Raw genomic sequence first — 243,793 nt, forward strand, 5'->3', positions numbered from 1 at the left:
CTGAGGCTCAGACAAGACAAGTGATGTCTCCCCATCAGAGGCACAGCCAGGACCCAAACCCAGGTCCCCAGGCTCCTTTGCCGCCCTAGAAAGCTGCTCCCCCTTCAGCCCCATGTCCCTGCCTCCCCGCTTGTCTCCTTGTCCCCTGCACCCCATCTCTCCACCTCCCACCCCTCACCCCATCCTCTGCTGCTCCACTCTACCCCCCCCCAAGGAAATGCGTCCTTAAGACATTGTTCCTGGCTGGGTGCAGTGGCTCACGCCTGTAATCCCACCACCTTGGGAGGCTAAGGCGGGTGGATCACTTGAGGTCAGGAGTTCGAGACCAGCCTGGCCAACATGGTGAAACCTCGTTTCTACTAAAAATCCAAAAAATAGCCAGGTGTCGTGGCGCATGCCTGTAGTCCCAGCGACTTGGGAGGCTAAGACAGGAGAATCTCTTGGACCCCAGAGGCGGAGGTTGCAGTAAGCCAAGATTGCACCACTGTACTCCAGCCTGGGCGACAAAGCCAGACTCCATCTCAGAAAAACAAAACAAAACAAAACAAAAAAACAAAAAAACCCAACATTATTCCCTCCAGATCAGAGCCTCCTATCCTGGGCCGGGGGCTTTCCTGTATGTGCCCTCTCCCTAGTATGGTCTGCGGTGGGAAGAGTGGGAACCTGGGACAGGTCCTGGCAGCAAACGGCAGACAAATCAGTGGCTGGAATTCAGGCTGAAGGGGTCCGGATTAGGACCAGAAGCCCCTGCTCCACCCACTCACAGAGGCCCAGCCAGAGAGCCTTTGGGGGACTCACCTGCCCTGCAGGCTCTCCCTCTCCCCTCACGCTCTCCCCACTGATAGGATCTCCTTCCCTCTTAGCCCAAGGTCAGACTCTGTTGCTAGGACCCATTATAATAGCAAGCAGCAGCTTATTGGTCAGCCAGCCCTGGTGCAATAATGTGACAGTGATGTCAGGGGGCGGGGCCCAGATGTGGAGCAGGGACCCCAAGTCCCAGCTGCTCATGGGGTCACCACCCACTCACGCTGGGCCCTCCAGTCCCCCTAAAGATGCCAGAGAGATCTTTCTAACACTGAGACCTGTTCAGAGTCCTCCGTGATCTCCATCACCTCCAGGACAAAGTCTCAGATTCACAGTCTGGTGTCCGAGGGCTTGCCTGTGCTACACTCCACCCGCTGCCCAGGGGACTCTCAGTTCCCCAGACAAGAGTGAGAGTTGATGATACAAATTGGGTAATTGCTGGTGGGCACAGTGGCTCACGCCTATAATCCCAGCGCTTTGGGAGGCCAAGGTGGGTGGATCACTTGAGGTCAGGAGACCAGCCTGGCCAACATGGTGAAATCCAGTCTCTACTAAAAATACAAAAAAAAAAACAAAAACAAACCAAAAAAAACCCAGCTAGACATGATGGCGAATGCCTGTAATCCCAACTACTCGGGAGACTGAGGCAAGAGAATCACTTGAACCCAGGAGGTGGCGGTTGCAGTGAGCTGAGATTGCACCACTGCACTCCAGCCTAGGCAACAGGCTGAGATTCCATCTCAAAAAAAAAAAAAAAAGCAGTATTTGTATTAGAAAAGGTTTGGGTGTGGATTCTGAGATTAGCAGGCGATTGTCAGAAGGAAGTCGGAGGTCTAGAGAGTCCTTGGGCCATGCACCATGACTTCTTCGTGCTAACTCGTTGCATGTGCAAATTCAGGGGGAGTCCGTGTAAAACACGCAATGGCGATTCAGGCTGTGACGTCAGCAAGCTCGTTCTGCCCAAACTCCAGTCGGTCCTCTTACTTCCAACCAATTCCAGACAGTCGTTTCTTGATCTCACAAGTGGAAGGAGTTTCAGCATTTCAGCAAGTTGTTTCTTTTCTTACCTGCTATCGTACAAACTCGAGAATTTCTGTTTGTTTCTCGTTTCTGACTTTGGGTACTGTTTCTGTTTCAGTGACATAGTAAGCTGTTTCTTTTCTTATCTGGTATCTTGTAAGCCAAGAATTTAGTCATTGGTTTCTTTTTTTATTATTATTATTTGTTTTTTAGACAGAGTCTTGCTCTCTGTCGCCCAGGCTGGAGTGCAGTGGCACAGTCTCGGCTCACTGCAATCTCTGCCTCCTGGGTTCAAGTGATCCTCCTGCCTCAGCCTCCCAAGTAGCTGGGACCACAGCACGCACCACCATGCCCAACTATTGTTTTGTTTTATTTATTTATTTATTTATTGAGACAGAGTTTTGCCCTTGTTGCCCAGGCTGGAGTGCGGTGGTACGATCTTGGCTCACTGCAACCTCCGCCTCCCGGATTCAAGTGCTTCTTCCATCCACCTCAGCCTCCCAAGTAGCTGGGACTACAGGCGTGTGCCACCAAGCCCGGCTAATTTTGGTATTTTTAGTAGAGATGAGGTATCACTATCTCGGCCAGGCTGGTCTCCAACTTTTGGCCTCAAGCAATCTTCCTCCCTCGGCCTCCCAAAGTGCCGGGATTACAGGTGTGAGCCACCCCATCTGGCCCGGCATTGTGTCTTTTACCAATTGAAGGTTTGTGGCAGCCCTGTGTCCAGTAAGCCTGTTGGTGCCATTTTTCCAACAGCACGTGCTCATTTTGTGTCTCTGTGTCACAGTTTGGAAATTCTCACAATATGTCAAACTTTTCTACCATTACGGTCTCTGATGTGGTGATCTGTGATGTTACCATTGTCATCGTTCTGCGGCACCATTAACTGCCCACAGAAAACAGCAAACTTAACTGATGTTAACTTGGCATTGTATGTGTTCTGCCTGCTCCACTGACCGGCTGTTTTTTCGTCTGTCTCTCTCTCCTTGGGCATTCCTCTTCCGTGGGACACAACTGTCCCAAAATTAGGCCAGTTGATAACTGTAAAATGGCCTCCAGGTGTCCACGTGAAAGGAAGAGTTGCATGTTTCTCACTTTAAATTAAATGCCAGAAATGGTTCAGCTTAGTGAAGAAGGCATGTCCGAAGCTGAGATGGGGCCGGGCGTGGTGGCTCACACCTGCAATCCCAACACTTTGAGAGGCCAAGTTGGGAGGATCCCTTGAGGCCAGGAGTTTGAGACCAGCCTGGGCAATATAGTAGGACCCCATCTCTACAAAAAATTTTAAAATTAGCTGAGTGTGGTGACACATGCCAGTAGTCCCAGCAACCTGGGAGACTGATGAGGGAGAATTGTTTGATTCCAAGAGTTTAAGGTTACAGTGAGCTAAGATCACAACATTGTACTCCAGCCTTGGCCACAGAGCCAGACCCTGTCTCAAAACACAAACACAAAAACAAAAAAGCCGGGCATGATGGCTCATGCCTGTAACCCAGCACTATGGGAGGCTGAGGTGGGTGGATCACCTGAGGTCAGGAGTTTAAGACTAGCCTGGCCAATGTGACAAAACCTATCTCTATCAAAACTACAAAAATCAGCTGGGCATGGTGGTATGCACCCGTAATCCCAGCTACTCAACAGGCTGAGGCAGAAGAACTGCTTGAACCAGGGAGGGGGAGGTTGCAGTGAGCTGAGATCATGCCACTGTATTCCATCCTGAGCAACAGAGCAAGACTCCATCTCAAAAAAAAAAAAAAAAAAAAAAAGACTTCAGTGGAGGCATTTGCTGCAGATGTGGTAGAAATAGCAAAAGAACGAAAATTAGAAGTGGAGCCTGAAGATGTGACTGACTTGCTGCAATCTCATGATTAAACTTGAATGGACGAGGAGTTGCTGCTTACGGATGAGCAGAGAAAACGGTTTCTTCCAATGGAATCTACGCCGGGTGAAGATGCTGTGAATATTGTTAAAATGACAACAAGGGGTTTAGAATATGACATAAACGTAGTAGATAGGCAGTAGTGGGGATTGAGAAGATTGGCTTCAGTTTTGAAAGTTCTGCCGTGGGTAGAATGCTATCAAACAGCATTGCATGCTACAGAGAAATGTTTCGTGAAAGGAAGAGGCAATTGATGCGGCAAACTTCATTGTTGTCTTATTTATTTATTTATTTATTTATTTATTGGGACAGAGTCTCACTCTGTCATCCAGGCTAGAGTGCAGTGGTGCAATTTGAGATCACTGCAGCCTCTGCCTCCCCGGTTCGAGCACTTCTCCTGCCTCTGCCTCCCGAATAGCTCAGATTACAGGTGCCCACCACCATGTCCAGCTAATTGTTGTATTTTCACTAGAGATGGGGTTTCACCATGTTGGCCAGGCTGGTCTCAAACTCCTGGCCTCAAGGGATCCTCCCAACTTGGCCTCTCAAAGTGTTGGGATTACACCTTAGGTGATCTGACCCCCTTGGTCCCCCAAAGTGGAATTATAGGCGTGAGCCACTGTGCCCAGTCAGTTGTCTTATTGTAAAAGCTGCTGCCAGACCCAGTGGCTCACACCTTAATCCCAGCACTTTGGGAGGCGGAGGCAGGAGAATCACCTGAACCCAGGAGGTGGAGGTTGCAGCGAGCCAAGATTGTGCCGCTGCACTCCAGCATGGGTGACAAAGCAAAACTCACACACACACACACACACACACGCAAAAAAGTGGAAAAACAAAAAGGAAAAATGATCTATCTTAGAATCAATTGTCGTGGACCGTCCGGACGGGTAGGCACGTCTGCCCGGGGGTCTCTCGACCTGCAAGAGGGTCCCAATACCTGGAAGAGGGAGTGCGCCTGAGAAAATAATAAAGACAGAGAGAGAGAAAGCGAGGCGTCTGGAGGGCTGATAGGCTGTGCCTAAACAGCAAATTTTATTTTTCAAATGCCAGGAATAAATACACTTTCTTGGCTCTGGTTTACGTCATAGCAAGAGGAATGTAAATGTATGCCTCACATGGCCTATACAATAGAGAAATCAGATACACAATGGTTGCAAGAGGAAATGCAAATGTATACCTTACATGGCCTATACAATTGAAAAGTCAGATACACAATCAGTGGTTGTAAAAAGTAACAGAATTTCCTGTAATCACAAAGCTTGTTTGCATCCAGACATTATTCCTCCTGGCTGCAGGTATCTCCGGTTTGATCTTGTTTTAGAACTGAGATGTGAAAAGTTTTTTGGTTTTGCTCATCAGAATATCCTTTAACCGGATTCTCCTTTGTCTACTCCTAACTCAACTTAACTCAATTTCCCCATTCAGGAATCTCTGAGTCAGGAATCAAAGCCATCCCTTATGGTGGCATTTGCTTTGCAAATATCAACAGTTAAACCATTAGGCAGTCAGGTAAGTAAAGAAAAGGTTAAAACTTATTCTTAAAAGAGAGTCATAAAAAAGGTTAAAAAGCAGGAACTGGTTGCTGGTAGGGGGTCACTCGGTCTAGCAGCAACGCATAGTTTTAGGCCCAAACGATATTGTGGTTGATATTAGAAACTGATCAATCATCTTTCAGTTCCTATATTCCGGATAGCTCGACTGCCTCCAGTAGGAAACTGTGTTTGGGATCAAACTCACCGTATAGTGAGACTCACGCCTTTTAGGGGTCTCACACGGGAGCGTTCCCCACAATCAATGAAGTTTTCTGAGTGTCCACTCTGTGTCCCACCAGGGTGAGAATGTAGCAATGATGAAGACAGCTCTGTCCCACAGGGAGGAGGTTGATGCAAAGTATACTTGATACCTCCAAGGGCCCCTTGGTTGATGCTGGGGACCCAGTGGTGACTGAGACAGCACCAATCTTGTGGACTCTGAGTCTTATAGGGAGCACACCTCTGTCGTCAGAGAGTGATGACCCACAGTGGTTACGATGGGTCTGAAGCTGCCCAGAGAGGTGTGGGAGCCACGGACGTGCCTGACCCAGCCTGGGGGTAGGGGTGGAGTTGGTGGAGGATTTTTGGAGAAAGTTGATTCATTCAACACATGCTTTCTGGATACCTACCGTGAGCCAGGCCCTGGCTAGTTGAGGCTGGAAACACAGCAGTGACAGAGACAGTCCCTGAACCATCCCTTGTAACTTCCCAATCTTCTTCCAACCATTTCTCCTTCCCACTCCCAATCTTCCTGCCCTCCTGTCCTCCGTGACCTTTCTTCTTCTTTTTTTTTTTTTTTTTTTTTTTTTGGAGACAACTCTTGCTCTGTCACCAAGCTGAAGTGCAGTGCACTCTCGGCTCACTGCAACCTCTGCCTCCCTGGTTCAAGCGATTCTCCTGTCTCAGCCTCCCAAGTAGCTGGGACTACAGGCACCTGCCACCATGCCCAGCTGATTTTTATATTTTTAGTAGAGATGGTGTTTCACCATGTTGGCCAGGATGGTCTGGATCTCTTGACTTCGTTATCTGCTTTCCTCAGCCTCCCAAAGTGCTGGGATTAAAGGAATGAGCCAACACGCCTGGTCCATCCCTGCCCTTTCTCTCTGTGTCTCATAGAAATTCTAAAACACTTCTCTAGGAATATCTACACATCATGGCTTCCACCTTCTCTCCATTCTCCACAATCTGGGTAAACCTGAAGTTAGTCCTCAGGGATTCGCTCATTCATTCATTTAAATATTGGCTGCCTTCGGCAGGGCGTGGTGGCTCACACCTGCAATCCAAGCACTTTGGAGGCCAAGGCAGATGGATCACCTGAGGTTGGGAGTTCAAGATCAGCCTGACCAATATGGTGAAACCCCGTCTTAAATATATATATATATATATAGGCTGTCCTGTAGGTACTAGGCGCAGTTTTAGGTACTGATACAGTAATAAGACACAGAAGGCCCTTGCTCCCGTGGAGCTTATATATTTTTTTGAAATATATAGATAATAAAAGTAATTAAGATAGTGTCAAGCAGTGATAAGAAAAAAGAAGAAAAAGGGGCCAGGCTTGATGGCTTATGCCTGTAATCCCAGTACTTCAGCAGGCTGAGGTGGCTGGATCACTTGAAATCAAGAGGTTGAAACCAGCCTGGCCAACATGGGAAAATCCCATTTCTACTATAACTACAAAAAAAAAAAAAAAAAAAAGAATAGCCAGGTGTAGCATTGGGCACCTGTAGTCCCAGCTGCTTGGGAGGTTGGGGCACAAGAATCGCTTGAACACAGGAGGCAGAGGTTGCAGTGAACCGAGATTGTGCCACTGTGCTCCAGCCTGCTTGTTAGAGGGAGACTCTGTCTCAAAAACAAACAAACAAACAAAAAATGGTCCTTGCACTCATGGAGCTTATAAACAGAAGTAATTGAGATAATATCAAGTAATGATAAGCAAAACGAAGAAAAAGAAAGCAAGAGGATAGAAAAGAGGAAAGGGTAGATTGCTGTGGGCATGTACACTCTTTCCAACAAGAGGAAGAGCCTCTTTCCCCTTCCCTTAAATTTGGGCCAGTCTTGTGACTTTCTTTGTCACAAGATATGACATTCTGGGAATCTCAAGCCCAGGCCTTAGCAGGTGGCAGCTCCTGTTTTCTCCTTCTTTCTCCTGAGCTACAGTGAAAAGAGGTCCTGCTTTTCCTACTACCCTGCTGGAGAGACCTCATGTAGAGACTGCAGCCACATGGAGATGAGCTTGAAGCCATCCAGGACATTTCAGCCACAGCTGAGCTCCATCTGAATGCAGGCACAGGAGTAACCCTAGCCAAGACCACATGGGGGCAGAAGAACCATACAGCTGAGCTCAGCCAACCCACAGGCTTTCCAGAAACAAGTCAGGAGTAAGAGGGGACCATTCTGCGTTCAGTGAGTCAATTCGGTCAGAACTAGGGACAGTGAGGAACTGGCCTTGAGTGCAAAATTTAATGGGGTCCCAAAAACTCAGTCATTGGGATAAATTATATTTTAAGGCATTTTTAATGTAATACTTTAATCAAAATTAATGCCAAAAAATCCTTTTTTTTTAAGACAGCCTTGCTCTGTCACTCAGGCTGGAGTATGATCTGGGTTCACTGCGATCTCTGCCTCCCGAGTTCAAGCAATTCTCATGCCTCAGATACCCGAGTAGCTGGGATTACAGGTGCCTGCCACCAGCCCAGCTAATTTTTCTATTTTTAGTAGAGACAAGGTTTCACCATATTGTCCAGGCTGGTCTCAAACTCTTTACCTCAAGTGATCTGCCCTCCTCGGCCTCACAAAGTGCTGGGCTTACTGTCAGGAGCCACCATGCCTGGCCCCATGATATTTTCATGAACAATCAATATCAAAATTCTAAATAAAGACCAATGCCATGCCAAGCCCTAAATGTACACCCTGGCTTTGATGGAAAAATAACTAATCAATATTTTCAAAATCTACATCTTGGCTGATTTCATTTTCAATTGAGAGAATCTCCATGCTTGACAATTTCTCTTAATCAAGTGATTATGTTCAGTAATTTTTAATTAAGCTGAAATTAAATCATGATACATTTTATATTATTATAATTTAAATATTTTAACTTGAAATAGTATGAGTTTTAATATACCCACTCAAATTTTCAATATTATTTTGACTAATGTTCTGGAACAAGTTAGCCATTAAAAAATACATGAGGGGCCGCACACGGTGGCCCACGCCTATAATCCCAGCACTTTGGGAGGCCCAGGAGGGCGGATCACCTGAGGTCAGGAGTTCGAGACCAGCCTGGCCAACATGGCAAAACCCTGTCTCTACTAAAAATACAAAAATTAGCTGGGTGTGGTGGCATGCACCTGTATTTCCAGCTACTTGGGAGGCTGAGACAGGAGAATTGCTTGAACTCAAGAGGAGGAGGTTGCAATGAGCCGAGATCATGCCATTGCACTCCAACCCTGGGTGACAGGGAGAAAGACTCTGTCTCAAAACAAACAAACGAGACTACATGAAGGCCAGGTGCGGTGGCTCACACCTGTAATCTCAGTACTTCGGGAGACTGAAGTGGGTGGATTGCTTTAGCCCAGGAGATCGAGACCAGCACGGGCAACGTGGCAAAACCTGGTCTCTACAAAAATTAGTGGAGCTTGGTGGCAGGCGCCTATAGCTCCAGCTACTTTGGAGTCTGTGCTACGAGGATGGCTTGAGCCCAGAAGGCAGAAGTTTCATTGAGCTGAGATCAAGCAGAGAGCCAGACCCTGTCACAAAACAAACAAACCATGAAACCATGACAGAGGGGTGTGGGTAAACAACGCCTTTTGTATCAGGCCCTGGGAAGTAGAAAAGTTCCTCTTTAAAATTTCCTTTTGCCGGGCACGGTGGCTCAAGCCTGTAATCCCAGCACTTTGGGAGGCCGAGGCGGGTGGATCACGAGGTCAAGAGATCGAGACCATCCTGGTCAACATGGTGAAACCCCGTCTCTACTAAAAACACAAAAGATTAGCTGGGCATGGTGGCGCGTGCCTGTAATCCCAGCTACTCAGGAGGCTGAGGCAGGAGAATTGCCTGAACCCAGGAAGCGGAGGTTGCGATGAGCCGAGATCGCGCCATTGCACTCCAGCCTGGGTAACAAGAGCGAAACTCTGTCTCAAAAAAAAAAAAAAAAAAAAAAAAGTTTCCTTTCTTGTTAAAGAATAAATTTGCTAATAACTCCTTGTTAAGCCCTATCCTATGTAACTGTTAGACATATCATGCTTACAGGCACGTAATACATTCTATGTCCTTGTACTTTAATCAAGATATCCGTGCTGGCCGTGCTCACAGGCATGTCCCAGCTCTCCATCGCTTTTAGCCATTTAGAAAAGGTTTAAGTAGTTAGCCAATCGAGTTTTAGTTTAGATTGTGAGGTCTGGATCCAGCCAACAGAGATCAGACATAGCAGTAAGGATGACCCCAAATGTGTAAGGGATAAATAAGGCTGCTTTTTCTTTCTTTTTTTTTTTTTCTGGGGAAGGGAACCGTATGTCTGCTTTTTCAAGTGTACAAATGTTTGTTGTACTCTTGTGGCAAGATGGCTAGTGAAAGTACCCTTCCTGCAGTTCAGGAAGAAAAAAGTAAAAATTGCTTATGGAGAAATCCTTTGTCTCAGTGCTGATTTTTCTTTGTGGCACCGAGCATCTGTTTCCAACAGGCCCCATGTGGCTCAGCGCAACACTGGTCAGAACCCCAGGTTGTGGCCTTGGAAGGTTCAGAGAGAAAGAACAGGCCGGGTGCGGTGGCTCAAGCCTGTAATCCCAGCACTTTGGGAGGCCGAGGCGGGTGGATCACAAGGTCAAGAGATCGAGACCATCCCGGTCAACATGGTGAAACCCCGTCTCTACTAAAAATACAAAAAATTAGCTGGGTATGGTGGCACGTGCCTGTAGTCCCAGCTACTCAGGAGGCTGAGGCAGGAGAATTGCTTGAACCCAGGAGGCGGAGGTTGCGGTGAGCCAAGATCGCGCCATTGCACTCCAGCCTGGGTAACAAGAGCGAAACTCCGTCTCAAAAAAAAAAAAAAAACAAAAACAAAACAGAGAGAAAGAACAGCAGGGAGAGGCAGAAGAGACGGAGAGAAACAGGGGTTCCCCATGCAGGAGGGCCCCAGATGAAACACTTGAGGCAAATCTGACAGCCCTTATTAATGAATTAAATGCACACACTTCCTTCAGTTAAGCAACCCCTGCTCCTAAGGATCTATCCCACAGACCTTTTCATGACTGCAGCAATTTCACTGACTGCTCCCTGGAGTCTGCAGGGGAGAAAGGATGTCTAGGGGGCCCCCTCCGGGTGGACATGGCACCTGGGAAGTGGGGCACTAGCGGGGAGTGGAGGGCCCCTTCACTATGAGCCCTCCTACGAAGGAGTCTGGGGGAGAGAAGAAAAAGGTGAGGAGAGAGCTAAGCAGAAAAGAAGAAAAAATTTCCCTTAAAAAAAATTTTTTTTTTCCCTTAAAAAATTAAAAGTGGCCAGGCATTGTGGCTCAAACTGACAATTGTAATCCCAGCACCTTGGAATTTCGAGGCAGGAAAATCGCTTGAGCTCAGGAGTTTGAGAATAGCCTGGACAACCTAAGGGGATAAGAAAAGAAGAAAGAGATAGGAAGGAAGAAAGGAAGGGAGGGAGGGAGGGAGGGAGCGAGCGAGAGAGGGAGGGAGGGAGGGAGAGCTGGGCATGGTGGCGCTGTCTGTGGTCCCAGCTACTCAGGAGGCTGAGGCAGGAGGATCACCTGAGCCCAGGTAGTCGAGGCTGCAATGAGCTGTTGATGGTATCATTGTCCTCCAGCCTGAGCAACAGAGTGAGACCTTGTCTGAAAACAAATTAAGAGCCTGGCTGTAGGTGATAACATTAGAAATACCACGTTCAGGACAGAGGTGGTCTCAGGTGAGGAGAGAGGAAGGAGCTGTGGCCAGGGAAGGCGGCAGCCAGTGGGTATTTATTTCAAATGTTTTGATGTTTGCTTGTCTTTCGGCTGAGTGCCAAGACACCCTACTTATTCTTTATTTGTTTTTGTTTGTTTTAAATAATTTGTAGTCAAATTTGAAAACTTGAATACTATGCCTCCATGTATGTCCCTATGTACATTATTCGCAATGTACAATAATGTCAAATTCTTCACCCAGGTCAGCCCCACCCCACCCCCAAAGTCCCTTTTACTCCTGCAGGTTCCAGGGCCATTAAATGACTGTTTTCCACAAACATTTCCTGAGCAGCTGCCATGGGCTGTAGACTCTCAGCCAGGACGGGTCATATCCGGGACCCATCCCCTGGGGCCTTCCGTGTGGCAGAGATGCTACCTTCCTCCCTCACCACCCCCAACGTTCCTCCACACCCATACCTTGGGGCAGGCACCCTCCAGATGGGAGGCCGAGTTGGGTAACAGAAACAGGACACATGACCCAAAGGGCACTTTCCTCCTCAATAATGACAGCGAGGGCCACCATTTACCTGCATTAAACTCTGAATTCCAGGCGCTGTTCCGTGTTCTGTGTACGTGCAGACTCTCAACCCACATGTCCCCTCCGTGAGTAGGGACCATTTTTGCCCCATTTCACAAATGGTGACTGGGCTTGGTGGCTCACGCCCGTGATCCCAGCATTTTGAGAGGTTGAGGTAGGTGCATTGCCGGAGCTCAGGAGCAGGAGACCAGCCTGGGCAACATGGCTAAACTCCATCTCTACTAAATATACAAAAATTAGCTGGGCACGGTGGCGCGCCTGTAATCCCAGCTACTCAGGAGGCTGAGGGAAGAGAATCGCTTGAACCCAGTAGGTGAAGGCTGCAGTGAGCCGAGTTCATGCCACTTGGCTTCAGCCTAAACGACACAGTGAGACTGTTTCCAAAGGTTAAAAAAAAAAAAAAAAAATCAACTAGTACCTGGCAAAACTGACTTTTGAACTCAGATTGGAACTCGAGTACATCCTCTGAACCACTACGCTGAGCTCTGTGGATGTGTCTCTTGTGTGAATATGAACTAGTCACTTTTTTTTTTTTGAGACAGGGTCTCGATCTGTGGCCCAGGCTGGAGTACAGTGGTGAGATCACAGCTCACAGGAGCCTCAACCTCCCGGGCTCAAGTGATTCTCCCACCTCAGCTTCCTGAGTAGCTGGGACCACTGGCACGCACCCCACACCCAGGATAGGGATTAGGATTTCCAGGTCTTCTGCAAACAGGCAGGGATGGGTGCGGTTTTGTGAGGCTCTCAACATGCTTTATTTTATTCCATCCTCCCTCCCAGAAAGGATGCCTCCTACAAGAGTCAGAAGCACGGGTGCTGATGCTCACAGAAGTATTTGTGGGTGAAATGTAATGTCTGGGATTTGCTTTAAATGTCTCGGCACAAAAAGGAATGAAGGGAGAGGGGAGGGCTATAGAAACGAAAGGAGGCTGCCGGGCGCGGTGGCTCAAGCCTGTAATCCCAGCACTTTGGGAGGCCGAGGCGGGTGGATCACAAGGTCGAGAGATCGAGACCATCCTGGTCAACATGGTGAAACCCCGTCTCTACCAAAAATACAAAAAATTAGCTGGGCATGGTGGCGCGTGCCTGTAATCCCAGCTACTCAGGAGGCTGAGGCAGGAGAATTGCCTGAACCCAGGAGGCGGAGGTTGCGGTGAGCCGAGATCGTGCCATTGCACTCCAGCCTGGGTAACAAGAGCGAAACTCCGTCTCAAAAAAAAAAAAAAAAAAAAAAAAAAGAAAGAAACGAAAGGAGGGAGAAAGGAAGAAACAAATATTGAGGAGAGGAGGGCAAAGGAAGAAGGGAGAGACACAGAGCAAAGGAGGGAAGGTAAAAGCAAAGGCAAGGCGAGGCACGGTGGCTCACGCCTGTCATCCCCCCACTTTGAGAGTCCAAGGCGGGTGGGTCCCTTGACTTGAGGAGTTTGAGACCATCCTGCCCAACATGGCGAAACCCCATCTCTGCTAAAAATACAAAAATGAGCTGGGCACAGTGGCAGGCGCCTGTCATCCCAGCTACTCAGGAGGCTGAGGCAGGAGAATGGCTGGAGCCTGGGTGGCGGAGGTGGCGGTGAGCCGAGGTCACGCCACTGCCCTCCAGCCTGGGTGACAGAGTGAGACTCCATCTCAAAAAAAGGAAAAAAAGAAAAAGCAGAGGAGAGAGGAAGAGGGGAAGGTGTAGGAAAGGAGGAGAAAGGGAAGAGGGGAAGGAAGGAAGAGATGATTTGGCAAAATGTGGCTGATTTTGGACACTGGGAGACTGAGACCTGAAGGGTGATTTAATGACTGTTTCCACCTGCAAACGTTTCCTGAGCGCTGGCCATGGGCTCTGGGCTCAGTCACTTTCTGGTCCCATCATAGATCGGGGGGGTCAGCCCATCGTAGACATTATACTATTTTCTCTGCTTTTGTGTATATGTGGACATTTTCTTAATGTTTAAGGGTAGCTTCTCTTTCTGACTGACCTTTATCGATCCATTTCTTTTTCCTTTTCTCTTTTTCATCCCCCATATTTTTCCCTGCCCCGCTTTTTAAACCCATTTTTTAAAATTTCCCCCTTCTCAAACTCTGCATTCGTCCAGACTCCGGGGCAGCCATGACCCACAGGAGAGACTGGAACATTTCTGAACCTCAGGGACTGGGTCTGGGTTAGGTGAAGTCAATCAGGATAAGTCTGTCAACCTGCCAGGGACGTACTGGCTCAGTACTGGCCAGGGAGGTATGAGGGAAAGTCTGCTAGGGGCTGGGGATTCTGGGAAGACAAGGATGGGAGGTCTCCCCTTCTGGCTTCGGATACGGTTGTGCAAGGGCATGATGCTGCAGCTATGGCCATCATCATGGAAACATGCGGAGGATGGCAGAGGAGAAAGAGTTTCTCAGTGTTTCCTTTGAGTGGCTGAATTAATAATCCCTGGGTACCCCCTACCCTACCTCCATTTGTACAATATTCACTTCTTTCTTTCTCCTCCCTCCCTCCCTTCCTTCCTTCCCTTTCCCTTGGTTTTTTTTGAGACAGGGTCTCACTCTGTAGCCCAGGCAGGAGTGCAGTGAAACAATCATAGCTCACTACAGCCTCAAACTTCTGGCCTCAGGTGATCCCCTGCCTCACCCTCCCAAGTAGCTGGGGCTACAGCTATGCCTGTAATCCACCACCATGCTAGGCTAATAGTTCAATGTTTTGTAGAGATGGGATCTTGCTATGTTGCCCAGGCTGGCCTTGAACTCCTGGACTCAAGTGATCCTCCAGCCTCAGCCTCCCAAAACCACACTGTGATTACAGGTGTGAACCACTGCGTCTGGCCCACATTAACTGTTTCTTGCTGCATCTGCCTTGGAGCCTTTGCCTTTGCAGTTCCCTCCGCCCGGAATGCCCCCCTCCCCCACCCCAGACACCTGCAGGGCCTCCTCCCTTGCCTCACTTAGGTCTTTGAGGCTCTCGCTCACCACATATAAGATCACACGTCTCTGGTAGCATTCCCCATTCTCCTTCCCTGCACTCTCCTTCCTAGTACTCACCGATACATACGTGTGATAGGTGATATTTATTTATTATGCATCTCCTCCACAAAAACACAACTTCTGTGAGAGCAGAGAATTTTGTCTGTATCCCCGGTGTCTTTCAAAAGAATTCATACGTGTGACGGATAAAGATTTGTTAGCTGAATGATGAATGAATTGTTTCTGTTCTTTTGGTTGGGCTTTCTGCTAATTTCAGTTTTTGTTTTTGAGACAGAGTCTCGCTCTGTCACCCAGGTTGGAGTGCACTGACGCCATCTCAGGTCACTGGAACCTCCGCCTCCCGTGTTCAAGTAATTCTCCTGCCCTCACCTCCCGAGTAACTGGGACCACAGGTACCCACCACCACTCCTGGCTAATTCTTTGTATTTTTAGTGGAGACTGGGGGGGGTTTCACTGTGTTGACCAGGCTGGTCTTGACCTCAAGTAATCCACCCACCTTGGCCTCCCAAATTGCTGGGATTACAGGCATGAGCCACTGCGACCAGCCACTTTCAGCAGGAAGTAAACGGTTCCTGGCATTCTGCCTGTCATGGGCTTCCCAGTTTCCCCTCTCCGCTCAATCCTCTGAGCTCAGTTCCAGATGTAGCATTTGATCTTGTGCCCACGCTGGCTCCCAGACACTGTTGTCGGTACCTCCCCTCCAAGTGCGCCAGTTGTAGAGGCTTGACCTCCGTTAGCCTCAGAGGAGAGGACCACGTCAGGGCCCTCTTTGAGGCTAAAACTTCAGAAAAAGGAAGCGGAAACCACTTGGCATTGTGAGATGTGATTTATTACGATCTGGTTACAGCTGGGAGATTGGGCCCACACACAAGAGGGGCTCCTCATCCCACCAAGCCCCCGCCCCATCCTGGCCCACTGTGGAGGTGGAAGAGGCAGCTCTGAAAACCTTGGAAGCAGGTGTATCGGATCCTCAAGCCCCACCTTGGCTGCCCAGGATTTTGCTAGACCCCAAAGAGGGAGACGGAAAGAGGAGGAGTTGCTTGTCAACGTGTGGGAGAAGAGAGAGGTCCCTGGTGTCCAGGAGCAGCCTGAGGTTGGGAACCCCTCGTTTGAAGAAGGAGGTTTAGTCTTGGAGGCCCCCTGATCTAAAGGAAAGAATGTAGCTATGGGGGTGTCTCTAACCTGAGGAGGAACAGCCCTCGTCTGAGGGAGGAGGTTTGGTCTTAGGGAATGTGCTGATCTGAGAGGGGAAGTACAGTCCCTTGGTTGAGCAGACGCCTGATCTCAACAGGAGGTGAGTGGCCTTAGTCTGAGGGGGAAAGACGCACCCTAGGCTGCTGGAGGCATGGCCTTTAGGGCCCTGGTGTGAGGAAAGAGGACTTAGCCTTTGGGAAGCCCTGAGTCTGGAGCAGAAGGTCTGGCCTTTGGGAAGCGCCAGTCTGAGGGAGGAAGCTCACCCCTGCTTCCTGAGCATCTCATCAGAAGCTTCCAAGTCCCCACATTGCACTAGCAGAGGGGCGCTAGGGCACCGTCTAGCGACATGCGGAACAAGCAGGTGGAGGGGGCCTCCCGGTGGCAGGGATTCCTTAGGACAGCGTCAGGGTCGCCAGGGCCACTGCCAGCACCGGCAGGGCAAGGTGGAGGCCGGGCGCGGCGCCCGAGCGGCAGTGGGACCCTAGGACAGCGCGGTGGCTGAGGCTGCAGTGGCTGGACAGCCGGTGTCCCAGGAGCGCGGGGAGCCCTTGGGTCCAGTCCAGGCCGCTGCATAGATTTCGGGAGCCGCAGCCTCTTACGCTCACGTTCCGGCCGCCTGCGGAGACGGGGTGCGAGGAGGGGACGTGGGGACGCCGTGCAGGCAGAGGGTCACCCCCGCGCGCACCCCCGAGCGCACACGCACAGTGCCTGCGAGCCCCTTGAGTCCATGTCCTTCGTGAAAGCTCATCGAGAATGTTCTGGTCCTTGAACTAGGGGATGGTCACGACTCTCTCTCTCTCATTGTCATTCTTTCTACCTTACAGGTTTGTTACAGGTCTGTTTTCACTTGTGTTCAACTTTTTTTTTTTTTTGGAGACGGAATCTTGTTCTGTCGCCCTGGCTGAAGTGCAATGCCGTGATCTTGGCTCACTGCAACCTCTGTCTCCCGGGGTCAAGCGAATCTCCTGCCTCCGCCTCCTGAGTAGCTGGGATTACAGGTGCGTGCCACCACACCTGGCTAATTTTTGTATTTTTCACCATATTGGGCAGACTGGTTTTGAACTCATGACCTCATGATCTGCCCGCCTTGGCCTCCCAAAGTGCAGAGATTACAGGCGTGAGCCACTGCACCTGGCCATCCCCCACTTTTCAAAGAACTTTGTGTGCCTCAATTTTTCCATCTGTAAAAGGGGAAGTTAACACCTTTTACAGATGGAGAAATTGAGGCACAGAAAGGCAAAGTCACCTGACCAAGGTCACCCAGCTCATACATGGTGGATCCAGGATTTGAACCCAGGCAGTCTGGCCCTAGAGTCCTGTTCTTAAGTCCTTTACTCTGTCACCTCCCTCATGAGTTTACTTTGTCCTCACAATGCCCTTCAAGGTGTGCGTCTACCATCCCCAATCACCGGAAGAGAAAACTGAGGCTCAAAGAGATAAAGTCACTTGCCTCAAGCCACACAGAGTAAAGGATGGAGGGGAGACTCCAAATTTAAGCCCACCAGCATCCAAACCCAGCATGCTCAGGCTCACTTGTGCACACACATATGTGCACACACACACAGGTGCTGTCCCCATTACCTTCTTCTTTAGATGTCAGGTCCAGCTGGACACACTCAGTTTCCCCGCTGGGACACTGCACATAGAAGGAGGAATTGCAGGGCCTCAAGGAGCTTCCAGGGCATGTAGGACACAAGAACTTGCTCAGGGTGTGTGAGGCCACGTGAGCTGCTGTGTAGGAGAGGATGAAGGTCAGCACCTCAGGACCTCCTGGGGCCCTCAGTGCATTCCTAGGCTCTACCACATTGTCACGATCTTAATATTGTCATGACCTTGACATTGTTGTGACGACCTTTATATTGTAATGACCTTGATATTGTCATGAGCTTGATGAGATTTCCTCCCAAAGCTGGGGTCAGGGTGCCTGAGGGCAGCCTGGTTGTGCAATGGGGGTTGAGTGATGTTCCTTCCTGCATTCCTCCTTCCACTCTGCCCCCAGAGTCACCCATCACCTCCTTGACCACCCATCTGACTGCTTTCCGGTGGCAGCATACCGAGAGGGGTGGGCTCCTGGCAGTTGCCTTGGCAACAGGTGGTGTTGACCCAGAAGCCAAAGCCAGTGCCGAAGGTCAAGGAATAGATGGAGTTGCCAAATTCGCAGTCCTTGGAGGTCATGCAGGAACCATTTCTCCAGGAGACAGAGTTACCGTCCCCCAAGTCTGGAAAGAGATGAAGGCCAGGCTAGTGAGGAAAGGCAATCACAACCCACCACCCAACCAACCCCCCCCCGGCAAATCTCTCTAGGCATTGCCCTGATGGCATTCACTCTGCCTGAGATCTCCCCATACTATATCCAAAGCTGGTCATTGTTCATTAAGACATATTAAGTTCAGGCTGGCGGCAATGGCTCATATCTGTAATCCCAGCACGTTGGGATAGAAGGATCGCTTGAGCCCAGGAGTTCAAGACCAGGCTGGGCAACATAGTGGGACCTTATCTCTACAAAAAATAAAGTAAAATTAGCCAAGCATAGTGGTGCACATCTGTAGTCCCAGCTATTTGAGAGGCTGAGGAGGGAGGGTCATCTGAGCCCAGGAGGGTTGAGACTGCAGTGATCCAAGATGCGCCATTGCACTCCAGCCTGGGTGTCAGAGTGAGACCTTGTCTCAAAGCAACAACAAGAAGTCACATAGTTCCGAAAGCCTTTGCGATCCCCTGCCTTCTCTCCTAGGGTTCCAGTTAATACGGTGGCTCTATACCTGTGAGGTCTCCCCACCCTGTCTATGAATACCTTGTAGGCTTAGTAAGAAACTTCTCTAAGATCCCAGAAATGTCTAGAACTGGAGCCTGGAACAGTATCTTTACTATGCCTCTTTATGCTGTAAAAAGATAGCAAAGAGAAGATTTCAAATTCAACTCCTCTTCCCATTTAAGAGTCCACTTTTTCCTTCTTTGGGGGCAGAGTGACAGGAGCCTTAAGGGGGGCTGCCTGCTCAGAATGTTGTAGTAGATAACAAGATGGCCACAACTGTATCTCCCATCCCACATGCTCTTTTGCAACATGTCCTTGCCACGCCCTCATCAAGAGATGGAATCTATTACCTCACCCCTTAAATCTGAGCTGACCTTGGGATTTGCTCTGACCAGTAGACTATGGCAGAAGTGATGCTGTGACAGCTCTGGGTCTATCCCTTAGAAGACCTGGTTGTTCCCACTTCTTCCTTGTCAGAGCCAGCCACCATACTGTAAGGAAGCTCAAGCTAGGGTATGGACTGGTAGAGCTTGGAGGAGAGAGGCCCTCCCCAGCTGTCTTGAACATTCCAGTTGCAGTCAAGCTCCCTGCTGAGTGTGACCAGATAAGTGACCTCAGCCTTCACCACTTGGAGCAGAAGAACTGCCCAGCTGAGCCCAGTCAACTGCAGAACTGTGAGAAATAACAAATGCTTGTCTAACCCAAGAAGCTTTTTTTTTTTGAGCCAAGAAGCCTTTTTTTTAATTGTGATTTTTTTTTTAAAGCACACCATATAAAATATACCCTTTTAACCTTTTTTTTTTAAAAAAAAAATAGAGATGGGGTCTCACTATGTTGCCAAGGCTGATCTTGAACCTCTGGCCTCAAGTGATTCTCCTGCCTTGGCCTCCCAAAGCGCTAAGATTACAGGCATAAACCATCATGTGTGGCTTTCTTAACAATTTTTAGGTGCACAATTCAATCATGTTTACTGTATTCACATTGTTGAGTGTAACAAATCTCTAGAACTCATTTTGCACAACTGAAACTCTGTACTCATAAACAACTCCCATTTTCCCCTCCCCCAACCCCTGGCAACCACCATTCCACCTTCTGTTTCAATGATTTTGACTACTCTAGATAACTCAGTGAAATCACACAGTATTTGTCTTTTTATGACTGGTTAAGCCACTAAGTTTTGGCCAGTTTATTATTCAGCAATAACTTAAACAATTATGGCAGCAGATGTTAAACTCACACCCTTCACTGCACCCCAGCCTCTGCCCTGCATATCCAGGAAAAGGATACAATGGCTGGAGCTAGGCAGCAAAGTGGGAGAGTGAGAACAGGTCTCGCCAAGCCCCAGGCCCCATTTCTGTTCCCATGGGCACTCACCTGTGATGCCCGCCGTCTGAAGGCAGTAGTTCTTATCCTCTGGACAGGGGAGGGGGTCACAGTTGTGGAGGTCTGAACAGGTGAAGCAGGTGGTGGCCTTAGCTTTGGTGTGGGTCACAGTCACATGAGGACCTGGGGACAGAGGAAGATGAACTGGATGGAAGACAACCAGTGTGCATGGATGTGCATGCAGCGGAGTTTCCAGGCACATCAGTATGTGCCCATGAGTGTGCAAAAGTGCTTGTCTGTGCACATTTCTGCAAGAATGCCATTTGTGTGTGCAAGTTTGCAGGCCTATATGTCTGTGTGCACATCTGGCTGTGCCTTCCTGTGTTGAATTGTCTGCATTTCTGAAACTGTCTGCAGGAGGGCAGGGATGTGTGTGTGTGTAGCTCTGCAGGACCCTGTGTGAGTAGGTGTTTACTTGCATGTCTGCATGAACAGAGGTGTCTGTTTGTATGTATGTGTATAAGACTGTTTTTTTGTTGTTGTTTGTTTGTTTGTTTGTTTTTTTGAGACAGAGCTTTGCTCTTGTTGCCCAGGTTGGAGTGTGATGCTGTGATCTTGGCTCACTTCAACCTCCACCTCCCAGGTTCAAGTGATTCTCCTGCCTCAACCTCCTGAACAGCTGGGATCACAGGCATGTGCCACCCCGCACAGCTAACTTTGTATTTTGGGTAGAGACAGGGTTTCTCCATGTTGATCAGGCTGGTCTCGAACTCCCAACCTCAGATGATCCTCCCGCTTGACCTCCCAAAGTGCTGGGATTACAGGCGTGAGCCAGCGCACCTGGTCTACAAGGCTGGTTTTATGGGTATGTGTGTGTTTCTGTGGCTGAGTGTGTCTGTGTTTCCATCAAGGTGTAGGGGTACTTGTCTATATATGCTGGCATACATATGTGAATGTTCATGAATGTTGGTAATGTATTTCAGCTTGCCTGTGTGTATTTTGTGCTTTTGTATGTTTGTGGGTGTTCATGCCTGTCTCTTTCCCATGTGATATATATGAAAGCTTGTGTGTCCATGCATAGATATGTTCTGTGTGTGTGTCCATAGGAATCATGTGTACAAAAATTCCACTGCCCACATTTCTGTTGTTAGTCATCCTATTTTGCCCTTTTCCTTTCCATATTGTAACTTTTGAGCTCCCAAGTCAGCCTTTTTTCTTCATTGTGATAATTAAATCCACTGCTAGGCCAGGCGCGGTGGCTCAAGCCTGTAATCCCAGCACTTTGGGAGGCCGAGGCGGGTGGATCACGAGGTCGAGAGATCGAGACCATCCTGGTCAACATGGTGAAACCCCGTCTCTACTAAAAATACAAAAAATTAGCTGGGCATGGTGGCGCGTGCCTGTAATCCCAGCTACTCAGGAGGCTGAGGCAGGAGAATTGCTTGAACCCAGGAGGCGGAGGTTGCGGTGAGCCGAGATCGCGCCATTGCACTCCAGCCTGGGTAACAAGAGCGAAACTCCATCTCAAAAAAAAAAAAAAAAAAAAAAAAACACTGCTTAGGGCTGGGTGCAGTGGCTCATGCCTATAATCCCAGCACTTTGGGAGGCAGAGGCAGGCTGATTACCTGAGATCAGGGGTTTGAGACCGGCTTGGCCAACATGGCGAAACTCTGTCTCTACTAAAAATACAAAAATCACCCAGGTGTGGTGGCAGGTGCCTGTCATCCCAGCTACTCAGAAGGCTGAGGCGGGAAGAATTGCTTAAACCTGGGAGGCGGAGGTTGCAGTGAGCTGAGATCACGCCGTTGCACTCCAGCCTGAATGACAGAGTGAGACTCTTAGAAAAAAAAGAAAAAAAAGAGCCACTGCTCAGTTTAGAAAAGGAAAACTCTTGGCAACTGGAGATTTGAAGAGGCTAAGGTAAGAATATTTGGGCTTTGCCTGCAAATTCAGTAAACACATCCTCTTTTTCATCACAGAATGGTCCTTCAGCTTTGGCAACATAGGGAGGCCTTTGCCGCTAGAAAATTTTAAAATTCAGCTGGGTGTAGTGGTGTGCGCCTGTGGTGTCAGCTACTCAGGAGGCTGAGGCAAGAGGATCGCTTGAGCTTGGAAGATCAAGGTTGTAGTGAATCGTGATCATGCCACTGCACTCCAGCCTGGGTAACAGAGGGCGACTCTGTCTCTAAACCATACACACACACACACACACACACACACACACACACACACACACAAACACAGAGAGAGAGCGAGAGAGAGAGAGAGAATGGTCCTTGCAGGTGTGGTTTCTAACAAAGGTGCCCTCTACATCTTTGGAGCTGAGGGAATGCAGCTCTATCCAGAGAAAATTGCCTTTCTCATCTCTGAAACATCTACATCTATCCCTCTGCTCAGCTGAATTGCTTAATAAGCTGTGGCCCCAGTAAATACTATTTCAATTAGCATATCACTTTTCCGGAAGACAAAACTTCCTGTGAATGTGCTTTGTTAAGCCAAAGGAAGACTATTGGCAAATCTGTCTTCTTTCACAAGGAAGGAAGTGAAGAAAAGAGAAAAAAAGGCCATCAGATTTGTTTTCTTTACTTAGTTTCTTTTTTTTGAGAAGAGGTCCAGGCTATAGTACAGTGATGCAATCTCAGCTCACTGCGACTTCCACCTCCCAGGCTCAAGCAATCCTCCTACCTCAGCCCCCCAAGAAGGTGGGACCACAGGCGCATGCCACCATGCCTGGCTTTGTTTCGTTGTTGTTGTTTGTAGAGACGGTGTTTCTCCGTGCTGCCCAGGCTCAGATCCATGTAAACAGAATGTGACTCTTTAATCTCATTCATATAATATGTTCACAGTATGTTCATGTTTAGAAAATTTGTGCCCCTCTGCAGATTTGAGTGCTAGCATGTAAATATGGATGTTTGTGGATATGTGCCAATAGATGTTCTGCTTCTATGTCAGGTGGTGTGTGTTGGGGGGCTTGTAATTGTACTACTTGGGAGCATTATCGTAGGGAATGTGGACTCCTTGGGAAAAGAGCATATGGGGTCCAGGGAGGTAAGAAAGGTCGAGTTTTTAGGAAGGGGGGTTCAAAGTACCTTTCTGTGTTGGAGGAGTCAGGTTGTTACATTCAGGATTAGCGGTGAGATGAAATCCAGAGTCTTCTGGACCCAGGATGGCATTCTCGTGTAAGTTGCAGACCTCTGGTGTAGCACAGCCCTTCAGAATTTGGGGACCCCCTGCAGCAATGAGAGGAGACTGCAAGAAGAGGCTCAGAGTCCCACCCTCCCACCTTGATGTCTGTCTTTCGCTATCTGAAAGTTCCCATCTTACTAGTTCTATATGATTCAGTTTCAAATCTTCCTCTTGTTGCCTGGTCACATTTGTGATTCTAAGTTTATTCCTTCAGACATATCACACACCGTGACACTATGTTCTACAGCTGATAATTACAACAGCTGAGCTCCTCACAGGTCTGCATCTGTGATTTGTTTTTCTGCTGTCACTCATGGTGGCTTGTTTCCTTGTTCCTTTCATGAACTGATTTCAAGCTCATATTTGCTTGATGTTCATCTGTGAGAATCCTGGGAACTTTTCCCTTGAAGAGGATTTGCTTTTGCTTCTACTGAGTGCTAGGAGGTGCTACTGACCAAGGATCATTTTGGCATCTGTCCAAGGTTCCTGGCTTATGTGGGAATCTAAACTCCAGAAGCATGCTGCCAACCCAAGACCTATTTACCCAAAGCAGGCTATTACCGGCATTTGCTCCCAGGCCACTGTGCTTTCCATGTTTTCTTAACTGCTCTTGTTCCGATTTCTGTTTACGTTTTTGTTTTGCTTACACTTGGAAATTTTCTTAACTTGCTGCAACCCCTAAAACTGTGAAAAAAATATTTCTGTACAGGATCTTGTTCATCTGTAAACAGTGGCATGGGCATGCCAAGCAGGAGCAGGGAGTGGGAGCAGTTCATCCTGGGAACAGGCTACAAGGGGTTTATTGTCTATAATTTTTTTTTTTTTTTTTTTTTTTTTTTTGAGACAGAGTCTCACTCTGTCACCCAGGCTGGAGTGCAGTGGCACAATCTCGGCTCACTCCTACCTCAGCCTCCCAAGTGGCTGGGATTACAGACGTGTGCCACCATACCTGGGTAATTTTTGTATTTTTAACAGAGATGGGGTTTCACCATATTGGCCAGGCTGGTCTTGAACTCCCGTCCTCAAGTGATCCACCCGCCTTGGTTTCCCAAAGTGCTGAGATTGCAGGCATAAACCACCAGGCCCAACTTATAGAGAATTTTTAAAAATAATAAAACCAACTAAAAAAATCAGCTTGCAGCCAGGTGTGGTAGCTCACACCTGTAATCCCAGCTACTGAGGGGGCTGAGGCAGGAGAATCGCTTGTACCCGGGAGGCAGAGGTTGTAGTGAGCTGAGATCATGCCACTGTACTCTAGCCAGAGTGACAGAGCAAGACTCCATCTCAAACAAACAAAAACAGTTTGCTTTATTATTACCATGTAGTGCCAGCAATTCTAAACAATGTCAGTGATAAAATTCTCCTCCCCACCACGATGGGCCACTTCCTCTATTTCACTGTCTGTTCTCCACCTTCCCAGTATTCCACTGTTTGGAGCAGAAGACCTTTTAGAGGATCAAATCCACCTTACTGCCAAGAGCAGAAACCCAGGCTTCTGCTCTCCATCACTTGGTTGACTTCATAATTAGTCTATCTTCTGGCCACTGTGCTTATATTAGGAATCTTTTGCTGAAAAAGCCTATCCTCCAATTGTTTGCAAATCACAGTGGTGATTTAAAAATACCTCAGCAAATCTATGGCACATCGCCTAGTGGAGTCCATGCCTCTCCATCTTGAAACCAGATGGAACTTGTGTGACCATTTCGATCAATAAGGCAGAATAGAAGTAACATTATGTGACTTCCAAGGCTAACCCATAAAGGTCAAGCAGTTGAAACTTTGTTTGCTGAATGAAATCATTAGCCACCATGAAAAGAGCCTTGAGGTAGCCATGATGGGAGGAAGCTCAATCTAACCAATGTGGAGAGGGCACATGGAAAGGCCCTGAGCTTACATATATGTAAGAGATGCTCAGAAAGCCCCTGGCTGCTCATGACTCTGCAGTTCCAGCTCTTACCGCCCTCTGACTATAACGCCCGAGAGACCCAGAACTTTCCAGAGGAGCTCTTTCTGAATTCCCAACCCACAGAAACTGGAAGAGATTATTAAATGATTATCATTTTAAGCCACCCACCTTGTAAGTGATTGGGCTTTTTGTTTTCATTTCTTTTTTTTTTTGACATGGGATCTTGCTATGTAGTCCAGTTTGATCTTGAACTCCTGGACTCAAGCAGTCCTCCCACCTCAGCCTCCCAAAATGCCGGGATTACAGGCATGAGCCACTGCTCCTGGTCTGTGGGTGATTTGTTAAACAGCAGTAGATAACCAGGACACACATGCAAATGAAGCTCAAGCCTTATTTGCGCAGGTGGGAGGAGACCTGCCATGCAAACAAGACATCCTGGTGAAGGGACCCTTACCTCTACTCCAGGTCCCCTGGAGAGTGACACAAGCAGTCTGTTTCCCAGTGCAGTTCATGACCGAAACGGAGTCGCACGGAGCCGACTTATTCCCAGAACAGTAGTGACATTGCACAGCATTGGGCTTGGCCTTGGGCCCTGCCTCTGGTGGGAGTGGTACAGTCCGTGTGAGGTGGGGCCTGAGGACCACCCCCACAGCCATCCTTCCTCACCAGGCCTCTGTTCTCCTGCCCTCCCTCTTTACTCCCACAATCCAGATCATTTTCTTCCAAAGTGATTCTGTACCTGGCCCCAGAAATAAGTTTCAGGGGCTGCAAATGGCATCTGAGACCTGATGCTGGGCACAATGGATTTTGCCTGTAATCCCAGCACTTTGGGAGGCTGAGGCAGGTGGATGGCTTGAATCCAGAAATTCCAAACCAGCCTGGGCAACATGGCAAAACCCCGTCTCTACAAAATTAAAAAAAAAAAAAAAATTAGCCAGGCATGGTGGCACATGTCTGTAGCTGCAGCTACTCAGGAGGCTGAGGTGTGAGAATTGCTTGAGCCTGGGAGGCAAAGGTTGCAGTGAGCCAAGAATGTACCACTGCACTCCAGCCTGGGCGACAGAGCAAGACTCAAAAAAAAAAAAAAAAAAATTAATGCATTTATAATGATACCTGGCATTTTGTATACTGAATAGCATGCCCACCTCTGAACTTGAAACTGGGGGTTTTACTTTGCTGAGAGACACAATTTAAGAGGAGAGAAGTCCCACTTGTTTGAAAGGATGGCTGCCTCTCCCCATTGCTACAACTGCCAAGTACAAATTCCTTCTTGGAAGAAATAACCAAGCAACAAAAAGTGATCTTTATCACCACCCAGGGCCAGGGTCAGGGTGACACCAAGGGCCCAAAATTTAAGGAAGCATGACTTCTCAGGGTTGTGCAAGTAGAGGGTCAGCCCCTAAGAGTGAGCACCTCCTTAAATTTTGCACCCTGGGACTGGGCATCAGGGCTCGCACCTGTAATCCCAGCACTTCGGGAGGCCAAGGTGGGTGTATTGCTTGAGTCCAGGAGTTCGAGACCAGCTTGGTCAACAAAGCAAAACCCCATATCTGCTAAAAATACAAAAAAATTGGCCTGGCATGGTAGCATGTGCCTGTAATCCCAGCTACTCGGGCGGCTGAGGGAGGAGAATTGCTTGAACCTGGGAGGCAGAGGTTACAGTGAGCCGAGATGGCGCCACTGCACTCCAGCCCGGGTGACAGAGTGAAACTCTGTCAAAAAAATTGTGTGTGTGTGCATCCTGGGCTCCTGGCTGGGCTCACTCTAGACCTGGGCCTGTCGCCACCTGTGAGGTTTCTTGTTCTACTTGACCAGCCTTCAAGGGGTGCCCCTCTATTAAAGAGAAAAAATCTGGGCACAGTGGCTCACGCCTGTAACCCCAACACTTTTGGAGGCTGAGGCAAGTGGATCATGAGGTCAGGAATTTGAGACCAGCCTGGACAACATGGTGAAACCCTCTTTCTACTAAAAAATGCAAAATTTAGCCGGGTGCAGTGGCGGGCGCCTGTAATCCCAGCTACTCGAGAGGTTAAGGCAGGAGAACTGCTTGAACCCGGGAGGAGGAGGTTGCAGTGAGCCGAGATCACACTGCTATACTCTATCCTGGACCACAGAGCAAGACTCCTTCTCAAAAAAAAAAAAAAAAAAAAAAAAGACTAAAGAAAAGAGGCTGGGCACAGTGACTCATGCCTGTAAGCCCAGCACTTTGAGAGGCCTGGGCAGGCAGGTCACTTAAGGTTAGGAGTTGGGGACTAGACCGGCCAACATGGCAAAACCCCATCTCTACAAAAAAATTCAAAAATTAGCTGGGTGTGGTGGCACATGCCTGTAATCCCAGCTACTCGTGAGGCTGAGGCAGGAGAATCGTTTCAACTGCAGACGTGGCGGTTGCACTGAACCAAGATTGCGCCACTGCACTCCAGCCTGGGCAACAGAGTGAGACTCTGTCTCAAAAAAAAAAAAAAAAAAAAAAAAGAGAGAGCGAAAGAGAGAGAGAGACAGAAAAGAGCTTGGTGTTCTCTTTAGCCTCCTAATATTCAGTAAGCATGGCAACAGAAGCAGTGCCTGCCACGTGCCAGACTAAGGGAGGAACACCCTTTAACACCTACTTCACACCCATTTTCCAGATGAGAAAACCGAGGGTCTTCTTGCCCCAATTAACCAAACAGAAAGCTGTGAGGCAGGAAATTGAGGCCAGGTCCCAATGACACCCCACCCTGGCGTATGAGCCCCAGGTGTCCCCAGCAAACCTTGCTGGGGAGAGCTGCCGCAGCTCTTTTCACAGCAGGCTGTGCTGACCCAGAGACTTTCATGGGGGCCGTAGGTCAGGGCGTAGACACCTTCTTGGCATTCTCCAGGGGCCACGCATGAGCCCTTCTCAGTGACCGTCCCATTTTCTAGGGATAGAGGTTGAGGAAGGGAGATTAGGGCTCCTGCTTTCCAAGCCCTCTGGGACCTCTGCCTGCTCTATGGCAATCCCCATGGCCAATCCAGGGCCTCTGCGGCTGTCCGTTTCCCTTCTGCCCTTCCCCCCAGCAGCACCAGGCTGAGCTATGAGGCAGGGCTGGCAGTCTCCAGCCCCAGGATGGCCCCTCCACACCTCCCTTCCAACCACTGCCTTTGTCCATTCTCTCTGCCCAGCCCTCCCTGTGCAGTCCCCAGCCCGGTCCCCAACCCAGCGGCATCTGGCTAAACAAGCAGGAGTCCTGGGCAGAAGGACAAGTTATTTCGGTGCATTTTCGCGGCAAAGAGCAGGCTGGACATGTCTTTGAGGTTCCTGCAAGGAAGAGAGCAGCGATCAGACCCTGAGGTTTGAGAAGGAGAAAGGATACACACACACGAGATTCAAGAATAGGACTAGTCAGGCATGGTGGCTCATGCCTGTAATCCCAGCTACTCAGGAAGCTGAGGATGACTTGAGCCCAAAAGTTTAGGTTGGTAGCGAGTCAAGATTGCACCACTGCACTCCAGCCTGGGCGACAGAGTGAGACCCTGTCTCAAAAAAAAAAAAAAAAAGAATAGGACTAAGGGCTGGGGTTCGAGGGCTGTTGGGAGAAGATCAGCAACCCTCCTTGTTGCTAGGCGAGGCGTGCAAATGGCCTTCCAAGTCAATGAAACAGCATAGGCAAAGGTTTGGAGGTGGGACTCGCAGAATCTCTACGTGGGACTGACTGGGTTTAGGGTTTCAATTAAAGTTCACACAGTGAGGTCCTGGCTGGGATCCAAGCCACTTAATTCCCAACTCAGGCAAAGGTGGCAGAATTAGAGCCAAAGGGGAGACAGGCAGGCAAGGTAAAAGAGTAACAGTAACTGCTCCCGGGTAATCCAGCAGAGCTCACCCTCAAACAGAGCCACTGCCAGGCTGGCACCGTTCTGAGCTCCTCAAACATGTGGATTCAATCAATGCCTCAACAGGCCTGGCTGGGTGACTCATGCCTGTAATCCCAGCACTTTGGGAGGCTGAAGCAGGCAGATCGCCAGGGAGGAGATCAAGACCATCCTGGCTAACACGGTGAAACCCTGTGTCTACTAAAAATACAAAACATTAGCCAGGCTTGCTGGCACACACCTGTAGTCCCAGCTACTTGGGAGGCTGAGGCAGGAAAATTGCTTGAACCCAGGAGGTAGAGGTTGCAGTGAGCTGGGATCGCACCACTGCACTCCAGCTGGGCGACAGCAGAGTGAGACTCCATCTCAAAAAAATAAAAAGAAAAATTTAAAAATGTCTCAACAACCCTCTGAGGCAAGGGCATTGTCACCACTTCACATGTGGACAACATGAGGCACAGAGAGGTTACGTGGTTTGTCTGGAGTCACATAGCTAAGAAGTGGCAGAGTCAGGATTTGAACCCAGGCAGCCTGGTTCCAGAACCAGATTCTCAGCCGCCCTGTTCTTCTACCTCTGCTAGACAATGAGCCCAGGTGGAAGGACCCGGGGCCCAGACTCTGAAGCCCAACTCCTACCACCCCATGTGACCTTGGGCCGACTGGCTCCCATTCTGATGGACCACCATGCACTCACCTGCTGGGGCGGCCAGCGCTCCCAGGAGCGCCAGGGCAGAGAGGAGCCAGAGCATGATCCAGGCCAGAGAGGAGGAAGCAGGACACAGGTGCCCTTGCCTTTTATTCAAGGGCCTTGGCCAGGGTAGCAGCCCCGGAAGAGGGAGAGCAAATAGACCAGGAAGATAGTGGCCCCACCTGCCATCCTGGCCACTGGGACACCCGGCAAGAGAGGAGGCTAAGAGAGCATCGAGATGGGGAAACTGAGTCCTGAGAGGCATGTGAGGAAAGCCTGGTACCACTCAATAGGCCACAGAAGGACAGGAGGGACATGTTATTTTTCTTATTACTACTATCAATAGGTTGCGGCCCGGCGCAGGGGCTCGTGCCTGTAATCCCAGCACTTTGGGAGGCCAACATGGAAGTTACTGCTTGAGCCCAGCAGTTCAAGACCAACCTGAGCAACATAGTGAGACCCTGCCTCTAAAAAAATGTTTTTAGTTAGACAGGTGGGCCAGGCACAGTGGCTCATACCTGGAATCTTAGCACTTCAGGAAGCCAAGGTGGGCAGATCACTTGAGGTCAGGAGTTCAAGACCAGCCTAGGTAACTTGGCAAGACCACGTCTCTACTAAAAAAAAAAAAAAAAAAAAAAAAAAAAAAAAAAAAAAAAATTTGCTGGATATGGTGGCATATGCCTATAATCCCAACTACTCAGGGGGCTAAGGCACAAAAATCACTTGAACCCAGGAGGCAGAGGTTGCAGTGAACCAAGATTGCACCACTGCACTCCAGCCTGGGTGACAGAGTGGGACTCCATCTCAAAAAAATAAAAATTAGCCAGGCATGGTGGTGCACACCTACAGTCCCAGCTACTCAGGAGGCTGAGGTGGGAGAATTGCTTGAGCCTAGGAGTTTGAGGCTGCAGTGAGCTATGATGTCGCCACTGCACTCCGGCTTGGGTGACAGTGAGACTCTGCTTTAACAAAGAAATAATAATAATAAAATAAAATAAAAATGGGTTGCCTGATCACGCCTTACAGACGTTAGTCACTAAATCCTTACACCAGCCATTATCATTAACCCCAGGAGGAAGGATACTCAAAATATCTGACCACCTGTCAATAGAGGCCAGGGTATCGGCAGTAACAATTCTGCCCAATTGCTAGAGTGGCATCCTGGTGGCCTCCAGGGACGTGATCTTTCCCTTGTCATTTTTAGAACATGAGGATGTGTGGGAGGACCCAGAGATGCCATCAGGGCACACAGGGCCTCCAGGCAGGGGAATTTTACCAACCCCATCTGGACAGCCCTCAATATTTTAAAAACCAGTACAACTGAAATCAGCCCTGGCGGGCCCTGTTTTACAAAGAAGGAAACCAGGGCTCAGAGCAGTAAAAGCCGTGTCCAGGGCCACACAGTAAGGAAATCAGTACTACCGGGACTTGAACCCAAGTATCTCTGGCTTGAGCACGGGGCTCTACCAAGAGAGAAATTGACCTGCCCTCACCAAATGAGACTCCAGTCGCTCTCCTGTTCCCGCCGGGGCCACAGGATTTTTTTCTTGATTTTCAGACTTGTTCAGTGGGAATAAGGTCAATTTCAACCACCCCATGAGGGGCCTTCCAGCCTGGCACCTGAGGGTGTCCCTTCCCCTATTTCAGTCCTCAGTGTCCTCTTCTGCTAAATGGGTGTAGCCGAGGACCTGGGTGGCAGTAAGTGCCCTCCTTTTTTTTTTTTTTTTTTGAGATGGAGTCTCGGAGGGCAGTGCTGGGATCTCAGCTCACTGCAACCTCCTCCCAGATTCAAGTGATTCTCCTGCCTCAGCCTCCCAAGTAGCTGGGACTACAGGCACCCACCACCAGGCCATGGGGTTTTTTTGTTTGTTTGTTTTAAATAGAGACAGGGTTTCACCTGTTGGTGGTGGTCTCAAACTCCTGACGTCAAGTGATCCACCCGGTTTGGCCTCCCAAGGTGCTGAGATCACAGGCATGAGCCACCGCGTCCCGTCTGCCTCCTTACTAATGCTAATGGTGGCTCTGTTAGGATTGGTGGTATTTGTAATAGTGGTGCTTGGGCATTAAGGAAACCGCACACCCGTGCAGACCGGTGGCGAACACTTTGGAACCCGACAATCTGAGTTCCAATTCCAGTTCTGCCACTTCCAAGCTAAGTGGCCTTGGGCAAGACATTTTAGCTCCTGGGCTTCAGTTTCCTCGTTTGTAAAACAGAGCACCTACGAGGACTTCCGCTGAAGGTCGGCTGTGAGGATTGAGTTGATTTACGTAGAGCACTTAGAACAGTGGGCAGTAACTGCTGCTGTCATCGTCATCATCACCTTTGTTATTTAGCAACATACATAAGGCTGCTAAGGGGGCAAGTGGAGGTTGACTTCTCTTGGCTCAGAGGAGAGATCCCAAGCAAGAGAGAGGGCGAGTTCAAGGTCACCCTCAGGCCTGCCAAGCTTCCCAGGCTCCCAGGTGTGGCCCCTCAATCAGTGTGTACAATCGAGGAGTTGACTCTGGAAGGTGCCAACCCTAAGGAGGAAAGATAGCAGCTTGGGGGTGGGAAGGTGGCTTTCTTGATGAGGTTCTGGGGCAGGGAGAAGTCTGGGGACCCGGCTCACATCCTTCCCAGGTGAACCCAGAACCCTTTGGTGCAGGAGAGGTGAGCAGACCGGACAGTGAGTCCCCCAGTGGAGTCTGGAGTTTGGGGAGGAGGGAGCAGTGCCTGGCACTTCGTGACTAGGGGAAGCCAGTCTCTCTAGACGTTATCGTCACTGATAACTCAGGCTGGGTGACAGGCCAGGAGCTGCACAAACACGAGGCTTGTTCACTAAAGAATGAAGGTCAGGCACACAGGAAAGGGACGTTTCCCTGCACTTAGCTTGAAACGAGGAGGCAAGGGGGCATCAGACAAGTTGTTTCGTTTTTCGTTTTTTGTTTTGAGACAGTTTCCCTCTGTTGGCCAGGCTGGAATGCAGTGGCACAGTCTCAGCTCACTGCAGCCTCAACTTCCCGTGCTCAAGTGATCCTCCCACCTCAACCTCCTGAGTAGCTGGGACTACAAGCACACACACCACCACACCCAGCTAATTTTTTATATTTTTTGTAGAGACAAGGTCTCCCTATGTTGCCTAAGCTAGTCTCATACTCATGGACTCAAGCAATCCTCCCTCCTTGGCCTCCCAAAGTGTTAGGATTATAGGCATGAGCCACCGTGCCCAGCCCAGAAAAGTTATGTAATGCGTATACTCTACAATCAAATATGGACACATATGCCCTTCTCCTTTTTTTTTTTTTTTTTTTTTTTTTTGAGACAGCCTCACTCTGTCAACCAGGCTAGAGTACAGTGGCACAATCTCAGCTCACTGCAACCTCCACATCCTAGGTTTAAGCGATTCTCCTGTCTCAGACTCCCAAGTAGCTGGGATTACAGGCACCCACCATCATGCCGGGCTAATTTGTGTATTTTTAGTAGAGGTGGGGTTTTGCCATATTGGCCAGGGAAGGCCCCTCTCCTTTAATGCACAGTGGAGTATTCTCCACACCGTTCTGCCCCTGGATTTTTGAACTTGGCAATAATGTAACCTGAACTGCATGAAGAGTTTCCTCTTTCTTTTTTCCGCTGGATAAATGTACCTCTTGTGGCACTAGTATTTTCCCATGCGATATTACAAACTATGCTGCAATGAAGAACCCTGTGCCCATATCATTTCACACACGCACCAAGTTCCTGGACGTGGTGATCGGTTTTGCAAAATGACAAAGGTTTTGCCACATTTGTGAGTTTGACAACAGTTACAAAATTACCTTTCGCAGGGCTGTACCAGTTGACGCTCACAGGACCAACCGTGGGGTGTATCTGTCTTTCCCACAGCCTCATCAATCCAGGCATTATCAAACTGCTTTATTTTTGCCAGCCTGACCGGTGACATGGTGTGTGGTCGAATGCTGGTGGCCACGTGTTCTGTGCAGCTCCTTCTGTCAAGAGATCGACTTGCTCCTCCTCCTCTCAAATCTGAGCTGGTTTTGTAACTTGCTTTGTCCAACAGAATGGGACATAACTGATGTTCTATGAGTCCTAAGCCTAGGCCTGGAGCTCCTGGCCTCAAGAACTTGCAGCTTTGGCCAGGCGCGATGGTTTACCTCTGTAATCCCAGTGCTTTGGGAGCCTGCAGTGGGAGGATCACTTGAGCCCCAGAATTCAAGACCAGCAGAGACAACACAGTGAGACCCCGTCTCTAAAAAGGAATAATTAGGCTGGGTGCAGTGGCTCATGCCTGTAATCCCAACACTTTGGGAGGCCGAAGTGAGTAAATCATTTGAGGTCAGGAGTTTGAGACTAGCCTGGCCAACCTGTTGAAATGACATCTCTACTAAAAATACAAAAATTAGCCAAGTGTGGTGATGTGTACCTGTAGTCCCAGCTACTTGGGAGGCTGAGGCAGGAGAATCACTTGAACCCAGGAGGTGGAGTTTGCAATGAGCTGAGATCGCACCACTGCACTCCAGCCTGGGCCACAGAGCAAACTCTGTCTCAAAAAAAAAAAAAAAAAAAAAAGGAATAATTAATAATTAGGCCAGGTGCAGTGGCTCATGCCTGTAATACCAGCACTTTGGGAGGCCAAGGCTGGTGAATTGCTTAAGCTCAGGAGGTCAAGACCAGCCTGGTCAACATGGCAAGACCCTGTCTCTACTGAAAATACAAAAAAATAGCCAGGCATGGTGGCGTGCACCTGTAGTTCTAGCTATTTGGAAGGCTAAGTTGGGAGAATTGCTTGAGCCCACTGGGTGGAGGTTGCAGTGAGCCAAGATCGCACCACTGCACTACAGCCTGAGTGCCAGAGCGAGATCCTGCCTCAGAAAACAACAACAACAATAAAAATTAATAATTAATTTAAAAAATTTAGCTGGGGCCGGGTGCGGTGGCTCAAGCCTGTTATCCCAGCACTTTGGGAGGCCGAGGCGGGTGGATCACAAGGTCAAGAGATCGAGACCATCCTGGTCAACATGGTGAAACCCCGTCTCTACTAAAAATACAAAAAAAAATTAGCTGGGCATGGTGGCGTGTGCCTGTAATCCCAGCTACTCAGGAGGCTGAGGCAGGAGAATTGCCTGAACCCAGGAGGCGGAGGTTGCGGTGAGCCGAGATCGCGCCATTGCACAAGAGCAAAAAACTCCGTCTCAAAAAAAAAAAAAAAAAATTTAGCTGGGCGCAGTGGCTCACACCTGTAGTCCCAGGACTTTGGGAGGCCGAAGCGGGTGGATCACCTGAGGTGGGGAGTTCAAGAGCAGCCTGACCAACATGGTGAAACCCCATCTCTACAAAAAATACAAAATTAGCCTGGCGTGGTGGCCCATGCCTGTAATCCCAGCTACTCAGGAGGCTGAGGCAGGAGAATTGCTTGAACCTGGGAGGCAGAGGTTGCAGTGAGCCAAGATCTCACCATTGCACTCCAGCCTGGGCAACAAGAGCAAGATTCTTTCTCAAAAAAAAAAAAAAAAAAAAAAAAGCAGTGAAGGCTTTTAGTAGAAATGGGGTTTCATCATGTTGGCCAGGCTGGTCACACGCTCCTGACCTGAGGTGATGCACCCATCTTGGCCCCCCCAAAGTGCTGGGATTATGAGTATGAGCACCACACCAGCCTAGGGTCACATTCTTATAAGGACACCAGTCATAGTGATTTGGGGCCAACCTACTCCACTATGACTGCATCTTAACTAACTACATCTGCAACAGCCCTATTTCCAAATAAGGTCACGTTCTGAGTACTGGGGGTTAGGACTTCAACCTATCTTTTTTTGGGCAGGGGTGGGACACAATTCAACCCGTAACAGGAGCTTCTTATATATTCAGACTATTAGGCCTTGAATTGCAAAGATTATTTCTGCTATTGCGTCCAGGCCATGGAATAAAAGAGCTACAAGGTGCTAGAGGCAAGGAAAGCCTTTTCCTTTACACAAACTCAGCAAATATTATTCCTCTGGTCCCCTCTTCTTTCCAAGTCGCCCTGAATCTCATGAAGCCAGAGAGAAGCGTAGCAGAGAAGGCTGATGAAGGATGAGACAGAAAGAGGTGCGGAGCTGGGAGAGAACGGGATGAAACTTCTATGAATAGCTCCTAATTTTTGCCTTCCCCACTCCAGGTGGCAACCCTCAGCGTGGTGGGTGTAAGTGTAGGAAGTACGGCCAGACGGCAGGGGTTCAAATCCTTACTCCACACTTAACAAGTCAGTTTCTTTTATTTATTTATTTTTATTGTTTTATTTTTTTGAGACGGAGTCTCGCTCCGTCACCTAGGCTGGAGTGCGGTGGTGCCATCTCAGCTCACTGCAACCTCTGCCTCCTGAGTTCAAGCGATTCTCATGTCTCAGCCTCCTGAGTATCCGGGATTACAGGCACTCGCCACCATACCAGGCTAATTTTTACATATTTTTAAAGTAGAGATGGGTTTCGCCGTGTTGGCGAGGCTGATCTCCCCGCCCCAGCCTCTCAAAGTTCTAGGATTACAAGCATGGGCCACCGCATCTGGCCTAACAAGTCAGTTTAGAAGCCAGATATGGTGGCTCAACCCTATTAATTCCAACATTTTGGGAAGCCAACACTGGAGGATTAATGGAGGCCATGAGTTTAAGACCAGCCTGGGCAACATAGTGGGACCCCCCCAACTCTATAAAAAAAAAATTTAAATCAGCCAGGTGGCTGGGCATGATGGCTCATGCCTGTGATCCTAGCACTTTGGGAGGCTAAAGTGGGCAGATCAACTGAGGTCAGGAGTTCAAGATTAGCCTGGCCAATATGTGAAACCTTGTCTCTACTAAAATACAAAAATTAGCTGGGCAAGGTGACAGGCGCCTGTAATCCCAGCTACTCAGGAGGCTGAGGCATGAGAATGGTTTGACCTGGGAGATGAAGAGGTGAAGGTTGCATTGAGCTGAGATCACGCCTCTGAACTCCAGCCTGGGCAACAGAGCCAGACTCCATCTCAAAAAAAAAAAAAAAAAAAAAAAAAAATCCAGGCTTGGTCACATGGGCCTGTAGTCCCAGTTACTCCGGAGGCTGAGGTAGGAGGATCACTTGAGCACAGGAGCTGGAGGCTGCATTCAGCTATGATCTTGCCACAGCACTCCAGCCTAGACAGCAGAGTAAGACTGTGTCTCAAAAAATAAAAAATAACGGATTAATTTAAGCAAGTTAACCTCTTGTATTAGTGTTCTGTTTTGCTGTAACAAATTAGCGTAGATCTAGTGGCTTAAAGCATCAGAAATGTATTCTCTCACAGACTAGATATCAGGAGAACGAAATGTTTCATTTCATCAAAATTAAGGTCTTAGCAGAGCAGTGCCCTGGTCAAGAGACGGTCGGGTGAGTGACTTCCTTGTTGTCCAGCAGGAGCTGTATTTCTGACATTTCTTGGTTCTCAGCCCTTTCTCCATAGTCAGAGCCCACAGCAAACTCCTTCTCTCTCCTACCCTGCTTTTCTCCCCTGCTCTCTCATGGCTTCCTTCTCTTCTGACTATAGTCAAATGTCCCTGTCCCTTCCTCTTCTAGGGTCACTTCTGATTACACATACGGCCCAGCTGGATAATTAGGAAAATGTTCCTGATTACGTTCCTTCACTTAATCCTATCTGCAAAGACCCTTTTTTTCCTGTAAGGTAACACCCATCGGCTCCAGGGCTGAGGACCTGAATATTTTGGGGGATCATTATTCAGTCTACCACAACTCTCCAACTCTCTAATTCTCAGTTTCTGTGAGAGTGTGTGTGTGTGTGTGTGTGTGTGTGTGTGTGTGTGTGTATGAAATAGGATATTTACAGGTTCACCAAGTAATACAGATAAAACACTCAGAACAGTACCCACTACAACACAAACACAAGAAACTTGAGAGGGGGAGAAACTCATTTAAAGTTGTCTCTGTTAGGCTGGGTGCCGTGGCTCATGCCTGTGATCCCAGCACTTTTGGGAGGTAGAGGCAGGAAGATCGCTTGAGCTCAGGAGTTCAAGACCAGCCTGGATAACATGGTGAAATATTGTCTCTACAAGAAATACAGAAATTAGCCAGGTGTGGTGGTGCACGCCTGTAGTCCCAGCTGTTTGGGAGGCTGAGGCGGGGAGATGGCTTGAGCCCAGAAGGCGGAGGTTGCAGTGAGCTGAGATCTCTCCACTGCACGCCAGCACAGTTGATAAAGCCAGATTTTGTCTCAAAAAAAAAAAAAAAAAAAAAAAAAAAGTCTTCTCTTTGGACCTCAGTTTCTCTGCCTGGAAAATGGGGGAAGAGGGTTCTTGAACTCAAGGGTTTCTCACCTTTTCCACTCCCTAGGGAGGCCCTAAGCAGAGAGGTCCCCTGCATCTAAGAGGTGGCCAGGCCAGGATCTGAAAGCCACTTCCATGTGGCCTGTTGGGCCTCCCAGAAAGGGGAGGTTAGGGGCGATGGCCCTTTCCCTATCATCAGCTCAGCCACCACCCCACCCACCACCCCGCAGTGGCCAGGCCAGAGGACAGTGACTTCCCCATGGCAGGTAACAGGAGGATAAGGGAGCCCCAAACAGATGTACACACACTCACACACATGCATGCACACTCACAAAGGCACATGGATACACGCAGGCGTGCACACACGCATGTACACTCACCACACATGCACACATGTGCACGGGCACAGACACAGTGTCCCTGTATATCTGTGTCTGTTTTGTGCTCCCTGAAGGCAACTGTGTGTTGTTTTCTCGAATCCTCTGTCAGTCTTTCACCTTCTCTCTCTTCCCGCTTGCCCACTTTTCTTTCTCCGTGTCCTCATTTCTTCTGTCGCTCTGTCTGTCTCTCTCGCCCCACCCATCTCAGATTTCCCCTGAGTCAGTCTCTGTCTCCTCTTCTCTCTTCCTGTCCTTCCTTTGCCACCTCCATCTCTATCCTCGGCTCTCTCTCTCTCTGTCTCTCCCTCTCTTTGCCTCCGCCTCTCTCACCCTCTCTGTCTCTGCATGAAATTCTCCTCTCCGCAGGCTGGGGAAGCCCGGCTGGGGAAGCCCCCGAAACCCATGGGCCTCACCCATGACCCCGCAGGCAGGCGAGAGCTGGGTGAGGCCCAGGTGAGTCATGAGGAGGAAGGAGCCGACATCCCTGCGTGTTTCTGGAGAGTGCTCAGGCCCTGATCCCTGCATTTCCCTTTCCTTTACACGTCAGCAGAACCTTACAGGTGTGTGTCACTTGAAGGAGAGACAGAAAGAAAGAATCAGAAACAGAAACAATGACAGAGAAAGAGAAAAACAGTCATGGGGAGAGACAGAGAAAAGGGAGAAGCAGAGATTTTAGAAAGACATAAAGAGAGAGAAACAGATCCAGAGAGAGAGAAAGTGACAGTTGGAGAGAGAGAGGCATTGAGAGAGAGAAAGAGGGACAGAGATGAAGAAAAAGGACAAAACAGAGAGACAAAGACTCCGGGTGCAGTGGCTCACGCCTGTAATCCCAGCACTTTGGGAGGCCGAGGCGGGTGGATCACGAGGTCAAGAGATCGAGACCATCCTGGTCAACATGGTGAAACCCCGTCTCTACTAAAAATACAAAAAATTAGCTGGGCATGGTGGCAGATGCCTGTAATCCCAGCTACTCAGGAGGCTGAGGCAGGAGAATTGCCTGAACCCAGGAGGCGGAGGTTGCGGTGAGCCGAGATGGCGCCATTGCACTCCAGCCTGGGTAACAAGAGCAAAACTCCGTCTCGAAAAAAAAAAAAATAGAAAAAGACAAAGACAGACACAGGGAAAGACAGAGATTTCAGGAGGTGAGAGTAGGCTGGGGCAGGGAGGAGTGGGCTCTGAAATACCTCCCATTAATTACAGATGAAAGTGGCTGAGCATGGCGGCTCATACCTGTAATCCCACTTTGGGAGGCCAAGGCGGGAGGATCACTTGAACCCAGCAGTTCAAGACTAGCCTGGGCAACAGATCAAGACCCTACCTCTACAAAAAATATGAAATATGAGCTTCCTGTACTTACTACTAGCTGGTAAGTACAGGAAGTCACGGGGGAAAAAAAGGAAAAGAGAAAAAATAAAATTAAATTAAAAATTAAAAATATGAAATATAAAAAATTAGCTGGGCATTCTGGTGCCTGCCCCTAGGTCCCAACTACTCAGGAGGCCGAAGTGGGAGTTTCACTTGAACCCAGGGGCTCAAGGCAGCAGTGAGCTATGATCACGCCTCTGCACTCCAGCCCTAGGACCTTATCTCAAAAAAAAAAAAAAGGGGAAATTGGGAAATTGTGGCTCAGAGCAATGAGGTCACCCCTCCAGGAAGTGGTAGCAGCAGAGCACACAGCACCCATGACCCCCAAACCTGAGTTTTCTCTTCACTGAGAGATGCCCCCCCGACCCCAGACCCATTTCATAGGTGGGTAAACCAGGCATCAATGGAGTAAAGCCATCTGCCCAAGGTGACCCAGATGCAAGTGGCTGAGCTGGGTCTCAAGCCTGCTTGGACCAACACCCCAACTTTCTATATCCCCACCTTGTGTACATTCCTATCAGGTTTAGTCTTCACACCAGCCCCAAGAGTGATCCCCTTCTCCGGGTAAGAAAACTGAGGCTCAGAAAGAAGAACATCGCTGGCTCAGGGTGACCCAGCCAGGGAAGGGCCCACTCTACAGCTGACGCAGGATAACTGCTGACGTCAGACTCAATGACAGGTCTCCGTCTCCCTTCCTACTCCAGGAAGAGGTGAGAGTTCAGAGTTGCAACAACAATAAAACTGGCAGCTACCGCTTCTACTGAGCATATACTATGTACCAGGCACTGTGGCAAGCATCTTAGGTGCATTCTTCTTACTTTGTTTGTTTGTTTTAGATGGAGTCTCACTCTGTCGCCCAGGCTGGAGTGCAGTGGTGCGATCTTGGCTCACTGCAACCTCTGCCTCCCAGGTTCAAGCAATTCTTGTGCCGCAGCCTCCCTAGTAGCGGGGACTACAGGCACATGCCACCACGCTCAGCTAATTTTTTTGTATTATTTAGTAGAGACAAGGTTTCGCCATGTTGACCAGGCTGGTCTTGAACTCCTGACCTCAAGTGACCCACCTGCTGTGGCCTCCCAAAGCGCTGAGATTATAGGCGTGAGCCACCTTGCATAGTCATCTTAGGTGGATTCTTTTATCTCCCCTGCACACTCGCCCTGGGAGGGTGATCCTTGCTATCTCTACTTTCCAGATAAGGGGCTTGGGGCATAGGGAGATTAAGTAACCTGCTAGAGGTGACACAGCCACTATGTAGATGGAATGTAAACTCTCACAATCTGAGATCAGTTCCCACATTCTTTTTTTTTTTTTTTTTGAGACAGAGTCTCGCTCTGTTGCCCAGGCTGGAGTGCAGTGGTGCGCTCTTGACTCACCGCAGCCTCCACCTCCTGGGTTCAAGCAATTCTCCTGTCTTAGCCTCCCAAGTAGCTGGGACTACAGGTGCCTGCCACCAAACCCAGCTAATTTTCATATTTTTAGTAGAGACAGAGTTTCACCATATTGGTCAGGCTGGTCTTGAACTCCTGACCTCAGGTGATCCACCCGCCTCAGCCTCCCAAAGTGCTGGGATTACAGGTGTGAGCCATCATGCCCAGCCCATTCCACACTCTTAACCATTGGGCTATACTGCCTCTTAGGAAAGGGAATTCTTTGGGAGTTCTTTTTTTTTTTTTTTTTTTCAGTCTTGCTTTTGTTTTCCAGGCTTGAGTTCAACCGCTCAACGGCTCACTGCAGCTTCAAACTCTTGGGGGTCAAGTGATCGATCCTCCTACCTCAACCTCCTGAGTAGCTGAGACCACAAGCATACACCCCCACGCCTGGCTAATTTTTGTATTTTTTGTAGAGACAAAGTCTCGCTATGTTATCCAGGCTGTAATTTTGTTTATTTTATTTTTTTTTTTGTAGAGACAAGGTCTAACTATGTTGCCCAGGCTGGTCTTGACACCGTGAGCTCAAGCAATCCTCCTGCCTTCGTCTCCCAAAGTGCTGAGATTACAGGTGTGAGCTACTGTGCTCAGCATTGGGAGATTTTTTTGTTTTTGTTTTTTCTAAACTTATCTTAAAATTATTAGCTTACAGCTTCAATGAATTAGTAAGAATCACATAGTACAGGCTGGGAGTGGTGGCTCACACCTGCAATTTCAGCAATTTGGGAGGCCAAGGCAGATGGATCACCTGAAGTCAGGAGTTTGAGACCAGCCTGGCTGACATGGCCAAACCCCACCTCTACTAAGAATACAAACATTAGGGCCGGTTGCAGTGGCTCATGCCCGTAATCGACCAGCCCAACACTTTGGGAGGCCAAGGCGGGTGGATTACCTGAGGTCAGGAGTTTGAGACAGGTCTGGACAACATGGTAAAACCCCATCTCTACTAAAAGTGCGAAAGATTAGCTGGGTATGGTGGCACATGCCTGTAATCTCGGCTACTTGGCAGGCTGAGGCAGGAGAATCACTTGAACCCAGGAGACAGGGGTTGTAGTGAGCTGAGATCGCGCCATTGTACTCCACCCTGCGTAACAAGAGCGAAACTCCATCTCAAAAAAAAAAAAAAAAAAAAAAAATAGCTGTGCATGTCTGTAATCCCAACTACTCAGGAGTTGAGGCATGAAAATCGCTTGTACCCAGGAGATGGAAGTTGTAGTGAGCTGAGACCACACCATTGCACTCCAGCCTGGGAGACAAAGTGAGACTCCGTCTCAAAAAACAAAAACCAACAAGAAGAACAGCAAAATAAAATCACATAGTATAATCATTATTGTAGCCGTAGAGGTAGCTGCCACCTACTCATCCCCTATGACTCTATCCCTCTCCTCCTCTGTTCCAGCCACACTGACCTTTCTGCGGTTCCTAGAATCTCATCGGGCTTCTACGTCAAGGCTTTTGCACTGGCTGTTCCTGTTTCCTGGGAAGGTTCCCTGCACATCTGCACAACTTCTTCCCTCACTGTATTCAGTTTCTGCTTGAACGCCACCTGCGCAAGGAAGCCCTCTGGATCACCCACCTGCCACAGTTCACACCTCACTGGATCACCCACCTGCCACAGTTCACACCTCACTTGCACCCAGGTACTTCCTTCAGCTGCTTTGTTCTCTCCAGTTTGCTAATCGCTCCCAGACAGTGAAAGATTAGATAACACATATTTGCTCCCCACTGTCAACACCACAAAGGGCAGGAACTTTGCTTTGCTTCCTGCTGTGTCCCCAGCTCCTGGACCAGTGCCCGGTGCAAAGTAGGTGCTTGGTAAATGTTGAAGGAATGTGTTCAGCCCTCCATTTCGGCCAGCAGCTATTTTAGGCATTGCACCTGCATTAGATTGCTTTTTATTTAGATGCATCCTAAGATGAGGAGACTATTTTATCTTTTCTATTTTGTTTTACTTAAAAAAAAAAAAAAATAAAATAAAATAAACTTGGCCAGGTGCAGTGGCTCACGCCTGTAATCCCACTTTGGGAGGCCAAGGCAGGTGGAACCTGAGGTCAGAAGTTCAAGACCAGCCTGGCCAACATGATGAAACTCCATCTCCACTAAATATACAAAAATCAGCCAGGCATGGTGACAGGTGCCTGTAATCCTAGCTGCTCAGGAGGCTGAGGCAGGAGAACTGCAATTGCATGAACTCAGGAGGCGGAGATTGCAGTGAGCCGAGATCGTACCATTGCACTCCAGCCTGGGTGACAGAGTGAGAGTTTGTCTGGAAAAAAGAAAGAAAAAGAAAGAAAGAAAAGAAAACTTATTATAAGCCTTTTCAAACCCACAGAAAAGGAGACAGAATGGCATAATATGCCCCCATATACCCATTACCTTAATATAATTGATACAACCATTTGGCTATTTTACCTGTATTTTCTTCTAAAGTATTTACTTATTTATTTATTATTTTTCTGAGACAGGGTCTTGCTTTGTTGTTTAGGTTGGAGTGCCGTGGTGGTGCAATCATAGCTCACTGCAGCTTCCAGTCCCCAGGCTCAAGTGGTCCTCCCACCTCAGCCTCCCAACTACCTGGGACTAGAGGTATGGGCCACTGCACCCAGCTAATTTTATTTTATGTTATTTATTTATTTTTGAGACGGGGTTTCACTCTTGTTATCCAGGCTGGAGTGCAATGGCGCCATCTCGGCTCACCGCAACCTCCACCTCCTGGGTTCAGGCAATTCTCCTGCCTCAGCCTCCTGAGTAGCTGGGATTACAGGCACGCGCCACCATGCCCAGCTAATTTTTTTTGTATTTTTAGTAGAGACGGGGTTTCACCATGTTGACCAGGATGGTCTCGATCTCTTGACCTCGTGATCCACCCGCCTCGGCCTCCCAAAGTGCTGGGATTACAGGAGTGAGCCACCGCGCCCGGCCCAAAAAAGTTTAAAAATAAAATAAAATTAGACTGGGTGCGGTGGCTCACGCCTGTAATCCCAGCACTTTGGGAGGCCGAGGCGGGTGGATCACGAGGTCAAGAGATCGAGACCATCCTGGTCAGCATGGTGAAACCCTGTCTCTACTAAAAATACAAAAAAATTAGCTGGGCATGGTGGCGCGTGCCTGTAATCCCAGCTACTCAGGAGGCTGAGGCAGGAGAATTGCCTGAACCCAGGAGGCGGAGGTTGCGGTGAGCCGAGATCGCGCCATTGCACTCCAGCCTGGGTAACAAGAGCGAAACTCCGTCTCAAAAAAAAAAAAAAAAAAAAACTTTTTTGTAGAGATGAGGTCTCTTTTTGTTTCCCAAGCTGGTTTTGAACTCCTGGCCCCAAGTGATCCTCCTGCCTCGGCCTCCCAAAGCATTGGTGTTACAGGCATGAACCATTACCTCTGACCTCTTCTAAAGTATTTTAAGATAAATACAGACATCAAAATGAAAACGAAGGAAAAAGAAAACAAAAAACACAAAACAACAACAAAAATGCAGACATCAATAACATTCACCCCTAAATACCCTTTTTTTTTTTTTTTTTTTTTTTTTTAAGAGACGGGTGTCTGGCTATGTTGCCCAGGCTGCAGTGCAGTGGCTATTCACAGATGCGATCCCACTACTGATCAGCACGGGGGTTTTGACCTGCTCCGTTTCCGACCTGGGCCGGTTCACCCCTCCTTAGGCAACCTGGTATCCCCCGCTGCCGGGAGGTCACCATATTGATGCTGAACTTAGTGTAGACACCCGATCGGCATAGCACACTACAGCCCAGAAGTCCTGGGCTCAAGTGATCCTCCCACCTCAGCCTCCTGAGTAGTTGGGACTGCAGGCACGGGTCACCGCGCCTGGCCACCCCTAAATACTCTAATGAGCATCTGAAAAAAAAAAAATCCCGCCTATTGTCATTACAGCGATATCTACTTTTCTGGCTGAAGTGTTTTAAGGTAAATTATATCTTTACCCTCAAATATTTCAGCATGCATCTCTAGATAAGGTCATTTTCTCACATAATCAAAATACCAGTATCCCTTCTGACAAAACTAACAAAAATCCTGTTAGCTATTAATCAGCCACATTCAAATTTACCGTCAACGTTTTTATCCTCATTTTACAGCATTGCAGAGCAATTGCCCCAGGCCCCCATATTAGGAAGAGAGAGAACTGCGATTTGGATCCAGGCAGTTTGGGGACGGAGCTGCAACCACAGCTCCATGAGTCAGGACATAGCCAGCCCCTTCACCACCAGCTGGCCGCGCCCCGGGAAGGGAAGTCTGGGGCGGAGGAGGTTCGTGGGGGAGGAGGGGGAGGCGCCCGCGCATCTGGGGCTGACTCGCTCTTTCGCAAAACTTCTGGGAGGAGCCCCTGGCTCCTCCTGGGGCCACAAAACTGCCTACTTCGTGAGGCTGGAAGGAGAGAAGTGCAGGGATCCCGCTCACAGGAGCTGCCCTTGAGACATGGGTCACCCGCTGCTGCTGCCGCTGCTGCTGCTGCTGCTCCACACCGGCGTCCCAGGTAAGCGCTGGGCCCCGAACGCTTGCCCCTGGAACGGGGTCTGATTGGTGGTGGTGGTGGTTGTTAGAAGCTGAGTTGGAGGAATGGGGTTCGGTCCTCGGCACCCTCCTTAATCAAATAATAGTTCTCCTACTTTGTGCAACGCCTCACGGGGCAGTACCTGACACTAGGTGGGTGCTTAGGAAATATTAGTGGGGCAAAGGCATTTAGCTTTACATAATTTATGTAAAAATGAGTGCTCTTTTTTTTTTTTTTTGAGACGGAGTTTCGCTCTTGTTACCCTGGCTGGAATGCAATGGCGCGATCTCGGCTCACCGCAACCTCCGCCTCCTGGATTGAAGCAATTCTCTTGCCTCAGCCTCCTGAGTAGCTGGGATTACAGGCACGCGCCACCATGCCCAGCTAATTTTTTGTATTTTTAGTAGAGACGGGGTTTCACCATGTTGACCAGGATGGTCTCGATCTCTCGACCTCGTGATCCACCCGCCTCGGCCTCCCAAAGTGCTGGGATTACAGGCTTGAGCCACCGCGCCCGGCCCTCTTTTTTTTTTTTTTTTTAATAGAGCTCTTCTAAGCTTCTTCCTTGCAATTTCAAACTAGGCAATAGGATTATTATTGTTACTATTATTATTAGAGACGGAGTTTTGTTGCCCAGGCTGGAGTACAATGGCACAATTTCGGTTCACTGCAACCTCCGCCTCCCTGGTTCAAGCGATTGTCCAGTCTCAGCCTCCCGAGTAGCTGAGATTACAGGCGCGTACCACCAGGCCCGGTTAATTTTTGTATTTAGTAGAGACGGGTTTTCCCCATGTTGGCCAGGCTGATCTTGAACTCCTGACCTCCAGTGATCCACCCGCCTCGGCCTTTCAAAGTTCTAGCATTAGAGGCTTGAGCCACCGCGCCCGAGCAAGACTATTAATTTCGTTTTCGAGGAAACTAGGGCACAGAGAGGTTAGGTAACTGGCCTAAAATCACACAGCCAGTGCTTGAATACGCGGACTCTGAACCCGCAGCCCCTCGACCCGCACCCCCAACCCCAGCGCTCTCCACGCTGGCTAGTCTCTCCCTCTGAGAAACAGGGGGACAGGGCCCCCTTTTACAAAAGGGCTAAAAGGAGGCTGCCTGAGCATTGCAGAGCCAGGATAGGAGACCCGGGATTGCCCCTCAGGACCGTTCTCCCTCGCTGAGGTCATTCTCACCTCCTTCCCCCAGAAAACGTGGGGGCAGGCACTGAGTCAAGAACCGAGAGGAATTTGAAAAGGAAGTCAGGGCAGGTGGCCACCGGGTGTTGGGGCAGCGATGAATAAGTGGGAAAGCGCTCGAGACCGCGGGAGGCCGGGAGTTAGTAACAACTCTGTGACTCCGAACGCACAGCTCGGAGAGGATGTCCAAGAAGGCCGGGGTGTCGGGAAGTGGGACCAGGGACTGGGCTATAGCCTCGGGGCGGAGCCTGGGGCGGGGCGAGAGTGGGGGGAGGAGCCAGAGGGCGGAGCTGGAACCTCCGGGAAGAGCTAGGGGCGGGTTATAGCCGCGAAGAGGAGCTATGGGCGGGGCTAGAATCTCTGGACGGAACCAGAGGGCGGGGTTATAATGTCAAGGAGCCACTAGGGGGCGGAGTTATAACCTCCGGGAGGGTCTAGAAGGCGGGACTTGAATCTTGAAGGGCAGGGTTATAGACTTGGGGAGGAGGTAGAGGACGGAGCTGGAGCCTCAAGGAGGAGGTGGGGGCGGGGTTACACGCTTGGGGCGGGGCTAAGAGCTCAAGCGGCCAAGGGGCGGGGTTATGGCCTCGGGGAGGAGCTGTAGGGCGGGGCTGAAATGTCAAGGCGGGACTGGGGCGGAGTTATGACCTCAGGGAGGAACTAGGGGCGGGGAGAGCCTCGGGGAGAGCTAAAGAGCGAATTAGAACCTCAAGGAGGAGCTAGAGGGCGGGACTAAAGCATCGAGAAGGAGCCTGGGGCGGGGCAAAACCTCATTGTGGGAGCGGGAGGGCGGAGACAGAACTTCGCGGGAAACTACAGTATTTGGGAATCGAATCTCGGAGGGCTGACGGCTGGGGCTAGAATTTGGGAATAAACTAGTGGGCGAGGAGAGGCTCTGGAGCCGGGTAGAACCAGGGGGAGTGAGTGGAGGGTAGTTCTATTAGGGCACTGGGAATGGCGGGTATAACATAAAGATCGACAGGGGTAAGGGGAGGCTAGAACCCCCCTAGCAGAGCTAGAGAGGCCAGGCCAGGACTTTGGGGAAGAACTTGTGGGCACGGATAGAACATTTAGTGAGCGGGGTGGAGGTAGAACGTGGACAACGGACAGACTGGAAGGACCGCCGGCTGGAACCCAGCAGAGCGTGGAGCACGAATCTGAATGGACGGGCCCTGGAATTGGTGTTGGTATTGGGACATGCAAGTGCGAGCGGGGTGTTTTGGAGCTAAGCGTAATTAACCTCTCCTTCCTTCCCCCAGCCTCCTGGGGCCTGCGGTGCATGCAGTGTAACGCCCACGGAAATTGCCGGGTGGAGGAGTGCGCCCTGGGACAGAACCTCTGCAGGACCACGAGCGTGTCCCACTGGGAAGGTGAGCTACACACACGCACACACACACCCCTCTCCAGCGCAGCAGGGAGCTGTGAGTGATTAAGAATCCTTGGCCGGGCGCGGTGGCTCAAGCCTGTAATCCCAGCACTTTGGGAGGCCGAGGCGGGTGGATCACGAGGTCGAGAGATCGAGACCATCCTGGTCAACATGGTGAAACCCCGTCTCTACTAAAAGTGCAAAAAATTAGCTGGGCGTGGTGGCGCGTGCCTGTAATCCCAGCTACTCAGGAGGCTGAGGCAGGAGAATTGCCTGAACCCAGGAGGCGGAGGTTGCGGTGAGCCGAGATCGCGCCATTGCACTCCAGCCTGGGTAACAAGGGAGAAACTCCGTCTCAAAAAAAAAAAAAAAGAATCCTTCTTCACCAGTAACTGGAAAATGCAAACTCAAAAAAAAAACAACAAAAGCAAGGAGACCCCATTCCACACCCACCAGCTTGGCAAGCATTTAAAAATCTGACAGTACTGTGGTTAGTAAGGATGTGGAATTGCAGACCTTGTCTGTGGTGGGGAGTAAATTGGCACATCAGGCACCTAGAGCAATTCGGCAATATCTAGTCCAGATGAATATTAGCATACGGTACAGATCAACTCCTCTTCATGCAGAAATGCCAAAGATCCTTGGCCACATATACCCAGGGACACATGTATAAGAATGTTCTGACGGGTGCGGTGGCTCATGCCTGTAATCTCAGCCCTTTGGGAGGCCGAGAGGGGTGGATCACCTGAGGTTCAGGAGTCTGGACCAGCCTGACCAACATGGTGAAACCCCGTCTCTACTAAAAATACAAAAATTAGCTGGGCGTGATGGCGCATGCCTGTAATCCCAGCTACTTCAGAGGCTAAGGCAGGATAATTGCTTGAACCCGTGAGGTGGAGGTAGACCGCATCACTGCACTCCAGCCTGCAAGACTCTGTCTCAAAAAAAAATTTTTTTAATTAATGGGCCGGGCACGGTGGCTCACACCTGTAATCCCAGCACTTTAGGAGGCCGAGGCTGGCAGATCACCTGAGGTTGGGAATTCGAGACCAGCTTGACCAAAATGGAGAAACCCTGTCTCTACTAAAAATACAAAATTATACGGGCATGGTGGTGCATGCCTGTAATCCCAGGTACTCAGGAGGTTGAGGCAAGGAGAATTACCTGAATCTGGGAGGCAGAGGTTGCAGTGAGCCAAGATCATGACATTGCACTCCAGCCTGGGCAACAAGAGTGAAACTCCATCTCAAAAAAAGAATTAACGATTAGCGGAGTATGGTGGCATGTGCCTGTAGTCCCAGCTGCTTAGGAGTCTGAGCCAGGTGAATTGCCTGAACCCATGAGGCAGAGGTTGTAGTGAGCTGAGATCGTGCCACTGCACTCCAGCCTGGATGACAGAGCAATACCATCTCCCCACAAAAAAAGTTAATTAATTAAAATAAAAATAAAATAGAGCAGGCTCCTTATTGGGGTGAGGATGGAGGCAGGGTTAACTCTAGAAAAAGGCGGAGTTGGACTCAAACAAAAGAGGCCTGGCAAGGATCAGCCCTGGGAGTGGGTGACCTTGAGACCAGGAGCGTCAGAGGCCGGCTGGGCTGAGAGGAGCCTCTGAGTTAACGAAGATCCACTTCTTGCAGAAGGAGAAGAGGTGGAGATGGTGGAGAAAAGCTGTACCCACTCAGAGAAGACCAACAGGACCATGAGCTTTCGGACTGGCATGAGGATCACCACCCTTACTGAGGCTGTGTGTGGGTTAGACTTATGCAACCAGGACAGCTCTGGTGAGTAGGGCAGCCCTGGCCAGCCCCAACCCCAAGCCATCCCCAGCTCAACCTCATCATCATCCCAATCCCATCCTTAATTTTACATCAGCCGAACCCCAAGTCCATGTCTTATCCCAGTCACACCACACCCCAACCCATCTCTAGCTCAACCCCATCCCCAGCCCGTTCTTGACCCCATATCCAACCCCAACTCAACTTCATCTCCAATTCTATCCCCAACGTCATGTTACCCCACCACTGTCCCCAACTCAAAGCCAGCCCGGTTCCAAACACAGTTCCAACCCCATCCTCATTTCAGATTACCCTAAACCCCACTCCCAACAACACATTTACTTTCATCCTTAACCCGGTCCCCATCCTGCATGTTTGTGTGTATGGTTGTTATGTATAACTTGCAGCTCTGCCCTTAACAAGCTCACAGGCATGCATGAGACATAGGCGAGATGTCTCAGTTATGTCTGTCCATCTGATTGGGCAAGAGATGGTTAAACTCAATCCATTGGGTTGGGAGATGGTCCAAGCAATAGATGCTGAGGGGCCAGGATTCAAGCAGAGACTCGATGTTCTTAAGGGAGGATTAGAAGGGTCACAGTAGGCCGGGCACGGTGGCTCAAGCCTGCAATCCCAGCACTTTGGGAGGCCGAGGCGGGTGGATCACGAGGTCAAGAGATCGAGACCATCCTGGTCAACTTGGTGAAACCCCGTCTCTACTAAAAATACAAAAAAAAAATTAGCTGGGCATGGTGGCGCGTGCCTGTAATCCCAGCTACTCAGGAGGCTGAGGCAGGAGAATCACTTGAATCCAGGAGGTAGAGGTTGTGGTGAGCTGAGATTGCACCATTGCACTCCAGCCTGGGCAACAAAAGCAGAACTCTGTCACAAAAAAAAAAAAAAAAAAAAAAAGAAAAAAAAAAAAGAAGGGTCACAGTAGGTTGGGAGAATCCTCTGCAATAGATGGTCTCTGACTTGGGCAGTGAAAAAAAAAATGTGAAGGAATGTCCATAATTGGCTGTGTGTGGTAGCTCATGCTGATAATCCAAGCATTTTGGGAGACCAAGGTGGGAGGACCGCTTGAGTCCAGGAGGTTAAGACCAGCCTGGGCAACATAGCAAGACCTGGTCTCTGCAAAAAACAAACAAAAAATAGCTGAACATGGGGGTATGCACCTGTAGTCCTAGCTATTCAGAAGGCTGAGGTGGAGCCTAGCTATTCAGAAGGTTTGAGCTTGGTAGTTCAAGACTGCAGTGAGCTGTGATCATGCCATTGCACTCCAGCTTGGATGACAGAGTGAGACTCTGTCAGAAAGGAAAGAAGGAAAGGCGGGGGGGCGGGGAAGGAAGGAAGAGAGAAAGAAGATAGAAGAAAGAAAGAGAGAAGGGAAGGGACATAAAGAAGGAAAGAAAAGGGAAGGAAGGAGAGATAAATAAATAAGAAAGCAGGCCGGGCACGGTGGCTCAAGCCTGTAATCCCAGCACTTTGGGAGGCCGAGGTGGGTGGATCACGAGGTCAAGAGATCGAGAGCATCCTGGTCAACATGGTGAAACCCCTTCTCTACTAAAAATACAAAAATTAGCTGGGCATGGTGGCACGTGCCTGTAATCCCAGCTACTCAGGAGGCTGAGGCAGGAGAATTGCCTGAACCCAGGAGGCGGAGGTTGTGGTGAGCCGAGATCGCGCCATTGCACTCCAGCCTGGGTAACAAAAGCGAAACTCCGTCTCAAAAAATAAATAAATAAATAAATAAGAAAGAAAGAAAGAAGGAAGGAGAAGGAGGGAAGGAAGGGAGGGAAGGAAGGAAGGAGCCAGAAAGGCAAGCAGGCAGGCAGAAAGAAAAGGAAGGAAGGAAGGAGAAAGAGGGAAAGAAAGAGGAAAGGAAAAGAAGAAAGGAGAAAGAGAAGGAAAGGGACATAAGGGAAGAAAAAGAGAAGGAAGGAGAAAGAAAAAAGAGAAAGAAAGAAATAAGAAAGAAGAGAGGGAGAAAGGGAAGAAGGAAGGAGAAAGAGAGAAACAGAAAAAGAGACAAAAGGCTTGTCTCAAAGAAAGAAAGAAAGAAAAAGAAACATCCAGAAGCCCCTTTGTCGAATTCCATGTTCAGGCTCTGATCATTTTAAGAAAAAGACTTAGAAAGGGTCAAATTCTCCTAAATTCCCACAAGAGAGGGAGTGTGGGGGAAGCAATGGACCCGTGGTGCATGATCAGCCGAGATTCCTCTTTCTGGACTTGATCAGGAAGGAAATAGGGTAAGGCCAGTCCAGTCATGGTGACGTCAGTGAGCAGAGTGCTACGTTTGCGCTGGGTTTTCTTTGTTGTTCATTCATCCTGATTCTGGCTGGTTTTCGTCCATCCTGACCTCAAACTTTAATCTGTTGGCGGGGCCAAATCAGATGTTTGTTCTGAGGAAGTGACAAGAGAGGATGTGAGCTTCCTCTTTAGGCCAGATGTGCTTAGGGAAAGCACCAGTACTTGGCTCTAAGTGGTGCATTCAGAGATGATAGTGAAAACATTTAACCATATTGGGCAGTGCTGGGACAAACTCCTGGAGTCCCCTGTTGGGCCTGGTGTCACCCCTTCCCATGATGGGTCACAGCGACGTGAAGGGCCCTGGGGAGAGAGCTGAGAGTGCTCAGGGGTCCACTGGGAGCTTGGGGCAGCAGCTGTCCATTCGGTAATCTAATAACTGAGATGCCTGTATCATCCCCATTTCTAATGCCATTGTACCCTGCCTATGGCAACTTTAATAGTTGGTTAAACTGCACTCGGTACCTACATGATGCTGGGGACACAGCAGTGACCAGGACAGCCTTGTGCCCTGCCTGACTCCAAGAGACTCACAGTCCAGTGTGTGTGTGTGTGTGTGTGTGTGTGTGTGTGTGTGTGTATATGTGTGTGTGTGTGTGTGTGTAGAGGTGACAACAGACCCATCATCAGTGACTGATTATTAGTTTGGTGCAAAAGTAATTGCAGCTTTTGCCATTAAAAGCAACAGCAGAGGCTGGGCGTGGTGGCTCACGCCTGTAATCCCAGCACTTTGGGAGGCTGAGGCGGGCGGATCACCTGAGGTCAGGAGTTCAAGACCAGCCTGACCAACATGGAGAAACCCTATCTCTACTAAAAATACAAAATTAGCCAGGTGTGGGGCAGGTGCCTGTAATCTCAGCTACTTGTGAGGCTGAGGCAGGAGAATTGCTTGAACCCAGGAGGCAGGGGTTGCGGTGAGCCGAGATTGTACAATTGTACTCCCGCCTGGCAAGAGGGAAACTCCTTCTCAAAAAAAAAAAAAAAAAAAAAGGGCTGGCACGGTGGCTCATGCCTGTAATCCCAGCACTTTGGGAGGCCGAGGCAGGTGGATCATGAATTCAGGAGTTCAAGACCAGCCTGACCAACATGGTGAAACCCCATCTCTACTAAAAATGCAAAAAAATTAGCTGGACATGGTGGCAGGCACCTGTAATCCCAGCTATTCAGGAGGCTGAGGCAAGGGAATTGCTTGAACCAGGGAGGTGGAGGTTGCAGTGAGCCGAGATCACACTACTGCACTCCAACCTGGGTGACACAGCGAGACTCCTTCTCAAAAAAAATGTTTAAAAAGCAACAGCAGAAACCACAATTACTTTTGCACAACCTAATAGATTAGTCTGGGCTAGGAAGGGGGAAGCACAGGCAGAGGGGTCAGGACTGGGATGAGGGAAGAGGAGGGTCCCCAGAGGCGATACCTGACTCAGGTCAGGGAAGGTTTCCTAGGGGAAGTGGCAGCTAAGCTGGGTTTTGAAGGATGAATAGGAATCAGATTATGAAACAGCCAGTGGAGGCCACGTGCAGTAGCTCATGCCTGTAATTCCAACACTTTGGGAGGCCAAGATGGGAGGATTGTTTTAGCCCAGGAGTTCCAGACCAGCCTGGGCAATGTGACTCTACAGCAAATACAAAAATTAGCCAGACATGGTGGCACATGCCTGTGATCCCAACTCCTTGGGAGGCTGAGCCAGGAGGATCACTTGAGCCCAGGTGGTGGAGGCTGCAGTGGGCTATGATTGTACCACTGTACCCCAGCCTGAGTGACAGAGCGAGATCCTATCAAAAAAAGAAAAAAGGCTGAGCGCAGTGGCTCACACCTGTAATCCCAGCACTTTGGGAGGCCAAGGGGGGCCGATCATGAGGTCAGGAGTCAAGACCAGCCTGGCCAACATGGTGAAACCCCTTCTTTACAAAAAATACAAAAAGTTATCCGGGCATAGTGGCAGGTGCCTGTAATCCCAGCTACTCGGGAGGCTGAGGCAGGAGAATTGCTTGAACCTGGGAGGTGGAGGTTGCAGTGAGCCGAGCTCATGCCACTGCACTCCAGTTATCCCAGTAGCTGGGATTACAGGCGCCTGGCACCACACCTGGCTAGTTTTTTTGTATTTTTAGTAGTGAGGGGTTTTGCCATGTTGGCCAGTCTGGTCTCGAACTCTTGACGTCGTGATCTGCCCGCCTTGGCCTCCCAAAGTGCTAGGTTTACAGGCATGAGCCCGTTCCTCATTTACATTTTAAACAAATTATTCTGACCACAGAACAGAAGATAGATTGAAAGGAAGCGGCCGGGCGCGGTGGCTCACGCCTGTAATCCCAGCACTTTGGGAGGCCGAGGTGGGTGGATCACAAGGTCAAGAGATCGAGACCATCCTGGTCAACATGGTGAAACCTCGTCTCTACTAAAAATACAAAAAATTAGCTGGGTATGGTGGTGCGTGCCTATAATCCCAGCTTCTCGGGAGGCTGAGGCAGGAGAATTGCCTGAACCCAGGAGGCGGAGGTTGCGGTGAGCCGAGATGGCGCCATTGCGCTCCAGCCTGGGTAACAAGAGCGAAACTCCGTCTCAAAAAAAAAAAAAAAAAAAAAAGAAAGAAAGGTAGAGAGGAGGGCAGCAGGACTAGAGTGTCAGGTGTTCAGAGGAAGAGAAGTGGATGGATTTAAGAGCTATTCAGGCTAGGCACAGTGGCTCACGCCTGTAATCCCAGCACTTTGGAAGGCCGAGGCAGGAGGATTGCTTGAGCCCAGGAGTTGGAGGCTGCAGTGAGCTGTGATCACACCACTGCACTCCAGCCTGGGCAGCAGAGCAAATCCCTGTCTCAACAAAAGCCAAAAAAAAAAAAAAAAGCTATTTAGAAGCAGGCCTTGGTGGTGGATTATGTGAACGGGGGACCTGCAATTCTGGTCATGATGGAGTCACTTGAATCAGACCACGCTTCTGCCAACGATAGTTACGAATGCTGGACAAATAATAAACAATTATTGGAAGTCACTGGAGAGCCGCAAATGAAAGGAGAGACTTGGCTGGGCGAAGTGGCTCATTCATGTCTGTACTCCCAGCACTTTGGGAGGCCAAGGCAGGCGAATTGTTTGAGCTCATGAGTTCAAGACCAGCCTGGGCAACATGGCGAAACCCCATCTCTACTAAAAATACAAAAGTTAGCCAGGTATGGTGGCATGTGCCTGTGGTCCCAGCTACTTAGGTGGCCGAGGTACAAGAATCGCTTGAACCGGGAGGTAGATGTTACAGTGAGCCAAGATTGCATGACTGCACTCCAGCCTGGGCGACAGAGTGAGACTCCGTCTCAAGAAAAAAAAAAAAAAGAAAGGAAAGGAGAAACTTGAGCTGCTACCACCTCTGAAATAAGCAAGGCGTAGAGCGTGGGTCCCACAGACAACCTGGCTTTTTCCCGGAGGGCACTTGCCAACCTGCTGCTGTGGAAGGGAAAGAGAGCCCAGACGGAAAGAGAGTCGCTAGACTGAGAAGACGGAGGTTGGAGTTTGGGGCTGCCAGAATGTCTGGAGGATGAGAGTTAAAATCCTGGAATGGATGGGACCACAGAAAAGGGAGTCCCCAATCTGCAAACAAATCTCCCTCAAGTCATTGGCAAGCTGTACATGCACAGGGTGAGAGTCCAAGAAACTTGGAAGAGAAAAATAGTAACTGGGAAGCTACAAAAGCGAGCAAGGCTTCCAGCAGGCATGTGATGCTGGGGACACAGGTTGCCAAGCTGGAGAAGCCTTGGTAAGCACCTCAGGCTCTCCCCTCAAGACCATCCTAGGGGTAAGGGCCAATGTGAAATAGACCAGCTTTAAACAAGCCTAGGTCCAATCCTTGACAGGAATGAAAACCTGACTCTGGAAGAAGAAAACATCATTTAGGCCCTTGACAGATTTTTATCTATAATGTCTGGCATGTGATCAAAACTTACAAGATAACCAGGCATGGTGGCGCACGTCTGTAGTCCCAACCACTTGGAAGGATTGCTTGAGCCTGAGAGTTCTGTGCTGTCGTGTGCTATATCAATCGGGTGTCTGCACTAAGTTTGGTATCAATATGGTGATCTCCCAGGAACAGGGGACCACCAGGTTGTCTAAGGCAGGGTTGAAGTAGCCCAGGTCAGAAATAGAGCAGGTCAAAACTCTTGTGCTAATCAGTAGCAGGATTATGCCTGTGAGTAGCCACTGTACACCAGCCTGGACAACATAATAAGACCCCATCTCTTTTTTTTGAGACGGAGTTTTGCTATTGTTACCCAGGCTGGAGTGCAATGGCGCGATCTCGGTTCACTGCAACCTCCGCCTCCTGGGTTCAGGCAATTCTCCTGCCTCAGCCTCCTGAGTAGCTGGGATTACAGGCACGCGCCACCATGCCCAGCTAATTTTTTTGTATTTTTAGTAGAGATGGGGTTTCACCATGTTGACCAGGATGGTCTCGATCTCTTGATCTCGTGATCCACCCGCCTCGGCCTTCCAAAGTGCTGGGATTACAGGCGTGAGCCACCGCGCCCGGCCAGACCCCATCTCTTAAAAAAAAAAAAAAAAAGCCAAGCGCGGTGGCTCAAGCCTGTAATTCCAGCACTTTGGGAGGCCAAGGTGGGTGGATCACGAGATCAAGAGATCGAGACCATCCTGGTCAACATGGTGAAACCCCGTCTCTACTAAAAATACAAAAAAATTAGCTGGGCATGGTGGCGCGTGCCTGTAATCCCAGCTACTCAGGAGGCTGAGGCAGGAGAATTGCCTGAACCCAGGAGGCGGAGGTTGCAGTGAGACGAGTTCGCGCCATTGCACTCCAGCCTGGGTAACAAGAGCAAAACTCCGTCTCAAAAAAAAATTAAAAAAAAAAAAAAAAAAAAAACTTTACAAGGTTTTCTGAAGAAAATAAAAAGGACCAATTGACCAGAAACCAAGAGCAAAATCCAACCCTAGAAACAGAGTTGTAGTGACTCAGATAGTGGATTATATGACAGGACACATGAAAACTGCTGCAATCAATATATTAGGACGACAGAGGAAAGGGTAAGTTTTAGCACCTGGAATCTGTGTTTTAAAAGAGTCCAGCAGAAAATGTAGAACAGTGACTCAAGTGAAGAACTCTGCAGATGTGCTTGATAGAGGTCAGACACAGCAGAGGAAAAGGATGAAAGAACTAGAAGACGGAACAGTAGAAGCGAGTGGATTGATGTACAGATGGGGAGGAGCAAGGGGTCTGCCGGGTTTCTGCCCTGGGGACTGGATGGGGCTGCCTCAGACAAGTGGACTTCAAGGAAAGGATCAGTTGTGGGAGAAGACAGGGAATTTCATTTGAAACAGGTGTTTGAGTTATAGCCATGGGGCATCAAAGAGAGTTGCATGCATAGGTCTGGAGCTCCTAGACAAGTCTGAACCAGAGAGACATTTGTGAGTGATGAGCAGATGGACGGAAGTGAAGTCATGTCAACTGATATTTGCCCCATGGGAGAGTCTATACTGTGAGAAATAAAAAAGGGCTTAAAACAGAGCCTGGCCAGGTGCGGTGCTCAGGTCCATAATCCCAGCACTTTGGGAGGCTGAAGCGGGAGGATCGTTTGAGCCCAGGAATCTGAGACTAGCCTGGGCAACACGGCAAGACCTCATCTCTATAGAAAATACAAAAATTAGCCGGGTGTTGTGGCACACACCTGCAGTCCCAGCTACTCGGTGGGCTGAGATGGGAGAATCACTTGAGCTCAGGGAGGTCGAGATGGCAGTGAGCCATGATTGTGCCACTGCACTCCAGCCTTGGGGACAGCGCAAGACCCTGTCTCAAAAAAAGAGAGAGAGAAAGAAAAGAAAGTAACTCTGAGGCTCATTGTCATTTAGAACAGTGGCATAAAAAGAATTCACACAACCAGGTGCGGTGGCTCACACCTGTAATCCCAGCACTTTGGGAGGCCAAGGCAAGCAGATCATGAGATTAGGAGTTAGTTCGAGACCAGCCTGACCAACATGGCAAAACCCCGTCTCTACTAAAAAAATATACAAAAATTAGCCAGGCATGGTGGTGGGTGCCTGTAATCGAAGCTACTCAGGAGGCTGAAGCAGGAGAATCACTTGAATCCAGGAGGTAGAGGTTGCAGTGAGCTGAGATCACATCACTGCACTCCAGCCTGGGCAACTGAGCCAGACTCCGTGTCAAAAAAAAAAAGAAGAGGGAGAGTTTACACAGGAGACCCATGAGTGACCACCCAGAGTGGGCAGGACTGGAAATGGGGAGTCCAGGGGGCAGTGGGAGCTCAAAGTAGGCATGTGTCCCAGCTGGATGGGTCAGGGAGGGCTTCCTAGAGGAGGTGAAATTGAAGATGACAGGTGAAACTGAAGAATGAGTAGGAGTTAGAGAAAGTAGGGCACAAGAAAAAGGTGTTCTAGGTGCGAACAGCTACTTTGGCAAAGATGAGATTTTGCGTTTTCACTTTCATGGAAGTTTGTGTGAGAAGACATGGGTTATTGGCCTTGTAGTTATTTTTCTTTGAGGGAGACGGCGGGGCTTTGGATGTAAATGATTTGCCTAATTACAGCTAAAGCCTTGCCAGTTGAGAGCCTTGGCCGACATGGTCCTCTCACTTTTTTAGGACTTGGCCTGGACTCAGCTCAGATGTGTCTTGGGTCAGGATGGGGAGGGCATGCCAAGCATGGGAAATGGTGTGAGCCAAGGCCTGGGCAGAGGAATGACTCTGGTATTTCCAGGGAAAAGTAACAGATCCAGCTGGCCGACACCACGAGGTCCGTGCAAAAGGCAAAGTGACCACAAATCAGCCAAGTGAGTCTTTGATCCCAGGGACGATTAGGTAGTGTATTATCTATTGCTTATCTATTATCTATTGCTGCCTTACAGATTGCAGCACTAAAATAAGAATGCGTTATTTCACAAAGTTTCTGAAGGTCAAAAACCCTGGAGTGCCTTAGGCAGGTGGTTGTGGCTCAGGATCCTTTATGAACCTGCAGCCTAGGTGACAAAGTGAGACTCTGTCTTGGGGTGGGGAGGGGGAGAAGGCCGGACTTGGTGACTCACACCTGTAATCCCAGCATTTTGGGAGGCCAAGGCAGGTGGATCATTTGAGGTCAGGAGTTCGAGACCAGCCTGACCAACATGGTGAAACCATATCTCTACTAAAAATACGAAAATTAGCTAGGTGTGGTGGCAAGCGCCTGAAATCCCAGCTACTCGGGAGGCTGAGGCAGGAGAATCGCTTGAACCCAGGAGGCGAAGGTTGCAGTGAGCCAAGACTGCACCACTGCATGCCAGCCTGGGTGACACAGTGAGACTCCCTCTCAAAAAAAAAAAAAAAAAAAAGGAAAGAAATGTACTTTTAGGACCATGTGGGAATGCTGCACTGGAGTGAGTGGGGTGGGTGACAAGAATGGAAACCCAGAGGCTAGGGAGGTAGCTGGAGTTGAAGGAGATCTGAGCTGGACTGGGCCATGGGGCTGAAAGGAGGGGGTGGATTCTAGAAAGACTCAGCAGGCAGAATCGGCAGCGCTCGATGACTGCAGGAGGGGATAAGGAGGAACAGATGCCGAGCGAGTCCTTGCAGAGCTGGAGCTCCAGGACTGTCCGCACGGAGTCTCACTCCCCTGCTCCTCTTCCAAACAGGCCCGGCTGTCACCTTTCCCCGAAGCCGTTTCCTGGAATGCATTTCCTGTGGCTCATCAGACATGAGCTGTGAGAGGGGCCGGCACCAGAACCTGCAATGCACCACCCCTGAAGAACACTGCCTGGATGTGGTGACCCACCGGACCTTGGAAGCTGAGGAAGGTGAGCCCCAACCTGCTGGAACTCCTCCATGCTCTGCTCTTCCCCAAGACTGCACTTAACAACAACCCCAAAGTGACAGAGATGTCAGCAAGTGACAAAGCTCTCTCATGCACAAGAAGTCGAGTGATAGGAAGTCCAGGAACAAAGACAGTTCCAGGGTCACCAGGAACCCAGATGCCTTCTCGGGTTTTTTGTTTGTTTTGTTTTGTTTTGTTTTTGAGATGGAGTCTTGCTGTGTTGCCCAGGCTGGAGTGCAATGGTGCAATCTTGGCTCACTGCAATCTCTGCCTCCAGGGTTCAAGTGATTCTCCTGCCTCAGCCTCTTGAGAAGCTGGGACTATAGGTGTGTGTCACCACCGTGCCTGGCTAAGCTTTGTATTTTTAGAAGAGATGGTTTCACCATGTTGGTCAGGCTGGTCTCTAACTCCTGACCTCGTGATCCATCTGCCTCGGCCTCCCAAAGTGCTGGGATTACAGGTGTGAGCCACCACACCTGGCTGCCTTCTCGTTTCTTTTTTCTTTTCTTTTCTTTTTTTTTTTGAGACGGAGTTTCGCCCTTGTTACCCAGGCTGGAGTGCAATGGCGCAATCTCGGCTCACCGCAACCTCCGCCTCCTGGGCTCAGGCAATTCTCCTGCCTCAGCCTCCTGAGTAGCTGGGATTACAGGCACGTGCCACCATGCCCAGCTAATTTTTTGCACTTTTAGTAGAGACGGGGTTTCACCATGTTGACCAGGATGGTCTCGATCTCTCGACCTCGTGATCCACCCGCCTCGGCCTCCCAAAGTGCTGGGATTACAGGCTTGAGCCACCGCGCCCGGCCACCTTCTCGTTTCTTACACATCACTTCCATTCTCAAAATGCTTCATAGTCCAAAATGGCTGCCAGAGCTCCAGGCCTCACATGTAAGTTCCAGAAAGGAGGAAGAAGAAAAGGGACAGAAAACGGGACACTACTCCTTTTGTAAGGGTTCTCCTTTGTGGAAGTCCCTTAAAGCACTTCTATTTATATCACATTGATCTGAATTTCATCACATGACTGTACCTACAGAGGCAGGAATATGTCGTTTTCGACAAGATCTGTGATTGTCCTAGATAAAATGAGGGTCCTATGATGAAGGGTGAAGTAGAGAATGGCTGAATGCCTGCTATGGTGGGCAAATCCCATCTTAGTTTCTGATGCACAATCTGACATCTGATCTTTGTCCCCTGGACCCTGTAGGGCATCCAAGAGATGACCACCATATCCGCGGCTGTGGCTACCTTCCTGGCTGCCCAGGCATCGCTGGTTTCCACAGTGAAGACACCTTCCACTTCCTGAAGTGCTGCAACACCACCAGATGCAACGGGGGCCCAAGTAAGGAATGAGAGACATGGGCAAGGCGTGGGGTCGGGCAGGGGCCTGCACGCAGGCAGACAGTGCAGTCACTCTCAGGCAGTCAGCTCCCCCCTGGGCCTCTGTTTCCTTTTCTGAAAAATTGGAGTATCAGGCCTTTTTTTTTTTTTTTTTTTTTTTGAGATGGAGTCTTAACTCTGTTGCCCAGACTGGAGTGCAGTGGCTGGATTTCTGCTCACTGCAACCTTTGCCTTTCGGGTTCAAGCGATTCTCCTGCTTTAGCCTCCCGAGTAGTTGGGATTACAGGCACCCGCCTCCATGCCTGGCTAATTTTTGTATTTTTAGTAGAGACGGGATTTCACCATGTTGGCCAGGTTGGTCTTGAACTCCTGACCTCAAGTGATCCATCTGCCTCGGCCTCCCAAAGTGCTGGGATTACTGGCATGAGCCACCGAGACTGGCTAGGCCTTTCTTCAAAGAAGAATTTTGCTCACACCTGTAATCCCAGCAAAATTTGGGAGGCCGAGGCAGGCAGATCACTTGAGGTCAGGAGTTCGGGACCAGCTTGGCCAACATAGTGAAACCCCATCTCTACTAAAAATAATAATTCAGTGAGACTAGCTGGGCACGGTAGCTCATGCCTATAATCCCAGCACTTTGGGAGGCTGAGGCAGGTGGATCATGAGATCAGGAGATCCAGACTATCCTGGCCAACATGGTGAAATCCTGTCTCTACTACAAATACAAAAATTAGCCAGGCATGGTGGCATGTGCCTGTAGTCCCAGCTGCTCTGGAGGCTGAGGCAGGAGAATTGCTTGAACCTGGGAGGTGGAGGTTGTAGTGAGCCGAGATCGCCCCACTGCACTCCAGCCTGGTGACAGAGCTTCCCATCTCTTTTGTTTCTCTCCAATCCTCCCACTCCTCACCACCTCCACTGCCACCACCTGGGCTGAGCCACGCTGACTTCTTGCCCAGGTTGTTGCAATGACCTCCTCTCTGATCCCCTTGCTTCCACTCCTGCCACCTTACAGCCAAGGCTCAACCCAGCAGAGAGTGATTTTGGGGGGGCAGGGTGGGGGTGGGGGAACAGGGTCCCACTGTGTCACCCAGGCTGGAGTGCACTGGTGTGATCATGGCTCAATGCAGTCTCAAACTCCTGGGCACAGGAGTTCCTCCCACCTAAGCCACTGGAGTAGCTGGGACTACAGGTGCACGCCACCACAACCAGCTATTTTTGTATTTTTGATAGAGACAGGGTCTTGCTATGTTGCCCAGGCTGGTTACAAACTCCTGGGCTCAGCTTCCCAAAGCATTGGGATTACAGGTGTAAGCCACCCTGCACTGCCAATTTTTTGGTTTTTAACGTAAATCAGATCATGTCACTCTCCTTTCTCAGGCACTTCAATGACTTCCCCTTCCTCTTAGGATAAGATCCAAAGGTCTTACTATGACCTATGTAATTTGGCACCTGTCTGCCTCAGGTCTTTGTTCAGTTTAGTTTGGTTTTGAGGGTTTTGTGTTTTCTTTAGACACAGGGTCTCACTCTGTCGCCAAGGCTGGGTTGCAGTGGCGCAGTCACGGCTCAGCACCGCCTCAAACTCCTGGGCTCCAGTGATCCTCCCACCTCAGCTTCCCAAGGAGCTGGGACTACAGATGTGCATCACCGTACCCAGCTAAAGTTTTTATTTTTTTTGAGACGGAGTCTCACTCTGTCACCCAGGCTGGGGTGCAGTGGCACAATCTCGTCTCTTACACATCACTTCCATTCTCAAAATGCTTCGTAGTCCAAAATGGCTGCCAGAACTCACTGCAACCTCCACCTCCTGGGTTCAAGCGATTCTCCTGCCTCAGCCACCTGAGTAGCTGGGACTACGTGCGAATGCCACCACACCAGGCTAATTTTTTTGTATTTTTAGTAGAGACAGGATTTCACCATGTTGGCCAGGATGGTCTCGAACTCCTGACCTCAGTTGATCTGCCCACCTCGGCCTCCCAAAGCGCTGGGGTTACACAGGTATGAGCCACCATGCCCGGCCTAAATTTTTATTTTTATTTATTTATTTATTTTATTTTTTTATTTTTTTGAGACAGAGTTTCGCTCTTGTTACCCAGGCTGGAGTGCAATGGCACGATCTCGGCTCACCGCAACCTCCGCCTCCTGGGTTCAAGCAATTCTCCTGCCTCCGCCTCCTGAGTAGCTGGGATTACAGGCACGTGCCACCATGCCCAGCTAATTTTTTTGTATCTTTAGTAGAGACGGGGTTTCACCATATTGACCAGGATGGTCTCGATCGCTTGACCTCGTGATCCACCCGCCTCAGCCTCCCAAAGTGCTGGGATTACAGGCTTGAGCCACCGCGCCCGGCTTTAAATTTTTAAAACTTTTGTAGAGATGTGATGTTACTATTTGCCCAGGCTGGTATCAAACTCCCAGGCTCAAGCAATGCTTCTGCCTTGGCCTCCCAAAGTGCTGGAATTAGTTTCTTTCTTTTTTTATTTGAGATGGAGTCTTGCTCTGTCACCTGCTGGAGTGTAGTGGTGCCATCTTGGCTCACTGCAACCTCCACCTCCTGGGTTCAGGCAATTCTCCTGCCTCAGCCTCCTGAGTAGCTGCGATTACAGGCACACGCCACCATGCCCAGCTAATTTTTAGTATTTTTAGTAGAGACGGGGTTTCACCATGTTGACCAGGATGGTCTCGATCTCTTGACCTCGTGATCCACCCACCTCGGCCTCCCAAAGTGCTGGGATTACAGGCTTGAGCCACCCACCTCGGCCTCCCAAAGTGCTGGGATTACAGGCTTGAGCCACCACGCCCGGCTAATTTTATATTTTTAGTAGAGATGGGATTTCTCCATGTTGGTCAGGCTGGTCTTGAACTCCCAACTTCAGGTGATCCGCCCACCTCGGCCTCCCAAAGTACTGGGAGGCCTTAGCTTTAATGTATCATCTTCAGGGACACTTTCACTGTCCCTCCCTCCAGTGTAATCTAGATCCCTATCTCTATTACCCAGCACTGTCAACACATAGAAATGTTCCATATCTGTGCCGTCCCATATTAACAGCCACTACTATATGTGGTCTATTCTGGCGCCTGTGATCCCAGGTACTCAGGAGGCTGATGCAGGAGAATTGCTTGAACCCAAGAGGTGGAGATTGTAGTCAGTGAGCACTTGAAATGTGAACTGAATTTTAAGATTCAATTAATATTAATATATTTGCCGGGCGCGGTGGCTCAAGCCTGTAATCCCAGCACTTTGGGAGGCTGAAGCGGGTGGATCATGAGGTCAAGAGATCGAGACCATCCTGGTCAACATGGTGAAACCCCATCTCTACTAAAAATACAAAAAATTAGCTGGGCGTGGTGCTGCGTGCCTGTAATCCCAGCTACTCAGGAGGCTGAGGCAGGAGAATTGCCTGAGCCCAGGAGGCAGAGGTTGTGGTGAGCCAAATTTGCACCATTGCACTCCAGCCTGGGTAACAAGAGCAAAACTCCGTCTCAAAAAAAAAAAAAAAAAAAAAATTAATATATTTAAATTTAAACAACCACATGTGCCCAGTGGCTACCAGATTGGCTAGTGTAGCTCTAAACTGTGAATTCTGTCTGGAGGCAGTGGCTCACACCTGTAATCTCAGCATTTTTGGAGGTGGGAGGATCACCTGAGGCCAGGAGTTTGAGACAAGTCTGGGCAACATAGCAAGACCCCATCTCAAAAAAAATTTTTTAGTAATAATAATAGTAATAACTTGTAAGTTCTGGCCAGGTACAGTGGCACACACCTGTAATCCCAGCACTTTGGGAGGCCGAGGCAGGCAGATCACAAGGTCAGGAAACATAAAAACATAAAAACTAAAAACATAATAAAAATTAAAACTAAAAACGAAAATTAGCTGGGCATTTTGGCTTACGCCTGTAATCCCAGCTACTCAGGAGGCTGAGGCAAGAGACTTACTTGAACCTGGGAGGTGGAGGTTGCAGTGAGCCGAGATTGCACCACTGCACTCCAGCATGGGACCAGAGTGAGACTTCAGCTCAACAAAAAAAAAAAAAAAAAAAAAGGTTGAGGTTTCTCTCAAGCCCTGGAAAACCATCCCCGCTCCAAATGCCATTCAGATGCCTGACCACAAGGTGGCTCCAAGACATCTCTGGCTCCGAGTGGGAGTCCTGGGGAAGTCATTCAAGGAAGCGGGGATCCAGGCACTAATTTTCTTGGTCTCTGTGTCTCTGGTCTTCTCCTAAGTCCTGTCACTTGCAAATCTGCCGAAGAATGGCCACCGGTGTTACAGCTGCCAGGGGAACAGCACCCATGGATGTTCCTCTGAAAACACTGTCCTCATTGACTGCCGAGGCCCCATGAACCAATGTCTAGAAGCCACTGGCATTTACGGTGAGGCCCTTTCCGAGGCTGAGAGGGGATACTTACTGGGGGTAGAACGTTCTCCAAGAGACTGACTTCCAGTTAAGCTGGACTTAACTGTGGTGGATCTCCCTGTGGAAAAGGTGGGATTTTCTTCAGGTGGGTGGATATTGTTGTAAGGAATTAGGACTTATCCATCAGAATGTAAACGTTTTTGCCATAGGAAAGTGGAATCCAGGCTGGGTGTGGTGGCTCAAGCATGTACTCTCAGCACTTTGGGAGGCTGAGACCAGGGGATCTCTTGAGGGCAGGAGGTTGAGACCAGCCCAGGCAACATAGCAAGATCCCCAACTTTACAAAAAGAAAAAAGAAAAAAAAAAGGTGGAATTCTTTGGTGGCAAGATTTCTTGTGGGCTGGTGGATTTGCTGAAGACATCTCAGGCTTTGGTCCTGTGACGTCCTGGAAAGGCCTCTGTATTCCAGTGGTTCTTAAGGTCTTTGGTCTCAACTCCTTCATGCTCTTAAAAATTATTGCTGGCCAGGCATGGTGGCTCACACTTGTAATCCCAGCACTTTGGGAGGCCGAGGTGGTGGACCACTTGAGGTCAGGAGTATGAGACCAGCCTGGCCAATGTGGTGAAATCCTGTCTCTACAAACAAATACAAAAATTAGCTGGGCGTGCTGTCCCACACCTGTAACCCCAGCTACTCAGGAGGCTGAGGCACAAGCATCTCTTGAACCCAGGACGAGGCGGTTACAGTGAGTGGAGATTGCACCACTGTACTCCAGCCTAGATGGCAGAATGAGACTTTGTCTCAAAAAAAATTGTGGGCCGGGCGCGGTGGCTCAAGCCTGTAATCCCAGCACTTTGGGAAGCTGAGGAGGGTGGATCACGAGGTCAAGAGATCGAGACCATCCTGGTCAACATGGTGAAACCCTGTCTCTACTAAAAATACAAAAAATTAGCTGGGTGTGGTGGCGTGTGCCTGTAATCCCAGCTACTCAGGAGGCTGAGGCAGGAGAATTGCCTGAACCCAGGAGGCGGAGGTTGCCGTGAGCCAAGATCGCGGCATTGCACTCCAGCCTGGGTAACAAGAGCGAAACTCCGTCTCAAAAAAAAACAAAAAACAAAACAAAATTTGTTGTTTATTATTTATGTCAGTGATTTCTATAGATAAATGCCATATTAAAAATTAAAACTGAGAAATCTTTTTTTTTTTTTTTGAGATGAAATCTTGCTCTGTCGCCAGGCTGGAGTGCAGTGGCGTGATCTTGGCTCACTGCGACCTCTGACTCGCAGGTTCAAGCAGTTCTCCTGCCTCAGCTTCCTGAGTAGCTGGGATTACAGGCATGCGCCACCACACCCAGCTAAGTTTTGTATTTTTAGTAGAGATAGGGTTTCACCACGTTAGGCAGGATGATCTGCATCTCCTGACCTTGTCATCTGCCCAGCTCAGCCTTCCAAAGTGCTGGGATTACAGGCGTGAACCACCGTGCTCAGCCAAAATCTTTAAAGATTTACTTATGAATTCATCTTATAACAATAAAAACTCATTACACATTAGCATAAGTAATATTCTTATGAAAAATGACTATAGTTTCCAAAGAAAAGATGTAATGACCTCCAGGCATGGTGGCTCACGCCTGTAATCCCAGGACTTTGGGAGGCCAAGGTGGGTGGATCACTTGAGCCCAGGAATTTGAGGCCAGCCTGGGCAACATAGCAAAATCCTGTCTCTACAAAAAATACAAAAATTAGCTGGGCATGGTGGTACGTGCCTGTAGTCCCAGCTACTTGGGAGGTTGAGGTGGGAGGATCACCTGAGCCTGGGAGGTGGAGGTTGCAATGAACCGAGACTGCAACACTGCACTGTAGCCTGGGCAAGAGTGAGACAGTGTCTCACACACACACAAAAAAAAGTAATGAGAAAAGTAGCTGTATTTCGCTGTGTTGCACATCTTTTTGATGTCCAGCTTAATAGAAGACAGCTGGGTCCTCATGGAAGCTTCTGCTTTCAGTCTGTTGCAATATTACATGTTCTGGAGGTTTTGGAAAACTCCATTATACACTTAGGAGACTGAAAAAGCCATATGTTTTAGTATTATTATGAGAATAATTTTGATTTCACAGATCTCCTGAAAGGGTCTCAGGGGTTCCTAAGCCACACTTTAAGAACCACGGCTTTCTCTCTCCGTTTTTTTTTTTTTTTTTTTTTTTTTTTTTGAGACAGGTCTCACTCAGCCCAGGCTGAAATGCAGTGGTGCAATCATAGCCCACCACAGCCTCAATCTCCTGAGCTCAAGGGATCGTCTCACCTCCGCCTCCCGCGTAGCTGGGGCTACAGGTTTTTTTTTAATGTTTGTAGAGACAGGGTTTTGCTATGTTGTCCAGGCTGGTCTGGAACTCCTGGGCTCAAGCTCTCCTCTCTCCTCCGCTTCCCAAGGTGTTGAGATCACAGGTGTGAGCCACTGTGCCTAGGCCTGAGAACTGCTGCTTCCTCTAGGTGGGAGTGAAGGTGGGACCCACCACAAGTTGGCAGGTCATCTACCAGAGAATTCTAGTCCTGGGCCCAGGAGCTGGAAGTCTCACTCCAGTCTCCTCTTTCCTCAGAACCGCTAAAGAAAAGCTACGTGGTAAGAGGCTGTGCAACCTCTTCAATGTGCCAACGTGACCACGTGAGTGACGCCTTCGTCATGAACCACATTGACGTCTCCTGCTGTACTGAAAATGACTGTAATGACCCAGCCAAGGATATCCAGCGCCGCAGTGAAGCCGCTCCCCAGCCTGGCCCCGCTCATCTCAGCCTTACCGTCACTGGGCTGATGACCGCCAGACTGTGGGGAGGCACTCTACTCTGGACCTAAACCTGAAACCCCCTTCTCTGCCCTGGCTGGATCCAGGGGGACCCTTTGCGCTTCCCTCAGCTCCCAACCCTACAGACTTGCTGTGTGACCTCAGGCCAGTGTGCTGACCTCTCTGGGTCTCAGTTTTCCCAGCTGTGAAAATACCTATCTCACCAAGTTGTGTGAAGCAGAAGAGAAAAGCTGGAGGAAGGTTGTGGGCCAGTGGAAGAGCTTTCATTATTATTAATATTGTTGCCGCTGTTGTGTCTGTTGTGGTGTTGTTATTGTTGCTATTATTAATTAATATTCCTATTATTTATTTATTACTGAAATAAAGATTTTGTACCAGTGAACAAGGCCAGGGCTGCCTTTCTTTGTAGTGTCTTATCTTTGGGAGAATAAATGGTGGGGGACACCTTTCCACAGGCTCCTGGAATCAGGGGTCACGTCTGAGGCCCCTGCCTAGGTTGGAAGTCCCTGTGGGGGCTGCCTCCACATCTATTTCTGGCCTCCAAATGCTGCCAGAACAGGAGCGTCACCTTCTTGAACAAACATCACCATTCTAAGTTCCCCTTGATTAAAAACCAGCTAAATCCAGCCCCAAAACATCAGCCTAATGGCTAATGTCAGCATAACTAGAAACATTCCAACCCTAGGATAAACCCCTCTCTGACCAGAAGCATGCCAATGCTGAGATAGCCTCCCATCCAACCAGAGACATTCCAACCCTGCAACAAACTTTCCCTCACATGAAAACATTCCGAACCTACAGTAATCGCCCGATTCCAAAACCCTTACATACCCTTAGTCTGAAAAAAAGAAGGCTCTTTAACCAAACTTAGCCAAAAGCCCCTCTCAGGTTTGTTTTGTCTAAAATAAGCCTGTCTTTAACTGTCAAGCTAATTTATTGTCTTTTTTTTTTTTTTTTTTTTTAAATGGAGTTTCACTCTTGTTGCTCAGGCTGGAGTGCAACGGTGTGATCTTGGCTCACCATAACCTCCGTCTCCCGGGTTCAAGTGATTCTCCTGCCTCAGCCTCTGGAGTAGCTGGAATTACAGGGATTACAGGTATGTGCCATCATGCCCAGCTAATTTTGTATTTTTAGTAGAGACAGGGTTTCTCCATGTTGGTCAGGCTGCTCTCAAACTCCCGACCACAGGTGATCCACCCACCTCAGCCTCCCAAAGTGTTGGGATTACAGGTGTGAGCCACTGTACCCGGCTTCTTTTTTTTTGAGACGGAGTTTCACTCTTGTTGCTCAGGCTGCAAGTGCAATCCTGCGATCTCAGCTCTCCGCCTCCCAGGTTCAAGCGATTCTCCTGCCTCAGACTCCTGAGTAGCTGGGATTACAGGCATGTGCCACTACACCCGGCTAATTCTGTGTTTGTAGTAGAGATGGGGTTTCTCCATATTAGTCAAGCTGGTCTTGAACTCCCAGCCTCAGGTGATCCACCTGCCTCGGCCTCTCAAAGTGCTGTGATTACAGGCATGAGCCACCGCGCCCTGCCTCCTCTTTCTTTAATTCTTCCAAATGCAACCTTCCAACTCACCTACTGAACACTAAACCTTCCGGTCTTACGGCTCCCAGACTTCAACAGTTGCAACTATTTTATTGTTCCAAGGAGACATGCCCACATTTCCCAGCATGCTTTGGGACAGGAGACAGAGAGACGATAAGCTGACGGCCAGAATTCCCAGCATGCACTGCAGTGAGGAATAAGGACAGGGGACAGGAGTGTACTTCCCCTGAAGTGCTGGGGACAGGGGATAAAGTCTGGGCTCTATTTCCCAGGATGCCTCAGGACTGTCAGAAAAAGAGAACTACCGGCCGGGCGCGGTGGCTCAAGCCTGTAATCCCAGCACTTTGGGAGGCCAAGGCGGGTGGATCACAAGGTCAAGAGATCGAGACCATCCTGGTCAACATGGTGAAACCCCGTCTCTACTAAAAATACAAAAAATCAGCTGGACATGGTGGCGCATGCCTGTAATCCCAGCTACTCGGGAGGCTGAGGCAGGAGAATTGCCTGAACCCAGGAGGCGGAGGTTGCGGTGAGCTGAGATGGCGCCATTGCACTCCAGCCTGGGTAACAAGAGCGAAACTCCGTTTCAGAAAAAAAAAAAAAAAAAAAAAAAAAAAAGCCGGGCGCGGTGGCTCAAGCCTGTAATCCCAGCACTTTGGGAGGCCGAGGTGGGTGGATCACGAGGTCAAGAGATCGAGACCATCCTGGTCAACATGGTGAAACCCCGTCTCTACTAAAAATACAAAAAAATTAGCTGGGCATGGTGGCGTGTGCCTGTAATCCCAGCTACTCAGGAGGCTGAGGCAGGAGAATTGCCTGAACCCAGGAGGCGGAGGTTGCGGTGAGCCGAGATCGCGCCATTGCACTCCAGCCTGGGTAACAAGAGCGAAACTCCGTCTCAAAAAAAAAATAAAAAAAATAAAAAAAGAAAAAGAGAACTACCATTTCAATGGCACTCTGGGTGCACAATATTGAAGAACTCATCTTTCTTCCCATCATTTGCTGAGACAATCCATGGAGACAAAAATTACATTTCCCACGAAGCCTTGTGGCTAATGAAGAAAAAAGAAGTAAGACATCTTCGGCTGGCTGTGGTGGCTCATGCCTGTAATCCCAGCACTCTGAGCAGTCAAGGTGGGCAAATCACTTGTGGTCAGGAGCTTGAGACCAGCCTGGCCAATATGGCGAAACCCCATCTCTACTAAAATTACAAAAATTAACCGGGTTTGGTGGCAGATGCCTGTAATTCCAGCTACTCAGAAGGCTGAAGCAGGAGAATTACTTGAACCCAGGAGGCAGAGGTTACAATGAGCCAAGATCACACCACTACGTGACACAGCGAGACTCTTATCTCAAAAAAAAAAAAAAAGGACATCTTCCATGGTATTTGGGTGGCAAGTGAGGGACAGGGTTCCTGTTTAGGGCTTTCTCTAATCACATGTCACCACCTGTCATTGTGGTGGCTTAAAGACGTGGTGTCTGTATTTCTGCCTCTGGAATATAAGTGACCCTGTGACTGCTTTGACCAGCAGAATGTGGTGGAAGTTTTGCTGTGCTATGTTCTGGAACCAAGCTTTAAGAAACTATCGTTTTTTACTTTCTGAATCTTGGAACACTCACTCTGGGGAAACCAGTTACCATGTAAAAGTACTACTGCCCTGAGACCACCATGCTGCGAGGAAGCCCAAGCTACTTATGTATAAATGCCATGTGGAGACAGAGCCCCAGATGTTTCAGCCATCTCAGCCCAGGCACCAGACAAGTGGGTGAAGAAGCCACTTTAGACATGTAGCCCTAGCAGATGTGATATAGAGAAGAACCAGGAAACTCAGCTATGTTAGTTTCCTAGGGCTGCCTGTGACAAATTATTACAAACTTTATAAACTAACACACTGTGTGCCTGCATCAAAACCTCACAAATGGACAGGTGTAGTGGCTCATGCCTGTAGTTCTAACACTCTGGGAGGGTGAGGAAGGAAGATCTCTTAAGCTCAGTAGTTCAAGATCAGCCTCGGCAACATAGTGAGACCTCATCTCTACTAAAAATTTAAAAAATTAACTAGATGTGGTGGGGCATGATTGTAGTCCTAATTACATGGGAGGATGAGGTAGGAGGATCACTTGAGCCCAGGAGGTCAAGACTGCAGTGAGCCACGGTCATACCACTGCACTCCAGCCTGGGCAATGGGACCAGACTCTGTCTCAAACCAAACAAAATAAAACAAAACAAAACCCAAAACCATATTACATATGTCCTATAAATATATACAACTATTATATATCCATAATAATTTTTAAAAAATTTAAAACATACACACACAAATCTTACAAACTAGGTGGCTTAAAACCACAGAAAATGGAGCCAGGTGTGGTGGTTCAAGCCTGGAATCCCAGCACTTCGGGAGGCCAAGGCAGTCACATCACTCGAGGCCAGGAGTTTGAGACCAGCCTGGCCAACACAGTGAAACCCTGTCTCTACTAAAAATACAAAAAATACACACACACACACACACACAAAAATTAGCTGGTTGTGGTGGTGCTCTTCTGTAATCCCAGCTACTTGGGAGACTGAGACATGAGAATCGCTTGAATGCAAGAAGCAGAGGTTACAGGGAGCCGAGATTGCACCACTGCACCCCAGCCTGGGCAACAGAGTAAGATTCTGTCTCAAAAACAACAATAACAAACAGAAACTTGTTCTCTCACAGTTCTGAATGCTACATGTCCAAAACCAAGGTGTTGAAGTCTCAGGGGAAGAGCCATGCTTTTACAGTGTCGGGGTGAGAACCATGCTTTTAAAGTCTCAGGGTCTCATGCCTGGAATCCCAGCACTTCGGGAGGCCGAGGCAGGTGGATCACCTGACGTCGGGAGTTTGAGACCAGCCTGGCCAATCTGGTGAAACCCCATTTCTACTAAAAATGCAAAAATTAGCCGGGCATGGTGGCAGGTGCCTGTAATCTCAGCTACTTGAGAGGCTGAGGCAGGAGAATTGCTGGAACCTGGCAGGTGGAGGGTGCAGTGAGCCGAGATCGCACCATTGCACTCCAGCCTGGGTCAACAGTGAGACTTAGTCTTAAAAAAAAAAAAAAAAAAAAAGACCTTATTTCCAAATAAAGTCACATGCAAAGATACCAGGGGTTAGAAGTGAATCCGATTTGGGTAAGGTAAGGTGGCTCACTCCTGTAATCCCAGCACTTTGGGAGGCTGAGGTGGGCAGATCACTTGAGGTGAGGAGTTTGAGACCAGCCTGGCCAACATGGTGAAACTCCGTTTCTACTGAAAATATAACAATCAGCTGGGCATGATGACTCGTGCCTGTAATCCCAGCTACTTGGAGGCTGAGGTAGGAAGATCCTTTGAACCTAGGAGGTGAAGGGTGCGGTGAGCAGAGATCGTGCCTCTGCACTCCAGCTTGGGTGACAGAGCAAAGCTTAGTCTCAAAGAAACAAGAAAGCTAATTGTATCTGCAAAGACTTTATTTCCAAATAAGTTCACATGTACAGATACCAGGGGTTAGAACTTCAATATATATTTTAGTTGGGGGATATCATTCAAAACCCACAACACCAACCACCAGCCTTAGATATATGGCCCTCGGTGCCCCTGCCTCCACCTCCAGCTGTTCCAGCTAGTTCATTTTTGGCCTCGGTTCATCATGAAGCAGATACACACCAATCCTGCTCCAATTCCTGACTCACAGAATCATAAAATTAAAAGGTTGTTGTTTCACACCACTACATTCTGGGGCATTTTGTTATTCATTGATGGTTAAACGGAACAGTAATTTTTGTTTGTTTTTAACTAACTTTCCCCATTATAATTGTCGTGGAGGGCAAGGCCTTTTATTTACTTGATACTGTATTCCTAGTGCCTGGAACATGATAGGTGATGAAGAAAGAAAGGAGAGAAGGGACTGGTGCAATGGCTCAAGCCTGTAATCCCAGCACTTTGGGATGCCAAGGCAGGAAAAATTGGTTGGGCCCAGAAGTTCAAGACCAGCCTGAGGAACATAGCGAGAGGCCTTGTATCTACGGTTAAAAAAAAAAAAAAAAAAAAAAAAGGCTGGGCGCGGTGGCTCAAGCCTGTAATCCCAGCACTTTGGAAGGCCGAGGCGGGTGGATCACGAGGTCGAGAGATCGAGACCATCCTGGTCAACATGGTGAAACCCCGTCTCTACTAAAAATACAAAAAATTAGCTGGGCATAGTGGCGCTTGCCTGTAATCCCAGCTACTCAGGAGGCTGAGGCAGGAGAATTGCCTGAACCCAGGAGGCGGAGGTTGCGGTGAGCCGAGATGGCGCCATTGCACTCCAGGATGGGTAACAAGAGCGAAACTCCGTCTCAAAAAAAAAAAAAAAGGCCAGGTGCGGTGGCTCACGCCTGTAATCCCAGCACTTTGGGAGGCCGAGGCAGGCAGATCATGAGGTCAAGAGATGGAGATGATCCTGCCTAACACGGTGAAATGCCATCTGTACTAAAAAAAATTACAAAAATTAGCTGGGCGTGGTGGCAGGTGCCTGTAGTCCTAGCTACTCAGGAGGTTGAGGCAGGAGAATCGCTTGTACCTGGGAGGTAGAAGTTGCAGTGAGCTGAGATGGTGCCATTGCACTCCAGCCTGGCAACAGAGCAAGACTCCGTTTCAAAAAATAAATACATAAATAATAATTTAAAGAAAAAGAAAAGAAAAAAGGGAAGGAAGGAAAGACTACATCTTTTATGATGACTTACAACAAAAATTGGGCTGGAAGTATATCTCCCATGATGCCCTACAGCAGAGATGAGGCTAAACTGACATTTTCTGAAATGCTCCGTATTATAATTGAGGATGACTTTACCTTTCCCATGATTCCCTACAACATGTTGAGGCTAGGACCCCACTGCCTATGAAACCCTATGGCAGAGATTGAAGGTTGGGGTTATATATCCCATGGAGCCCTACAGTGGGGATCAGAGGATAGAAATACTTATTCCATGATGCCCTCCAGCAGGTATTGAGGCTAGGGACAAATTTCTCATGTCCTATAGCATAGCTTGTGATCAGGACCTCATTATTCATAGCTCTGAAGTTTTTGTTCAGGAATCTTTGGTTGCAAGAAATAAAATCTGTTTGTGCTGACTTAAGCAAAAACGATGTTATTGAAAGTTTAGAAACCAGGCAAGAGCTAGGTCTCCGAGTCTCATCAGGGACAGGAAACAATTGAAAATCTGTGTGAAATAAAGGTTGTCTCTCTCTTGCAGAATCTTAATCACCCCAAATGTGAATCTGGCCCCAGGGGTATCTGCCAGCCATCTTGCTAGAGGAAGGGAGCTGTGCATCCTTAGGACAGAGACTGGCAGACTTTGCCAAAGCCAGCCATACAGGGGCCTTCTGTTATGCGTGAACCAGTTCTCTTTCTCTCAAACTAGTTAGGTTGGACTTGCTGTCACTTGCACTAAATCCCTAATGAACAGTGTACCCTGGAGTAGGATAAGGACAGGACCACTATTCTATCTACTATTAATATGTTTTAGACTGAGTCTTTCTCTGTCACTCAGGCTGGCGTCAGTGGCATGATCTCAGCTCACTGCAACCTCTACCTCTCAGGTTCGAGAGATTCTCATGCCTCAGCCTTCCGAGTAGCTGGGATTACAGGCACGTGTCACCACACCTGACTAACTTTTTTTTTTTTTTTTTTTTTTAGTAGAGATGGGGTTTCACCGTGTTGGCCAGGCCGTTCTTGAACTTCTGACCTCAAGTGATCTGCCCGCCTGGGCCTCCCAAAGTGCTGGGATTTCAGGCGTCAGCCAACGCACCAGTCAGGACCACTACTCTCATGATCTCCTGCATCTCTTGAACCTGGGGGGCAGAGGTTGCAGTGAGTTGAGACCGTGCTACTGCACTCCAGCCTGGGTAACAGAGCAAGCCTCAGTCTCGGCGGTGGGGGGTGGGCGGGGATGGAATGGTGGGACTTAAGGATGACAAGTGAGAACCAAACCGTTATCTCCCAAGGTTCCCCTTCAGCTGGAGCTGAAGACATCTGTCAGAGCCCCAAGCAAGGGGGCCTGTTGGCTCCTGTGGGAAAAGACAACTACTAGTTACCCCTTGCACCAGTATCCCAAATGCATGTCAAACACTCCTCTCTCATCTAGCAAAAGTCATAGAATGTGAGCCCTGGAAGGGAGATCAGAGATTATCCTTTCCCCAGTCTACAGAAGCTGGGAAGCTGAGAACTGAAAAAGAAAGAAATTGCTCAGGGCTATGGTCCTGGAGACACAGGGGCAGTTAGAAGCTTGGGCTCTGAGGACAGAGAGGACGCTGGGAGCCATGGTCCTGGCAACACAGGAGTTGATGGGAACTTTGGTCTTAAGGACTGAAAGAATATTGGGACCTGCGTACTGGGGACAGAAAGGGTGTGTAGAGCTGAAGTCCCTTGTGGGCCTGGATGTATAATTTTTTAGTAGGAACAAAAAACAAGGATTTTCGGCCAGGCATGGTGGCTCATGCTTGTAATCCCAGCACTTTGGGAGGCCCAGATAGGTAGATCACCTGAGGTCACGAGTTCGAGACCAGCCTGGCCAGCATGGCAAAACCTCACCTCTACTAAGTATAAAAATTAGCCAGGCGTGGTGGTGGACACCTATAATCCCAGCTACTCGGGAAGCTGAGGCAGGAGAATCGCTTGAATCTGGGCGGCAGAGGTTGCAGTGAGTTGATACTATGCCACTGCACTCCAGCCTGGGCAACAAAGTGAGGCTCAGTCTCAGGAAAAAGAAGAAGAAGAAGAAAAAGAAGGAGGAGGAGGAGGAGAAGGATTTTTACAATTGGCACTTCTGGACCTCAGTTTACCTGACTGTCAAATGGGCATGAGACAGGTCGAGGTCTTCTTTTCATGGTTTCTCACTCTTCCTGGGTCCCATAGGTAATGACCCCACACCAGGTCTACAGGGTGTCACAGAAGTGGGCTCAGGGAAACCCACTCCCAGGAGGGAGAAGGGACCTAAATCTGGAGGGCTGAGTCAGCCTCAAAGATGGGGAGAGAGGAAGGGCAGAGGCAAATACACACGGAGAGAGGGAGAGAGGCTGGGGCAGGAAGACAGCAGGGAGGAGAGGGGACGCCAGGGCCTGGAAGGTGATCACAGGAACCTCTCCCTCCTGGGACCCGGGATTCAGGCTTCCTTCCTGTTAGTTCACTTTCAGGGGGCCCCTCCCAGGGAATGACGCGGAAACTCGGGATTTTCAGGTCAGGACAGGAGAGAGGGAGGGAGGGAGGGGGGGAAGGAGGGAACTGAACCCACCTCACTCCCGAGCCCCAGGCTCGCCCTGCCCTGGGAGATCCTTGGCCCGCCCCGACCTCCGAACGCTCCGGACCTCCCGCTGCAGCCTCCCCTGTCCCAGCGGCTCAGCTCACAGCCTCTCGCTAGACTCCAGACACCCACCTGCCCGCAGCACGCCTCTCACACTCACCTTTCCCACGTCGCACACCCTCCCTTGCGCTCCCCGCTCACGCAGGCCACGCTCTCCCTTCGCACACACCGAACCCCGCGACGCCCACACCCGCACCCTCGCACAGCCTCCAGCAACACCCAGGCACCCTCCCCTCTTCGCAGCGCACGCACCCTGCACGCCAGCAACTCCGCACCCTCGCGCGCAGCACCTGGGCCTGCACGCAGCACCCTCACCCAACACCCCCGCTTCCCGCGCTCACGCAGAGCCCCCACCGGCTCTCACGACGCCGCCGCCCCCCCGGGCACCCCTTCCCGCCCTCCTCTCCCGTCTCCTCTCCGGCGCGCGCACCCCGCACCGTCCCCCCGGGGCCCTCCCCGCGATTGTCCCCGGGCCCCTCCTCGGTCTCCCCCTCCCCTCCCCGGCCCCGGCCCCGCCCCGGCCTCGGCGCCCCGCCCCCGGGCGGGCAGGGGGCGGGGCGCGGGGGGCGGGGCGGGCGGCGCGGGCGGTGCAGGTGCCGGGCCGGGAGCGAGCGGCGGCGGCGGCGGCGGCGGCGGCACCATGGGCCGGGCCCGGCGCTTCCAGTGGCCGCTGCTGCTGCTGTGGGCGGCCGCGGCGGGGCCAGGTAGGGTCGGGGGCCGGGGTCGGCCGGCCGGGCTGGGGAGGGGGGCGCGCCGCGGTGACAGCCCGGCCTCCTCGGGGCCGCAGAGGCCGAACAATGCGCGCGGGGCCCGGCCGGGCCCCCTCCCCGGGACAAAGCGCAGCGCGGGCCGGGAGCCGGGAGCGACGAGCGGGGGAGGGGGCGCGGGCCCCGGCCGCCGTGCCGCAGCACCCCCCACCCGCGCAGGCCGGATCCCGGCGGGGACAAAGGGCCCGAGACCCCCCACACACACAAGTCCGCCTTCCCCAGGCCGGTCCCGCTGTCCTTCTGTCCGGTCTCCGCGTCACTCTGTCCGCCCATCTCTGAATCCCCTGTCTGGCTCCTCGTCCCCCTACCCTTGTCCTCTGTCCCTCAGTCTCAAAGTCCTGTCCCTCCTTCTGTCTATCTCCCTCTCTCCTTCCCTCCGTGTTCTTCATCTCTTCTGTCTTTGTCCCCTACCTCTGTCCCCTGGTCTCTGTCCCCTTTTCCTGGGTTACTCTGTCCCCTCCCTCATCTTCTCTTTTCTCTTTCCCCCGATTTCTGCCCTCCCTCTCTGCCCCTATTCTAGGTCCCTGTCTCTGTCTTGCTGTCACCCTTGTTTTTCTGTCCCTTTTTCTCTGTCCCCTATCTACCCCATCCCTTGTCTTTCCCCTTTCTGTCACTCGTTTCTCTAGCCCTTTCTGTCACCTGTCTCTTTCCCCCGGCTCTGTCCCACTGTCTCCATCCCTGCCTTTCTGCTTTGCCTCCTCTCTGTAGCCTTATAGCCTCCATCCCGGGATCTCCCATTCCCATCCTTCCGTCCTCCCTCTCTCTATCCCTCTGTGCCCTGGAGGAATTCAGTCGGGCAGGGTATCCTAAAGAGCCCTGGGGGGCAACATCTGTGTGCATGTGTGCAGGGAAGTGAGAATGGGGGGCCCTGACGTATAGGCACACACGTGGCTTCAGTGAATGCCTCTCCAAACCCTCCTCACCCATTCACACACCCAGGCTTGACTCACAGAGAAGCCCCTGTCCGGGACATCCAGGGAGCCATCAACATACCCTCATCACACACTGTGAGAAGCTGGAGACCCTCAAGGTCAGGTGACCCTGAGACTGGGGACAAGGTCAGGAAATGTCACCCACACACTACTCTCACACTGTGTGAGTCTTGAACCTGCCACGGGTCACCCCTCTCTGGTGGATAAAGCCACTCTTGTAAGGAACAGAGGAATGGAAGTTGGCTGGGCAGAAGCAGGAGGGCTGGGTATTCTGCAGAGACCGGGGAGAGGAGTTGTACCAGGTGGCAGGAGGCTGGCGGCCTGGGTTTAAATCTTGGCTCTTGCCATTTGCCATCTCAGCCAATGGTAAACACCTCCCTCTCCAGGCTTCTGTTTCTCTTTCTGCAAAGTGAGGATGTTAAACTCAGTGACCTGAAAGGGAACGCCAGCTCAGACCTTGAAGGGGTTTCTGGCGAGTTGAGTGCGGTTACACCTTCCTCACTCCTGGGTTTGAGGCAGAGCCTCCCTCACCTCGGCCAGGGTGAGGGGCAAAGCTGTCCTCTCACTGTCTGCCTTTCTTTCTTCTCTAGTCTTCTGTGACTGCTTTAGAACTGCATCATCACCCTTCTTTGCACCAGGCACACCACAATTTCCCAGATGAGAACTTTGGTGCCTTCGTGTCATTTCCTTCCATTTTAATTTACCTTTATTTTTTAGGCTAAACACCAGGTTCATAGAATCCTGGAACTAATGAATCCAGTAAACAAAGAACCTGAGGGTACTTTAGAATGCTGGCATCGATAGGATTCTAGAATCCAGAAGGCTTTAGAATCTTGACGCCTTTAAAGTTCTAGAGCTGTGATGGTGTTAGCATGCTGGCATCTTGACATCTTTAAAGTCGTGAAATCTGGATGTCTTGGAGTTCCTAGATCTTGACATCTACGACATTTCGAATCTCGACAGCTTAGAATCATCAGACTTTGAATTCTCAGGATCAGAATATAGCTCAAGATACTACCCGCCCCGTACAAAAGCCTTTCTCCGGTGCTTCTGGGAGTTAGGTCTACAGCCCTGTCCCTTGTTTGATTTCCAAGTCACTGCTTCCTGGCACCCTAATCCTCTCAGTAAACTTTCTCTAAAGTAAATGGTATGTGGCTTTTACAAGTGGAGAGTGAGCTTGGTGTCATGGAAAGAGCTGCCGGCTGGGAGCTAAGGAGCTTGAATCTAAGCCTTACCCAGGGCCTTTTAGTATAATTTTGCATCGGTCCCTGACCCTCTCTGGGCCCTATTGTCCCCTTCTGTAAAGCATGGAGTGGGAGGCTGTAGCACCCGGTCTTAGAGGGCCCTGCCTGCTTTCCTTTTCATTGGATATTTCTGAGTGGCCAGGGTCACCACCTTTTAGGGGTATCAGTTGTTCCCACATTTCTCTCTCAGTCACTCTCCTTCCTCTCTCATCTTGCCCAGCCAGCGGGAATCGGGGGAGATGGGGTGCATTTGTGCCATTTTAAAAACATGTTCTCTCTCTCCTGGTTCATTCATCTTCTAAGCATACTAGAAGAGGATGAGGTGTATGCCACAAGAAGAAGGATCCAGGGTGGGCAGAGGAGAGGAAGTGAGAGGAAGGGACGGGTTGCCTGCCCAGGGACACACCCAGGCAGAAACAGGGACCCACAACCAGAAATAGGGTAGAACAGAAAGGAGCAGAGGAAACAGATATCCAATACAAAGAAAGAACAGAGAGGCTGTTAGGAGTTGAGGGGCCTTGTGGAGGGGGCAGTTGTTGATCCCCAAATAATGTTTCCCTCCCAGGGTGACTCACTTGTCCCTGCTAAAATTCTGACCAGCTACTCTGAGACTAGGGGGATTCTTCCCCCATTGTGAGTCACCCCAAGGAACAGGTTTTGGAGGTTTCTATCACTGACCCCCCACCCACCCGCCCACTCATGAGCCAGGCGCCTGTGTCCCCAGAGGCCGGGGGTGGGGGTCAGGTTCTGCAATGGACTCCAAGACCTTAGACACAGCAGGGCTGGGGCCTAAGGGTGCGTTCATGTCGTGTGAGCCTGGCCTGTCCCCATCTTGGAGAACACAAAGGCAGCTTTCTCTCTCTGGGAGGGGTGCGGGGGGGCGGCCTGAAGACAGTCAGACCCGCCAGCATCCAGTGGCCCATGGCACCAGGACCCAAGCACCCACTGGTTTCCGCCTGGGCAGACCCCAGGCCCATAGGGAGCAGGCACTCGGGCTCCTCCGTGGGCACCCAGTGGGGCAAGGAGCAGGCGCTGAGCCTGGGCTCTGCTGGGAAGGGGTGAATAGAGGGCACTGAGGGTGGAGGTTCAGACAGTGGGAGCTCAGTGCAGGCCTGCACCCTTCCCGGAGCTGGAATTCCTCCCGTACCCCACACCCAGGGAGGACCTCTGGAGGACTCCCCACCCCCTGGCTGGGCCTGAGGCCTGGAATCCAGGGAGTCCCGAATAGCCCAGGAATGTGGGGGCCACAGGGGGGACTTTGTGTGTGAGGCTGCTGACTCACCCCTACGCCCCCACCTGATGCCTAGATCCCCAGATGGGAGGGGGACAGAGGGCTGAGGAAAGGCAGGGCTGTGAACTTAAACTCAAAAGTTTCCAGTAGAGGAGGGGCTGGATCTGATGCAGGAGGGGCTGGGGGCCTGGACTCCTGGGTCTGATGGAGGAGGGGCTGGGGTCTTAGACTCCTGGGTCTGAGGGACAAGGAGGTTGGGATCTTAGGAGGGGGCTGAGGTCTTAGATTCATGGGTGTGAGGGAGGAGGGGTCTGGGGTCTTAGAGTCCTGGGTCTGAGGGAGGAGGGGGCTGGGGTCTTAGAGTCCTCGGTCTGAGGGAGGAGGGGGCTGGGGTCTTAGAGTCCTGGGTCTGAGGGAGGAGGGGGTTTAAGGGAGGAGAAGTCTGAGCGCTGGAACTCCCGTGTCCGGAAGGAAAAGGGGACCGGAGTCCACACTCCTAGGTCTTGAGGGAGGAAGGGATGGGGATATAGACTCCTGGGTCCTGAGGGAGCAATGGGCTGGTGAGGGGGGGGGGTCCAATCCAGGTTTCTGAGGGAGGAGGGGCTGGGACCCTGATGCCTAGGTCCTGCGAATACAGGCGCCTTCACAAGGCTGAGCTGGGGAAGAATTGACGCTTTGTGTGAGGATGTTCGGACTCCGCCATTGATGGGGGGCTGAGGGGGGTTCGGTCAGGACACAGGGATGTACCATCTCCCTAGGGGAGGGAGGGGAAGGAGGCAGGATGCCAGGAGCCCCCTGGGGAGCGGATACAGAAGGGGTGGCGGTGACCTTCCCGGAACTATGACCTTGAGACTCCCTTGGGTATTCGCTGACTCAGGACCCAGGAAGCGCCCCCCCTACCCTGCTTAGTCTCCGTGGAAACCTCCACCAGCTGTGTACTCTGGACCCCTGGCTTCTGGGTCCTGAAGGAGGAGGGGGCTGGAGGCCCAGACTCCTGTGTCTAAGCTGGGAGAGGGCTGGGGGCTCTGACTCACAGGTTTGCAGGAAGGGGCTGCTGGCAGCCCAGACTCCTGGGTCCTGATAGAGAAAAAGGCTAGGGGTCTGGATTTCTGGAACCTGGGAGAGGAGATGGTTGGGAGCTGAATTCCTGGGTGTAAGGGGGAAAGAAGCCGGGGTCCCAGACTCCTGGAACCTGATGGAGGAGGGGCTGGGAGCCTAGACTCCTGGGTCCTGGGAGAGGAGGTATTTGGGGGCTGGATTCCTGGGTCTTACGCATTACCTGCTCCGCCACTCTTTCTTAAACCCTCCCCTGTCCCTTTTTCCCAGCACCAACCCCATGACGACTCCTGGCTGTCAACACAGTTTAAAGGGCCAGTGCCCCAGTCCCCAAAGCTCAGCCCCTCTCTGACCAGAAAGTCCCGCCCCCACCACCCCCAACCCCCCAAACAAAAGCCGCTGAGACATTAATATTCCAGGCACGGACACTGTTGGTTACTGACTCCTCAGGAGGGGGAGGGAGTAAGACAAAAGCCCCCCACCCTTACCCCATGTGCACCCTCAAGTAGAGAGCAGGGGATAGATTTGGTAGGGGCAGATCCAGAGGAACCAGATGGCTCCCAGGAGATGGTGAGTTTTGCCACTGACTTGTCTGGGACCTGCTAAGCCTCATTCTCCACATCTGTAAAATGGGGGGCTAGCACGGAAGCAGACTTGAGGTCCAGGATCTATGGATGGGCTTCGAGATGTTTTTAAAAGCACCAGAATGTGCATGCCAGTTTTCACGTGCATGGGCGTGTTTCCCGAGGTTGTACCAAAACAGCCTTGCAGAGAGGGCTCCCTGAGCCTCAGGCACGGGGCTCATCCTTACCGGGCAGGCACTGGTGTCGGAAACGGGTTTATCGTCGGGAAAAATCCACACAGAGACAAGGGATTACTCAGCAAGGCTGGTTTTACTTCCTGCAGGAAGGGTGCACCTCACCTTTCTCGAGAGCACACCTGAACAAGGGAGACAGGGACGTTTGTAACTTTCCTAACCTGATGCAGTCGCCCTACTGCTGTGTCCAGTTTCCATTGGCCAGAACGGGACCTCACATTCTATGCTTGACCCGATTGGCTAAAAACTTGGAAATTTTCTAAAGAGATAAAGAGAGAGGAGAAGGAAGAAAAAGAGGAAGTAACTTGAGGAATGCTTAGAGAAGCCATAACATTTCCAAATAAGAAAGGGGAATAAGCGTTGACCTAAGAGTTGCCTGGGCTTGTCCAGCCATGTCAGGGCAAATATCTGGGTTAAAGAGTGAGAACTGCATGAATTAGATGGCGTCAGATGGGATATCTGACACGGGAACACGGGATGCACTTATTTCTTTATTACGACTAACATCTACTTTAAGATTATTAGCAAAAGCTTTAAAGTAAATTAACCTTTGAAGAAACTGTTATTTATTCGTAATGAACTGAGAGGAAAGCTTTGAAGAGGAACCTTTTATTTATTCTCATTTCCTACAATTGGCATCATTCCCATTTTGTAGATGGGGCAACCGAGGCTCAGAAAGGCAAGGTCACATGCCCCCTACACAGATGGCAAGTGGTTGAGCTGGTATCAACCCAGGTGTTTAAGATGAGAAGATTGATGTCAAAGTGGTTTCGAGGCTGAAATGAGTTTCTGTCTGGTTTGGGTGCAGTTGCTCATGCCTATAATTCCAGCACTTTGGGAAGCCAAGGCAGGAGGATTGCTTGAGCCCAGGAGTTCAAGACCAACCTGGGCAAGATATTGAGACCCTATCTCTACAAAAAAAAAAAAAAGTTTTAAAATTAGCTGGACATGGTAGGGCACCCCTGTAGTCTCAGCTATTTGGGAGCCTGAGGTGGGAGGATTGTTTAACCCCAAGTTTTCAAGGTTGCAGTAAGCTATCATTGTGGCACTGCACTCTAGCCTGGATGACAGAGAGAGACCCTATCTCGAAAAAAGAAAAGGAAGGAAGAAGAAGAAGAAAGAAGGAAAGGCAGACAGGCCGGGCACAGTGGCTCACGCCTGTAATCCCAGCACTTTGGGAGGCTGAGGCAGGTGGATCACAAGTTCAGTAGTTCAAGTCCAGCCTGGCCAATATGGTGAAACCCTGTCTCTATTAAAAATACAAAAATTAGCCAGGCATGGTGGTGGGCGGAGGCTGAGGCAGGAGAATCGTTTGAATCTGGAAGGTGGAGGTTGCAGTGAGCCAAGACTGAGCCAGTATACTCCATCCTGAGTGAAAGAGCAAAACTCCATCTCAAAAATAAAAATAAAAAAGAGTAGGCCGGGCGTGGTGGCTCGAGCCTGTAATCCCAGCACTTTGGGAGGCTGAGGCGGGTGGATCACGAGGTCAAGAGATCGAGACCATCCTGGTCAACTTGGTGAAACCCCGTCTCTACTAAAAATACAAAAAATTAGCTGGGCGTGGTAGCACGTGCCTGTAATCCCAGCTACTCAGGAGGCTGAGGCAGGAGAATTGCCTGAACCCAGGAGGCGGAGGTTGCGGTGAGCCGAGATTGCGCCATTGCACTCCAGCCTGGGTAACAAGAGCGAAACTCCGTCTCAAAAAAAAACAAAAACAAAAACAAAAAAAAATAATAAAAATTAAAAAAATTAAAAAGAAAGATAAGCAGATATCCCATCTGATGCATGTAATTCATGCAGCAAGTTCCCTAGACATTTATCGGGTACCAAGCACTCTTCTAGGTCCTAGGGGTGCAGCAATAAACCCAAAGGATTATATCCCTGCCTTCCTAGAGTATATAGTCCAGTCATGGGCAAACAGACAGTAAACAAATAAGCAAATTAATCTGATAATTCCAGTGAAATCTTCGTAGAAGAAGTAAAACAATAGTGAGGAAGTACAAAGTGTTCTGGGCCAGGCGCAGTGGCTCATGCCTGTAATTCCAGCATGTTGGGAAACTGAGGCAGGAGGATCCCTTGAGCCCAGGAGTTGGAGACCAGCTTGGGCAACATGGAGAATCTCTGTCTTGACAAAAACCACAAAAATTAGCCAGGTGTGGTGGAAGGAGCCTGTAGTCTCAGTTACTTGGGAGGCTGAGGTGGGAGGATGGCTTGAGCCCAGGAGTTCAAGGCTGCAATTAGCCGTGATCATGCCACTGCACTTCAGCCTGAGCAACAGACCGATACCTTCTCTCCCCCGCCCCACTTATTTTTTTTTTTGAGACAGAGTCTCACTCTGTCACCCAGGTTGCAGTGCAGTGGCTAAATCTCAGCTCACTGCAACTTCCGCCTCCCAGGTTCAAGCAATTCTCCTGCCTCAGCCTCCCGAGAAGCCAGGGCTACAGGCACGCACCACCACACCTGGCTAATTTTTGTATTTTTAGTAGATACAGTGTTTCACCATGTTGGCCAGGCTAGTCTCCAACTCCTGACTCCAGGTGATCTGCCTGCTTTGACCTCCCAAAGTGCTGGGATTACAGGTATGAACCACCGCACCAGGCTGACTTTGTGTCTTAACAGAAAAGAAAGTGATCTAAAAGTGAAGGATGAGCAGTGAGGGAAGGCCTCTCTGAGAAGGTACTGATATGATTTGAGACCCAAATGGGAACATGAGTCAGCCCTGGGAAGATGGGGGTCGGGAGGTGGGGTGAAAAACATTTCAGACAGAAGGAAGTAAAGGGTGAAGTCTTGGCGGTGTGAACCAGTTCATCATGTTTCAGGGACAGCAGGGCTAGTGAGCCCAACCCCACCTTGAAGTCCCTGGTGGGGCAGCTGGGGCTGGATGATCCAGGTGGTTGGTGCTGGCTGCTGGCTGGGCTTCTCTTTCACTGTGATCTCTCATCTGCAAAGATACTAGTCTGGGAATCGTCATGCAACAGTCAGGTCAGAGAGGGGCCAGGCCACAGAGGACCTTGAAGTCCCTGGGAAGGGGTCTCTATTTTATTCTACATGTCATGGGCAGCCCTCAGAGGGTTTTAAGGAGAGAGGTGAATTGAACTGATTTACCTCTTTGAAAAATCCATGCAGCCACTGGGTGGAGAACAGCCATGGAGGGGGCAGACAGGGTTGCAGAGAGACCCACGAGTAGGCTCTTGCAGAGTCCAGGTGAGGGATGATGCTGGATGAGGGTGAGGGTAGGAGGGGCAGACAAAGGTGATGAGGTCTGGAATATGTCTTGGAGGTAGGATGGACAGATACTGCTGATGGAACTTGAATGATTTCTAGGTTTTTGACCTGAGCAACCAGGTGGATGGTGGTGACATTTAAGTGAGATTGAGAGAATTTGGAGAGGAAAATATCTGGGGCAAGGATTGGACATGTTAAGCTTGATATTCCAGGAGGTGCTAGATAAACCTCAAATAGTGGCTTAAATACTCAAAGTGCTGTAGTTTGAGCTACTCAGGAAGCTGAGGCAGGAGGACTGCTTGAGCCTAGGAGTGTGAGTCCAGCCTAGGCAACATAGTGAGCCCTAATCTCTAAAATACATTTAAAAAATAAATGCCAAAGTGTTATACTCAAACAAAAGAAGTCCAGAGGTAGGAGTCCAGGGCTGTTACAGCAGCTCCACGTCATCACCAGAGACGCAGGCGCCTTCTAGCTCTTGGTTCCTCCATCCCCACTGCCCTTGTCTTCATCGTTCAATATGGCCACCTAAATTCCAGGCATCATACTTCTAGTTCTGGGCAGCACAGAGGTGACTGGGTAGAAAAAGGGTTTGTCCTCCTGTTTTAGGAAGTCCTCCCAAAATTGTCATGCACCATTTTGGCTTATATCCAACTGGACAACATCAGACGGCTTTACCTTGCTGCAAGGGAGACAGAAATGTCTCTTTCTGCTGGACATAGTGCGACCATAAAATGCAATCAGTGTCCTTTCCTTTCACTGAGGAGAAAGGGGAAAATGGGTGTCAGAAGAGGAAGCCAGAAGTCTCTGTCTCCCTCCCCCAGAAATCATCTTTTCTACCCCTCAACTCCCAAATTAGATTACCTACCCTCTTACAGAGAATGTAACACTTTTGATTACAGTGATTGGTTTCTACCTTCCCATAAATCTTAAAGGGCAGGGACCTCATCTAACTCATCTCTGAGAACTCAGCCCCTGAAAACCTATGCCATACTTGGGAAATACTCATGAATGAATGCAACCTTGCACCTGAATGGAAAAGACAGGGCTAGTTATCCATCACTGAAAGACAAATAGCCAGATCTAAGCATAGCATTTTCCTGCTTCGACAGCTTCACTGGCCTTTAGCATAAAGGCCAATCTCCTAGGTTGGCATTTGAGGCCCATCACAAGCCTATCTCACAACCCCCTGCCAATAATGGACACTCATTCCTGGCAGCCCGGAGTGTATATATGGGTGCAGCATACAGAATCAGAGATTTGGACACAGATCTTGGCACTGCCACTCTTGGCTGTGACCTTGGGCAAGTCATTTCATCTCTGGGGGCCAATTTCCTCGCCTATAAAATGGGGATGGGGGAAAAATGGGGATTAATAATAGTGCAGGCTGCCTGGTGCAGTGGCTCATGCCTGTAAACCCACCATTTTGGGAGGTTGACACAGGCAGTTTACTTGAGTTCACGAGTTCAAGACCAGCCTGGGCAACATGGTGAAATTCCATCTCTAAAAGAATGCAAAAATTAGCCAGATGTGGTGCTGCACACCTGTTGTTCCAGCTACAGGGATTGTGAAGATTAAATGTAAGTTATGTGGGTAACGTCCTTAGCACAGGGACTAGCACTGCGACTGCCTGATAAATGGTAGCTATGGGGGTTATTGTTATTTTGAAGAAGACACATGATGATAGTCATACTGATGATTGGTCTTGGCTTTCAGCTTTTCTAAGCTCTTTCCTCTGCTGGTGCTAGAAACACCCCCTTTCTAATTCCCCACCTTGTTTTTCTTCTGATGGATTAATCAGGGTAGGTTATCTGCTGCTACAGACACCCCTGAAATCTCAATGGCTTAACAAAAAAAGTGTATTTCTTGCTCATGTCACAGTTCTGTACAGGTGGGTCATGGAGGACAGTTAGTTAGAGACCCGGGTTCCTTCCGGCTTGTGAGCCTGCCCTCCTCTAGGCTCCTTGGAGTCCTCTCTATTGAGCCAGTGTGAAGGATTATGAGGGAGATGGGTCAGCCTGCAAGAGGTGCTTCTCCTCTGCCTACATCTCATTGGCCAGAATTGATCACATGGCCCCCACCTAACCACAAAGGATGCTGGAAAGTATAGCCTAGTTATGTATTGTATCAGTTAACTTTAGCAGTAGAACAGATCACCTACAACTTAGGGGCTTAAAACAACCATACTTTATGTGTTCATGATTCTGGGGTTTAGCAATTTGGGACTGGACCAGGTGAGCAGATCTTATCTTGGTCTCAGCTGGGATCACTTGTGTGGCTGCAGTCATCTGGTGGGGCAGCTGGGGCTGGATGATCCAGGTGGTTGGTGCTGGCTGCTGGCTGGGCTTCTCTTTCAGTGTGATCTCTCATCTGCAAAGACACCAGTCTGGGCATCGTCATGCAACAGTCTTAAGGCAGGAGTGGAAGCTGCAAGGCCTCTTCAGGCCTAGGCTCAATATCATTTATAGCAAATTCTGTTGATCAAAGCAATTCACAAGGCTTACCCAGACTAGTGGGGGACAGAGTGCTTTCTCAACAGCAGGAAAGGCAAAATCAACTTGCAAAGAGCATGTCCAGGAACAGGAAGAAAATTACAGCCATCTTTGCAAACAGGCTACGATATGTGCCCAGGTGTGAAAGATGAGGCTTGGTGAACACGCAGCAGTCTCCCACACCTTGTGAACTCCTGCTTACTCTTCAAGATCCAGATCTAAGGGAGCTTTATTGCAGAGCCCTCTCTGGCTTCCCATCTCTCTAGGCAGTTGTATAATAGTCTCCCCTTGCTCTGGGCTCCTAGTGTGCCCTGTGCTGCCCTCATTAGAGCATATTCTACTAAATCTTGACTGCAGCTCTTTTAGAGCAGGGAGCAGGTTTCCTCCCTGTCCTGGACTCTGGCCTGCAGGAAATGTTTGGTGCAATGAAATGAATGAGGGGAAAGAGAGGGATTGGAGGTTTGGATGGGGGAGAGGGAGAGAGAAGAGATTGAATTGCAGCTCTCAATGAGTCTTCTATCCTGTCTCTCTAATGGTCCAGGGGCAGGGCAGGAAGTACAGACAGAGAACGTGACAGTGGCTGAGGGTGGGGTGGCTGAGATCACCTGCCGTCTGCACCAGTATGATGGGTCCATAGTTGTCATCCAGAACCCAGCCCGGCAGACCCTCTTCTTCAATGGCACCCGTGGTGAGTGCTGGGGCCCAGACTTCCTATCCTGAAAGAGGACACACCTGAGAGTTGGTCTCCTGGGTCTCGGGGAAGAAAGGGCTGGGGGCTCTGGACTCCTGGTTCTGCAGGCAGGAGGACTCGGATAGTGCTGGGTCCTCAAGGGAGTAAATAGCTGGACACCTCAAACTCATAGGTATGGCTGCAGAAAAGAGGCAGAGGGCTGAACTCTAAGCTCCTGTTGGATGGGTGGGACTTGTGAGGCCAGGACTCCCCAAATTCACACCTTCCCCCTCACTCTCGCTAGCGTTGAAAGATGAGCGTTTCCAGCTTGAGGAGTTCTCCCCACGCCGGGTGCGGATCCGGCTCTCAGATGCCCGCCTGGAGGACGAGGGGGGCTATTTCTGCCAGCTCTACACGGAAGACACCCACCACCAGATTGCCACGCTCACTGTACTAGGTAACGCCCTCCCCCTTGTTGGATGCATCCTCTTCTTTCTTCTCTGTTTCTCTCTTCTCGAGACTTTCTGACCATGGCTATTTTTAACATCCTGGGTGGGCACCTGGCTCCTCACCCCCTTTGAGCCCTGCCACCTGGGACCCTGGTTCCCTTTGGTCCCTGGGAACCGGCAGCTTGATCGTTTTGAACCCAGGTTCATGCTTCTTTAACCCCTTACTTCCCTTTTCACTGCGGCAGTGGCCCCAGAGAATCCCGTGGTGGAGGTCCGGGAGCAGGCGGTAGAGGGCGGTGAGGTGGAGCTCAGCTGCCTGGTTCCACGGTCCCGCCCGGCTGCCACCCTGCGCTGGTACAGGGACCGCAAGGAGCTGAAAGGTACCCTGGGCCGAGTGCTGAGGTGGGTTGGGGAGGAGGTGGGACTTAAAAGAGGTTGTTTATATGTGGGCGGGGCTCGGAGAGAAGCCACAGGTTTTCACAGACAGTGGACATTCAATAGGTAGCGGTCGATGCAAAGCGCGGTGGCTCACGCCTGTAATCCTAGCACTTTGGGAGGCCGAGATGGGAGGATTGCTTGAGGTCAGGAGTTCAACCTGGCCAACATTGCAAGACCCCATCTCTAAGTATATATATAAATTTATGTTTTTATATATAGAGAGAGCAATTAAATGGATTGATAGACGAGAAAGCATGAGCGTGAAAGAGGGAAGAGCTTTGGGAGGAGCCACGTGGGCTTGGTTTGGGGAGGGGCGTAGCTTGGAGGGTAAGAGACGTGGCCTCTGGGCAAGGAGTGGAGCTTGGCAGATAGCCTGCTTAGGGGTTGGCCCTGGTGGGTGGATGGAGCCAGAATCGTAGCCTGACAGTGTCTGGGTGGGGCGTGGCAGGAGTGAGCAGCAGCCAGGAAAATGGCAAGGTCTGGAGCGTGGCAAGCACAGTGCGGTTTCGTGTGGACCGTAAGGACGATGGTGGTATCATCATCTGTGAGGCGCAGAACCAGGCGCTGCCCTCAGGACACAGCAAGCAGACGCAGTACGTGCTGGACGTGCAGTGTAAGTGCCCGGTGGGTCGGGACCCAAGGGATCCCAACGCCAGCCACCCGCAACCGGCAGGGTCTCCCTTGTCCCGCGTGGTTGCTCGGAAACTACTCTCCCTTCTTACTTTTGCCTACAGACTCCCCAACGGCCAGGATCCATGCCTCCCAAGCTGTGGTGAGGGAGGGAGACACGCTGGTGTTGACGTGTGCTGTCACGGGGAACCCGAGGTGAGCTCTGCGGCCTGAGCCTCCTGCATCCTCGGGAGGAGAAAGCTGGGGATCTGGAAGAACAGGGACTGGGACCTGGACTCCTGGGTCCTGAGGAGGAAAGAGATGGGGACCTGGACGAATAGGGAGCTAGGACTTGGACTGCTGGGTCCCCAGGGAGGAAGAATCTGGAGGCTTGGACTCCCCAGTACTGAAGCTGTACAGCCTCGAACTCCTGGATGCTGAGGATGGCATAGTATGGGAGGGTTAGAATTCCTTTTCCTTTTCCTTTTTTTTTTTTTTTTTTTTTTTTGAGACGGAGTTTCGCTCTTGTTACCCAGGCTGGAGTGCAATGGCGCGATCTCGGCTCACTGCAACCTCCGCCTCCTGGGTTCAGGCAATTCTCCTGCCTCAGCCTCCTGAGTAGCTGGGATTACAGGCACGCGCCACCATGCCCAGCTAGTTTTTTGTATTTTTAGTAGAGACGGGGTTTCACCATGTTGACCAGGATGGTCTCGATCTCTCGACCTCGTGATCCACCCGCCTCGGCCTCCCAAAGTGCTGGGATTACAGGCTTGAGCCACCGTGCCCGGCCTCCTTTTCCTTTTTTTTTAATTGTAGTGACAGGGTCTCCCTAAGTTGCCCAGGCTGGTCTGGAACTGCTGGCCTGAAGGGACCCTCCCGCCTCAGCCTCCTAAAATGCCGTGATTGCAGGCATGAGCCACCATGATCAGCCTGGGCTAGAATTCCTGAGACCGTAGTGACGGTGGAAGTGGGCCCAGGACTGTTGGTTTTCCCGAAAGGAGAGACAGCAGGAAGCCTCTTATTTGGAGGTCCCTGCGGGGTGAGAGTTACATGTCAAGATTCCTGGCGAGACAGAATTGGATGCTGGCACCTGAGTTCCTAACTTTCACTATACTTTATCCCCACCCAGGCCAAACCAGATCCGCTGGAACCGCGGGAATGAGTCTTTGCCGGAGAGGGCGGAGGCCGTGGGAGAGACGCTCACGCTGCCGGGCCTGGTATCCGCGGATAACGGCACCTACACCTGCGAGGCGTCCAATAAGCACGGCCATGCGAGGGCGCTCTATGTACTCGTGGTCTACGGTGAGGGCCGGCTGCGGCCGACTTGCGGGCAGGGCTCCGGGCGCCTGGCGGTGGGGGTGGGGCTCGGGCAAAGACGCCGCCTAACTCAGGGGGGTCCGTAGCCAACAGAGTTCTTGTCGTTTTGGGACAGACTGGCCAGCAGGGCACAAATTCGGGTTGGCCGCATTCTACTGCAGATCACCGAACCTGTCTGCGCCTTAGTTTACCCATCAGTAAAGTGGAGATAAACAATAGAATCTACTTCACAAGGCTGTTGTGAAGGTTATATGAGCTCAATATGTAAAGTAGTTGGAATGGCCTCTAGCACACAACTGTTCTGTGTTTAGCTCTATGACGATGGGGTAGAAATTTTGGAAGTAGTTGGGCCCAGCACTTTAAATACTTGGAGCGTCTTAGACAAGGTGGGAAGGGAATTGGACCTGTTTCTTGGACTCTCTTTCTTAGTGGAGGAAGAAACTTGAGTCAAAAGAAAAGGGATGGCTGGGTGCCGTCGCTCACGCCTGTAATCCCAGCATTTTGGGAGGCTTAGGCCAGAGGATCGCTTGAGCCCAGGAGTTTGAAACCAGCCTGGGCCTCACAGCGAGACTTCTCCCCTCCACCCCGCAAACCCGTCTCTGCAGAAGAAAACAAGAAAAAGAAAAGGAAGATGCAACATGACTCAGGGAAGGGGTCGGGCAGTGTACAAACCAACAAGCATCTGGAAAGGGAAGGGACTACAAGGTGGCATTAATTTTTGAGGGGCGTGGCACATAAAAGGGCACGGTTAGACGTGTGCAGAATGGCTTAAAAGCTTGGCAGGGATGGGACCAGACTGGGACCGCCCTCTGATGACCTGGTCCTGCACCCTGTCCCTCTGGCAGATCCCGGTGCGGTGGTAGAGGCTCAGACGTCGGTTCCCTATGCCATTGTGGGCGGCATCCTGGCGCTGCTGGTGTTTCTGATCATATGTGTGCTAGTGGGCATGGTCTGGTGCTCGGTACGGCAGAAGGGTGAGTGGGGCGGGGCCTGGACTGAGCGGTTGGTTGGTTGTGGGGATCGGATAGAGGCGGGGTGACGAGGGGGCGGAACCTAGGTTCTGGATTCCAAATCCTGCTGTACCTGGCGGCCGCGATTACAAAGGGGGCGGGGCTTTCGGCACTTGACTCGAAAAAGGCTAGAATTTAGAAACTGAATTCAGAGCATCGATTTGTGGCTGGGCAACGTGGTGGTTCAAGCCTGTAATCCCAGCACTTTGGGAGGCCAAGACAGGTGGAGCACTTGAGGCCAAGAGTTCAAGACCAGCGTGGGCACCATGGCGAAACCCCTTTTCTACTAAAAGTACAAAAAATTAGGGAAAAAAGAGCATGGATTTGAATAAAACAATTTATCTTCTTAATTGCGAATCCGCGGGGGGCAGGGCAAGGGAATACCTCCAAGAGAAGGGATAATAGGGCCGAGCGCGGTGGCTCACGCCTGTAATCTCAACACTTTGGGAGGCCAAGGCGGGCGGATCACCTGAGGTCAGGGGTTCAAGACCCGCCAGGCCAACATGGTGAAACTCCGTCTAAAAAAAAAAAGGGGGAGAGAGAGAGAGGATAATGGTGGCACTTTCTGTGAGCTTTTGGAGTCCTCCTAATTCTGCTTTTACCCTTTTCTCTGCCACTGTTTACCTCGTTCTCTGCCTCTCCCTGTGTGTTCTGTTTCTCCCTCTTCCATTGTCTGGCATCTGTCTTGTCTGTCTCCCGCTTCCCCTATATTTCTGTCCAACTCCTGGATCCACAAATATGTCCCCCCTGCCCTGGGGGGTCTGTCACCTCCTCAGGTTCCTATTTGACCCACGAAGCCAGTGGCTTGGATGAACAGGGAGAAGCAAGAGAAGCCTTCCTCAACGGCAGTGATGGACACAAGAGGAAAGAGGAATTCTTCATCTGACCCTACCCCCACCCCAGGCCTAGGCCTGGGCCTGGGCTGGGGTCCCCTCCACTGCCAGCTGCAAGGAACCAGCAAAGACATTTACCAGAGTCTGGGATGGTGGGCTTCTCCCCCCACCACTAACACCTCAGACACTTGGGCAGGGATGGGGGTGTTGGATGCCTGGATCTCTGTAAGGGCCAGAAGTGAGAGCCCAGAGGTCTGGGTCCCCCAGGGGGCAAGGGCCAAAGGTCCAGATCCCCCAAGTCCAGGGAGGGCAGTAGGGACTGGGTTGGGAAAAGATAACTGGGGGAAGGCCAGGGCCCCTAGGCTACAAAACCAGGTCTTGTGGGGAGGGGGTCAGTTTCTGGGAAGGGTGGGGTGGGCAGGGAACGGGAACACGGATTTCTTTGGGGGTCCTAGACCCCATGCCAGCCATTGTAAGAGTTCCACAGAGCTCTGGGCACCTCTTTGCAAAGCCATGTTTGCACGGTGGGGGGATGGGTGGGGGGAGGGCATGGAAACAGGGATTCTGTGTCTTTGTGTCATAACTTTGATGGGGGCAGTGAGGGAGACAACCCCAACCCTTTTCTCCAATACCCCTTCTCCAGGTTCCTGGATCCCCTTTCTCTCCACCTTCTCCCCCAACGTCTGTCCCATCCATATTTGTCTCTCTGTCCACCCACTCCTGGGGGGGGGCCTTCCCCATCTCTCCTCCAGGCCCCCCAGGGAGGGGGAAAGGAATTTGGGGAGGATACATGGTCTCTATGGTTTTATATATAATATATTAAAAAATCAAAAATCTGTATGAAAATATCAGATTGCACCCCCCCTCCCCATTCCTGGCTTTTGCCCCCTTTTTCTTGTTAAAAAAACAAAAACAAAAAACAAAAAACCACACACACATTTTGTATGGGGCAGGGAGGGACATGGGGAGGGGGTTTGGCAATCTCACTAACCACCATTAAACTGAGGAGAGAACAAGTGCTTGGGGTGGCCGTGTGTCTGTCCTGCTGTCAAGGGCCATAGCACTGGGAGGGGAACTAAAGGAGAGGGGAGAGGGGTGATGGTTGCTAGTGGACAGTATTGGCCAGGAGAAGGTCCTGACCTCATTGAGGGCACCTCAACCTCCCAAGAAACCTGGGTTTGGCCACTTACTCAGCCAAATAGTCATGGAGTCTCATCTCTTTGATAGCTACTGAGCTACCCCATCCCATGGCCCAGACCCTTACCCTGGCTTCCCCCTGCCCCAGACATGAGGCTCCATGGGAACTTTCAATTAAAGTCAAGCTCTCAAAACCTTCACCTAGCTCCCCATCACCTCTAGACCAAGTCAAAGCTCTTTAGTCTGGCATGCCAGGCCTCTCATTCATTCATGTACATTTTAGATGTCTTATTCTAACTTTAGATTAAAAAATAACCTCATAATGTTCCAGGTGCTGCTCAAAGTTCTAGGTCCATGGTGAATAAAACAGGCAAATATTAGGTGTTAAAGACAGCTGTGCACTAGTCTGAAATCTGATCCTGCTCTAAGCACTGAGAACCCAAAGTGAAAAAGGGCGACTCCATTCTTACCCTCATGAAGCTTACATGAGGAAAACACTCAAAGCAAGGAAGCAAACATAGTTCAGATTGTGATAAGAACTATTAATATAAATGCAGAGTATGGGGATATGGTGTGCCTCTGTCATTGTGGAAAACTTCAAACCCACAGGAGTAGACAGGACAATAAAGTCCCATGTACTCTTTTTTTTTTTTTTTTGAGACAGAGTCTCAATGGGTGGCCCAGGCTGGAGTGCAGTGACTCAGTCTAGGCTCACTGCAACCTCTCCCTCGAGGGTTCAAGTGATACTTGTGCCTCAGCCTCCCGAGCAGCAAGAATTGCAAGTGCCCAAAACCACCCCTGGCTAATTTTTGTACCTTTAATAGAGGTGGTGTTTCACCATATTGCCCAGGCTGGTCTCAACCTCCTGATTTCAGGTGATCTGCCCGCCTCAGCCTCCCAAACTGCTGGGATTACAGGTGTGAGCAGACATGCCAGGCCCCATGTACTCTTCATGCCAGTTAGAACCACCACCAACTCATCAATCCCGATTTATCCATAACCCTAGTCAAATGTGGAAGTGCTATTACAGAGATCAGGAAAAGCCTCTGAGATTGACATCTGTGCCAAGATATGAACGGTGAGCACAAGAGCGGGTATTTAGAGCTCAGAGGGAAAACCATTTTCAGGCAGAGGGAGTGGCAAGAGCAAAGGCCTGAGATGGTAAAGAGAGTTTGGGGCAAAGTGGAGCAGGAGAGGAGTGGAAGGAGGAGGAAGTGGGTGGGGTCAGAAAGATTAGCTGGCCAGACCAGGTGCATAGCCCAGGGGGAGATGATAAAGATTTTGGATTTTTTTCTTAATGGGATCCTTTTGGGGAGTTTTAAGCTGGAATGTGACAAAGTCACTTACAGGAAGACTGGAATGTTGTCACAGTTGAACTCTAGCATTTCCCCTCTCCAGCTCTGTTCCAGGCATACTAAGATGCTCTCTCATCCTCAGTCAAACCTGCCACCACCCAGGCTGGATTGCAGTGGCTCAATCTCGGCTCACTGCAACCTCTGCCTCTGGGGTTCAAGTGGTCCTCGTGCCTCAGCCTCCTAGTAGCAGGGATTACAGGCGCCTACCACCATCCCTGGCTACTTTTTGTACTTTTTTTCTTTTTTCTTTTTTTTTTGGCCTCTGGGCCTTGGCGCTTGCTGTTGTTCACTCTGCCAGAACGATTGCCATTCTAGTTGGTTCCTACTGCCTGGAAGCCAGCCTTTCAAGAACCATAGGCCGGGGCAGGTGCCTCTTAGGCTCCTAAAGTCCCCCGTCTTCCTCACTCCAGGTCTGACCTTCTGGGTAGTAGTTATCTAATTAGGTGTATATCTCCTTCCAGTGGGGCACCTTGAATACAGGCGCAGGGTGTGTCTTCTTCACTGCAGAAACCAAAGAGCCCAACAGCACATGGCCTGACACCTAGGAGATCAATAAACATTTGTCCTGGTTGGGAGAGGTCCTGGCCCTCGTGCCCTCTCTCAGTATGCAAACTGATCCCCAACGAAGACCAGGCTACCCACTTCACGTTAGTCCGCATCCCTGCGCGCATGCGCTTTGCTTTGGTGCCCCCGCCATATGCTAATCACTGCGCGCTGGAGTAAGGCCCCTCCGGGGAATATGCAAATCACTCCTTTCAGTGCGGGAGGCCTTTCATTGTCCCGCACTAGGATTATGCAAATAAGCAGGCCTCGGGCCCAGGATCCAGTCCGAACTAGCACCCTCCACCCGCAGCGCATCCCGTATTTTATAAGGCGCGTTCCTGCGCCGCACACGCACGCGCGAACCCTTCAGCTTCTTTCTTGTTCCTTCGTGCCGCGGACTGTACCAAGTAAACCCAGGCAGTGAGGAGCAAAGCACAGCGCCCCCCGCGCGGGTCTCGTCGACGGCCCGATTCACACAGCCCCTCTTCCAACAGCGTTACAGGACTAGTCCAACTCGCCGCGCAAGCGCCCTAGGCTCTTCAAGCGCTCTCCTACCCAACTTGCGGCGCAGGCGCAGAGGCTGGGCGTGCAGCCGCCGCCGCAGAGCCGGAGCGGGGGCCGCCGGCGCCGGTGAGTGTCCGGGGCAGGGGTGCGCGGGGCATGCCGGGAAGCGGGCGCTACGGCCCCACTGCATGATGGGAGCGACAACTCCCGTCACCGGGGAGCCGGCGGCGGTCTGGGACCGTCGTGACCCGAGGGCAAGACCCAGGCTTCCTTTTCTCCCCCAGCGCGGCTGTGCCGCCCTGGGGCATCCTGGGAGAACCGAGCGCTCCGCCTTGAAGCGCTGCGGGAGTCGGTCCGCTAGTTGTTGTAGGCCTGGTGCATCCTGGGAAGAAGTGTCCCCGATCCTTGTGGGGAACCGGTTTCTTTTATCCCACACCTGCCGCTGACCGTCCTGGAGGCCTGGAGCGTTTCCACACGGGGAGTCAGGGAGGGTGGTCGCTATAGGCCCAAGGCATCTTGGGAAGAACGGCCACAGGCATTGTGGGAACCGGCCCTTATTGTCCCGTAGTGGAAGGTTTTGCCCTGGTCTCATTGCCCGAGCGTTGGAACCGGCGCCTATTGTTTTTACGCGGGGCATCTTGGGAACTGGCTGCTACAGGCTCAGGGCGTTGTGGGGTCTCCAGCACCGTTTGCCTTTCAGTTTGGCTGCCCTAGGCGTGGTAGGAGTGGGACTTGTGAACCAAGGGATGGCCCTACCTGACGTCTGGAATAATCTGGAAGAGTTCTTCTGTGATATGGGCTTTGAAAAGTGTAGGCTGTTGGACACTGACTCTTGGTGACTTCATGGGACGACTTGATTGCCGCAGGCGTATGGTTGCAATATAAAACATACAATGCCTAGTTAAATTTGAATTTCAGATAAACAATTATATCCAAAAGATACAGCCTTTTAGAAAAGTACGTCCCAAGTATCCCATGGAACATAGGTGTGGCCCGATATCGGCTCGCTCACGGCAACCTCCGCCTCCCAGGTTCAAGCAGTTTTCCCGCCTCAGCTTCCCAGGTAGCTGGGACTACAGGCACTCGCCACCACACTCGGCTAATTTTTTTGTATCTTTTTTTTTTTTTTTTTTTTTTTTTGGTAGAGATGGGGTTTCATCATGTTGGCCAGGCTGGTCTCGATCTTCTGACCTCCTGATCCACCCACCTCGGCCTCCCAAAGTGCTGGACTTGGGCGTGCCACCGCGCCCGGCCATGGAAGCCCCTTTGTTATAGAGAAGGAAACAGGCTAGAGAAGTTTAGTTATTTGCTTGGTGCTACACAGCTAGAGATACTAGCTTGCCAATTTATACAGAACTAAGGATGATAGTCACAAACCCGTGCAGCCATACCAGTTGTTTAAATATTAAAATACTTCCAGATTGGTTTGGTGTATCACTGTTATACAAATACTCCCTGTCCCTAACTGCCGCTTTGGAAGCTTGCTGTGGTATTATATGTATAATTATATTGGTTTTCATCCACAGTTCCTGGCTCAACTCCCATAGCTTTTGTTACAGCCTCTTGTTATCATGTTGTGTACTTTAGGCCTCAAGGGCAGGTCTCAAGAAACAGAATCTCTCTGACCTCCCCCTGCCCTCCTCTTCCTGCCCCAGGGCAAGACTCTATCTTCCCCACCTTCCTGACTGTGGGTCCTAAGAGCTTTTCAGAGAAGGCCATGCATAATGCTGCTGTCTTAAAGCTTCCTTAAAAACCCAAGAGGAGGGCCAGGTGCTGTGGCTCACACCTGTAATCCTAGCACTTTGGGAGACCAAGGCAGGCGAGGCGGATCATTAGGTCAACAGATGAGACCATCTGGCCAACATGGGTAAAACCTGGTCTCTACTAAAAACACAAAAATTCACTGTGGTGGCACACGCCTGTACTCTCAGCTACTCGGGAGGCTGAGGCAAGAGAATCGCTTGAACCCAGGAAGTGGAGGTTGCAGTGAGCCGAGATCACGCCACTGCACTCCAGCCTGGCGACAGAACGAGACTCCATCTCAAAAAAAACCCAAACCCAAGAGGACTGGGTTTGGAGAGCTTCCGTGTAGCTGCCACATGGAGGTTTCTGTTCCTGTAGGGTGGCACCCTAGGGATAGCGGGAAGCTCCCTGCCCCTTCTGTTATACCTTGCCCTACATGTCTCTTGATTTTTGTTCTTTGTCATACTCTCTAATAAGCCAGTATATCTAAGTAAGCATTTCCTTGAGTTCTCTGAGCAGCTCCAGCAAGTTTTTGTTTGTTTTTGTTTTTGTTTTTGTAAGGGGGTCATCCAGGCTTGAATGCAGTGGTATGGTCCCAGCTCACTGCAGCCTTGGCCTCCCAGGCTCAAGTGATCCTCCCACCTCACCCTCCCAAGTAACTGGGACTATAAATACATGCTACCACACCCAGCTAATTTTTTATAATTTTTTTTTTTTTTTTTTTTTTGAGACGGAGTTTTCGCTCTTGTTACCCAGGCTGGAGTGCAATGGCGCAATCTCGGCTCACCGCAACCTCCGCCTCCTGGGTTCAGGCAATTCTCCTGCCTCAGCCTCCTGAGTAGCTGGGATTACAGGCACACGCCACCATGCCCAGCTAATTTTTTGTATTTTTAGTAGAGACGGGGTTTCACCATGTTGACCAGGATGGTCTCGATCCCTTGACCTTGTGATCCACCCGCCTCGGCCTCCCAAAGTGCTGGGATTACAGGCTTGAGTCACCGCGCCCGGCAGGGGCTTGCCATGTTTTGCCATGGCTGGTCTTGAACTCCTGAACTCAGGTGATCCTCCTGCCTCAGCCTCCCAAGGTGCTGGAATTACAGGCAGAACTGACCTGGCCTGAGCTAACATTTTATTAATTTATTTTAAATGCCGGGTGTGGTGGCTTACGCCTGTAATCACAGCACTTTGGAAGCCAGCCGAAGCGGGCGGATCCCTTGAGCTCTGGGCAACATGGTGAAATGTCGTCTCTACCAAAATTACAAAAATTAGCTGGGCTTGGGGACAGGTACCTGTAATCCCAGCCACTAGGGAGGCCGAGGCAGGAGGATCACTTGAGCTTAGGAGGCGGAGGATGCAGTGAGCTGAGACCATGCCTATCACACCACTGCACTCCAGCATGGGTGACAGAATGAGACTGTCTTAAAAAAAAGAGAGAAAGGGCCGGGTGCGGTGGCTCAAGCCTGTAATCCCAGCACTTTGGGAGGCCGAGGCGGGTGGATCACGAGGTCAAGAGATCGAGACCATCCTGGTCAACATGGTGAAACCCGTCTCTAATAAAAATACAAAAAATTAGCTGGGCATGGTGGCGCGTGCCTGTAATCCCAGCTACTCAGGAGGCTGAGGCAGGAGAATTGCCTGAACCCAGGAGGCAGAGGTTGCGATGAGCCGAGATCGCGCCATTGCACTCCAGCCTGGGTAACAAGAGTGAAACTCTGTCTAAAAAAAAAAAAAAAAAAAAAAAGAGAGAGAAAGAAAAGAAACTCATGTTGTTATTGTTGTTGTTTGAGTCAGGGCCTCACTCTGTCACCCAGGCTGGTGTGTGTGGCACAGTCTCGGCTGACTGCAACCTCCACTGCCCCTCCACTCTCAGCCGGGCTCACACAGTCCTCCCACCTCTGCCTCCTGGAGTAGCTGGGACTACAGGTATGCACTACCCGGCCCGGCTATTTCTTTGTATTGTTAGTAGAAACCATATTGCCCAGGCTGGTCTCGAACTCCTGAGCTCAAGCGATACACTTGCCTCAGCCTCCTAAAATGCTAGGATTACAGGTGTGAGCCACCAAGCCCAGCTCCAGCTAATATTTTTAAACATTTTTCATAGAGACAGGGTCTCACTTTGTTGCCCAGGCTGGTCTTGAACTGGTTTCAAGCGATCCTACCTCGGGTGCTTGGATTACAGGTGTGAGCCACCACATTGGGTCTCTTCCAGTACATTTTGAACCGAGAGGGTCATGGAACTCCAACTTGAAGCCAGTTGGTTAGATGTTCTGGAGGCCTGGACTTGTGACTGGTATCTGGGGTTGAGGGGCAGCGTTGGGGACTGAGCCCTCAATCTGTGGCATCTGACACTCCAGGATAGCGTTGGAATTGAATTGGCGGGGACACCTAGCTGGTGTCTGCTGTGTAGTGTGTGGGGGAAAAGCCCCACACATTTGGTCACAGAATTCTTCTGTGTTGATAATTGTTGTTGTGGTAGTATGAGAGTAGAGGAAAAACAGTTTGAGCGTTTTCCCAGAACACTCCCCCAAACCCAGACCTCCCCATGGCCCAGCAGCTAAAGATTAATGCCTGGCATCCGGCCCTGCTCCACTCTCAGTTCTGATTGGTGCCCACACCAGTCCCCACTGTTGAATATTTGGTGTGTCACCTCTCCCTACCCCACTGAGGAAGAACCGGAAGGCAGCCTTGTTGCCGACATGGTAAAATTAAGACCTAAAGAGTGGGGCTGGGTGTGGTGGCTCATGCCTGTAATCCCAGCACTTTGGAAGGCTGAGGCTTGTGGATCACTTGAGGTGAGGGGTTCAAGACCAGCCTGGCCAACGTGGTGAAACCCCGTCTCTACTAAAAATACAAAATTAGCCAGGCGCTGGGGCACGAGCCTGTAGTTCCAGCTACTCAGGAAGCTGAGGTAGGAGAATTGCTTGAGCCTGGGAGGTAGATGTTGCAGTGAGCTGAGATCGTGCCACTCCAGCCTGGGTGATGGAGCAGGACTCCATCTCAGAAAAAAAAAAAAAAAGACTTAGAGAGGGGCAGGGCTTGCAGTCAAGGCCCTGTAGACAGTCAGTGACAGAGCTGGGGTCCTCTGTGCCCCACCCCAGCAATGAGCACGCAGTTGGGCTTGGGGTGGGGACAAGTGCTATGTAAAGATTTATTGAATCGTCACCGGCCTTTCCTTTCCCCCTATCCAGCATCCCTCTCTACCTGTCAACATCCTGTGTTAGAGAACTTGTGGCCAGAGGTGTGGTGTGGAGAGCTGGCCGGGGAGGGACGCTGCTCAGCTGCTGTTCTGCTCCTGTCTCCTGTCCCCTCCCCCGGCCATGACAGAGACCCGTGAGCCAGCTGAGACTGGGGGCTATGCCAGCTTGGAAGAAGATGATGAAGACCTTTCCCCAGGTAAGGTGACCTTAGAGGTGGTGGCCTTGGCTTGACTGTCATCCCGGCTTAGGATTTGGCCTCCACTGGAAAGTGTTGATGGGGAGTGGCAGCTTGTCTTGCTAGGGGTCTGACTGGGACTCCTTGTCCTGCTAGGGGATCTCTTCCAGTCCGGACTTCCCGGGACTGTAGATTGACTGGGATCTCTCTCCTTGCTGGAGGTTCTAGATTGGCTGTGATTTTCTTCTTTGCTAGGGGTTCTAGATTGGCTGTGAGCTTTCTCCTTGCTGTAGGCTTGTCTGTAACTACTCTTCTTATTGGGGCTTCTAGATCGGCTGCGCTCTCTCTCCTTGCGGGGGCTTCCAGATTGGCTGTGATCTTTCTCCTCACTGTGGCTTCTATATCGGCAGCGATCTCTCTCCTTGCTGGGGCTTCTAGAACATCTGTGATCTCTCTCTTTGCTGGGGCTTCCAGATCGGCTGCACTGTCTCTCCTTGCTGGGGCTTCTAGATTGTCTGCGCTTTCTCTCCTTGCTGGGGCTTCTAGAATATCTGTGATCTCTCTCCTTGCTTGGGCTTCCAGATCGGCAGCTCTCGCTCTCCTTGCTGGGGCTTCCAGAACGGCTGTGATCTCTCTCCTTGCTGGGGCTTCTAGATCGTCTGCGCTCTCTCTCCTTGCTGGAGCTTCTAGATCGTCTGCACTCTCTCTCCTTGCTGGGGCTTCTAGAACGTCTGCGATCTCTCTCTTTGCTGGAGCTTCTAGATTGTCTGCGATCTCTCTCCTTGCTGGGGCTTCTAGATTGTCTATGTTCTCTCTCCTTGCTGGGGCTTCCAGATCGACCACGCTCCCTCTCCTTGCTGGGGCTTCTAGATTGTCTGTGTTCTCTCTCCTTGCTGGGGCTTCTAGATTGTCTGTGCTCTCTCTCTTTGCTGGAGCTTCTAGATTGTCTGTGTTCTCTCTCCTTGCTGGGGCTTCTAGATTGTCTATGTTCTCTCTCCTTGCTGGGGCTTCTAGATTGTCTATGTTCTCTCTCCTTGCTGGGGCTTCCAGATCGGCCACGCTCCCTCTCCTTGCTGGGGCTTCTAGATTGTCTGTGCTCTCTCTCTTTGCTGGAGCTTCTAGATTGTCTGTGTTCTCTCTCCTTGCTGGGGCTTCTAGATTGTCTATGTTCTCTCTCCTTGCTGGGGCTTCCAGATCGACCACGCTCCCTCTCCTTGCTGGGGCTTCTAGATTGTCTGTGTTCTCTCTCTTTGCTGGGGCTTCTAGATTGTCTGTGCTCCCTCTCCTTGCTGGGGCTTCTAGATTGTCTGTGCTCTCTCTCTTTGCTGGAGCTTCTAGATTGTCTGTGCTCTCTCTCCTTGCTGGAGCTTCTAGATTGTCTGTGTTCTCTCTCCTTGCTGGGGCTTCTAGATTGTCTGTGTTCTCTCTCCTTGCTGGGGCTTCCAGATTGTCTGTGTTCTCTCTCCTTGCTGGGGCTTCTAGATTGTCTGTGTTCTCTCTCCTTGCTGGGGCTTCCAGATCGGCCATGCTCCCTCTCCTTGCTGGGGCTCCTAGATTGTCCGCGCTCTCTCTCCTTGCTGGGGCTTCTAAATTGTCTGTGCTCTCTTTCCTTGCTGGGGCTTCTAGAACAGCTGAGATCTTTCTCCTTGCTGCGACTTCTAGATTGGCTGCGGTATCTCTCCTTGTTGGGGCTTCCAGATTGACTGTGATCCTTCTTCTCGCTGGGACTTCTAGATCGGCTACAATCTCTCTGCTTGTTGGTACTTCCAGATTGACTGCGATCTCTGTCCTTACCGGGGCTGCTAGATCCTCTGTGGTCTCTCTCTTTGCTGGAGCTTCTCGACGGGCTATGACTTCTTTCCTTGCTGGGGGTTCTAGACCAGTTGTGACTTCTTCCTCTTCTGGGAGTTCTAGACTGGTTTTGACTTTTCCCCTTGCTGTGGGTTCTAGACTGGCTGTGTCCTCCCTTCTGTCTCAGAATTCCCTTCCGGGTGCGACTTCTTGCCCTGCTGTGATTTCTCTTCCAGCTGTGACTTCTCACCCTGCTGTAGGTCCTCTTCTGACTGCGACTTCTTGACCTTCTGGGGCTTCTAGATTGGCTGTGACTTCGGGGCCTGCAGCGGGTGCTGGCCTGGTTATCATTCTTGATGCTGCTGAACACTGTAGTCGGGCTGTAACTCTTTTCCCTGCTGTGGGTGATCATCTGACTGTAGCTCTTCGGCTTCCTTGATGACGACGGACATGGGCTCTCACTCTTCTTCTTGGAGGGAATTCCACTTGGGCTGTGACTCTTGGCTCTACTGGGAGTTACAGCCAGCTTGGAACTCCTCCCCCTATCTGAGCTTCCTGGTGGGCTGTAACTCTTCTCCTTGCTCATATTTCTAGGCTGGCTGTCACTCCTTTCCCTGTTGCTGGTTCTAGGCCGGCCGTAACTCTTCCCCCGCGGCTGTTTTTGCTGGGAAGTGGGAGTTCCCACCCTGCTGGCCATGCCTGGTCTGGCACCATGAGTTCTGGCAGGAGTGCTGGCCCTGCTGGGTGACCTCTTGGAGCTGCGGCTTCCCCTTCTGCCGGGTGTCCTACCCCGGCTATGTGTGCCCCTCCGCTGATGGCATCTCACGCCACTGGCCTTGCTGGCTTTGCTGGTCCTGGTGTCCGTGCTCACCCTGCTAGGTGTTCTTGCCTTGCTGTGGACTTGGGACCTGCTGCTGGACCGGTTAGAAGGGACTCTCTTTGTACTGGTTGATTTGGTGGACTTGGAACTACTTGGGCTCATGACCGATGTCGCTGGCTTGGTGGGCACTGAGGATCTGTTGGGCGTTGCTGATTTGGTGGTCTTCAGGGAGGCAGGAGGCGTGGGATCCGCAGTGGGTGTGGAGGAGCCGGTGCGTGCCGGGGGCATGCTGGGCTTTGAAGATTTCTTAGGTGAAGACATGGTGGACGTGAAAGGGCTTGTGGTCCTGGAAGTCACGGTAGGCATGAAACATCTGGTAGCCATGGACGATGACCTGATTGCCTGTCACATACAGGCCAACTGTATGATGTCACAGTGGGCATTGAAGACCCTGGAGGGTGAGTGGTATGAAGTCAGAGGTGGGAGGAGAGAGGACAGGGGTCCCAGCCTGAGGTTATAGATACTTCCTCTGGTTTGCAGCCATTCAGCAAATGTCTTTTGAGGCTGACTCATGCTCAGCATTGCTGGGGACACAGAGATGGAACAGACCTAGGTCCTGCCTTCAAGGAGCCCCCAGTCAACGGTGGCGATGGGGTGGCTGCCAAGGTGGTCAGGGTGTGAGAGAGAGCAATGCAGTGGCTGAGGAGCCCATATGAGAGGGATACCGACGGCCTGGGGAGTCAGCGAGGCCTTCACAGAGGAAGTGACATGAGCTGGGTTTGAAAAGTTGCAGGAGTTTTGCCAGTAGAGAAGGAAAGGGTCAGGCTGAGCGTGGTGGCTCACACCTGTAATCCCAGCACTTTGGGAGGCGGAGGCAGGCAGATCACCTGAGGTCGGGAGTTCAAGACCAGCCTGGCCAACATGATAAAACCCTATCTCTACCAAAACTATAATAATTAGCCAGATGTGGTGGCGCATGCTTGTAATCCCAGCTACTTGGGAGGCTGAGGTGGGAGGATCACTCGAACCCTGGAGGTGGAGGTTGCAGTGAACCAAGATCACACCACTATACACCAAGCCTGGGTGACAGCAAGACTCTGTCTCAAAAATAAAAAAAGAAAGGGTCATCCAGGCAGGTGAGGAGCAGAGGCTAAGGCCTTGGGGAGGGAGATCAGGGTCTTAGGGCCACTGTCATCCACTGACCCGCATGTCCTCTGCTGGGGACCCCAAGATCATACCTGCCCTTGAGGAGTTCCCAGTCTGATAAGGGAGACACCCTGGGGCCCAGCTGACTACAGTTAGCTTCTAGGACAGTGACAGGGGAAAGTAGAGGGAGACCTGGCTGGAGGCTGGGGCATCAGGGTGGTGGCTTCCTAGAGGACGGAGTTTGTGCTGGGTCTTGAAGGATGTGTAGGGGGTCACCAGGTGGACAGTGGGGAACAGCCCATACCAAGGCCTCAGGAAACGATTCTTTTTTTTTTTTTTTTTTTTTTTTTTGAGATGGAGTTTCGCTCTTGTTACCCAGGCTGGAGTGCAATGGCACGATCTCGGCTCACCGCAACCTCCGCCTCCTGGGTTCAGGCAATTCTCCTGCCTCAGCCTCCTGAGTAGCTGCGATTACAGGCACGCGCCACCATGCCCAGCTAATTTTTTTGTATCTTTAGTAGAGACGGGGTTTCACCATGTTGACCAGGATGGTCTCGATCTCTCGACCTCGTGATCCACCCGCCTCAGCCTCCCAAAGTGCTGGGATTACAGGCTTGAGCCACCGCGCCCGGCTAGGAAACGATTCTTAAATGGCAGGAACTAGTAGGAGAGAACTGCAAGGACAGATGTTCAGAAGGAGACAGTTATAACGTGTTCCGGGCTGGTGACGCTCAGGACCCAGCAGGAGGGTGGTAGAAAAAGTGACCAGCTGCCTGGAATGAGGAGGCCTGGGACGGCCTCACCAAAGAGGAAGGCCTCCCACTGGGTTCTAAAGGATGGTGGGAAAAACTAGGTCAGGACATTCCCACCAGAGGGAACAGTGTGTGTTAGGCCTCCGAAGAGGTTTGTCAAATTCCACCCAGAGATACCCATGCCACAAATAGGTCCTAAGCACTTTCTTTGCACAAAGCAGGTGTTCTAGATGCTGGGGCCACAGCAGTGAACCAAACCAAGTCCCTGCTTTCTGGGACAGGCAGTAAATAAACACACAAGTAAATGTTGTATGCAGTGAGTCAGAAGATGGAGAAAAATTGCCCGGTGCGGTGGCTAACACCTGTAATCCCAGCAGTTGGAAAGGCTCAGATGGGTGGATCACATGAGGTCAGGAGTTTGAGACCAGCCTGACCAACGTGGTGAAACCCCATCTCTACTAGAAATGCAAAAATTAGGCCGGGCACGGTGGCTCAAGCCTGTAATCCCAGCACTTTGGGAGGCCGAGGCGAGCAGATCATGAGGTCAAGAGATCGAGACCATCCTGGCCACCATGGTGAAACCCCGTCTCGACTAAAAATACAAAAATTGGCTGGGTGTGGTGGTGTGTGCCTGTAATCTCAGCTACTTGGGAGGCTGAGGCAGGAGAATCACTTGAACCCTGGAGGTGGAGGTTGCAGTGAGCTGAGATTGCATCACTGCATTCTAGCCTGGGTGACAGAGCAAGACTCTGTCTGAAAAAATAAAAAAGAAAAGAAAGAAAGAAATACAAATATTAGCTGGGCATAGTGGTGCACGCCTATATTCCCAGCTACTTGGGAGGCTAAGGCAAAACTGCCTGAACGCAGGAGGAAGAGTTTTCAGTGAGCTGAGATCATACCACTGAACCCCAGCCTGGGTGACTGACCGAGACTCCGTCTCAAAAGAAGATGGAGAACAATCAAGCACAGTAAGGGGCATAGAGAGTGCTGGGGAATGGTTTCTGTGGCCAGGGTGTCACTGAGAAGGTGACACTTGAGCAGAGACATGGACCGGAGAGTGACATCAGCAGAAAGGGCGGCAAAGGCCCTGAGGCAGGTGCGGGTCTGGGGTGTCAGGGAAGGTGAGAAGCCGTGTGGCCACTGTGATGACAGGAGCAAGGGTGGAGCACAGGCTGCAGTAGCAGGATCCTCTGGGCTTGGGGAGAAACTGAGAAATGGGGCTGGGATGGATACAAGGAAAGGCTTTTGGCAGGCTCCTGCCACAGAGGCCGAAGAATCTGGTACTTCCCACACTGGTCACAGGACCCCGTCCCCAACCATTACTCTGTGTGTGTGCACCCATAACGGCAGCTGATATCACCCTCTTCTGTACATCAACTTTACATTTTTCCCCTTTGCTTTTTTTTGGAGACAGAGTCTTGCTCTGCCGCCAGGCTGGAGTGCAGTGGCTCGATATTGGCTCGCTGCAACCTCCGCCACCCGGGTTCAAGCAATTCTCCTGTCTCAGCCTCCCAAGTAGCTGAGACTACAGGTGCCTGCCACCACGCCTGGCAAATTTTTGTGTTTTTAGTAGAGACGGGGTTTCACCACGTTGCCCAGGGTGGTCATGACTCGAGCTCAGGCGATCCACCCGCCTCAGCCTCCTAAAATACTGGGATTACAGGCCCTTTTCTTTAAACCTAAACTTGTCCTAGGCATGTCCTTGATAACTGTGAAACATAACACTTACCTATAAATAAATATTTTAACTCACCTAACTCTCTATATATATATCTCCATGGCCACATATATAAAAGTACATCTGTGTGTGTGTGTGTTTTAATTTGCAGAAATACCTTTTCAAATGTTTGTCTCCCTAAGATGATCTAGCAGTGTCTGCCATGGCCCGGGTTCAGCTTTTCCTGCCAGAGCTGTGTTAACCGCAGGCGAGTCAGCTAGTCTCCCTGTGCCTCAGTTTCCACATTCATCAATTGGGGATAGTAACAGGACCACCCCCAAAGGGTTCTTGAGGGTTTAGCGAGTTAATGTGTAAGAATTGGGCGCCTACAATAGCAAGGATGCTTTTGTTATTGCCGGTTTTTCACTACCGCTGCTTCGTCCTTCCTAAATGCCCCCATCCCACTTCCTTATGGAGGTTTTTATTTCTTTTTCAATCAATACAAATTTTTGTTTCCTTTTTTATACCCCCTGCCCCAAGACAGAGTCTTGCTTTGTCACCCAGGCTGGAGTGCAATGGCGCGATCTCGGCTCACTGCAAACCCCACCTCCTGGGTTAAAGCAATTCTCCTGCCTCAGCCTCCTGAGTAGCTGGGGTTACAGATGTCCACCACCACACCCAGCTAAATTTTGTATTTTTATTAGAGACAAGGTTTCGCCATGTTGGCCAGGCTGGTGTCGAACTCTTGACCTCGTGATCCACCTTACCTCGGCCTCCCAAAGTGCTGGGATTACAGGCATGAGCCACTGTGCCCAGCCAAAAAAATTGTTTTTTAAGAGGTGAGGTCTCACTATGTCATCCAGGCTGGAGTGCACTGGTGCAATCATGGCTCAAGGCAACCTTGAACTCCTGGCCTAAAGTGATTGTCCCGCCTCAGCCTCTTGAGAAGCTGGTACTACAGGAAGTGTGTCACCAGGCCTGGCTGATTTTTAAATTTTTTGTAGAGACGGAGTCTTACTTTATTGACCAGGCTGGTCTCAAACTCCTGGCCTCAAGCAATCTTCCCAATTTGGCCACCCAAAAGTGCAGGGATTACAGGCATGAGCCACTGCGCCCAGTCCTGTCCCATGCAGTTCCTACAAGACATTCATTTGCTTGACACAAAGATAAGGGAATCTACTGGGTGCCAGCCTTGTTCTTTGCCATCTGTAGGGAAGGGAAGGGTGGTGCCCGAGCTACCCTTGCCATACTGTGGCAAGTCTGAATATGGGAGTTCAGGGAGGAGACAGCTGGGTCTAGCCCTCTTTCCTCTAATGCCATTGTTTCTTCCTATCTGTCCCCCTCCAGGCCCTGAGCATTCCTCTGATTCAGAATATACTCTCTCAGAGCCGGACTCTGAAGAGGAAGAAGATGAGGAGGAGGAGGAAGAGGAGACCACTGACGATCCCGAATATGATCCTGGCTACAAGGTGAAGCAGCGCCTTGGTGGGGGCCGAGGTGGCCCATCCCGCCGGGCCCCCCGTGCAGCCCAGCCCCCGGGCCCCCCGGCCCAGCCCTGCCAGCTCTGTGGCCGCTCACCCCTTGGGGAGGCCCCACCGGGAACCCCACCTTGCCGGCTCTGCTGCCCTGCTGCAGCCCCCCAGGAAGCACCAGCCCCTGAAGGCAGGGCCCTTGGGGAGGAAGAGGAGGAACCACCTCGGGCTGGGGAGGGCCGACCAGCTGGGCGGGAGGAGGAGGAGGAAGAGGAAGAGGAGGGAACCTATCACTGTACGGAATGCGAGGATTCCTTCGATAACCTGGGGGAGCTGCACGGGCACTTCATGCTGCACGCCCGGGGTGAGGTGTAGGCAGAGCCCCCACGCAGGGAGCTTGGCAGAAGGGGTGGGGTGGGAGGAGGGGGCTGAGGAAATTGGGGTTGTGACGGTGGTCATGGCGGACGGGGTACTGCCGGTCTGTGTTGTCTTAGAAGTAGATGTGTGATGGCCAGAATAAAAGGCAAAATTCTGTGTGTGTTGGTTCAGTGTGTGTGTGTGTTGGTTCGGGGGTGTGTGTGTGTGTGTGTGTGTGTGTGTGTGTGTGTGTGTGTTCATGTTCCCCCTGGGCTCCTTCTCAGGGAACCAGGGTGTTTTGGGAAAGATAACATTTACTATGTGCTTATATTCGATGAGGTTTCCATGTATTTACTCACAGACCCCATAATGTAAAGGCCCAAACAATAGAATTTTGTTTCTCACTCACATAATAGTGCTGGGTGAGTCATCTGGGGACCTAGGCCATCCCTTAAGCCTGTTGTCTCCCCCATGGTCCAGACTGGGTGGCCATGTCCTGGGTCCTGCTGGCAGAAGAGGACAGGGAGCCGGGTGAGGTGCACGTGTTGTCTTACGAGCCCTGGCCTGCCAGGGGCACACACTGCTTCCATTGATACGCCTTTGCTGAGAAATTAGATACGTGGTCACAGCTAACTGCAAAAAAAACCTGGGAGAAGCAGTGTAGCCAAGCGCCCAGAAAGCAGAAAACGGTTCATGGAGGACAGCGAGGGCTTTCTGCCACATCGCCTAGGAACTTCCACAAAGAGGACTTTAATTATAATCACAACTACGCTTCCTCAGCGCTTCCTGGGTATCTGGTGCCGGTCCAAGGGCTTTATATATATTGACTCATAGAAATGGTGCATCTAGGAACTCACAAAAATAGAACCTTAATGATAATTACAGCTGCCATTTTCCCAGCACTTACAAAGTGCTGCACTTAATTTGCATGAGATTATCAGCTTCTCAGAATAACCCTGTGAGATAGGGATTGTGATCCATTAATTCATTTAACAAATATTTTTGAGTACCTGCTGTGTGCTAAGCATTGGGAATATACCAGTGAATAAAATAAAAATCCTTGTCCTCATGGAGCTTACATGGGAGTGGGAGAGGCTGCTGGTAAAGACAGACATAAACAAGTAAGATACAGCATATGCTGGGTGCTGATAAATGCTGTGAGAATGGTAAAGAACTGAAAGGAGGCCTGGCGTGGCAGCTCACTCCTGAAATCCCAGCACTGAGGTGGGCGGATCGCTTGAGCCCAGGAGTTCCAGACCAGCCTGGGCAGCACGCCAAAACTCCATCTCTACAAAATACAAAAAATTAGCTGGGCTCATGATGGTGCACGGCTGTAGTCCCAGCTATTAGGGAGGCTTAGGTGGGAGGACTGCTTGGCCCTGAGAAGTTAAGGCTGCAGTGAGCCATGATCCTGCCACTGCACTCCAGCCTGGGCAACTGTGAGACCCTGTCTCAAAAAAAAAAAAAGGGAGGCCAAGCACAGTGGCTTATGCCTGTAATTCCAGCACTTGGAGCCTGAGGTGGGAAGATTCTTGAGGCCAGGAGTTGAAGACCAGCCTGGGCAACATGGTGAGACTCCATCTACAAAAAAATTAAATTAGCTGGGCATGGTGGTACATGCTACTCAGGAAGCTGAGGTAGGGGGACTGCTTGAGCCTCAGAGGTTGAGGCTGCAGTGAGCTGTGATTGTGCCACTGTACTCAATGCACTCCAGCCTGGCAAGAATTTGTCCCAACAAAAAATTTTTTAAAAGCATTGAAGGGAGATCTGTTCTGGAGGGTGGTTGCAATTTTAGAGTATAGTCCTTCCTGGAAAGGTGACAGATCTAAAGGGGGTGGAGAGCCACGTACATCAAGGGGGAAGAGTACTCCAGGCTGGAGGAGGCCAGAGCTGTGGGGATGAAGTCAAAGGGTAGCAGAGGACCAGCTCCTTACAGCCTTGCCAGAACTTGGGCTTGGGCTGTGAAATGGGAAGTACTAATTCATAATTCACAGAAGCTTGGCACCAAAGCTATTTGGAAAATAGAAGCCTAATTATAATAATAGCTATCATTTACTGAGCATTTACTGGGCAACCAGCCCTGTTCTAAGGCACTTTACATGTGTTAACTCATAGAAGCTTGGAAACTAAGAATCTTCAAGAATAGAACCTGAATTACCGTAATGGCCATCATTAAGTCAGCGCTCATGGTGGACCAGGCCCTGGGCTCAGTGCTTTATGTGGACAATCACATCAGATCCTTAGGGACTGTTTTTGACTCATTCACCCAACAATGATTTATTGAGCACCTATGAGATGGCAGGCATTGCTCTGGGAGTTGGGAATACAGCAGTGAACGCAATGAACAAAAACTCCCTGCCTTTGTGGAGGTTATAATGAGGAAGACAGTAATCATGTATTTAAGTTAAATATACAAAGTATATGGAATGTAAGATAGTCATAAGTGCTATGGAGAAAAAGGAACAGGGTAGGAAGCTTGTGTGTGTTTGAAGGTTGCAATTTTTATTTTATTTTATTTTATTTTTTTGAGACGGAGTTTCGCTATTGTTACCCAGGCTTGAGTGCAATGGCGCGATCTCAGCTCATCGCAACCTCCGCCTCCTGGGTTCAGGCAATTCTCCTGCCTCAGCCCCCTGAGTAGCTGGGATTACAGGCACGCACCACCATGCCCAGCTAATTTTTTGTATTTTTAGTAGAGACGGGGTTTCACCATGTTGACCAGGATGGCCTCGATCTTTTGACCTCATGATCCACCCGCCTTGGCCTCCCAAAGTGCTGGGATTACAGGCTTGAGCCACCGTGCCCGGCCTGAAGGTTGCAATTTTAAGTAGAGTGGTCAGGGAAGGCTTCACTAAAGTGACTGAGAAGAGACCTAGAGAGGGGCAGGAGTGAGCCTTGTGGCTATCTATGGGGACAGTAAGTGCAATGGCCTGAGGTGATAGTCCACTTGGGGTGTTTGGGAAGAGGACACAGGGCCACTAGGCTGGAAATGAGAAAGGCAGAGGAAGATAGGTAGAAGATGAGGTCAGAGAGCACCAGAGAGCCAGCCCATAGGGGCCATATACTGACTTTGGCATTCTCTCCAAGTCCTCTTAATAATTGGAGTGCTCATAATAATCCTTAGAGGCTACTTTTATGACCTTTTATAACTGCTATGACAGCCCAGGCACAGTGACTCAATACCTGTAATCCCAGCATTTTGGGAGGCCAAGGCCAGGGGTATTGCGAGGTCGGGAGTTCAAGACCAGCCTGGCCAACAGAGCAAAACCCCATCTCTACCAAAAATACAAAAACTTAGCCAGTTGTGGTGTGTACCTGTTGTCCCAGCTACTTGGGAGGTGAATCACTTGTACCTGGGAGGCAGATTTTGCAGTAAGACGAGATCACACCGCTGTACTCCATCCTGGACAGTAGAGTGAGACTTTGTCCCAAAAAAAAAAAAAAAAAACCCAGCTACAACAGAGGCACAGACAGGTTGAGTTACCTGCTAGAGGCCACACAGCCAGTAAGCAGAAGAGCCCTGGTTTTTACCCAGACAAATGGATGCAGGCCCATCCACTCTTAGCTGCTAAGCCACACACTAGAAATAACAGTCTAGCACCCACAGCCACCATTACATTACATTACATTACGTTACATTATGTTACATTACAGAGTGTAGCTAGTCTCTACAAAGCTATTGCGTTTAAAAAAACATGGTTTTTAAAACATTGGTTACCATCGTTGAAAAATGGGTAATTTCACATTTAAAAAATGGAAGTTTCTGGACACTTGGAAATTGCGCGATCTGTTTCGCTGAACCCCCATCCCACTGGGGCAGTAGTTTGTTGGAGCTGAGTAGGAGTCACTTTCTGTAGGGGAGGTATTCACTCTTATGTGCCCAGTTGCCACTGTCTCACATCTGTACACCCCACACCCTGCCTGCTTGGTCCAGAAAAGCTTTTTTTTTTTTTTCTTTGAGACGGAGTTTCGCTCTTGTTACCCAGGCTGGAGTGCAATGGTGCGATCTCGGCTCACCGCAACCTCCGCCTCCTGAGTTCAGGCAATTCTCCTGCCTCAGCCTCCTGAGTAAGCGGGATTATAGGCACGTGCCACCATGCCGAGCTAATTTTTTTTTGTATTTTTAGTAGAGACGGGGTTTCACCATGTTGACCAGGTTGGTCTTGATCTCTCAACCTTGTGATCCACCCGCCTCGGCCTCCCAAAGTGCTGGGATTACAGGCTTGAGCCACCGCGCCCGGCCCAGAAAAGTATTTAAAAAAAAATTTTTTTTTTTTTAATGTTTTTAATTTGTTTGTTTTTAGATGCAGTCTTGCTCTGTCGCCCAGACTTTAGTGCAGTGGTATGATCTCGGCTCACTGCAGCCTCCACCTCCCGAGTTCAAGCAATTCTTTTTTTTTTTTTTTTGAGACGGAGTTTCGCTCTTGTTGCCCAGGCTGGAGTGCAATGGCGCGATCTCGGCTCACCGCAACCTCCGTCTCCCGGGTTCAGGCAATTCTGCCTCAGCCTCCTGAGTAGCTGGGATTACAGGCACACGCCACCATGCCCAGCTAATTTTTAGTATTTTTAGTAGAGACGGGGTTTCACCATGTTGACCAGGATGGTCTCGATCTCTTGACCTCGTGATCCACCCGTCTTGGCCTCCCAAAGTGCTGGGATTACAGGCTTGAGCCACCGCGCCCGGCCATCAAGCAATTCTTGTACCTCAGCCTCCTGAGTAGCTGGGACCATGGTGCATGCCATCACCCACGCTAAATTTTGCGTGTTTTGGTAGAGATGGGTTTTACTATGTTGGCAAGGCTGTTTTCGAACTCCTGACGTCAAATTATCCTCCTGCCTCAGCCTCCCAAAGGGCTGGGATTACAGGCGTGAACCACCATGCTTGGCTAGCATTTGCATCTTTGGCACCCATTACAGGATTTCAGACCAAAGCATTTTTCAAAACCCACACTTCTCGTCCCAGAATCTCCAAACCTGACATTGATCCACTTTGAACTGAGACTTTCCTAACCACTATAGCTTCACGTCATAGAACCTCAGAATCATCAGCAGAAATTCTGGGCTCATTAAAACAACAATGTCTTAGTCCATTTGTGTGGCTGTAACAAAATACCTGAGACTGGGTAATTCATAAAGAACAAAGGTTTAATTCTCATGGTTCTGGAGACTGGGAAGTCCCAGGTCAGGGAACCAGCAGATTTGGTGTCTGATCTAATTTGGCCTGGAGTTCGAGATCACTGGAGGCCTAGAGTTCGTTTGAGATCAGCTTCTGCTTCCAAGTTGGTGCCTTTTTGCTGCAGCCTTACATAGTGGAAGGAGGCAAAAAGGGATGACCTCTGTGTCCTCAGATGGTAGGAGAGATGGAAGGGGAGAGGGCCTACCTACTTCCCTCGGGTCCTTTTGCAAGGGCACTTATCTTGTTCATGAGGGCCCTCATGAATTAACTGTCTCCTAAAGGCCCCACATCTGAATACTATCATATGGGGTCTTAGGTTCCCAACATGAATATTAGGGGGACGCATACATTCAACCACAGCACAAAGATAAGCATGATCATGGGTTTTATTTCCTGGAGCAGCACCCCATCCCATCTTCTGCCATAAGACAGGATTTCTAAGGACAGATATAGAGAATTTCCATCCATTGGCAAATATTCTTAAGGATCACGAGAGACACTAGGAATCAGGAGTTGGGTCATTCAGCCAGCACCCCTTCAGGATTTGGAACCAGGCCAGGCATTCCCCAAAGAGGATTTAATACAGGCAGTAGTTACACAGGTGGAAGGCTGAAAGTCAGCCAGGCACAGTGGCTCACACCTGTAATCCTAGCACTTTGGGAGACCAAGGTGGGTGGATTGTTTGAGCCCAGGAGTTCAAGACCAGCCTGGACATGGTGAAACCCCATCTCTACAAAAAATTAGCCAGGTATCGTGGTGCACACCTGCAGTCACAGCTACAGGGAGGGAGGCAGAGGTGGGAGGATCATCTAAGCCTGAGGAGGTCAAGACTGCAGAGAGCCTTGATCTTGCCACTGCACTCTATCCTAGGTGACACAGTGAGACCCTGTCTCAAAAATAAAAAAAGAGCCAGGCGCGGTGGCTCAAGCCTGTAATCCCAGCACTTTGGGAGGCTGAGGCGGGTGGATCACGAGGTCGAGAGATCGAGACCATCCTGGTCAACATGGTGAAACCCCGTCTCTACTAAAGATACAAAAAATTAGCTGGGCATGGTGGCACGTGCCTGTAATCCCAGCTACTCAGGAGGCTGAGGCAGGAGAATTGCCTGAGCCCAGGAGGCGGAGGTTGTGGTGAGCCGAGATCGCGCCATTGCACTCCAGCCTGGGTAACGAGTGAAACTCCGTCTCAAAAAAAAAATAAATAAATAAATAAAATAAAATAAAATAAAAAAAGGCCAGGTGCAGTACAATCCCAGCACTTTGGGAGACCCAGGGTGGATCACTGGAGTCCTGGAGTTCAAGATCAGCCTGAGTAACACAGTGAAACCCTGTCTCTACTAAAAATATAATAATTAGCTGGTTATAGTGGTGCACACCTGTAATCCCAGCTACTCAGGGAGGCTGGGGTTGCAGAATTGCTTGATCCTGGGAGGTGGAGGCTTCATTAGGCCAAGATTGTGCCACTGCACTCCAGCCTGGGAGACAGAGCGAGACTCAAAGGAAAAAATTTAAAAATAAAGAGTGCACAGTTTACTGACATGATGGCATTGGTGGTGCAGGTTGGGCTGCAGGAGTCATGCTGACACATTTTGAGATCTCCATTTGTTATTCAAGTGGTTATATCTTATGTCTGGGGTTTAGTCTGCAGATAAAGATGTGGAAGTCATCAGTGATGCTATTTAGAGAATCTGTGATGTCTGGAGAGAACAGGAAGCCCGGGTGTACTTGGGCAGGTTGCTATCTCGGGAGCGCATGTGGGATTAGATCCTTAGGTTTGGGTTTAGGGGAACCACTGTGGGGGTAGTGTGAAACTTCTGAGCTTTTACCAGGAGCCAGAGGAAATATCTGGCTTTCCATGAAGTTGGTATTTTGAAAAAAAGTGATGGTCTACTAACTCCAACCAGTCTCCCCATAAGTGACCCTAGCAAAGAGATCCAGGGTAGTCCTGCCCCAAAACACACACACACACCCTCTACCTACCTACCTACCTACCTAGTAAAAGTGGGATTTCCCAAGATGGAAATTCCTGCTTTTCCAGACTCAGTAGATTGAATGTCTTATTACTTAGACCAGGGGTAGGCAAACTTCTATAAAGGGCTAGATGGTAACTATTTTAAGTTCTGTAGGCCATAAGGATCTCTGTTGTAACTACTCATATCTGCTGTTCTTGGCAAAAGCACTCATCAACAATACATAAGTAGTGAGTAAAAAACTGTGTTCCAATAAATTTTTTTTGAGACTTGAGTCTCACTCGTTGCCCAGGCTGGTGTGCAGTGGCATGACCTTGGCTCACTGCAACCTCCGATTCCCGGGTTCAAGCAATTCTCCTGCCTCAGCCTCCCAAGTAGCTGGGACCACAGGCAGACACCACCACACCTGGCTACAGTAAAATTTTATTTGCAAAACCAGGCAGCAGGCTAGACTGGGCAATAGTTTGCAGACCCCTGTCTTGTTGCATGTGACAGAGACCCAAAATAATGGTGGCTTAAATAAGATAAAAGTTTATTTCTTAGATAGCAATATGAAAGTGGGCTGGTATGGTAGTTTTCTATGAAATTGACCAGGGACCCAGGCTCCTGCTATCTTGTTGCTCTGCCATCCCACGTGTTGCTCTTGTCCTTACGGTCTGAGATGGCTGGATACCGTGTCTGTATTACAGTTAGGAAGGTGGAAAAAAGGTATGTTCCTTTCTTTTTTCTTTTTTAAATGGAGTCTTGCTGTGTCAGCCAGGCTGAAGTTCAGTGGCACAATCCTGGGTTACTGCAACCTCTGTCTTCCAGGTTCAAGCAATTCTCCTGCCTCAGCCCCTCAAGTAGCTGGGATTACAGACCTGTGCCACCACGACCAGCTAATTTTTGTAGTTTAGTAAAGACGGGGTTTCACCATGTTGGCCAGACTGGTCTCGGACTCCTGACCTCAGGTGATCCACCCGCCTTGGCCTCTGAAAGTATTAGGATTACAGGCATGAGCCACCGCACCCTGCCACCCCTTTCTTAAGCTTGAGCATTCTACCCAGGAATTTAGCAAGAACTCAGTCACATGGCCACATCTAGCTGCAAAGGAATCTGGGAAATGTAGTCTTTCAGCTACCATGTGCCTAGCTAAAAACTGATAGTGATCAGTCTACCACATCCACCTCACCTGTGAGCTTTAAAAACATCTCTCCACATAAACAGAGTCTACCAGTGTTATATTCAGGGCATTGACCATTGGTCTGCAGGTGCAGGGCAGGTAACTAAGGGGGTAATACTGGCCTGATGGGACTCATCTCCAGTTGAGGGTGACACCTACTGCTTGCTCCAGCCTGTTGTAGCTTCTGCCCTGCCCCTGCTGACAATGTCAGCCTGGGTTGGGCCTTTCAAGAGAGCTGAAAATAGGATCTTAATGAGAAATCTCCCAGTGTTGGCCAAATAAAACCTGAAACAGAAGGCATCTCTGTTTGATTCCAAATCAGTTTCCCCACAAGGCAAGGCCAACTCTGCCCTGAGTTCTCCCACCTGCCCACACCCTTATGTTCTCTGGAAATTCCCACTCAAAAGCCAGAACTCCCGGTTTAGATATTTTAATATGGATGTTTTGTTTTTAGATACTATTCCCGTTAGCTTATTCATACCATTTCACCTACACATATGAAAAAATATTTCATGACTAGAATGATATCCAAAATTATTTAAACAAGGCATAAATTATCAGGGGACTACTGCCATCCAGTGCCGTAGCCCCTCTAAACGAGAAGGGCTGGCAGGGGGTGGGAATTGACTCAAGGACTCGAATTTCCACCCCCATTCAATTGGGGTCCAGCTCTCAACTTTGCTGCCCCCTCCCCAAAGGCCCAAGTTGCCCCACATCTGGAACTCATCCAGTGGCACTACAGGCCAGCAACACCTTACCTTCCCTGCCCTCATTCAGGCAAAGGTCCAGGGCAGTTTGCTCCCACAGCCCATGGTATCCATCTGGGAAGAATGAAGGGTTGATGGCACAATCCACAGCTATGTGTTTAACTGGGAATTAGGGAGACACAAATCATTTCTCTCCCGTACTCTCTTCCCATTTTTTTCTAAACAAAAGATCTCATTATTGTCTGATTTCACCGTCTCCTGAAGACCCTGTGTCCTCCAAAGACTGAAGCTCTAAATGAGAATCTTCTGGGTCCTCTTTATTAAGGGCCATCTGCCCTCCCAGGGTAGGGAAGCAAATCCCTCAGGGCCCCCAGAGTTCCTGCACCCCATATGATGGGTGGGTCTCATGGGCCACAACGCCACCTGTCACCATGGAGAGGCTTAAGCTGCACTCAGAGCTCCCCCCGGGCATGCCGAATGTAGTGTTGATGCAGCCCTGCTTCCTGAGCAAAGTCCTGACCACACTCTGTGCAGGCAAAGGTGCCAGGAGGGGCTCGGGCCTCATGCATCTGGCGGTGCCGCCTCAGAGAAGCAGCCTGCCCAAAGGTCTTGCCACAGTCAGGACAAGGGAAGGTGGGTTGGGCAGTAGTGGTTGCAACCGGTGGGGTGGGCTTGGCGGCTGGACCGTGGCTGCGCTGGTGGGTGATCAGGGCTTTGGAAGAGGGGAAGGAGCGGGCACAGGTGAAACAGATGAAGAGGACCCCCTGCAGCTTCTGGGCCACGAAATCCGCTGGGTGTTCCCGCTTCATGTGACGCTCCTGGAACTTGGAATCTGCGAAGGTGATGAGGCAGCGGGTGCACTTTGGGGCTCCCAGGTGGCCTGAGGGATATGGGAAGAGGTCAGGGGAGGCCAGGGGGAGTCTCCAGAACCTCTCCTGAGCCCCAGAATCACACCAGCAATTAACACTGGGTATGCTATGTGCTAGGTTCTGTGCTAATGCTGGACAGCCACACAGGAGAACTGTTCTTGGACCCATTTTATGGACGAACAAAATAAGATTCAAAGAGATTAGGAGGCTGAGGTGGGTGAATTACCTGAGCTCAGGAGTTCAAGACCAGCCTCGGCAACACGGTAAAACCCTGTCTCTACTAAAATACAAAAAATTAAGTGGGCATGGCGGTGTTCACCTGTAGTCCCAGCTACTCAGGAGGCTGAGGCAGGAGAATTGCTTGAACTTGGGAGGCAGATGTTGCAGTCAGCCGACATCATGCCACTGCACTCCAGCTTGAGCGACAGAGTGAGACTCCATCTCTGCCCCCACCAAAAAAGAGGTTAGGCAAGTTGCCCATAGTCATAAGGCTAGGAAAGGAAATGGTGGAGCCCAGAGTCAGCCAGCCCAATAGAGGGGTCTGGTGATTACCGCCCAACGTTTGGAGCCAGACTGCTCAACCACTTCCTAGACACAATTAAACCAGTTTCCTTATCTGGAAAATGCACTAATAACAGTATCTACTCCATAGGACCACTGGAGGGAATAACTGAATTGCTACATAGTTGTTTGCAATGGTGACTAATGATACAGACAAATGCAGCTCGACGTCCAGGATCGGCCCTGGTACTCACAGCTAGACCTTGGTGTTCTATTGAACATAAATAATTTCACAGAACATCAAGGACAGCCAAGGCCACGCTGTGACAAGAATGAATCAAGACAAGACTACATCATCACAATGTCTGAACACAGACAACATATGAATGCAGTCCAAGCAGACAAATGACCAAACTTCCTCCTATCCTGGCTAATGTGAATGTCTGCTGCTGCGTTATCAGTCAGAATTTGAGCCTCACCTTCTTCCTTCCTCCTCCTGCATAAGATTTATTAAAATAGCCAATCATAGAATTGCCCCTGCTTCCTGGTGGCATCCAATCCAGAGCCAAACAACACTTTTGCTGGAATCTTTTCCAAAACCACCACCCACAAGCCCAAATCCTATGTCGTTTTTAACACTTAGTGAGTCACCCCACAGTTCTCCCATGGTGTGTGTTCTTCATTGCACTGAGCGATAAACCCAGCGTGTTCAACTGCAGTGTGTTCCTGGTAGTCTCTGGCTCAAGGGCAATGAGACTACAGCTCTTGTTGGAAATACCTTTCTCTGCCTCGGTTCCCAGTTTAAAGGGCCTATTATTAGAAGGACTGAATGTGATAATGAATGTTAAAATCATTCATAAGAATAAATACTCGTGGCACATAATAAATCAATGAGCAGGAGATATTGCTATTACATCTCAAACTGGCTACCATCATTGACAACCAGCTGTCCCCTTTGCTGCAGTTAATCCCATAACCGCCCTGTGAAGTGGGTAGTGCCAGCCTCTTTTGACAGACAGGGCAGCCAAGGCCCAAGTTACACTGAAAGTCTAGGGCAGAGTCAGAACTAGGATCTTGGGGCTTCTTTCCCAGTAAAACTATTCTTAGCTACATCTCCAACCCCCCTGTCCTGGAAGCCACCTTATTCCTCTGAATGCATAAGCATCGCAATCTTGCTTATGCGGCCAGAGGAGGGTGAGTACTCTGGCCACAAAAGCAGGTGTAAGGAGAGGCACTTCCTTCTAGAGCAGCTTAGGGGCCATTACAGCACCTTCTCGACAGGTGAAACTCTGTGGTGCCTTGGACACTGAAGTGCCACAGAGATCTTAGCGTCAGCTCCTGCACCCCACCCTCCTCTAGCCAACCAGCCATGTGTACTCACAGATGCCGCCTCCTGGGCTCTGGGGACTTCTGTCCTTGGGTGAATCCTGCTGCTCCACGTTCTTTTCAGGGTTCGGGTCCTCCATGGTGTTGGGACCCTTCTAGTCAAGAGAGGAGCGTGCATGAGTGAAGCTGTTCATTTGTTACCAGCAGAGGGCACCCTAAGTCTATGACCTTTGACATCACCAGAGGCTCTCCTTGCCTGTCTTTGCCTCCCACGACATACTCTCTCCTTGAACTCTAATTGGTGGAGTTCTTGTTAAGAGAAGCTTCAAATCTCCCAAAAGACTGGACTTCCCGGGTTTGGGACTCCCCTAGTCTTCTCACTGGTGTGACCTATGACCTGCTGCATCAAACTCACTGAAGTCAGCATGGGAGCCTTTATCTTTGACAGCAGCGTCATCCCAGTCTCAGGTGTCTTGGGGCAGGTAGTGATACCCACCCTTTATCCCAGTTCTTCCCGGGAAACATCCTCTGACATCCTGTGATTTTTGTTCCGCCCAGAGCCCCCGCCTCCCACGCGCGCTTGCAGCCACTATCCCGCTACCCGCAAGCGCTGCCTACAGGTTCCTGCTCCCAGGCCTGTTTTCCTCCGTACAGCAGAGGGCTGCCTTTCACTGCGCCTGTCAGTCTCTCGCCACAGCGCCGCCACCCAGAGAGAAGTGGGATAGGGCCCACTCAGTCTCAGGGTTCCCCGTGGTTTCCGCGCCCTTTCGCCACATAAGTCTCTCGGAGTCGAGAGCCCGGATTTGCCATCCGGCAGTAGCACAGTTGCACCAGCCCGGTGCTGAAAATAACCAGAGGGGTCCTTCTCTGCACTAGGGCGCGCTATGATGACGTTACAGCCCCCTGTGCGGTAGATACCTAAGCTTTTTGCGCCTGAATGAGTAGGCGCTCGTGGCGCGCAGGCGCGTTGACTCCCTCATTGTTCTAGGTCCTGAGGCCGCGGAAGAGGGGCTTGCTCACTTTGGCCGTTCTGCGCAGGCGCTGCGAAGGTCTAGTTCTCTGCAGTCTCTCTTCGAAGACACACCCCCTTGGTTGAGGGAGTGACGTCAGGTTAAAGCCACCGGGACGCGTGCCGGCATCTCTAAATCACGGCGTTCTGGCCTCTTCGGCCTCCGTCTGCCGCGGCCCGGGGTCGAGTTCTCAGCGACTGACCCACCGCCACCGACTGCGCTCTCCCGTGGGTCGGCTCCGCTCGGTTGGTGATTTGGAAGGCGGAGGGGGGAGGATAAAAATAACAGTGCGTCCGAGGGAGGAGGGACCGGAAGCCAGATTTCTGAGGTTTTATTTTTATTTATTTATTTTTGAGAGAGGGCCTTGCTCTGCCGCCCGGGCTGGAGTGCGGTGGTGTGATCATGGCCCACTGCAGCCTCCCAAGTCCTGAGCCTTCCGAGTAGCTGGGGCTACAGGCGCGCGGCACCACTCCCGGCTAAATTTTATTTTTTATAGGCACAGGGACTCTACCAGCGAGTCCCACATGTTACCCAGGCTGGTCTCGAACTCCTGGCGTCAAGTGATCCTCCCGCCTCGGCCTCCCAAAGCCTTGGGATTACAGGCATGAGCCACCACGCCTGATTTTTGAGTTTTTGAAGCAGAAAGGGAAACGTTTCCATCTAGAAAGAGGGTGGACAGACAGGACGCCTGGGATCCCGGAGGAATAGCGTCTGGGCTCTGGATTTTTTAGGTCCCGGAGAGTGACGCTCAAGAATCGAAGGAGACAGAGTGAAGGATTGAGGCCTGGGTTCCGGGTGGGGCGTCTAGGAAAGAAAAAGGCCAGGTGTTCCCTGACCCGGGTTTTCTCCGCCCGTTGCTTTCCAGCCATGCCTCCGCCGCAGGGTGACGTGACCGCCTTATTCCTTGGGCCTCCGGGCTTGGGAAAGTCTGCGCTGATCGCAGCGCTGTGCGACAAGGATGTGGAGACACTCGAGGCCCCCGACGGACGGCCGGACTCCGGGGTCCCCAGCCTGAGAGCTGCGGGCCCAGGCCTTTTTCTGGGCGAGCTGAGCTGCCCACCCGCAGCGCCGGGGCCCTGGGCGGCGGAAGCCAACGTGCTGGTACTGGTGCTGCCCGGACCCGAGGGGAACGGCGAACCCTTGGCCCCAGCCCTGGGAGAGGCAGCCCGGGCCGCCCTGGCCCGAGGGACGCCTCTACTGGCCGTGCGGAACCTCCGTCCCGAGGATTCACAGAATGCCACCCAGGCCCGTGATCAGACTGCAGCTCTGCTGAACAGCGCTGGGTTAGGAGCCGCGGATCTGTTTGTGTTACCGGCGAACCGCGGCAGCTGCGACGGCTGTGAGGAGCTAGAGCGCCTCCGGGTGGCACTGCAGAGCCAGGCAGAAGCGCTGAGGAGGTGAGTGCTGGCTTTCTGGCTGGGACCCTTAGTTGAGACCCTATGCACCTAGGTCCTTTTTGAGGTCCGTGAGATCCCTCCCCCAGTGAGTTTGAGGCAAAGCTTAACTCTATTATTCTTTTTTTTTTCTTTTTTCCCCTCAGAGACAATCTCGCTATGTTGACTAGGTTGAATGTGAACTCCTGGCCTTAAGCGATACTCCCACCTCAGCCTCCCAAAGTGCTAGGATTACAGTCTCGAGCCACCATACTCAGCCTTTTTTTGAGACAGGCTGGAGTGCAGTGGCACAATCCTAGCTCACTGAGGCCCTCCACCTCCTGGGCTCAAATGATCCTTCTGCCTCAGCCTCCAGAGTAGCCAGTACTACAGGCTGCAAAATAGGATCTCACTGCTTCCCCAGGCTGGTCTTGAACTCCTGGCCTCAAGCCATGCTCCCACCCAGGCTTCCCAAAGCCTTAGCATTAGAAGGGAAGGGCTTAACACTTTATCTGTTGGGGCCCTGAGGCTCATTTTTCCAGGCCCTGGCCCAACCAAGGTGATCTGCCCGCCTTGATCTCCCAAAGTGCTGGAATTACAGGCCTGAGACACCGTGCCCAGCCCCCTGGAAGATTTTATCTGAAAACTAATCCTTGAGCCGTCCCCACCCTTAGCTTGGTTTTCAAGCGACCTCGGTTGCCCTAAAGCCATACCCCCGCAATGGGTGTTAATATATTATTTTATTTATTTATTTATTTGAGATGGCGTCTTACACTGTTTCCCCGGGCTGGAGTGCAAAGGTGCGATCTCGGCTCATTGCAACCTCTGCCTCCTGGGTTCCAGCGATTCTTCTGCCTCAGCCTCTCTTGTAGCTGGGATTACAGGCGCCCGTCCCCACGCCCAGCTATTCTTTTTCTCCTTTTGGGGGGATATTTTTAGTAGAGACGGGGTTTCACTATGTTGTCCAGCCTGGTCTCAAACTCCTGACCTCACAATCCGCCCGCCTTGGCCTCCCAAAGTGCTGGGATTACAGGCGTGAGCCACGGCGCCTGGCCTTTGAGCATTATTATTTGGGGGCGTCCTCATCCACCTCCTTTCTCCAGCTCCCTCTCGTTTCTGTGCCCACTTGCTGGCAACCTCCTGAATTGGCTCTCCCACCTGCCAGCCTCCTCATTTTCAGACTTTAAAATGAGATTCAGAGAGAGGCAATTCCTTGTTCGAGTACACTCTCATCTTTTTTCCTTAGCCTCACCTGCCTGGGTGACTACCTTAGCCACTCCCCCTTAGTAAGAACTAGTGGATGAGATTTCTCCCTTTATTGACCCTCCTTAGGCCCAACCTCTGAAAAGAGTGCCTTTGGGGACTGGGTCTCAAATAGTGCTTAGACAGACACATTGATTCTCTGTTCTAGGCCCCGCCCTCTTTGAGCTTTGTCCCGCCCAGCACAGCTGACCCTTGGGAAAGCCCCGCCCCCAAATACTCTATTCCATGGAAGTCTTAGCCCAATCCCCATTTTAGGCTAGGGTGGGGACTCTGACCTTAAGCCCACCCATCCAATCATCAAGACTCCATTATTGCTTTAAGCCCCTCCCGTATCATCATGGCCCCTCCCCATCTGGTTTCTATTTGCTGTGCAGTCAGGCCCCTTCCTTTCCTACCGCTGCTCCACTCTGGGATTATTCGGAAAGCTCTGCCATTGTCATCATAGCCCAGTCCTTGTCACCCAGCCCCTCTTCTACCCTTGACCCTGTCCCTTCTTGTCTCCACAGGCTCCTGCCACCGGCCCAGGATGGTTTCGAGGTGCTTGGTGCAGCAGAGCTGGAGGCTGTGCGCGAGGCCTTTGAGACCGGCGGCCTGGAGGCTGCGCTGTCGTGGGTACGCTCAGGCCTGGAGCGCCTGGGCAGTGCACGGCTAGACTTGGCCGTGGCCGGCAAGGCTGACGTGGGCCTTGTGCTGGACACACTGCTTGGATTGGATCCTGGCGACCCAGGTGCTGCGCCTGCTTCGGTGCCCACGGGACCCACTCCCTTCCCGGCCCCAGAGCGCCCGAATGTGGTGCTCTGGACTGTGCCTCTGGACCCCGCGGGCACTGCCACCACCCCCACTGCCACCTCCCACCCTTCGCACTACGACGCCCTCATCCTCGTCACTCCTAGGGCCCCCACTGAGAAGGACTGGGCCCAGGTCCAGGCCTTGGTGCTACCAGATGCGCCTCTCGTCTGCGTGCGCACAGACGGTGAGGGTGACCATCCGGAGTGTGTGGGAGAAGGCAAGACGGAGAAACCCAGCAGCCAGAGCTTAAAGAACGCAGGCGGAGGGGGATTGGAGAATGCACTCAGTAAGGGAAGGGAGAAATATAGCGCTGGATCGCAGAAAGCAGGCAGTGGGGAAGGTTCTGGGAAAGCTCGCAGCGAGGGTTTGCAGCAGGTTGTTGGCATGAAGAAATCGGGCGGTGGGGACTCAGAGCGGGCCGCCGTGTTAAGCCCGGAGGACGAGACGTGGGAGGTGCTGGAGGAGGCACCGCCACCAGTGTTCCCCCTGCGACCTGGCGGACTCCCAGAGCTGTGCGAATGGCTGCGGCGAGCGCTCCCCCCAGCCCAGGCAGGGGCGCTGCTGCTGGCGCTGCCACCAGCGTCTCCCAGCGCTGCCCGAACCAAGGCTGCGGCACTGCGGGCCGGGGCGTGGAGGCCAGCTCTGCTGGCCAGCCTGGCGGCGGCGGCAGCACCACTCCCAGGACTGGGCTGGGCATGCGACGTAGCGCTTCTGCGGGGTCAGCTGGCCGAATGGCGACGGGGCCTGGGGCTGGAACCCGCGGCGCTGGCTCGACGTGAGCGAGCTCTGGGCCTGGCTCCTGGGGAGCTGGCAGCGCGTGCTCATTTCCCAGGCCCGGTGACGCGCGCTGAGGTGGAAGCAAGGCTGGGCGCGTGGGCAGGTGAGGGCACTGCTGGGGGCGCAGCACTGGGCGCGCTCTCCTTTCTGTGGCCTGCTGGTGGTGCAGCAGCGACAGGTGGCCTGGGCTACCGCGCGGCTCATGGCGTCCTGCTGCAGGCGCTCGATGAGATGCGGGCTGATGCCGAGGCGGTGCTGGCACCCCCTGAGTCTGCACAGTGAGGGGTGGGATGGGGGCCGGGCTCTCCCAAGTTTCACCTCAAGGGGAGGGGGCTTGGGAATCCAGATTCTGGCAGGGGATGTCTGGGCTTAATTCTGGATGCTTGAAGGGGATGTGGACTCTGACTTCTAGCTGGGATATGTGACTTCTCATCACCTGGATTCAGAGAGCCTGGGGGACAGGAATTCTGATTTCTTTGGGAACCATGGTGCATGACATCCAGACCCTTCAGTCCTGAAGGGAGTTGGTGGCCGGGACTCTGGAAGGGACTATGCCTTTGTCTCCTAGGGAGTAGAAACTGGAGTTACTGGATGTTTAATCCTCCAGTGGAGGAGGGTAGAAGTCCTGTTTCCTAACTGATGGGGAGGTGTCCATGACTGGGACCTGAACTCCAGTATAGGGGTGGGAGACCTGAGCGCCCCAGGGAGCTGAAACTCGTGGGCTTCAGAGCCTCAGGGAAACAGGGTCTACATTTCTCTTGGAGAAAAAGCTTGCACACAGGTCCCCAAGGAATAGTGGGCTTTGAATCTTTATGGGGTTGAGGAGGCCTCTGGGGTCTCAGCCTCCTGGGTTCCAAGATGGCTGGGAAACTTGGTTCCTAATTCTTGAGTTGGGCGAGGGCTGCATCTGGAGGAGGGCTTGTGAGAGAAAGCTGGAGACCTTTTGATCACTCCCGGGGAGTAGATGGGTTTCTACTAACTGCCCTCCAAAAGTCTGTTTGTGGAGACGGTGGTCCCACAAAAATGAGGTGAGGTGGCTAAGCAGTCTGGGCATGGTGGGCTCTGAGAGTAGCTGGGGACCAGGAATGAGGCCTTCTGGGTGTGGAAGGGCAGGAAAGCATACCTCAGAGATAGCTCCTGCAAACCTTGTGTTGGGATCCCGGCAACTGCCTTTGTGAGTGTGACTGGGAAGGGATATAACTGCCTTCACTTTCTAGGTGCTGAGCAATTCAGATGATCTCTGGGGAGTCTGTTCCTCTGTCTCTTTTCTTTAGGGATTTCTATTTGTTTTTGGCCTCAGTTTCTCCTGTCATTTAACCATAACCCTTTCTGGCCTTAGTGTTCTGTGCACCTTCCTTTTTGGAAGAGCCGCTGTGCTGCTGCACTGGTCCAAACCCTTCTGTGTGGCTCCCTCGGGTATCTCCAAGAGGCTCTGCTTTCTGGTGTACGTAGAGGGTGCTGCATTGAGCCAGGGGCCCACCAAATGGGTGGGCAGGCATTCGAGACCATGGGAATATGCCAGGAGTGAGTGAAGCAAAGGCAGAAACCACAGTGCCTGGAATGTTCTAGGCTGCTAGCTACATGTAGGGGGAAAGCTGCAGGTTACAGAATTCTTCAGCGTCAGAAACAGAAAAGGAGGATCTGAAAATCCAAACGAAGTCCAGAGGGCAGGCTTGAGGCCCAACAGCACACAGTGAGGCCCTGCAGGTCTGGCCCTTGCCTGTTCTCATTCCCTGCCCCTTCCCACTCCCATCCAGCCTGATAAGCTTTCTTTTTTTTTTTTTTTGAGATGGAGTTTTGCTCTGTTGCCCAGGCTGAAATGCAGGGACATGATCTCCGCTCACTTCAAGCTCAGCCTCCGAAGTAGCTGAGAAGACAGGCATGGCCCACCACACCTGGGTAATTTTTGTATTTTTAGTAGAGATGGGGTTTTACCATGTTGGCCAGGCTGGTCTTGAACTCTTGACCTCAGGTGATCCACCTGCCTCGGCCTCCCAGAGTGCTGGGATTCCTGGCATGTGCCATCGTGCCCACCTGATTTTCCTTGTGCTGCCTGAGTGGCCACCTCGAGTCCTGCCTGGAAACCCTTGTCCCTGCTGTTCTCTTTCCTACAAGGCTCCGCTCACAGCTTCCTGTTCTACTCTGAAACCTACCTTCCTGTGACTGGCTCAGTCAGATCTCAGCTCAAATATCCCCTCAAAGAGAACTTCCCCTCCCTGGACACCCTGTCTGAAGTAGCTCACATCCCTCATTATTCATTCCGGCCAGTTGAATTTCCTTGTAGCAATTATTACTGTGAAAAAGATCTTATTTATTTACCTGTTTATCGGGGTTTGACCCATTGCCTGTCCTGTTCTTTGTTCCCCCAGCATCTAGAACAATAGCTGCCTGACACAATAGGTGCTTGGTAACTATTTATTATGATGATGATGTTAGAGACAGGGTCTTGCTCTGTTGTCCAGGCTGGAATACAGTGGCATGGCCGAGATTCACTGCTACCTCCAACTCCCAGGCTCAAGTGATTCTCACACCTCTGCCTACCGAGTAGCTGGGACTATAGGTGCACACCACCAAATGTTTTGTAGAGACAGGTTTTGGTTTGTAGCCCACACTAGTGTTGAACTCCTGGCCTCGAGCGATCCTCGCACCTTGATGGGAGTACGGGTATGAGCCACCACACACCCAGCCTAAATGTTTGTATCATTGATCAGTGGCAGAAGTAGGATTGGAATTTAGATTGTTGATCTCTTGCCACAAGATAGGAAAATGGAGCGAGATGGGGAGAAACAAGCATTTAATGGGAGAGAACGCCCTTGTCCAAGGTCAGGGGACCTGGGAAACAAGCATGGCTTTGCCGCCGTCACTGTGTGTGACTTGGACAGTGCCTTACTTTCCCATCTGTTAAAAGGAAGAGCTAGAGAAGAACCTTAAATAGTTTTGAGATCCTGTCTCCCTTAAAAGCTGAAGACGGGTAACTGATCCGAGGGCAGAAACTTGAGGGATGGTACCACCGTCTCCAGCTTGGACTCCCACCACTGACACTGTTTGTCCCGTCAAAGTTGAGATATCCACCGTGGGGAAGAGCGCTTTGTTCTGTACTGAATGGCTCCAGGCATTTTCATGAAAGCTCTTTCAGCTTTAGGGGAAGAATATTCATCCATATCTATAATATCTAGTACACTCCTTTATAGCCCTCATGTTAGGGTCTAAGCCCTGGCAATCAGGCATATCACCCATGTGATGGAATGGGAGGGCTGCAGGGCAGCACTGTCCAGCAGAAACAGAATTCAAGCCACATATGTCATTTTAAGTTTTTTGTGTGTGTGACAGTCTTGCTCTGTCACCCAGGCTGGAGTGGGGTGCCATGATCTCAGCTCACTGCGATCTCCTGGGTTCAAGCGATCCTGCCTAAGCTTCCGGAGCAGCTGGGACTACAGGCATGCGCCATCACACCTGGCTAATTTTTGTATTTTAGTACAGATGGAGTTTCACCATGTTAGCCAAGCTGGTCCCAAACTCCTGGCCTCAAGTTATCCACCCACCTCAGCCTCCCAAAGTGCTGAAATTACAGGCAAGTTTTCTAATAGCCACATAAGACAATTAAAAGGAAACAGGTTAAATTTATTTTAATATGTTTTACTTAACCCAGTATATCCAAAATAGCATTTTAGCATGTCATCGATATTTTTTAAATGAGTTATTTTGCATTGTTTTATGCTGTCTTCAAAACCTGGTGTATATTTTAGACTTACACCACATCGCAATTACCATGATACATTTTCATCTGAAATGCTTGACCTGTGTTTCGAACTCATAAAATTCGTATTTGGAGAAGTAGATTTACATATCCCAGTTCCAATTATATAATAGTTTTCCAAAAACTGAAGTGGGTGTCAATTTTTTTAAAGTAGAGATGGGGGTCTCATTAAGTTGACCAAGATGGTTCAGTTTTTGTTTTTTTTCAGGCAGAGTCTCACTTTGTCACCCAGTCTGGAGTGCAGTGGTGTGACCTTGGCTCCCTGCAATCTCCACCTCCCAGGTTCAAGTCATTCTCTTGCATCAACCTCCTGAGTTGCTGGGACTGCAGGTGTGTGCCACCACGACCAGCTAATTTTTGTTTATTTTCAGTAGAGACGGGGTTTCACCACGTTGGCCAGGCTGGTCTCAAACTCCTGACCTCAGGCGATCCACCCACCTCGGCCTCCCAAAGTACTAGGGTTACATGTATGAGCCATCACGCTGCCACCAAGCTGGTTTTGAACCCCTGGCCTCAAGTCATCCGGCCACCTCAGCCTTCCAAAGTGTTGGGATTACAGGCATGGTCTACCATACCTGGCCTCAACTGTTCAATTAAAAGTAAATAAAACTTAAGATTCTATGTCACATTGGCAATAGAACAACATTTCAAATACTCAGTAGCCATGTGTGATCAGTGACTACAGTGTTGGACAGTGCAGATACAACTTCCATCAGCTGGAAATTCCGTCAGCCTAGCTCTTGGGGCAGGTAGTCCTTCAACTGACTTGAGCATGTGACTCCACAAATGGCCTCTACCTCATGTGGTTATGGTGGGAATCAAGCGTATGTATTTACATACATGCAGATAACACGTGCACACACTCATAACATAGTGCACCCTTTCTTGAGAAGCCTGACACACTGGGAGCTCAAACTTGAGTGCCACCCAGCCCTGGGCATCACCAAGATGGCTCTAGTCTGGGCGCCTTTTGTCTCATCCCATGCCTTTGCTCAGAATGTGCCCCTTCTTTTTCTGCGACTTGGACACCGTCTCTGATTTGGTCCTGTCTGACATCACTGCTATATGCTTTGCTGCTCTAAATTTCTTCTGCCCTCATGCCAGCAGGAGTCATGCCAGAGATCATATCTGAGAAAGCAAGACAATTTTGTGTGTGTGTGTGTGTGTGTGTGTGTGTGTGTGTGTGTGTGTGTGTGTGTCTGTGCCCATAGAGGAGTGCTGGTTGTGTTGATACAGTTAGTTGTATATTGGATGTGTTTATATAGTTGTATATATTGACACCCTTGAGTGTTAAGGCTCTTTGTGAGGGTGTTCACCTTTTAAATCATGACTTTCAATGGGATTGAATTTTAGTCTTTGTGAAGACATAAGGTTGTCGATAGGCATCTGTCTCTGGGAGCATCCAAGCAAAAAAGACTAAGACTCTCGTGTAGACAGATCACTGGCTGCCATCAAAGTGTGTCTGTATGGCACCACAGGGCTGGAAGACTCTCAAAGGCAGGAATTCAAGGAAATTGATGATGAATTTTGGAATTGCCCTCAGAAGCAGAATGGGCACGGAAAACTTGGGTGAGTGGGCGAGACAGCCTCATCGCCACAGCAGAATTCCATACATTCCTGGATAATGGTGGAGGGGTTTGTGTCCACTGCAGTGGGGAACCATGAAGGACACATCAGAGATATGGTTGGCCTGTGGTGCCCTTTGGAGGAATGAATAAAAATAAATAGAAATCCTATTGTGTGTCTGTTCTTCTTGAGTTTGAGGGAAAAAACAGGTCCTTGCGATTTTGACTGGGCTGGAAACCTAGACTCTGGGTCTGGGGATTGGAGGGTTGGTGGGGAATCTGCCAGGAAAGACTGGGCTGTAATCAAGAGACTTTATCAGTGTCTGAGTTTTGTCACCCTGGAAGGAGCGCCGGCAGACTTCCTGTTTAAACACTGGGAGCTTGTGATGGTAAAGCACCTTAGCTCTGGAGCCAGCTGGACCCATTAATGTCCCCAGCAGGTCCAGCCTTTCTGTAGCCATGCACTTGAATTGTTCTCCTTCTAACTCTAGACTTGACTATGTGATTTGCTTTGACCACTAGAACAACAGCAAACGTGATGCAAGCAGCGGCTTGAAAAGTGCCTTGCACACTGGACTTCCTCTCTTGCTGCCCTTGGGGCCCCTCCCACCACTGCCACATCCAAACCCCAGGCTGGCCCAGCACAGTGGCTTATACCCATAATCCCAGCACTTAGGGAGGCAAAGGTAGAAGGATTACATGAGCCCAGGAGATGGAGACCAGCCTGGGCAACATGGCAAGACCCCGTCTCTATAAAAAATCAACAACAGCTTTTCTGGTCCCAGTCGCAGAAGAAGGATGACGAAGGGAACGTCATTGTTTGGGAAGCATCACAATAAGACGCACATGTTGTGCCGCCGCTGTGGCTCTAAGGCCTACCACCTTCAGAAGTCGACCTGCGGCAAATGTGGCTACCCCGCCAAGCGCAGGAGAAAGTATAACTGGAGTGCCAAGGCTGAAAGACGAAATACTACCGGGACTCGTCAAATGAGGCACCTAAAAATTGTATACCGCAGTTTCAGGCATGGATTCCATGAAGGAACAAAACCTAAACCCAAGAGGGGAGCTGTTGCAGCATCCAGTTCATCTTAAGAATTTCACTGATTAGTCAGGCAACAAATGTTCTGGTTAAAAAACAACAACAACAACAACAAAATTAGTCAGATTGGTGGTGTGCATCTGTGGTCCCAGCTACGTGGGGGAGGCTGAGGCAAGAGGATTGAGTTCAGGAAGTCGAGGCTAACGTGAGCTCTGATGGCTCCACTGTACTCACACGGCAGCCTGGAAGACAGAGCAAGACAATGTCCCGGCCGGGCGTGGTGGCTCACTCCTGTAATCCAAGCACTTTGGAGGCCAAGGTGGGCGGATCACCTGAGGTCGGGAGTTCAAGACCAGCCTGACCAACATGATGAAACCCCGTCTTAAAAAAAAAGAAAAATGCCGGGCGCGGTGGCTCATGCCTGTAATCCCAGCACTTTGGGAGGCCGAGGCGGGTGGATCACGAGGTCAAGAGATCGAGACCATCCTGGTCAACATGGTGAAACCCCGTCTCTACTAAAGATACAAAAAATTAGCTGGGCATGGTGGCACGTGCCTGTAATCCCAGCTACTCAGGAGGCTGAGGCAGGAGAATTGCCTGAACCCAGGAGGCGGAGGTTGCGGTGAGCCGAGATCGCGCCATTGCACTCCAGCCTGGGTAACAAGAGCAAAACTCCGTCTCAAAAAAAAAAAAAAAAAAAAAAGAAAGAAAAAAAAGACAATGTCCTTGGAAAATAAAAATAAAAATAAAAATAAAAGCCAGGCCTGGTGGCTCATACCTGTAATCCCAGCACTTTGGGAGGCCAAGGTCGGTGGATCACCTGAGGTTGGGAGTTTGAGACCAGCCTGACCAACATGGAGAAACCCTGTCTTTATTCTAAAAAAAAGAAAAGAAAGAGGATGGAAGGGAGGGGGACAGAAGGAAGAGAGGGAGGGAAGGAGGAAGGGAGGGACGGAAGGAAGGAAGGAAGGAAGGAAGGGCAGACGGACCTGAGCTAAAGAGACACATGGCACAGTCATCCCTGATCCCCGAAATAGGCAGCTGAGACTGAAGGAATTGCCCAGCTGATCCCAGACCAAATTGCAACCCAGAGAAACATGACCTAAACAGCTGATTGTCCTAAACCACTAAATTTTGTCATGGTTTTTTATGTAGCAAAAGTAACTGATTTGTTCTCTCAGTATGTGATATGGTCTCTCGCTCACCAGCAACGTGACCTAATGATGAAAATCTTAAACTCGGTGGCGCAACCGGCTTGAGCGATTGGAAACAAGGTGCAGGACCTCAATGCAGACACTGAGTGGAATGACCTCTGATGCAAAAAGGGCATCTTGCCTCCCAAGGAAAGTCTGAAAGAATTGGAAGAGGAGCAGCACATCGTCCGGCAGTCAGTGGTGACAACATGTGAAGATACGACTTTGGAAGAGCTGAAGGATCATGAAGATGAGTTTAATGAGGAGGATGAACGTGCTATTGAAATGTACAGATGGCAGAGACTGGCTGAGTGGAAAGCAACTAAACTGAAGAATAAATTAAGCTTTGGAGATTTCAGGGAAAGATTATGTTCAAGAAGTAACCAAAGCCGGTGAGGGCTTGTGGGTCATCTTGCACCTTTACAAACAAGGAATTCCTCTCTGTGCCCTGATAAATCAGCACCTCAGTGGACTTGCCAGCAAGTTTCTTGATGTCAAGTTTATCAAAGCCATTTCAACAACCTGCATACCCAATTATCCTGATAAGAATCTGCCCACGATATTTGCTTACCTGGAAGGTGATATCAAGGCTGAGTTTATCGGTCCTCTGGTGTTTGGTGGCATGAACCTGACAAGAGACGAGTTGGAGTGGAAACTGTCTGAATCTGGAGCAATTAAGACAGACTTGGAGGAAAACCCAAGAAGCAGATTGAAGACGTGTTGCTGTCCTCAGTGCGCCGCTCTGTCCCCATGTGGAGGGACAGCGATTCCGACGGGGACTGAGGCTGCAGCTGCTATCACATGCCGAACTTCCTGGGACAAATTGTCTGAATTTCTTAAAAAAGGAAAAAGCAAGAATGAATCCTTCTGATTTTTAGTTTTGCATAGATTATGTTTTAAATCTTTACATTTTGGAAATAATCATTGCTGGAAATTCTGTTAAATATTTTACAACTTTTTAAATTATAGTATTTCCTCTTAAAAAAAATTAAAAGCAGCTCTTGGTATGGTAAAAATAAATAAATAAATAAATAAATCTTAAACTCTGCCACTTTTTAGCTGTGTGACCTCCAGTGAGATAGCCCTCTGAGCCTCCAATGTCTCCTGAAAACAGGGATACGAATAATAGTGCCTGTTTTACATAGAGTTGTGAAAATAAAATGAAAAACAGCTTCTAAGGGGTCATGGAGATCATTTGTGTTATTAATGAAACATGTCCAGCTCTCTGTCTTCTGACCTTGGGGCAGGATCTCACTTCCTGGTCCCCATGTGGTTGAGTAGGCCACATGACTAGCTCCATCCAGTGACTTGTATTAAAAGTCACTTTGGGGTCACAGCATATGATTAGCCATGGTAGACTTCCTGTGGCACAGAAATTGGCCATGTTCAAGTTGGTGGATTCTCTCTTTCTTTCTTTTCCTTCCTTCTTTCCTTCCTTCCTTCCTTTCTCTCTCTCTCTCTCTCTCTGTCTCTCTTTCTTTCTTTAATAGGGTCTCACTCTGTCATAAAACAGAGTCTGTCACCCAGATCGTGCACTGGCAAGATCTCAGCTCACTGTAACCTCTGCCTCCTGGACTCAAGTGATCCTCCTGCCTCCGCCTCCCAAATAGCTGGGACTACAAGCATGCACCACCACACCTGGCTAATTTGTTTGTATTTTTATAGAGACAGGGTTTCTCCGTGTTGCCCAGACTGTTCTTAAACTCCTGGGCTCAGATGATCCTTCTGCCTCGGCCTCCCAAAGTCCTGGGATGACAGGCATAAGCCATCATACTCTGCCAGTGGCTACTTTATGATTATGATGAGCTGAACACGCTCTAGATAGTGCTGGGGTGAAGGAAAATTTAACCTTTCGTGAATGGGCAGTCATTCAGCAGATATCCACTCTTCTCCCTGCCACTGGTTGGGGAGTATATTTCCCTGCTCCATTGATGGATTTGACCATATGATTTACTTAATGGAATTTTAGCAGGCCTAACCTTAGCGAGATCCTTAAGTGCACTTGGCTTTTGTGCTCCCGTGATGTGCCATGAGAGCATTTGCCAGGGAGCTGCTGATCCCAGAAAATTGTGGAATCCCATGGAAGAGAAATCCGAATCCTCCCAAACTGGAGCCAAAGCAGCCATCCCACAAACTCTTAGAAGAATGCCTGTTGGTATAAATCTCAGTTTTCAGGCTGAGGTGGGTGGATTGCTTGACCCCAGGAGTTTGAGACCAGCCTGGGCAATATGGGGAAACCCTGTCTCTAAAAAAAAAGTTAATACAAAAATAGCTGATTGGTCTCTGTTGTTCTACGGCCTTCACCGCGGGAGTCTGCGATGACTTTCTCACAGCCTCCATTGCCTTGTGATCGTCAGGTCCTGGGAGACACACAGCTAAGATGCCAGGTCATCCTGGAAGCTGGGAAATGGTGGGTTGGTTATTCTCAGACCAAGATTCAGCAGACATGTGAGGCTGTGACTGCACTGAAAGGAACCGTCTGCAGACCAAATTGTGGCTTTTTTTTTTTGGATACAAAGTCTCACTGTGTTGCCCAAGCTGGAGTGCAGTGGCTCCATCTCAGTCCATTGCAACCTCTACCTCCTGGGGTCAGGTGATTCTCCTTCCTCAACCTCCAGTAGCTGGTACTACAGGTACCATGCCCGGCTAATTTTTTTGTATTTTTTAGTAGAGATGGGATTTTAGTACAGTTGGCCAGGCTGAACTCCTGACCTTGTGATCCACCCGCCTTGGCCTCCCAAAGTGCTGGGATGATAGCATGAGCCACCACACCCAGCCCAAAATTGTGGCTCTCTTGCAAAAATTCTATCCAGCATGAGATTGTGACTCACGTACTTAGACCCAACATACAGGAGGGGTTGACCTTCATACCTAAAACTTGGACATGTGTAGAATTTCTAATCTCATTCCTGAACTTTCCTGCAGGTGTGATTGTGACATATGCCTTTGTCCAGCACCTGAGTGATTTCAGTTTCCTGCCTGGTCCCAGCCCAAAGGTGATGTGACTCTTCTTCAGCCTGCGCCCTGCCAAAAGAGGATTGTGATGTATCACTGGACCCAGCACCTAGATGATGTAACTCTCATCTTTTTCTTGGACTTTGCATATTTTGGGTGGATTGGTGACTCTCGAGTCAAGACTCAGCACACCTGTGAGGCTGTGATTTTACTGAGGAGACACAGTCTGCAGAAGAGATTGAGGCTGGTATGCATGGATTCATCTACATTGAGATTGTGACTTGTGTACTTAGACCCAACATCCAAATGATATTGATTCTCATACCTAAAATGAAGACGTGAAGAAAAAAAAAAATAGCCAGGCATGGTGGCACACGCCTGTAGTCCCAGCTACTAGGAAGGCTGAGCAAGGAGGATTGATTGAGCCCATGAGGTTGAGGCTGCAATGAGCTGTGATGGTGCCATGGCATTCCAGGTTGGGAGACAGAGTAAGACTCTAATTCAAAGGAAGAAAAAAAAAGAGGTCAGGCACAGTGGCTCATGTCTGTAATCCCAGCACTTTGGGAGGCTGAGGCAGGTGGATGACCAGATGAGGAGATCAAGACCATCCTGGCTAACAAGGTGAAAACCCATCTCTACTAAAAATACAAAAAATTAGCCTGGCATGGTGGCATACGCCTATAATCCCAGCTACTTGGGAGACTGAGGCAGGAGAATTGCTTGAACCCGTGAGGCGGAGATTGCAGTGAGCTGAGATTGTGCCACTGCACTCCAGCCTGGGTGACAGAGTGAGACTCCCTCTCAAAAAAAAAAAAAAAAAGTATCAGTTTTAGGATGATTTGTAACACAGCATTATTACAGTGTTTGTTGTTTTAAACCACTGAGATCAGGGACTTGTTTTGTTACTCTCACATCATCTAGTTTGTCTCAGTTGATGCCAGTGTTAAGCACCTGTCAACTAATGGCCACTCAGTAAGTGGCAGCTATTATGATGATTACTGTTTACTCGGGCACACATTGTCTTTAGAATCCACATGGTCTTAAAGGTGCTAGGCATTGTACTAAGCGCCATTTTTTTTTTTTTTTTGAGATGAAGTTTGCTTCTTGTTGCCCAGGCTGGAGTGCAATGGCACGATCTCAGCTCACCGCAGCCTCCGCTTCCTGAGTTCAAGTGATTCTCCTGCCTCAGCCTCCCAAGTAGCTGGGATTACAGGTATGTACCACCACATCTGGTTGACTTTCTATTTTTAGTAGGGATGGGCTTTCTCCATGTTGGTCCGGCTGGTCTCAAACTCCCAACGTCAGGTGATCTGCCCGCCTTGGCCTCCCAAAGTGCTGGGATTACAGGCATAAGCCACCATGCCTGGCCTGCACTAAGTGCTTTTTAAAGTTGGCTCTCATTTGACTCTTACAACAATCTTACGAGTTTACAACAATCTTCTCTAATGAGAAGTTAATTGAAAGAGATGATCATGGACTCTGCAGTATACCAGACATGGGTTCAAATCAAGGTTCTGACCCTCTCTAGTTGTTTGACCCAAGGCAAGTGACACCCACGATCTATGCCTCAGTTTGTTTATCTATAGAGTGGGGATAACACTATCAACCTCACAGACTTGTTATGATCATGAAATGAGGTATAGGATGGAAAACACAGCATAGGTAACTGGCAAAGGATTAATCCCTCCATAAAAGGCAGGGCTGCCAAGCACGGTGGTTCACACCTGTCATCCCAGCACTTTGGGAGGCCAAGGATGGCACGTTGCCCAACCTGGGCAATATGGTGAAACCCTGTTGCTATAAAGAATTAGCCGGGTGTGGTAGTGTATGCCTGTAGTCCCAGCTACTAGAGAGGCTGAGGTGGGAGAATCACCTGAGCCTGGGAGGTCAAGGCTGCAGGGAGCCATGATTGTGCCACTGCACTCCAGACTGGGCGACAGAGTAAGACCCTGCCTCAAAAAAAAAAAAAAAAAAAAAAAAAAGGCAGGGCCTTCCTTCTCTTCCTCAAAAGGAGGGGATTTGAAAAGAGTATCGAGAGCCCCTACTTCCTCATTCTGTCTCCTCAACAGATACCACATCACAAGGACCCAGGCTTGGTCTACGAACTTCTTTAATTTACAGACATATAGGGAGCTACAGGCTCAGGACAAATGGGGACTTCACGCCACCTCTATCTTCCTCGGTTCAGTGAGCTCTCCAGGCCTGTGGCGTGGGGGCCCGACTGCACTCTGTTCGGCTGAGGATGAGGACGTGGGAGGCTGTGGGCACTTCAGCACCTGGATTGGCGTAGCATATACTCTCTGTAGCACAGCCCCGCATGGCAAATCTGGGTTTGAAGATACCTGCAAGGGAGATTTCGGATTGCAATCAGGGACCTCAGCCCCTTCTTTCTCATAATCCCTGAACACATCCTCACCCACTTCTCTGGAACCCTCTCCTCCCATGGAACCTAAAAGCTGGGGCCTCTAGTTCTGTTTCCTCCTCCAGAGATCCAGGCACCCCTCACCAGCCTGCACGTGTCCAGATAAGGAGGTGCAGTAGTTTTCCTTGCCAGCACAGCGGGTCATGGGCCCCATGCATTTGTCCTTGAAGATCGAAGTGCAGGCGGGGCACATCAGGCCGTTCTCAGTACGATTGATCAAGGGAACTGAGGATAAGGATGAAGCGTCAGGTGAACAGGGATGTTTAAGCCCTTCCCCCAACCTCCCAGCAACCCCAGGGTTGCTAATGGATGCTGCATTTTACAGGTTAGGAAACAGGCTTAGAGCTAGCAAGTGGCTACAGCAAGGGTTAGCAGAGAGCCAGAGCTCGCACCACGGGCCACAGGCTCCTGGGGCAGGGCTGGGCTGGCGCTTACCAGACAAAAAGCCACTGTTGCAGCTGTCGCTCTGGCAGCAGAAGGAGTTGGTTGCCAAGTAGTCCTGGGGGCCCATGGTGGTGGATACGATGCCGGAGTAGCAGTCCTGGGACCTCGTGCAACCCTTGTAGGTGTGCACCCACTCCTTGCCCTCTGCAGGATGGGGGACAGGCGGGGAGGGAGCTGGTTGGCCACTCCCTGGTCTCAATCACTACCTCAATGTCCCACCTAACCCTAGGCTTCCCCAACCCCACAACTTCCTGGGGAGGTCTCTTTCTTTTTCTTTTCTTTTCTTTTCTTTTCTTTTCTTTTTTTTTGAGACGGAGTCTAACTCCGAGGCTGGAATGCAGTGGCGCGATCTCAGCTCACTGCAACCTCCGCCTCCCGGATTCAAGCGATTCTCCTGCCTCAGCCTCCAGAGTAGCTGGGATCACAGGTGCCCGCCACCACACCCGGCTAATTTTTTTGTGTTTTTTAGCAGAGACAGGGTTTCACCATGTTGGCCAGGCTGGTCTCGAACTCCTGACCTCAGGTGATCGGCTCCCACTCGACCTCCCAAAGTGCTGGGATTACAGGCGTGAGCCACTGCTACCGGCCCAGCCGGCGATCTCTTTGAAGCCAGCTAGAGGCCGGCCGCCTAATCTCTCTGGTGCATGGCCTGGGGTGGTTTCTTAGATCGCCCTTCCTCCCGCTGCCAAAGCCCCTGGTCAGCGTTTGGTGGTCTCTTCCAGCTCCCCATTGCCAACCTCAGCCTGTCTGACGTGGTCCCTTCCACCCCACCCCACCACGGCCATCCCTCTCTCCCTGTCCTGCCAGGATTGCTCTATTTCAGGCCGCCTATGGCCACCCCCATGCCTGCGTGAAATGGTCTCTTCCAGCCTTCACAACTCCCCGCCCAGCCCACCCTGGGGGTCTCTTCCAACGAACCCCAGTCCCAGCGACACTCACCCTTCTCTCTCAGATCCTGCCATGGCCACTCCTCAGACCTCCCATCGAGGGTCCCTTGCAGTCCCTCTTGGCTCTTTTCAGGTCTTGTTTAAGGTGGGTTCTCCCAGTCTCCCCGGCCTTCCCCCTCTCCACCATGTGGTGGGCTCTTCCTACCCAATTCACAGGTTCCCCCTCGACCCCATCGAGGGGTCCCCCAGCTCTCTCTCTCTTCCCTTCCCCAGGGTGCGTTTCCTCTTCTGGGGGATCTCTTCAAGCCTTTCAGGTCCTTGCCTAACTCATCAACGCTGGCTGGGGGATCTTCCATTCCGCTTTCCTTTCTAACCCACTTTCCTTTCTCAGCCCCTCCCGACCAGTGGTTTCTTCCTGCCCTCAAAGTCGCCCTTCATCTGCCACAGCCTTCATTCCCTCACCAGGCCCCATCATCTGTCCCCCTGTGACTAAAGGTCTCTTTCAGCTTTGCATAAACATTGCTGTCCCCCAGTGGTCTCTTCCACTGCTCCCTTTCCCCTGCATCCTTTTTCAGGTCTGGGGTGGTCTCTTTCATTGAACTCATGCCCATCTTCTCTCTTCCATTTTATTTTCTGAGACAGGATTTCCCTCTGTCGCCCAGGCTGGAATGCAGTGATGTGCACTTAGCTTACTACAGCCTCTATCTCCAAGCTCAAGTGATCCTCCTGCCTCAGCCTCCCAAGTGGCTGGGACTACAAGCATGTGCCACCATGTCCAACTGATTTTTTTTTTTTTCTGTAGAGATGGGGTCTCTTTTTGTTGTTCAGGCTGATCTCAAACTCCTGGGTTGAAGCGATCCTCCCACCTCGGCCTCCCACAGTGCTGGGATTACAGGTGTGAACCACTGCACCCGGCGTCCCTTTCATTTTACTCACCCACATCTCCCCTTCCCTGTCTGCTTCTCCTCTTTAAAATGATTTGCTCAGTAGAGCATGGTGGTTCATGCCTGTAATCCCAGCACTTTGGGAGGCCGAGGTAGGAGGATCACTTGAGGTCAGGAGTTTGAGACCAGCCTGGCCAACATGGTGAAACCCCGTCTCTACTAAAAAATACAAAAATCAGCCAGGCATGGTGGCACACACCTGTAATTCCAGCTACTCCAGAGGCTGAGGCAGGAGAACCACTTGAACCTGGGAGGTGGAGGTTGCAGTGAGCAGAGATCGTGCCACTGCACTCCATCCTGGGTGACAGAGTGAGACTCAGTCTCAACAAATAATAACAATAAAAAAGATGATTTTCTCCATACTTCACGGTTATTGTCCCTCTCCTGTTTGGGTGGTCCCTTTTCAGTCTCTCCCACTACTCCAGCAGTCCAGCATCGTCTCTCCTCCCTCGGTCAGGAGTGATCTATTCCCCGATTACACTCACATTCTCCACCCCAGCCCAGCCTCTTCCTTCTCTATCCACTCCCCACCATTTCCACCTCCTGCCTGTTATATTCTTCCCCTCTCACGATTTCTGTTCCTTCCCATGTCTTTCCTTACCCCTCTTCTGCTTAAGAAAGCGCTGAACTCTCGCCCCTCCCCCATTCTCCTTCTCTTTAGAACAGTCTCATTTTCAGAATCCTGTGACAATAATGATTGCTATCGCACCGTTTATTTCTCTTCTCTCCATCTCATGATGGTCTTTCCCTCTTTCCTGCTCTCCACTGATTTCTTCCCACGCTCCCCCATCCTGAGAACCGTGACGATCCCCCCTCTGTGTGGTAGTTATCTTCCACCCTGAAGGTACCCCCCACCTCCCCACCAGTCCCAGGTCCCGGCCTCTTACTTGAATTAGCCTTCCCCACCAGGATCACGCATGAGTTCTGGTCGCTCCTGCAGGTCTTCATTTTGCCATGGCAGCTGCTCCCGGTTGCCTTACAGACTTCACAGCGTAGTGGGTACCCTGCAGTGTAGACAGAGGGCGAGGCTGTAGTCATGGGTGGTGTGGTCTTCAGACCATGACTTTAACTTTGGACTTTTGTGTCCCAAGAATGGAGGGACCAGTGGCTCCTGGCCTTTCTTGGGCGGGGTGTTGACCGCTGCCCAAGGAACTGTCCAGAGTCTGACGAGGAAGCAGTGGTGATGCCAGCAAAGCTGCTTCCAGGGGTGGGAAGCAGCTCCGCCATGAAGTCTGTCTGCCTAATTACATGGCTGGCAATTTTGGATGCCAGGGTCCTCTGAGAAAGCTCAGGGGCAGCAGGGGCCATGGCGGAGGTTTCCATGGACTTTTGTGAAACTTCAGGTCCAGCTGATTCTTGAATATGGGATTCTCCTCCTTGAAGGTACCACGTAGGTCTTGTAGAGAGTGGGAGCTCAGGCAGGGGGCCCTGAGGCGGGGGTCTGCACTCTAGGTCAAGGAGGGAGAGTGAGAACCAGGAGGACAGAGGACATGAACTCCTTGGTCCTGAGAGAGGGGACAACTAGGGGCCCAGATACCTGGGTCCTGGGGAAAGTGAGGCTTATCTGGACTCCCGTGGGGAGGGGAGGAGAGGGCTGGGGCCGGAACTCCTTTGTCTAAGGAGAAAGAAAATCTCTCTCCTTCTGTTTAAAAAATTCTATTCTTTCTGATCCAGTCTAGTGTCAAAAAAAAAAAAAAAAAAAAAAGAAAAGAAATTATATTCTATTCCATTCTATTCTATTCTATCCTATTCACTTATTATTATTATTTTTGAGATGGAGTTTTGTTCTGTCTCCCAGACTGGAGTGTGCAGCGGTGTGATCTCAGCTCACTGCAACCTTCGCCTCCCAGTTTCAAGCAATCCTCCCACCTCAGCCTCCCAAGTAGCTAGGATTACAGGCACCCGCCACCACCCTTGGCTAACTTTCTTTGTATTTTTAGTAAAGACGGGGTTTCATCATGCTGGCCAGGCTGGTCTCAAACTCCTGACCTCAAGTGATCCACCCGCCTCAGCCTCTTAAAGTGCTGGGGTTACAGGCATGAGTCACCACACCTGACCTTCTCTCTCTTTTTGAAAAATTATGTTTTAATGATTTCCCTTTCCAGCCATGCTCTCATCTGATTTCCTAGAATTGAGAGGTCTTATCTGGGACCCTTCCTGGAGGGTGGAGGATTCAGAGCCCACCAAGCCCCTCTTTCAGGGATCCAATCACAGGAGCCTTTCTTCTCTGGCACCCCCAGGCTTTCTCTTCCTCTACCCTTGGCCTCTTCAATGAATCTGAATATCCAGAATTCCTCCCCGTTCACTTAGAGGACTTGCTGAAGGCTCTCTCGTAGTCTTCTCTTTCCTGAGGTCCCAGAAAGAGTCTAGGTCTCTTGTCACTTACCAAGACCCAGGAGGGTGCAGAGCAGCACAAAGGGCAGCAGAAAGGTTCCCGGTCTCCTGGAGGGCCTCATGGTGTGTGTACCAGCAGTACTCAGTCCCCAGCTTTTATAGGAAGCTGAGGAGGGGCGGGTCCAGACCCACATTCACCCTGCGGGGAGAAATAGTTGAGGTCAGAACCCGGGGCAGTCCTCTGTTGCCTCCAGATTGGGAAGGCGGAACCAGAATCCAAAAGTGACCTGGGCATCTTGTGCCCAGCCCCCACCACCATGGAGACCCCACAAGTCTGGGCTTCCAGTCCCCTCTTCCATTAGAACCCAGAATGTTACTTCCCTGTTTTCCACCTTCCCACTGCCCATTTTTGTTTGTTTGCTTCCTTGAAGACCAAGATGGAGTTGGGCCACTTGATTCCCAGCGGCTGCAGGAACTGGGATTCCCTCTCCTCTCTCTTCCCCTCTCCTCCCAAGGAAGCACCCAGTGTGGGTGGGGCCCTACCTTGGGGCATACATCATGTCCAGGCTGGTCCTTCGGGTGCCAGGTGCTTTGTCTCCCTTCCCTTCTCTTCATGTGCTTGGCTCACACTCCCTGTATGTTTGGGCTGTCTCCAGCTGCAACGTCACCCAAGGCTGCACCCTTGGGTCTCCAAGGGACGGAACGAACAGAGGGATGCCTGTCAGCAGTCGTAGGCGGGCGTAGTGAAAGACAAATGCTCCCAGGCCACATATTGGGAAACTGAGGCTTTTGTGGAAGCATTCTAGGGTAGGGGTGCGCGCTCGTGTGTGTGTGTATGTGGTTTGGGCATATGCTTTTTGTTATATTTAGGACTCTGAAACCTTCTCTTTTGGCCTCAGTCGTAAGGCTGAGAGAGATCTGAGAATTTTTTCGTGTGTGTGTGCGTGTGTGTGTGTGTGGCAGGGGGACAGAGGGAAGAGTGCAGCCGCCTGAGCTGTTGGAGAAGATCCTGTTGCGTAGGATCCAGGTTCCCTACGAAACTACGAAAATTCATTCAGATTTGCTGTCCTAGCTCAGTGCGGTGGCTCACGCCTGTAATTCCAGCACTTGGGGAGGCCAAGGCAGGCGGATCGCTTGAGCTCAGGAGTTCGATACCAGTCTGAGCATCATGGCAAGACCCGCCGCCCACTCACCCCTCCGCCGTCTCCACAAAAAATAAAAAAATTAGCCGAATGTGGTGGTGCGTGCCTGTAATCCCAGTTTAGGAGGCTGAAGTGGGAGGATCTCTTGAGCTCAGGAGACAGAGGTTGCAGGGACCCGAGATCCTGCCACTGCACTCCATCCTGGGTGAGAGATCAAGACCCTGCCTCAACAAAAAATTTAAAATAATAAATAATAATAATAATACATCAAAAATATTTGCTTTCTAGGCTCCAGTATGGGCGGTGACTGCATCGTCCAATGAGAATCGCGAATTTCTTCTAGACACCAATCCCAGAGGTCGCTTCTGTTGCTAGGCGCGCCCAGAAAGCAGGGTGCGGACGTCATCGGGAGGCGGGGCTAGAGCGGGGGTGTGTGGCAGAGGGAGGCGGGGCTGCGGGAAACGCTCGTTGCTAAGGAACGCAGTGCACGTCCTGCTCTGGAGAGGCGCGACTGAGCTTGCGCAGTGTCGACGTTAGCGCCGGCGCGCCGGGGTTTGAAAGGCCCGAGTCTCGTGCGCTTGCGCACTTGAGCCTGAGTAGGGTGCACCCCACCGCCTCCCACCTTCCTTGCCCCTCGGACCCCAGACCGTACCTCATCCCTCTGGCCAAGTGAAGCCCACGAAGTTGACATGCCGGAGATCCGCCTCCGCCATGTCGTGTCCTGCAGCAGCCAGGACTCGGTGAGGGACCTGCGTGGGGTGGGGGGGGTTGGGAGACGTGAGGGAATTAATGAGGATAGCTCCTTAAAGAACTTTTGGGGTCCTTCTTGGAAGTCTAAGGAGAGTCAGTGGGGGGATTTCCAGGAGGCTAAAACTGAGTTGTGGAGAGATGTTGAATCAGGGACATTTTGGCCTCTAGGGAACTTCCGGAGAGAAAAGGAGGAATAGGGAAGCTTTCCTGGAGAGCCCGCAGGTGAACTTCCACGGGAAAGTGTTGTAGGGGAAACTCCAGGCAGAGTGTGGGGGGATTAACGGGGGAGCTTAAAGCCGGAGGATCATAGAGGCCTTGGGAGGACTCTAAGGAATCATCTGAGAGCTGGAGGCCTAGCTGTCATCTCTGTGCCCTAATTCTCCTTTCCCATTCTTGTTTCCAGACCCACTGTGCAGAAAATCTTCTCAAGGCAGACACTTACCGAAAATGGCGCGCAGCCAAGGCAGGCGAGAAGACCATCTCTGTGGTCCTACAGGTGATCCTGCCACCCCACCTCCCCCTCACTAGGAATCTGGAGTCCGGGGGGATCCGGATTCTGCTTCTGAGCCAACTGGCAGTGGGTTGAGTCACTTTCTTTGCTGGGCCTCAGTCTCCTTACCTGGAAAATGGGCAGCATAATCCCTGCGCCCCTCAGCAGAGAGGAAAGGAGACCCAAAGATTAGGTCCAGGATGACCACAGGAATCAGCGTGTGGTCTGGGTAGCTGCCTTCTACTTTCTGGGTCACAGTTTCCTTAGCTGGAACAAAATGAATTATTGCAACGTACCCTGCCTCCTGCAGCCAGTGGGCTCAGGACTGGAAGGTATCCAGGAAGGTCATCTAAGCCAATCAACTCCACTTCAAAGAAGGATAAACTAGCCGGCTATGGTGGCTCACGCCTGTAATCCCAGCACTTCCAGAGGCTGAGGTGAGAGGATTACTTGAGCTCAGGAGTTCCAGACCAGCCTGGGCAACGTATCACGACCCTGTCTCTACTTTTATTAAAATAATTGTTTTTTAAAGAATAATAGGCCAGGTGTGGTGGTTCACACCTGTAATCACAGCACTTTGGGAGGCTGAAGCTGGAGGATCTCATGAGCCCAGGAGTTTGCGACCAGCATGAGCAATATACTGAGATGTTGTCTCTACAAAAATTTTATAAATTAGCCAAGCGGGAGGATGTACACCTGTAATCCAAGCTACTGGGGAGTCTGAGGTGAGAGGATTGCTTGAGCCCAAGAAATGGAGGCTACAGTGAGCTGAGATTGCACCACTGCACTCCAGCCTGGGCAATGGAAGGAGACCCCCCCAAAAAATAAAAAATAAAAAAATAATAATGAGAGCTAACATTTTTGAACATTACCTGCCAGTCACTGCTCTACACACCTCACTTCCGGATTAGCTCAGTGAGTCCTCATAAAAAACCCCATGAGACAGGGTCTGTTATTATCCCCAGTTTAACAGATGAGGAAACTGAGGCCCAAAGAAGTTATACAACTTGTCTGACAGTCAATCTTTTATTTGTTTATTGAGACAGAGTCTCACGCTGTTAGGCAGCGATAGTGCAGTGGCACAATCTTGGCTTGGCTCACTGTAACCTCCACCTCCCGGGCTCAAGCGGTCCTCTTGCGTCAGTCTCTTGAGTAGCTGGGACTACAGGTGTATACCCATGCCTCGCTAGTCTTTTTATATATTTTTTTAGAGGTGGCGTTTCCACCATGTTTCCAGGCTGGTTTCAAACTCCTGGGCTCAAGCGATACACCTGCGTCAGCCTCCCAAAGTGCTGGGATGATGTATTTGCCATCGTTCCTGGCTCAGTAGGGGCTTTATGACTGTGAGGAGCAGAACACTCTGGATAGTGCTAGCGTCAAGGAAAAATTAACCTTTTGTGAATGGGCAGTCATTCAGCATGTATCCACTTCTCTCCCTCCCACTGGAGGGGGAGTATATTTCGCTGCTCCATTGATGGGTTTGACCATATGATTTCCTCAATGGAATTTGAGCACACCTAACTTCAGCAGGGGCCTTAAATGCACTTGGCTTTTGTACTCCCATGATCTGCCATGAAAACATTTTGCCAGGTTGTTGCTGACCCCAGAAAACTGTGGAATCTCATGGAAGAGACCTGAATCCTCCCAAAGTGCAGCCAAGGCAGCCGTCCCACAAACCCTTAGAAGAATGCTTGTTGGTATAAGTTTCAGTTTTCATGTTGGGAGGCCGAGGTGGGTGGGTCACTTGAACCCAGGAGTTTGAGACCAGCCTGGGTAATGTGGGGAAACCCTGTCTCTACAAAAAAATACAAAAAATAGCTGGGCGTGGTAGCACATGCCTGTAGTCCCAGCTACTAGGGAGGCTGAGTGGGGAGGATCGATTGAGCCCATGAAGTTGTTGCTGCATTGAGCTATGGTGGTTTCACTTCACTCCAACCTGGGAGACAGAGTAAGACAATCTCAAAAACAAACAAATAAACAAAACCAACAAACAAAAAAACCCAAAAAGCAACCAAACAAAAAAGGTCACAGTTTTAGGATAGTGTGCTACACAGCATTATTACAGTGCTAGTTAATATGACTTTGTTGTTTTAAACCACTGAGATTAGGGATTTCTTTGTTACTGTAACATCATCTAATCCGTCCCAATTGATGTCAGTGTTTAGCGCCTGTCAACTAGTGGCCTCCACTTCCCAGGTTCAAGTGATTCTCCTGTCTCAACCTTCTGAGTAGCTGGAATTTACAGGCATGTGCCACCATGCCTGGTTAATTTTTGTATGTTTAGTAGAGACTGGGTTTTGCCATGTTGGCCAGGCTGGTCTCAAAACTCCTCACCTCAAGTAGATCTGCCTTTCTTGGCCTCCTGAATTGTTGGGATTATACAGGCATGAGCTGCTGCACCCAACCTGTCTTTTAAACTGTGATAGATACAGGTTGCTGACAGTTTTAGTCTTGGGACCTAGATTCAAGCCTCCAGCTCTCCCTCTTACTCGGTGACCTCAAGCAAATTGTTTAATTTCTCTAAACCTGTTTTCTCATGTGTCCATTGGGAATAATGACATCCAATCCTGGAGTTGTGAAAATTCGGTGACATAATGTCTGCACAAGTGCTCTGTCAACATGTGGGTGTTTGTGTAGAGGGAGGGATTCGTGTTTTTATTACTTACTGGGTGATGATTCTGCTGGGCTCTCTCAGGATCAGGTGACTCCAGGGAAATCACATTTCATTCTGTTACCCTAGTTGCTGTGGGAACAGAGTGACTGGAGGCTGAAGAGACAGAACCTGGCAGGTGACAGAGCCAGGGGGGTGAGAAACAGAATTCGCTGGCCTAGGAGAGATCAAGGGAGTATTGCAGCTGTCACCAACATGGTAGACCCCAGAGGGGACAGCTTGGGAAGGTGATGTTTTTCACCTGGGATGTCTAGGTTTTCTGTGACTTTGGGACATTCAGGGGGTGGCATCCGGAGGCAGTTAGCGATCAGATGTGGAGCCGGAGACAGAATGTGTGGAAGTTGTCTGTGCGGGGAAAGAACCTATAGACTTGGGAGTAGATGATGGATTTATTTGTTCATTCATTCATTTATTTAGTCAAGTATTTATTAAGTGCCTTCTGTAGGCCAAGCACTGTTTTAATACTGTAATACACAGCAGAAGACAAAAAATACTCAGTCTCAGTGGAGTGCAGTAGCTCACACCTATAATCCCAGCACTTTGGGAGGTCAAGGTGAAAGATCATTGAGCCTGGTAGTTCGAGACCAGCCTAGGCAACACAGCGAAACCTCATCTCTACTAAAAATACAAAAATTTGCCAAGTGTGGTGGCCCATGCCTGTGGTCCCAGCTACTCCGGAGGCTGAGGCAGGAGGAGCACTTGAGCCTGGAAGATCGAGGCTATAGTTAGCTATGATCACACAACTGCACTCCAGCCTGGACAACGGAGCGAGAAGCTGTCTCTCTTTTTTTTTGTTTTGTTTTGTTTTGTTTTTGTTTTGAGACGGAGTTTCGCTCTTGTTATCTAGGCTGGAGTGCAATGGCGCGATCTCGGCTCACCGCAACCTCCGCCTCCTGGGTTCAGGCAATTCTCCTGCCTCAGCCTCCTTAGTAGCTGGGATTACAGGCACGCGCCACCATGCCCAGCTAGTTTTTTGTATTTTTAGTAGAGACGGGGTTTCACCATGTTGACCAGGATAGTCTCGATCTCTCGACCTTGTGATCCACCCGCCTTGGCCTCCCAAAGTGCTGGGATTACAGGCTTGAGCCACCGCGCCCGGCCTTTTTTTTTTTTGAGATGGAGTCTTGCTCTGCCACCCAGGCTGGAGTGAAGTGGCATGATCTCGGCTCACTGCAACCTCCACCTCCTGGGTTCAAGCAATTATCCTGCCTCAGCCTCCCAAGTAGCTTGAACTATAGGTTCGTGCCACCATGCCTGGCTGATTTTTTTCTTTTTTTTTTGTATTTTTAGTAGAAACGAGGTTTCACTGTGTTAGCCAGGATGGTCTTGATGTCTTGACCTCATGATCCGCTGCCTCGGCCTCCCAAAGTGCTGGGATTATAGGCGTGAGCCACTGCACCTGGCTGGCGTTCTCTTAAAAAAGAACAAAATAAGAAATCCGCTCTTGTGGAGCTTTCTTGTTAGTAGGGAAAGACTGATAAATTAGTCAGTAAAACATGTCAGATGATGAGTGCTATGGAGGAACTTAATGAAGGAGAACGAGAGTGTCCCAGCTGGAGCTGGAGCAGTGACAAGGATTTTTATTTAAATAGTAGGGTGGGGGAAGGCCTCCCTGAAAAGGTGACATTTGAGCAACATGAGCTATGCGTGTATCTAGGGAAAAGACTCTGAAGCTGGCTCGTGACAGCAAGGAGACCATTGTGGCTGGGGTGGAGTCAGCCGGGAGGACAGAGGTGGGAGATGAGGTGAAAGGGTGGGAATGGCAGCCCCTAAAAAAACACTTAAGGCCTGGGAAGCCATTGAAAGGACTTGAGCTTTTACTCCAGGTGAGACAGGAGCCACCGGAGGGCTCCGAGCAGAGGAGGGACAGAATCTGCCTTAGGTCTTCACAGGATCCTGCTGGCTTCATGTTGACAATAAACTTCAGGGGCCACACACAGAAGCGGAAGTCCGGCATTGCAGCAGTTGTTTTGTTAACTTATTTCACGTCAGAGACCCTTCGGAACATCTGATTGCATCTGGCAATGACTAATATGCGGGGTTACTCCGAATTCACCAAATGCTAATTTTGGTTCTTTTGACGTAACTGATAAGGCAGAAATTTCTGGCCAGCAAGCCAGCAGGTTGTTATCTGTGGGTTGTTTCATTTTGTTTTGAGACAGGGTCTCACTCTCTTGCCCAGGCTGGAGTGCAGTTATGAAGTCGTGGCTCACTGCAGCCTCAACCTCCTGGGCTCAGGTAATCCTCTCACCTCACCCTCCCAAATAGCTGGGACTACAGGCGTGTGCCACCAGGCCCAGCTAATTTTTAATTTTTTTTTTTATAGAGATGGGATCTCACTTTGTTGCCCAGGCTGGTCTTGAACTCTTAGGCTCAAGCAGTCCACCCACCTTGAGCTCCCAAAGTGCTGGCATTAAAGACATGAGCCACTGTACCTGGCCACATCTGTGGGTTCTTTTACTACCCTGCATTTTCTTCTCTAATCGTTGTTACGCAACAGCTGGATATTACCACATGGGGCTCAGCCATCGGCTCGTGACAGCCCCACACACCTGATTGTTTGCAGTAGCCACAGAAGGCTCTTTTGCCAGCTCATCACCTGCTCCCAGTGGGAAATGCCAACCTCTTTGTTAACTACTCCTGGGCTGGAGGGGATGGCTTGGACCAGATCCAGATACAACTCCTGTGTGCCACTGGAGGTGTGTCATTTTTAGAAGAAATGTTCAGCAGTAGGGCCTATGATCATTTTTGATTTTCATTGGTTTTCTAATCACTCAGTTTGCCACTGTGGTGTTTTAGGTGTGTTTTTTACTGTTTTTTGATGTGTCACATACATAGAGTGAAGGTGTAAGTAGGTGTACAGTTCAGTGACTGTTGACAAGCTGCAGCTGCCCTCTGCACTCCACACCCAGATGAAGCACAGAAGATGCCTAGCCCCAGAAGTTCCCTCAAGTTCCTTCCTGTCAGCGCCCCTGCAAGGGTGACCCATCCTGATTGTTAACGGCATGGGTTCATTTTGCCTGATTTTGAATTGCATATAAAATGGATTCGTGTGGTATAAACTTTTTTGTCTGGCTTCCCTTGTTTCCTTTGTTCGTTTGTTGATTTCATCTATGTCATTGAGTATAGTTGTAGATGGTTTATTGCCTTTTTTTTTTTTTCCTGAGATGGAGTTTCACTCTTGTTGCCCAGGCTGGAGTGCAGTGTGCATTCTTGGCTCACTGCAACCTCCACCTCCTAGGTTAAGGCGATTGTCCTGCCTCAGCCTCCCAAGGAGCTGTGAACAGGTGCCCACCACTACACCTGGCTAATTTTTTTGTGTTTAGTAGAGACTGGTTTTCACCATGTTGGTCAGAGTGGTCTTGAACTCTTGACCTCAGGTGATCCACCTACCTCGGCCTCCCAAAGTGCTGGGATTACAGGCATGAGTCCCTGTGCCCGACTCCTGTTGTCATTTTTTTTTTTTTTTTTTAAGACAGAGTCTCTGTTACCCAGGCTGGAGTGCAATGGCATGATCTCAGCTTACTGCAGACTTGACCTACTGGGCTCAAGTGATCCTCCTGCCTCAGCTTCCTGAGTAGCTGGGACTGCAGGCATGTGCCACTTCACCAGGCTAAATTTTTTTTGCGGGGATGGGTCTCACTGTGTTGTCTAGGCTGCTCTTGAACGCCTGGGCTCAAGCAATCCTCCCGCTTCAGCTTCTGAAATCGCTGGGAGTACAGACAAACCACTGTACCTGGCCTATTGTCTTTTCTGTGTAGTATTCTGTGTTGAGAAAACAAATGCAGTTTTGTTGATTTATATTTGATTCTTTTTAAGAGATGGAGTCTCACTATCTTGCCAAGGCTGGTCTTTTTTTTTTTTTTTAAGGTTGAAGTCTTGCTCTGTCTCCAGGCTGGAATGCAGTGGTGTGATCTTGGCTCACTGCAACCTCCAACTCCCAGGTTCAAACGATTCTCCTGCCTCAGGCTTCTGAATAGCTGGGACTACAGGCCCGCACCAGCTAATTTTTGTATTTTTAGTAGAGATAGGGTTTCGCCATGTTAGCCAGAATGGTCTCAATCTCCTGACCTCGTGATCTGCCCATCTCGGCCTCCCAAAGTATTGGGATTACAGGCGTGAGCCACTGCACCCGGCCGCCTGGTCTTGAACTCTTGATCTCAAGTGATCCCCCAACTTGGCTTCATGAGTAGCTAGGCCTGTAGGTGCACACTACCACGCTCAACTAATTTTTTTTTAAGCTTTTTAGGGACAGCTTCCTGACTAGCTGGGATTACCTGGATTACAGACAGAGTCAGTAGACTTGGGCATTTGTGGTTTTATTATCTTTGTTTTTCGAGTGGGTATTATATGCATATAGTGTGAAATTCAAAAGGTAAAAAAGGGTATGCACCAAAAAGAAAATCTCCCCTCACCCTTTCCATCCCTCCCTGCTTCCTCCCCAACTCCTGCTCCCTCATTCTTCTCTCCTGATGCAACTGCCATTAGCAGTTTTTTTGGGTGGTCTTCCTGGGTCATTCTGTAGACATAAAAGCATATACACCTACCCACTTCATCTCGTTTAAAAAAAATTCATAGTATATACACTGTTCTCTTGTGGGTTTTTTTTTTTTCAAGTAACTATATTTTGGAAATCCACACTGCATGAAGTTCTACCTTTATTTATTTATTTATTTATTTATTCATTCATTCATTCATTCATTTGAGACAGAGTCTTGCTCTGTCACCAGGCTGGAGTGCAGTGGCATGATCTTGGCTCATTGCAACCTCCAACTTCCTGGTTGAAGTGATTCTCTGTCTCAGCCTCTTGAGCAGCTGGGATTACAGGCATGTGCTGCCACGCCCAACTAGTTTTTATATTTTTAGTATAGACAGGGTTTCACCATGTTGGCCAGGATGGTCTTGATTTCCTGACCTCGTGATCCACCTGCCTTGGCCTCCCAAAGTGCTGGGATTATAGGCATGAGCCACCAAGCCTGGCCTATTTACTTAGTTTTTTAAGACAGAATCTCACTCTGTTGCCCAAGCTGGAGCGTAGTGGTGTGATCTCTGCTCACTGCAACCTTCACCTCCTGGCTTCAAGTGATTCTCCTGCCTCGGCCTCCGTAGTAGCTGGGATTAAAGGCACATGCCACCAGACTTGGCTAATTTTTGTGTTTTTAGTAGAGATGAGTTTCACTGTTAGTCAGGCTGGTCTTGAACTCCTAACCTCAAGTGATCCTCCTGCCTCAGCCTCCCAAAGTGTTGGGATTACAGGCATGAGCCACCATGCGTGGCCTACCTTATTCTTTTAAATGATATATAAAATTTCATTTCATGGATATGGAACAATTTTTTAACAATATGTCTCTCAGGAAGTTTGCCCTCCTGTGCCTTGTTTGTTTCGGGAACAGTTCATATAATGAACTATGTCTCCCTGAGAAAGGTGCATGCCCACGAACCTGGGCCACAGATGATAGCCATCTTGTTCCCTTATTCTCACAGCTGATACATACTGAGCACTCATCTCTTGTTTTGAGGTAAAATTTACTGTTTTAGCCATTTAAAGTGCATATTTCAGCTAGGTGTGGTGTCTCACGCCTGTAATCTCAGCACTTTGGGAGGCCGAGGCAGGTGGGTTGCATGAGGTCAGGGGTATGAGACCAGCCTGGCCAACATAGTGAAACCCTGTCTCTATGAAAAATGCAAAAATCAGCAGGGTGTGGTGGTGCATGCCTATAGTCCCAGCTATTCAGAGGTTGAGGCAAGAGAATTGCTTGAACCAGAAGGCAGAGGTAGCAGTGAGCTGAGATCGCGCGATTACACTCCAGCCTGGACAACACAGTGAGACTCCATCTAAAAAAATAATAATAATAGGGGCCGGGCGCGGTGGCTCAAGCCTGTAATCCCAGCACTTTGGGAGGCCGAGGCAGGTGGATCACGAGGTCAAGAGATTGAGACCATCCTGGTCAACATGGTGAAACCCCGTCTCTACTAAAAATACAAAAAAGTAGCTGGGCATGGTGGCATATGCCTGTAATCCAAGCTACTCAGGAGGCTGAGGCAGAAGAATTGCCTGAACCCAGGAGGCGGAGGTTGCGGTGAGCCGAGATCGCGCCATTGCACTCCAGCCTGGGTAACAAGAGCGAAACTCCGTCTCAAAAATAATAATAATAATAATAATAGTAATAATAATAAAGAAAGAAAGTGCACATTTCAGTGTTTTTTTTTTTTTATATTGACAGTGTTCTTCAACCATCTCCATTTTCTAATTCAGAATATTTTTATCACTTAATTAAGAAACCACGTAACTATTAAGCAGTCACTTCTGCCCTTGGCAACTGCTGATCTACTTTCTGCTTCTCTGGATTTGCTTATTCTGGACTTATAAATGTATGTGGTTTTTTACACTTAACCCTGTTACACTTTGCATAATGTTTCTGAGCATATATCACATAATGTTGTAGCATATATCACAACTTCATTTTTTTAAATAGCTGAATGATATTCCATAAATACACTGTACAATGTTTATCCATTCATCAATTGATGGACATTTATTGGGTTGGGTCGTTTCCATGTATAAACATTTTTTTTTTTTTTTTTTTTTTTTTTGAGACGGAGTTTCGCTCTTGTTACCCAGGCTGGAGTGCAATGGCGCGATCTCGGCTCACCGCAACCTCCGCCTCCTGAGTTCAGGCAATTCTCCTGCCTCAGCCTCCTGAGTAGCTGGGATTATAGGCACGCACCACCATGCCCAGCTAATTTTTTGTATTTTTAGTAGAGACGGGGTTTCACCGTGTTGACCAGGATGGTCTCGATCTCTCGACCTCGTGATCCACCCGCCTTGGCCTCCCAAAGTGCTGGGATTACAGGCTTGAGCCACCGCGCCCGGCCACCATTTTTTTTTTTTTGAGACTGAGTTTTCTCTGTTGCCCAGGCTGGAGTGCAGTGGTGCAATCTCGGCTCACGGCAACCTCTGCCTCTCAGGTTTAAGTGATTCTTGTGTGTCAGCCTCCTGAGTAGCTGAGATTATAGGCATGTGCCACCATGCCCGGCTAATTTTTGTGTTTTTAGTAGAGACGGGGTTTTGCCATGTTGCCTAGGTTAGTCTCGAACTCGTGGGCTCAAGGAATTCACCTGATTTGGCCTCCCAAAGTGTTGGAATTACAGGCGTAAGCCACCACCCCCAGCCTCCATATATAAACATTTTTATCAGAATTTTTTTTTTTACTTTTTTTTTTTTTTTTTGAGATGGAGTCTTGCTCCATCACCCAGGCTGGAGTGCAGTGGCGCTATCTCCACTTGCTGCAGCCTCCGCCTCCCAAGTTTTAGTGATTCTTCTGCCTCAGCGTCCCGAGTAGCTGGGATTATAGGTGCACGCCACCACGGCTGGCTATTTTTGTATTTTTTCTAGAGACAGGGTTTCACCATATTGGCCAGGCTGGTCTGGAACTCCTGGCCTCAAGTGATCTACCTGCCTTGACCTCCCAAAGTGCTGAGATTACAGGTATGAACCACTGTGCTGGGCCTGTTGTTTTTTTTCTTGAGAAGAGTCTTGCTCTGTTGCCTAGGCTGGTGTGCAGTGGCTGATCTTAGCTCACTGCACCCTCTACCTCCCAGGTTCAAGTCATTCTTAATGTTTCAGCATCTTCAGTAGCTGGAACTATAGAGGCACGTGCCACCACATCCAGCTAATTTTTTGTATTTTGGGTAGAGTCAGGGTTTTGCTATGTTAGCCAGCCTGGTCTCGAACTGGCCTCAAGTGATTCAACCTCTACTGCCTCCCACAGTGCTGGGATTGCAGGCAGGAGCCACTGCTGGTCAGGATCCCCATCCTGCCCCAACAGAGTGTTGCTCTGTCACCCAGGCTGGAATGCAGTTGGCTCACTGCAACCTCCACCTCCCGGGTTCAAGCAATTCTCCTGCCTCAGCCTCCGGAATGGCTAGGGTTACGGACGCCTGCCACCAAGCCCAGCTGATTTTTGTGTTTTTAGTAGAGATGGGGTTTCATCACGTTGGCCAGGTTAGTCTTGAACCCTTGACCTTGTGGTCCACCCACCTTAGCTCCCAAAGTGCTGGGATTACAGGCATGAGCCACTGTGCCCAGCGGATTTTTAAAAAATATATGAGTAAGAAATGTCAGGGAGTGCCTGTGTGTGTTTAAAGTAGAAATAGTTATATATGCAGTAGGAATCGTTCATTTAAAAGACAAGCATCTCCATCCTACCAGATTTGGGAACCGTGCTTAATATTGTGGGAGAGGTAAAGATGTTGTGTTTGACTCAGGGATGGAAGGAGAGGAACCGAAAACAGTGTTGGCATTGGACAGTGCTTTGCAGTCAAGCAGTTGGGTCCGAAGTACTCTGCTAGTTATTAGCTTGTGTGCCATGTAAGCTGTTGACTTAACCTGTCTGAGCCTCAGTTTTCCCATCTGTGAAACTAAAGTAGTAACAGAACCTTCCATTTAAGGTGGTTTTAAGGCTTCAGCCTGGCCCATGCTTAGCTAAGTGTGGTGGACAGAACCGTGGCCCTCAAAAGATGTTCACGTCCTCATCCCCACAACCTGGAAAGAACTCACTTGAATGGCCAAAGGAGCTTTGTGGGTTTGATTAAATTAAGGATCTTCAGATGAGGAGAGTGCCCTGAATTACCTGGTGGGCCTCATGTAACCCCCGGAGGCCTTATAAGGGAAAGAGGGAGGCAAGAGAGCTGGAACCAGAGCTGTGAAGATGCAAGCAGAGCCCGGAGTGTTGCCAGGACTTGCAGCAGCTTTGAAGACGAGGAAGGGGCTGTGAGCCAAAGAAGGCAGGTGGCCTCGAGAAGCTGAAGAGGCAAGGAGACACATTCTCCTCTAGTGCTCCCGGAAGGAGGGAAGGCAGCCCTGCTGCACCTGTATTTTAGCCCTGTAAGAACCAGTTTCAGACTTTTGACCTCCTGTTCTGTAAGATAATAAATTTGCATTGTTTTTAGCCACAAAGTTTATGCTAATTTGTGCAACAGTAACAGAAAACTCATATCCCAAGCACCTGGCAGACGGTGAGAATCTGAAAATGTTCTCCATGATGATCCCCTTGTGACAGATGGAACACCCAGGCAAGCAGCAGAGAAGGGCCTCAACAGAGCCACTTGGTAAGAGAGGGCAGAGCCAGAGTTACTGCTTAGTGGCTCTGGGTAGTAACTTCTGCAAATGGTCATTGGGGGCCTCTTCTGCATCTGTCTGTCCTTCCGTCGGGAATGCACTGGAGACCTGCAGTGTTAATGATACTCGCAGCTGACATTTATATAGTGTTTGCTCCGTGCCAGGCAGTATTCCAGGCGCTTGGTATGTTATTTCTCATTCTCGGTATGGATTTGAACGCTCTCAACAACTTTATGAGATAGATATTGTTACTGTCCCCATTTCACAGGTTCGGATACTGAGGCACAAGGGGTAAAATGAAACCATTTGCTCCAGGATCACACAGCAGGAAATCAGCAGAGTTGGGAAGGACCAGACACTGTTCTTGGCCTTGGGGATGCAGCAGGCAACAACTAAGACACTGTCCTTTCTCTCATGGAGCGTAAAAGTCTAGTGGGAGAGACGGATGCTAGACAGATAAAAACAAAAAAGATGTAACGATGTAATGCCCGGCAGTAACCATGAAGTAAAGTAAAGCCGGGGTAGGAGATAGGGAGTGGCGCCGACTACGGGTGAGGGAGGCTGCTCATGGTCTCAAGTGACATCTGAGTGGGCACCTGAATCACAGAAGGCAAAATCTGACCCAGCTATGGGTATGTTGGAGGGAAAAGTGATCCAGGCAGGGGGACTGGCAGGTACAGAGGCTCTGAGGTGGGAAGGAGCAGAATGTTCTTGGCACAGAAGGGAGGCCAGTGTGTCTGATGGAGAGTGACCAAGCCTGACCAGAGGCTACGCAGTCAGACTGGGACTTCTTTTTTTTTTTTGAGACAGAGTCTCGCTCCCTTGCCCAGGCTGGAATGCAGTGGCATGATCTCGGCTCACTGCAGCCTCCGCCTCCTGGGTTCAGGTGATTCTGCCTCAGCCTCCCCAGTAGCTAGGATTACAGGCACTTACCGCCATACGTGGCTAATTTTAATTTTTATATTTTAGTAGAGATGGGGTTTCACCATGTTGGCCAGGCAAGTCTCAAACTCCTGACCTTAAGTGATCCACATGTCTCAGCCTCCCAGAGTTCTGGGAATACAGGTGTGAGCCATTATGCCCAGCCCAGACTGGGACTTCTCATGAGCCCAGGTAGCACCGTACACTGCCCAGGGCCCAGGGCTGAGAGTGGAAGTGGAGGCAGGGGAGTCTGCCAGCCCAAGCCTTAGGCAGGCCCTTCCTCCCACACCAGCTTCCTCCTCCAGCACGTTAGTGGTGTGATGGGGGAGCACGCGTGGACTGTTGCCAGCCTGCCTGGGTTCCGGTCCGGCTTTGCCACCCACCAGCTGTGAAGTTACATAACCGCTTCCTGCCTCCGTTTGCTCATGTGTAAGATGGAGATAATTATAGCAGCTGCCTGGCAGAGCCGTTGCAGGAGAGTAGATACATGTATTATTAGCAGGAGTCTGGCATACCAGGAGCACTGAGCGCACTCAGATGGTGGCCGCAATTGTGGTTGTAGTTGTTAATTCTGTGTCATCTCAACTTCCTCCGGAGGGAGGGTCAGTTGTTTTTTGGAGACAAGGTCTCATCACTGTTGCCCAGAGTGCAATGATGCGAACACGACTCACTATAGCCTTGACCTCCCCAGGCTCAAGTGATCCTCCCGTCTCAGCCTCCTGAGTAGCTGGGACCACAGGCGTGTGCCGCCATGCCTAGCTAATTTTTGTATTTTTTGTAGGGACAAGTTCTGGCTATGTTGCCCAGGCTGGTCTTGAACTCCCGGCCTCAAGCAAGCCTCCACCTCAGCCTCCCAAAGGGCTGGGAATACAGACGTGAGCCACTGCGCCTGGCCAAGGAAGGAAACCACCTTCCCTTTTTGCATGTGAGGACACTGCCTCACAGAGATGTTGACTCCGTCACCCAGGGTTGTGCAGTTTGGAAATGGCATCGCTGTATTTGAGCCCAGGCCCACCTCACCCCAAGTCCAGGCTCCCTCATCCCATACGGCGGTGTTCCTGTTGAGAGCAGTGTGCAGGCGATGTCTAGATGAGCTGACAGGGAGGCAGCAGAGCAGACTGGAGCATCTGCCATCACCAGGGGTGGGAGAGGGCACTGTAGGGTGGTGGAAGGTACTTTGTTTTTTTTTTTTTTTTTTTTTTTTTGAGACAGAGTCTTGCTCCGTCACCCAGACTGAAGTGTAGTGGCACGATGCCTGCTCACTGCAACCTCTCCCTCCCAGGTTCAAGAGATTCTCATGCCTCAGCCTCCTGAATTGCTGGGACTACTTATATTTTTAGTAGAGAAGGGGTTTCGCCACGTTGGCCGGGCTGGCCTCAAGTGATCCACCGCCTCGGCCTCCCAGAGTGCTGGGATTACAGGCATGAGCCACTGCACCTGGCCTAGGTACCTCCAAGAGTTGAAATAATGTGTCCTCCTAGCATCCTAATAAAAGAGTCCCAAATCGGAAGGCAGGACACTTGCCTCAACCATTCCTAACTGCCTGCCACCCCCTCACGGCTTTCTGCACCGTCATCTGTCAGACAGGAATGGCGGATCCTTGGAGATCTACAGATAACTCTTTTCTTTCAACAAATAATTGTCAAGCACTGACTAATAATACCTCCTGACTGACAGCAGTTAATTGCCTACTCGCCATGCCCTGTGGCCATTATTAATGTGCATGATCCTAGATATGGTGATCATTCCCATTTTACAGATGAGAAAACTGAAGCTTCAGGTTAGCTGGCATGACCCATATAGCTAGTGCGCAGCAAAGCTGGGGTTCAAACCCAGGAACCAGTAGTGAGCAAGACCGGACAAAACCCCTGCCCTCGGGGAGCTTTCATGGAGTCCTTTGTGATTGTGGGTAGGGGGTGACATGTGCTGTTTGTCTGCATGACGATTTGAATAAAGTTAAAACTCTGGCAAGTGCTTATCAAGGAGAGCTCCATGGTGGCATGTGATAGGCTGACCCGGTGGAGTCTGGAGAGGTTGGGGAAGCAGGTATGTGTGGGGTAGGGGTGTATTCATTCATTCAGTGACTGTTTTGTGAGTTCTTGCTCGATGCCATACTCTGTGCTTCGTTGAGGGACACATGGCACCACTCAGCCCTGGTGTTCCCCATCACAGAGTTGACATTACAGAGACACGGGGATCCAGAGGAGATTCATCCTGAGGTCCCACAGTGAGCCCAGGGGCGAAGCAGGCACTGACTGTGGCCTTTCTCTCTGCCCACAGTTGGAGAAGGAGGAGCAGATACACAGTGTGGACATCGGGAATGATGGCTCAGCTTTTGTGGAGGTGCTGGTGGGCAGCTCGGCTGGAGGTGCTGGGGAGCAAGACTATGAGGTAAGTCAGCAGGGCTGTGAGGTGGATCCTATACCGACCTCTGCCCCTCATGCCCGCATCACCCTTTCCCCCAGGGCCTGGGGCTGGGAAGACATGGGGCAGATGGGAGTCATACCTGATTGCTGCCCTCTGGAGGATCACCCAGTGTGCAGAGGAGACAGAAGGCAGACACGGGGTGGTAAACTGCACATCAGGGAAGAGAGCAGGCTTGCATCCTGGTTTAAAATGACACAAATGTATTACCTGACTGTTCTGGAGATCGGAAGTCTAAAATCACTCTCACTGGGCAAAAATCTAGGTGTAGACAGAACTGCGTTCCTTCTGGAGGCTCTAAGGGAGAATCCATTTTCTTGCGTATTTCAGCTTCTGGAGTCCACCTGCCCTCCTCAACTTGTGACCCTTTCTTCATCAAAGCCAGCGCCCCTGTCACTCTAACGCCTGCTTCCATTTCCATCATCACTTCTCCAACTCTCTCTTGCCTTCTTCTTTTTTCTTTTGTTCATTTTTTTTTGTTTGTTTTTGAGACGGGGTTTTATTTCTGTTGCCCAGGACTGCAATGGCATGATCTCAGCTCACTGCAACTCCCACCTCCAAGCTTCAAGTGATAGTCCTACCTCAGCCTCCCAAGTAGCCGGGGCTACAGGCATGCACCACCAGTCCTGGCTAATTTTTATGGTTTTTGTAGAGATAGAGTTTCATTGTGTTGCCCGGGCTGATCTTAAACTCCTGGGCTCAAGCCATCTGCCTACCCTAACCTTCCAAAGTACTGGGATTACAGGCATGAGCCACCACACCCAGCCCTGCTTTCTTATATAGTGCCTTACGATGACACTTGGCCTACCTGGATAATCCAGGGTCATCTCCCCGATTTTATCGTCTTCAGCTTCATATCTGCACATTTCCAGGTTCAGGGATTAGGATGTAGACATCTTTGAGGAGCTGTTGTTCTGCCTGTCACTGTCCCCTGTGTTTTCTTCTAGAAGCCTTCTATGTTTAGTTTTTACATTTAGATCTCTGTTTCATCTCAAGTGAATTTTTGTGTATTGTGTGAAACAGGGAATAAGGTTCATTTTTCTGTATCTTTTTTATATGTTTGTTGACAATGCTTATTTTTTTACTTATTTTGAGACAGGGTCTCACTCTGTTGCCCAGGCTGGAGTGCAGTGGCATCATCTTGGCTCACTGCAACCTCCACCTCCTGGACTCAAGGGATTCTCCAGCCTCAGTCTCCTGAGTAGCTGGGACTGTAGGCGTGAGCCACCATGCTTGGCTAAGTTTTAAAAAAAATTTTTAGCCAGGCGTGGTGGCTCACGCCTATAATCCCAGCACTTTGGGAGGTTGAGGTGGGTGGATCATGAGGTCAAGAGATCGAGGCCATCCTGGTCAACATGGTGAAACCCCGTCTCTACTAAAAATACAAAAAATTAGCTGGGCGTGGTGGCGCGTGCCTGTAATCCCAGCTACTCAGGAGGCTGAGGCAGGAGAATTGCCTGAACCCAGGAGGCGGAGGTTGCGGTGAGCTGAGATCGCGCCATTGCACTCCAGCCTGGGTAACAAGAGCGAAACTCCGTCTCAGGAAAAAAAAAAAAAATGTATAGAAATGGGATTTCACCACGTTGCCTGGCTGGTCTTGAACTCCTGAGCTTAAAGTGATCCTCCTACCGTGGCCTTCCAAAGTACTGGCATTATAGGCCTGAGCCACTGTGCCTGACTGAGAATACTTTAAAAAAAAAAAGACTTCCCTTTTCTCATTGAATCATTTTGACTCTTTGTTGAGAATTAATTGACCATATGTATGGGTTTATTTCTGTACTCTTCTCTGTTCCATTGATACGTGTATTTTTCTTTATGCCAATACCAAACTTTCTTTTTTTAACCATATATTTTATTTTATTTTTTGAGATGAGGGTCTCAGTTTGTTGCCCAGGTTGGAGTACAGTAGCGTGATCTTGGCTCACTGCAACCTCTGCCTCCTGGGCTCAAGTGATTCTCCTGCCTCAGCCCCCAAAGTAGCTGGTGTGAGCCACCATGCCTGGCTAATTTTTAAATATTTTTTGTAGAAACAGGGTTTCACTATGTTGCCCAGGTTGGTCTTGAACTCTTGAGGTCAAGTGATCCACCTGCCTCGGCCTCCCAAAGTGCTAGGATTACAAGCATGAGCCACTGCGTGCACCTGGCCTACTCTTTTTTTCTTTTGTTTGAAACAAGGTCTCACTTTGTCACCTGGGTTAGAGTACAGTGACATGATCTCAGCTCACAGCAGCCTTGACCTCCGGGTTCAAGCAGTCCTCCTGCTTCACCCCCACCAAGTAGCTGAGACTACAGGCTTGCATCACCATGCCCAGCTGATTTTTGTATTTTTGTAGAGATGGGGTTTTGCCATGTGGCCCAGGCTGGTCTCAAACTCCTGAGCTCAAGCAATCCACCTGCCTCAGCCTCCACATACTCTTCATTCATATTCCTCAAAGTTAACAAATATATGCATAGTTTTTTTTTTCTGAACAGAGAGTAAATTGTGTGCATGATGCCCCTTTATCCCTGAATACTCCAGTATTTCCTAAAAGCGGAGACATTTCTTACTTGACTGCAGTGCAATTACAAAATTAGGAAATTAGCATTGATACAATGCAATATCCAATAATCTCAGACTTTCTTCACATTTCCTTCATTGTTCCAATAATGTTATTTACAGCAAAAGAAACTTAAGGATCATGCATTGTATTGATTTGTGACATCTCCTTGCTTTCCCTTTTTTTTTTTTTTTTTTTGAGACGGAGTTTCACTCTTGTTGCCCAGGCTGGAGTGCAATGGCGCGATCTCGGCTCACCGCAACCTCCGCCTCCTAGGCTCAGGCAATTCTCCTGCCTCAGCCTCCTGAGTAGCTGGGATTACAGGCACGCGCCACCACACCCAGCTAGTGTTTTGTATTTTTAGTAGAGATGGGGTTTCGCCATGTTGACCAGGATGGTCTCGATCTCTCGACCTCGTGATCCATTCGCCTCGGCCTCCCAAAGTGCTGGGATTACAGGCTTGAGCCACCGCGCCCGGCCACTTTCCTTTTATTAAAGTGTTCCTGTGATGGTCAGGCATGGTGGCTCACGCCTATAATCCCAGAACTTTGGGAAGCCATGGTGGGAGGATCACTTGAGCCCAAGAGTTAGAGAACAGCCTGGGCAACATACTGAGACCACGTCTCTACTAAAAAATAAAAGGCCGGGCGCGGTGGCTCAAGCCTGTAATCCCAGCACTTTGGGAGGCCGAGGCGGGTGGATCACGAGGTCGAGAGATCGAGACCATCCTGGTCAACATGGTGAAACCCCGTCTCTACTAAAAATACAAAAAATTAGCTGGGCATGGTGGTGCGTGCCTGTAATCCCAGCTACTCAGGAGGCTGAGGCCGGAGAATTGCCTGAACCCAGGAGGCGGAGGCTGCGGTGAGCTGAGATCGTGCCATTGCACTCCAGCCTGGGTAACAAGAGTGAAACTCCGTCTCAAAAAAAAAAATAAATAAATAAAAATAAAAGAAGATCTGTCATGGTGGCTCATGCCTGTAATCCCAGCACTTTGGGAGGCCAAGGCGGGTGGATCACTTGACCTCAGGAGTTTGACACCAGTCTGGGCAACAGTGGTATAACCTTGTCACAGAAAGGAAGAAAGAAAAAAGGGAAATAAAAAAAAGAAAAGAAAAGAGAAATACAACAAAACCGCAGCTCATATGAAAAAAAAAAAAAGGTTCCTGTGACTTTGGGTTTTGTGCCTTTGATGTTTTTGAAGAGTAGAGGTCAGTGATTTTGTCAGATGTCACTTATTTATTTTATTTATTTTTTCTGAGACGGAGTTTTTGCTCTCGTTACTCAGGCTGGAGTGCAATGGCACGATCTCGGCTCACCGCAACCTCCGCCTCCTGGGTTCAGGCAATTCTCCTGCCTCAGCCTCCTGAGTAGCTGGAACTACAGGCATGCACCACCATGCCCAGCTAATTTTTTGTGTTTTTAGTAGAGACGGGGTTTCACCATGTTGACCAGGATGGTCTAGATCTCTCGACCTCGTGATCCGCCCGCCTCGGCCTCCCAAAGTACTGAGATTACAAGCTTGAGCCACCGCGCCTGGCCAGATGTCACTTATTATACAAAATATCTGATGTTTCTTTGTGATTAATTTTGGTTGCACACTTTGGGCAAAATACCCGAGAAGTGATGTGCAATATACAATTGATTTTGTATATTGACTTCTTATCTTTTGACCTTCACTTACTAAACCTTGTAGTTTGTCTGGATCTCTTGGGATTTTATGCATAGATAATCACATCATCTGTGAAGAAAGATAGTTTTCTTTTTTCTTTTCCTCACCATGTCACGCTGACTGGTACAGTGTTGAACAGGAGCGGTGAAAGTAGACATCCTTGCCTTGGTCCTGATCTTAGGGGGAAGCTGTTGAGTTTTTCACCATTAAATGTGACGTTAGCTGTAGGTTGTTTGTTTTTTATAGATGTCCTTTTTCAGGTTGAGAAAGTTCTTTTCTATTTCTGGTTTGCTGAGAGCTTTGCTTTTTTTTTTTTTTTTTTTTTTTCATGAATGTGTGTTGAATCTTATCGAGTGCTTTTTGTGTTCATTTTAATAAATGAAGTTTCTGACCTGGTGCTGTTGCTCATGCCTGTAATCCCAGTGCTTTGGGAGGCCAAAGCGGGAGGATCACTTGAAGCCAGTAGTTTGAGACCAGTCTGGGCATCAAGGCGAGACCCTGTCTGTACAAAAAATACAAAAATTAGCCAGGCTGGTGGTGCATACTAGTAATCCCAGCTACTCAGGAGGCTGAGGTGGGAGGGTCCCTTGACCCCTGGAGATGGAGGCTGCAGTCAGCTATGATCATGCCACTGCACTTCAGCCTGATGACAAACAGACTGTCTCAAAAAAAAAAAAAAAAAAAGTTATGTGTTCTTTTTGGCAAATGGATTTAGATCAAAATTCTACTTTATTATTTATTTATTTATTTATTTATTTATTTATTTATTTTTTGAGACAGAGTGTCGCTCTTGTTACCCAGGCTGGAGTGCAATGGCACGATCTGGGCTCACCGCAACCTCCGCCTCCTGGGTTCAAGCAATTCTCCTGCCTCAGCCTCCTGAGTAGCTGGGACTACAGGCACGCGCCACCATGCCCAGCTAATTTTTTGTATTTTTAGTAGAGACGGGGTTTCACCACGTTGACCAGGATGGTCTCGATCTCCCGACCTCGTGATCCACCCGCCTCGACCTCCCAAAGTGCTGGGATTACAGGCTTGAGCCACCGTGCCCGGCCTATTTATTTATTTTTTTAAGGCAGGGTCTCACTCTGGCACCCAAGCTAGAGTACAGTGGCATGATCATGGCTCACTGCAGCCTCAACCTTCCCAGGCTCAGGTTTTCCTCCCACCTCAGCCTCCTTACTAGTTGGGACTACAGGCACCTGCCACCATACCTGGCTTATTTTTGTATTTTTAGTGGAGATGGGGTTTTGCCATGTTGCCCAGGCTGGTCTCAAACTCTCAGGCTCAAGGAATATGCCTGCCTTGGCCTCCCAAAGTGCTGTGATTACAGGCATGAACAACCGCACCCAGCCAGAATGCTACTTTGTAATGATAAAGACAGAATAAGTACTTTTTTTTTTTTTTGAGATGGAGTCTTACTCTATCTCCAGACGAGAGTATAGTGGTGTGATCTCGGCTCACTGCAATTTCCACCTCCCAAGTTCAAGTGATTCCCCTGCCTCAGCCTCCTGAGTAGCAGGACTACAGGTGCACACCGCCACGCCTGGCTAATTTTTTGTGTTTTAGTAGAGACGGGGTTTCACCATGTTAACCAGGAAGGTCTCGATCTCCTGACCTTGTGGTCCACCCACCTCAGCCTCCCAAAGTGCTGGGATTACAGGTATGAACCACTGGGTTCAGCTCTAGAATAAGTACATTTTTTAGCTAAAATTTTATTGTATCTGATATGTGAATGCTTATTTACCTTTGCTCTTTTCTAGCAAGGTGGAATGACTAGTTGTATTAGTCGAGGTTCTCCAGAGAGACAGAACCAATAGTTATAGATACAGTATAGACATAGAAAGAAAAGATTAGGATAGTTGGGTCACATGATTATGGAGGCTGCAGAGTCCCATGATAGACTGTCTGCAAGCTGGAGAACCAGGGAAGCTGGTTAAGCCCAAGTGTAAGGCCCTAAAATCAAGGAAGCCAGCAGTCTAACCCTCAGAGGAAATCTCAGTTCATGTGGATAGCAGCTATCAACCACAGCTTGCCTTACCCCTTTCAGTCTCGCCAGATGATAAATGCAGCTTCCCTGTCCACTCCAAATCAGGCCTTTTATGACCAATTAGAGTCAAGGTCAGAGAGAAAGCTTCCCTTCTGTATAACTGTCTTTCTTGTTTCCTTTGCACAATCAGCCGGGCACCAAGAGACCTATAGTTAATGTTCTGTTTTTCTCAGCAAAAGGCTTTATTGTCCGATTTTATAAATTTCACAGCATGTTAGTTAGAAAAAAGACTAAGTGACTAAGTTTGTAACAGAATGTACCCAACCAAAAGTGGCTGTATTCATCTTTTTTTTTTTTTTTTTTTTTTTTTTTTGGCAGAGTCTTGCTCTGTCACCCAGGCTGGAGTACAGTGGCGCAATCTCGGCTCACTGTCACCTTCCCCTCCTCCTCCCGGGTTCAAGAGATTCTTGTGCCTCAGCCTCCCAAGTAGCTGGGATTACAGGTATCTGCCACTATGCCTGGCTGAATTTTGTATTTTTAGTAGAGACGGGCTTTCACCATGTTGGCCAGGCTGGTCTCAAACTCCTGGCCTCTTGTCACCCAGGCTGGAGTGCAATCATGCAATCTCAGCTCATTGCAACCTCTGCCTTCTGGGTTCAAGCAATAGCGATACTCCTGCCTCAGCCTCCCGAATAGCTGGGATTACAGGTGCCTACCTCCATGCCTGGCTAACTTTTGTATTTTTAGTAGAGACGGGGTTTCACCATGTTGGCCAGGCTGGTCTTGAACTCCTAACTTCAAGTTATTCACCTGCCTTGACCTTCCAAAGTGCTGGGATTAGAGCTGTGAGCCAACGTGCCTGGCTTCAGCTAGGGTTTTTCAATGCAGATTGCCAACATGAATTTTTACTCTAAATCCTTGAGAGAACAGACTTGTGAGGAGTTCTGTTCTCACAAGTTAGATAAGGGTCACTCACATCTGGAGGTTTAAAAGATCCCAGCCAGGTGCTTTGGCTCACGCCTGTAATCACAGCACTTTGGGAGGCTGAGGCAGTTGGATCACAAAGTCAGGAGTTTGAGACCAGCTTGTCCAATATGGTGAAACGCTGTCTCTACTAAACTACAAAAATTAGCCAGGTGAGGTGGCACACGCTTGTAGTCCCAGCTCTTGGGAGGCTGAGACAGAAGAATTGCTTAAACCTGGCAGGTGAAGGTTGCACTGAGCCGAGATCACGCCCCTGCACTCCAGCCTGGGCAACAGAGCATAACTCCATCTCAAAAAAAAAAAAAAAAAAAAATCTCTCTGTGGCCTGTGTCAGACAGGACTGACTCAAGGACCAGAAACAAAGGCAGGGTCTGGAGACATCTAGGCCCAAGCTACATTCTGGAGGCTCCCAGTCCCCTACATGGGCCCTCTGCCTTCCCGAGAAGCTCTCATCTAAGCCAGCTTGCCCTGGTTCTCATTCACTGTGGCTTCTCCCACCCAGGTCCTTCTGGTCACCTCCTCTTTCATGTCCCCTTCTGAGAGCCGCAGTGGTTCGAACCCCAATCGCGTTCGCATGTTTGGGCCTGACAAGCTGGTCCGGGCAGCAGCTGAGAAGCGCTGGGACCGGGTCAAAATTGTTTGCAGCCAGCCCTACAGCAAGGTACCTAGGATGGGAGCCGGGGGTGCAGAGTCCTTGATCCTGGGCAAGGAGGGAAATAAGGGCCAATATTGAGTCCCATAGGGCCGGAGGAGTAGACAGCTGGTGTCCCCATGGGGTTATGGGGAGGCCGGGTCCCTGTGTTCCCCGAAATGGGTTTGGGATCTTTCCTTAATGAGAAGTCTCGTCTCCTGGAGGGAATCTGGGAAGGGTGAACTGTAGACTCTCAGAGGGGAATTGGAGGAGGGGAACTGGCCTGTTAGAGAGGTGGCCTAGTAGTTAACATGAGATCTAGAGTCTGACTACTGAGTTCACGTCCTGGCTATACCACTTTTTAGCTGTGTGATCTTGGGCAAGTGACTTACCCTCTCTGGGCCTCCATTTCCTGATCCTTATAGGATTGCCGTAGGTTAAGGGGTGCTAAAAGCTCTGGTAACAGTGAGACTGAAGTATGTGATGATGCCACACAGTAGAGGTATGCTTGTTGCCCAGGTAACTGTCCTGGGGAGTGTTTAGCCTGTCAGCTGGCTGCTCCGTACAAGGTCATCCAGGGACCCGGGCCTCTCCTGTTTTCTGGGTCTGCTTCTCGCTGGCAGAGGAGAGAGCCTGGAACATTTCTGTATTCTGGAAGTGGGACGCAGCACTCCCTCCCATTCCACAGGAGGAGTTTGTCCATAGGGCAGTGGATTCGCTGGGACACTCAGTAGACTGCCAGTTGCTCTGAGAGCTAATGCGTGAAAAGGGCTTGGAGTCGGACTCAGAGTTTGGGCTCAGTCATTAACAGCTTAATCCTATAATCGTCATCACCACCATCAGGACCCCTCCTTCAACATGCGTGTTCATGAGAAGGAAAGAGCCAGGATGGGGTTTCCCTGAGTGAAAGGGTCTTGGGGCCTGGCCTCTGTCCTTGGGCCAGACTCCCTGACCCCCACCCCTCCTTTCCCAGGACTCCCCCTTTGGCCTGAGTTTTGTACGGTTTCATAGCCCCCCAGACAAAGATGAGGCAGAGGCCCCGTCCCAGGTAAGCTGTACCTTCACTCCCCATAGCCTTCTCCCTGCCTCTCCGCCCCCACCCGCCAGCAGCCCACATACAGCACTGACCTTGCCGGACCTTAGAAGGTGACAGTGACCAAGCTTGGCCAGTTCCGTGTGAAGGAGGAGGACGACAGCGCCAACTCTCTGAGGCCGGGGGCTCTCTTCTTCAGCCGGGTCAAAAAGACATCCCCAGGTGAGTGTGGACAACCTGGGTCCTGAGTGAGCAGGGTTGAGTCGTAGACCCGTGGGTCTGAGGGGTAGAGGGGCTGGCGCTCAAATTCCTGGTGAGGGAGGAGGTGGTGGAGTCCTGGACTCCTGGGTCTCAGGGTGCAGGAAGGTGGATCTGGCCTCTTGTGTCCTGAGGGATAAGAGGTCTGGGGGCTGGGACTCCTGGATCATCGCTGCGTTTTGGAAACAATACTCTGTGTCCCAGAGATAGGAGTACAAGGGTCTTGAGGCCACCCCTCTCATCCTGGATCCACTTTCTCCCTTCATAGCCACAGCCAGTGACCTGGCAGGACCCAGCTATGCAGCGGCCACCCTCCAGGCCTCCAGTGCTGCCTCCTCAGCTTCTCCAGTCTCCAGGGCCGTAGGCAGCACCTCCAAGGTGAAATCATCAGACTTTGATGGGGTGGAGGAGGAGAGAAGCTGAAGGCCTCAACCTATCCCCATCTTTCAGCCCCAGGAGTCTCCCAAAGGGAAGAGGAAGTTGGATTTGAACCAAGAAGAAAAGAAGACCCTGAGCAAACCACCACCCCAGCTGTCGCCACCTGTTTCCAAGAGACCTAAACGTAAGCTAACTAGATCCGTGTTCCCATAGGGCCATGTGCTCCTGTGTCCTAGGGGAATAGGAGCTGGGGCCTGGACCCCTGGGTCTGAGGGAGGAGGGGCTGGGGGCCTGGACCCCTGGGTCTGAGGGAGGAGGGGCTGGGGGCCTGGACCCCTGGGTCTGAGGGAGGAGGGGCTGGGGGCCTGGACCCCTGGGTCTGAGGGAGGAGGGGCTGGGGGCCTGGACCCCTGGGTCTGAGGGAGGAGGAGCTGGGGGCCTGGACCCCTGGGTCTGAGGGAGGAGGGGCTGGGAGTTTAGCCACAGCGGTGCTAACTGAATCTATACTTCATCTTCCCCAGTGCCAGCTCCCACCCGTACCCCAGCCACGGCCACAGTCCCTGCCCCAGCACAGGCGGTAGTGACAGGCCAGCCCCGAGGAGAAGGCACCGAGCCCAGACGATCCCGAGCTGGCGCAGAGGAGCTGGGGAAGATCCTTCAGGGTGTGGTAGTGGTGCTGAGTGGCTTCCAGAACCCCTTCCGCTCCGAACTGCGAGATAAGGCCCTAGAGCTGGGGGCCAAGTATCGGCCAGACTGGACCCCGGACAGCACGCACCTCATGTAGGCCTGCGCCCCTCCTCCCTGCGCCGCTGCAGTCTCTCCCCCAGCTCCGTGTCTCCGTCACCTTGTGCCTTCTCTCTGTGTCCACTGTGTCGCATGCTCTCTCTCTCTCTCTCTCTCTCTCTCTCTCTCTCTGGCTCACTCACTTTCTTTCTCACTTGCACTCCGTAGCTTTGTCTTTTGCTCTCTGATTTTTGTATCTCCCTCGATATCCAACCTCTTTCTGTTTCTCCCACCTCGATCTCATGATCTCTCTCTCTCTCTCTCTCTCTCTCTCTCTCTCTGTCTCCCTGTCTCCTCTTTCCCCTTTGCCCCTCAGATCACACCTAACTGACATCCTCACTTCTGCCCCCCACCAGCTGCGCCTTTGCCAACACCCCCAAGTACAGCCAGGTCCTAGGCCTCGGAGGCCGCATCGTGCGTAAGGAGTGGGTGCTGGACTGTCACCGCATGCGTCGGCGGCTGCCCTCCCGGAGGTGAGGCCACACACACACACTAACCCTGCTTTTTATCCTGTGCTGGGCAATGCCAGGGATCTGGAGAGGAGTCAGACTGGGGCCTGCCAGCAGAGAATACAGGTGGTCCCAGCCCAGAGTCAGCAGACTCCTGAGAGGAGCGTGGCAGGGGCTGGGGGACTCCAGATGAGGGAAGGAGGACCTGCCTGGGAGTCACAGAGGGCTCTGTGAGTCCTGCTTATCAGAAAAGGCTGGAGGAGTAGTTTGTGCAAAGACTCTGGGGTGGGAGAACAAGCACTGGGGTCCACATTCATTCATTCAAAGTGAGTCCTGGCACAGTGGTTCACACCTGTAATCCCAGCACTCTGGGAGGCCGAAGTGGGCGGATCACTTGAGGTCAGGAGTTTAAGACCAGCCTGGCCAAGATGGTGAAGCCCTGTCTTTACTAAACTTTCAAAAATTAGCTGGGTGTGGTGGCACATGCCTGTAACTCCAGCTGCTCAGAAGGCTGAGGCAGGAGAATTGCTTGAACCCGGGAGCCAAATTTGTGCCATTGCACTCCAGCCTGGGCAACAGAGTGAGACTCTGTCTCAACCAAAAAATCCAAAGGAGTCCTGGAAGCCTTTGCTTGGTGCCAGGCTGGACTGTGCAGGACTGAGGATCCAGTTATTGAGCCCTGCCCTTGAAGGCTTCTCACTTTGATGAGGGATCAGAAATTTCACAGTGCAGTGGAAGCCCCAAGGGGTGGCCCACAGAGAGCCAGGGGTCTTCAAGGTCCGGAAGAGGTTTTTCAGGCTGAACAGAGGCAGAGGACATGCTGGGCAGAGGAGACAAGGTCAGGGCAGCCTGTCGTCTGACTGGAGGAGTTGCAGGTGGGGCTGAGTTTACTGGGGGCAAGAAGTGGCAGGAAAAATGGAACCAGGGGCAGTAGGAACCACAGAGGGCTTTGGACTGAGCAAAGGCAGTCTGGTGGATTGGAAGGGAGACTGGATTGTCCTTCATGGCCTGAGTGTGTTCAGAAGTTAGCTGTGCCTGGTGTACTTGAAAAATGATCTGCCTTGGGAGTTAATGAGACTGTGAGGTGGGTGGGCTCAGGTCAGAAGGGACTCTAGGAGCCCAGCCTACACACTGGACTCCATGCAGCTTCACAGAACCCTCATCTGCTGTTCGAGCATCCAAACATCTCTAGAAGCTGAAAGTTCTTTTCTAGGTTCAGCACAAATTCATTTTGCTGCAGTCATCTTGAACTAATGTGAGGCTATTTGCAGACATTTTTTTTTATTCCCTTAAGTGTGTCATGGTCTTAACTACAGAAATATTAGTGGGTTTGATCATGGGGTGCTCCCCCAGGCCCTACTGGGAGTTTATGTAACAATCAGTATACCAGCCATTTGCCTCTCTAAAATGTGAAAGATTCAGCATTCTGAAGCCCATCCGGCTCCAGGGGCCTCCTCTCTGAGTAGAGGGGAGTCATGGAAGGTTTGATGGGGGCAGGAGCAGGCTCTGTTGGGAGGGATGGAGTATCAGGGGAGGCTGCAGGTGGGGACCCCTGAGTAGGCTGGGGCCTCAGGAACAGAAGAGGGGAGGGGCTGGGGCTATATCTGGGTCAGAAGGAAACAGATTTGGGTTATTATTAAGTGCCTGGCAGCACTTAAGGGAGGGCATGGAATGAAAGGGAAAAATATGAACAGTGTTGGATTTCCAACTAGTCTTAACAAAAAGAATTCACAAAGCATTTTATATTTTTAAAAATTCTGGCTTTTACTCATTTGTAAAATAAAACAATTAACTATACAACCTAGGCAATGTAGTGAGACTCCATCTCTACAAAACATGAAAAAAATTATCCAGGTGTGGTGACACATACCTGTAGTCCTAGCTACTTGGGAGGCTGAGGTGGTAGGATCACTTGAGCCCAGGAGGTCAAGGCTGCAGTGAGCCATGATTGCACCACTGCACTCCAGCCTAGGCGACAAATTGAAACCTTATCTCAAAAATAAAAGTTTGGCCAAGTGCAGTGGCTCACACCTGTAATCCCAGCGCTTTGGGAGGCCAAGGCAGGTGGAAAACTTGAGGTCAGGAGTTGGAGAGCAGCCTGGCAACATGGCGAAACCCCATCTCTACCCAAAAATACAAAAATTAGCTGGGAATAGTGACGCACACCTGTAGCCCCAATTACTCTGGAGGCTGAGGTGGGAGAATCCCTTGAACCTGGGAGGTGGAGGTTGAAGTGAATTGAGATCATGCCACTGCACTCCAGCCTGGGCAACAGAGCGTGACTACGTCTCAAAAAAATAGAAATAAAATAAAAATTTAACTATAGAAGGAAGACCCCAAGGGGATGACTCTCCATACCTAATAAGCACAAATTTCATTTATTTTTTAAAAGAAATCTTTGAATACAGAGCACTTTGAAGAAAAAGTTAAGTAAACCTACTGTTGACTGTTGATGAACTACCACATTTTAAATCCTCTGAATCTCCTGTAAACCACTGTTTTATGAGAGTGACTTACCTAAACAGCATTTCACCAACTTTAAAACAACCAAATTAAATGCAGAAGGGTCTCAACATGGATGTCTCAGAGGAATGAAACTGATACATTCATTTGCTTCTGCATACCTTCCCCATTTAATTTATTTATTTAATTAATTTATTTATTTAATTTATTTATTTAATTTTATTTATTTAATTTATTTATTTAATTTGCTTAGGGCAAATTAAATAATCTCTCTGTGCCGTAGTTTCCTCACCTGTAAAATGGGGCTGAAACTAGCACCTACCTCAGGATTCAGCGATTCAGTATTTGCCACGTGCTTAGAATAGTACCTGGCACGTAGGAAGTCCCATGTAAGTGTCAACGTGCTGCTGTTTTTATTTTTTATTTTTTTGAGATGGAGTTTTGCTCTTGTTGCCTAGGCTGGAGTGCACTAGAGTCGTCTCAGCAAACTGCAGCCTCCCAGGTCTCCCCGGTTCAAGCGATTCTCCTGCCTCAGCCTCCCAAGTAGCTAGGATTACAGGTGCCTGACGCCACGTCCGGCTAATTTTTGTATTTTTAGTTTAGACAGGGCCAGGCGCAGTGGCTCATGCATGTAATCCCAGCACTTTGGGAGGCTGTGACAGGCAGATCACCTGAGGTCAGGAGTTCAAGATCATCCTGTTCAGCATGGTGAAGCCCCATCTCTACTAAAAATGCACACACACAGAAAAATTACCTGAGCATGGTGGCGTGCACCTGTAGTCCTAGCTACTTGGGAGGCGGAGGCAGGAGAATCACTTGAACATGGGAGGCAGAGGTTGCAGCAAGCCAAGATTGTGTCACTGCACTCCAGCCTGGGTGACAGAGCAACACTCCGTCTCAAAAAAAAAAAAAAAAAAAAAAAAGCAACAACACGTAGAGACAGGGTTTCACCATGTTGGCTAGGCTGGTCTCGAACTTCTGACCTCAAGGAATCCACCCATCTCAGCCTCCCCAAGTGCTGGGATTACAGGCGTGAGCCACTGAGCCCGGCTACTTGCTGCTATTGTTAGAGCTAGGAAAATTCTTTTCCTGGAGTGTTAGTGGCTTAAGGAACCATGATTATAGTGTTGGGGTCTCTAAAATGTATTTGTTTTGAGATTTTCCTCTTAAATGGTGGGTATTCTCCTAGTGAGAAATTGACTTAGATTCTTAAAGGGCACAATTCTGATTTTTCATTCCTTTCTGAATTGATACATTTCTTCCCCAAGAGGGAGGGGAATGCCGCCCAGGCAGTGGCTCACACCTGTAATCTTAGCACTTTGGGAGGCCGAGGTGGGCAGATAACTTGAAGTCAGGAGTTTGACACCAGCCTGGCTAACATCATGAAACCCCATCTGTACCTAAAAAACAAACAAACAAACAAATACAAAATTAGCCAGGCATGGTGGCACACGCCTGTAATCCCAGTTACTGGGGGGACTGAGGCAGAAGACTCGCTTGACCCCAGGAAGCGGAGGTTGCAGTGAGCCAAGATCATGCCACTGCACTCTAGCCTGGGTGACAGAGTGAGATCCTGTCTCAAAGAAAAAAGCGGGGGAAAAAAAAAAAGACAAGAATGTCATGTGATCGGCCGGGCGCGGTGGTGGCTCATGCCTGTAATCCCAGCACTTTGGGAGGCCGAGGTGGGTGGATTACAAGGTCAATAGATCGAGACCATCCTGGCCAACTTGGTGAAACCCCATCTCTACTAAAAATACAAAAAAATTAGCTGGGCTTGGTGGCACATGCCTGTGGTCCCAGCTACTCAGGAGGCTGAGGCGTAAGTATCACTTGAACCCAGGAGGCGGAGGTTGCAGTGAGCCAAACTTGCGCCACTGCACTCCAGCCTGACGACAGAGCAAGACTCCATCTCAAAAAAAAAAAAAAAAAAAAAAAAAAAAAAAAAAAAAGACAAGAATGTCATGTGATCGGCCGGGCGCAGTGGCTCAAGCCTGTAATCCCAGCACTTTGGGAGGCCGAGGCGGGTGGATCACGGGGTCGAGAGATCGAGACCATCCTGGTCAACATGGTGAAACCCCGTCTCTACTAAAAATACAAAACATTAGCTGGGCATGGTGGCGCGTGCCTGTAATCCCAGCTACTCAGGAGGCTGAGGCAGGAGAATTGCTTGAACCCAGGAGGCGGAGGTTGCAGTGAGCCGAGATCGCGCCATTGCACTCCAGCCTGGGTAACAAGAGCGAAACTCCGTCTCAAAAAAAAAAAAAAAAAAAAAAAAGAATGTCATGCAATACAGGTGCAACTCAATGCCTACGTAGGTATAGGCATTTTACCCTTTAAAATAGCTGTGTCCCAACCTGTTGCCATTGATTTTTTGGAAATGGCTTTAGAAATTTCCAGGTTGTCCTTGAATTGTCTAACCATGTCTAACATAAACAGCTGTCTCCCTTCTACTGTGTAGAATACTTTGACTTAATTTTCTTCCAGATACGGGGGAAATCTGCCTGTTTTTCAAACTGTTTATTTACTGCTGTTACTATTCGATTAAAATGTATTTAAAAAAAAAAAAAACGGCCGGGCGCGGTGGCTCAAGCCTGTAATCCCAGCACTTTGGGAGGCCGAGGCGGGTGGATCACGAGGTCAAGAGATCGAGACCATCCTGGTCAACATGGTGAAACCCCGTCTCTACTAAAAATACAAAAAATTAGCTGGGCGTGGTGGCGCGTGCCTGTAATCCCAGCTACTCAGGAGGCGGAGGCAGGAGAATTGCCTGAACCCAGGAGGCGGAGGTTGCGGTGAGCCGAGATCGCGCCATTGCACTCCAGCCTGGGTAACGAGAGCGAAACGCCCTCTCATAAAAAACAAACAAACAAAAAAAAAAACACCTGATTTCTTAAAAAAAAAAAAAAAAAAAAGATGGAGTTGCGGAAGAAAGGGGGTGCCCAGGTCTGCAGGGCAGGTGGCCAGGCTGAGTGGGTTCACTGGGCCTTCCTGAGCTGGGAGGGCGTGGGTTGGGAGTGAGGCCATGAAGCCCGTCAGCGTGAGTGTTCAGTAAACTCCAGTGCCTGTTGCCTCCTGAGCGCCCGCCCGCCCGCTTCCCTTGGGCCATTTCCTCCCCCAGGTACCTCATGGCAGGGCCAGACTCGAGCGGTGAGGACGATGAGGCCTCTCACAGCGGCAGCAGTGGCGATGAAGCCCCCAGGCTTCCTCGAAAGGTTTGCTGCCCCCTCTCCAGTGGGGGAGGGTGTGGTGGGAGGATTCATGGGTCTGCTGTGGCACCCCAAGCTTCGTATTCCTGCCTCTTGCAGGTACCGCCCCATCACACCCACACTGTTCCTGCCCTCCTCACCCACCCACTCTCCCTCCTCAGCGTCCCCAGACCAAAACCAAGCCCACTCAGGCAGCTGGACCCAGCTCACCCCAGAAGCCCCCAACCCCAGAAGAGACCAAAGCAGCCTCACCAGTGCCCCAGGAAGATAGAGACATTGAGGGGGAACAGTCAGGTCAGACTCTGAGGGAGGAGGGGCTGGGGCCTGGGCTCCTGGGTCTGAGGGAGGAGGGGCTGGGGGCCTGGACTCCTGGATTTGAGAGAGGAGGGTCTGGGGACCTGGATTCCTGGGTCTGAGGGAGGAGGGGCTGGGGACATAGACTCTGGAGTCTGAGGGAGGAGGGGCTGGGGACATAGACTCTGGAGTCTGAGGGAGGAGGGGCTGGGGTCTGGACTCCTGGATCTGCAGGAGGAGGGGGTGGGGCCTGGACCCCTGGGTCTGAGGGAGGAAGGGGTGGGGGCCTGGACTCTTGGGTTGAGGGAGGAGGGTCTGGGGTCTGGACTCCTAAGTCTGAGGGAGGAGGGGCTGGGGCCTGGCTGGGGCCTGGATGACTGGATCTGGAGGGCAGTTGCAGCTGGGGGCATGAGATGCCTGGGTCTGCTGTACTGGCAGGGCTGCCGGTCTTCCCAGGAGACAAGGCAGCCTTGCATTGATTGCGCTTCTGCTTGCAGAAGGACAGGACAACGGGGGGGACGATTCTGGGGACACAGAAGATGAGCTGAGGAGGTAGGGCTGGGGCTGGGGGGTAGGGTGGCACTGGCCTTGGCTGGAGGAGAGGCTGCTCTGCATGCTCACTCTCTACCCCTCTTGGCACCCGAAGGGTGGCTGAGCAGAAGGAACACAGACCGCCCCCTGGCCAGGAGGAGAACGGGGAAGACCCATATGCAGGCTCCACAGATGAGAACACGGACGATGAGGAGCACCAGGAGACTCCTGATCTGCCAGTCCCTGAGCTCCCAGGTGGGAAATCTCCCATCCCTCCCAAAGTGGCATGTTCCCTTCTCAGTTCGCAGCTGCTACTTGCCCTGGCCAGCCCTGGGCTCACTGCTGCCCCATGTCTTGTCTCCCCTCTCCTCCTCCAACCCACTCCCTACCTCAGCACCTCCAGGTTCTGCCTGGCTCCTTTCCCGTCAGCATCCTCTGCATGATTTCCCTTTTTCTTCCCTCCAGATTTCTTGTTCTGACTACTCCCACTGCAGCCACGTACCAGGTGTGACCCCCTTTTTTTCACTTCACCCTCCCACTAGTGCTTCACTTGCGTGGGTGCAGTCCTGTTGGTCTGGAGTGAGGCCGGGCACACCAGGTGACAGGGGCACTGTCCTCTGTCAGGCCCAGGGTGGATGCACACCGGTGTTTGCTGTAACATCAGCCATCACCCTGAACATGGCTGCTGTTACGTGTGTTTGCATTTCCAGTGTAAAAGAATGAGAACAAAAGGAACTGGAGAAATTCTGCAGGGAGCTGTGGGATGGGGGCAGGGAGGCAGAGCCTTGAGAATGAAGGGAGCAAGGGAAGGCAGTGAGGGGCTGTGTAGTGGTGCAGTTCAGGGGCTACCAGAAGAGCCATTTCCACACAGTTCCTCGTGAGCGATGGGCAGGAAGATGCTTTGATTCTCCAAAGCCCCTAAAATGGCAGCAAATTGATGGCCTACAATGTCACCTTCAAAGGGAAAGAAGAAGGAGCCACCCCAAAAGTCAGAGCAAAAAAGGCGCTGGTTGGAAAAGAGAGCAAAGGTGAAGAAGTGGCAGATGCTGACGTTTCCAACCTGGCTTAAGCTCATTAAGTGGCTCCAGCCAGGCCAGGTGCAGTGGCTCACCCAGTATTTTGAGAGGCCAAGGTGGGAGGATTGCTTGAATCCAAGAGTTCAACACCAGCCTGGGCAACATAGCGAGGCCCCCCTGGCTTTTTTTTTTTTTTGAGACAGAGTTTTATTCTTATTACCCAGGCTGGAGTGCAACGACACGATCTCGGCTCACCGCAGCCTCTGCCTCCAGGGTTCAAGTGATTCTCCTGCCTCAGTCTCCCAAGTAGCTGGGTTATAGGCATGCGCCACCATATCTGGCTAATTTTGTACTTTTAGTAGATACAGAGTTTCTCCATATTGGTCAGGCTGATCTTGAACTCCCGACCTCAGGTGATCTGCCTGCCTTGGCCTCCCAAAGTTCTAGGATTACAGGGGTGAGCCACTGCACCCCACCTTGACTTCCCGTCTTTACAAACAATTTTAAAAGTTAGCAGAGCATGGTGGTGTGCGCCTGTAGTCCTGGCTACTCAGGAGGCTGAGGTGGGAGGATTGCTTGAGCCCAAGAGTTTGAGAACAGCCTGAACAACATGTCAGTACCCCGTCTCTATACAAAAAGTTTAAAAATTAGCTGGGTGTGGTTGGCACAAGCCTGTAGTCCCAGCTACTGGGGAGGCTGAGATGGGAGAATCACTTGAGCCCAGGAGGCAGAGCTTGCAGGGAGTCATGATTGCTTCACTGCACTCCAGCCTGGGTGACAGAGTAAGCCCTTGTCTTAAAAAAAAAAAAAAAGAAATAAAAGAGAGAGAGATAAGTAGCTCCAGCCTGTCTGTCAGAAACAAATCACAGTAATAGTCATTGTATCTTGTACTGTTAAAGCAAGCAAACCAACCAACCAATCTACCTCCCTGGAAGGCTCTGATGGGCTGCTGGGCAGGGGGCCACTACCTGCCATCAGTCCCCACCCACATGCGGACAGCCCTTTCCTCAGCGGCTGGGTCAGCCTCATCACTCCTGTCCGGTGCCTGGGAACTCCTGGGGCCTCACGCTTACAGCCCTTTCCTCAGCGGCTGGGTCAGCCTCATCACTCCTGTCCGGTGCCTGGGAACTCCTGGCGCCTCACGCTTACCTTAGCCCCCTTCTCTACTGCAGATTTCTTCCAGGGCAAGCACTTCTTCCTTTACGGAGAGTTCCCTGGGGACGAGCGGCGGAAACTCATCCGATATGTCACAGCCTTCAACGGGTAAGTCTCCGGGCGCTGGGGTGGGGAAGGGGTGATGGGTCCAGGGCAGGGCTCAGGGACCGGCTGGGAGGGATGGGGGTATGGGAAAGACCATCAGGAGGATGGAGAAGGGCCATGCCCAGTAGGCGGGCACAGGCCATGGAGTCCAGATGCCAGCCTGCCCACCACTGGCAGCCCAGGATGCATTGCTGGCCTCGGTTTCCTCTTCTCTATGGCGAGGATCCCTAGCCCTACCCCTGCTTCTGGAAGGTCAGCCTGAGGATTAGCCACTGTAGGAGCTCTGGTCATTGTGGCTGTGGCAAGATGGATATACGGAGGAATGGAGGCACCAGAGGCAGCCTAGAGGGGACATAGGTGGGGACAGTATGAGGACAGCCATTGAGAGTGGTTGGGGCATAGGATGTCAATGTTGATTCCCTGATGTTCCTTCTACCTCTTTTCTCCTTTCCCACCAGGGAGCTTGAGGACTATATGAGCGACCGGGTTCAGTTTGTAATCACCGCACAGGAATGGGATCCCAGCTTTGAGGAGGTGAGTCCCAAAGAGGCAGAGAAAGGGAGACCCTGGCACACCCTTGCATCTCCTCTGTCCTCCCTCGATGACACATTCTCCTGTGGACTCCACCCCGCCCTGCAGGCCCTGATGGACAACCCCTCCCTGGCATTCGTTCGTCCCCGATGGATCTATAGTTGCAACGAGAAGCAGAAGTTACTTCCTCACCAGCTCTATGGGGTGGTGCCGCAGGCCTGAAGTATGTGCTGCACACACGCATGTACACACGTACGCACACACACCTGAAGTATGTGCTACACACACATAGCGAGAGAGAGAGAGAGAGAGAAAGAGACAGAGAGAGAGAGAGAGGGAGAGAGAGAGAGAATGAGAAAGAGAGAAAGAAAAGATGCATTTAATAAAGATGACTTGGTTTGGAGCAGCTGCCTGTTCTCATTCAGGAGTCGCCCAAAACTCTAAGAGGCTCCCTGGGACCTGGGGAAGAACGCTGGGTCGCTCCGTCAGAGATCTGGTAGAGAACGAACTCTGTCTCTTCTGTTTGGCCCCTTGTCCCTGTGCTGGCAAGAGGCAGGGAACTGGGAATCTGCCCCTCAGCACTGCCGCTCAGCTTGTTCTTGCCCTCTGAGCCACACCTGTGTTGTAGCTGGAGGCCTGGGAACCCTTGAAGCCTATCCCTCTCCTGAAGTCTCTGCACCCCCAGGCCCAGGGATAGTGCCTTTCCTCCAGGGTTTTCAGAAGTAGCTGTATAGTGAATGTCTGTCACCACCATGGTTTCATGTCACCTAATTTAGGAGACAGAATGGGAGGAACGGACGTTTTAAGCAATCTACCCAAACCCTGGACCCCCCTCAAGGCTCCGCCACATCAAAGTGGGAACTGAGTGCAGTGTGAGGGAATCGGGGCAGGGATGCGACGTGCTCTAGGCAGAGATCACAGCATGGGCCAGGAGGCGGGAAGCAGCCGGAGGCAGGCAGAAGAGCATGGCTGCCTTTGGTGAAGAGGCTTTGGGGGCAGATTTAGAAAGCTGGGCACTCTCCTTGCAGCTCTGCTATCCAGTGTGATCACCACTGGGTACAGGTGATTATTGAAATTCGTTAAAATGAAATGTAAACTTCACTTCTGCAGTCGCACTAGCCATGCATTTCAGTTGCACAGTGGCTACCGTATTGGACAGCACAGATAACATTCGCATCACTCTAGAAAGGTCTTTCGGACAGGGCTGGCCTGAAGGTCTGCAGACTCCAGGCTGAGAAACTTGGACTTCAGTCTGAGGGTGTGGAAGTCAGGAGGGGGTTTGAGCAGGGCAGAGGCCAGGGTCAGAGATAGGTTTGAGATCTGGCCTTTGGGTAACCCATTCGTGGACATTCCAAGCCCTTTCTCAAATTTTGCCTCATCAGCCAAGGGCTACCAGTCTCCTGTCTCTTTATGGACTTTTGTTTTTGCATCTTTAAGATGAGGGTTGCTTTATATTGTTATTATTATTATTGGAGAAAGGGTCTTGCTCTGTTGCCCAGGCTGGAGTGCCGTGGGGCAATCACTGTTCACTTCAGCCTCGATCTCCTCGACCTCGACCTGCTGGAATTACAGGCCTGAGCCACCGCGCCCTGCTGGGATGTGAACATCTTTGGGAGGCCATTACTCTGCCTGCTACAGCCACCATGTGGGAGACACTGGGAAGACAGTATGAAAAAAACAGGCAGTAGTCCCTGATCTCATTGGCCTGACATTGTAAAGTGGGAGAGAGATGGTGCATGTGCAATGCAGCCTTGGACAGTGGGAAATGCTGTGAAAGCAGGGAAAACAGCATTGTGAGTGACAGAGCAATGGCAGGGTAGTTTAGATAGGGTGATTGGGGATGGCCTCTCAGAGGACTTACCCGTCTGCAGGGACCTGGGAGAAGTAAGGAGTATCTGAGAGAGTTCTTCCAGGCAGAGGAAAAGCAAGTGCAAAGGCCTCGAGGCAGGAAAGAGCGTTCTGTGTTCAAGGAACAGCTGGGTGGGTGTCTTGACTATCAAGAGACCCAGGATCCACCCAGACTCAGGCACTGCCCTGTTGTTTGGTTGCCAATAAATCTCATCTTTCCTGGCCTCATTTCCCTCATCTATAAAAGTAAGGTTGGACCAGATCAATGCCCTCTCAAATGAGTCTGTGTCCTTGAAACTTTGCTCCTGGTGCGGCTGCTTTGGAGAAACTCTTCCAGGACAGCTCTCTGTATAAACATGGATAGAAGCAGCACTGCCAGGTTTGGAGGACAGGGTAGAACCCTTCCCCCTTGCAGAACCTTCCCCGAAAGGCCTCACTGAGTAGAGCGCAGTGCAGCAGCCTGCTGACTTCCATTTGCCTGCTCACTCCTAGCCCTTCGGCTGGACACTTTCTTTTCTCCTACTTTTATTTTAAGTTTGGGGTACATGTGCAGGATGTGCAGTTTTGTTTCATAGGTGATATATGCCATGGTGGTCGCCATGGTGGTCTGCTGTACAGATCATCCCATCACCTGGGTATTATGCCCAGCATCCACTGGCTATTTTTCCTAATGCTGTTCCTGGCCCCCTGCCTCCACCCTGACAGGCCCTGGTGTGTGTTGTTCCCGCCATGCGTTTTTTTTTTTTTTTTGAGACAGGGTCTCACCTTGTTGCCCAGGCTGGAGTGCAGTGGCACAATCTTGGCTCACTGCAACCTCGGCCTCCTGGGTTCAAGCAACTCTCATGCCTCAGCCTCCTGAGTAACTGGGATTACAAGCACCTGCCACTTGTTAGTAGAAGTTTCACCATGTTGGCCAGGCTGGTTTTGAACTCCTGTCCTCAGGTGATCCACCTGCCTCAGCCTCCCAAAGTGCTAGGATTACAGGCATGAGCCACCATGCCCAGCTGTGTCCATGTGTTATCATCATTCAGCTCTCACTTATAAGTGAGAACATGCAGTGTTTGGTTTTCTGTTCCTGTGTTGTTACTTTGCTGAGGATAATGGCTTCCAGCTCCATCCATGTCCCTGCAAAGGTTGTGATCTCCTTCCATTTTATGGCTGCATAGTATTCCGTAGTGTATATATACTACATTTTCTTAATCTAGTCTATGGACACTTTCTACTCTCTCGCTCCTTCCTCCACAACTTTCAGATCTCAGCTCAAACATTACCTCCTCAACAAGGCCTTTCCTAACTTCCACTATATACTAGGATATGCTAGGTATATACTCTTAAAATACTACATCTTCTCCATCCTAGTCATAAGTCTACATTTGTTTATGGTCACGTTTACCCATCTTTTCATCTATGATTTACACTCCTTTTTCTCTTAAGGATACTGTTTCTACTTCTGGGGTTACTAAGATAATTATCCTTATTTCTATGTAAATATTTTTGAGTTTTTCTCTTCAAATTTAGATCTGAAACCCCCAGAAACTTATTTTTGTGTATGGTGTGAGGTAGGGATCTGCAGTAGTTTCCCATTGTTGCTGTAACTTAGTGGCTTTAAACTACACAAGTTAATTTTATTATAGTTCTGGAGGTCAGTAGTCCAAAATCAGCCTAACTGGGCTAAAATCAAGTGTCAGCAGGGCTGCATTCCTTCTGGAGGCTCTAAGGAGGAAATTACTTCCTTGCCTTTTCTAGGCAAAATTCCTTGGGGCCTTTCATCACTTGAATATTTGATTTCATGATCCCCTCTCTTTCTCTGTCTCCTGCTTCCCTCTTTCCCATATAAGGACCCTTGTGATTATATTGGGCCTATCTGAATAATCAGGATAACTTTCCCATCTTAGTCACATCTGCAATGTCCCTTTTGCTATATGTAAGCTAACATACAGGTTCTGGGGATTCAAATATGGATATCTTTGCGGGATCATTCTTATGCACACCAGGGGATTCAACCTAATTTCCCCCCGTGTTTCTCAGCCTTATTTACTGGTTAGTCTGTCCATCCTCCACTCATCCATGTCAAGGCTCGACAAACTACAGCCAATAGGCAAAATCCAGCCTACCTAGAGTTTTGGTAAATACTAGAATACAGCCATGCTCATTCATTTATGTATTGTAATGTGTGTGGCTGCTTTCCTGCTACAGTGGCAGAGTGGAATAGTTGTGGTAGACCCTGTATGGCCTGCAAAACTTAAAAATATAATAGATACAGATGGAGCCGGGTGCGGTTGCTCATGCCTGGAATCCCAGAATGTTGGGAGGCCAAGGCAGGAGGATCTCTTGAGGCTAGGAGATTGAGACCAGCCTGGGCAACATAGCAAGACCCCATCTCTACAAATTTTTTTTTTTTTAATTGGCTGTGGGCTGGGTTAGGTGGCTCATGTCTGTAATCCCAGCACTTTGGGGGACCAAGGCAGGCAAATCACTTGAGGTCAGGAGTTTGAGACCAGCCTGGCCAACATGGCAAAACCCCATCTCTACTAAAAATACAAAAATTAGCTGGGCATGGTGGTGCACACGTGTAATCCCAGCTACTCGGGAGGCTGAGGTAGGAGAATCCTTGAGCCCAGGAGGCAGAGTTTGCAGTGATCGGAGATCGTGCCACTGCACTCCAACCTGGGTGACAGAGCAAGACTCTGTCTCAAAAATAAAAATAAATAAATTAGCTAGGTGTGGTGATGCATGCCTATAGCCCCAGCGACTTGGGAGGCTGAGGTAGGAGGATCCCTTGAGCCCAGGAGTTCAGAGCATGCCACTGTACTCGAGCCTGTGCAACAGAGCAAGACCTTGTCTGAAAGAAAAAAAAAAAAAAAATGCTCCTTGACTTAACAGTGGTGCTACACCCAGATGAACTCATCATAAAGTTGGAATATCCTTAAACCATTATAAGTCAGGGACTGTCTGTATTCTTTGGCCTTTTGTAGTAAAAGGTTGCCACTCTCAAATCTGTACGTCCAGTTTGTCATATGTCAGCATAAGCACAGGTCTGTTTCTGAGCTCTCAGTTACCTTCATCTGGCCTGTTTTCAAGCCAACACCACCAATTTCATTACTGCAGAGGTTTGTAATAATTCTTGTATCTGGGTTGAGCGGGTAGGGAACCAAGGCTCTCCTGCTTGTACTTCTAAATGGACTAGAGGCACTTTGGGAGGCCAAAGTGGGAGGACTGCTTAACTCCAGGAGTTCAGACTAGCCTGGGCAACATAGAGAGACCCTGCTTCTACATACATACATACATACATACATATATACATACATAAATGAATGAATGACTTTGCTGCTTCTGCCTTTTATTTATTTATTTTTTTTTGAGGTAGAGTCTCTGTTGCCCAGTGCAGTGGCACAATCTTGGCTCACTGCAACCTCCGCCTTTTGGGTTCAAGCGATTCTCATGCCTCAGCCTCCTCTCCCAAGTAGCTGGGATTTCAGGTCCGCACCACCATGCCCAGCCAGTTTTTGTATTTTCAGTAGAGACGAGGTTTTGCCATGTTGGCCACGCTGGTCTCGAACTCCTGACCTCAAGTGGTCCACTTGCCTCGGCCTCCCAAGGTGCTGGGATTGTAGGCCTAAGCCACTGTGCCTGGCCTGCTGCTTTTTAAAATCAGTGTCCACTTTCCTCACTAGACCAGGTCTGTCTTCAGCACTGTGCCCACAACACCCCATACAGCACACAGGAGGTGCTTAATATTTGTAGAATGGATGAAGAACAATCCAGTGTTAAGCTTGCTCATCCTTATTTTATAATGGGAGAAACAGCTCCAAAAGGGGAACTGACTTTGCCTGAAGCGATTCTTGCCCCTTACAGATGCCTTATAACCCACCCATTTTACAGTGAAGGCATCTGAGTCCACAGGAGTGACAAAACTTGTCAAAGGCCTGGCAACTTCTAAGAAATGGGTCAGGGATGGCTCTGAAGCTTGGACTTTTTTTCTCTTTTACAGATGGGCTCTTGCTCTGTCACGCAGACTGGAAGGCAGTGGCATGATCACAGCTTACTGCAGCCTTGACCTGCTAGGTCAAGTGGTTACCCACCTCAGCCTCCCAAGTAGCTGGGACTACAGGCTCATGCCACCACACCCACACCCAGGTTTTGTTTTTCTTTTTTTGGTAGAGATGGGGTCTTATTATGTTGCTCAGGCTGCTCTTGAACTTCTAGCCTCCAGCTCTCCTCCCACCTCATCCTCCCAAAGTGCTGGGATTACAGGTGTGAGCCACCATACCCAGCCTGAAGCTTGGGCTTTTCAATGTCTTTAAAAGATCAGTGGTATAGGCTTTGTTCTTGCTTTTATCACCTAGTGTATCTTGGAGATCTTTCCATATCAGTACATATAGTGCTTCCCTTTTTCCTATGGCTACCTATTCCATTCCATGGCTGTGATTCAGTAGTCGGTCACCTGTTTTTGGGCACTTGAGTCGCTTCCAATCTTTGGCCACAACAGTCACACTGTGGTGAACACCCTTATACATGTTTTTTTTCCACATGCACGAATTTATAGAATAAATTCCTAGAAGTGGAAGAGTTGAAACAAACATGTATGTATTTTCAGTTTCTTAGATACAGTCATACGGCCAAAGGAGAGACACCAATTTAAACTTGTAACAACAAGAGAGCCTGTTTGCCCACAATCCTCATCAGCCTACAGTCGTAGGAGACTTTTTTACCCTTGACATGTAAGTGTGTGGGGAGAAGCAGAGCTGGCGCTGTCAAACCACAGCTTCACGTCTGTGGTTTGAGACCCAGTGCTAAAAGTGTGGTTGATGCTTTATTCTCCCCAATGCAGGGGAGCAAACAGTTCCTCGGGCTTTTGAGTTTGAGCCCAGTATAAATGGCCAATCCCTTGCCCTGCCAGCTGTCTGGAAGAGGCGAGCTCATACAGCCGGGCTTAGAAATCCCACCTCTTACTGGCGAGGGCTAGAGGCAGAAGGGGACAGTGAGCCCAAGGGAGGACTCAGTCTCTCTCCCCCTTGCGCTCCGCCTGGTGGTGGCTCCGTTGATGAAGGAGCAGGAGGCGTCTCTGGCCAAAGGCCTGGCCGCAGCTGGAGCATCGGTGCCGGGCTGTGGCCTGGCTGCCGGGTGCAGTGGGGGGATCGTGACATAGGCGATGGGCGGCCAGCTTGGAGGGAAATGAGAAAGCCTTGGGGCAATGCGGGCAAGGATAGGGGCGGGCGTCGGTGGCGTGGTGGGTGTGGCGGTGGGCCGCCAGTTTGGAAGGGTAGCAGAAAGACTTGGAGCAGTCGGGGCACGGATAGGGGCGGGTGGGCGCGTGGGTCCAGAGGTGAGCCGCCAGCTTGGAGCGGTGGCCAAAGGCCTTCGGGCAGTGTGGGCACCGGTGTGGGCGGGCGCCGCTGTGCGTGAGGCGGTGAGCTGCCAGCTTGGAGGGGTAGGAGAAGGCCTTGGGGCAGTCTGGGCATGGGTGGGGTCGGATGCCGCCGTGTGCTAAGCGGTGCGTGGCCAGCTTGGACGGGTACGAGAAGGCCTTGTCACAGTCCGGGCACCGGTGTGGGCGCTGGGGTGGGGGCCGCCGGCGGGGCCGGGGAGGCGCGCCCGCAGACGACTGGCTGGGCTTCTGCGGTGGGCCCTGGTGGGGAGCTAGGGAACAGGAGGGCCGGTGGGCTCCCGGAAGCAGCCAACGCCCCGGACCTAGACCAGGCTCCACTACGACTTGGATATTCGAGGCGCTCCTCCAAGTGTATCTGGGCACCTCAAGCATCACATTGAGACTCCCCAAATGGCATGTTTCTGCTCCCCTCTCCCCCTGGGCATCATCCTGAGGGACTCCAAAGGGTTACTGTTCTGGATCCCCAAAGCTACCTAGGCTTCGTCAAAGCTACCAAGGTATCCGGTTCTATTATCTTCCCAGTGATCCCCTGAAATCCTGCATGTCATCCCTGCCCCGTCCCTTCTGTAATTTTCTGAGCCCTAGCAAATGGCTGAGGCTCTCTCTGAGCCAAATGGGAGGGTTTCCCAGAACGTGGCATTTTTGGGGATCCCAAATAGTCATCACCCTGGGCTTCAAACTTTCACCCTGAAATTCCCCCAGAATGTGATGATCTTAGTCCGCATTCCTGGAGAATGCTCCCTACTCACAGGCGGCGCCACTCTCACCTTCTTTGGTCACTGGTTCCTTGCCAGTGGGACTAGGATCCGTGGCCCCGGCCATGGACTCCGCGCCTCCTTCCAGCATCTTGCTGGCACAGGAACCTAGGGGCAGGGCGTGCGGCGGGGGTGAGTCAGTGATTACCAGGCTGATAGGGGTAGGGTTGGAGGGCCTAAAATGAGGGGTCAGACTGTTTAGGAGCGAGGTCTGTTACTATGGGATGCTAAGGCAAGGGCTGGCTTAGCGGGAGGCGGAGCCTAAGCACAATGAGCGGGGCTATGCAAATTTAATTCAGAGATAGTCCCTTCGCTACCTAAACCCAGGGTTGGAGTCTTTGAGCAGAGTTGACGGAGTCTCCACAACTCTTTTTTTTTTTTTTTTTTTTTTTTTTTTTGAGACAGAGTTTCGCTCTTGTTACCCAGGCTGGAGTGCAATGGTGCGATCTCGGCTCCTGGGTTCAGGCAATTCTCCTGCCTCAGCCTCCCGAGTAGCTGGGATTACAGGCACGTGCCACTATGCCCAGCTAATTTTTTGTATTTTTAGTACAGACGGGGTTTCACTATGTTGACCGGGATGGTCTCGATCTCTCGACCTCGTGATCCACCCGCCTCGGCCTCCCAAAGTGCTGGGATTACGGGCTTGAGCCACCGCGCCCGGCCAAGTCTCCACAACTCTTAACTCTGCTGCCGTCCAGAGCTCGGAGCGGGTGGGGCGTATGCCCAGAGTGGGCGGGACCTTCCCCACCTGACCCTGCCGCCCTGGAATGGGTGGAGCTATGCCAATAGGACCAAAGTCCTTTGTTCAGAAACTGGAACAAGGGGGCGGGGGCCTTCGAGCGGAGTGGACAGGTCTTTCATCAGCGTCCCAGGGGAAAGGCCTATGAGTTCACTGGGTGGGGCTTTACGTCGAAGAGCTAGCTTTAGCCGGGTTTTGACTTAGTTCATTGACGCCGCGTCAACTGCGTCCTTCTTGCTGTTAAATTTCATCCCTGGCTTGGATGGGACCGTGGAGGATGGAGGGGGGACCTGGAGGAAGATGCGGAAGGAACGTGGCATATATCCCGCTTCAGAGGCCTTTTCCCTTGGAGTCCCAAGCGTAAAGGATTCAATGCTCCCCTCGGACTCAGGCATTCAGGCACCGATGCACCCTCCCAAGGCTCAGGCACTAATGCACAGTCCCTCCAGAATCTAGGCGTTCGGACCACCACCGATCTCCCTCAGGGTGATTCTGGTATTCAGCCTGCAAGCCAATATCTGCGCCCGAACCCCCTGCCCCCTCACCTGCAGGACGGCCCCTCCCCGGGGGCGGGGCTTCGGGCTCCTCCCGCCGCGGCCAGGGCCGCAGCTGCCGTCGTCGCTGCTGCACTGCCCTCGGCCCCACGGAGTTGCACAGTCCGGCGACGGGGGAGGGCAAGGAAGGGAGCGCGCGCAAGCTGCTCGGCCCAACCTCATTTCCATCCCCTCCTCCCACGCTGGACCAGAGGGGGCGTCAGAAAGCATGCGCAGTGGCGGCTGGCAAAGCCTGCGGAGGGGGAAGACGGACTAGAAGGTGGGACTCTGGGTGGGCCAGGCAGGCAAGCAAGTTCGTGAGCAAGCGCTAAGCTACTGGCCAAAGGATCGAAGGAAAGTGCACGGCCGGTGGCGGGGCCTACGGTGGCTGACTGGAGTCAAGGACGTGCAAGACTAACATGGACAAACTGCGCTTGGAGATCAGTGCGTGCTCCCCTCTTATTTTCGAGAATTCCGCTGGATTCCATCTCCAGAGGCAGTTTCAAGAGCGTGCTGCTAATTCCACCCTTCAAGGCGTTGGCAAAAATTCTGTCCATTTCCTCAGGCGAGGGTGGGGTGGGACTCCGGAGAGCCAGTGCCCAATAAAACACACATTATTTGCATAGCGTCCCGGCACACCTCGTTATTGGGTGATTCAAGATTCTCAGCCATGCCCCCATCGACCTCGCTCCCTGGGACGCCTGGGTGGTCCTGAGGCGCCCTGGCCCTTCCTTGCTCGCAGTGCTAGGCCCCGAGTGGCCTGCAGCTTGGCATTCTTCTCGAGCAGTGGCTGTGCCTTTTCCTGCCTGGTGCAGGAAGGACCAGGAAATGCCCATAACAGTCCTCTGCATGGGTGGGTCTGCAGTCCGATAACCCCACAGGTTTGGCGATTCCTGGGAGTTTGTTTGGTGGGGTTATTTGGACTTTGGAGCCAGATTGCCTGGGTAACGGGCTTGGGATCGGTTGTGCCACTTTCTAGCCGTGTCACCCTTTTTAGATCTCTTTCTAGGCCTGTTTCCTTATCTATAAAATGGAGGGTTATTGGGATTAAATGTGATAATGGAAAGTGTTTAGAATAGAAAGTGCCTAGCCCGGGCTCCCTGTCTCACGCCTGTAATCCCAGCACTCTGGGAGGCAGAGATGGGCGGACCACTTGATCCCAGGAGTTCCAAACCAGACTGGGGCCAGGGGAGCTCAAGCCTGTAATCCCAACACTTTGAGAGACGAGGCAGAAGGATCACTTGAGATCAGGAATTCGAGATCAGGAATTCGAGATCAGCCTGGGCAACTTGGTGAAACCCCCGTCTCTACTAAAAACGCAAAAATTAGTCGGGCGTGGTGACACAGGCTTGTAGCCTCAGCTACTCAGCTGAGGTGGGAGGATTGCTTGAACCCGAAAGGCGGAGGTTGCAGTGAGCCGAGATCAAGCCAGTGCACTCCAGCCTGGGCAACAGAGCAAGACTCCGTCTCAAAACAAAAAACCAACAAAACCCAACCAAACAAAACAACCCAGCCTGGGCAACAACACAGCTTGGCGAGACACCTCCCCCACGCCGCCCCTACCCAGAAAAAATTAGCCTGGCTTAGTGGCAGCCTGTAGTCCCAGCTATTTCTCAGGGGCAGGGAGGGAGGACTGACGCAGGAGTTCAAGTCTGCAATGAGCTATGATTGTGCTACTACACTCCAGCCTGCGCAACAAAGCAATACCTTACATCTTAAAAAAATTAAAAAATAATAATTATCACTCATGGCCAGTGTTGTTTCATTTACCCACCATCCACTCTTCCCAAATGATTCTGAAGCTAAATGTCAAACATCATATCTCATAAATATCCTTTTATTATGCTTGATTTGCTTGACTCAAGATCTAAATGAGCTCCACACATTGTATTCGTTTGCAATGATTCTTCGGTCTCTCTCCCTTTTTATTTTTCAGATGGAGTCGTGCTCTGTTGCCCAGCCTGGAGTGCAGTGGCACAATCTTGGCTCACTGCAACCTCTGCCCGCTGGGTTCCAGCAATTCTCCTGCCTCTGCCTCCCTAGTAGCTGGAATTACAGGCGTGGGCTACCACACCCAAATAATTTTTTAATTTTTTTTTTTATGGAGACCAGCCTGGGAAACATAGCAAACTCCTGTTTCTACCAAAATTTTGAAAATTAAAAAAAAAAAAGAAGCTCTCCCCCTAAGCCGGAAATCAAGGCTGCTCTGATTTCACGAAGTGACATAGATCCTCCAGATGAGACTGGGATGTACTGTTCTCACTACTGCTACGATTCCAAAGAGCAAACTTTCTGACAGCTCATAACTTGAGACCACAGTTTCTCAGCCCCAGGTCCTTGGTGTAAATGAACAAAATTTGTTTTCAGAGGTTCACACCCCAACAGAAGATGAATAATTCCCAATCTGATTATTCAAGAGATGATGCAAAATTATCTTTTTTTTTTTTTTTGAGACAGAGTCTCGCTCTGTCGCCCAGCTGGAAGGCAGTGACATGATCTCGGCTCACTGCAACCTCTGACTTCTGGGTTCTAATGATTCTCCTGCCTCAGCCTCCTGAGTAACTGGGACCACAGGCGCGTGCCACCACGCCCGGCTAATTTTTTTTTGTATTTTTAGTAGAGATGGGGTTTCACCAAGTTAGCCAGGATGGTCTCGATCTCTTGACCTCGTGATCCGCCCACCTCCTCCCAAAGGGCTGGGATTACAGGTGTGAGCCACCGTGCCCGACCCGTGTGTGTGTGCGTGCGTGTGTGGTGTTTGTGTTTGTGTGTGTGTGTGTGTATGTGTGTGTATGTGTGTGTTTAGATTTCTTCCTCGAAAGAGAGAAACATCCCTGATAAAATGTTATGCAATTCTGGATGAACTTTACTGGGATCAAGTGTTGTTCTGGTAACCAGGCACCCACTCAAAAGTCCCTCAAAATATTAATGACCTAGAACCTAACTTTTTTTTTTTTTTTTTGAGACGGAGTTTCCCTCTGTCTCAGGCTGGAGTGCAGTGGCGCCATTCCGGCATACTGCAACCTCTGCTTCCCAGAACCGAACATCTTTTTCTAACAGTGACTATCCAACCACCCGCTAGAAAACGGCCCCACGGGACGCGGTGACTCACATCCGTAATCCCAGAACTTTGGGAGGACAAGGTGGCAGGAACGCTTGAGCTCAGGAGTTTGAAATCAACCTGGCCAACACAGGGAGACCTCCGTCTAAAAACAAAACAAAACAAAACAAAAATTAGCCGGGTGTGGTGGCATCGTGCCATAGTCCCAGCTACTCGGGAGGCTGAGGTGGAAGGATCGCTTGAACCCGGGAGTTTAAGGCTGCAGTGAGCCGAGGTCGCGCCACTGCACTCTAGCCTGGGTGACAGAGCAAAAAGAAAAAAAAAACAAAGAAAAAAAAAAAAACCGGCCCCAAGGCTCTGAGTGTACTGGGGCCTCTCCTGGGGTTTCTACTTCTCTCCCCATCTCTGTTCCTACAGGAGCATGCCCGTGTGTCTCCGAGCGTCTGTCCCTCGCACTTTGAGTGTCTCCCTGTTCTCTGTTTCTCTGGGTCTCAGACCGTCCCTGCGTTGCTTTCTGGCTTCCTCCGTCTCGCGCTCGCCCTTGCTCTCGCCCCTGCCCCTCTCGTCGGCGCCCCGCCCTCCACCCCAGGCGTCCGCGGCCCCTTTAAGGCGTGCCCCGCCCCCGCCCCGCCCCGCCCCGGGTCAGTGCCGGAGCGTCTTTCTGCCGCCGGCGCTCGGCCTCGGCTCAGTCCTGACCCTGCGGTGAACGCGATGGCGGGGGCTGTATTGAGGGTCACCCAGCGGCAGCTGAGCCAGCGCGGCAGGTCTGAAGCCCCCATCCTTCTGCGGCAGGTGCGGGTGGCTGGACCCAGGGGGGCACTACTGGGCGTTAGGCGGCAGCACGGGCGGAACTCCGGGGTCTCTTAACGGGGAGAGATCCGGGTGACCCACGCCTCGATCTTGCGGAAGGCGGGGTGGAGGTTTAGGGCTGGACTCTTGAGTTCTTTAAAAGTGAATGGTCTGCGGGCTCCTGGGCTTCGGGCGGGACCCCTGGGTCCTTTATGAAAGAACGTGCTGGGGAACCTGATTTGGGGGTGTTACAAAGTTGGAACTCTTTCGTTCTGTTGGAGGAAGGTGGTGGGGCCCCTGACTCCAGGGGAAAGAGCGGGCTGGGGTTTCTGCTTCTGGATCTTAGGAAGAGGATAGAGCCAGTCTGGACTACTGGGCCCTTAATGGGTGGGAGTCCGGGTCTGCGCTCTCACTTGGGTCTCCCCCGCTGCCAGATGTTCGAGCCGGTGAGTTGCACCTACACGTACCTGCTGGGTGACAGAGAGTCCCGGGAGGCCGTTCTGATCGACCCGGTCCTGGAGACAGCGCCTCGGGATGCCCAGCTGGTCAAGGAACTCGGGCTGCGGCTGCTGTATGCTGGTCAGTCCAGGGACCAAACTCTCGGGTCCCAGCGGGGCTGGGCTGCAGTCAGTGGAGTGGGAAGACGGGGCCCGGGAACTCCTGAGTCTGAGAGAGAAAGATCTGGGCTGGGACTCCCAGGTCCTCTCTGTATGCCCTCCTGGACCTGTCCCTCCTCTCTCTCCCAGTGAATACCCACTGCCACGCGGACCACGTTACAGGCTCGGGGCTGCTCCGTTCCCTCCTCCCTGGCTGCCAGTCTGTCATCTCCCGCCTTAGTGGGGCCCAGGCTGACTTGCACATTGAGGATGGAGACTCCATCCGCTTCGGGCGCTTCGTGAGTTGGGTGCTGGGTCCCCGAGAGGGTGGTGGCCTAGACTCCTTAAACTTAAGGGAAGAGGGTACTGTGGGCCTGGGATCCTGAGTCCTGCGGGAGGAGGGACCTCAGGACCTGGGTTCCTGACCCCTGTGCTCATGTTTCTGGGAGGGGGAGGCACCATAAACCCAGGTGGGGCTCTGGGGCAAGAGGCTCTGGGCAGGTGTGTCCCTGGCGAAACTCCTAAGTCAACAGCTGCTCAGGGGCAGCTCTTTGGCCCCGCACGCATTTCCGTGAAAGTTGATTAGGGGCTGGAATTCTGAGGGCAGGGCTGAGAAAGAAAGAGATCCAGTCCTGTCTTGCAGAAACCTCCGTTTGAGGAAGGAGCATCTGGATGCTTAGAACCCAGAGCCCAGGACTGGGACAAAGGCTGTGAGGACCCTGGTGTGCAATATTTAAGGATGCACTCGCTCTCAGGGTCCTGTAAGTGCAGGGTCCATACCCGCGAGTGAGCGCCTTCTTAAATCCTGCACTAACAGCCTCACCCTAGCCCTAGCGATGCGGTTGCCTCACACTGGAAAGGTCTGAAGGTTCCTGCCACCCTCACTTTCTTTGCCACAGGCACGGGCAGGTTTCCGGCCAGAATTGCAACCCAGGGCATAGCGGGGAGGGTCAGGGGAGTTGCCCTCAGAGGGAGGGAAACAGCTGGCAGGTCGTTTTTCTGATCAGTTGCTAAAGATGTATAATAGAGCTTGGCTAACTCTGGGGATAGAATGTCAGGACAGCCTCCAGGTTAGAGGGTTTTGCTGAATAGGGACAGTTCATTTGGGTCAGAGTGTTAAGAGGAAATGAAAGCTGTGTGTGGGAAGAGGGTTTAGCTACCATTGTTACAGAAGCTTTATTTCAAGCCTTTTTCTGGAAGCAGACAAAAATACATTGTACATGTATGAACATTGTATATAATAGGTGTTAACGAGCATTTCTTGGAATGAATTTTGAAGGGTTTAGCTAGGTTTAGCTTCAGTTTTTATTTTATTTTATTTTTTGAGACTGGGTCTCTGTCACCCAGGCTGGAGTGCAGTCAGCCTCAACCTCCTGGGCTCAGGTGATCCTCCACCTTAGCCTCCATGGTAGCTGGGACCACAAGCATGCACCACACACCTGGCTAATTTATGCATGTTCTTGTAAAGGTAGGGTTTCGCTATGTTGCCCAGGCTGGTCTTGAACTACTGGGCTCAAGTGATCCTCCTACCTTGGCCTCCTAAAGTGCTGGGATTACAGGCATAAGCCACTGCGCCCGCCCTTTTTTGTTGTCTTTTGTTTGTTTTTGAGAAAGGGTCTTGCTCTGTCACCCAGGCTGGAGTGCAGTGGTGGGATCATAACTTACTGTAGCCTTGACCCCCTGGGCTCAGGTGATCCTCCTGCCTCAGCCTCCCAAGTAGCTGGGATGGACTACCATACCTGGCTAATTTTAAAATTTTTTGTAGAGCTGGGGTCTCACTATGTTGCCCAGGTTTAATAGCTTTATTGATATAACCCACATACCATACGATTTATCTATTGCTAGGACACAATTCAGTGACTTTTAGTATATTCAGAGTTGTGCATCCATTACTACCATTAATTAGAGAATGTTTCTATTACTCTAAAAAGACCCCGTACCCTTTTACCATCACCCTTATCCTTCCCTTTCCCCCCCTCAGCCTTAGGCAACTTTTTCTTTTTCTTTTATATGAGACAGGATCTTACTCTGTTGCCCAAGCTCGAGTACAGGGGTGCGATCTTGGCTCACTGCAACCTCCACCTCTCAGGTTCAAGTGATTCTCTTGTTTCAGCTTACCAAGTAGCTGGGATTACAGGCATGAGCCACCAAGCCCAGATAATTAAAAAAAATTTTTATTTATTTGTTTATTTGTTGTTATTATTGTTTTGAGATAGAGTTTCTCTCTTGTTGCCCAGGCTGGAGTGCGATGGTGCAATCTTGGCTCGTTGCAACCCCCCCGCTCCCAGGTTCAAGAAATTCTCCTGCCTCAGCCTCCTGAGTAGCTGGGATTACAGGCATGGACCACCACACCCAGCCAATTTTGTATTTTTAGTAGAGATGGGGTTCTTTTCTTCATGTTGGTCAGGCTGGTCTCAAACTCCCAATCTCAAGTGATCCGTCTGCCTCGGCCTCCCAAAGGGCTGGAATTATAGGTGTGAGCCACTGCGCCCGGCCATATTTTTATTTTTTTGAGTAGGAGTCTTGCTCTGTCACCCAGGATGAAGTACAGTGGCAAGCTCTCAGTTCACTGCAGCCTCTGCCTCCTGAGTGTAAACGATTCTGCTGCTTCAGCCTCCCGAGTAGCTGGGATTATAGGCGCTTGCTGCCATGTCTGGGCAATTTTAGTATTTTTAGTAGAGACAGGGTTTCACCATATTGGCCAGGCTGGTCTCAAGCCCCTAACCTCAGGTGATCTACCTGTCTCAGCCTGCCCTAGTGCTGGGATTACAGGCGTGAGCCATCATGTCTGGCCAGTCTGAGTTCTTTAGACATTTTTGGAGATGGGGGTCCACTTTTCTCTCCTTTATTTTTCCTTCTCCTACTTTTAAAAAATGAGTTATTAGGCTGGGTACGGTGGCTCACACCTGTAATCCCAGCACTTTGGGAGGCCGAGGTGGGTAGATTGCTTGAGCATAGGAGTTCAAGACTAGCCTGGGCAACGTGGCAAGACCCTGTCTCTATAAAACAGTACAAAAGTTAGCAGGGCATGGTGGCACATACCTGCAGTCTGAGCCAATTAGGTGGCTAAGGTGGGAGGGTTGCTTTAGCCCAGAAGGTGGAGGTTACAGTGAGACGCAATCACGCACCTGGGTGACAGAGCAAGACCCTGATCTCAAAAAAAAAAAAAAAAAAAGAAAGAAAAAGAAAAAAAAAAAAGAAAGAAATAAAAGAAGGCTGGGCACGGTGGCTCATGCCTGTAATCCCAGCACTTTAGGAGGCCAAGGCAGGTGGATCTCTTGAGGTCAGGAGTTCGAGTCCAGCCTGGCCAACATGGTGAAACCCCATCTCTACTAAAAATATAAAAAATTGGTCAGTGTGGTGGTGGGCACCTGTAACCGCAGCTACTGGGGAGCCTGAGGCAGGAGAATCACTCAAACCCAGGAAGTGGAGGTTGGAGTGAGCCGAGAGCGTGCCACTGCACTCCAACCTGGGTGACAGTGCGAGACTCTCTCTCAAAAAAAAAAAAAAAAAAAAAAAAGAGTTGTTAACATCCATAGAATGAAGTGATGAAGTGAGTCCACGTGTTCTACATGTGCATGAGTACTTAGCACCCAGATCCAAATACAGAACTTGCCCATCACCCCAGAAGGCTTCCTTGCCTCACTTCCTGGCCAGTCACCATCCTGCCAACGCACCATTCTTCTGACGTATTTAACCACAGATTAGTTTTGCCTGTTCTGACCTTATAAACAGGATTTATACAGTGTACTCTTTTGTGTCTGGCTTTTTTTCACTCTACATGATGTTGGTTACAGTTGGAGTTCCTTCCTTCTTATTGCTGTATAGCAGCAGTTGGCCAGCTTTTTCTGTGAAGGACCAGATAGCAAATATTTTCTTTTTCTTTTTTTTTTTTTTTTTTTTTTTGAGACGGAGTTTCGCTCTTGTTATCCAGGCTGGAGTGCAATGGCGCGATCTCGGCTCACCGCAACCTCCGCCTCCTGGGTTCAGGCAATTCTCCTGTCTCAGCCTCCTGAGTAGCTGGGATTACAGGCATGCGCCACCATGCCCAGCTAATTTTTTGTATTTTTAGTAGAGACGGGGTTTCACTATGTTGACCAGGATGGTCTCGATCTCTTGACCTCGTGATCCACCCGCCTCGGCCTCCCGAAGTGCTGGGATTACAGGCTTGAGCCACCGCGCCCGGCATATTTTCATTTTTTATAGGTAGTAGGGTCTCTGTGTCAACTACTCAGTTCTCCTGTTGTGTGAAAGCAGCCACAGACAGTGCATAAATGAATAGGCATGGATGTATTCCAATAAGACTTTATTTATGGCCAGTGAAATTTGGATTTTAGGCCGGGTACGGTGGCTCATGCCTGTAATCACAGCACTTTGGGAGGCCGAGGCAGGTGGATCACCTGAGGTCAAGAGTTCGAAACCAGCCTTACCAACATGGTGAAACCTCATCTCTACTAAAAATAAAAAAATAAGCCAGGTATGGTGGTATGTGCCCGTAGTCCCAGCTACTCGGGAGGCTGAGGCAGGGGAATCACTTAAACCTGGGAGGCAGAAGTTGAGTGAGACCAGATTGTGCCATTGCACTCCAGCCTGGGTGACAAGAGTGAAACTTCATCTTAATAATAAATAAATAACTATATATATACATACATACATAAATACAGTTTGTATTTCATGTAGTTTGTATTTCATATAGTTTTTGGTTTTTATTTTTTTGAGACGGGGTCTTGCTCTGTTGCCCAAGCTGGCGTGCACTGGTGTGAACATAGCTCACTGTAGCCTCCAACTCTTGGGGTCAAGTGATCCTCCCACCGCAGCCTCCTGAGTAGCTGGGACTATGGGCATGCACCAGCATGCCCAGCTAATTAAAAAAATTTTTTTGTGGAGACTGAGTCTTGCTCTGTTGCTCAGGTTGGTCTCAAACTCCTGGCCTCAGCAACCCTCCTGCCTCGGCCTTCCAAAGTGTTGTGATTATAGGTGTGAGCCACTTCTCCCGGCCTCATCTAATTTCTACATGCTACTCTGATAGTTTTCATCATGAAAAAAAGTTAAAATGATTCTTAGCTTACAGGCCTTACAAAAATGGACAGCAGGCCACATTTGGTCCATTGGCCATAATTTGTTCCCTACAAAATGGGCAGGTTGTGGTGACTCGTAGCCTCAAGCGATCCTCCTACCTCAGCATCCCAAAGTACAAAGTGATTACAGGCATGAACCACCACACTCCATTTTCCTTCTGATTACTCAGTTTTTGGCTCCCATGAATAATGCTGCTATGAAGATTCTTGTGCAAATATCTTGGGGGACATTGTCCTGAATTCCAAGGATTGGACTTTCTGGGTCACAGAGTCAACAAATTTTTTGCTTTCATAGAAACTACCAGTTTTGCCCGGGCATGGTGGCTCATGCCTGTAATCCTGGCACTTTGGGAGGCTAAGGCAGGTGTGTTGCATGAGCTCAGGAGTTCGAGACCAGCCTGAGGAACACAGTGAAACCCCGTCTCTACTAAAAATACACAAAATTAGGCGGGCATGGCAGCGTGCGCCTGTAATCCCAGCTACTTGGGAGGCTGAGAGAGCAGAATCGCTTGAACCCGGGAGGTGGAGGTTGCAATGAGCCAAAATCACGCCGCTGCACTCCAGCCTAGGTGACGGGGTGAGACTCCATCTCAAAAAAATAAAAATAAAAATAAATTGGCAGTTTCTTGAAGTGGTTGTTCATCTTACACAGAAGATAGGAAAAATTAAAGAGGTTTCATTATAGTAACAGTTTTCCTTCTTTTTTTTTTTTTTTTTTAAGAGACAGAGTCTTACTCTGTCACCCAGGCTGGAGTGCAGTATGGCACGATCTCAGCTCACTGTAACCTCTGCCTCCCTCTGAGAGTCTCAGTTCCCTGTACTAAAGCACAGGGGTTGTCACAACACCTTCCTCTCGAGGCTGTTTCAAGGATGAGCTGGCTGCCCTCAGGGTTTCCAACCTAGAGGTTCCCCTTCTAGGTGTGAAGCGCAGCGACATATTTGCTCATGTGCACAAAAGACAGTAGGGGTATAGGGCAGGGGACACAGCACACACAGGGGACTGTTTAATACATGATGATGCTTCAAGGCAGCAGAACGCCAAAACAGAAGCAATGTATTCATTTTTTCTGAGATGGAGCCTTGCTGTGTCGCCCTTGCTGTGTCAAGATTGCAGTGGTGCAATCTTGACTCACTGCAACCTCCACCTTCCAGGTTCAAGTGATCCTCCTGCCTCAGCCTCCCGAGTAGGTGGGATTACAGTCACTTTTGTATTTTTAGTAGAGACAGAGTTTTGCCACATTGCCAGGCCGGTTGTGAACTCCTGGCCTCAAACAATCCACCTGCCTTAGACTCTTAAAGTGTTGGGATTACAGGCATGAGCTACTGCGCCCGACTTGAGTTTTCTTTTTTTTTAATTTTAATTTTTATTTTTTTTGAGACAGAGTCTCCTTTTGCTACCCAGGCTGGAGCGCAGTGGTATGATCTCAGCTCACTGCAACCTCTGCCTCCTGGGTTTGAGATTCTCCTGCCTCAGCCTCCTAAATAGCTGGGTTTACAGGCATGTGCCACCACGCCTGGCTAATTTTTTTAAATTATTATTTTATTTTTAGTAGAGATGGGGTTTCACCATGTTGGTCAAGCTGGTCTCCAACTCCTGACCTCAGGTGATCCACCTGCCTCAATCTTCCAAAGGGCTAGGATTACAGGTGTGAGCCACTCTATCTTGCCTATTCTTTTTATTTTTATTTTTGGAGGGGGTCTAGCTATGTTGTCTAGGCTGCCATTGAACCCTGGCTCAAGCAATCCTCCCTTTTCAGCCTCCCAAGTAGCTGGACCTACAGATATACATCATCATGCCTTGCTGTAATGGTTCTACTTTATTTTTAGTTATAGTTGATTGATTACTGTGCCTAATTTATAAATTAAACTATTTATTTATTTATTTATTTTTGAGATGGAGACTCACTCTGTCGCCAGGTTGGAGTGCAGTGGCGCAATCTCGGCTCACTGCAACCTCCGCCTCTGAGGTTCAAGCGATTCTCCTGCCTCAGCCTCCCGAGTGGTGAGGAATACAGGCGCCTGCCACCATACCCAGCTAATTTTTGCATTTTGGGTAGAGACAGGGTTTCACCATGTTGGCCAAGGTGGTCTTGATCTCTTGACCTCTTGATCCACCTGCCTCAGCCTCCCAAAGTGCTGGGATTACAGGTGTGAGCCACCACGCCCGGCCATAAATTAAACTTTATAATAGGTGTGTATGTATAGAAAAAAGAATAGTGTGTAGGGTTCTGTACTATCTTCGGTTTTAGGCATCCACTGTGGATCTTGAAATGTATCCCAGGCAGTTAAGAAGGGTTTACTATGCATTTGAATAATGGAGGGAAAGAGTTTAGGAACCAAAAGCAAAAGAGGCTGAGAGCTTGCTGGCCACCGGGGGGCAGTGTAGGGTGTGGGAACTCCAAGGCCAGCGAGCTGAGTGCTTTGCAGGATCCCTTCTGGGTTCTGTTTCTTTGTTGGGAGTAGTTTCAGGTTTAGCTGCCGCAGGAAACAGGTGAAAGAAAAGCTCTGGGGATGTGTCATGGGAATGATGCATCATGGAAAGGAAGAATGAATTTGTTTAAAGAATTTGCGGTTAGGCAGGCTGAGCAGTTGGGGAAATCACTCGACAAGTTTCAGGGACAGTTGAGGCTTGTTTTAGGTCAAGATGTTATGTGTTCCCCACCCACAATTTCTTATTTTGAATTTTTTCAAATCTACATTGATATAATAGTACAAAACATAAGAATGCACAAGCACAGGGCGGGCACGGTGGCTCACACTTGTAATCCTGGCACTTTGGGAAGCTGAGGTCAAGAGTTTGAGACCAGCCTGGCCAACATGGTGAAACCCTGTCTCTGCTAAAAATACGAAAATTGACCAGGCATGGTGATGTGCTCCTGAAATCCCCACTACTCAGGAGACTGAGGCATGAGAATCTCTTGAATCCAGGAGGTAGAGCTTGCAGTGAACTGAGATCGTTCCACTGCCCTCCAGCCTGGGCAACACAGTGAGACTCTGTCTCAAAAAAAAAAAAAAAAAAAAAAAAAAAGCCCAGATTTCATTACAGGTCATGAAACTTCTAGAACCACCCCCCTCAATTATGTCATTGCAGGTCATGAAACTTCTAGAACCTCCCCCCTCTCCCATGCTTTTGGGGGAATGAGAATGAAAAATGGGCAAAAAGACCAAAAATAGTTTTGATTTCACCGACTAGAGTTCCCAAGGCTACACTTTGAGACTTACTCTTTTACAAAACCTTTGTCACGTCTAACAAAATATGCAGCAACTTTATATCATCGTTAAATATTCAGCCTGTATTCAGATGTCTTCAATTACCCTAAGAATAATTTTTACAGCTTTCTTTTTCTCTTTCTTTCTTTTTTTTTTTTTTTTCAGACGGAGTTTCGCCCTTGTTACCCAGGCTGGAGTGCAATGGCACGATCTCGGCTCACCGCAACCTCCGCCTCCTGGGCTCAGGCAATTCTCCTGCCTCAGCCTCCTGAGTAGCTGGGATTACAGGCACGTGCCACCATGCCCAGCTAATTTTTTGCACTTTTAATAGAGACGGGGTTTCACCATGTTGACCAGGATGGTCTCGATCTCTCGACCTCGTGATCCACCCGCCTCGGCCTCCCAAAGTGCTGGGATTACAGGCGTGAGCCACCGCGCCCGGCTCTTTTTCTCTTTCTACTTCCTCCTTCCCTCCTTCCCTCTTTCCCTTCTTACTTCTCCCCTCTCCCTCCTCCTCTGCCTTTCTCTCCTCTCTTCTCACCTGTTGTCCAGGCTGGTTTCAATTTCCTGGGCTCAAATGATCCTCTCCTCTTGGTGACTCAGAGTGCTGTGATTACAGGTGTGAGCCACGGTGCCCAGCCTACAGCTGTTTTTTTTGGAACCAGGAGGCAACTGAGCTTCATGCTTTTTGTTTGACCGTGATGTCTATTTGGTCTCTTCTGTGCGTGTTTTCCTTTTCCTTCTTTTGTTTTTGTTTTGTTTTTATTCCTTCTTTTGTTTTTGCTTCGTTTTTATTTTATGTTTTTATTTTTGATTTATTCTTAAAAATCGTTTTGGATCTAGTGGCCGGACGTGGTGGCTCATGCCTGTCTGTAATCCCAGTACTTTGGGAGGCCGAGGCAGGTGGATCACCTGAGGTCAGGAGTTCAAGACCACCCTGACCAACATGGAGAAACCCCGTCTCTACTAAAAATACATTAGCTGGGTGTTGTGGCGGGCACCTGTAATCCCAGCTACTTGGGAGGCCGAGGCAGGAGAATCGCTTGAACTTGGGAGGCGGAGGTTGTGGTGAGCCGTGATCACTCCATTGCACTCGAGCCTGGGCAACAAGAGCGAAACTCCATCTCAAAAAAAAAAAAAAAAATCTTTTTGGAGCTAGAACAGTTTCCTATCCTTTTGCCCCAGGATATTGACTTTTTTTTTTTTTTGAGACGGAGTCTCACTCTGTCACCCAGGCTGGAGTGCAGTGGCACAATCTTGGCTCACTACAACCTCTGCCTCCTGGGTTCCAGCAATTCTTCTGCTTCAGCCTCCCAAGTAACTGGGATTACAGACATGCACCACTACCTCCGACTAATTTTTATATTTTTGGTAGAGACAGAGTTTCACCATGTTGGCCAGGTTGGTCTCAATCTCCTGACCTCAGGTGATCTGCCTGCCTTGGCCTCCCAAAGTGCTGGGATTATAGGCATGAGCCACCGTGCTGGCTGCCATTGCCTATTTTTTAAAATTATTTTTGTTTTTATTTATTTATTTTGGGATGGAGTCTCGCTCTGTTGCCAGGCTGGAGTGCAGTGGTGAGATCTTGGCTCACTGCAACCTCTGCCTCCTGGGTTCAAGCAATTCTCCTGCCTCAGCCTCCCGAGTAGCTGGGTCTACAGGCACACGTCACCACACCCAGCTAATTTTTGTATTTTTTGTAGAGATTGGGTTTCACCATGTTGGCCAAGATGGTCTTGATCTCTTGATCTTGTGATCTGCCCGCCTCAGCCTCCCAAAGTGCTGGGATTACAGGCATAAGCCACCATGCCCGGCCTCACCTATTTTTTATTTTTAAAAGTGTAAAACATTATTGAATTTTATTTCAACAGTATTGCTTTTAATGACTGTTGAGTATTCCATTTTTATATTAGTGTGTTTATCTTTTTTAAATTGATTTGCAAGATCTATTTGTATATTAAGTATATTGACCACTGTGTGGTATGTATATGTTACAAATATATTTTTTGAGCATATTGGTTCTTTTTTTTCATTTAATTTTTTCTTTTCTTTTCTTTTTTTTAATTGTACTTTGGGCTCTGGGGCACATGTGCACATCCTGCATCCTGCAGGATTGTTGTATAGGTACATACATGCCATGGTGGTTTGCTGTCTCCATCCCCCCATCACCTACGTTAGGCCTTTCTCCCTGTGCTATCTCTCCCACCTCCTCACCCCCCACTCCCTACTCTCCCTCCCCTCCCCTCCACCCCCCCCACCTACCCCAGTGATTGTTGTTCCCTTCCCTGTGCCCACGTGTTCTCACTGTTCATCACCTGCCTAGGAGTGAAAACATGCGGTGTTTGGTTTTCTGTTCTTGTGTCAGTTTACTGAGAATGATGGTTTCTAGATTCATCCATGTCTGTACAAAGGACACAAACTTGCTGTTTTTTTTATGGCTGCATAGTATTCCATGGTGTATATGTGCCACATTTTCTTTGTCCAGTCTATCATTGATGGGCATTTGGGTTGGTTCCAGGTCTTTGCTATTGTAAACAGTGCCTCAGTGAACATACATGTGCATGTGTCTTTATAATAGAATGCTTTATAATCCTTTGGGTATATACCCAGTAATGGGATTGCTGGGTCAAATTGAATTTCTATTTCTAGATCCTTGAGGAATCCCCACACTGACTTCCATAATGGTTGAATTAATTTACACTCCCACCAACAGTGTAAAAGCGTTCCTTTTTCTCCATATCCTCTCCAGCATCTGTTGTATCCAGATTTTTTAATGATCGCCATTCTAACTGGCGTGAGATGGTATCTCAATGTGGTTTTGATTTGCATTTCTCTAATGACCAGTGATGATAAGCATTTTTTCATATGTTTGTTGGCTGCATAAATGTCTTCTATTGAAAAGTGTCTGTTCATGTCCTTCACCCACTTTTGAATAGGTTTGTTTGTTTGTTTTCTTGTAAATCTGATTTTGTTCTTTGTAGATTCTGGATATGAGCCCTTTGTCAGATGGGTAGATTGCAAAAAATTTTTCCCGTTCTGTTGGTTGCTGGTTCACTCTGATGATAGTTTCTTTTGCTGCGCAGAAGCTCTTAAGTTTAATTAGATACCATTTGTCTATTTTGGCTTTTGTTGCCATTGTTTTTGGTGTTTTAGTCATGAGGTCCTTGTCCTGAAAGGTTTTCTTCTAGGGTTTTTATGGTGTTAGTTCTTACATTTAAATTTTTAATCCATCTGGAGTTAATTTTTGTATAAGGTGTAAGGAAGGGATCCAGTTTCAGCTTCCTGCTTATGTCTAGCCACTTTTCCCAACACCATTTATTAAACAGGGAATCCTTTCCTCATTGCTTGTTTTTGTCCAGTTTGTCAAAGATCAGATGGTTGTAAATGTGTGGCGTTGCTTCCGAGGCCTCTGTTCTGTTCCATTGGTCTATATATCTGTTTCTGTACCAGTAGCATGCTGTTTTGATTACTGTAGCCTTGTAGTATAGTTTGAAGTCAGGTAGCATGATGCCTCCTGCTTTGTTGTTTTTGCTTAGGATCGTCTTGGCTATGTGGGTTCTCTTTTGGTTTCATATCAAGTTTAAAGTGTTTTTTTTTCCAGCTTCTGTGACTCTGCAGGGTACAGCCTCCCTCCTGGCTGCTTTCATGGGCTGGTGTTGAGTGTCTCCAGCTTTTCCAGGCACATGCTGCAAGCTCTCAGTGGATCTACTATTCTGAGATCTGGAGAGCAAGGGCCCTCTTCTCACAGCTCCACTAGGCAGTGTCCCAGTGGGGACTCTCTCTGGAGGCTCCCTCTCCACATCTCCCTTCTGCATTGCCCTAGCAGAGGCTCTCCATCAAGGCTTCATCCCTGCAGCACACCTCTGCCGGGACATCCAGACATTTCCATACAGCCTCCCAAATATAGGTGGAGGTTCCCAAACCTCTGTTCTTGACCTCTGTTCATCAGCAGGTTCAACCCCATGCATAAGCCACCGAGGCTTGGGGCTTTCCCCTTCCACAGCAATAGCCTGAGCTGTACTTGGCCCCTTTTAGTCATGGCTGGGATGCAGAGAACCAAGTCCCGAGACTGCACAAAGCAGCAAGGCTGTGGGCCCCGCCCATGAACCCATTTGTCCTCCTAGGCCTCTGGGCCTGTGATGGGAGGGGCTGCTGTGAAGACCTCTGACATATCCTGGAGACATTTTTCCCATCGTCTTGGCAATTACATTTGGCTCCTTGTTATGTATGCTCATTTCTGTATCAGGCTTGAATTTCTCCTCAGAAAGTGGGTTTTTCTCTTCTATTGCATTGCCTGGCTGCAAATTTCCATAACTTTTATGCTCTGTTTCTCTTTTAAACATAAGTTTCAATTCCAAAGCATATCTTTCTGTATACATAAAACTGAAATGAACGCTTTTAACAGCACCCAAGTCACCTCTTGAATGCTTTCCTGCTGAGAAATTTATTCTGCCAGATACCCTAAATCATCTCTCTCAAGTTCAAACTTCCACAGATCTCTAGGGCAAGGGTAAAATGCTGCCAGTCTCTTTGCTGACACATAACAAAAGTGACCTTTACTCGAGTTTCCAAAAAGTTCCTCATCTCCGTCTGAGACCACGTCAGCCTGGACTTCATTGTCCATGTCACTATCAGCAGCATGTCAGTCAAAGCCATTCAATAAGTCTCTAGGAAGTTCCAGACTTGCCCGCATCTTCCTATCTTCTCTCTTCTGAGCCCTCCAAGTCTCTAGGAAGTTCCAAACTTCGCTGCATTTTTCTGTGTTCTTCTGAGCCTTCCAAACTGTTCACACCTCTGCCTGTTACCCAGTTCCAAAGTCAAATTTTCACATCTCCTTAAAGCAGCACCCCACAATGTACTGTATTAGTCTCTTCTCATGCTGCATCCCTGAGACTGGGTAATTTATAAAGAAAAAGGGGTTTAACGGGCTCACAGCTCCACATGGCTGGGGAGGCCTCACAATCATGGTGGAAGGCGAAGGAGGAGCACAGCCATGTCTTACATGGCAACAGGCAAGAGAGTGTGTGCAGGGGAACTGCCTTTATAAAACTATCAGATCTCATGAGACGTACTCAGTATCACGAGAACAGCATGGGAAAAACCTGCCCCCATTATTCAGTTACCTCCTACTGGGTCCCTCCCATGACACATGGGGATTATGGGAGCTATAAATCAAAATGAGACTTGGGTGGAGACACAGCCAAGCTATATCACCTTCGTAACCAGATGTTAGATATTGTTTGTATTTTTGTTGTTGTGTGTCACAGTTTTGTAGTTTTATTGTCGTGCATCCATTTAGAGTTCACTCGGTAATATAGGATTAGAGCCTAAGAATCTAAATATTTTTACCAAAATGTTTATCTAGATATGACCCTGGGGTAGGGTGGGGCTTTGAGGACCAGTTTCATCTTGAAGCTTTCTCGGTGACTGTCTCTGTACTCTTCCACCTTTGCCAGGCCTTGGAGACCAGGGCCAGCCCTGGCCACACCCCAGGCTGTGTCACCTTCGTCCTGAATGACCAAAGCATGGCCTTTACTGGAGATGCCCTGTTGATCCGTGGGTGTGGACGGACAGACTTCCAGCAAGGTGATTGGCTCCTTTATCCAGCCCAAGATCTTCATATAGTTATGTGTGTGCCAAGTGTTGAAGTATCTGTTACAAGAATGAATGGACAGCCGGGCGTAGTGGCTCACGCCTGTAATCCCAGCACTTTGGGAGGCCGAGGCGGGTGGATCACGAGGTCGAGAGATCGAGACCATCCTGGTCAACATGGTGAAACCCCGTCTCTACTAAAAATACAAAAAATTAGCTGGGCATGGTGGCACGTGCCCGTAATCCCAGCTACTCAGGAGGCTGAGGCAGGAGAATTGCCTGAACCTAGGAGGCAGAGGTTGCGGTGAGCCAAGATCGCGCCATTGCACTCCAGCCTGGGTAACAAGAGCGAAACTCCATCTCAAAATAATAATAATAATAATAATAATAATAATAATAACAATAAGAATGAATGGATGGACTTTAAACTTTCAGGGGTCTTCAGTATTAAATTCAAGGGGTTTACCTGCTAGAGCAGTGGTCCCCAACCTTTTTGGCACCAGGGACTGCTTTCATGGAAGAGAATTTTTCCATGGACCATGGCAGGGTATAGTTTTGGGGATTCAATTGCATTACATTTATGGTGTACTTTATTTCTATTATTTTTACATTCTAATATATAATGAAATAATTGTGTAACTCACCACAAGGTAGAATCAGTGGGAGCCTTGAACTTCTTTTCCTGCAACTAGACGGTTCCATCTGGGAGAGATGGAAGATAGTGACAGATCATCAGGCGTTAGGTTCTTATAAGGAGAACATAACCTAGATCCCTTGCACATGCAGTTCGCAATTGGGTAGGTGGTCCTATGAGAATCTAATGCTTCCACTGATCTGACAGGAGGCAGAGCTCAGGTTGTAATGGGAGCAGTGGGGAGCGGCTGTAAATGCAGTGAAGCTTCACTCACTCACCCGCCACTCACCACCTTCTACACACAGACAGTTCCTAACAGGCCACAGATGGGTACCCAGGGTTAGGGACCCCCATGCTAGAATATGGGAAGAGTTAGATTCAGGGGCTTAGCTGCTGGGGGACAGTAAGATTCAGGGTTATGTTAGTTACGTATGTGAGGCCAGCTTGGGCAACATAGTGAGACTACCTCTCTAAGAAACAAATACAGCTGCCAGGCACAGTGGCTCACGTCTGTAATCCCAGCACTTTGGGAGGCCAAGATGGGCGGATCACCTGAGGTCAGGAGTTCACGACTAGCCTGGCCAACATGGTGAAACCCCATCTCTACTAAAAATACAAAAAATTAGCCAGGTGTGGTGGCGGGAGCCTGTAATCCAAGCTACTTGGGTGGCTGAGGTAGGAGAATCACTTGAACTGGGGAGGTAGAGGTTGCAGTGAGCTGAGATCACGACACTGCACTGCAGCTGGGGCACCAGAAGGGAAACTCTGTCAAAAAAAAAAGGAAAAAAGAAACGAAACAAATGTAGCTTAAAAAAAAAAAAAGTCATTAGAGCCAGCGGTTTAATTGCCAGGGAGGAATGATCCATTTGGAGTCTATCTGCTAGGGCAGTTAGATTTAGGAGTTTCTCTGTGGTAAGGGCATATAGTTTGAGAGTCTCAGGGTTGGCCCATCCTTTGAGCATGTGTGAGAATGTTGGGTTAACACCACAGGTCTGGGATTTAGCTGCCTTCCAGGCAGAGGTGAGGCTGCATGAGAGGGTAAAAGAGAAACCATGATGAGATGGCCGTGGGAGGCTACATCCCCAGGCCTCTTCTTCCCTCTTCCCTCTCTCCTTATCTCTGCATCTCAGTTTCTGTCTTTTTCTCTCCAAGGCTCCCCATCTTCCATTTATTCATTTCCAGTACAGTCAGGAAGCTGAAGGGTTTAGGCTGAATGCAAGGTGGAAGAGAGGTTTGCCCCTTCTTAGGACTCAGAGCTGCTTGTGGGGACCATGGCTTCATTCTCCTCCTGGCCTCATGTCTTCTGTTTCTTTCTTTTTTTTTTTTTTTTTTGAGATGGAGTTTTGCTCTATCACCCAGGCTAGAGTGCAGTGGTGTGATCTTAGCTCACTGCAACCTCCACCTCCCTTGTTCAAGCGATTCTCCTGCCTCCGCCTCCCGAGTAGCTGGGATTACAGGCATGGGCCACTACACCTGGCTATTTTTTATATTTCTAGTAGAGACAGGGTTTCGCCATGTTGGTCAGGTTGATCTCTAACTCCTGACCTCAAGTGATTCCCCTCACCTCAGCCTCCCGAAGTGCTAAGATCACAGGCATGAGCCACTGTGCCTGGCTTTGTCTTCAGTTTTTTTTTTTTTTTTTTTTTTTTTTTTTGAGACGGAGTTTCGCTCTTGTTGCCCAGGCTGGAGTGCAATGGCCCGATCTCGGCTCACCGCAACCTCCGCCTCCTGGGTTCAGGCAATTCTCCTGCCTCAGCCTCCTGAGTAGCTGGGATTACAGGCATGTGCCACCATGCCCAGCTAATTTTTTTTTTTAGTATTTTTTTTTTTAGTAGAGACGGGGTTTCACCATGTTGACCAGGATGGTCTCGATCTTTCGACCTCGTGATCCACCCGCCTCGGCCTCCCAAAGTGCTGGGATTACAGGCTTGAGCCACCGCGCCCGGCCTGTCTTCAGTTTCTTACCTTCTAGTCCACCTCATTTGTTCAGAACCCTTTCTTGGCATCCCCTGGGTGAGAGTCAAGGTCACAAATGACACTCTCTGCTGCTTCCCCGGTCATTCCAACCTTGTTTACAGCCATGCTGAATTTCTCATGGTTCCTCAGTTCTTTGTGTATGCTGTTTTATCTGCCTAGAATGCCTTTCCCTGTCCTCTACCTAGACAAAGGGATATTGACAGAAGGAGAGGGTTTAGCTATAGTGATTTGATCCTCCCACCCTTTTCCTGAAGGCAGGGATTAGAGTCTTCTGTCTTGTTGATCCGCTGACCTCTGATCGTTCCTTCCCCAGGCTGTGCCAAGACCTTGTACCACTCGGTCCATGAAAAGATCTTCACACTTCCAGGCGACTGTCTGGTCTACCCTGCTCATGATTACCGTGGTGAGGGCTTCCTGGAGGAGGTTGCGGGGGTTGGCGTACATAACTTTGAAAGGGGAGTGTAAATCTCTGTAATCCTTGTAGGGCATGAAGCCTACCAGTCTCAGAAAATTCTCTGGCCAAAAAAAAAAATTAAATTATTGAGGCTGGGCATGGTGGTTCACACCCATAATCCTAGCATTTTGGGAGGCCGAGGCAGGAGGCTCATTTGAGCCCAGGAGTGAGTTGGAGACCAGCCTGAGTAACATGGCAAAACCCTGCCTCTACAAATACAAAAAATTAGCCAGGCATGGTGGCATAGTCCCAGCTACTTGGGAGGCTATGATAGGATTACTTGAGCCCAGGAGGTTGAGGCTGCAGTGAGCTATGATCCTACCCCTATACTCCAGCCTGGGTGACAGCAAGACCCTGTCTCGAAAAAAAAAAAAAAAGAGAGAGCTAAAGTGCTGTGTGTGGATATAGAAACTATGTGATTGCCAGACATCTAGAATTCTGTCTGCAGGATATAGGTTTTCCTGAGCCTTCCTTGTGGAGCTTAGGGAACTGCAGGAAAACTACATTTCCCATAGTGCCCATGAAGGAGGGAAAACTATTTTAGGAATATTCTGGCGAAGAACCTGTTGGTCCCCGCCTGTTGGTCCCTGGCCAAAGAGGCACCCAAGGCTTCCTGGGAAATGTAGTTCTGAGAGGCCCAAGGCACTGGACTCCTTGACTTTCCTTCCCCTCCCTTGGCCACTAGGGTTCACAGTGTCCACCGTGGAGGAGGAGAGGACTCTGAACCCTCGGCTCACCCTCAGCTGTGAGGAGTTTGTCAAACTCATGGACAACCTGAACTTGCCTAAACCTCAGCAGATAGGTGAGCTGCTGGGGACCTGGGCTCCTGGGTCTGAAGGAGGAGGGGCTGGGGGAGGAGGGGCTGGGGGCCTGGACCCCTGGGTCTGTGAGGAGTGGGCTCACTACCAAAACTCTAGTTCCCTGAAAAGGAAAGGTTCCTAGGATTTCTGGGTCTTCACTGGGGCCTGGGGTTCTGACTAGGCCCCTCAGTTTCAACCTTGATTTATTCCTTTCAGACTTTGCTGTTCCTGCCAACATGCGCTGTGGGGTGCAGACACCCACTTCCTGATCTCACCTCTGTCAGATGCTCCTACCCAGTATCAATGCACTTGATGGGAGAAGGGGGTGGCGTTGACACTGCACCTCTCCTTTCCCACCCCACTCTCGAACCCCAACCTCTGGAGCTCTCTAAATAAAACTTTTTTTTGCCATGAGTCTGACTTCAGCCTGTTTTCTGGGGTTTTCTTGGGTTTCTGGGCCAAACGGGATGGAGTTCTGGTTCTGCGGAGAGGCTGGGAGGTCCAAGAAGCCTGCAAGGAGATTTCTTTTTCTTTCTTTCTTTCTTTTTCTTTTTTTTTTTTTTTTTTTTGAGGCAGAGTCTTGCTCCGGTGCCCAGGCTGGAGTATAATGATACGATTTCGGCTCACTGCAACCTCCGCGTTCAGCCTCCTGAGTAGCTGGGATTACAGGCGCATGCCACCACGCCCGGCTAATTTTTGTATTTTTAGTAGAGACAGGATTTCACCATGTTGGTCAGGCTGGTCTCGAACTCCTGACCTCATGATCCTCCCACCTTGGCCTCCCAAAGTACTGGGATTACAGGTGTAACTCACAAGATAAAAAACAAACACGGATATCTGAGGCAGGTCTTCTCCTCACCTTGGATTAGAACACTGGCTTGCTTTCGAGCCACTTCCCACTTAGCCCTGGAGTAAGGTTCTTCAGTTTTCTTATCTGTAAAACAGAAGTAATAATAACAGGGTGTTGTGGTGCTCTGATGAGTCATACGTGTGTGAGTGCTTGGCATTTTGCCTATCAGTGTTCACCAGTGAAGTTATCATTTGGAAGTACCCCAAAAGGGTACTTCCTGGCTTGGAGTGACAGTAGACACAATGGTTAAGAACATGGACTTTGAATCCAGCGATCCGAGTTTAAAATTTTTAATTAAAAAAAAAATATGGACTTTCGGAGAGTGAAACCTGCATTTTACCATTTATAACGTGTAGACCTTGGCTATATTTTTCTTTTGAGACAGGATCTTAACTCTGTTGTCCTGGCTGGAGTGCAGTGGCGCATTCAAGGCTCACTGCAGACTCAACCTCCTGTGTTCAAGAGATCCTCCTACCTCAGCTTCTGGAGAAGCTGAGATTATAGGTGGGCACCACCACGCATGGCTAGTTTTTGTTTTGTTTGTTTGTTTGTTTTGTGTGTGTGTGTGTTTTGTTTTTTGTTTTTGTTTTTTTTTTTGAGTCTCACTCTGTTGCCAGGCTGGAGTGCAGTGGTGCAATCTCACCTCACTGCAACCTCTGCCTCCTGGGTTTAAGTGATTCTCCTGCCTCAGCCACCTGAATAGCTGGGATTACAGGTGTCTGCCAATACACTTAGCTAATTTTTGCATTTTTAGTAGAGACAGGGTTTCATCATGTTGGCCAGGATGGTCTCTATCTCCTGTCCTTGTGATCCACCCGCCTTGGCCTCCCAAAGTGCTAGGATTACAGGCATGAGCCACCGCATCCAGCCTAATTTTTGTGTTTTTAGTAGAGATCGGGTTTCTCCATGTTGCCCAGGCTGGTCTTGAACTCCTGTCCTCCAATAATTCACCTGCCTCAGCTCCCAAAGTGCTGGGATTACAGGTGTGAGCCTCTGTGCCCAGCCAATCTTGGGTGCATTTGTCCTCCTCAGCTTGTTTCCCCAAGTAAAAAATGGAGATAGTAGGCCAGGCAGGGTGGCTCACGCCTGTAATGTCAACACTTTGGGAGGCCGAGGCAGGCAGATTGCTTGAGCCCAGGAGTTGAAGACCACCCTGGGCAACATGAAGAAACCCAGTCTCTACTAAAAAAAAAAAAAAAGAAAGAAAAAAAAAAAAGGAATGGAGGTAGTAATCACTTTCTTGCTGGGTGGCTTGCAGGGTGAAATTAAATGACCGTGTATAAAGTGTTCAGCACAGCTCTTGACTTCTAATCATCCCTTTTCATATACCAGTTATTTTCCTGTTTTTGCCCAGAGAGGAAAGGGTCTGGCTGAGACCTTTAACCTCTGCCCTCCACCCCATAGCAAAATTGGGGGAGGGGGTGGCCGTACACTTCCCTCAGTCTGGGCAGGTCTCCGACTTAATTCAGGGCACCCCTTCCCCTTGTCCAGCTCCCCAAACCGGTCAGGGCCCTTCTAAAGGGCTCATTAGAGGGGAGAGGTCCGAATCTCCATTCCTGCCTTCCTTTCTGAACTCCCAGGGACTGGACATTAGAGAGGCGCCCATACAGGGGTGGCCAAGACTCCTGGCCCTCCAGGGGGCCGGAATGGGGGGCTGGAGTGAGATTGGGAGGTCGGGATGCTGAGTTCCACGAGGGTGGGACCGGTGGGGCCGGGATGGCCGGATGCCTAGGCCGCGGGTGGGGCAAGCCCGTCGCTCCCTCCTCCCTCGGGAGCTGTTGGACCTGTTGTCCCCCCTCCACTTCCGGGCTGCTGGGGAGGGGGACGGGGCGGCCTCTCTCTCCTCCCTCTTCCTCTGCCACCTGTCTCATAGGCAGAAGCGGCTGTGCCCAGCGCGCAGAGAGGAGCGCGCCGAAGCCTGAGCTGGTGAGGGGGCTGAGGCTGTGGGGAGGCGGGGGCTGGACTTTGGAATCTCAAGGACTCCGACTCCTGGCTTGTCCAGATGAGGGGAGCCTGGGAGCCCCGATTCCTGGATTCCTGGGTGAGGCGGCATGGGCGCTGTTCCCCTGCACAGTGGGATCGGGACTAAACCTACGGGGCTCCGGGGAGGACGCGGCGGGAGCCGAACTGCCGAGTCCGGGAGGGAAAAGATGGGTCGCTCTAAGAGAGTCCAAGAGATTGTGGGGGGCTCCTGGGAGGGTACAAGGCCTGACACCTGGAGAGGACGGAGGGGAGGCGGGGTCGAAGGGGCCAGTAGGGGGCGTGCTACGACCCCGGACTCAAATTCCTGTCGCCTTGGAGCCATCAAGCCCCGCCTCTGGAAACTTCAGGACTTGCCTCCGCAGCCCTCAGTTCCATCCTTTGAACTCTTAGGCCCCGCCTCCTGGGGGGAGGAGGCTCCGCGCCCCGCCGCAGACGCACGCGGCACTCGGGCCTCCTAGGCCCCGGCCCCGCCCCCGCCAGGCCCCGCCCCGCCAGGGCCCCGCCCACCAGAACTACTGGTCCCGCCCACCTCGCAGGAGCCCGGGCGGCCATGGGGACGCGGAGCAGCCCCGAGGAGGGGACTCCGCCGCCGCCAGTCCTGGAGCGCGATGTGGAGGTCCAGCACCAGGGCCATCCCGAGGAGTCCCGGGAACAGGAGGGGCCCGACGTCCTGGAGGAGCCTTCGAGCCGCGGAGGAGCTGAGCGGGAGGCGGAGGAAGAAGAAGAAGTGGGGGAAGGCAGCAGCACCGAGAGCAGCCGCGACGCGGTGAGGGGCCCGAGGGCGGCCGCGGGGGGGGCCTGGACCGACGGGGACCCAAATAGGTGGCCGGGCAGGTAGACAGGTAGAGGGAAACCGGAAAGGCAGACCGCCGGAGACAGGGCGAGAGACCCAGTGACAGCAGACGCTACTGAGACACAGACACCGGGACACGGAGCCAGAGAGGCAGAGACGCGGAGAAACCAGATAGACAGAGCCACGGGGAGGCCCCAAGAACGGAGATGCACCCAAACGGGCGACAGACAGAGACGGGTATAGAGGACCCAGATAGGTGGCTCAGGCCTGTAACCTCAGCACTTGGGGAGGCCGAGGGGAGGATCGCTTGAGCCGCCCAGGAGTTCGAGACAAGTCTGGGCAACATAGTAAATCCCCGTCTCTACAAAAAATGCAAAAATTGTCCAGGCGCAGCGCCGCGTGCCTGTAATCCTAGCTACTTGGGAGGCTGAGGCAGAAGGATGCTTGAGCCCAGGAGTTGGAGGCTGCAGTGTGCTATGATTGCACCACTGTACCACAGCCTAGGACAGAGCAAAATCTATCCCTAAAAATGACAGAGGGAGACCAGATAGACAGAGACTCAGAGACAGAGGGACCCAGAGACAGGAGAGACTACTGAACAGAGAGAACCAAACGAGTAAGAGTTGCAGAGAGATCAAGAAACCAGACAGAAGCCCAGAAACATGGAGACTGAGAGACAAAGACCCAAAAGAGATAGAGACACAGTGAGAACGGAGAACAGAGTCAGAGAGGGGAATAGAGTCAGAGGGAAACCTAGAAATAAATGGCAGAGATGCTCAGAGAAACAAATAGAGACAAACCTCGAGAGAGGGAGATACTTCTAGGGAGAAAGATCTAGTGATTCAGAGTTAGCAGGACAGATACTGAGTCCGTGAGATGGGGAGGGGTGGAGAGAGAGACAGGGAGACAGATCCAGGCACTAGGCGAAAGTGACGCCAAGACAGTAGGACCTGGATAGAGAAAAAGAAACACCTTTCGTAAGTTGGCTTTGTATCCCCCCACCTCCCATACGGTACTGCAAGCCTCTGTGGTCGATGTGGTCGGGTGGTCACTGGACTTGCACCCTCCCCCACTCCGACCCTAAATACAAGAGGCTGAGGCTGGGCGCCGGGACTCACGCCTGTAATCCCAGCACTTTGGGAAGCCGAGGAGAGAGAATCGCCTGAGTCTAGGAGTTTGAGACCAGGCTGGGCAACATAGCATGACCCCGTCTCTACTAAAATAAATAAATGAATGAATAAATAAAGAGGTTGCCGTGGTGGTGAGCGCCTGTAGTCACAGCTGCTCAGGAGGCTGAAGCAGGAGGATCACTTGAGTCCGGGAGGTCGATACTGCAGTGAGTCGTAATCACACCACTGCACTCCATCCAGTGAGACCCTATCTCAGGGCAAAAAGGAAAAAAAAAAAGAAAGAAAGAAAGAGAAAGAAAGAAGGAAGGAAAGAAAGAAAGAAAGAAAGAAAGAAAGAAAAAGAAAAAGAAAAGAGCCTGCGACAGATTATGGGAGTAGTGTTTGTGTTAGGTGGACTGAGACTTGCTGAGGGGGATGTGGGTGGGGATCAGACCTACTTTGATATTGCAAGGGGCGAGGCATCTCCACTTACCACGCCCCCTCAACTTCAGCCCGAGGCTACGCCTCCGAAGGTAGCCACAACCCCCGCATCCACCTCTTTGGGGGAAGGGGTGCGAGGGGCGGCGCGGCGTTTGCGAGGACAGCAGCTGGAGGCATTGACTCGTGTGGCCCTGATGGAGCAGCGAGTGAAGGAGCTGCAGCGCCAGAGGAAGGAGCTGAAGATCGAGGTGAGGCTGCGGACCCCTTGGGAAGCCTGGCCCCAACTCAAAGGGAACCCACAAGGCCGGACTCCTAGGCCCCCCGCTCGGAGCCTCCCTACAAATCCAGGTCCCTGGAGTTCGTCCTCCCTTCAAATCCAGTAGTTCAGGCCCTGGGCTTCTTCCTTGAACCCAGGCGCCGGAGCCCCCAGCCCTTGCATTCTCTCTGCAGATGGAGGTGGAGGTGGCCCTGTTGCGAGGCGAGCTGGCTGGTGAGCGAGTGGCTGCTCGCCGGGAGGAGGAGCAGCTGCGGGAGCTGCTGGGGCAGCAGGCGGCCTCGGAGCGGGGTGGCCGCCCGCAGCGGGAACAGGTCTGTTTGGCTCAGTAGGTCGTCATCTGCAGTCTCATTCCTGGTCCGTGGATGTCGATGGTGTGCTCCTAGCCATCTGCTTCCCGGGGTTGTCCCTATTCCCCAAAGGAAGACATTTGGGCTCCCGAGAGAGTGAGGGGTTGATGCCCCTCCTGTTTTTCCTCTGACCTCACTGGACGTGATTTTTGGGGCTCTTCCTTTGTCCTCTGTCCGTTTGCTATTTAAATGTGCGTTTGTGAAAACTTCCAAACCGGTCGGGCGTGGTAGCTCATGCCTGTCTTGGTAGCAGTTTTGGAGGCTGAGGCAGGTGGATTGCCTGAACCGAAGAGTTCGAGACCAGCCTGGCCAACATGGCAAAACCCTGTCTCTGCTAAAAATACAAAAATTAGCTGGTATGATGGTGGGGTCCTGTAATCCCAGCTACGTAGGAGGCCGAGGCAGAAGAATCACTTGAACCGGGAGGTGGAGGTTGCAGTGAGCCAAGATTGCACCATTGCACTCCAGCCTGGGCAACAAGAGTGAGACTCTGCCTCAAAAAAAGAAAGAAAGAAAAAATTTCCAAACCCACAATAGTGAGGTAGCTCCCATGATGTCCTGTGCCCACCAGCTTCAGCAATGATTAATATTCTACCATTCTTTTTTTTTTTGCGACAGAGTTTCACTCTTGTCACCCACGCTGGAGTGCAGTGGTGTGATCTTGGCTCATTGCAACCTCCACCTCCTAGGTTCAAGCAATTCTTTGGCCTCAGCCTCCCAAATAGCTGGACTTAACAGAAGCCTGCCAGTGTCCCTGGCTAATTTTTTGTATCTTTAGTAGAGACAGGGTTTTGCTATGTTGGGCAGGCTGGTCTCCAACTCCTGACCTCAGGTGATCCACCAACCTGGGCCTCCCAAAGTGCTGGGATTACAGGCATGAGCCCCTGTGCCCTGCCAATATTTTTCTATTCTTGTTTCATATCTCCAATTTCTTCCCATCCCTAGTTTTAAAAGCCAATCCCAGACATCATATGGCCCGTACATATCTTTAGAGTGTATCATTGACAGATAGAAAATCTTTTTGGCTGGGCGAGATGGCTCACACCTGTAATCCCAGTACTTTGGTGGGGGCCAAGGTGGGAGGATCTCTTGAGTCAAGAGTATGAGACCAGCCTGGCAACATAATGAGACACCATTTCTGTGAAAAATAAAAATACAAAAATTAACCGGGCGTGGTGGCATGCGCTTGTGATCCCAGTACTCAGAAGAGTGAGGTGGGAGGATCAGTTGCACCCAGAAGTAGAGGCTGCAGTGAGCTATGATCATGACACTGCACTTCAACCTGGGTGACAGAGCAAGACCTTGTCTCAATAATAATAATAATAATAATAATAATAATTTCTTAGTATCGTCTTATTGCTGGTTAGTTTTTATGTTTCCCAGATAGTCTCAAAACACCAGTTAACAGGTGGCTTGTGGCTGGGCGTGGTGGTTCACGCCTGTAATCCAAGCACTTTGGAGGCCAAGGCAGGCTGATCACCTGAGGTCGGGAGTTCAAGACCAGTCTGACTAACATGGTGAAACCCTGTCTTTAAAAAAAAAAGAAAGAAAACACAAACAAACAAACAAACAAAAAACCAGGTGGCTTGTTTGAATGAAGTCCCCAAAGGCCAGTGTGGTTGGTTCCTATGTCTTACCTATTATTTCATCTCTGGTGGTTCTGACCCCCTGTGTCTTCCCCATACCGTTTATTGGAAAAACCCAGTCTTCTGTTCACAGGCAGAGCATGGCTGATTGCATACCTGTGGCGCCCCGAACATGCCCCTGTTTCTGCAAGCAGGTGTTGGTTAGAGGGAGAGGTTGGATCGTATTCAGAACTGCTTTAGTGCTTCCTGAGCCAGTGTCAGGAAACTCATCTCTGGTGGTTGTCCAGACTTCATGAGGTCACCCCGATCTCTTCTTAAGAATCTTTTGGCAGGCGTGGTGGCTCACGCCTGTAATCTCAGTACTTTGGAAGGCCAAAGCCGGTGGATCACCTGAGGTCAGGAGTTCGATCGAGGCCAGCCTGGTCAACATGATGAAACCCTGTATCTACTAAAAATACAAAAAATTAGCCTAGTGTGGTGGTGGGCACCTGTAATCCCAGCTACTCGGGAGATTGAAGCAGGAGAATTGCTTGAACCCAGGAGGCAGAGGTTGCAGTGAGCTGAGATCCTGCCACTGCACCCAGCCTGGGCAACAAGAGCAAAACTCTATCTCACAAAAAAGACTATTTTATCTGAAGATTCTAATGTCCATATCAGTGGTCATTGCTTAGGTCGGTTATCATTATAGGTTGGAAAATGGTGACTCGTGATTTTGTCAGTTTTTTTCTTTGCAAATATCTTGTTTGTTGGCATTTCCTGGGGCTGGGTCCTGGGCCGTCATTTATCCTCAAAGATCATCTATTTCTCCCAGGCCTTCTCTTCTAAGAGAGAAATGTGCCCTTCTTCCTAGGGTACTGGCTACTAAATACTCCTCTCTCACCCAGATCCAGAAATCCCAGTCATAGCCCCTCCTTCCTCATAACCAACAATCCAGGCCCCCAGCCCCTCCTCCCTCAGACCCAGGAGTCCAGGCCCCCAGCCCCTCCTCCCTCAGACCCAGGAGTCCAGGCCCCCAGCCCCTCCTCCCTCTGGTCCAGGAGTCTGGCTGCTTCTCCTTCACCATATCCAAAGCTGACCTCAGCAACTCCCTTCTCCACACTGTTTGTCTTGCTGTCCCTTTGATCACCAGGCCAGAGTCCTGGACTTTGCGCTGGACACCTCCCTGCCTCTCACCTCCAAGCCCTCTGCCGCCACGTCCTGTCCTTTCTGCTTCCTAACCCTCCCTGTCTAGTCCATCTCTCTTCAGCTCCACTGCCCAGGCTCCAACTTAGGTCTCATCTTCACCGCTTGGAGGACTCCAGAGGGAGCTGCTCTCCACCCCTCTAACCCATCTCCCAGAGGGACGATTCCTAGGTTCTACTCCCTCCTTTCAGTCCTTCTGTGGCTCCCATATCCCCAGGCTGACCAAACCCACCATGAGCTGGCCGAGCTGGCCTTCCCACTGTCCTCTCCCAGCACGTTCTTCCCACTACCACATCCCCTTCCACTCTGGCTGGAGTTTGTCCCCCAGACTTCCTTTACTTTTCAGCTTTCATGCATTTGTGCCATGCTGTTTCCTCTGCCCAGAATGCCCTTCTGGCTCCTTTTATTTTCCCAGATCTAAATGCTCCCTGATTTTTTTTTTTTTTTTTTTCTTTTTAGACAGGGTCTTGCTCTGTCACCCAGGCTGGTGCGCGGTAGTGCTATCACTGCAGCCTCAACCTCTGGTAGACATTGTTCTTCATTCTGGGTTCCCACAGTCTCTGGGTTTTACTGCCCCGATCTTTCCAACTGGCTGTGTTCCCACCTGGAGGGCAGGGCCCAGATACAGTCCACTTCTGCATCCCCATATCACAGAGCATGAATAGGTTTTGCATTCATTCCTTCTCTTTTCTTTTCTTTCTTTTTCTTTCTCCTTCCTTTCTCTCTTTCTCTTTCTTTCTTTCCCCTTCCTTCTTCCCTCCCTCTCTCTCTCCCTTCCCTCCTTCCTTCCTTTCTTTCCTTCTTTCTTCTCTTTTTCCTTTCTTTCTTTCTCTTTTCTTTTCTTTCAAGACAGGGTCTCCCTCTGTCACCTGGACTGGGGTAGTGATGGAAACACAGCTCACTGCAGCCTCGACCTCCCTGGCTCAAGCAATCCAGCCTCCCAAGTAGCTGGAACTACAGGCATGCGGTAACACACCCCACAAATTTTTTTTTTTTTTGGAGACAGAATCTCGCTCTGTCTCCCGGGTTTAAGCAATTCTTCTGCTTCAGCCTTTTGAGTAGCTGGGATTACAGGCGCCTGCCACCATGCCTGGCTAATTTTTGTATTTTTAGTAGAGACGGGGTTTCACCATGTTGGTCAGGATGGTCTCGAACTCCTGATCTCGTGATCTGCCCACCTCAGCCTCCCAAAGAGCTGGGATTACAGGCTTGAGCCACTGCGCCTGGCCAGCCCTAATTTTTAAAATTTTTTGTAGAGATGGGCTCTCCCTGTGTTGCTCAGGCTGATCTCAAACTCCTGGGCTCAGGAGATCCTCCCACCTTAGCCTCCCAAAGTGCTGAAATGTTAGGTGTGAGCCACCACACCTGGCCTCATTCATTTCTTTAAAATCTTGGCACTGACTGGGAGGGAGGCCTGCACAGGGATGAATCAGATAGATGAAGTCCCTGCCTTTGCAGCGCTGATACCCCAGGCAGGCTCTGAGATGTGGCTGGCCTCTGTTTCCCTCTCTACGATCAAGCTGAGGCTGAGGACCTGATTGTTCTTTCAGGAACAGAGGCGGCTGAGCCAGGAACGGGATCGCCTAGAAGGTCTTCGCCAGAGACTCCGTGAGGCCCAGGGACAGCTTGACTCACAGCCGGAGGACCAGCGCGAGCGGCTTCTGCAGGGTGTGCAGGAGGTAATGACCCTCTGGGTTGTTTTTTTTTTTGTTTTTTTTTTTTTTTGAGATGGAGTCTTGCTCCATTGCCCAGGCTGGAGTGTAGTGACATTATCTTGGCTCACTGCAACCTTCGCCTCCCAGGTTCAAGCAATTCTCCCACCTTAGCCTCCCGAGTAGCTGGGACTACAGGTGCACACCACCACACCCAGCTAATTTTTGGAATTTTAGTGGAGACGGGGTGTCACTGTGTTGGCTAGGCTGGTCTCGAACTCGTGACAGGTGATCCATCCACCTCGGCTTCCCAAAGTGCTGGGATTATAGGCGTGAGCCACAGCGCCCAGCTGGCCCTTTGGTTCTTAGCCCCTTCCTCCCCCAGGATCCAGGAGTCCAGGTCGTCAGTCACCTTCCTCAGACCAGGAGTCCCAGCCCCAGCCCACTACTCTCTGGGGTCCTAGAGACCCAGGTCTCCAGCCTTTTTGCGTTCTGATCAATAGATGAGGGAACAGCTGGATGTGGCCCAACGTGCCTATGAGGACCTAGAGTTCCAGCAACTGGAGCGGGAGAGCCGGCAGGAGGAGGAGGAGGAGGATCGGGACAGCCCTGGGCCCCAAGTGCCAGACCCCAAGGTCCAGGAACTTCAGGCCAGCATGGCGCAGCACAGAGTGAGTCAACCCCGCAGCGCTGCCTCCCTTGCTGCTCTTGTCTCCCCTGCTCTGTCTGCCCTTTTCTCTGTCTTTGCTTCCTGCCTGTCATGTTCTCCTGAATAGTAACAACAAGCGCTGATACTGATGAAACATTTATTAATGTCAGACATGGTCTTGAATGTTTCATGTGTATTTCCTCATTGAATCCTTACAACAAACCTATGAGGCAAGTCCTATTACATTTTTTTTCCATGTTATAAATGAAGAAACTGAAGGTCAAGGTGCTTAAGTAATCTTTTCCAAGCTTCCTTAGTTGGTAAGGGGATAGAGCCAGGATTTTTTTTTTTCTTTTGAGATAGAGTCTCATTCTGTCATCCAGGCTGGAGTACCATGACATGCTTACAGCTCACTGCAGCCTCGACCTCCTGTGCTTAAGTGATCCTCCCACCTCGGCCTCTCGAGTAGCTAGGACTGCAGGTGCGAGTCCCCACACCTGGATACTGTTTGCAGTTTTAGTAGAGACAGGGTTTCACCTGCTCTCAAACTCTTGGGCTCAAGCAATCCTCCCACATTGGCCTCTCAAGGACCTGGGATTACAGGCATGAGCCACTGTGCCTTGCCACGGCCAGGATTTGAACAAACTTGGTTTTCACCACCAAATTCTTTGCCTCTATTCCAAATAGATGCTCCACCAGATCCTTCCTGGGAGCTTCACATTCACGGAGTTTCCCAAAGTCGTGGATTAGAAAGCTCTTCTATGGGCCGGGCGGGGTGGCTGATGCCTGTAATCTCAGCACTTTGGGAGGCTGAGGCTGGCGGATCACCTGAGGTTGGGAGTTTGAGACCAGACTGACCAACATGGAGAAACCCCGTCTCTACTAAAAATACAAAAAAAAAAAAAAAAAAAAAAAAAAAATTAGCCGAGTGTGGTGGCGCATGCCTGTAATCCCAGCTGCTTGGGAGGCTGACGCAGGAGAATCGCTTGAACTGGGAGGCGGAGGTTGTGGTGAGTGGAGATCACGCCATTGCACTCCAGCCTGGGAAACAAGAGCGAGACTGTCTCAAAAAAGCAAAAAGAAAGCTCTTCTGTGGGTCTCCTTTTCCCACCTGTTTCTGGATCTTTTTCCTGTCCCGCTGGCTTTGTCTCGGGTTGTCTCTATCTGTCTCTGTTCTATTTCTGTCTTTCCTTTTCCCTGAGTCTTTGTCTACCTCTCTGTCTTTCGAGGTCTGTCTTGGTCGGTGTTCTTTCTGCCCGTCCCTGTCTCTTCATCCTCCCCAGCCCTCCCCAGATCTCTTCTGGACCCTCAAAAGGGAGGAGGGTTCAGGGAGCTGAATGCTGGGTCCCCAGCCCTGTACACTCCGATCCCGTGGTCTCCGGGAGGGGCTGGCGCAAACTCCAGCCCTCCAGGCAGATGTGGTTCTGTGGGAGGGTGGCCTGCAGAGCCAGCTGGGGCCTTGGCAGCTGAGTAACCGGCACAGAGGGGTGCTCTGCAGCGCCGGATCCGGGTCCTAGAAGAGCAGCTCAAGACACTGGGGGAGCAGATGGCAGCCGAGAGCCGGGGACTGAGCCGGAAGAAGGAGGAGGCCCTTCAGGCCCTGTCACAGGTGAGCTCCCTGGCACCTGTCCCACCGTCCCCACTTGCCCCAGGGCATCCCATCACCTCCCTGCACCCCAGATGTCTCCTGACATTTGGGAAAGCAGCTGGGACAGCCCATTCTGACTTTGACAGTAGCTGTCCATATCTTCCACTAGGAACGCAGCCGGCTGCTCGAGCTCAGTCGTGTTCAGGGAACACCTGGTGGGGACTTCTGTGAGCCCAACCCAGCCCTCACTAAGGTATGGGGATTTTTATATGCCTGTCCGCCCTTCCTCCCTCAGACCTGAAAGTGCAGGACACTAGCTCCTTCCTCCCTCAGACCCAGGGGTCCAGGCCCCAGCCCCTCCTCAGGGAACCAGCAGTCTCTGCCCACAGCTCTATGCTGGGAGGCTGGACACTGAGGACCACATTCCAGCTCTCCTTAGGTTTTCTTTCTGAGTAATGGGTGGCACTAGAGGCACAGGCCAGAGCATGTGGGAACTGGCGGTTGCTGTGGGTCCCTTCTGTTCCCATGAACCTTCACCCCCTCTCCTACAGCTGCTGTTCACCCAGAAGACAGATCACCAGCTGCTGGTGCTCCAGGACCCCGCGGCCCACACCGCTGCCACCTCTACCTCTTCCTGCCTCTTCTCTGTCCACAGCTCCCTGCAGGTGCCTCCCCCACTGCCTCTGTTTCCCTGTGTGTCTTATTGGTCAGTGGGGAGGGAGGGGCCAAGAGCAGAGTCCCTGAACTAGGGCCTCCAGAACGTCCACTCTGATTTTCTGTATGGGGGTGCGGCATAGGGAAGGTTGGCCAAGGGATGTTCCTATGACTCCAGCTTTATTATTGTCTTTTTCTGTGTAACACCCACCCCTGCCCTGGCGAAATAGAAACATGTGCACCCAGAAGTAGATATTTAAAAGCAACCAAACAACATACATTCATAAGAAGGTCTCCCTGTCTCAGAAGTAATGCAGCTATTTCTGTTTTGAGAATCCTTCTAGACTTCCTTAAAACTGGGAGGCCCAGCTCTTTCATAGTTACAACAGATGCTGGGTGCAGTGGCTCATGCCTGTAATCCCAGGAGTTTAGGAGGCCAAGATGGGCAGATGACCTGAGGTCAGGAGTTCGAGACTTGCCTGGCCAACATGATGAAACCCTGTCTCTACTAAAATACAAAAACTAGCCAGGTGTGGTGGTGGGCACCTGTAATCCCAGCTACTTGGGAGGCTGAGGCAGGAGTATTGCTTGAACCAGGGAGTCGAAAGTTGCAGTGACCCAAGATTGCAGCATTGCACTCCAGGCTGGGCGACACAGCAAGACTCCATCTCAAAAAAAAAAAAAAAAAAAAAAAAAGATATATTTTGAACATATTTATGGAGTACATGTGATATTACATACATAGAATGCGTAATAATCAAGTCATAGTATTTGGAAGTATTGATCATTTCTATGTGTTGAGAACATTTCAAGTTCTCTTCTAGCTTTTTTTTTTTTTTTTTTTTCTCATATAGTCTCACTCTGTTGCATAGGCTGGAGTGCAATGGTGCGATCACAGCTCACTGCAGCCTCAACCTCCCAGGCTCAGGTGACCCTCCCTGAGTAGCTGGGACCACAGGCATGCACCGCCACACACAGCTGATTTTTGAAGTTACTTTTATAGAGATGGGGGTCTCCCTATGTTGCCCAGGCTGGTTTTGAATCCCTGGGCTCAAGTGGTCCCCTCGCCTTAGCCTCCCAAATTGCTGGGATTACAGGCATAAGTCACCACACGTGGGCCCAATTTCTTTTTTTTTTTTGAGATGGAGTTTCGCTCTTGTTACCCAGGCTGGAGTGCAATGGCGCGATCTTGGCTTACTGCAACCTCCGCCTCCTGGGTTCAAGTAATTCTCCTGCCTCAGCCTCCTGAGTAGCTGGGATTACAGGCACGAGCCACCATGCCCAGCTGATTTTTTGTATTTTTAGTAGAGACGGGGTTTCACCATGTTGACCAGGATGGTCTCGATCTCTTGACCTCGTGATCCACCCGTCTCGGCCTCCCAAAGTGCTGGGATTACAGGCGTGAGCCACCGCGCCCAGCAGGCCCAATTTCTTACTTTTTTGTGGAGATAGGGTCTCACTGGCTTTTGTTTATTTTTTTGAGACAGAGTTTCACTTTTGTTGCCCAGGCTGGAGTGCAATGCCACGATCTCAGCTCACTGCAATCTCTACCTACTGGGTTCAAGCGATTTTCCAGCCTCTGCCCCGCAAGTAGCTGGAATTTCAGGTGTGCGCCACCACACCTGGCTAATTTTTGTATTTTTAGTAGAGATGGGGTTTTGTCATGTTAGCCAGGCTGGTTTTGAACTCCTGACCTCAGGTGATCTTCCCACCTCGGCCACCTAAAGTGCTGGGATTACAGGTGTGAGCCACAGTGCCTGGCCTCCTAGAGCCTATGTTCTTAATCACTCTGGGCCTCACAGTTCACACAGAGTGTGACTCTGTCTTTAAATAAATAAATAAATAAATAAATAAAAGAATAACTGTGTGGCTAGGTGTGGCAGCTCATGCTTGCAATCCAGCACTTTGGGAGGCTGCTGAGGTGGGTGGATCACTTGAGGTCAGGAGTTCAAGACTAGCCTGGCAAACTTGGTGAAACCCCCTCTCTACTAAAAATACAAAAAATTAGCTGGGCATGGTGGTGCATGCCTGTAATCCCAGTTACTTAGGAGGCTGAGGCAGGAGAATAGCTTGAACTCAGGATATGGAGGTTGCAGTGAGCCATGATCACACCACTGCATGCCAGCCTGGGCAACAAAAAAACTTGCTATTTACTAATCAATATTAATACTAATTTTAAAGCACTTAACATAGGTCAGGATCTGTTCTAAACCATTTTATCACTTTGAACCTTACGCAATTGCTATTGTTTGGCGGCAAGAAACAGTCATATACTGGCAATTTCCCCTGTCTCAACTTAATATATAAAATTTCATTTTTTTGTTGTGAAGAACCCCCACAAACAGGTTCCATTATTATTTGGGTGAAGGGTTAGCAGATGCTCTTCTGTATGGGAAATTAACTTTCTAGCTGCTTCCCCTGGAAACCTGATGTAGGTAGGTGTCAGCTGTGTTGCCAGGCAACATGACTTAGGATAGCAGTCACCCTTATTAGTAAATTGCATAGCTGTAAATACTTGGGTGGGAAAATTCCTCTGGGGTTGTCAGCTGAGTTGTTGGTGCCTGCGCACACGAGGCTTCTAAGTCCAGATGTACCCTGTACCCACGAATGTGGCTCTTGTTGCTTAGCTCCTGCATCTCACCTGGAGGCCACGTGCTTCTACATGCACTGTGTGAGGTCACTCCTTTAATCCTTGCAACACCCCAGGAAGGGTGGTGGGCTGTTACCCACTTTACAGCGAGGAAACCTAGTTCGAGAAGAGAAATGACTTGCCTACGTCACAGACCCAGCAAGTGGCAGAGCTGGGATTTGAACCCAAGCCGGCCTGTTTCTATGGCCTGCTGATGGCTTATGCAGTTCCTGCAAACGTAAGTGCTGGGGTCTGCCCTGCCCACTTGTTTCCTCAGTGCCAAGTATCTGAGATCTCCCAGCTAGGAAGTGCTGGGAATGTGGCTGGAAGGAAGGAGTCAGGTAAAGTGCAGGGATTTGGGCCTCAGTTTCCACTTTGTGAAGTGGAGCTAACATTTCTCAACTCCCACGGTTTTTATTTTTAATTTTTTAATTTTTTTTTTTTTTTTTTGAGACGGAGTTTCGCCCTTGTTACCCAGGCTGGAGTGCAATGGCGCGATCTCGGCTCACCGCAACCTCCGCCTCCTGGGCTCAGGCAATTCTCCTGCCTCAGCCTCCTGAGTAGCTGGGATTACAGGCACGTGCCACCATGCCCAGCTAATTTTTTGCACTTTTAGTAGAGACGGGGTTTCACCATGTTGACCAGGATGGTCTCGATCTCTTGACCTCGTGATCCACCCGCCTCGGCCTCCCAAAGTGCTGGGATTACAGGCTTGAGCCACCGCGCCCGGCCAATTTTTTAATTTTTGAGACAGAGTCTCGCTCTGTCACCCAGGCTAGAGTGGAGTGTAATGGTGAGATCTCAGCTCACTGCAGCCTCCAACTCCCAGGCTCAAGCGATTCTCCTGCCTGAGCCCACCAAGTAGCTGGGATTACAGGCACGTGCCACTACACTCAGCTAAACTGTATATTCTTTTTAGACATGGGTTTCGCTATATTGCCCAGGCTGGTCTCAAATTCCTGAGCTCAAGTGACCTGCCTTGGTCTCCCCAAGTGTTGGGATTCCAGGCGTGAGCCTTCATGCCTGGCCCATTATTTTCTTACTCATGATTCTTCTTAGCCCCTAAATAGTCCTAAATTTATTACCTAATGTCAGGGCCATTCTCTTATATAATCACAGTTCAAGGATCGATTTCAGGAAACTAATGCTGAGACAATACTATTAGAATCCACAGACCTTATTTATATTTTGTCAGTTGTTCCACTGATTTTTTTTCTTTTTATTTATTTATTTATTATTATTATTTTTAATAAAGATGGGGTTTCACCATGTTGGTCAGGCTGGTCTTGAACTCCTGACCTCAGGTGATCCACCCACCTTGGCCTCCAAAGTGCTTGGATTACAGGCCTGAGCCACCACGCCCGGCCTGTATTTTTCTTTTTTTCTTTTTCTTTTTTCTTTTTTTTTGAGATGGAGTCTTGCTCTGTTGCTCAGGCTGGAGTGCAGTGATGTGGTCTCAGCTCGCTGCAACCTGCCTCCTGGGTTCAAGTGATTCTCCTGCCTCAGCCTCCCGGGTAGCTGGAATTACAGGTGCCTGCCACCACGCCCAGCTAATTTTTGTATTTTTAGTAGAGATGGGCTTTCACCATGTTGGCCAGGCTGGTCTCAAACTCTTGACCTGAGGTGATCCGCCTGCCTCAGCCTCCCAGAGTGCTGGAATTACAGGCATGAGCCACTGTTTCCAGCCCCACCAGTGTTTTTTTCTAGCAAAAAATTCACAAAAACCTCCCCCTCCACCTTTTTTGCTTCTGGCCCAGGAACACTGGTTGCATTTAGTTGTCATGTTTATTTGTTTTTAAAAAGTTAACATTCTCCTCGTTCAAAATGCACATGGTGTGGGAGGATATTTAGAGAAGACTCTGTGGCTCTTGTTACCCCTCCTACGCTGTTCACTTCCTGAGGGCCACCCGGGTTACCAATTTCCCATGTGTTCTCTGGAGATATTCTGTGTTGACACAGCTAGTCACGTACATACGTTCCCCCTCTTTTTATGCATACCTACTGTACTGTTCTGTGTTTGCTTTTTCGAGATGGAGTGTCCCTCTGTCGCCAGGCTGGAGTGCAGTGCCGCTCACTGAAATCTCTGCCTCCCAGGTTCAAGTGATTTCCCTGCCTCAGTTTCCTGAGTAGCTGGGACTACAGGCATGCACCACCATGCCTGGCTAAATTTTTTTTTGTAATTTAGTAGAGAGATACAGGGTTTCACTGTGTTGGCCAGCTGGTCTCGAACTCCTGACCTCCTGTACTTGCTTTTTAAAAAAAAAACTTAAAGAGACAGGATCTCACTGTTGCCCAGGCTGGAGTGCAGTGAGTGGCATGATCATGGCTCACTGCAGCCTCAACCTCCTGGGCTCAAGTGATCCTCCCACCTCAGCTTCCTGAGTAGCTGGGACCACAGGTGCACACCACCACACCTGGCCTTGCTATTCTCTTGGATATTATGTTCTGTTTTTTCTTTTTTGGATATTATGGTCTATCTGGATGTGGGATGCATCTTCCTCTCGTTCTACACTGCAGAATTATCCATGGAGTTAGCTGGGCATGGTGACTCATGCCTGTAATCTCAGCACTTTGGGAGGCTGAGGCAGGTGGATCATTTGGGGTCAGGATTTCAAAACCAGCCTGGCCAATATGGTGAAACCCCATCTCTACTAAAAATACAAAAATTAGCCTGGTGTGGTGGCACGCGCTTTCAATCCCAGCTACTCAGGAGGCTGAGGCAGGAGAATCACTTGAACCCAGGAGGCAGAGGTTGCAGTGAGCCAAGATGGTGTTATTGCATTCCAGCCTGGGGGACAGAGCAAGACTCCATCTCCAAAAAAATTGTCTGTGGAGTGCATAAGCCATGGTTCATTTATCTCGTCCCTTCTGATGGGCACTGAGGTGGTCTCCAGGCTTTTGCTAGCACAAATGGCACCGCAGGGAATGACCTTGAACTCAGATCACTTTGCATGTGTATGAGTGTATCCATCAGCTGAATTCCTAGAAGTAGAATTGGGGCTCCATGGTTTATGCATTTGTCATTCTGATTTTTTTTTTAAAAAGCCAAGTTGTTTTCTGTAAAGCTTGTTCCAGTAGAATACCCCCAGTATCGTGTGAAGGCATCTGGGTTTCCTACATAGCCACCAGCATAGTGGGTTTTTTTATTATATTTATTTATTTATTTATTTGAAACAGGCTCTCGCTCTGTCACCCAGACTGGAGTGCAGTGGCACAATCTCAGCTCACTGCAACCTTGACCTCCTGGGTTCAAGCTATCCTCCCAGGTCAGCCTCCACAGTAGCTGAGACTACAGGCACACGCCACCATGCCCGGCTAATTTTTATGTTTTTTGTAGAGACAGAATTTCACCAAGATGCCCAGGCTGGTCTTCAACTCCTGGGCTCCAGCAATTTGCCTGCCTCAGCCTCTCAAAGTGCTGGTGTTATAGGTGTGAGCCACTGCGCCTGGCCACAGTGGGGTTTTTTTTTTTTTTTAGACAGAGTCTCGCTTGCTCTGTCACCCAGCCTGCATTGCTTGCTCTGCCCCCTGGATTCAAGCAATTCTCCTGCTTCAGCCTCCTAAGTAGCTGGGATTACAGGCACATGCCACCACACCTGGCTAACTTTTGTATTTTTAGTAGAGATGGGGTTTCACCATGTTGGCCTGGCTGGCTTCGAACACCTGACCTCAATTTATCCACCCACCTTGGCCTCCCAAAGTGTTGAGATTACAGGCATGAGCCACCATGCCCAGCCCACAGTGGGATTTTTAAAGAGTTTTATTGAGGCATAATTCACGTCCCAAATAATCCATTCCTTTAAAATGTACAATTCTAGTCTTTTAGTATATTCAAAGTTGTGCAAACATTACTGCAATCAATTTTAGAACATTTTCATTAACCCCGCCCCCCCCAAAAAAAAAAAACCCTGCATCCCTCCTGGGCATGATGGCTCCTACCCATAATCCCAGCATGTTGGGAGGCTGAGGCAGGTAGATCACTTGAGGTCGGGAGTTCGAGACCAAACTGATCAGCATGGAGAAACCCTGTGTCTACCAAAAATACAAAACTAGCCAGGCATGGTGGCACATGCCTGTAATCCCAGCTACTTGGGGGGCTGAGGCAGGAGAATCACTTGAACCTGAGAGGCAGAGGTTGCGGTGAGCTGAGATCGTGCCATTGCACTCCAGCCTGGGCAACAAGAGTGAAACTCCATCTACCAAAAAAAAAGAAAAGAAAAAGAAATCCTGCATCCGGTAGCCTCTCCATCCCCCATCAACTCCATTCCTGGCAACCTCGATTCTACGTCCCATCTCTATGTTCATTTGCCTGTTCTGGATGTTTCCTCTAAATGGGATCATACCCTTATGAGGTCTTTCATTCAGCACATGTTGACGGCAGCTTTTTGGTTTGTGCTGATTGGGTGGTGGTTTCGTGGGGCAGTGCTCTGACTTATGGTGGAGATCAAGCATTTTTCCTAAGTGCATGGGCCTTTTGTGTTTTCAGGGCTCCATTGGCCTCCAGAGGACCGGAAGCCTGCCCCGAAGAAGGGGAGAGAGGGCGAGCCAGAGAGGATCCCCCCGACCCCTGTCCTTCCATTGTACTGGTGAGGGTCACCCTGTTCCCATTTCCCCCGCGGCAGCACCCATCCCTCGGTAGAGGATGGAGGAAAGCCGCACCTGTGCCTGCAAGGGGAGAAGTGGGGGGGTTCAGGCCTGGGTGTATCCAGCCTCCTAACCTAGACCCCTCTACCCTAGAATCCCTGGAGGCCTCAGCTCTCCCACCAGCAGTGGGGGACTCCAGCAGATACCCCCTCTACCAGCTGCTGAACTGTGGCCATGGGAATAGGTGAGTTGTCAGAGGGAATCGGGGGACATGGAAGAAGAGGCCCAGCCACTGTAACCCACCCCGTCCGTGTTCCCTCCTCCTAGCTGTGGGGCCATCCACCCAGACATTGCCCACATGGAGCGGCTCCTGCAGCAGGCGGTGGCGGAGAGGGAGCGGCTGCTCAAGGCCCGGGTGAGAGCTCAGGCCAGCCTCTTAGGAACAGGAGACTGCCCCAGACCCGGGAGACCCCGAGCCCCTCCTCCCTCAGACCCGGGAGTCCAGGCCTCCAGCCAGCCCCTCCACCCTCAGAACAGGGAACCTAGGACATTCTCTGCCCCGCCCATCATCTTACGGGCTGGCATCCTCATTGAGTGCTTCGTCCTGAATCTACAGGAAGGGACAAGAAGGGGCACAGAAGGTTCCTCAGGCCCTGCTGTTCCTGCCATCACGGTCAGTCCCACTCTGCCCTCACCACCGCCTCTCCTGCTGTTTCTCCCATCTCACCCTTTCCTCTCCTCCAGTGCCACAGAAAAGTGTCCTGGGCGTGACAAGGGAAAGGGAATGACAGAGGGCCAGTTCCTGGTCCCATGAGCTGATGATGGTCATCTCTATGTGGATGGATCACTTGAGGTTGGGAGTTCGAGACCAGCCCAACCAACACGAAGAAATCTCATCTCTGCTAAAAATACAAAATTAGCTGGGTGTGGTGGTGCATGCCTGTAATCCCAGCTACTTGGGAGGCTGAGACAAGAGAAGTGCTTGAACCTGGGAGGCGGAGGTTGCGGCAAGCCAACATCCTACTATTGCACTCTGGGCAAGAAGAACAAAACTTTGTTGTCTCAAAACAAAAGAAGCACTGGGTTGGGTGCCTTGGCTGATGCCTGTAATCTCAGCACTTTGGGAAGCCGAGGCAGGTGGATCACTTGATGCCAGGAGATCAAGGCCAGCATGACGAAACCCCGTCTCTACTAAAAACACAAAAATTAGCCAAGCATGGTGGCATATAGCTGTAATCCCAGTTACCCGAGAAGCTGAGGCAGGAGAATTGCTTGAACCTGGAGGCAGAGGTTACAATGAGCCGAGATCCTACCCTGCACTCCAGCCTGGGCAACAGAGTGAGACTCTGTATCAAAAAAAAAAAAGAAAAGAAAAAGAAAAAGAATTTCTCCTCCTCTGCTGTTGCGCCTGACTTGTAGTGTCATCATTTTTATTTATTTATTTATTTTTACGACAGAGTCTTGCTCTGTTGCCTAGACTGGAGTGCAGTGGCATGATCTCAGCTCACTGCAACCTCCGCCTCCCAGGTTCAAATGATTCTCTGCTTCAGCCTCTCGAGTAGCTGGGATTATGGGCACCTGCCCCCATGCCTGGCTAATTTTTTTTTTTTTTTTTTTTTTTTTAGTAGAGACAGGATTTCACCATCTCGGCCAGGCTTGTCTTGAACTCCTGACCTCGTGATCCACCTGCCTCAGCCCTCCCAAAAGTGCTGGGATTACAGGCGTGAGACACTGCGCCTGGCAGCGTCATCATGTATTAAACAGTCCCCTGCTGTGTGCTGGGTCCCCTGCCCTATACACCTGCTTCTTTTATATACATGAGCAGGTGTGTCTCTGGGCTTCACACCTAGAAGAGGAATCTCTGAGCAGAAGACCCTGAGGGCAGTCAGCTCATCCTTGAAACATCCCCAGAGGAGGGTGCTGTGATAACACCGGTGTTTTAGCACAGGGAACTGAGGCCCCCCTAGGGGCAGGAGTTCCCTGGAGGTGACACAGCCGGGAAGCAGTGGACAAGGCCATCCTCCTCTCCTCCTAGATTGGGGCCCAGCTCCCCTACATCCTAGTTTGGTGACCTTGGAGAGTCACCTCTTCTTAAAGCCTCAGTTTCTTGATCTGTCTAGTGGGGACATTAATGGCTTGTTTTGAAGAAGAAACGAGGTAATCCCAGTGACGGTTTGGCATACTGCCTGATACAGAGAGGGAGCTTCCCCACAAGGTGGTGATCCTTGGTCTTCCTGCATGGATTTGATGAGATCACAGGCCCAGAGGGTGCTCTTGAAACCCGGCCTTTCCCTCCCTGCAGTCCTCCGCCCTACTCCTCATTTTCCCACCTCACTCTCTTCTCTCCAACCAGTCAATCTCATCTCTGTTTCTCATCCCTTCTTGTTCTGGCTTTGCTTCAGTTTTCTCTCTTTCTTCCCTTTTTTTTTTGAGACACGATCTCCCTTTGTCACCCAGGCTGGAGTGCAGTGGTGTGATCGCGGCTCACTGCAGCCTCCACCTCCTGGGCTCAAGCGATCCTCCCACCTCAGCCTCCCAATTACCTGGGATCCTTAGGCACATACCACCACTCCTGGCTAATTTTTGTATTTTTTGTAGAGATGGAGTTTCACCATGTTGTCCCAGGCTGGTCTGAAACTTCTGGGCTTAAGCAATCCTCCTGCCTTAGCCTCCCAGTGTCCTGGGATTACAGGCGTGAGCCACCACGCCCATCCTGCTTGAGTTTTCTAACTCCTTGACGTGCAAAGTGTGGCTGGTGGAGTGGCAGCATCAGGGCCCACCTGGGAGCTTGTCACACATGCAGAACCTCACCCCCCACCCCAGACCCCACCCTGAAATGACTGAATCAGAGTCTGCATTTTAACATTTTGTTTTTTCTTTTTCGAGACGGAGTCTCGCTTTGTAGCCCAGGCTGGAGTGCAATGGCGCAATCTCGGCTCACTGTAACCTCTGCCTCCCGGGTCCAAGCGATTCTCCCACCTCAGCGCCCTGAGTAGCTGGGATTACAGGGGCGCACCACCATGCCCCACTGATTTTTTGTATTTTCAGTAGAGACAGGGTTTCACTGTGTGACCCAGGATGATCTCGATCTCCTGACCTCATGATCCATCCACCTCGGCCTCCCAAAGTGCTGGGATTACAGGCATGAGCCACCGTGCCCGGCCTCTTAATTTCTTTTGATAGGCCTCTGATGTTTCAGGGTGAGCTCAAGGGTCAGAAATACCTGGACTTGTGTCCCAGTTCTGCTGCCTAGAAGCTCTGTGTGACCTTGGGTGCATTACATCATCTCTCTGTACCTCAGTTTGCTCATGTGTAAAATGGGGCTCACTGCCATGAAGTGTCAAGGAGCTGATGTCTATAAAGCCCTGGGCAGAGCGTCACAGTCAATCAGTGTAGCCGCTGCATTCATCAGATGGTCATTGTTAATATTACCCTCTAAAGGCTGCAGCGGACCTTACACTCAAGCTGCTGTGACTCGCTCCCCTCGAGGGGCTCCAGGCTGTAGAATCCCCTACCCCTCCCATCAGCTACCCCGTCTCTTTGCTCCCCAGGCCCCGCCTACCCCACCACACCCTCCGGGCCCTCGCATCTTGGATCTCCGGCAGCATCTGGAGGGATGGGGCCACAACCCGGAGAACTGCCCACACGTGCAGGTGTCTGGGGGCTGCTGCCGCGGACCCCTGGTGAAGATGGGTGGCCGCATCAAGACCTGGAGGAAGCGATGGTTCTGCTTTGACCGCCAAGCCCGCCGCTTGGCCTACTATGCGGGTAAGCCCAGCCTGGCCACCATGGGCCCCGGGACACTGGAATTCCACTCTGGAAGCCCCTTCCCTACAGACAGCAGAAGTTCACGTCCCTGGCTCCTGCTTTCCGTACAACCTAGGAGTCCTGGCTCCCAGCTCCCTCTGCCCTCCAGACCCTGGGGTCTAGATCCCCAGTCTCTCTTGAAGCTACCCAGAATTCAAACCTCCAGTCTACCCCAGGGACGCCGATAACAGTTTAGTAGAATACAAGCTTCCCAGTCCCCATGTTCCTAAGACACCCATGAGTCTGAACCTGCGCTGTCAGCTGCCCCCAACCCCGCAAAGGTCAGAAGTCCTGGGTCCTTGTTCTCCTTCTCTAGGAGAATCAATTATTCTAACCCTCTCCTCGGACACTTGTATGGCCTGAAATCCTCCCCAACCTATATGACCATCTGAGGTGACCACCTCTACCTGGTGACTCCTGGCTCTGTCAGCTCTGGCTGTGTGACTTGTGCCCAGTGACTTAACCTCTCTGAGTCGTGGTTTCCACACCTGTGAAATGGAGATAAATGTACTTATCCCTCCAAGAGAGTTTTGAGGGGGCAGAGATGATACCTAGAAAGTACTTGAAGACGCTGTGAGTTCCTTCCCTTCTCAGAGACCAAGGCATTCAGGGCCTAGGATTCCAGCTCCACAGACCCCACTCCCCAGTGGTGTCCAGTTTCTGTACCCAATCTCCCATTCAGCATTACCATTCACTCACCTCCCAACCTTTAGGGACCTTCAGACTCCTGTCACTGTGTTCCTTACCCCAAATCCAGTCTCAGGACTTAGGGCCAATGACCCTCACCTCGACACACACAGACACACCTTTCTCACTGGCTCTCTCTTTCTCTTCCCTCCCCTACCAGACAAGGGGGAGACCAAGCTCAAAGGTGTCATCTACTTCCAGGCCATTGAGGAAGTCTATTACGACCACTTACGCTGTGCCTTCAAGGTGAAGCCCTTCGGTGTCCCCCTGCCCTCCCAGTTGGAGACCCAGTTGGAGTCAAGCCTTATCTAGTCCCTGGCTCGTCCTGGGGAAAGCCACTCACAGCTACTCCTGTCAGGATACTCCCAGGAGTACCTGTTTCTTGCAGAGAAGACAAACAGGTCACCAGACTGCAGGGACCAAAAATTAAGAGACTAGACTCTGGCTTTCACCCACTGTTACTGGCCTTTTTTTTTTTTTTTTTTTTTTTTAAGATGGAGTCTTACTCCGTTGTCCAGGCTGGAGTGAAGTGGCACTATCCCGGCTCACTGCAACCTCCGCCTCCTGGGTTCAAGCAATTCTCCTGCCTCAGTCTCCTGAGTAGCTAGGATTACAGGCATGCCATCACACCTGGCTAATTTTTGTATTTTTAGTAGAGACAGCGTTTCACTATGTTTCACGACTAGGCTGGTCTTGAACTCCTGACCTCATGAGCCACCCGCCTCAGCCTCCCAAAGTGCTGGGATTATAGGTGTGAGCCACCACACCTGCCTGTCACTGTTAATTTTCTTGGAGCAAAAGTATTAGAGCTAAAATGTGGCAAACTATGATGTCAAGCTGGGAATAAATGAATGAAGAGGTCAGAGCAAGGGTGGGGTAGCCTGGGAGCATCTAAAGGAGATGGTCTCCTTTAGACCTGGTACGGGGGCTCATCTCTGTAATCCCAACATTTTGGGAGACCGAGATGGGAGAATCGCTTGAGGCCAGGAGTTTGAGACCAGCCTGGTCAACATAGCAAGTTTAAAAAAAAACTTTTTTTTTTTTTTAAAAAAAGTTTTTAACTGGGCGTGGTGACTCATGCCTGGAATCCCAGCACTTTGGGAGGCTGAGGCAGGTGGAGCACCTGAGGTCAGGAGTTCGAGACCAGCCTGACCAACATGGTGAAACCCCATCTCTACTGAAAATACAAAAATTGGCTGGGTGTGGTGGTGCACGCCTGAAATCCCAGCTATCTGGGAGGCTGAGGCAGGAGAATTGCTTGAACCTGGGAAGCAGAGGTTGCAGTTAGCTGAGATCATACCACCTCACTCCAGTGTGGGCAGCAGAGTTAAACTGTGTCTCAAAAAAAAAAAAAAAAAAAAAAAAATATATATATATATATATATATATATATATATATATTTTTTTTTTTTGAGACAGAGTTTCACTCTTGTTACCCAGGCTGGAGTGCAATGGCGCAATCTCGGCTCACCGCAACCTCCGCCTCCTGGGTTCAGGCAATTCTCCTGCCTCAGCCTCCTGAGTAGCTGGGATTACAGGCACATGCCACCATGTCCAGCTAATTTTTTGTACTTTTAGTAGAGACGGGGTTTCACCATGTTGACCAGGATGGTCTCGATCTCTCGACCTCGTGATCCACCCGCCTCGGCCTCCCAAAGTGCTGGGATTACAGGCTTGAGCCACCGCGCCCAGCCTTTTTTTTTTTTTTTTTAAATAGATAAAGGAGAGATTGTTACTTGGCTTCTGCCAACAGTTGCCAAGTAGGAGTGGCCCCATCATGTTGTCTTGTATTTATTTTCCCCTAGAGAATTCAGGAACTGAAACTTGTATAAAAGCACAGTGCCAAAAATTTAGATGTTGGCAACCGATACAATATTTAGAAAGCTCTATGGAGAGTAACTAAACTGGCTTTTTAGCAATTAGGTTGGAACCTCAGCTATGTGACATCAGGAAAGTGACTTCTTTAGCCTTAGTTTTCTTTCTTTCTTTCTTTTTTTTTTTTTTTGGAGAGAGGGTCTCACTCTGTTGCCCAGGCTGGAGTACAGTGGCACAATCATAGCTCACTGCAGTCTCTGTCTCTCAGACTCAAGCAGCCCTCCTGCCTCAGCCTCCAGAGTAGCTAGAACTATACGTGCATGCCACCATACCTAATTTTTTTTGGCGGGGGGGGGGGTATTTTTTGTAGAGATGGGGTCTCCCTGTGTTGCCCGGGATGGTCTCGAACTCCTGAGCTCAAGCAATCCATCAGCTTTAACTTCCCAAAGTGCTGGGATTGCGGGCGTGAGCAACCCAGCCTGACCAGCCTTAGTTTTCTCATGTGTAGAATGGGCACATGTCAACCCATTCCATCAGGGCTAAAAACAGATAATGGACATAAGGGATTTACTCAATTTGGGATTGGCAAGTGGGTTCTCAATAACAGGTTCGAGACACTAATTTTCCCCAGGTACAAGCGGACCTAGATTTTGGGGAGATGGAATTTTAATGCCTATATTTCTAACGTAGGAGAACGTAGACTGAGAGAAGGTGCCATAAGTCCTACTTTTAAATTTCTCTCGCTCCTAATTTGCCAATAGTGCTCTACATATGTTAATTTTAAGCACTTGCCTGTGTTAATTCGTGTAATCCTTATAACCCAGTGAGGTAGGTGGCATCATTTGGGAAGACAGGGAAACTGACATTCAGATTCTTAAGTACCTTGTCCAGTGCTACACAGACTATAATTAGCAAGGCTGGGTTCGCACTTTTGCCTTAATTATCCTCACTTTCTGCTTATTCCAGAGCCCCAGCCCCCGCCTGACATTCTGCGTCAAAACCTACGAACGCCTTTTCTACATGGTGGCTCCTAGCCCCGAAGCCATGCGTATTTGGATGGACGTCATCGTGACAGCCGCGGATGAAAACCACGCCCCCTGAGTGGCCCCGCCCTATTCGGGGGGAAGTCCCTTCGAGGCTCCACCCCCGCCGCACGCGCGGGGGCGTTCCTAGGCCTCGCCCACTGCCGACAAACTTGGGCCCGCCCCTTTGGAACTCTCCCGGGAATTCCGCGGGCTCTGCAGCTCGGCTGGTCTGAGCTGCTGCGTTCCGGGTTGCAGGTGCCCTGCCCCCGACGGGATCGCCAGCCCCTGAGGCCCTGCCTGAGGCAGGAGGAAGACTGCAGGGGCGGGAAGGAACTATTTATTGGTTCTCCTGTGATACCGAATTAAATACGGAGGAAGAACAGGAATTGCTGCTGTGGTTTCCAGCCCAGGAGTCCGGGACCCCTTGGCCCCTGGGCAGGACGTCTCAGTTATGGGTACCTCTGGGAGCCACGCGCCCCACCGCCGGTTCTCTTTAGGAATGGAGGCCTTCCACTCTAAGGTCACGGCTGGGAGAAGAGGGTGAGAGGCGCGAGTCCTTAGCGTTGGCAGTTTTGTTTTTTTAGTTTGTAGGCCCTTCTGTTTCGAACCTTTTTGGCTTGACCAGCTGCTGGAAATTTCTGGGAACTCCTAGGCTTCCTCCTTTTAGGCCTTTGCCTACGTCGGTGCTTCCTCTGCCCTTTTCTTCCCTGTTTTTTTTTTCTTTTATCTATTTATTTTTATAGAGATGGGGTCTTAGTATGTTGCCCAGGCTAGTCTCCAACTCCTGGACTCAAGCAACCCACCCACCTCAGCCTCCCAAGGTGCTGGGATTACAGGTGAGAGCCACGACCCCCGCCTCCTTTCTTCCCTTAACCAGCTGCACCTCATTCTTCCAGCCTTAGTTCAGTTGACACCTGCTTCAGGAAGCCCTCAATGACTCTCCTGGCTGGGTCAGGCGCCCTCTTTTGAGCTCTATCATCCTATCCCTAAAGGCCCTGGGTCATTATGGGCCATGGATCTGTGTTGTTTATGCACTGGGAGCTCCATGAGGCAGAGCCAGCATTGTCCTGGTCATCACTGTGTTTCCAGCACCATAGAGCATGTCTCAGCCTGGTGGCATGTGCCTGTCATCCCAGCTACTCTGGAGGTTGAAGCAGGAGAATTGCTTGAACTTGGAAGGCAGAGGTTGCAATGAACCAAGATTGCGCCACTGCACTCCAGGCTGGGTGACAAGAGTGAGACGGCGTCTCTTTAAAGAAAAAAAAAAAAAAAGCATGTCTCGTTTCATGAAAGTGGGGGAAAAACCCGGCTTTCCTTTCTCCTCTGGGCCTTTGTACGTTCTGTTCCCTTTGCTTAGGCACCCCTCCCCATTCCACGAAAGCCATACTCATCGTTTAGCTTTCAGTTCCTGTGTTAAGTCTCTCCAGGAAGCCCTCCCTGAGTGTCCTGGCAGGTCAGATGCTTTTTCTGGGATTTTCTTTTCTTTGAGACAGAGACTCTGTCACCCAGGCTGGAGTACAGTGGTGCAATCTTGGCTCACTGCAACCTCCACCTCTCAGGTTCAAATGATTCTCCTGCCTCAGCCTCCCGAGTAGCTGGGATAACAGATGCCGGCCACCATGCTATGCCTGGGTAATTTTTTTGTATTTTTAGTAGAGATAGAGTTTC

General features: G+C 50.3%; 12 protein-coding genes and 2 pseudogenes across 27 annotated transcripts in view; 9 read left to right on the forward strand and 5 right to left on the reverse strand.

Moving 5' to 3' along the window:
* IRGC (immunity related GTPase cinema) overlaps positions 1–905 on the reverse strand; it is a 4,639-nt gene extending 3,734 nt beyond the window's left edge. The window contains exon 1 of the mRNA XM_003944520.2: positions 799–905. The gene's annotated coding sequence lies outside the window, so the exon portion shown is untranslated. The remainder of the gene's footprint in view (positions 1–798) is intronic.
* A 44,430-nt stretch (positions 906–45,335) lies between these two features.
* Positions 45,336–71,702, forward strand: PLAUR (plasminogen activator, urokinase receptor). Of its 3 annotated transcripts, none has more exons than XM_039467047.2 (7): positions 45,336–45,459; positions 47,921–48,031; positions 49,665–49,808; positions 59,716–59,877; positions 61,098–61,232; positions 65,454–65,599; positions 71,546–71,702. In XM_039467047.2, the coding sequence occupies exons 1-7, from the start codon at positions 45,402–45,404 to the stop codon at positions 71,636–71,638; spliced, it is 849 nt and encodes a 282-aa protein (XP_039322981.1). In that variant the 5' UTR covers positions 45,336–45,401; the 3' UTR covers positions 71,639–71,702. The 3 variants fall into 3 exon arrangements, with proteins under 3 accessions (XP_039322981.1, XP_074242379.1, XP_003944567.1); XM_003944518.4 differs by lacking the exon at positions 71,546–71,702 and adding an exon at positions 68,183–68,783 and having other exon boundaries at positions 45,342–45,459; positions 65,454–65,600; XM_074386278.1 differs by lacking the exons at positions 65,454–65,599; positions 71,546–71,702 and adding an exon at positions 68,183–68,783 and having other exon boundaries at positions 45,338–45,459.
* Positions 71,703–77,837: 6,135 nt separating this feature from the next.
* CADM4 (cell adhesion molecule 4) lies at positions 77,838–95,382 on the forward strand. The gene is made up of 9 exons (XM_039467041.2): positions 77,838–77,983; positions 89,582–89,728; positions 90,015–90,167; positions 90,405–90,539; positions 91,046–91,210; positions 91,332–91,422; positions 92,336–92,508; positions 93,369–93,497; positions 94,310–95,382. Exons 1-9 carry the CDS (start codon positions 77,920–77,922, stop codon positions 94,417–94,419), a joined length of 1,167 nt encoding a protein of 388 aa, XP_039322975.1. The 5' UTR covers positions 77,838–77,919; the 3' UTR covers positions 94,420–95,382.
* A 7,575-nt stretch (positions 95,383–102,957) lies between these two features.
* Positions 102,958–111,192, forward strand: ZNF428 (zinc finger protein 428). The gene is made up of 2 exons (XM_003944514.4): positions 102,958–103,041; positions 110,534–111,192. The coding sequence occupies exons 1-2, from the start codon at positions 102,966–102,968 to the stop codon at positions 111,031–111,033; spliced, it is 576 nt and encodes a 191-aa protein (XP_003944563.1). The 5' UTR covers positions 102,958–102,965; the 3' UTR covers positions 111,034–111,192.
* Positions 103,001–106,856, reverse strand: SRRM5 (serine/arginine repetitive matrix 5). Its single transcript, XM_074386279.1, has one exon. It carries the CDS (start codon positions 106,013–106,015, stop codon positions 103,001–103,003), a length of 3,015 nt encoding a protein of 1,004 aa, XP_074242380.1. The 5' UTR covers positions 106,016–106,856.
* A 2,322-nt stretch (positions 111,193–113,514) lies between the features above and the next one.
* ZNF576 (zinc finger protein 576) lies at positions 113,515–123,681 on the reverse strand. Of its 9 annotated transcripts, XR_012513827.1 has the most exons (4): positions 123,141–123,215; positions 122,781–122,880; positions 120,081–120,909; positions 113,515–119,607 (listed from the first exon to the last, which is right to left on the reverse strand). XR_012513827.1 is itself a non-coding variant. In XM_010332489.3 (3 exons), exons 2-3 carry the CDS (start codon positions 122,863–122,865, stop codon positions 120,482–120,484), a joined length of 513 nt encoding a protein of 170 aa, XP_010330791.1. In that variant the 5' UTR covers positions 122,866–122,880; positions 123,644–123,681; the 3' UTR covers positions 113,515–120,481. The 9 variants fall into 9 exon arrangements, 8 of the variants coding, with proteins under 8 accessions (XP_010330791.1, XP_010330790.1, XP_074242381.1 ...); XM_010332489.3 differs by lacking the exon at positions 123,141–123,215 and adding an exon at positions 123,644–123,681 and having other exon boundaries at positions 113,515–120,909; XM_010332488.3 differs by lacking the exon at positions 123,141–123,215 and adding an exon at positions 123,378–123,575 and having other exon boundaries at positions 113,515–120,909; positions 122,781–122,877.
* A 226-nt stretch (positions 123,682–123,907) lies between these two features.
* IRGQ (immunity related GTPase Q) lies at positions 123,908–133,430 on the forward strand. The gene is made up of 3 exons (XM_003944513.4): positions 123,908–123,980; positions 124,601–125,132; positions 126,878–133,430. The coding sequence occupies exons 2-3, from the start codon at positions 124,603–124,605 to the stop codon at positions 128,217–128,219; spliced, it is 1,872 nt and encodes a 623-aa protein (XP_003944562.1). The 5' UTR covers positions 123,908–123,980; positions 124,601–124,602; the 3' UTR covers positions 128,220–133,430.
* An 87-nt stretch (positions 133,431–133,517) lies between these two features.
* On the forward strand, positions 133,518–135,615 carry LOC120362672 (large ribosomal subunit protein eL37 pseudogene; annotated as a pseudogene).
* LOC101050217 (phosducin-like protein 3) lies at positions 135,438–136,274 on the forward strand (annotated as a pseudogene).
* A 4,265-nt stretch (positions 136,275–140,539) lies between these two features.
* Positions 140,540–146,101, reverse strand: PINLYP (phospholipase A2 inhibitor and LY6/PLAUR domain containing). Its single transcript, XM_010332483.3, has 6 exons — positions 146,021–146,101; positions 145,530–145,676; positions 144,031–144,147; positions 141,304–141,456; positions 140,953–141,093; positions 140,540–140,788 (listed from the first exon to the last, which is right to left on the reverse strand). The coding sequence occupies exons 2-6, from the start codon at positions 145,669–145,671 to the stop codon at positions 140,631–140,633; spliced, it is 711 nt and encodes a 236-aa protein (XP_010330785.1). The 5' UTR covers positions 145,672–145,676; positions 146,021–146,101; the 3' UTR covers positions 140,540–140,630.
* Positions 146,102–147,138: 1,037 nt separating this feature from the next.
* XRCC1 (X-ray repair cross complementing 1) lies at positions 147,139–192,899 on the forward strand. Of its 2 annotated transcripts, XM_010332481.3 has the most exons (18): positions 147,139–147,359; positions 147,773–147,865; positions 162,853–162,963; positions 170,682–170,840; positions 171,784–171,858; positions 171,954–172,065; positions 172,370–172,479; positions 172,552–172,663; positions 173,001–173,259; positions 173,619–173,735; positions 179,293–179,386; positions 179,542–179,674; positions 180,172–180,226; positions 180,321–180,460; positions 182,394–182,484; positions 182,940–183,015; positions 183,121–183,235; positions 188,852–192,899. In XM_010332481.3, exons 1-17 carry the CDS (start codon positions 147,309–147,311, stop codon positions 183,232–183,234), a joined length of 1,902 nt encoding a protein of 633 aa, XP_010330783.3. In that variant the 5' UTR covers positions 147,139–147,308; the 3' UTR covers position 183,235; positions 188,852–192,899. The 2 variants fall into 2 exon arrangements, with proteins under 2 accessions (XP_010330783.3, XP_003944561.3); XM_003944512.4 differs by lacking the exon at positions 188,852–192,899 and having other exon boundaries at positions 183,121–183,415.
* Positions 189,860–191,096, reverse strand: ZNF575 (zinc finger protein 575). Its single transcript, XM_010332521.3, has 2 exons — positions 191,017–191,096; positions 189,860–190,500 (listed from the first exon to the last, which is right to left on the reverse strand). Exons 1-2 carry the CDS (start codon positions 191,093–191,095, stop codon positions 189,860–189,862), a joined length of 720 nt encoding a protein of 239 aa, XP_010330823.2. The 5' UTR covers position 191,096.
* Positions 192,900–195,971: 3,072 nt separating the features above from the next.
* On the forward strand, positions 195,972–214,881 carry ETHE1 (ETHE1 persulfide dioxygenase). 3 transcript variants are annotated; one of them, XM_039466859.2, is made up of 7 exons: positions 195,972–196,129; positions 196,561–196,705; positions 196,873–197,021; positions 210,467–210,596; positions 213,527–213,616; positions 214,353–214,469; positions 214,684–214,881. In XM_039466859.2, the coding sequence occupies exons 1-7, from the start codon at positions 196,049–196,051 to the stop codon at positions 214,734–214,736; spliced, it is 765 nt and encodes a 254-aa protein (XP_039322793.1). In that variant the 5' UTR covers positions 195,972–196,048; the 3' UTR covers positions 214,737–214,881. The 3 variants fall into 3 exon arrangements, with proteins under 3 accessions (XP_039322793.1, XP_039322794.1, XP_039322795.1); XM_039466860.2 differs by having other exon boundaries at positions 195,991–196,101; XM_039466861.2 differs by lacking the exon at positions 196,873–197,021 and having other exon boundaries at positions 196,016–196,129.
* A 2,270-nt stretch (positions 214,882–217,151) lies between these two features.
* PHLDB3 (pleckstrin homology like domain family B member 3) lies at positions 217,152–242,507 on the forward strand. Of its 3 annotated transcripts, XM_010332480.3 has the most exons (16): positions 217,152–217,243; positions 217,837–218,066; positions 219,715–219,891; positions 220,094–220,231; positions 224,586–224,714; positions 225,191–225,358; positions 226,835–226,945; positions 227,094–227,177; positions 227,476–227,589; positions 234,694–234,793; positions 234,945–235,035; positions 235,119–235,206; positions 235,408–235,464; positions 238,343–238,559; positions 239,446–239,531; positions 242,067–242,507. In XM_010332480.3, the coding sequence occupies exons 2-16, from the start codon at positions 217,851–217,853 to the stop codon at positions 242,199–242,201; spliced, it is 1,911 nt and encodes a 636-aa protein (XP_010330782.1). In that variant the 5' UTR covers positions 217,152–217,243; positions 217,837–217,850; the 3' UTR covers positions 242,202–242,507. The 3 variants fall into 3 exon arrangements, with proteins under 3 accessions (XP_010330782.1, XP_074242383.1, XP_074242384.1); XM_074386282.1 differs by lacking the exon at positions 235,408–235,464; XM_074386283.1 differs by lacking the exon at positions 220,094–220,231.
* The last annotated feature ends 1,286 nt before the right edge of the window (positions 242,508–243,793 follow it).

Source organism: Saimiri boliviensis, chromosome 14 (assembly GCF_048565385.1).
Source record: "Saimiri boliviensis isolate mSaiBol1 chromosome 14, mSaiBol1.pri, whole genome shotgun sequence".
Classification (NCBI taxonomy): domain Eukaryota; kingdom Metazoa; phylum Chordata; class Mammalia; order Primates; family Cebidae; genus Saimiri; species Saimiri boliviensis.

Bases quoted from the DNA above. Each gene is read 5' to 3' on its own strand.
- PLAUR (XM_003944518.4), top strand. From the start codon at position 45,402: ATGGGTCACCCGCTGCTGCTGCCGCTGCTGCTGCTGCTGCTCCACACC. The intron at 45,460-47,920 runs GTAAGCGCTGGG...TCCTTCCCCCAG, and splicing joins GCTCCACACCGGCGTCCCAG to CCTCCTGGGGCCTGCGGTGC. The intron at 49,809-59,715 runs GTGAGTAGGGCA...TCTTCCAAACAG, and splicing joins ATGCAACCAGGACAGCTCTG to GCCCGGCTGTCACCTTTCCC.
- CADM4 (XM_039467041.2), top strand. From the start codon at position 77,920: ATGGGCCGGGCCCGGCGCTTCCAGTGGCCGCTGCTGCTGCTGTGGGCG. The intron at 77,984-89,581 runs GTAGGGTCGGGG...CTAATGGTCCAG, and splicing joins GGCGGCCGCGGCGGGGCCAG to GGGCAGGGCAGGAAGTACAG. The intron at 90,168-90,404 runs GTAACGCCCTCC...TCACTGCGGCAG, and splicing joins TGCCACGCTCACTGTACTAG to TGGCCCCAGAGAATCCCGTG.
- ZNF428 (XM_003944514.4), top strand. From the start codon at position 102,966: ATGACAGAGACCCGTGAGCCAGCTGAGACTGGGGGCTATGCCAGCTTG. The intron at 103,042-110,533 runs GTAAGGTGACCT...GTCCCCCTCCAG, and splicing joins TGATGAAGACCTTTCCCCAG to GCCCTGAGCATTCCTCTGAT.
- SRRM5 (XM_074386279.1), bottom strand. From the start codon at position 106,015: ATGGCTACCAGATGTTTCATGCCTACCGTGACTTCCAGGACCACAAGC.
- ZNF576 (XM_010332484.3), bottom strand. From the start codon at position 123,182: ATGACGCTGCTGTCAAAGATAAAGGCTCCCATGCTGACTTCA. The intron at 122,881-123,140 runs GTGAGTTTGATG...TCTCTTGACTAG, and splicing joins AGGCTCCCATGCTGACTTCA to AAGGGTCCCAACACCATGGA. The intron at 120,910-122,780 runs GTGAGTACACAT...CATATCCCTCAG, and splicing joins GAGCCCAGGAGGCGGCATCT to GCCACCTGGGAGCCCCAAAG.
- IRGQ (XM_003944513.4), top strand. From the start codon at position 124,603: ATGCCTCCGCCGCAGGGTGACGTGACCGCCTTATTCCTTGGGCCTCCG. The intron at 125,133-126,877 runs GTGAGTGCTGGC...TTGTCTCCACAG, and splicing joins CAGGCAGAAGCGCTGAGGAG to GCTCCTGCCACCGGCCCAGG.
- PINLYP (XM_010332483.3), bottom strand. From the start codon at position 145,671: ATGTGGGTCTGGACCCGCCCCTCCTCAGCTTCCTATAAAAGCTGGGGA. The intron at 144,148-145,529 runs GTAAGTGACAAG...TCTACACTGCAG, and splicing joins CTGCACCCTCCTGGGTCTTG to GGTACCCACTACGCTGTGAA. The intron at 141,094-141,303 runs GTAAGCGCCAGC...CCTTATCCTCAG, and splicing joins CAACAGTGGCTTTTTGTCTG to TTCCCTTGATCAATCGTACT.
- XRCC1 (XM_010332481.3), top strand. From the start codon at position 147,309: ATGCCGGAGATCCGCCTCCGCCATGTCGTGTCCTGCAGCAGCCAGGAC. The intron at 172,480-172,551 runs GTGAAATCATCA...CCCATCTTTCAG, and splicing joins CCGTAGGCAGCACCTCCAAG to CCCCAGGAGTCTCCCAAAGG. The intron at 172,664-173,000 runs GTAAGCTAACTA...CATCTTCCCCAG, and splicing joins TGTTTCCAAGAGACCTAAAC to TGCCAGCTCCCACCCGTACC.
- ZNF575 (XM_010332521.3), bottom strand. From the start codon at position 191,095: ATGCTGGAAGGAGGCGCGGAGTCCATGGCCGGGGCCACGGATCCTAGT. The intron at 190,501-191,016 runs GTGAGAGTGGCG...CCTGTTCCCTAG, and splicing joins GGAACCAGTGACCAAAGAAG to CTCCCCACCAGGGCCCACCG.
- ETHE1 (XM_039466859.2), top strand. From the start codon at position 196,049: ATGGCGGGGGCTGTATTGAGGGTCACCCAGCGGCAGCTGAGCCAGCGC. The intron at 196,706-196,872 runs GTCAGTCCAGGG...TCTCTCTCCCAG, and splicing joins GCTGCGGCTGCTGTATGCTG to TGAATACCCACTGCCACGCG. The intron at 197,022-210,466 runs GTGAGTTGGGTG...CACCTTTGCCAG, and splicing joins CCATCCGCTTCGGGCGCTTC to GCCTTGGAGACCAGGGCCAG.
- PHLDB3 (XM_010332480.3), top strand. From the start codon at position 217,851: ATGGGGACGCGGAGCAGCCCCGAGGAGGGGACTCCGCCGCCGCCAGTC. The intron at 219,892-220,093 runs GTGAGGCTGCGG...TTCTCTCTGCAG, and splicing joins GGAAGGAGCTGAAGATCGAG to ATGGAGGTGGAGGTGGCCCT. The intron at 235,036-235,118 runs GTGAGTTGTCAG...CCCTCCTCCTAG, and splicing joins AACTGTGGCCATGGGAATAG to CTGTGGGGCCATCCACCCAG.